Here is a 283,210-nt window from a genome sequence, read left to right on the forward strand (position 1 = left end):
TTTAAAGAAAACAGGACATTAAAAAGAGGGGGAAACTAACTGCACTGTGGCATTCAGATCAGATCCTTGACACAAAAGGACATTAGGAGAAAACTGGAGAAATCTGAATGGCATCTGGAGTTTAGCTAGTAGTGTCTGTGTTTTGGTTTTGACAGATATACAGTGATCGCGTAAGATGCTGACATGAATAAAAAAAAAACTGGGAGAAAGTGTATGGGTGCTCTCTCTGTACTGTCTTGCGACTTTTCAGTAAATCTCAAATTGTTCCAAAATAAAAAGTCTATTAATTTGTAAAAAACCAAGGAAATGCCAGGCATGGTGGCACATATCTATAATCCCAGCAGCTCAGGAGACTAAGGCAGGAAGATCGCAAGTTTGAGGCCAACTTAACAAGATCCTGTCCCCAAATCCAAAGGACTGGGGGCATAGCTCAGTGGTTGAGCACCCTAGGTTCAATCCCTAGTGGTGGTGGTGTAGGCAAAGACAAGACAAAGTTAATCCAGCAAGTAATTTAACTTGATCCTTTCATCAGCATGTTCTTTTATACTTCTTAGCCCTTGGTCTTTAGCTTTCACCTTCAGAATCAGTACAGCTGCTGGTCCAGTCTGCTGTGGGGACCAGTATCTTCTTTGCCCCGCTCCCACTGCCTTCTGTTTGGGAATGGGCTGGGATCCAAGACCCAGTCTACCAGGAAGACCTAGTTCTGTGGTTGGCAGTACTCCTACCTGCCCGCTGTGCACTGTGGGATTGGTCACTGCTAGGCTTCATTTCTTCACCTATTAGAGAGAACTTGCTTAGAGGGGAAGGGAGAGTCAAATAAATCATGCATAAAAAGAACTGGCCCAGAGCGCTGGGGGTGTTGCTCAGTGGGTACTTGCCAGTGGTACAGTAGCTCTCATCAGGCCCTGGATTCCTTTCCTAGCAAGCAAAAAAAAAAAAAAAAAAAAAAACTGGCCCAGACCAAAAGTTATATGTTTAATAAGCAGTAGTTTTCTTTTTTTAAAAAATATTTATTGTTTACTTGGACACAATACCTTTATTTTGTTTTCTTATTTTTATGCAGTGCTGAGAATTGAACCCAGGGTCTTGCACATGCTAGGCTAGTGCACTCCCGCTGAGCCACAACCCCAGCCCCTATAAGCAGTAGTTTTCATTCTTCCTTCTTTTTCTCTGGTTTTTGGTGAAAGGAATACTCATTCCTTTAAGACTTGAGATCAACCATTAAGCATTGGCTTTGAGGCCAAGAGGCTGCCATCGGGCCTAGCAACCACACTGTACTCCCTTCTCCCCCACATGATACTTCCCAGGGGCCAGGAAATGTGACTCTTTTAGTAGCTAGTTTTAAGTGCTCTAGGAGTTTTAACATTTAGATTCTTGAAATTGTACCATGACTGCTTCTTCATCCTACCTGGGAGCTGAGTCAAATTTGGGGGCTTCCTTCGGGAAGGGGAGCCCCTTGTGGCTTCTGTGCATGGAGCTCTCCTGGCTCAGAAACCCAGAAATCTTAAAGGCTGGCGATATTGGAGAGTTCCAAGGGTGTTGAAGCTGGTGGGCTTAGTTTTGCATGGCTGCTTACCTGTAGGTGGCAGTGGTGACACGGGAATGTTCAAGGCTGGATACCCAGGGCAGGGTGCTGGCAGAGAGCCCCTTTTAGAAGAACAGCAATAATAACAGAAATAACAGCCATGCCAACTGCGTGTGGAGAAGGGAACTCTGGGCTAGGGGCTCTGCTGTGTTTTTCTGGGTGTTTACTCTCTCATAACCACGGGAGAGAAGTCTCTTATTACTGCATATTACAGATGTGGGAAATGCCAGGGGAGGTCGGGTGACTACCCTGAGGTCACACAGTAATTGGCAGAACTAGGACTCACAGTAGTCCGAGTTCACAACCCCTTCCCATAATAGCCTCCACTATAGATACACAAAGATGCACATTTTGCCTGCACCAAACTGCATGGGGCCTATTGGCCAGGGACCTCTGAAAGGCTCACAGTTATCATTTTACTTCCCAAGGGCCCTGGCAGTATAAGGTTAGACCTGTTGAGGACATGAAAATGTCCTACCTCCAAGCAGCTTTAAATTCAGGTAGGGGACTGAAAATGTACTCACAGCTCCTAGCCAGTAAGAAGGGCATCTCAGAGGGCATAGACCAGGACACTCCAGAGAGGCTGTTGGATGGACAGGCTGAAGTGAAGGTCCCCAGGCCTGAGAAATACGAGGTGACTTCCTCAGGCTTGCAGCATCCTCCTGGGGCTCCTGCTTTCACCCACCTTTGCTGTGGAAGGAGGACTGAAATGGGTCATCCTTCAGTGTCGTTGGCTCTGGGTGTGTGTGAGTGGGTTACGTAGGCCCGAGAACGACCGCTTTTACCACTCTGTTCACAAAGTAATGAAAATTCTGGCCAGAGCAATTAGGGAAGGAAAAGTAATAAAGGCATCAGAATGGGCAAGGAAGAAGTAAAATTTATATCTCTGTTCACAGATGACATGACTTCCTATATAGAAAACCCTAACGATACCACATACCCCTGTTAGAGCTCTTAAATAAATTTAGCAATGTTGCAACATATAAAATCAGCATTCAAAGATCAGTTGTACTGCTATGAACAATGCAAAAAAAAAAAAAAACCAAAAACAAAACTAAGAAAACAATTCCATTTACAGTATCACCAAAAAGATTAAAATACCTAGGAATTAACCAATGTGGCAAAAAGTTTATGCACTAAAACCACAAAATATTGCTAAAAGAAGCTGTATATGGTGATATGTTCCTGTGGTCCCAGATGCTTGGGAAGCTGAGGCAGGAGGGTTGCTTGAGCCTAGGAGTACAGGGCCAGTCTTGGGCAACATGGCAAGACCCCATCTCAAAAGAATATATGTGTTTATGTGCATGCACATGCACACATGTTTATATGTATACATATATATACACACACACATATATATATATGAATGAAAAATAGATAAGTAGGACAATCACAATTAAAAATTTTGTGCATCAAAGACATCAATCTAGGCACAGTGGCACACCCCTGTAATCCCAGCAGCTCAGGAGGCTGAAACAGGAGGATCATGAGTTCAAAGACAGATTCAGCAATTTAGCAAGGTGCTAAGCAACTCAGTGAGACCCTTCGTCTAAATAAAATACAAAGGGGAGGGGAGGGGAGGGGGGATAGTAGAGGATAGGAAAGGCAGCAGAACACAACAGACACTAGTATGGCAATATGTAAATCAATGGATGTGTAACTGATGTGATTCTGCAATTTGTATATGGGGTAAAAATGGGAGTTCATAACCCACTTGAATCAAAGTGTGAAATATGATAGATCAAGAACTATGTAATGTTTTGAACAACCAACAATAAAAAATTAAAAATAAATAAATAAATAAAATACAAAAAAGGACTGGGGATGTGCCCCTGGATTCAATCCCTGGTACCAAACAACAACAAAAAAAGGCACTATCAAGAGAGATAACCCACAGAATGGGAAAACATATTTGCAAAGCATATATCTGATAAGGGATTAATATCCAGAATCTAGAATACATAAAGAACTACAACTCAATATTAAAAATAAGCAAATTTTAAAAACCACCCAGTTAAAAAACAGACTAGAGCATGGTAGCATGCCCATAATCCCAGCTTCTCAGGAAACTGGGGCAGAAGGATCCTAAGTTCAAGGCCAGCCTGGGCAACTTAGTGAGGTGCTGTCTCAAAATAAAATTTAAGGGCTGGGTATGTGGCTCAAGTGATAGCTGGGGATGTGGCTCAAGTGATAGTGCGCCTAGCATGCGTGTGGCACTGGGTTCAATCCTCAGTACCACGTTAAAAAAATAAAAATAAAAAAAGATGTGTGTCCACCTAAAAACTAAAAATAATGATAAAAAAATTTAAAGACAGCTGGGGATGTAACTCAGTGGTAGAGCACAACTGGATTCAAATTGAAAAAAAATTAAAAATAGATGAAGGACTTTTAGTAGATATTTCTCCAAAGGAGATATATGAATGGCTTATAAACACATGAAAAGATGTTCAGCATCACTAATCATTAGGGAAATGCAAGTCTAAACCACAGTGAGATGCCACTTCACATCTGGTAGGCCAGGATCACATAATTGAATTGTGGTACCAATATTTGATCTCAGGTCTGTCTCTTTGTAAAGCCTGAGCATTTGCATGATTTTGTCCTATCTTCTAGCAAAGCCTAAGTCCTGATGTGAGGTGGATTGTCTTTGATGATTTCTGAAATTGCCTGATCCTAACTCTCAATTCGTGAGAGGAATTCCATCACCACTATTTTAACAAAAGCTTAATACAGCTCACACTTCCATTGAGACGCAGATGCTAAAATAAATGACCTCTGTATAAGCTGGAAGTGTCCTTGTTCTACTGGATGAAGCTGTGGAGAAGTGACACTTGCTTTTTATATAACACACTAGAACTCACATATCCAAACAAAAGCTGCACTTACAGGCAGTGACAACACACTCCAAGAATATAGCAATCGCTCCAAACGTGTGTGCAGCAGCCTTCAGTCTGCAAAAAAGCCTCTTTGTTTTAATTATCACTCATTTTTCTACCAAAAAAGATACATCCTCATCTTTTTCACTCTTCTTATTCATCACACTCAGCACCCATAGACAGTTCTGACCACCCTGACAAAGCAAACCCACCCACAAATGGTGAGACTGCCTCCTCATGAATGTGATACTGGTATTGGGCTGCGCAAGGGCCCTGAGGAGGCTCCTGAGATTGGGAACAATTTTAGCCAAAGTCCTCAGATGGCTCCAGTTTGGCAGGTACAGGGAGATTTTTGATTCTTGTTTACAAGATGAGGAAGGGCTGAGATGGCACTTCAGCATCAGCAATGGGTAAAAGCCAGATGAGCTCCAAGGACACTCTGCCCCCATCCCACTCATCTCAAGTACGAGGAAGAGTTCAGTTCACAAGGCCAGGAAGCAGCAGGTCTGGGCCTTTCTGGGAAATCAGACTCATGCAGTGGAAGACAGCTGGGCTGGTAAGTGGCAAGACTGGGAAGGGCAGGGGTGGTGGGAGGCACCTGGGAAGAACAGTGTGAGGCACCCGTCATTTTGGGCTTGAGAAGAAAAAGTTAAGGGAGCAGAAGGATGGGCCCAGTACAGCCCCGGGATAGCAGAGTGCACTGGCAGAAGCAGGATGAGCCCCCTTGCTGTGGGAGTTCCTCCATGTGAAGTGATCCTTGTCTCCAGCCTCCTGCTGCACCCAGACTGCCTCCAAATACCTGCCCTGCATATCCCCCAGCCCCCCAGCTTAGGTACCCTCCCAGAGGAAGTGACTCACTAGTGGGGTCACACACAATAGGGGCATGTCTTTGGCCATCAACCCAGCAGCCTCCCCAGCAGGAGGCTCATCCTGAAGCCAGGGCTCTGCAGCAGGAATGCCCTTGTGACCCTTCCCAGCCAGCAAGGGGCGAGGCCAGCCCATCAGGGGGCCATCCAGTGCTAGTCGTCATCCCCTTCATAGAACTCAGGCTATGACATACCGAGATTGCTCTTTGGTAGGGCCACAAGGGACACAGTCTTGGGAGGCTTAATAGAGGAAATATTAAATCAATGAAACCTCATTTCCAAGTTCGGTTTAGCAGCAGAATCCATTAACCTTATATTCACCCTCTCCCTTCCTCTAATAATACCAGCAAGGGGTTCAAAGGCATGATAACTTATCCTCAGGGTCAGCGCGTTCTATTCAATTACTGGGATTCAGCGTTTTTCAAGCTAAAAGACATATACTCATTTTGATTATAAGGAACCAACCCAAAAAGAACATTCTTTCTTTTTTCACTTTGCTGGAAATGCCATACAAACAGAACCATGGGTATCTGGCTCTGCTGAGACGGAAGAGGGAAGTAAGGCTGACAGAGCAGCTCAAATCAATTCTTATTTTTCTCCTCATAAAAGAATTCCTGGCAAATAGGAACAAAGTTATATCTGATTGCCTCTGGAACTGAGGCCACTCATTGTGGGCGCCCTTCCTTCGTCTGGTCCCCAGGCCAGAGGAAAGCAAAGTTCAATCTCATTTCTTTTGTCACATATGTTGTCAAATCCTAAAATAAAGCATAGTAAAACAGCAAAAACAATACTCCAGGGAGCATGGGGCAAGCCATTCCTACCTCCTGTTCTGTGGGGTGGGTAAAGATTAAGACACCAGTGACCCTGGTTGCAAAATGCTGAGCTCTCTGGTGAAATGCTAATGGCCAGGGGCGATGCAGGACTGGGCTGGGCAGGGCTGGGGCAATCGGATATAGCTTCCATTAAACCTTCAGTGCCAGAGTAGCATATTATCTAGTTGCTGTTGCCATGGCATTTTCTCTGTTCAGGAAAAGCCACCTCCTGCATGGTGTAGGACCTGCCATGATGCCCTGAAACCTTGACCCTGACAGCAGTGATAGTGCTCCTGCCCAGCAGCCCCTCCCATGCACCCTCCTAAGACATCCCTGCTGGGAGGAGCCTCCCAATCCACTGGGCTTGGTTTCTTGGCTAGTGCTTTTTTTTTTTTTTAAACACTTTGATGTTAAATATAGTGACTTCAGAAACAGCCAGCACCAGAAGGCAAAAGAGGGTGGTATTAGCATTTTGCATTCAGCAGCATGCTTTTGGTTGGGGGGGGGGGGAACAGTCAAATCCTCTACCTCCCTAACAATTGATTGTGGATAGGAGCCCAGAGGTGCCAGCACCAGGGAATGGCATTCAGGGATGCTCCAGGCCAGGTGTGGAGAAAGAAAAAAAGAGGTTTCAGTGGGTAGGGAGCTCATTGGGTAGTATGCCCAATAGTATGAAATGAGCCTTCTGGATTACTATCTGCTAGTGAGGCAAATTGGCCTCTACAAACCAGGTGGAAAGAAAAATCAATCCCAACATTCTACACAGATCCATTATTGCCTCTTGCTTCAGATTTCAAATATGCTTTGTGAATGTTAATTGTGGATGTTCCCCTTCCTCTGGAGAGACAAGAGAATGAATTTCAAGTTCTCATCCCTGCCTTATAGGATGTCCTTTTCTATAACAGCTGTCACCACCCTCCCTCACCCATCTTAAGAGGAAGATAACAGGACCAGTGGAAGGTACCCAGAGTGCCATCTAACTAGCCTGCAGACTCCTCCAAGGCAGCTCTTTACATAACTTTAAGGCAAAGTAAAGCCACATGGTCCCAATACCATTTACTAGAGATTGACAAAGCTCTGCAATGTAGCACTTGGCATCCTTGGAACTGGGGAGAGGGAGATGGATAAGACCCTGCCTTCAGTGGTCAGTGTGATGAGGGAGGCAGATTGGCAGGCAGGCATGAGGCATTCCAGCTCAGGGCTATAACAGGACAACCACAGTATTCTGGGTGCTCTGGTACCTGTACCAACGAGCTGTTGAGGCAGTGAATATCACCCTGCTGTGCTGTGACAGATACAGAGCAGGCAGGATGATGAGATAAGCCAGTGAGAACCCAGCCAGAGATTGTGCTCTCCCAGAGGAAACTACCAAGGCTCTGCCTCTCACTGCCCAGCTGGAGAGAGCACAGGGAGGGCATGATGTGGAACAGTGGTCCTTAATCTTGGCAGCATGTCATAATCACTCAGGAAACTTTCTAAAAATATTGATACCTACCCCCTCCTATGCCAATTAAATCCAAACCTCTGGGTCATGTGTGTCCCGGAAGCTCCTCAGGCAGGTCTCTTGTACAGCCAGGGCTGAAAACCACTGACTTGGGGGAAGGAATGTTAACTCAGTCCTTCCTCGGACACCAGCAGATTGTGCAGTTACCAAGTGCTAGACACTGGAGCACACAGGAGGGAGGCGAGTCTGACTTAGTCCCCCTGCTAATGGAGCTCACAGCTGGTGGGGCCCTCATTCTGGTTCTGATCCTGAGCTCCTAGGCTGATCCCCATTTCTTCTCTGAGTCTTAGGTTTCCTGTCAAATGAGGCAACAGGCCTGAATTTTCTCTGATTCCCACTTCCTTGTTTCTTCCAACCCAAAAGTCTGTTAGCCTATGTATATTCTTTCTTTTTTTGGTGATTTTTTTAATTAAAAATATACATAACGTACAGCTTTTTCATTTTCACCATTTTTCAGCACACAGTGCTATGGTGCTGAGTACATTCACATCCTTGTGCAGCCATTACCACCATTCATTTTCAGAACACTCTCATCTTCCCAAAATGAAACTATCCCCCTTAAACACTGACTCCCCACTTTCCCCTTCCCTCAGCCCCTGACAAGCGTTGATCTGTTTTCTGTCTCTGTGACTGTGACCACTCCGGAGACCGCACAGGCATGGAATCAGAGAGTATTTGGCCTTTTGTGGCTGACTTATTTATTCTACTCAGCTCTCAGCATAATGTCCTCAAAGTTCTTGTTTTGTTCTGTTGGTGCTGGCATGGAACCCAGGTGTATGGCTAAATTGCTGAGGGTCTCACTCAGTTGCCCAAGCTGGCCTCGAATTTGTGATCCTCCTGCCTCAGCCTCCCAAGTCACTGAGATTACAGGTACCTACAATACCACGCCCAGCAGCTCAGCTATGTTTTAGCATGTGTTAGAAGTTCATCCTTTTTAAGGCTGAATAATAGTCTATTGTATGAATAGACTATGTTTTTAAAAATCCATTTACCTGTGAATGGACAGCTGGATGGTTTCTACTTTCTGGCCATTATGAATAACGCTGCTATGAACATGGGTATACAAGTATCCCTGCTTTCCACTCTTTTGAGTATACACTCAAAAGACCTAATGGATCTTATGGTAAGTTTGTGTCTAATGTTTCGAGGACCCCACATACTGTTTTCCATAGTGACCACCCTGTTTTACATTCTTGTCAACAGTACAGGGAGGTTCCAGTTTCTCCACATCTTCACCAACACTTATTGCTTTTTTATAGTAGCCATCTTAATGAGTGTAAGATGATTTGCATTTTGATTTGCATTTCCTGAATGTTTAGTGATGTTGCAATATCTTTTAATTATATGTGACCCATTTGTATATCTTCTTTGGAGAAATGTCTATGTATATTCTTTCTTTTTTTGGTGATTTTTTTTGCACTTGATCTTAGCCAAAAGGCTGAGAAGCGATGGTGATTTTTTTTAAATTGAAAAATATACATAACGTACAACTTTGGGGTTCTTTCCCCCATTTTATTTCAAAAAATTTTTTTTAGTTGTTGATGGAACTTTATTTCACTTATCTGTTTTTTGTTTGTTTGTTTGTTTGTTTTTAATATGTGGTGCTGAGAATCAAGCCCAGTGCCTCACACATGCTAGGCAAGCACTCTACCACTGAGCCACAACCCCAGCCCTCTTTCCCCCATTTTTTAATTGGGTGGGTTTTGGTTTTTAAGTTGTAGGATTTCTTTGTATATTCAGAATATTTGCCTTTTATGATATATATGATTTGCAAAGATTTTTCTCCCATTCCATAGGTTGCTTTTTTACTCTGTTGATAGTGTACTTTAATTCACAGAAGTTTTTGTTGATTGGTTGATTTGTTGGTTTCTGGGGATCGAACCCAGAGATGCTGAACTATATCCTGGTACTTTTTATTTTTTATTTTGAGACAGAATCTCACTAAGTTTCCAAGGCTGACCTCAGCCTTCTGACTTGCTGAGCTTACGGGTGTGCACCATCACACCTGGCGGAAGTTTTAAATTTTGATGCAGTTCAATTTTTCTTTTTTTTTTCTTTTGCCTTTAACATTATATCCCTTGAATCATTGTTAAATCTAATGTCACAATGACTTTTATAGTTTTCACTCTTATGTTTACATCTTTAATTCATTTGGAGTTAAGTATAAGATAAAGGTCCAACCTCATTCTATTGTGTGTGGAGAGCCAATTTTTTTCAGCATCATTTGTTGAAAGGATTGTCCTTTCTCCATTGAATGGTCAGAAGATTGTTTTGTGGATGAAATAAAACAATATACGTTTTATGAAATAAAACATGTAACATACTGTGTGTGTTCGCTTTCTGTCACTGTGACAAATACCTGAGGAAAACAGCTTATAAGGAAGAAAGATTTCCTTTGGCGCCTAGTTTCAGAGATTTTAGTTCATGTTGGTTGACTGTGTAGATGAGAAGCACATGGTAGAGCAAAGAAAGGAAAGGCTGGGGTCCCCGTATCTCCTTAAGGGCACACCCGCAGCGACCCAACTTTCATCTACTAGGCCTCACTTTCCAAAGGTTCCACCATCTCCCAGTAGTACCACAGATTGGCAGCCACGCTTTTAACATATGGGCTTTTGGGGGACATCTAAGATCCAAACCATGATAACAAACCTAATAAGCAGCCTACCAAATGATGCTCCCTTCTTCCACCTTCTTTTCTGAAATGTGTTTTTTTTTAATTTTATTTTTTAGTTTTAGGTGGACTCAATATCTTTATTTTCACATTTACATGGTGCTGAGGATCGAACCCAGTGCCTCACACATGCTAAGCGAGTACTCTACCACTGAGCCTTAGCCCCTAAAATGTGGTTTTTAACTACAGCAGTTGATCTTTAGTCATTGTGATAACAAGTACCTATAGAGGACTGACTGACTGTCATGTTGTATTTCACATATATTAACCCATTTAATGTTCTAACAATTCTGTGGGGGTAGGTACTGTAGTTTTGGCATGTAATTTGCCCAGGGTTACATAACTAGTAAATGATGGGGCCTATATTCAAACCCAGATGGTTTGGCTGCTGAACCTGTAGGTGCATATACTTGACATGCTTGTGTGTTGGGTGATTTGTGATGGCTCAGGCTGGAGCTTTCTGGTCTGGAATTTAGAGAATGAAGGGCCTTGTCATGACCCTGGCCCCCAGGCCCATTTATGATGCTTTGAATCATAAGTGGAAATTAAATCATGAGTGTTCTTTCATGAAAGCAGCACCCTCAGATTGGATCCATCGGCTCAGCCTATCTGCTTGGGCAGAGAATGTGTGGTTCTGGTCTCATCTCTCATTTCCTTCCTGGGTCTCCTTATTCCAGGAGAAATGTAAAATAGTGTTCTCTATGATTTCACAGAAAAGGCAACTGATGGCTCCCTGCAGAGTGAGGACTGGACATTGAACATGGAGATCTGTGACATCATCAATGAGACGGAAGAAGGGTATGTGTCCCTGCCAACCGCCCCCCCCCCAAAGCCTCCCTCCACTCTCTGGGGTCACTCAGAGCTGGTCAGGGCTCAAGGATGGTGGGTTCGACTTCCAGTTTTGTTTTAGTCTGTTCATTGATAAGCCATTGATTGTTTTTTTTTTTTTTTCCCATCTGTTTCTGTCCCTCCTCCCCCAACCTGGTAATCACCTGCTTTGAATCATAAGTGGAAATTAAACTGCTTGGTTACCCAGTCCCTAGCGGCTGTTCATCTCTATTACCAAATCTTTACCTTTCCTGCCCTCCTCTCAGCCTCTGCAATCCCTTGGCAAATGTGGGGCTATCTCTGCCCTGGTTTGTTGGTCAAGAGACCCAGGAGTCACAGAAGGCGATCCAGAGTGTGGTCAGACAAGGCAGGGAATGAGCAAGGGGCACTCATGGCACAGAGCAACTGAGTGTTTCTGGCATGGGTGACTTAACCCATGACTTGCCCCTCTTGTGCTCGTGCACTCCTGGATCTGTTTGTTCTTACTGTTCCTTGTGTTATCTCCTTCTACTTTAAAGTCCACTCTATTTGTACTTCTTCCAAACTACTCTGTGTTTATCCCAGTTCCACACTATAAGCCCTTTATTTACAGTCACTATGCCTTCTTCTATTCCCAGGTGATTCTTGAGGATTTTTCCATGCTCTTCTCCACTATAAGATGGCTAAGTCCCTTCCCAAGCAGCAGAAAAACCCCACAAGTTGGGCTGATGGTAGGGTGCCCATATGCTTCCTGACCCTTACTTGAGGACTTCTGACTGCTGGGTCCTGACTGTGCAAGAAAAAGTTGGGACCCAGGCAAACCTGTGAATCTTGGTAGTTAACTTACTATCCCTCCATATATAAAATGGCCAATTACTTAACTTCAGAAGGTTGGACCTGCTTTCATTCAGCAGATATATGTGACATGACTACCTTGTGCCAGGTCCTGTTCTAAGTAGAAGCAGCATAGCAGTAAACAAGTCAAACTCCTTCCCTGCCCTCGAGGAGCTGCTAGTCTAGAGTGGGAAGGTGGGCTGTGAAGAAGATAATTAAAACACAGATGGGGACAGGAGGGAGCAAGGATAGAGAAGGCTGGGAATTGGCAATTTTAAATAGTAATCAAGGAAATCTCACCAAGAAGGTGACCTTGAACAAAGTCTTGAAGGAGATGAGGGAGTGAGGATTATACCAAGGAAGAACTATCCAGGCAGAGGGAACAGCAAGTCCAAAAATCCTAGGCAGAGTGTATCTGGTGTGTTTGAAGAATAGTAAGTGGCTCTATAGTAAAGGCCCAAAATGATGTCAAGGATATGAAGGGCATCCAGAAGTGCAGGGCTGCGTAGGCACTAAGGTAGCTTCAGCTTTTGGTGAGAGGGAACTCACAGGGATGTTTGATCAGGAAGAGGCATGTTCGGATTTCCATATTAAAGAGATTGCCCTGTCCACTGTGTTCAGAATGGCCTGGCTGGAGGCAGGCCAAGGCCAGAAGCAGACAAACCAGGTAGGTTCTTACAGTCATCCTGGTGTGGGTGAGCTTGAGGAGGGTAGTAGTAGGGGAGAGAGTACGGAGTTATTAGATTCTGTATAGATTTAGAAGATAGGGCCAATGGAATTTGCTGGTGTGAGATGTGAGAAAGAGTCAAAAATAACTCCCAAGGTTGGAGCCTGCAGAGGCACAGGATGGAACTGCCATGTTCTGAGATGGAACAGACTTGAGGGGTCTGCTACCAGCTCAGCTCCCAGGAGAGATGCTACAGGGTGACTGCACAGGTGACTCTGGAGTTGGGGGCAGTGGCCTGCACTGGCCCTTCTCTAATACCGTAATCACTAGAAACAGCCTGGCTGCCTTCCTTCAGACTTTCAAAGCTCTTCTTTTTCTGGTGAATTGCACAAATACCTATGTAGCTTGAGGGCAGGGGCAGGAACTCTGGGTTCCTTTATTCCTTGCATCCCTTTCAGTTGCCACTTATTTATTCATCTATCCAGATCTCCAGCTGTGTTTAGCCCCTACAGGTGGAGGGTTAGTCCTCCAAGATGCCAAAGGGGATGTGCCAGCCTGTCTTCGAGGGCTTACCTAGGAGCACTGTTGGGACTGTGGCCAAGGCCTGTGCCCAATGCCATGGGTCTGAAAGAGAGGCAGGTGCAGAGGTGTCCTGGAGGAGGCTTTAGTCTGGGGCTTAAGATTGACAGGATGAAAAAAGTGTGCTCTGTAGCTCAGGGTGGCATACAAAGGGTCAGTGAGTTGAAAGATACACTTATGGTCTTGGATGCACGAGGCAAAGAAGGAACATCTGGAATCAGGCTGGAAAGGAGGTCCAGGTCAGGTGTGTCCTTTTCTCTTTTGCTCTGTTCTTCTGGGCATCTGCTTTCACCCTTTTCCCTCCCATCTAGACCCTGCCTCAGATCTTGGCAAGCCACCTGTTGCCAACAAGTCTCAGGGACTTCTCAGGCTCTTAGGGTGAAAACCCTCAGCCACGCCTCTCTGCAGCTCCACTCCAGGCCCTTCAGCCCCACTGATCTTTCAGCTCCTTGAATTCTCTGCATTCCTATCCCCAGTTTAAAATTCTCCACAATATGAACATCATACAAATATGTCCACAACTCTCCTTTCTCAGTGAATTGCACAAATAGTATGTGGCTTGAAGGCAGGAGCAGAAACCTTTCCAAAGGGGCTGAGCTGGTGCTTGCTAACTCAAGCTGAAGCTCACAGAAGGTCCGGACACCCATTCCCTCTGGTGGCCCAGGCTCCTGCTGGTGCATGTTTGAGTGAGAGAGGATTTTTCATCTTACCTCAATTATGAGATTGTTGTCTGAAGTCCCTTCCCAAGTGGGAGGAAAAAAAAAAACACGGGGCTGATGGGAGGTGCCCACCCATTCTCTCTTGGTCCTCTCTGGAGATCTTCTGACTATTGTTCCTTGTTTTCCCCAGCTGGCCATTTTCTCTAAATGGTTCCCAACACTCACAGGATCTGGGCTCAAACCTTGCTTCACTGGCACTGGCCCCCTTCCCTCCAATTTGGACAAGTCCTCTGTTAGGTGATTCCATAGTACCTGATATTATACTTATGTTCATCCCAGTTTAAACTTATGCATCAGTGTGAGATCAGTGTCTGTCTTGTGCCACAACCCCTGCTAGTCTGTAGGCTCCACGAGGGCAGGAATTCCATCTCTTTTATCACTAGGTTAGCCCTAATCCTAAAAACAGCATCACATGATCTGCTCTCAGTAAATATTTGTTGAGGAATAAAGGGAATAAATGAATAAAGTCCCTCAGGCGCTCACAGTCTTATGAGGGATGCAGGCATGTAAACATAATCATAACACAGCATGACAAGGGCAGAGAGAGAGAGAAAGAAGATCAATATGGCTGTGGAGACAGACTAATGCAGTAGCCACCAGCCAGCCTGGAGGCTGTCAACAGCAAAGCCTTCTTGGAGGAGGAGGTAACGCTCAAGTGGAGTCTTCTAGGGTACCAGGGCACCTTCTAGGAGAGGCAGGTGGAAGACGGGGTAGGCCGTGGGAGGCGGGGAGTGGAATCCCCAGGCTGCAGAGCAGTGTGTGCAGCAGACATAGGAAGCATAATGTGGTGGATGGATTAACAGTGTGAAGCCTGAAGCCATCTGCCTGGACTGGAAACCTAGGTCACTGTTCACTTGTTGTATGACCTCGGGAGACGTTACATCTCCCTGTGTCTCAGTCAGTCTTGCTGTTTATAGGCTGGGGTTACTAACAGTACCTTATCTCATAGGGTTGTTATAAGGATTAAAGGAATAAGTATACATGAAAGATCTGTCTACATGACTAGGTCCACATTCCTATGTTAGTCAGCTTTTCATTACTGTGACAAAATACCTGAGATGATTGACTTTAAAAAAAAAAAGAGAGAAATGCCTTAGTTTAGCTCATAGTTTTAAAATTTTGAGAGGTTTTAGTTCATGGTTTGTTGGCTTTTTGCTTTGGGGCCTGTGATGAGGCAGTACATATGGCAAGAATGCATGTAGCAGAGGAAGCGGCTCCCTTCATGGTGGCTGGGAGGCAAAGAGGAATAGGAAGTGCCCGAGATGCACTTCAAGGGCACCTCCAATGACCTAATTTCCCCCCACCAGACCCTACCTTCTAAAGGTTCCACCTCCTCCCAATAGCACCACAAGCTAGGGTCCAGGACTTCACCATTGGGCCTTGGAGGACATACAAGATCCAGACTACAGCATCATGCTATGTAGATGGACTTGCTCCTTATCCTTTAAGGTCCTGGCAGGTGCATATTGGTGAACTGCCCCACCGGCCTCTCTCTGGGCTCTCCTCAATTTCCAGGGCTGAGGTCACCTTTGACCTGAGGAACTCTGATGCCTGAGGCCTTGTATGACAATCCAGTGTTCATTAACCATGAGTGCCTGACTGTTTGAGACCCTGTTTACCAGGCTTTGCCCGAGACCTACCTAATTAGGACACACATGTGTATTTGGGAATTGCTCCCCAGGCAATACTGGTCTGAAACTCTGATAAGGATCTGCTGACCTGGGTCATTTTCATGACATCTCTTCCCCAGTTCACTGAGTCTTTGTCTGCACTGTAGCCTCTACGCTGGAGGGACACAGAAGGAGCAGAGCGAGTTCATGGCTGAGCGTGTGTGTGTGTGTGTGTGTGTGTGTATGGGTGTGTTTTTTCAGGGTGATCGAGGAGGGGCAATGGGAAATGAGAATGCTTCTCAGAAGAGCAGGGCTTCTCAGAAGAGCAGGTCTGGAACTGAAGCCCCAATGGTCTACAGGCCCTGGGGACCAGTGATGAGCTTGCTGTATGACTGGAAAGCATGGCTCTCAGGAGTCCAGGGTGGGAGGGGGCTGCAGAGGTGGGATCATGGGGACCTAGGGGACTACCATGACAGGCCTGGCCTTTCCAGTGAGTGCTCCTGAGGTTTGATGCCTCTTATACTTGCCTGATCTCTCCTGCCTGCTCCATCAGGGCCCTTGACTCAGCTTATCTTGCCTTCTCTGGTTTTCTTTCTTTCTTTTTATTAATATATATATTTTATTTTTTAGTTGTTCTTTATTTTATTTTTATGTGGTGCTGAGGATCAAACCCAGGGCCTCACATGTGCTAGGCGAGCACTCTACCGCTGAGCCACAACCCCAGCCCTGGTTTTCTGATTCTAGCTGTCTAATCTGCAGCAGTTCCTTGAGACTTTGCAGTTCCTCTGACCTGACTGTGATGCTCCTCTCTGAAGCTTCTCCCCTGGGGACAGAGATAAATACTTGCTCTTGTGTTCACCCAATCACTCTCAGGCAGCACTTCCCACAGCCTGGGGATGAATTTTCAGTTTAAACCTAACTGGGAGCCTGCTGTCTGTCTTGATTGCCCCACTGCCTGAGAGCTGGTTCTGCCAGCACAAGTGCTTGCTGCCCTTGGAGGGAAAGCTGTGTCCATTTTTTCTGCTCCATGTAAGTTCAGGAGGCGAGGAAAGAGACTGCACTGAGAGGGATGGCAGCTGCAGGTCTTGTGGGTCTGGGTTGACCATGGATTGGCAGAGCCCTTGAGAGAGGAAATCAGTCTGTGCACCTGGCCAATAACTGCTGACTTTCACTAGCTCAGCCCATCAGAGCATAGAACTACTGCTCAAGTCCCGTATTTGCAGAAATCAGCATCCCCATTTGGAAACTGCAGCCATACAGCAAACATACTTGGCCAGGGCCCATTCCCATCCCATCAGGTCTTTGACTCAGGAGCCAAGAATTCCCATAGGGCAGCTATGTTTCAAGTTGGGAATGGGAAATGGAGGTTCAGGGGATTTAAATTTTTTCCAGAAGCCTTGCTGTTTACTGTGTCTTTCCCTGTGAATTAGGCCAATTGGCAAAGCTTCCACCCTCCCCTCCCCTGACTTCCTTACACACACTTGAAAGGACATCTCCATTTGGTAAATAGAGTACAAATATGTTAGAACTGTAGAAGTAGGAGGACCCAGACTCTCAAACACTCATCCTAGGAGAGAAGGAGGTGCAGTGACACATCTTTTAGTGGGAGTCAGGAGCCCGCTTGTGATAGCAAAGGGCTGGCCTGCAGCTGGGTGGGGCTCCCCAGAGCACAGGGTGATGGGGCTCCAGGAGGCAGGGGCTCTGTGCCTGGGGCAGCTCTTAGAACCACAACTTTCTTGAATCCTGGATTAGAATAAATTAAATAATATCCAGGCGCAGTGGTGCATGCCTGTAACCCAGCGGTTCAGAAGGCTGTGGCAGGAGAGCTGAAAGCGAGGTGCTAAGCAACTCAGTGAAACCTTATCTCTAAATAAAATACAAAATAGGGCTGGGGATGTGGCTCAGTGGTCGAGTGCCCCTGAGTTCAATCCCTGGTACCAAAAAAAAAAAAAGAAAAGAAGAAGAAGAAAAAGAAAGAAATAATAAGTTAAATAACATGTTAAAGCCAAACTTTCCTTGTGTGCTTGGAGGACTCCTCAGGATCCCAACCCTCAGTTATAACAGTAATTTAAGAAAGAAATCAAAAAGCTATCAATTTAGGAACAAAGAATATGGCCCATTTGTAAACTGGGACTGCCTGTGATTCTGTAGAATTCCTCATGGGAATCCACATCATATCTATAACCTGAAATCCCAGAAACCCTTGGGCTTTGAGGAGACTCACTGAGTTTTCTATGGCAGAAGGAGTTCCATCATGGAGCTAGAAGGAATGGAAGCTTCAGCAAAGATCTAGACATATCTCTCTTGTGGTCTGGAAAAACTCTTTTCAGTGCCCCCATCCACCAGTGGGTTAGTTACTATTTTGAGGAAACAACATGTATTTTGTGATACAAAATTGAAAATGTCTGCAAAAAGTGACTCCAATGAAAAATCCCCCGCTACCTCCACTACCCATTTCCCCTTCTTGGGGGCAACCACTGTTACCAGGTTCTTATCATGCCCTGAAGAGACGCTCTTCTTGACCTGGACATGTACTGCATATATCTTTGCTGTACTTTTATAACAAATACCATCATACCTTATGTACTGTTCCACAAAAAACTTTGTGCACGTCTTTTTAAAAAAATTTTTTTAGATGTAGTTGGATACAATGCTTTTATTTTATTTATCTATTTTTATGTGGTGCTAAGGATCGAACCCAGCACCTCGCATGTGCTAGGCGAGCACTCTACCTCTGAGCCACAACCCCAGCCCCTGTGCACATGTCTTCAAGTTTGGTCCATAATAGTGTATAAGGAGTTTCTTTATTCTTTTTCCCAGCTGCCTAGTATTCCATTGTGTGGATGAGCCATGATGTAATTGAACTCATTTCCTATTGGTGGTCATTTGGTTTGCTTCCAGTCATGTATATTTACAAACATGGTGTGGTGAATAACCTTGTATATATGCTAGTTGATGCATGTGGAAGTGAATCTGTGGGATAGTACCCCAGAATGGGACTTGGGAGGATCTTACTATGCTTGTTCTTTTCTCCAGGCCAAAGGATGCCATCCGGGCCCTGAAGAAGCGGCTCAGTGGGAACCGGAACTACAGGGAAGTGATGCTGGCTCTGACAGTGAGTACTGCTCTCTAGCCTTGTCTGCTCCACAGGGCGGGCCTTCCCTCTGTCCACTTGGCACAGTCTCAGGCATGGGGTCTGTGCCACTGAAGTTCAGCAGAGCCTTCCGGTAGCTCCCTTGGCTTTTCCTGCCCTACTCTGACATGGGAGTGAGCTTCCGTCTGGTAAATGTAAACCATCAGAAGATAAGGCGTGGACAGGTACAAAAGTCCAGAGCAGAGAAGCCAGAGGCTGGGGTTGGTCCCCTTCCTGCCACCAGCCTGCTCTGAGACTGTAGGTGACAGTTTTCTCTTTATAAAATGTTCACATGTGCTCTGGCATTCCTATAGTCCAGCTACTCAGGAAGCTGAAGCAGGAGGATAGGATTGAAAGTTCAAGGCCAGACTGGGCAACTTAGGGAGACCGTTCTCAAAGTAAGTGTTTTAGTCCTCTTTTTCGCTGCTATGACTAAATGATCCAACCAGCACAAATTATAGAGGAGGAAGAGTTTATTTGAGGGCTCACAGTGTCAGAGGTCTTAATCCATAGAAAGCTGGTTCCATTCCTCGGGGCTCGAGATGAGGCTGAACATCATGGTGGGAGAGGGTGGCAGAGAGAAGCAGCTCACATCATGGGGACCAGGAAGCAGAGAGAGAGTTTTCCTCTTGCCAGATACAAATATATATACCCCAAAGCTATGCCCCAGTGCCCGCCTACTCCAGCCACACCCCACCACTTCAGTTACCACTTGGTTAATCCCTATCAGGGGATTAATTCACTGATTGGGTTAAGATTCTCACAACCCAATCATTTCTCCTCTGAACCTCCTTGCATTGTCTCACACGTGAGCTTTTGGGGGACACCTCACATTTAAACCATAGCAATAAGAATTTTTAAAAAGGCTTGGGATGTATGTCAGTGATATAGTACTTGGTTTCAATCCCCAGTATTGAAAAAATTTTAAAAAGGTTCACTTCCACCTATCCTGTACCTGCCCTAGACTGCTAAACTTTCAGATACTGATACAGACATTTATAGCAGTTTCCAAAATGGGTTTCATTATCTCCCTCATACAGATGAGGAGACTGAGGCTCAGAGAGATCTAGAGGTTTGGCCCAGCCTTCACAGCTAGTAAGGTATTGAGCTGTGGTTTGCCATTATAAAATGATCTTTTGTTTGGGGTAAAAACTGAAAATAGCTACAAGGGTTCTTGAAAACGTTAACCAAGTGACTCCTTTCAGGAAGAGTGGACCAGATTTTTGCCCTCCTTAAGATGTCAGAGAATTAAAAGGGAGACTTCAGCTGCTATTTCTGTCTTAAAAGCTAACAGTTTTTCAGATGTGGCAAAATCTGGGCCACAGTGAGTTCTTAGAATAGAAACTGTAACAGGTCAGCATGTCGACTTCTCTGTAGGTTTGAAATAGTGGGTTATTTAACCAAAACAGCCGTAACATATTTCCTTTTAAAGCAACTATTTGGATTCATTGCCCAAGTAGACCCCAAAACTTATTAGGAGAGTTCTCTCTGCCAGGGAATTGGGATGTGAACAGTAAAGGAGAAAATGCTAGTTGAGAAGCAGAGAGTTGAAAGCTTTTATTTTTCTCAGAATTTGAGTCACTAAACCTGGTTCACTAAACCTGGAGTGATGCCCCAAATGAGTTGTCGATAACCCACACCACCAGGGGCTGAGCTCTGACAGGTCAGGGCATTTCCCTGGTATCTGAAACTTCTTCACAGGCCTGAACATCATCTGACTTTTCCTAATGTTTGGGTTTTGCTGCTCATTGATTGATGTCTTCAGGAGATCTGTGAATGTACAGAGTCATTGTCCCTGTACCCAGGGCCTCACATGGCACATTTTGCATGGTCTCACATCTGCTCTGATGACTCCACATGCCCCATTAGTTGTTCTCAGTCTTCCTGCTTTCGTTCTTATATTTTGTATTTTTGGTACTGGGAATGGAACCCAGGGGCACTCTACCACTGAGCTGCCTAGCCCTTTTTATTTTTTATTTTGAGACAGGGTCTCACTAAGTTGCTAAGGGTCTTGCTAAGTTACTGAGATTGACCTCAAACCTGTGATCCTTCTGCCTCAGCCTCCCGAATGGCTAGGATCTCGGGTGTCCACCACCACAGCCGGCTGTCCTCTTGGTTTTTGTTTCCTACCTTTGTGTCTGTTCCTGCCAAGATTGTTAGTATTCACCCAAAATAGGAGCTAGAGACCCTGAAGGGCTGTCTGCTCAGGACTTTGTGTATACACAGGAAGCGCCTGCTTCCGATCACGTCAGGCCCCTTTGGCTTACTCCACGGGTTTGGCTGCACCTTGGAAAATTCCCTCTTGTGTCTCATGGCTTATAAACCAGAGGGACAGATCTTCCCAGGGCCTTTTTGGCAAGTGACCTGAAGTGGCTCTTGCCAGCCCAGGAGGACCTGCTGTGTCTCCTGCTTGATAGGCTTTGGGCTGCTCTGCAGCACATACACATCTGCTGGGGGTGTTCTCAAGGCCAGGCTGGGACACATTGACCTTGAGGTCTACTGTCAATAGAACTGAGTGACATGCTCCCTAAAGGCAAGAAGAGTGTCTTTCCTGTGTCCTCCTTGGAAGAGGAGCTAGATCCCCAGGCTGCCTGTGGGCACTGCAGGAGAAATGGGGGAAGCAAAATTTCTGGCTGGTTGCTGAGCTGCCAGGGGTGGAATGTCCCAGTGTGGCCTGCTAGGTGCATGACAACTCTGAGGCTCAGTTTCCTCATCTCTAAAATGGAAAAATACCCAACTGATAGGGTTATTTCAAGGGACAAATGAAGGGAGAAGAAATCTGGAATATAATTACCTGTCATCTGAGAGATTCTCAGCTGATGTGGCTCCTTGGAAGGGGGCTTGTAGTTGGGGTGGTTCAGTGCCCTGGGGAAGTGGGAAGACCAGAGTTCCTAGGAAAGTGGTTCTGAGTTTCTGTGTTGCCTCTCACATTGACCAACAATTGGGCCTAGAACCATCTCTTCCTCTTTCTAAGCCTTTTAACTTTAAAAATATGGGGTAATAAGGTCCACTTTAAAGAGAACGAATTAGTTGTGAGAATGGAATGAAATTACATGTGATATGGAGAGATCCCTCCTAGTGCCTGGCATGTGGCAAGTATTCAGTCCACATCACAGTTCTGGAACTTCTACAGTCATGGTTTGTCAAGGTAAAGTCCAGCAGTCTGAACCAGACCTTGGAATGGCTGTGTAAGTTAACCTGTCCTCAGATGAGTTTGGGCACATGAGAATAACCAAGGCAGTCAGAAATGTCCTGTCACTGATGATGTCCTTTCAAGGAGGCATTTCTTAGCCAGTTGACTGGGCACCAGAGGTAAGGGTGGCATGGAAAGGACCAGGTAATCCTATGGGTTGATTTCCAAAGAGCTGAGAGGGGCAGAGCTCTGTGTTCAAGGATGGTGAGGTCCTCCTGTGAGAACTTCTGAATTCCAAGGAGGTTCCTACTTATCCTATGGAAGAACAAGAAGCTGTTCCTTTGTTCAAGTGGGTAAGCAGTCTTCTGAATTGTAACTCATATGTAATTGTAGTCTCTGTTGGTCCCCAACCCCACATGAGACACTGCTAACCGCTTTACACATATTCTCTCTAATCTTCCCAACCATCCTGCAAGGGAGGACTCATTGTCCCCACTTGACAGGTGAAGAAGCTGAGGCCCTGAGATACTTGTTCTGGGCTGCATAGGGAGATAGTGGCAGAACTGAGTCTAGCCCACACGGGCCATCTGGTCAGAGCCTGTGTGCCAGTCTTTCTGATCAGCTGAGGCCTATAGACCCATCTGGACAAAGGAGTAGCAGGCAGTGTCTGATTTGAACATGTACCTTAAAGCCACTAGCAGCTGAGGCCCACAAACCATTTGTCAGGGTAGAAGATCCCTTGTCATTGCCAACTTTGTTTGCAGAAGCAGGGTATGTGGGGGGTGTGAGCACGTTTGGTTCCTCACACGTAAGGGCCAGTAACTCACCAGGCAATTTACGCTGTCACAGCAGCCTCCTCTTGTGACAGAGCCTGTCTCTCACTGGCTAATGCCTCACACCCAGAAGCCCAGAGGGAGGAGTTAAAATGCTAATTTTCAGGGACCGCTCAGTCATTTTGATCCCATTAAAACACCAGCATCCTTCTCATGCAAAACCGGTGCCTCAATTACCAACTAATTGCCTGATTATTGTGCAGGGACAGGAGACTTCAGTCAGCAAGGGGCTGCTGTCATCCTCGAAGGGACAGCTGAATTAGAGTGTGGGAATGTGCGTGCATGGAGGTTTGGCTCTGGAGGAGACGTGTCAGAAAGATGATCTAGGAGCAAGACAGGGGATGGGGACCCCAGCTGCCCGCCTCAGGTCCTGGAGTCTTCTCCAGCTCTCACAGTGGTGACCCTGCCTCCCTCCCCACATCAGGTGCTGGAGACGTGTGTGAAGAACTGTGGCCATCGCTTCCACATCCTAGTGGCCAACCGAGACTTCATCGACAGCGTTCTGGTCAAAATCATCTCTCCCAAGAATAACCCTCCCACCATTGTACAGGACAAAGTGCTTGCTCTGATCCAGGTAGGCTGGCTTCCCTCACCCAGTCTGTTGGGATAGAGTAAGATGGGGCCTCTACGGAGTCCTCATGCTCTCCCACCATTTAGAGGGAAAAATGGAAGCTTCTGGCCTTAAATATTTATGGTGAAATACTTATTTTATTTATACTTATCCCACTGGAGTGAAATCCAAAACAGTAGCTCTTTAAACAGTTGACAGAAGCTTCAAGAAAACTTCTGGGTGCCCGGCCCCATGCTGCCCACAAAGGTAGGCAGGTGCGGGGGCCTCAACAGTCCTCTGAGACAATGTGGAGTGGGAAGGGGCATGTTAGAGCTGTGTGCAGGGTTGGTGAGGTCATAGGGCAAGGGCCAACTCTGGGGTGGTGGACATGGTTTTAAGGGATTCCACTGAAGAGATGACATTTTTGTTGTATCCTGAAGAATGAGGAGGAACTTGGTGGAAAGGTCAGAGTGTGAGAGACATCACAGCATGTGCAGAAGCCTAGAAGCATCAGAGAGAGCAGTTGACTCATTTGGGGTGTCTTCATTGTTACTGGCTCTGCAACAAATTATCCCCAAACCTAGCAGCTTGAAAAAAAAAAGATTGTTTATGATAACATGGTTTCTGTGGGCTAAGCACTCTGAATCAGCTTGTTGGGTGAGTCTGCTTGGGGCCTCATGAGTATGCATTCATCTGAAGGCCGGACTTGGGCTGGAGGCTCCACTCCTAAGAGGTTACCTCCACATGGCTATTGGTGAGAAGCCTCCATTTTTTTGCTAACTATTGGCAGAAATCCAAGTATAGGTCTTAATGATCCAGTCTCTGAAGTCACAAACCATCTCTCCTATCTTATTCCGTAAAAAGATAATGACCAGCTCCAGTCTTTAGAGTAGGGAAATTAAATCCCACCTCTTGAAGACATAGTGTCAAAGAATTTGGGGGCATGTTGGGAAAACCATCTCATGGGGAGCAGGGTATAATGAAGACTGTCTAGGACCAGGCTTGTGGTGGGCAGGGCAGGAAGGAGATGAGGCCAGAGGATATGTAGCACCTGTGGACTGTGAATGCTGAGGGGCTTAGGCTTGGTCCTTGTAGGCAGTGGGGAGCCATTGAAGGTTTCTGAACTGGTCCGTGCACAGACCTGATTTTAGAGCACCTGGTAACAGGACACAAAAATCCATAGGAAAGCCAGGTATGGGGGCGCATGCCTATAATCCCAGCCACGTAGGAGGCTGAGGCAGGAGGATCGTAAGTTCAAACCCAGCGTCGGAAAATTTAGCAAGGCCCTAAGCAACTCAGCGAGACCCTGTCTCTAATAAAATATAAAAAAGGGCTAGGAATGTGGCTCAGTGGTTAAGCCACCAATTTTGGTACCTGGGTTCAATCCCTGGTACCAAAAAAAAAAAAAATCCAGAAGGACATTTTAAAAATACATTTTTTTTTGTAATTATAGACAAACAGCATACCTTTGTTTATTTTTATGTGGTGCTAAGGATCCAGCCTAGTGCCTCACACATGCTAGGCAAGTGCTGTGCCACTGAGCTACAGTCCCAGCTCCTCCACAAGGACATTAACATAGCTAGTCACCCTTATCAGCAGACAAAGTCAGACACAGTCTGCAGGTGTCAAGAGGAGACAGGAGACCACGCTAGGGGACGGGGAGTGGGTTTCCATAAGGGCAGAGGGAGGCAGCCAGACCCAGGTTGCTGAGCAGACAAAGCCATGTGGAATGGGCACAAGGGCTCTCCAGGGTGGTTGGTCACGAGACAGAGAGGATCAAGAGGGGCCAACTGAGGAGCTGCGGCGTCTGCCTGGAAAGTCCTGCCCAGGCTCTTGGAGAAGTCAGTTCCTATTCACCCTCAAACACCACAGAAACCTCCTGGCCACCTGATTGAAAGTACACACACAGATACTCTTTCCCTCTCACATCACCCTCTTTTATGGTCTCCAAGTGCAGCTTTGCTGGTTTTTCTGTTGTCTGTGTCACTCCATTCCTTAAGAGTCAGGCTCAGTTGAATGTAGAGCAGTTGAATATGGAGAATGGATGGTCAATAAGTATTTTTTCAATGAAGTTCTGAGGTGGGGAGGGAGTAGGGATGACAGAAGAGTCCCTTTCTATGTTTCCTCTAGGGTGGCCTCTGGCACCTCACACACACATACACACACTTAGGGTTACACTTCCCCTTCCCCTACCCTTTCCTCTTTCCCCTCCACCCCGCACAGCCTCTCCTTCTGGGGCTACACTCCTCTGTACGCTCCCAGGGATTGCTGGCGGGAGAAGGATTACTGGCTTTCTCTTACTAAAGACAGAGCACCTCAGTCTGAACCCCTTATGCAGGGCTTACAGTGGCTGCAGACACAGCTCACCCTGAGGCTTGGCTGGGCCTGCTGGGGTACAGCTTACCCTTAGAACAAGCACAGCCAAATTAAGGGGCATGATCTGCTGCTAGAAATGAAGCTTTCTTGTCTAATCATCACCTGCCTTGGTCCCAGCTCTTCCCAGTTTTTCCCTGCACTGCTTCTAACCTCAGGCAAGTATGGTAAATTCATGGGCATCTGCCTCCTTATCTGAAAAATGGGGGCCAAGTTCCTGCCTGCCTGTTCTCAGCCCTGGGCCTGTGAGGTCAGCCCATGCAGCACAGTGGCCCACACCCATGTCCCCAGGCCTCCCCCTGCTGGTTTGGCAGCAGCAGTGTGCACTGGCTCATGATGGCCTGAGCAGAATGGGGCCTCAAGGGATCTTGCTGGCTCCCATTCAGGCTGGACACACTGGATACAGTCCCCTGACCCAGCTGTGAAAGGCAGGGGGCTGGAGATGAAGATCCTTTAGGTGGGGACTGGTGATCTTCCACTCCAGGCTTTGCAGTGTTCCTCAGGAGCCTGCACCTTTGTTGTGGTCATCCAACACAGACAAGAGCGGCACTCAGAGCTACTGGACAGTGTGGCTTCTGTAACAACAGGGTGGACCAATGAATAAATTTAGGGCACTCAGACTTTTTTTGCCTCGCACATGCTAGGCAGATGCTCTACCATTGAACCACATACCCAACGCTTAAAATGGCTTTTCTAAAGTCTTCTGTGCCCTGAGGGAAATGGGTAATGGAGCTTGTCCTGTCATGTCACCTGTCCCTAGCTCACTGTCCCCCAGTTCCCTTCCTTGAGTGCTGGTCACAGATTTGGACAAAAGTGGCACTTCCAGTGGTATATATTTGCCATCTTCAGCCCCCCATGGCCAACTGTGAAGACAATCCACTGGTACCCCACCCTACACTCAAACCTGTCCCTCATCAAGGTTTCTTGTGTCTTTAGGCTGCCCTCTAGACATCCACAGCCACCCTGTCACCAACCCCCCCAGAAAAACAATCCCGCGGGCCCGTGTATTCCAGAGGGTCCTGACACTCAGAAAGCTGGAAGAAGAATGTCTTCTGTGTTCCCCGAGACCAAGCCCAGTGCATGAATTATGCATGGGCATCATGGTTCTAGGACTCTGCACCCGACTCAGGTACAAGGGCTCGGTGGATCACCCCCCCCACCCCAACATGGTGTCTGATCCTCTGGGTAGGGCTAGTCTCCCTGGTAGGCCAACTGAGAAAGACACAGGGAGCAGAAAACCCTGGTTACAACCTCCCAGTGCTCCTTGATATTACAGGCTTCTCCACTGCCACCTTTCACTTCGCCCCTAAGGTTTCCTTGGCTGGTTTTGTTGCTCATGTTCCTCTCTCTTTCCTCACATGAAGTCTCATTCACTGAGAAGACAAGAATGCTGCTCTCCCTCTACAGTCTCCCTCAGGCTTTCCCTTATTGTTTTGAGGAACAGGAATGGAATCACCCTGGTAGAACAACCTCAGCCTGGCCGTGCCTCGCCACCCCACCGTCCGCACTCCAGCAATAGAGTCTAAAAATACTCTCCACTGAGGAAAGTAGGAAGGATCCAGGTGGTGATGGAAGTGGGGGCAGGAGGGCTGGAAGGGGCTGCAGGGGCTGTGTTCTTTGAAGGTGTCAGAGGCCTGGTGGCTGCCTCAGAATCCAGTGAAAAACACAACCACTAGATTCCCTTAAGTGAAGGCCTCTGGCCACATTCTGTGTGGACAGGCAGCCCCCTAGGGACCCTGTCACAGGGATCAGGAAGTCTGAGCTGGGGACATAAGCAGGAGAAGACAGCCTCCTTTTGTCCACAGTTATCTCAGAACCCATAGTTTCAATCAGCAATTGTCTGTCAGTCTGAAAGTTGATGTCTGAAGACTGTCAAAACCCTGAGAGACACAGCAGTGAATAGGAGGGGGTTGTGTTTGTGTCTGCAGTTTGGCATACAGTCCAGAGAAATGAAGGAAATAAAAACATGAGCATATCTCTCCTTTATTCCCCTCACTAGACTTGCCTCTGGGGCCTTCAGCCTCCCAACACTGTAGCCACAGGCTACAGGAAAAGAGGGAATTATCTAAAGAGTGTGACTTCCTGTCAGATGGCCACTCAGTTCTTAACTGGCCAGTTCCTGTGATAGGGGACCCTGAGAGAATGCCAACGTTGCTGCTGCCATGACACTTGGCTTTTGGATAAGGCAGCCATCAGGGAGGCAGCCCCCGCCCTCCCCAACCCCCTGCTCCTGGGACTCAGGGCCGACCAGACCTCCCAGGATTTGCTCCCCCTCCCCAGGGAGGATTCTCCCCTGGCTCAGCCCTCCAGTGGGGGCCCATTAGCACTGTCATTTCAGTCTGCTGACAGCCTAAGTGGCCATCTTTCCTCTGTTCTCTGAAGTGGGAAAATAAGGATGCTTAGTAATTAAGAGAACAGAATTCAGTTTAACCTGACAAATGTCAGCTGGCTGCCTTCTCTGTGCAAGGGCAAGAGACTGTCACCTTCTGGAGGTGGCTGACTTGGCTGGGGCAACAGGAGCAGTTACTTAGGCATGTTCTAAGAAGATGTTGGAGACACACAGCATCTCTGGATTTCTCCCATCTCTGGATTTCCACATATGACTGTTCCTTTAAAGTCCTCCCCACCCCCATGTGTTCCTCTGTTGGTATCAGAATCTTGTGCAGTGGAGATGGCTGTCAGGAACATATGCTCTGTTAGCAGCCATCTCACCCAGACTGCACAGGGGTCCCAGACAGGGGCTAGAATTGTGGCAGGTGGGGACAGGGCGCATTAGCCAAGATTGCTTGGCTGCAAGTAACAGATGCCAACTCTGCTTGCCTAGGCAAAGAGAAGAGTTTGCCCTGACAAGGCAGGGCCTCTCAGAAGCCCAGGTTACTGAGGCCAGGAGTGTGTGGGCCTGGGAAAGGACAGAAGGGACCTGAAAGGCCTCTAAATTCTTTCCTTGTATATCTGCGCCTCCTAGCACGCCCAGTGGCTCCTTTTCCAGAACACAGACTATCTCTGTCCCCTGGTCCTGGGCTGGCATGGGACTACATCCCACATTTTCAGAGGATAGTTTTCTTACCCTGAGCCTAGGGAAGAACTACTAGCAGGAGAATCCACGGACCCATCCTGTGATATGCATTTCCTCTCCAGACCTCTGGTGGCAGGCACAGCTACTAGGTGACTGAATGTAGGGGAGGAGAGTGCCATGGAAGAGGGCACCCAGGGAAATGTTCATTGGCTAGAAAGAAAAACATGGCATGGCTCTTTAGTCTGTTTTCTTGCAATCTCAAATTCAGCTTGGGTGTGAAGCCAGGGAAATAAACGGGGTCCCTGAAATTGTTTGTAACTCTATAGAAATAGGCCTGGAGTGGCACCAGAAGGCACCACCAAGCATTTTTCCCTCTTATTCTCCCCCAGGGGGCTGTGAATATGCTCTTTAGACTCTTGAGTATAAAGTACTCCCTCAAGGGATGGCTAACAGCCCAACTATGTGTCAAATTTATGTTAACAAAGTAATCCAGCCACTTAGAAATCAAAATCCTGAACTACAAATATTTCACTATATGGATGATGTATTATTAGCACACAAAGATAAAAACACATTGCTAGAATGTTATGCCACACTTACAAACTTATTAAAAAATTATAATCTAGAGATAGCAATAGATAAAGTACAATTAAATTTTCCAATTAATTATTTAGGAGTTCTATTATCCTCAACCATGGTCCGTCCACCAAAAATTCAAATACGAGTAGATCAACTCAAATCACTTAATGACTTTCAAAAGTTATTAGGAGACATAAATTGGATAAGGCCTTATTTAGGTATACCAACAGGAGAGTTGGGACCTTTATTTGATATCCTAAAAGGTCCATCAGATCCAAATTCACCCCGAATGTTAACGCCTGAAGCAAGAAAGGCATTAAAAATCATTGAAACATATATGGAAAATATGCATTTGGATAGAATTGATATAAGTTTGCCTTTATTATTTATTGTACTACCAACAAAAAATATTCCTACAGGAGTATTTTGGCAAGAAGGTCCATTATTATGGATACATTTATCTTATTCTCCTAACACTATTCTTACTAGGTATCCTGAGGCTGTAGGACAATTAATACTCAAAGGAATAAAAGCAGCAAAGGGAGTGTTTGGAATTTCTCCCAATAAAATTATTACTCCATATACTATGAATCAAATTGATGAGTTAGCTAATGAGTTAAATACTTGGGCAATAATCATGTGTAAATCTAATGTTTCATTTGATAACCACTTACCATCTAATCCTTTATTGTCTTTTTGGTCATTGCATCCTGTAATTTTTCCAAAAATGACAAGAAAAACACCTATCATGAATGCTCCAAATATATTCACTGATGGGTCAAATAATGGTACAGCAGCAGTAGTTACCCCTGATCAAACTTTTACATTTTTAGTACCCAAACAATCAGCTCAAAAGGTAGAGCTTAATGCAGTTTTACAAGCTTTTGTGATGTTTAAAGATTCTGTATTTAATTTATTTTCTGATAGTCAGTATGTAGTTAATGCTATAGTATCTCTTGAAGATGCTGGTAGGATTTCCCCTTCTTCTACTGTTTTCTCTTTGCTTTCCACTATACAAAGTCTAATCTGGGACAGAAAAGATCCATTCTTTATAGGACATATCAGGGCACATACAGGATTGCCTGGAGCCCTTAGTTTGGGCAATGATTTAGCAGATAAAACTACACATGACATACATATTTTCTCTACACTAGAAGAAGCTATAAATTTTCATAAAAAGTTCCATGTCAATGCTAATACTTTACAAAAGCGTTTTAAAATAACTAAGGAACAAGCTAGACAAATAATAAAACAATGTCAAAATTGTGTGACCTTTTTACCACAAGTTAATCTTGGAGTCAATCCTAGAGGATTGATACCTAACCATATTTGGCAGATGGACGTCACACACTTGCCAGAATTTGGAAAATTAAAATATTTGCATGTTACAGTTGATACTTCTTCTGGATTTTTGATGGGCTCCCTTCATGCCGGAGAAAAAACTAAAGATGTTATAGCTCATTGCTTACAAAATTTTGCCACTGTGGGTGTTCCAAAACAGTTAAAAACAGATAATGCCCCTGGTTATACTTCTACCTCTTTTAAACAATTTTGCTCAACATTTGGCATTACTCATATAACAGGAATCCCATACAATCCACAGGGACAAGGCATAGTTGAAAGAGCTCATCAAACTATTAAAATGTACTTATTAAAGCAAAAAGAAGGAATTGGGAAGGGGTATATATTCCCCAAAGATAAACTTAAAATAACCCTTTTTACTCTAAACTTTTTAAATTTGGATTCATCAGGACTTAGTGCTGCGGAAAGGCATATGTGTCCAAAAAATGTACATAAGCCCAAGGTACTTTGGAAGGATATTCTAACAGGACAATGGAAAGGTCCTGACCCAGTAATTGTCTGGAGTCGGGGGTCTGTTTGTGTGTTTCCACAGGGAGAACAGCAGCCGATTTGGATTCCAGAGAGATTAACCAAGGTCCTGACCCAGTGATTGTCTGGAGTCGGGGGTCTGTTTATGTGTTTCCACAGGGAGAACAGCAGCCGATTTGGATTCCAGAAAGATTAACTAAAGCGATTTCTACAGACCAAAAAGAAGATGATTTGGCTCAAATCCATAACAACTGATATCCAAAACTCCAGTTTGGCTATTCTTACATCTGCAACAGAACCAGGATGCTTTTTTCAATATCTATTTTATTATTGCCCTTTGCCATATCATGAAGTTCTATTTTGTTTTTTGAGCTCATACAGACCTAGGTTAATGTTTTGATGATCAGTTCTATTTTTTGACTATAGAGTTTTTAAACATTGCAATGGAGATTTCACCTGTAAAAAGTTATAAGGCCTTTACTATAATGTTATGTGTTGTATGTATTATATTATGTGTGCACACTTGTGTTTTGTGTTATATGTTTGAATGTACGTATGTCCATATATCATATATGATGAGCGCTCATGATAAAATGGATCCAAATATTTTTTTTCACGTGATTTATATGGTTTAATTTAAATTGGGTAAACAACTGTTGAGGATTGTTTTAATATGTAAACAAAAAAGAAGGTTAACAGATCTGTTTGTTTACTTTCACCTTTCCTTTTCATTATATTTAATAATTCTCTTAAAGACAATGTAAATTGTTAAGAAAATTGTTTTCTTTTAGTGCCTTCTGTAATGTTACATAATTTTTTCTTTAGCCATTATTGCCAGAATTCCTATCTTCATCCCAGTGCCGGTGAAGACAATGTAAATTGTTAAGAAAATTGTTTTCTTTTAGTGCCTTCTGGAATGTTACATAATTTTTTCTTTAGCCATTATTGCCAGAATTCCTATCTTCATCCCAGTGCTGGTGAAGTCAAAGATAAAACCAATCTACAGCTTCTACAATAGCCATCACTGAACTGCTTGCAGAACTTGCCTGGACACATTGTGAGCTCACCTATATGCATTGTGAACTATCTGTTGGTGCAGCGACTTATGGTAGTGTTGGGGTATTTTTGCTGATGATGTCACCGGTGGTACAATTTTTCAAAGGAGCCCTCAATTGGCTTAATGTCATGGCATTTTGCATCCTCCTCTACTAGTGATGGTCTAAAATTTGGGGGCCAACAGAGGTGAGGCAAAGAACCTCACCCCCCCACAGGTGCAAAGGCCTATCCACAAGTATGGCTGTATGCTGGACCGGTAGTCAGTGACGGGTATGATCCAATTGCAGTGGTACCAACCTAAGACAGGAGGCTGACGCCTAGAGGTCAGTTCATCCGATGACGGGTAAGGACCATATGTTGAATTGGACTGCCTAACAGGCACGGTCCCTAAGCCACATGCTTGTTGTTTAAACAGAGAGGGGGAGATGTTGAGAGCCACAGCCTGAGGGGCCCCAGCAAACTTCCAGCTGCCAGCAAACTTCCAGCTGCCGGCTGATGATTGGCTCACAGCAGCCCCAGCAACATCTAGCTGATTGGCTCCTCGGCCCCAGCAACATCTAGCTGATTGGCTCCTCTGCGGTGATGCTCATTGGACTGTTTCCCTGCCCTTTCAGACCACAGAGCTGCTCATTGGGGGACTTTTTTGGCTCCGCCCACGTGACCCAGCCAATCGGCCTCAAGAGCAGGAGGATTGTGGGAGGTGGGGAGAAGCTTGGGGGGGAGAGAGAGGCTTGGGGAAAGCCGGTGGTGGCAGTTGAGGCTCTGAGGGTTTTTCCTGAGAGACTATTTTCTTTGTCGTGTGTGGTTCTAAAAATAAAGTTAGTTTCTTTTGACAAGTGGCTCCTGATTGTGCCCAGCCAGACTGCGGCAGTTGTTTTGTTTTTATTTTATTTGTGCTTGTGTGGTGCTGGAGTTGGAACCCAGGACCTCGTGCATGTTAGGCAAGTGCTCTACTGCTGAACTATACCCCAGCCCCTAGCCTCTGAAGTTTAGACCCTACATGAAAACACCAGAGCATTTTGAGGCTGCGTCTCAGGACTCAGCTGAGTTTTCAGTGGGATAGATGCAATGGAGCAGGCGACAGGGGGCGCTGTGGTAAGGCAGGTGGAGGCAGCGTAGCTCTTCCAGCTGGGCCTTCCTGACAGCTTCTGTAGGCACCTTCAGTTCCCTTCAGAATCCAGAAGGAAGTGTTGGCCCAGAAAGGCTGTCCTGATGCTGTGGTGGCGTTAAATCCCCAAGTATGCAAATTAAGGGCATCAAGGAAAGCCAGGCTGACAGTGCTGTGCATAGTAAGTGAGAAGCACTGGTGGTAATTAAGGAGGCTTTTTGGAAGCTGACCTTTTAACTTTGAACAGATCTGTTGGTTAAAGAGAGAGTTTCTGCTGGGTGCTGTGGCGCATGCCTGGAATCCCAGCAGCTCGGAAGGCTGAGGCAGGAGGATCAAGAGTTCAAAGCCAGACTCAACAAAAGCAAGGCACTAAGCAACTCAGTGAGACCTTGTCTCTAAATAAAATATAAAATAGGGCTGGGGATGGGGCTCAGTGGTCAAGTGCCACTGAGTTCAATCCCTGGTATCCAAAAAAAAAAAAAAAAAAAAAAAGAGAGAGAGAGAGAGATTCTGTGGCTGCCTCTGGTTTGGTTGGAATGCATTGGTGGAGGTAGGAGACAGTTAAATGTCATGATGGTGACAGACTGGGCAGTGGCATGGGCACAGGAGGTACTGCCCCCTCTGGGTTCCTATATGTAGTGAAGGGACACACTAGAGGTGACACTTATACTTCAGTTTTGTGGTTTTTTTTTTAAATGATGTGTATGTGTGTGTGTGTGTGCGTGTGTCTATTGTTGTTATCTATTTATTTGTTTATGTGGTGATGGGGATTGAACCCAGGGCCTCATGAATGCTAGGCAAGTGCTTTACCACTTAGCTATCTCCCCAGCTCTATATTTCAGTTTTTTAATACATTCTGTAACTTCCAAAGAACAGGGTGTGTGTATGAGTATTTTTAACTATTGAGTTTCACAAGTCAACAGAAGTGGTGCTCGATTTAAATTTCTGCTCTTCCCTCTCTGTTGTGTTTTCATTTAAGGGAGTGTAGTGGTCATGCTTTCCATTCGGTTTTTCTGTTTGGGCAGGTGTATGTTGAAATCATCAGAGTGCAACATCAAGAAAGAAGCACGGTCTGGGAGCAGGATTGCTGGGGGTGAACCTTGGCCATTGGCCCACAGTCCGGCTCCTAATGTGCTCTTACGCCCTTGGGTTAGAGTCAGCTCACCTGCCAACAACAGGTCTGGGCTTGGCGAGCGAGCTCAGTGTCAGTGGTTGCTGATTTATTGAGGAAACCTAGAGTGAGCCTGAATTTCCCATCGCACATCAATTTCTCCTTTCCTTTCTGCTCAATTTGCCTACAGTTCCCGCTTCCACAGGTGAGGGTGGATGTTCTACTCAGAGGCATCACCGCGAGCCTTCTGTTCTCTTTAGCTAAACAGCCCCAGCAATTGATTTCCTTGCCATTAGGAAAATGCCTGTATTTTAGGATGCACCACAGTACATGGGTGTTATTTCTCTGCCTCCTCTCCAAGGAAATACATGCTGAAGTAAGTTTTGTGGTTTTGTGCACACCCAGTAGCACTGCTGAAAGCCAGGCTCTTGCCAGCCTTGTCGTGGCAGCGATTGCAGGAAGAGAGGAGCAGAATAGGTTTTGCCAGTGCACTTGGCATTGCAGAGGGCTTGCGCTGACTTTCCAGCACTGTGACAGGCCTGGCTAAGAACCATTTCCTAACAGGCTGTGCTCTCTCCTCCTAGGCGTGGGCTGATGCCTTTCGGAGCAGTCCTGACCTCACCGGTGTTGTGCACATCTATGAGGAGCTGAAGAGGAAGGGGGTCGAATTTCCCATGGCAGACTTGGATGCGCTGTCTCCCATCCATACACCCCAGCGGGTAAGCGTCCAGCTGGCATTTTCTAGAACGATGGACTGTAGAACAGGGGAGCCAAGCCGCTGCCACCACCCTTCTGCCACTGCCTTTGAATTATTCAGCTTGTCATCATGCTTTCTTAAAGCTCCAGGGCATTTCTTTTTAATAACAAGGGGAATGCAGAAGTGAGACAGCTGGTTTACTGGTGATTAAGTGGCAGCAGTGTCCCCCCCTGGTTTTCACACTGACTGTGGAGGAATATAATAGAGGGATCAGTTCAGGCGTTTTCATGGAAATGGCTGCTTGGGCGGAGCCATCCTGTGAGGGTCATTAGCACCTGCTCTGCCAAGGCCTGTAGAAGGTGTTATGGGAATCTGTCCTCTTTCCTGTCAGCACCAAAGCACCTCAGAGCGGTACAGCAGGGTGACTTTACTCTTACTCCAGCAAAGAGCAGTGTTTACTTTTTTCAACTGTGTAAATCAAATGTTTTATTTTCCTTTTCTTTTAATATGGTGCTAGCAGTTGAACCCAGGGCGTCATGCATGCTAAGTACACTCTCTACACCGAAGTCCCAGAGTGTCCCCAGCCCAATTAGATGGATCTCAAATGTATTTTGATCTATGAGCCTTCAACATCAGTCTAGAAATCTTTGAATTCCAGCAGCTGTGGGATGCAGAGCCCAGGAATGGTCTGTGTCTGAGCATCCCACCGACACTCTCAGATGCCAGCAGTGGACGGGGCAGCTCTGCACTTCAGAATTAAGAGCATGCAGATGTACAACTGTAATGCCCCCAAAAAACATGGAAAGAAGTCACGCACATGATGCCAGTCATGGTTTCACAGGGAATCTGATCCTGTTATTGACTGGGAACCAGCTCCTAGCTCAAGGAGAGAGCCTGAAAAGCTCCAGGTCTGGAGAAGCACCAGTCATAGCACATTTGGCCTTGCTGGCCCTCATCTGCTCATGTCTTCAAGGAGGACAGTGTGCTATGTGTGTGTCTCTTGTGAACATATGCAGTAATGTTCACAAGGTTATTTGAGATGCCCTACCTCTATGGACAGAACAGTCCATCCCCACATGCTTTGAAGGAAAGCACAAGGCATTATTCTCATTATGATCCCTCCAAACCACTTACTATGCTTAGTGGAATAAACATAACCTGCTTTATTCTTCTAATAATGACACAGAACAGTGTTGTTCCTATAATTACAAAGAACATTCAGTAAATTGCATAATTGCTATTTATATTAATCTACTTGTAAAGGCCAAAACGTAATCTTATGGTTCCAAATAAAGATTCATGATTAGCAAAACTTAATAACAGCCCTCCTTCCACTTGGATCCCAAGGTGGTCTTAACAATGGAACTATGACCAGAATGCTCATGGAGCATTCTCCACAGCCTCTTGGAGTTACACTGGTTGTCTGCTAGGGACAAGGACAGGAGACCTTGTGAGGAGTGTGGAGGGAGGAGCCACCACTGGTGGCTTCACTGCCCAGATGGTAAAATCGGGTGGGCTCTGTGAACTCTGATAGAAAGCACAGCCCAGGCTGGGGGAGGTGCCTGGTCTGGCCACACAGGCAGCCCAACAAAACGGAGGACTTTTTTGTTGCCATGCCAGAGTGTCCCAGAAGTAGATCCAGCCTCGACCATGCCCAGGTCCCAGTCGCAGCAGAGGACCAATGCCAGCTCCTATTCCTCGCCTCCTCCTGCTTCCTACTCCGCTCCCCAGGCCCCGGCTCTCAGTGTGACTGGTCCCATCACGGCCAATTCAGAACAGGTACTTGTGTGCTTCTGGGCCATAAACAAGCCAGCTGATGACCCTCCTTCACCTTCCCAGCATATAGAAGCCTACCCAGGCCAGGGAGTGCCCTGGGTGTGGGGCACAAAGATGGAAGGACCCAAGACCTGGGGGAGATGACTGCAAGACGATCATAATAGAGTGTGGTCACACCATGGTGAGGAGCAGAGCCCAGTGCTCTGGTGTACCAGGGTTGAGCAGTCCCTGGAAGAGAGCCCAGGAGCTGAGGCAGTGAGGACCCTGGAACAGGCATGGGGCTTTGTCAGGTGAGGCCCTGCTCAGGCGGTAGCATCAGTGCATGCAAAACACAAAGGATTGGGAATCATTGGGAAATGGCTGATGTGGGTGTTGGACCCAGGTAGAGGAAGAAATCGTTGCATAAAGTGAGGCCAAAAGCAGAGGAATGCAGTTGAGTTGTGAATGAACTTGTCTGTCACACAAAGAGGTTTACGTCAGTCCCATAGGAAATGTCAGCCATCAGAGAAGAAGGTGCCGGTGGGGGCAGAGTCCAAAGTCAGGGAGGCCTCCAGAAGCACTCTGTTTGCTTTATCCCAAACACTGCCCCATTCCCTGGATTACGTTCTGATAAGCTGATGCAGTTTTACCCCAAACCACTATTTTTAGATGCATTGTTAAGACTGGTCTTCAGATGAATCTATAGAATTTCCATTAAAATTTAAGAATTAAGAGTTAAAATTTAAGAATTCTTAAGCTTTGAAAAAATGATCTCAAATGTTTGTACTTCAGAATCCTTATTTCCTCATTGTGACACGTAGTTATTATGAAACCTCACTGAAATAGAGGAGTCAGGGGATTGTGTGTAGGTGACACCAGTGTTGACATCAGTGGGGCTTTACTGCTTGTGGGCCTGGGTCACTGAGTGCCACTCCTCCTCTTTACACACATGAGGTCTTCCCTAAAATGGAAGCCCTGGGGCAGAAGGCTTTGGCTCTAGGCGCTGCCTCCATGGGCAGAACTGTCACTGTGTGCTTTGAGGGAAGGCAGAATGTGTTTGAAGTTGGATAGTCTCTGAGTCCCTTGGCTCACTGACCTTCAGTGCAGCAGGTGCTGGGTCGGGCTTTCCAGTGCCAGAACAGCCAAGAGGACGGTCTGGAGAGAGGGAGAGGGCCCGGGTGCATGGCACCAGTTGCCGCCAGGGGGCATGGAAGCGAGACAGAAGGCTGGTGCCCAGCCTGACCTAGAGACCCCAAGGCTTCAGTGTGGTCACCAGGTAGCATGCCTGGGCCTCCCTGCCCAGAAACCTCTTCATGGCCAAGGCATTGAAGCCATCCATCAGGCGAGCCAGGCAACAAGAGCCTCTCAGGACTTGGACCATCTCTCTCTGACGGATTGAGGTCTCCCGTCCTTGTCCCTGTGCTAAGGGTACAGAACTCAACCACCACACAGCCCTGAGAAGTTAAGGGTCTGCTGAGAGAGCCCACTTGCCCAGGAGAGGCTGAAGGAGGCTGGGAGTGGCCGTTTCCACCTCAGGGCAGGCAAGAGAGAGCAGAAAAGGGCTGACTGAGGAGAGGAGGTGTCGCTTGATCAGAGTCCCAGTGCAGATGAGCACAGGAGTGGAGCCCACATGTGGGGCAGAGAGAGTACGTGTGTGCCCATTTGCTGGATGGGCAGCGCAGCGACCCATGGGGTCTGGGGTTAGGCCTTTCCCTAGACCCAGAGAGTCGGGTCCATCTCTGGGTGGTAGAGCCCTAAGCTTGCTGAATCTTTCGGAGCTCCTTCTACTGTCCCGACAGTTCTCTGTCTAGTGTGTGTTGGTCTTCCATCAGCAATAGACAGGTCTATGGAAATTTTTCCAGGATATCTCACTGTGGACAAGGAAGGTCCTTGTGGCTTCCACAGATGCCTCGAAGGGGTTTAGAGAAACTCAGGGCTGGAGACCCAGAAGAGGCGGTTTATGTGGTCTACTGTGTCTCTGCTGGAGAGTGTGCGGGGCCTCTGCCTAGGGGTGCTAATGGGTGGGAGATTTTTCAAGGTCAGGTTACCAGGTAGGGAGCTGGGTGTGGGGGAATGCCCCCTATGATTTTTCTCTTGCTCCTCCTCTTATCATTGCCACACCAGAAAAGTGTTCTTAGCACTGGAAGGCCTCCCAGAGAATCGTAGCTTTTAGATGATGACACTCAAGGGGCAGAGCCTGTAACCGTGAGGTCCTGTGGGGAGAGTGCTGAGACCGCAAGCTTGGTTCTTCAGTTTTTTCTGCCCCAGTTCCCGTCACTGCACACTGCTCTTCAGTTAGCGTCACAGGCAGAGAGGCACCTGTGACTGACCGTTGGTGACCAGGGCCTCTGGGACAGCCTTGCTCCCGCATTCAGTTCTTCTGAGCTGCCAAGCTGCCGTCCCCTCCCAGGCAGCCAGAGGGAAAAGAGAAGGCAGATCCTAGAGCATACACTCAGAATGACGTGGGTGTCGTGGTGGATGGGACCATCCCCATCCTGTGGGGCTGGCTGGTTCGGATCTTCCAAGCGCAGATCACTGACCTCCCCTTGGCTCCTTCCTCCCTGCCACACTACAGATTGCCAGGCTGCGGAGTGAGCTGGACGTTGTCCGGGGAAACACAAAAGTCATGTCGGAGATGTTAACAGAGATGGTCCCTGGACAGGAAGATTCATCAGACCTGGAGCTGCTTCAGGTGAGGAGAACCCCGTTTTGTGGAGTTGCAGGGCTGAGCACAGGGTCACAGCCTGTGGGGGCAGCACCACTGCTGCACGCTGTGGCAGGACCCCTCTTGGGGACGTCACAACCGTGAGTTTGGACAGTTTGGTAGCATTGTTGTCAGGAAGGATTAAGTCCTTGGGGGCTCATAGCCTCGTGCTCTCCTAGGGACAGATAGAGACCACTACCACCTTATTTTTTATTTTCCTTAATTATATGTTGTCCTGATTAGAAAGTGCCAATTGTAGAGTACATGTCCATCAAACGAAAAAGAAAGTCAAGAACAAAATAATTTTCTGTAACCCACACATCCACAATAACCACTGTTGACTTTTTGTTGTATTTCCTTTCAGGGTGTTTGCTGTGTTTATTTTAAATCTAGTTGAGATGATGCTATGTGTCCCAGTCTGTGTGTGCCTTTGCTGCCTGTTGTCAGATCACGGACATTGTGTAGCGGGGCCCATTGTGTAGCCATGACAGCACGTAGGGCCCTTCCCCCACCCCCACCCTGAGTCAGGAATTCCTGAGACTGGAGTGAACTTGAAGCTCCTGTTCTCTTCCCAAATGCTGAGGCCCAGGCTCACATCATGATTTCCAAGGAGCTGCTGTACCTGGCCTCCCAACTCTGATCACCCTTCAAAAATTTTTTTTCCAATAGTGGGGATCAAATGCAGAGCCTCATGCATGCCAAGAAAGTGCTGTGCCACTGAGCCAAACCCCGAGCCTACACTACAAACCTCGGACATGGCAAGAAAGGGCCCTTGAGCAAGCTCGCCTGCCGTCCCATCCTTGGACTAGAAGCAGGAGCCCCTTTTGGATCTATTTCCCAGGCCAACCAGGCCCAAAGCCAGTGACCATACTAGCCTCAGATGACTCTGACATTTGTAGAAAATGGCAGCAACACTGCCCTCAGGAGCAATGACCTTCTAGAGAGGTGGAGAAAGGATACTGTGAACTACAAATGCCAGGTCTTTATAGCAGGTTGCAAGACATGGAAGTAGACAGGTCAGGAGCCAGCCTGACTGGGCAACCTGGTGTGAGTGGCTCTCACTGCACCTGCTGCTTCTGTTTCTGGTTGGTACTCAGTCATCAGCCTTGGCTCCTGAGTACCACACCTCCCACCCTGCTATTGGCACACACTGACTCCCTGGGCAGCTTGACTCTCGTGGCCTTACCCTTTGGGACAGCACATTCCTGGTGGCTTAACCTTGTCCCAGGCTACTTCTTGGAGTGCCCAGTCCCCATTCCAGACCATCAGCTCCTGTGAGGGTGAGGGTGGGTGGAGCCCTGCACTAGGACCAGCTCAGAGCACAGCCCCAGGGCCGCAAACAGGCAGGAGCTATAGTCCCTGCTCTGGAAGACTTCACAATAGAAGGACAGCTTTCCTCCATGTAACCTGGACACCAAGCTGCTCTTGAAGCTAAGAAGCGTACCCTTGACCTAGCCCTAGTGAGGAGCTCAAGCAGCCCCTAGTTTCCAGACCTATTCCTGACACCTGACTGTTCGGCTCAGCGGGATCAACTATCCATGTGTCACACTCCATGGGACTTGCCTCCCTTTAATGCATTGTCATTGGCCTCCATCCCCAGCCTACAGGAAGGCAGCTGCCAGGCATTACCCAGATGCACAGGAATCTGAGGGCCGTTCAGAAACCAAGAGGGCCTCTTGAGGCAGCTTTGTGCTGTGTCAGCGTCGGAATTCCTGCTGACAGGGGGGTTTGCTCTGGACAGAACTGAGCTCCTGGCAGCAGGCGGTGTGTTGAACAAAGCCAAGATGCTTCCAGACAGCCAGAGCAGACCCAGACAGCAGGAATACTCTGTGTGTGTGTGCGCGTGCACTCATGTGCACGTGCATGCATGCTAGTATGTGTGTGTGCGTGTGTCTCTGTGTGTGTGTCTGTGTGGTTTTTGTTGTTGTTGTTGTTTTTTAAACAAGCCCTTCAGCCAAGACAAACAGAACCTAATCTCCTGGCATCAGCTCACAGTTTTCAAAAATAGGTTGCTTCCCATGACGTTTTCTTTTCCTCTGTTTTGTTCCAACTCTGAGCCTCCCAGCCCTCACTGCTGTCGTATAAATCAAACAGAAAAAGGCCAATTCTGGGGGCCTGTGGGAGGCTGTCCTTTCGGCATGGGAGATGTGAGAGTGGGCAGGATCGTGTGAACATATTCAGTGCTCCTGGCTGGTGGCCACGTGCCTGACATCCTCCCTCTTCTTCCCTGGCTGTCAGAAGCCAGCAGGCAGGAGCTCCCAAGGGTCGGTGCAGCACGGAACAGTGAGCCTTCCACATGGGAAAATGCCACAGACTGCTCGGAAAGCCCTGGGATCAGAATCTGTCCCAGACCCCTCAGTCAAGCTGGAGGACATCCAAAGTGCTCAGAGCAGCCGCAGCCAGAGCTCAGAGTGCTGGCCAGGGCCGTGGAAATAAACACATTTGTCACCAGCCCTGATCTCCCCACCAACAGAAGCTGCTCCTGATTCAAGTGTAAATTGATGTCTAGAAAGTAGAGGGAGTGGGAAGAGAGGTCATCCGGAGGGTCAGCCCTGGGGTGCTCTGGTGTGGCCAATCGTAATTGTGGGCAGGTTATATCCTGATTTTTCCTGTGCCTGGCACAGTTCTCTGGCGTACCCTCCTACAGCCCAGCAAGAACAGCAGGGAAGCTGGTGAGCAATTTGCCTGAGGACTGGTGGGCAGGTGGCTGGTATCTAAAGAAAGGCTGAGTCCACTCTGGACCCCTGTTTGGTCAGGTTAGCATGAACCCGAGAAAAAGGGAAGCAGGATGCCTGGAGTGGGAACACAGCAACGCCTCTCAGGCCGGTTGTTGACCCCTCCACTCCTTGAGCTGAGAGAGACCTTCTGGGCTGTTAGTCCAACTCCACACTTGTGCTCAGGCTTCCTCTCCAGCATTTGTCCTAGTGCCTGCTGTTTGGGGTTTCCCCCCCCCCACATCCCTAATTACAGGCTGTTCCCACAGACCCTGAAAGCACTTTATTTTTAGATAGAGGTCTTGGTTAGACTTTGGAAATAGCACAAGGTGGAGAGAACATGGTTTACAGATCACTGGGTGCATATCCTCATCTTCCCACTGATGAGCCAAGTGATACCAGGCAAGTCTCCAGCCCTCTCTCCATCTGCTTCTCCCTTGGTGGCCTGAAGTGATTGCATTTACTTACCATGCAGGTGTGTGGCACTGGGCTGGGCTCAGGCAAGTCCTCCACAGGTTGTCACTTCTATGACCACTGTTAGAAAGCTCTTCTGCTTTCTCGAGCTCAAATCTGTTTTTCTGAGGCTTCGACCCTGGTCTGTCCTAGACAACAGAACAAAATGAATTCCTTTCTACATGGTGGGTCCTTGAGTATTACAAGATTGCCATGGGCCCTGCCCACTGCCCAGTCTCTTCATGGAACAGGTGTGGCTCTTGATAGCTCACCTTATTGATGAGCAGGCAACTCATCAATGTCACAAGTCAGAAATTGTCAAAAGGAGAGCTTCCATCATATAAAACCCTTCCCAATCTGTGGGGCTGTTGAGCCACATCCTCCTAATCCTGTGCATGGACCCTTGAGTGTAGGCCCAAAATGTGAAACAGCATCTGTCCCTGCTAAAGCACATGCCTTTATCTGGAGCTGAGTGCCACTTCCTAGGATCTCAAAAGATCCGATTCCATCATCTGGTGCCCTCTCCCTCTTAATTTAGGCTTTTGAGCTTTGCTTTCAATTAATAATAACTTTTAATTCATCCAATGGTGTAAAAAATGGACGTTCTTCAATGGCCATTCATCAGACAACAAAAGAAGCTGACTCCAAATTTGTTCCTTTAAGTAGCAGATGGTATATCTCTCCTTGCTTCTTGCATCTGATTTCAACAAAGAATGGCCAAAACCATTTTCTCTAGAGAAATCTGGTTTATTCTGCATGTTGCGCTTCATTATTTCCCCTTTCTTGCTAACAGACTTTTTTCTCCCTCCCAGTGCCCTTGTGGCAACAGAACAGGCTTTTAGGATCTTCTTCCATGCTTCTGGGAACTGAGAGAGGGTCCAGAGGAAACAACAAGGATGATTAAAAGACTTTTGTGAGGTGGGGCTGGGACTGTCCCTTGAAGAAAAGAAAAAGACCTGAAATTAATTAATTCAACAGAAAAGAGAAGATATTTAATAAGGTCTTCTGATAGATGGAATACTTTTGCCTAAGTGACCAGCTGTCCTCCCTCTCTGTTGAGAACCAGAAATAGGAAGCTGAAGCTGTAATCTGTGACACTGGGGGGATTCCTGTCCAGCTTTCCAGCTCCTGTGTAGTTGAAAGGGTGTCCTGGGCTTGCTATGAGCTCTTGAGTACCTTAGACCAAGAAGAAGTCACTCTGTCTGGTGCTTTAGAGGTGGAGGGAGATGGGGAAGTCTGAAACTGAGCATGCCATAGGGCTGGCTTGGATGACACTGGGGAGGCCATGTGGGTGGCCATCTGGTGTGGTGGTGACAGAAAATCTTTTTTTTTTTTAAGTACTGGGCATGAACTCAGGGGTACTATACCACTGAGCTACACCCCCACACCCCTGACCTTTTTCTGTTTTCTATTTTCATTAGGGTCTTGCTAAATTGCCGAGGTTGACCTTGAATTTGCATCCTCCTGCCTCATCTTCCCCTAGTAGCTGATATTACAGTTGTGCACCACGGTGCCCAGCTTTTCTTCCTTTCTGAAACAGTAACTTAAAATGCTTTAAAGCCAAGAATGGTAACTTTCTCTGTACCGAGACCCCTAGAGACCCTGTGGACCTATCTCTGGGTGAAAGGCTGGGAAAAGCCGTTGGGATGCCCCTCTAGGACGGAAGCCTGTGAGGCTCTGCCAGAGGCGTGAGGACCATCTCTGCTGCCACCCCGCAGGAAGTAGTGGGGACGAGGCAGCAAAAGTGAGGCTATAGTGGATGTTTCTGGCACTTAGCATCCATGAAATCTCTACAGTCTATACCTTTGGGTCTCATTCTTCCTCCAAGCTGAGGTCATAATGTTAGTGCCTCAGTAATCCTCTAGCACTTTCCAAACAGTATTTGAAAGTAATGGAACCCTTTCCTCCACAAATAAAATTCTACAGAGAATGACAATGTTTAAAATACATAAAAGCAGAGTTGCCCTGGCTGCCCTAGGGCAATGCAGTGACATTCTGTGGCACTTCCCCCTTGTTACACATGTATGCAGCCCCCTTATTTTATGCAGGGAGAGCATCAGGGCCGTGGATTGCTTATCTGCTCATGGCCACTTGCTGCCTGCTGCTTGGTCTCAGTACCCAGCTGGAACGCTATGGGAGAGAGAGAGATGAGCCCTTGTCTTCTCTCATTCAGCTCTCTTGGTGCTTGAGGGTTTGTAGTCACATTTTAGAGACATTCCCTGAAGCTTGCTGAAGAGTCTGGTTTGGCATCTCTCTGAATCCAGGGGAACACCCCAGGCCTGCTCTTGTCCTGAGACTCCCACAGTTCAGGGTAGTGGTAGGGCTGGTTATCACTTGGAGGCTGGAGGCTCTCCCAGAAGAGCTCTGATGTCGTCTGGCTTGGCAGCTGCAGTTAAGGTGTGTTTATAATGCTGTGAGAAAATGATGAGAATCAGTGGCTGGGGGTCCCGGAATTGAGGGTAGACTACAAGTGGTAGTATGTTTACTTTGCTGTATGTTTGAAGTTTTGCATGATGAGATACTGGGGTGGGGAAACACCCTAAGGTCTTGAAGGATGAGTGGAAGTGATGGAAAAGAAAGTAAGAGATATTACAAGCAGCAGGCTGACTTCTCAGCAGCCCCTGAGCTGCATGGTGAGTGCCTGAGGCCACCTGCTGTCTTGGAAAGTCTAAGGGGTTAGAGGTATGTTGGGGTTGGTTTCTGATACCCCAAGGTTCTGGAGAACCTTAAAGCTATTTCCCATAATGTTCCTCCCAACACTTCTCTGACTTGTAGGTCTTATGCCTTATAGTGACAAGTGATGGGCTTTCTTCCTTCCCCTGCCGCAACCAAGTGTAGCCAGGGCTTGTTGCTTTACCCAAGCACCAGACAAGGGCCATGTTTGCCTGCCCTGAGCTTATGTGGTAGGATCTGTCTTCACTGGAAGACTCTTAGGAATGATTGCCTAAGGCAGGAGTCTTGGGAAAGCCAACACTGGGAGTCTATTTAGAGAAAAATCTGAAAAGATTCAGATACTGGCTTTCTTTCCCCAGTGACCAAGAGAGTCTGACAGCACCATTCTGGCTGAGGGTAGAACCAAGACAAACGGCAACATTGCCATGGTCAGAGAGTCAGGGCTCAGCAAGATGACCAGATCCAGGGTTGAGGAATCTCCAAGGAAGCTTGTTATCAATGTGAAACCAAACTCATGAGCACCCAGCTGCACATATCCAGGTTCTTTCTGCCTTGAAAAATATGACTGTACTCAGGTGATTCTGGGTCCATCCACGTGGTCAGGTCTTCTTCCCCAGCTGTCCCCATTCTTAGGAAAGGAGCCCTGGGACTGAGCACCAGGAGGAGAGAAAGACAAAGCAACCCATTAAGGTCCCCCCTGTTCCTACCTGAAGGGTAGGCCCAGCGTAGGCCTTGTAGCAGTGAAATCAGAAATACTGTCTGAGGGCTGGGGTATAGCTCAGTTGGCAGAGTGCTTGCTTCACATGCACAAGGCCCTGGGTTCGATCCCCAGCACCACAAACAAAAAAAAAAAAAAGAAAGAAATGTTGTCTGATGCCATGGACTGCATGTGGACTGCATGTGGGCTGAGGGGATGTGGCCTGCCTGCCTGCCTGCCTTCCTGGGAGCTAGGAAGAATGACATGGAGCCTTGGTCTAGAGTGGGAGGCTGACGAGAACCCAGCAGTGGCAACCCTGAGGCAGGCGCTGTGTTGCCAGGTCCTGGGGAGCCTGCAGAAGGACTGCCTGGGATTCCCTACTTTGCTCATTTGACCACCTCAGTGACCCAATTCAGCAGATGCCCCTTGGACGTCTTCACTGTGCACGACTCAGTGCTCAGCTTAAGGACATCCACGGGTGAATATATGACAGCGTTCCACTCAAGAAGGTCATGATCTGGTAGGAAGGAGCCCTGGCCCAGGCAGCCAGATGGTGTGACGAAAGCAGGAGCTAAGCAGAGATTGCTTTTGCCTGCTGCAAATGGATCAGTTACTTCTGCCAGACACATTTTCAAACTGAGGTAATTCTGAGACTGAGCTGCAGGAAGGGAAACTTCATTCCTTAACTCACTGACTCATCAGCTGCCTCCAGCGTCCAGGTAGGTAAGGACGGCATCCTGGCCCTCCCTTCACCCTGTTGGGATTTGGAGCTTTGTCCGCAGGCAGCTCATGTAGTCAGGGAAGTTGAGGAGCCAGCCTGACAGGCCTGGCACTGATCTCATCTGTAGCGTCCTCAGTCTGGCATACAAGAGGGCAGGGGCCTGGAAGGTATTTGAGGGGGCTTCCCAAACAAGTTTAAGTGAGAGTGTTAGTGAGGTGGCTGTTCTGGGGCAGGGAAGGCTCACAGAAGCCAGGCCATAAAGTACAAGGCTCTGTCCTCAGGGGACATTGCTTCCAAAGGTTGAGAGGCTCCTGTGGTGACTGGTGGTGTGTGATTATCATCTTTGGCCTATGGGAGTTGGTGGAGCTTCCAAGACCTCTACACAGTGACAGTTGTGCCACCGCACAGCACCTATATGGTCATAAAATATACTTATGCCATTGCTGGTAGTATGAATAAACTGATGTCATCCTTTTTGGAGAGCCTCTGACTATTACCAGTCAGTATTCTAAAAGACCATACGTACTACTTAATTCAAAAATTCCCCTCCTGAGGAACTCTGCCTGTGGAAGTGCAGTAAGTGTGTGAACATGTATGTGTGCAAGTATTCACTGCTACATTATTTGGGTTAGCCAAACAAAGAGAGAACACACACAAGTCACATGCCCAACATGGCAGAATGATAAGCTACATTACAGTGCACACACAAAGGATTGAGTCATTCTGTACCCAATGATGAGGGAAATGGGTCTGAAATATTTTGTTGAAGGGAAAAAGCAAGCCACAAAGAATCACATTTTTGCAAGCACATATGATTGTGTGTGTGTGTGTGTGTGTGTGTGTTTTCCTTCATTGCTGGGGATAGAACCCAGGGCCTTGTTCATGTTAGGCAAGCACTGTACCACTGAGCTACAACCTCAGCCCCTAAGAATTGCATTTTTATATTTTAAAAATGATGTACTCATATTCACACAACAACTGTCTGTACATGTGGACACTTGTTCATGCACTGGAAAAGCACCCGTTTCCTGGGGTGGGAGGGGCAGACGGTGAGGAGGGAGCTTTTTCCTTTGCATTCTGCACACGTCTGGTTTTATGAACAAGCATGTACTCCTTCTGTGACTTTTAAGAATCAGTACAAATCTTTTCAAAGGCAATAGAACGTGACAAAAAGCGTTCCCAGCAGGCTCTGCAGAGGTGCCTGTGTTCCCTAGGAGCTGAACAGGACCTGCCGGGCCATGCAGCACCGCATCGTGGAGCTCATCTCCCGCGTGTCCAACGAGGAAGTCACCGAGGAATTGCTGCATGTCAATGATGACCTCAACAATGTCTTCCTCCGCTATGAGAGGTGGGAGCCAGAGTCCTTTTTGTTTCTTTTTTTCTCTTGAAAAGATTGTTGCCATAACAGAGGGATATCTTTGATAAACAAAGGGGAGAGAGACATACACAGACAGAGAGATTAGAGTTGGAAAATACTCATCAGAGATGCTAATTTGTTCCCCTGGATGACAGAGAAAATGCTTCTTGTTCTCCTGGGAACAAGCAGCAGGAAGTTGACGTGCAGAATTCACTTTGCCCTTTATAAGCCTCAGGCTGCTCTGCCTCCCCGCATGACCTGCCTCAGGGAGGACCAGGACTGGGGGGTCTGGGCCTGGAGTTTCTGCACCTGCTCCTTTGATGATCCTTTGAGTTTGAAAAGGATTAAAGGGGAAAAAAACCTCTGCTAAGAAAAAGGATTTCCTCTTTCCCATCTTGTAAAAAGAAAAAGAGCTTTCTTTTTGTAAATGTCAGCGTGTCTAGAGTGTTCCGGAGAAGCAGGCAGGGTGTAAGTGCCAGATTGCTGCTGCTGCTGCTGCTTAAGGAAACACACGCATTCTTTTCAGTTCTTTCTGCAGCCAAATCACTTTTAGGCTTCAAGTAACAAACTTGAAAATTCCTTTCCTTTTCCAAAGACTTCCTCAGGACAACGTCCAAAACATATTTGGACTGGTTTCAAGTAGGAGGTGCAGTTCTCATCTCTACATCATGATGGATGCACCGTGGGCTCTCCTGAATGAGCCAGTGGAGGACCAGAAAGGACCTCTGTCAGGCCAGCCTTCTCCCATTAAAGATCAGGCTCAAGAAGGCAGAGCAGGGCTGGGGTTGTGGCTCAGTGGTAGAGCGCCTGCCTAGCATGTGTGAGGCACTGGGTTCGATCCCCAGCACCACATAAAAATAGATAAATTATTAAAGTTATGTCCATCTAAAACTAAAAAAATATTTTAAAAATAAAAAATAAATAAATAAAAGAAGCAGGACAGTAGCATGAGTTCCCTGGAGACTTGTTCTGGCCCTTCTGTCAGCTGATCATGGCTTACTATGTGGACTGGTCAGGAGGACAAATGGATCTGGTACCCATTAGGGTCAGGGGAACAAATGTTGCATTTGCATTACCTCTAGGGGCTCAGAGATTGATGTGGTGGTTGTCACTTTCTTGGGTTTCTTCAACTTCTGATGGTGGCAGTAAGGATAGATGTTCCTGTGCCCATCTAAAAGGTGAAGACTCCTCTGCAGTAGGATTGTGTGGCCACCCAACAGACCCCTTGTCTACCAATCAAAGAATAGGAGCAGATCCAAGGCACCCTCACTTTTACCCTGAAACCCCCTTGTCTTGCCATACGGTCTCAGTTTCCCTATGCTAAATGAGCTTGATTCTTTTTTTTTAAGAAATTTGTTCTTTTTTTTGGTTTTTATTTTATTTTATTTTATTTAGTTGTAGATGGACATAATACCTTTTATTTTATTTGTTTATTTTTATGTGGTGCCAGGGATCGCACCCAGTGCCTCACACATGCTAGGCAAGCGCTCTACTACTGGCCACAACCCCAGCCCCGAGCTTGGGTTTTGACCTGTTTGAGTCATTTAAACTCTAGCTAGAATAGAATAACCGGAACTGGTGTGGGCCTTGTCATCTACACCAGTCCCAGTGTTGCAGAGGACTCGGAGGTGCTACCTCAGGCCACTGGCCCTGAGATGCCATCATGGTTAGACTGTAGGTCCCTTGAAGAGAGTGTGGGAAAGATAATACCCCATGATTAAGAGTGTTTCAGATATATTAATATCTCTGTTCTCCTTTTAGAACTCTACTGGAAAAAAAATTTTTTTTAATCTGCAGTCGATACACATGGCCCAGCCAGATCATTCCTCCTGGGAATTCCTTGTCACCAAGTACTGACCTACCAAGTTGGCAGCAAACATGAAGCAGTGCAGCTCCCTAAATCCCAGTTTCTCAAGTCCCATCTATAGAAAGTCTCTGGGCTACCTCTTGGCCTATGGTGTTAGGAGCTTTTAAATATGGTGTTGGACAGGACCTATTGTTCCCCCCACACACATACACACATCCCAGCTGCTCTTGCAGTCCCACCTGGTACGAAGATGACTTGGGTGTGGCAGAAGGGAAATGTTCTGCAGTTGTCCACAGGCAAGCCCCATCTGTGGCCATCTGCTGATGGTGCAGAAGAGACTGGCCCTGGAAGGGCCAGCCCACCCTGCCCTCCTGGCACTCTGGGTGGTTGGCCTAAACCTCCCTACAGCTTCTGGCAAGCCCTTTCACCAGGCCTTGGCTATGGCCCTGTGCCCATGCCTCACTACCTCCTTTCTCCAGAGATGAAGGTGGGGGTAACTGAGCCTCAGGAGCAGGAGTAGAGAGGGGTCTGCAGTTAGGGCCTGGCTCTGTAGATGGGCATGCGGCATGATGCCTCTAGGGAAAGTGGTTGACCCCAGGGGCCAGAATCAGGGAACCTGTGGGAGAGGCAGAGAAGTTCATCCTCCTGGGAGGTAGGAGCTCCACACAGAGGAAGGTGTATATGTGGAGTCTACTCTGCTGTCCCCAAATGGGACTGCCTGGTCCCCTCCCTGGAGCCTCATCCTCTGCTGAGTACCCAGCACTCTTCACAGGACCATGAGCATGGCAGGCCACACAAGGCCCCTCCTTCCTTACTTCTCCTTTCCCTTCCTTGTTAGGTTCCAGCGATACAGGTCGGGCCGATCAGTTCAGAATGCCAGCAATGGAGTAAGTGTGCCTTTAGACGTCCCTGTACTTGTGAGGCTGTCCCCCTCACACAGACCTGTCCCAGTTGGGCCTGGCTTCTAGGTTTTCTAACTGGGAATAAAATGTCTGCTTGATGGCAGATGGAGCAGGGCTGGAAGGCACCCTTGAGGAGAGGGTGGCAAGAAAGCCCACGTCCAGAGCTCCCAGGCAGTCACCATCCTGTGACTCAGTACTGCCTCCTTCTAGTTGGGGAGCAGGGGAGGCCAGTGTGGGGCTCACTGACAGCCTGGGCCCACTGTGATTCTGAAGGTGGGTGAGGGGAGCCCCCTTGCTCCTGTGGTAAAAACACGGGTCCTGGGTTTGTTTGTTTTTTTTTTTTTTTCTTCCCCCAGTACTGGGGATTGAGCCCAGGGGCAGTTTACCGCTAAGCTCCATCCCCAGTGTTTTGTTTTGTTTTAATTTTTTTTTTTTAATTTTTACTTTGAGACAGGGTCTCACCAAGTTGCTTAGGGCCTTGCTACGTTGCTGAGGCTGGCCTTGAACTTGTGATCCTCCTGCCTCAGCTTCCTGTGCCACTGGGTTTACAGGCCTGTACCACTGCATCCAGCTAGGTCCTGGCTTTTACCTTGGCTCTCAGCCCAGGGAATGGAGGCCTCACCGCCAACCTCAATGTCCCAACAGGTGCTGAATGAAGTGACTGAAGATAACTTGATAGACCTGGGCCCTGGCTCTCCTGCTGTGATGAGCCCAGTGGTGGGGAGCACGGCACCCCCATCTTCCCTCTCCTCCCAGCTCGCAGGCTTGGGTGAGTGTTGCACAGCCGTGTAAAGAGGCTGCCTACAGCCATTTGGCCTCCTTTACAAGCTATGTCTTTCTCTGTATTGGAAGGCCAGAAGAGAACCTTTTGAAGAATCCAGAAAGATGTATTTCTGAGTCCTAGCCAAAGTGTACCCCTTTCAATTTATAACTTTTTTTCCTAAATTTGAAGTTTAAACCTGTGTTGGAAAGCAAAGTTGAGGAACGTCTACGCTTCAGCATAACTAGGCCAAGGCTGGCAAATTGGTTTCAGTTCATTGACTGCTTGGAACACAGGTTTAATACTAGAGCCACTTCAGGGCCTAAGAGATGACTGACTGACTGAAGATGTCTGCAATGGGCTGAGAAGTAGGAGGTGGTGGTGGCACTGACACATTTGCTCTCCTTGAGTTATACATTAGATGAAAGTGTTCTGTTTTCTAAAACTTGCTAGAAACTCCCCTCTTTTCCATAGTAAATGTGTGTATATAACTCTAGATGCTTTGTTTATACTAGATGATACCAATTTATAACAAAGTTATAATATTGACATAATTAATAAGCATAACACTCAAAATTCTTCTACCTTGCTTTTCTGTTTTCTTTTATGGGGAATATTTCTCTACCTTCAATTCTTTTCAATTGAATTAAACTTATTTAATGGCCTATCACTTGCAGCAGGTCTAGCGTCTCGATATTTCTGTATCTGTAGCCATTCCAATATTTTCTATATCTGTCTCTATTGTAACAGGTATCTCTGCCTTCAGTCTGTCCAACTATAGGCACCAGATTTAATACCTAACATTCAAAATGGATTCTGCTGCCTCCCTTCTTAAAAAGTGTCCATCATTTCCCCAATCACCCTTTACTGGGCATTTGAGGCTTGTTCTGCCCGTCTCTCACCTGTCCCCCAGCCTCCTCCTCTACCCCTCTTTCCCACAAGTGCAGACACTTCACAAAGTCTCACCTTCTCCTTCTCCCCCTACTGCAGCCCTGCTCATCCTCTAAGACCCACCCTTACGTTGGTTTTGAGTGCCTCTCACTATCTCAAACCAAGCACTTGGGCTTTCTGTCCCTTTCCCATCTACTGGTTGAGCTTCTTGAGGCCAGGACCAAGTCAGGTCCTATTAGGTCCCCTTGAGATCTGGCTTTCGACCTGTGGGGACCTAAGAAATACCTGCCAAATGAGTAACTAGTCCAGATCCCTACTGAATAAATAAGGAGCACTCTGAGAAGGGCGCTAGCTGGGTCACTGCAGTCTCGCCACCAGCAGTCTCCCTGCTGTTCATGACACCTCCTTCCTCCTTGAGCAGCCTGGGTGTAAGTGCAGCCCTCGATCCTCCTGCACATGACTTACTGGCAGTGCTAAGAACAGTCCCATCCCCCCACAAACCCTTCTCCTGGCCCTCTGGCTTTGAGGCCCCCTCAGGTCCATAGTCCACATGCTGTTCTCATCTGCCTCTTGTTTGTTTTGTTGTCATAGACTTGGGGACAGAGAGCGTCAGTGGCACCCTCAGTTCACTCCAGCAGTGTAACCCTCGTGACGGCTTTGACATGTTTGCCCAGACTAGAGGGAACTCCTTGGCAGAGCAACGCAAGACGTACGTGGGGCCCCTTCCAGTGGCTCTCCAAAGATGTCAGGGGGTGAGGGGGAGCTGACCCAGGCCTGATCACAGGCCAACACAAAGAAGCCTTTTGTGTACCAGATTCGAGACTGCCAGGAACTTTAAAATATAGCCGTGGGGACTTGGCATTCACCGCAGATACTGGTGAATGCCAGCACCCCCCACTCTCTCCGGCCCTTGGGGTTGACTGTAGTGTCATTTCTCCTGTCAGTCACAGAAGTCTACTCTTCTTTCTTGCAGACACCATCTCCCCCAGCTGTCTCAAGGGAAGCCTGGACACAGGAGGGGACAGCCAGGCCGGGACCAAAACGGTTCCTAGCAGGGAGATTTAACTGCCTAAAAAAAGCCATCAGGGCAGAGTCTTCTCCGACAGCAGCTCTGGCAAGAATGAGCCATATGGAATTGGGGGAGTTGGTTCCAAAATAGACAACCCCCTGCATCTCAGGGAGGCAGGGAACATGCTTTGAGCCTTCTTTTTAGCTTAAAGGCAGACTGCTGCTTATAAAATAAGAGCTAATATTGCTTTGTCTCTACCTAGCCCCTCCTGAGGAGTTTTAGAGCACTCTGACATCCTGCCACTAAGCTTCAGAGAGGCCCCAGTGTTATTCAGGAGAAGGATGTTGAAATGCACAGTCTTCCAGGTCCCAGAGGAGTTTATGAGCTGGAGCTAAGCTTGCTCACTCCAGCTGCAGGGAGTCGGACATGAACCCTCAACCTCTGCTCAAAGCCAGGGTCACACCTGAGGAAGGTGCTGTGGGATGGAAAGTGATTGAAGATCACCGCCCTGCCTCCACAACTCCTGGGGGAACTCACTGTGCTTGTGCTACTTCATCCCCAGGGTCACCTATGAGGATCCCCAGGCTGTCGGAGGACTCGCTTCTGCACTAGACAGTCGGAAACAGAGCTCAGAAGTGGTAGGTCTTCAACTCTGTTTTTCTGTCCAGCCTTCTAGAGGGAAAGTTGACATTTTGGTAAAGCTGGATGATCAATTCAGCAGAAATTGGCTTGTGTAAATAGCAGGGACGCACTGGGGGAGAGACCCAAGGAACCTGTGTGCCACCAGGCAGTGCCTCATTAGTGTTTCCTCGCCCTGTGAAGTGACGCTCCCATTATACTCATGATACTGAAGAGGAAACAGGCCCAGGGAGGTGGGAGATGAGCCAAAGGACACCCAGAGTGCGGGCTGCACATAGCCATCCCCATCCTAGGAATGTCCGACTCCAGAGCCTGTTCCTTCTACTGAGGTGACCCAAGTGCTTGGAGTACAGGCCTCTCCCTTCGTGTTATGGTTCCTGGGGTGGGAGATGTGCTGCCAAAATAACGGCCCTTTTGTGGAAGGTAAATACTAATCTAGGCCACCCCTCTGGTGACCACTGGTAGCTACCCTGGACAAGCAGTGCTAGCATTTGAGGTTCAGGAATTAAATGGAGAACTAGAGGGTCAGGAATGTTTGGGAGGGTTTCCAGGAAAGCTCTGGGTTTGGGAGGAGCAGAGCCGGAGACAGAGGAGGCACTTTGAAGTGCAGCATAACATTTGCATGAGCCCTGTAAGATTTCAGATTACTGAAGGGGAAAGGATTTATGTCTAATGCTTCTCCAGAGATTTTTCTCTTTTGAGCCTGGCTAAGAAATGTGTGTGAATGCATGCCATTTACAGGGAGAGGAAGGAGGAGGGCTCTTGGGACATCTGCCTATAACAGCTGGAACTCCTGTCAGGGTCCCCAGCTGGGCTAAAAGGGGGCAGTGCCCACCCATCCACTGGACAGCAAGGTTTGCAAAAGGCTCTTTGCTTCTCAAGTGCCAGTTCTTAGCCTCCTGCAACCGCTGTCCAAATGGGCCCAGTCAGGCAGCATGGCAGCTGCCTGGCATCTATATTTGTCCCTTAGGGGAAGGGATTCCTCCCAGCTGGCCCAGCCAACTTTATCTGAAGACATGTGTCCCTCTGCACTGGCCACAAGGGGGCGAAGAAGAGCCAGCTGGCTGCCTCAGATTCTCAACACCCTTCCCTCTCACAGAAGCCACCCAACCCTTAAGATACCCCCAATCCATGCAGTGGTGGTGGTTCTTTCTCAGTTCCCCTCACATCCTCCTAACCTAATCCAGGCAGGGCACTAGAAAACCAGGCTGGAGGCCTTTTGTCATCCTTCCTGGGTGGGGGGCGGGGGGGTGCCTCCCTGTCTGACCATGCCTGTTTCCTCAGCTCTAGTTCCAGGGCCTGCCCAGTCCATGGCAGCAAGCGTCCTGCACACCCCTGCTTTTAGCAATTCCCTGGGCCTGAGTCTGAGTCCAGAAGATGGGGGTGACTCCCCACCCTCTTGCCCTTCACCCTCTGGGTGTGCGGGGCTTGGACCGACTCCCTGTTTTCAAAGGTCTTGATGACTCACGCCTTTTCCACGTGGTGGTAGGCAGACTGCTTTTCATGCTTACTGCTCACTGGGGCAAGGCTCAGCCTCAGTGACAGGGCAGCAGGGCACATGTTGGCACTGTGTGTTCACACACATCACCGCAGGCTACCTTGTCCCATCCTAGGCCATGTTGTCTTAGAAATAAAAACTGGGCCAAGGGAGAAATGCAGAACACAATGAAGATGGGAAGAATGTTGTGCAGCCATGCCACCATAAGTAAGACCTCATCATTCAGTGTCTCCCTTTAAATGTTTTTATCATTTAAAAAAGGCAGTAGGGCTCACAGGGATTTTCCAAGTGCCCAGGAGTAGTTGGCATGAGTATTTGTAATCCTGTTGGGATTCATGGCTACTAAACTTTTCTTTTCTCTTCCAGGCAGGTAAGAGGGACATGCCAGAGATGGGGATTGGGGGTATCAGGTCATATTTCCTTATATGACAATCAAATCTGAGCAGTGACTTTCCTGTTTCCATAATATGTACTGTGACTTCTTTATCTGACTTCTTTATCATGGGGCTTGCCATGACTTTTCTTTCTGGGACTTTTCTGTCCTCGGCCCAGCAGAGAGGGAAAGGTGGGGACTCTGACCTGGAGCCCATAGACAGCTGGCTCATGACCCAAGGAATGGTGAGGAGCCACAACTGAGCCGAGTCCGCTGTCCACCCCAGCCCTTTACCTGTGTAACAGTCAATGCCTTCCTCTTGCCACCTGCAGGCCCCTTGTGATCCAACAGGACAGGGCCATGCTCGCTCCTTCAGACGGGGGTGCCAAATTTCCCCTCCTGTCTTTGTCTAATCTCCTTAGACCACAGACCTCCAGTCCCAGAAGTACCTTCTCTGGTTCTCTGCTGAGGCCCATGTCCCTGGGCCTTCTGGGTCTGTGACAGTAGCAGGAGTGAGGGGAGGGCTTTTCCTTCCTTTGTCTCTGGAGCTCTTGGCAGTATTCATTTTTCCAAGATGAGCACAAGTCACCGTGGACTTTGCTTAGGAGGAGCTGGTTCTGAAGGAGCAGACCTGATGCATCTGGCCCTTCAGAGAAGGCCCTGCTAGAGTCTAGCGCCTGGAAATCTGGCAGGCCTAGATTCGGTGGACTTGTATGATATAGTTATTTACGTCCTCCAAGTTTCCCCAAAGAACTTGAGACCTCACACAGAAATGCACCCAGTGGAACAGAGTGAAAAGAAAATAACGTTATGGGGAGCTTAATATAAAAACAGTTAGGCTGGGTACAGTGGCACATGCCTGTAATCTCAGCAACTCAGGAGGCTGAGGCAGGAGGATAATAAGTTCAACGCCAGCCTCAGCATCTTAGTGAGGCTCATCTCTAAATAAAAAATGAAAAGTGCTGGGGATGAAGCTCAGGGGTAGAGTGCCCCTGAGTTCAATCTCCAGTACAAAAAATAAATAAACACCGTTCTCATGTAGTAGAGCTTTTCTGGGGCATGGAGAGAGGGTGACCTCATTTCAGGCCACTTGCCTCAGTGTGACCATTTCACTTCCAATATAGTGGCTAAAGCTGGGTCCATGTGGTGGGGCCAGAGGAGAGAAGGTAGAGAAGGAAAGCTGGTTGGCGTGGGGAAGGTGCATGGCCACCCTGTGCAACAGGCCAGCCTTTCACCAGGGGAGGGGCCCAGACAGGATCAGCAGGTTCCAGATTGCAGGCAGCGTGGAATATCTGCCTGAGCATAGACTTGGGCCAGGCAGGAGGCCACAAAGAGCCATGGGTGTGAGCTTGGGCTGTGATGTGTGCACAGCCACCATCCACTCCTTCCCTGAGTGAGTAGGCAATTCCTGCATCAACCTCCAAGGCCATTCCTAGAGATGGGCTGGTCTGGCCTCATTTGCTTCTTTAGGGACAGGCTGAGCTCTGGGTCACATGGGGGCCCAGGCTTCCTAGAAGACCATATCTATTCCATTGTCCAAATTGGGAAGATCGAGCTCATGTGCCCTTGTGCCTACTAATCCTGCAAAAAAGGATACTGCCCTCCCAAACTACCCTGACTATGTCCTTGGCAGCTGGCCGTGGTGCCTGCCTCTGCCCTGTCCCCATATAGAGCTCCAGTTTCTGACTTCCCAGAAGCAAACCCAACTAACAGCTAACCTGGTGTCTTACCTGCCTGCCTGCAGTTATTTTTTTCCCTTTAAAACAATGTATATTAATTGCTTTGCCTTATTCCACATAGTGTAGAAACTCTGAGTCTTTCCAAACCTTCTAAGTACAAATTCTTTACATGGAAACTTTTTGTACTATTGAGTTTGACTCGAGGCTTTTCTGACTATTCCTCCCATTCCTTTTGGTTGCAGTGTTGTGGGGAGAGTCTCACAGCTCCTCTGGAAGTAGCACACCTGAGCTGCAGACTTGCTCCTGTTGCATTGAAAGTTGGGTGGGTAGGTCTCTTTGTGGTCTTGGGACTATGAGAAGCTGCAAAGGAGAGCCTCACCAGGGCCTCTCTCTCCTGGGACTTCAGGTGTAGGGATTTCCAACAAAAAAGTTAGTTAACCATGCCAGATTCATTGCCAGTTGAAAAGAAATGAGCTCTGGCATGAGCCAGGGCTCCCTCCCCTTTCCCCTGCCCCTGGGTCCTTGCATCTTTCTGCTTTGCCTGGCTGGTGATCAGCTAGGGATGTCTCCCATTTGCAGCTTGTAGCCAGGAAGATGCCCTGGTGTGAATAAATATAAGTCAGAGCAAGTCCAGAAGCAGGTTAGTTAAAAAGAGACTGCTGTTGCAGAAGCCTACCTTGGGATTGGAGCCCTCAAGGCTCCTCCCACTCAGGACAGATGATCAGTAGCCCTGGGAGACCCCCAGATACAGCACACCAGAGGTTACAGAGTGCTGACTGTAGCTAAGCAGTTGGGAACACCTCTCCTCCTTCTCTGACTCCTAAAGAAGAGCTGCCTCTTCCTTCAGCTCCAGATGAGAGTTAGCCCACACAGGACAGCCCGTCCACTGTTCAGATTCAAACCTCCTGCCCTGGCACCCCAGATGCCTTTTCTCTTCAGACTCTGAAGACTGGCAGGACTGGCATAAGCAGTGCCTTGGCCCTGCCAGCCCAGCCTGCCAGTCCTCACAGGGGTTAGCTTAACAAAGGTCTTGGTCTCTGTGGGAGGATGTCCTGGGGTAGCTCCTTTGGTTTTTTTTTTTTTTTCTTTTTCTTTTCTGTGTAGTCTTTCCTTCCTCTCTGTCTCCCTTGTTTAGTGCACGCTCTTCTTCAGACCCCTTGGATCAGACCAAGAAGATGCTAAAACCATGGCCTTTTAAGAGCTAACAGTCTTCTTAGGGACCTCCTGGGCCAGCCCCCCATTTGACAGATGGTGAGGCCTCCCAGGGACCTGGTGACATGAGTGAAGCCACAGGGCAGAGACACAGAATCCCCTAAGACTTGGTGCAGTGCTTCTTCCCTCGTCATACCCCCGCCACACACACACACCAGCCTTATGTCGGCAGCTTCCTCTCCCTGTCAACCTCTGGAGTTCATATTTTCTTGACAGTATACTGTTTAGTCTGGGGGCGATAGCACCTACAGGACCTTGGCCCTGTTGGAGTACTGGAGCTGCTTAGTTTAGATAGCTAATGTTTTGCTTCCAAACACAAAGTCAACCCCTGCCTTACATTAAGTAATCTCACTGATAAACAACACCTGGCCCCTCGGTGCTTCATGCTCTGAGGCCCAGTGCCTTTCACTGTACAGTCATTCCTGATAATCCAACCTCCCTGGATGTCTGAATTAGAAAATAAAAGGCCAATCTGGAATGTAGGAGTTCCCGAGTCATGAGTGTTGAAAACCAAGTACCACCTGGCAGTCACCCTATTTCTCAGGTGAAGCAGCTGAGGCCATGCTTTGCCCAAGCCCTTACTTTGACCTCCCCACCCAAACTTCTGAGTCTTCTTAGGACAGAATAAGCCAGGTATGGTGGCACATGCATGTAATCCCAGCAACTCTATAGGTTGAGGTAGGAGGATCGCAAATTCAAGGCCAGCCTCAGCAACTTAGTGAGACCCTAAGCAGCTTAGGGAGACCCTGTCTCAAAAACTAAAAAGGGCTAGAGTTGTGGCTCAGTGGTTAAGTGCCCCTGGTTCCATACCTGGTACAAAAAGAAAAAAAGAAAAGGCTGAAGAAACAGGTCCAAAGAGACTCCCCCGACCAGATACCAGAAAGGTCTGCAGCCCAGCTGGGAGCCCAGCCCTACCTGCTGCCCACACTTTCCTGCTCAGGCTCCTAGGATTTGGTCTGGAGGCCACCATTCTATAGACACACATCTGACTCCCTCAGACATATCTAGAAAAGGAAACAGCAGGATCCCCATGATCCAGCTTGTGAGGAATTTTTTTTTAAGGGATGAGGAATTTCTCAGATGTCAGCATTTATTTTCTGAGTGTACTGGCTCTCAAAATTAATCCTCAAAGAAAATTGTAACATGACCCAAAGCTCAATGGATTTATTTTTACTGGTCTAGGAATAGAACCCAGGGCCTCACGTGTGCGGAGACAGGTGTTGTACCACTGAGCTACACCCCCTGCTCTCTATGTTTTACTAGTAGTAACAACAATAACAACAAAAACAACAAAAACTATAAGAAAAAATATTTTAGGCCAATGACTTTTTTTTTTTTTTTTTGGCAGTGCTAAGAATTGAACCCAGGGGTACTCTACCACTGTACTATGTCCCCAGCCCTTTTTATTTCTTATTTTGAGACAGGTTCTTGCTGAATTGCCCAGGCTGGCCTCAAACTTGAGATCCTCCTACCTCAGCCTCCTGAGTTGCTGGGATTATAGACAAGTGCCACTATACCCAGCTAGGCCCATGACTCTAAATGGCTTTTTCCAAGCTTTGGCAAAATATTGAAAAGTTTCAGTGGTAGAATGTTTGCCTAGCTTTAGGTATGAGGCCCTGGGTTCCATTCTCAGCACAAGGAAGGAAGAAAATGAAAAAAAGCTCAGTCCATGAAGCCTCAGTTTCTTCTAGGTGGATTGAGGCTAGATACATATATAAAAGTGCCCGTGTGTGCTCTGGTAGCTGTTGTAGGTTGATTTTCTCTTTGGGGAAGCTGCTGACTTTACTGGGGACTTGGCATGGCATGTGTCCTCCCCGAGCCAGATATTCTGACTTACAGGCATCCAGATCATGAAAATTTGGCATCTCCTGTTCCAGGAACATATCAAGGCAGAAGGCCTACCAGCCAGCGTCACATTGCAGGTGGCACCTGCTGGGCCCTGCTGCTCTTTGATGGGGAAGGTGGGTGCCCACCTTAGGCATTCATGCCCCCACCCCAAGTGAGTAATCACATGTTTTCTGTCCCTAGGATTCATGTCAGGGTGGTAAGAATGCTCTGGAATTTTTTCAGTTCAACAATCTGAAGTCCCCAAGTAAGTCTAAGGACCAACATGGCAACATAGAGAGAAACTCCCTACTGTGGTCAGAGGTTAGCTCTTGCCTTTCTGAAGATGCTCATGGGGTCAGCCAGGCTCACTGGGGGAGGGAGTGAAGCACTCCCATGACATTGCAGACACCTGCTCAGTATGTACCCAGCTCCCCAAAAGGCAACAGGTATCAGCCTCTGGGACTGGAATTGTCACATCAGAGCTAGTGATACAAGTTCTTTATTCTTTTCCTTTGCTATGTTAGTTTTTAGACTTGGTTAATGCTGAAGCAGTCCTCCTATTGCTTATTTTAACTTTATTCTAACTCTGGATCATGACATTGGGGTGTAGCCAGCTGTAGACATAGTGCTGATGTTTTTTTTCTAAAAAGAGTGAGCTGGCAAATGAGCCCCCTGGAGAGTACTGCCCAGGCCCAGGGAGATAAGGAGGCAGGTTACCCTGATTAAGGGTCATCACCCCACTTGTCTAGGCTGGGAGCCAATGTTTATGAACGTGGCTTCTAGGGGGTTAAAGGTTACCTTCTTCTTATCACATCATACCTGACAACAACTTTAATATTTTTAGCCACACATATTTTTCAGAATCTGCCCTTAGTGCCCTTGGCCTGGGTGGCCCAGGCCTACTGACTGCTCGGGCACCTGTGAGGTTTCTTGGGGAGCTCTGTCACCTCCCTGGCACCCTGGCTGCTCTGCTCCCCAGTCCTCAGCAAGCTTCTTTTCATTGACTACTGAAGCACAGACAGCCATTGAAAGCTATGAAGAAAGGATGAGACTAAAGGAAGCTGTTGAGTTCAGGGCTGCTATGTGATTTCTTTTCCCCATAAAGAGACACAAAGAAGACTAAAGCTCCATGGTCCCTTTTGTCATCAAAGCTCTGGCTTGGACTGTATTTCTGTTGGTTGCAAAGCATGCTTACTTCTGTCAACCAGGCCGCATCTAGGCTGACGGAGCACACGCCCCCCTGCTCTCCCTTTCCACTCAGGAATGCACCCAGATGCATTCGGCAACACATTTCACGGCGTAGATGGCACCCCAGGTGTCTCCTGGGACAGAACTGCCCTGCCCTGCGTCCTGCTCCAGTCAGGCTGCCACACACCTCCCTGTGGCATCAGGAACCCACTCCTGGCTCCACAAGTCACTCCCTGGATCAGGCTTGACGGAGAGCAGTCATTTCTCCTGCAGTTACAGCCAGTTAGTTCAGAATCAACCTGCAGCACCAGCGCGTTCCTGAGATCACAAGGTGCTCTGCATTCCAAGTCCAAGAGCCCCTACCACTGAAGGGCACACACCCGTAGTCAAAAAGTTATCCATTTCAAGAACGCGTACTGCCACCTTCCCTGCCGCTGGCCCCTGCCAGTCAGCCCTGCTTCTTATAATTTGCCACCTCATTGCTTTCCTCACCTGCCATTTCATATGTGGCTGCCCTGTGCTGCCCGTGCGTGCCATGCCAGTTGTGTTTTTTTTTTCCTCGTGTATGTTTTGGTTTTGTTTGGGGTTGCTTTGACGATTTACTTTGTTCCGGTGTTCTGTCTTCTCTCGCCTGGCTGTGTGGGGCTGCCTGCCCCGCTGCTTGCCGCCTCCATAGATCCCCGTTGCGCAGCCCTCTGTTATGGACGACATTGAGGTGTGGCTCAGGACGGACCTGGTGAGACTCGACTTTTTATTTTGTGTGTGGGGTGTGGCCAGACAGAGGCTCTTCTGAGGACAGGCCTCAGGGGCTGCGCCACCATCAGGGTGGGTGGAGGAGGGAGGTCAGGGTACACGGGGTGCTGTAGCCCCCACTCATCTCAGCTTAGCTTGCTCTCCAACATAACCTAGGCCAGGGTGGCACCTACAGCCAGCACCAGGCCTGGGCAGCCGCCGCGATAGGTAGCAGCTCAGGGCACAGTCCTGCAGTGTGAACAGGTTCCCAGCTGGCACACTACCCCGACATGAGAACAGCCGGCTCCTGGCAGGCACTTGTCTCCTCCCCAGTTTTTTTTTCAATTTCGAAAATGTGTGCATGCTGAGGGGAGTTTTTGTTTTTGTTTTTGTTTTTTTAACACTTTTTAGTCGTAGGTGGACACAATATCTTTATTTCATATATTTTTATGTGGTGCTGAGGATTGAACCCAGTGCCTCACACATGCTAGGCAAGCACTCCACCCCTGAACCCCAACCCCAGCCCTGAGGGGAGTTTTGAGGGAGTATTTTTTGTTTTGTTTTGGGGATTTTCCTTTTTATTATTATTTTTCATTATTATTTTTATTTTGGCAGTATTGGGTTGGGATTCGTGGCCTTGTACATGCTAAACATACATTGTATCTCTAAGCTATGCCCCAGCCCTCATTTCTTTTTCTTTTTTTTTTTTTTTTTTTTTTTTTGTGTGTGTGTGGTGCTGGGGATTGAACCCAGGGCCTTGGGCATGCAAGGCAAGCCATCTACCCACTGAGCTATATCCCCAGCCCTTTTTAATTTTTTTTCTTAAATTATGAAATATGCACACAGATGAATAGGGTCGTTTTAAAATGACAATCATCCCCCTTCCAGATATCTTCTAGAATTTTGGATTTAAAAGAACCCCTCCCCCAATTAGGGCTGCAGCTGTAGCTCAGGGGTAGAACACTGGCCTAGCACATGTGAGGCACTGGATTCAATCCTCAGCACCACATTAAAATAAATAAAATAAAGGTACTGTGTCCACCTACAGCTAAAAATATAAATAAATAAATAAATAAATGACAAGAACCCCTCCCCCAAAAGCCATTGTCTCCAACCTATGAAACAGAGTGAGAAGCTGAGGTTGTTGTGAATCTGAAAGTGGTAACAGATCCCTCCCTTTGTTCCCTACAAAGCTCTTTCCTCCTCAGCAGCCCTGGGAAGTGCCTTTCCCAGGGTCATGGGCTGGCAGGACTCTGGTAGACCTGGAGACCTTATCTCTTCCTCCTGGCTGTCTCCTTGTTGGGGGATCTTCTCCCCAGAGCAGCATAACCCCTTCGCTGCTTTAATCTCAGGGTCAGCCTGGTGGCCGTGGCTGATGACTCAGCCACCTCCTACAGGAGGACAGCAGGCCTCAGATTGAGGTTCTCACTGCTTCCTCCCTGGGAGGCCAGGCTTTCCAAGACACTGCCAAGGGAGGCAGCCACCCAGGCCAGGGGAGGAAGAAGAGGCCCCACAACATCTTTCTGAAGGGGATGCCTGGGAAAGAAATACCTTCCCTCACAGAAACAAAGAAGGAAGGGCTAAGGCCCTTACAAGGGGGACCCCCAGGTCCAGAGAGGGGAAGGGACCTGTCCAGCAAGGCTACAGAACAGGTCAGTGGCAGGAATGGGAAAGGACCCAGGCCTCCTAACCCAGGGTAGGGTTCTCACTCTTCATTGGCCTCCTTCCTGATGAGGCCCTAGCATGTGCAGTGTTCTCCAGACACAATCAAGTGTGATGTGCTTCCGTTTTCATGTGTGCACAGCCTCCACGGCCCCTTCAGAGCCAGCAGCTGGGATGGGACCTGGGCCGTGGGGAGAGGGTTGTGCAATCCCCAGGAGGTTTCAGGACACTTTGCAGGGGATAGCCTCCACGGCCACAGCACCTCCTGAGTGCCAGGCCGGGGGCTATCCAGGCTCTGTGCAGCTTCCAGCTGTTGGTATGGACAGGGCCTTCCTAGAACCCCTGCACTGGCAGCGGGTACCCTGTGTAGAGGGGCACATATGGGGACTCCAGTGCACCTCCTGCTCAGTCTCCTGTGGCCACCCCTGTCTCTCCCCAGAGCCTAAAGGATGTCAGTGGGTGGGGCCTGCCCTTCTTGTCCCAGGCCAGGACCCATCCTGCACCAGTTTTGGATTTTTCTTTCTGGCCCTTCTGGAAAATCAAAACCTACAATTTATTTAACTTTTTGGTTTTGCATTTTTTTTTTTAATGCTTCTTCAGAAAGAGCAGTATTTTGCTATTATAGAAATCTGGAAACAGGGAAATCAGAAAGTTTCCCTTGGGCTGCCCTGGGCAGTACTCTCCTGGGTTTGGCTACAGGTGGGCAGAGGTGGCTGGGCAGTCAAAGTGGGGACCACCAAGCCCTAATGCTGCTCTCTCTGCTCTTCCCACAGAAGGGCGATGACCTGGAAGAGGGAGTCACAAGTGAAGGTAGGCCCAGCCAGTGGCCTTGCAACCCCCTATCCTCTGTTGTTCCTGCCCCAGGCTCTGGCACAATCACCATGAGCCTCTGTTGTCAGAGTCCCTGTGCGTGCCAGGCCCTGAGCCACTGCCTGCATGGGGGCTTGGTCCAGTCCAGTCTCATGCAGATGCAGAGAGTGTCATTTTCCCCATCTTTAAGGGAAACAGAGATCAGGAAGAACATGACTTTCAGAAGGTCACAGGGCTGGTGAACAGTGGGCACAACCCTCCTGGGGCACAACCCAGTCCATGCCCCTCTTGCCCCTGCTCCTGTGGTCAGATGGCCCAGGCAGAGCACCTCAAAGACCTGCCCTCTGTGCTGGGTGACCCCCTTCCCTAGTGGCTCTTTAGCCCCTTCCTGTTTCTGGTGAGGTAGGGCAGGTGTTCTCTGCCAAGTCTAAGGAGGAGTTTACTGATTCTGCCTGCCCTGCCCCCAGTGCCGATGGAGGTGAGGATTAGGAGGGTAGGTGCTCTGCGCTGTTTTCCAGCTCACAGGCCTTCAGGGAGTCCTCTCCCCATCTTTCCCCACAGTGCAATGCATGTAGCCCTTCCCACCCCTACTTGTCTTACAGAAGGCAGAGGGGGAAACAGGTAAGGGAGTGGGGAGGATCCCTGGGGCTGGTCCCTAGAAGCACCCATGCTCTGGCTGTTCCTCCTACTGTCCCCCTTCCCTCCCAGCTGGTGGCCCCACAGTGTCGTGCAGGCTGAAGCTGGGAGGCATTGGGGTGCAGGTGGGGAGACACCTACAGGGAGAAGTGGAATGAACTCTAGGGAACAGGTGGGCTATACCCTCCACCAACCCAGGCCCTTGCCTTGGTTTGTATTACAGAATTTGATAAGTTCCTGGAAGAAAGAGCCAAAGCTGCTGAGATGGTTCCTGACCTCCCCTCACCCCCCGTGGAGGCCCCCACCCCAGCCTCAAACCCTTCTGGCCGGAAGAAGCCAGAGCGGTCAGAGGATGCCCTCTTCGCCCTGTGAGCTGTTCTGCAGTTTGCCTCCACCATGGCAGGTTACCGCTTGCTCCCCCAGTGGACCCTGGGCACTGGCCACTCCTCCCCACCCCTGACCCGCTCCTTTGCACACCCGTGTCTCCATGGAAACACCACTGTTTGTTCCCAGGCATCCCCTAGTCAGGGCCAGCTTTCACCACTCTTTCTCCAAGTGGTGGGACAGAGGCTGCAGTGAGGCCCTGCTCCCCGCCTACCAGGCTTCCCTAACTGGCTGTGTGTTCTCCCAGGAAGAGCCAGTGGCCTGGCCCCAGTGGGGGAAGCCCCCATGACACTGTTCCTGAGCAGATCCCATGGACTGTCTCCCCATCACCTGCCCATGGAGAAGAGGGTCAGGCTTCCGCCTGCCACATGTGCCCTGCCTCTGCATGGCCCGGTGGCTTCCCTCAGGCATGCTGCCCCCTCTTCCAGAAAGGGCTTTGTGCCACTGCTTCTGGAAGAGCAGGGCTCAGTTGGTTGTACTTACAGGCTCAGTCTCTGTCCTTTGACTGTATGTCACCTTGTGGCACCTTGGCACTTTAGAGCAGGTCTATGGGGCACCCACATGTGGCTTTCATGCCCTTGACCCTCTCTCCATCAATCACCTGTTGGCCCAGGCCTTGTGCCCCAGCTGGCTGAGCAGCTGAGCTTGGCTCTAACTGGCCCCAGAAGGACCTGTGGCTCAAAGTCAGGAGGGCAACATGCAACCTGTACAAATGGCCATGTGGCACGCTGATCAGGTAGCATTACCATAAACCAGACCCCCACTCCGCATATCCTGCACACTCACACCCACATACTTTGGCTCCGGGGTGTGCAGGAGGCTCTTGTAGGAGGCACTGCTCTGACTGCTTGGAAGTTACGTGGGTTTTCTACACTCCATGCTTGGGGCTCTGGCCTGGCCTGTAGTGACCTCCACACCCTCCCTCCAGAGCCATCAGCAGACAGCACTGCACAGTGCCTGGAGGTTCCACATGACCCAGTGGCCAGAATAACATGAAGGTCCCTGGCATGGGCCTCGGCCTCCTCCCCAAGCTGTCCTGACAGGCTGACTTCCTCCCACTGCACATGTCCCCCCGGCCACTAATTTGCAGTCTCTCCCAAACAGACCTTGAAAGCTGACAGCCTGGGGCTAAGCAAATGGGGGCTGGTGACACCTGCTCCTGTCCTGTGCCCTTGCTGGTGTGTCCCTTGGCCATGAACTCACAGCACTACCCAAGCCCTGGTCCCGCTGACAACCTTTCCTTCCCATCTGACAGGATGGCCCAGAGGATGCACCTATCACCGCCAGAGCACCAGCCCCAGCAGGGAAAGGAGGCCAGCTGCACAGGCACAGGGACAGTGACCAGGCTCTGGGAAGCATTTAGGGCCAGGTCTGCAGTAAGGGCCCTGCTGAGTACTAGCAGGAATAGCCCCACCCCAGAACCCCATGCTCAGCCTAGTTCTGTGGAGACACCCAGGAAGCCCCTCCTCAGAGCTCCCAGCCCTCTCCTCCTTGGAGCCCATGTCCCTCTTCTACTCTCTGCTCCCTGGCCATCGGTCAGCACACGCCCCTCGCAGCACCTCTCAAGGGCAGAGCTCCTGAGGCCTGCTTATGTATAAAACTTCAAAAGGAGGCTGGCTTGGGTCAAGCTAAAGAGAAGGTAACTGGGGTGGCCCAGAGGTCTCAGCTCTTTGGAACAGTCTGGGGGTCAGAGCCCACCTTGGCCAGCCTGCCGGAGCCACAGGTGATGGCAGCCAGGTCCAGCAGCCTCCTACCTTGAGGAGGGTGTAGAGAGAAAGAGGGAGCTCTTTTTGAAGTGAGTGAGGCTAAGATAGATGCCATCCTGGGGTCCCCAGCAAAGTCCTATGTCCAAAGCTGTCCCCCAAATCCAGCTCCAGCTGGTTGGTACAGGTTGGAGAGGTTTGGCAGCCCTGTGGCAGCAGCTGGTGAAGGACCCCTGTGGGCCAGCAGGAGTCCTCTATCCTGCAGACAAAGGTCCCCTGCCTTTGTGGCCTGGAGCTGGTGACTCAGAGATCTCCCGCTCCTGCATCCTGTCAGGAGGCAGCCTGTCCCTCCTGTAAGCAGAGGGGACACAGGCCTGAGGCCTGCCCTGGGAGCGTGTACAGGCGGGTGCCCTGAAGGACGCACTGCTCAGCTCTTGCAGGGGTGTTATCTGAGACCTCTGGCTCCCACTTACCCTGCCATCTGGGGAGCACAGTCCTGAGGCCACCTGCTTAGGGCAGGGAGCAGAGCCCTGGTGGGAACGCTGGACCCTAGCAAGCCACCAGCCTCCAGAAGTGTTAGAAATCACAGATACAGTATGTACTTAATTACACTAAATTATTGCTGGGATTCCTCATAAGCACTAATTATACCTGATTATAGGTTAAAATATTTATTTTGTCAAAATATTTTCTTGGGGATGTGTTTAACCTTTTTTTGTGCTTATTGTGTGCTGAGATGTGAAGACTAACTGTTTCCTCCTGCCTACCTTTTTGGCCAGCGGGCAACAGTAAATGGCACTATATGCAGTTTGACCCCCATGTGGCAGGCTCTGGCCTGCCTGCTGCAGAGTGGTCCCTGCCCAGGCACACAGCAGCTGGACTGTGGCCAGACTGAGAATGACCAACTTGTTTATCAATAGTCGTGGGACACGGGGTTTCAGAAGTGAAAGGGCTTGTTGTCAGCCCAGGCCAGAGGGAAAAATGATTGTCTATGTCTGTCCTCCCGTCTGTCTGTCAGCCCCTCTGTGAGTGACCGTGCCTTGGCTCACTGTCCTTCCCTCTCTCCCACCCAGTGGTCCTGGGGCCTGTGCTGTTACTGCAGCCCCTTAGGAGGTGAGAATTGGGCACCCCGTAGTGTTCTCAGCTCAGAGTGATGGCCAGGGCTCTGCAGGCCCGGCTGTAGTGCTCCTGTCCCTCCTCCCTTCCTGCCTTCCTCCATACCCCACTCCTGTCCCTCCTCCCTGTCACTGCAAATGCCCCTCCAACTGGAGCCCAGGGTGGTTCTGGATGGTTCAGGGTGGGCCATGGGCCTCCTAGGAGCCAGATCAACCCCCTGGCAGCTGGGGAAGAGCCCCAGGGAGAAGTGCTTACTCTTAGCCTCTTGCACTACCAGATGGGGCCTGCGAGACTCCATGGTCTGTTGTCAGCCTGCTGATGAGATATCTGGGCTTCTCCTCCTGCTCAGCCACACAGGGAAACAGCCACTCTCCCTCACCCAAGGAATGTTCCCACCCCAAAGATGCTCGGGCCCTGTAGTACCTGCCTTTCCCAGGCCCGTCTCCAGCCCTGCTGTCCATGGGGATCCAGGCCAGGCTCCCCTGTGGCCACCAGACTCCGGAGCAGCTGTCAACCGCTGCATCATGACTGATTTTGTCACAGTGTCCCAAATCTCCAGGTTCTCCTGGAGAATGGGGGATGGATCTTTATTTCCTGAAGTTTGCACTTAATTTGTGACTGTTCCAGAAGAGGAATGTGTTGAGTCCTTTGTCCCCTCGTTCCAGAAGTCTGGTGTTCTTGTCACTGTCCTGTGTTTCTGTGGGCAGAGCTGGTTCTGGAGGGTGGGTCAGTGATCGAATGTCTCAGAGGGACACTGGAGCATCCACCTGCCCCACTGGCTCTCCTTCCAGATACCATCTCTCTAGTTTGGGTTCTTGCATGTAAAGTAATCCACAATAAATAAATACTTGAACAAACTGTTCCTGGGTGGCCTCTGTGGCGTTTGCTCTGACTGTCTGGGGGGCCTGCCAGGTCAGACCACCTGCCTTTCATCAGAGGCTGCCACAGGGCTGTGCTGGGGGAGCAGCCAGGAATGCCCTGTCCCTCTTCCCTGCTGCCCAGCTGCTGGGCCACGAAAATCCCTAAGCACTAAGCACAGATAGCCACTGATGGTAGCAGCCACAAAGCCGTCACAGCCTGCCTGAGAACTCTAGGGCCAGGTGCTATAGGTCTTCCTGTGTCTTACCCCAGGTCCCAGAGTTGCACAGGGAGGCCAGTCACCCCTGCCCAGAGCAAGCAGGCTGGAGGCACACCCTGAGCCCACCTCAGCTGGGCTCCGCTTTTGGTCAGGTATCAGAATCTTCGGCAGAGCCTATGCCCAGCACTGAATTGAAGAGCCACTGCTCCAGGGCAGACAGATCTTTCTTCCCCTCACCTCTTTTTTTTTTTTTTAAATAACAGCTTTATTGAGATAAAACTGACATCACCAGCTAAGTGCACTGTTTACTTGGGAGATACTTGGGAGGCTGAGGCAGGAGGATCACAAGTTTGAGACTAGCCTCTGCAACTGAGCAAGACCATCTTTTGAAATATAAAAATAAATAAATAAATAAAAGGGCTGGGGGACGTAATTCAGCAGTAGAGAACCCCTGGATTCAACCCCTAGTTCCATAAAAAAATACCTAAAATTAAATTAAAAATCATCACTATTTACCCACTTAAAAGTGTACAATTGAGTAGTTTGGGGTATGGGCACAGGGCACAGGGTTGTACGGCCATCACCACAGTCATGCACTATGGCCCTGAAAGAGGCCTGAACAATGTCCCTGCCTGTGGAGAGCAGGTCAGACCTGAGACACTACCCTGGACTTGCCAGGATACCCGGTCAACTCGTGCTTTCAGCCAATGTCCCTGATAGCCTGTTCTTTGCCAGGTTGGTGCTGAAGGGGAGGGAGGAAAAGGGAGGGTGGCTCCAGTCCTGCCCTTGGGGAGCTGGGTTCCCAGAATCAAGGACAATCTGTAGCTCAGAAGCCCTAGAGTCCTCTCCCAGGGTCTGCAGGGAGGTAAGGCTGTGCCCTCTGGGAGTAGCTGAGCCCCAGAACACTCAGCTGCCAAAGAGCCGCTTCAGTCCGTAGGCCAACAGCAAGAAGGGGAGGGCACTCATGCAACTGACTCCGCTGACCAGCCTCCTGGGAGGGACTCCATGATCCCTGGTGAGCATTCACTAAAGTGAATTTCCCCAAATACAGTAGTAGCTATTCCTAAAAAAGAGGGGCAGCGGCACATGCGGCTCAGGAGGCTGAGACAAGAGGATCACGGGTTCCATGCTACCCTCAGCACCTTAGCGAGGCACTTTACAACTCATAGAGACCCTGTCTATATATAAAATATGAAAGAAGGCTGGGGATGTGGATCAGTGGTAAAACGCCCGTGGGTTCAATCTTCAATGCCAAAAAAGGGGCGGGGGGTTATGTGGAAATGTTTAGCAGCATTAGGGCTTCTTTGTCCATGATGAAGGGAGTTTGCAGGCCAAATTTCTCAGAAATTAAATATGGGATCTTTTTTGGTCGTGGCAGAAATTGGTTAATTAGAAAATTTACTGGTTTAAGTAACTGAATATCAGCTTCAGGAATAGCTGAATCCAGGTGCTTATGGATTTGATCAGGAATCTGCCTCTCTGTGTGTCTTGGCTCTGCTTTCTCTGGGTTGGCTCTTCTCTGTGGCTGACTGTAGGCTCCCTGCAGCTGGAGGCGGACATCCTACTGGCAGAAGATGCTTCTTTCCCAATAGTTCCCATAAAAGTCCAAGAACTGACCCTGAAAATCAGGTTGTTAGCAGAAAAAGGATGAAATCTGGGTAGGCGTGAACAGTACATGGTCACTGTGGTGTCAATGGAGAGGGCCAGAGGCGGGAGTGATGTTCCTGGGGACACAGACTTGGACAGAGACAAACTTCTGGACTCATCTCTCAGTGCTCCCTCCTCAGTCCTCAGTTGCTTCCAGTCATGTCATTGGAGCCCTGAGAGGACAGGAGCTGCTTTCCCACTATAGATTCCCTCTCCAGAAATCTGGAAGGGAGCAGTGCAGGTGCACTGGTATCCTGCAGTAGCTCATGGCCATCTGCCCACTCGTCTCTGCCTGAGCACCTGAGAAGGGAATCGTTGCCCATTCACCTCTTTTCCAAGAAAAGGGTCTTTGTCTGACTGGAAGGAATGGCACACGCCTGTAATCCCCAGCCACTCAGGAGGCTAAGGCAGGAGGATCTCAAATTTGAGGCCAGCTTGGGCAACTTAGCGAGACCCTGTCTCAAAAACTAAAAAAGGGCTGGGGATGCAGCTCAGTGGTAGAGTGCCTCTGGGCTCCATCCCCAGTACTCCAAGAAAAAGTCTTTAGAAGGGAGACAGAACCCAGACATGTTGGATAGGCATGACTCACCCGGAGAGTCTATCCAGGTATTTCAGAGGGAACCCTGTTGGAGCTTTCTGGGTGGCCCACAAATGCCCTGTCTAGGGCCTCTGAGGCCATGCCCTCATCATCTCAGGAAGCAAAACCTCTACTTTCTGCACCAGGGAGTCAGTCTGGGATATTTCTGGAAGTGGAGTGGACTCCATGTCTGGGGCCATCTCCTCCTCACTCTAAGGCTGCTACTCTAAAAGCAGCTTGCCTGGGGTGCTGGGTAAATCACTGTTCCTCTCTGGTCTTCACTATCCTGTCTGTAAAATGGGGTTGTGGGCCAGAAATTCAGTGCCTACTTTCATTTATAAATGAGAAAGTGGGCTGGGTGTGACACCAGGAAATGGTAGGGACCATGGGAAAAGAGCTGGTTCATGAGGCAGCTAACTGTCAAGTCCAAGGCTGACCCACAGTTCCACTAAAGAAAGAAAGGGCAGCAATCCAGCTACGAGGTGAAATTTCCTTCTTTTGACAATTCAAAGTCATAACCCACTTATGACTGTATTTGACTGATGGGGGTCAGATGATGCCTGAGGTCCTGTGCCTTCCTGCCACCAACTAGACCCACACTATTCTGTGACTCCCCTTCAATATGCACTTGGCCTTTCCCCAAACAGCCAGGTAGCCCCAAGGAATAGGGATCCCATCCCTCCTCTCAGTCTGTGAACCTCACCCTCACTGTGCAATAGGCTTTGGGGCTCAACCAGCTCTTTTGTGGCTCTATCAAGTGGCTAGAAGTGCCCACCAGGCTGGGAATGTGGCTCAAGCGGTAGCACACTCGCCTGGCATGTGTGCGGCCCGGGGTTCGATCCTCAGCACCACATACAAACAAAAATGTTGTGTCCGCCAAAAACTAAAAAATAAATATTAAAAAAAAATTTTTTAAAAAAGAAGTGCCCACCAACGGTCCAAGCCTCCATGGGTAAAGGTGGCCGTGGAGGCTGAGAGGACTAGAAATCATTTGTCCAGCTCACTGAAGAGGCCAACTGGAATGAAGCCACATCTAGGACCAGAATCATCCATGTCATGGTCATCGGGCTCTATGATATACAGATGGAGAGATGGAAGGAGGAGAACTCTGGTCTCTCTTCTCATTGCCTAGAGATGGGGACATAACCCAGGCACATCCTAGTTCAGCTCTTGCAGCAATGTCAATAATGGGGCCAGGCAGAGTGGCAGGGGCTGAAGGAGCAGTCTTACTAGCCTAGTAAACCCTCAAAGGCGCGGGCCCCTCCAAATCGAACCTGCTGTAGGCACCTGGGGCATGGCTCCGCACCACTGACCCTATGGGCTCTGCCCACGCTCAATACCTGGCAGGTGCCCCAAAGGATTGGGAACCCATAGCAGCTGCCTTCCAGTTGGTACGACCCTCGGGAACGAAGTGGGTCCCAGTTGATAAAACCAAGGTCAGGCAAGGGATCGGACTGGGTTACCTGGGAGGAACCCCACGCTCCCTGCACGCCCGCACAGTCCGGACAGCAAAAGGCCGCCGGGGCCGTCCAGGGTCAGCTCGCTCGGGAGCCCAAGATGCGCACCTGGCTTCAGTCCCAGCCAGGTGTCAAGCGGAGAACGCCCAGCCAGCCAGAGACGGCCCTTCCCCGCCCCCGGGTCCAACGCACACGGCGCATGTGACCCAGGGCCCGGCTCCCGGGAGGACGCGCTGACGCCGCGTCACCCCATTCCGGGCCGAGCGCCCCATTGGCTGCGGCGGCCAGCGGGGGCGGGGCTCGCCTGGCTCCGCGCCCCTACTCCCTGGTCTGCAGCCGCTGACCTGCCCTGGCCGCGTGTGCCTCAAGCCTGGCTTTCCGACTATCCCGGGTCCTGGCAAAATCAGGGCAACAGCTGGGAGGCCCTGGGCAAGTCGCTTCACTTCCTTGTGCCTCAGTTACCTCATCTGTAAAATGGGATGGGGACAGTCCTCTTCAGGCTGTTGGGGGGAATGAACGGGTTAATACAAGGAATGTATTTGCACGCTATAAGTATGCTCAATGGCTCAGTGATTATAGACCGTGGTCAAACCTGCCGGCTGAGAGCACTTGTTCACCAGACTGGGACCCCGCCCACTCCTGGGTACACCAGGGCAGAAAAGTTTGTGCCCTAAGCGCCAAGGCTCAGAACTCCCCAGCCAAGAATGGCCTGAGGATCCTATTTAGAAGTCTAGGGATCCTTGGGGAGAAACCACCCAGACAAGCAGGTTCCCCTGAAGAACTGGAGCCTCTAGCCTGACTCGTGTATTGCTGGTTGCCTCGGTGATCCTAGGCTATGGGGCAAAGATTTGTTTTGGTGGCAAAGACTCCCTCACCCTCTATAGGGGGCTTCAGCCAAGTTTCCATTTCAACTGGCTTTTCTAGTCTGGGGTGCAGGTTTTATGTTGACCTTGCCTTACCTTTTTCCCTCTCTTGAATTCCTGTAATTTTGAAGTCCATATTTATTGAGCTGTGCTCTTCACATATGTGCTAAACTCGTTATAAGAATAGTGAATTGAGAACATTGAAAGCAGATCTGTTGCAATGGATGCAGTCATGCAATCGATGACTCCAAAACCTTAGCTGCTTTGGCAAAGTGACAAATCTAAGCTAAAGACTCAGGAAAGTGAAGTGATCCCAGGTCATATAGCAAGCAGGTGAAAAACCAGATCAGCTGAGTGAATAAGGTGGTCTTGAACTTTACCCAGTATCCCCTACTCCCACCTCTTGGGAAGAACATTTGCATTTGCAGGGAAGTTACCACCGAAGGAGAGAGGCGGGTGGAAGGATGGACTGAGAAGCCAACTGTGTTCCCTGTGTTCCCTAGCAGAGGCTCATCTTGAGCAGGGCTACTTGTAGATGTGGTTTGGAGACCCCCAGGGCTCCTGGCCATCCTGTTCTGGGTAATTTTCCATAGCAGCCATTTCCAGGAAAGGAACAAAGAGGATTGTGCATCCAGGCTGAGCCCCAGGGACTTGGGCCTCTCTGGCCACTCTTGGCCTACACACCCCACCCCCTTCTAAAATACAGCACTAATTTTGTCCAGACAGGCTGTATCTGGGGTTGGCCCAGCAATTGTCAGGATGGCTGTCTCATTGAGGCCTGGGGCTCCAAGCCCTTATTCTCCATGACTATTCCCCAACAAGTTACTCTCTGTTGCAAACCTCTGGAGGCTCACTTTCAGATACCTGAATTTCAGTTCTGGTTTATTTCAGTCTACCTTCTAGGGACCCCTTCCTCTCCCCTGCCTGGCCTGGCTCAGTCCCTGTCATAGGGCCCAGGGTTCACTTCCAGCCTTCTCCTCCACCAGGAGAACTTGCCCAGCCTGTCATGGTCCAGGATAACTGGGCTTAGGTCTAACACAGAGTCCATCTCTTCCTCATGGTGGTAGATCCCAGAAACATGTACCAAATCTGTAGTCAGACAATCCTGCAGGGTCCAACTTTGCTGCTCCCTAAGTAGCTGTGTGACCTTGGGCTGGTCACTTTCTCTAGGTCATCTGGGTACTGGCTTCTTCCTTCAGAAGCTGCTGGCCCTCAAGCCCAACCCCCTCTCCTGCCTCCATGGCTGGATCTGGTAGGAAACCAGATTAAGACAGGATGGGAAATTGTAGCCTCTACTAGGCTCTCCCTTTGATCACTCCCTTTCTCTGGAGGCCAGTCTTCTGGTTCCTGTGCTGATCTCACAGTCCTCCTCCACATCATCCCTAACCTCCAAGCCAGCCCCTGGAGAGGCATCTTTAGATCCCTGTTAGGAGGAAAGCAGAGGCACATAGTGGTGATGTAATTGGCCTGAAGCCACAAAGCAGGTCTGGAAGAGCCATGACTCGTACCTCAGATTAGAGTCTGTCTTGTTCTCAAGAGTCAAATACAGAAAGTGAGGTTTGTAGGGTCTCCCTTGCCCTCCGCAGTCCAGAGACCTCTGGGCCCTGTCCTGGGGCTTCCACTCAGCCCTTTCATTAGGTGCTAGAGGAACTGAGGCCCAGGCTAGGGTCTGCTCTGGAAATGGGCACGTCTGCCAAAGGCTGCTGTGCGGGAGGCTGGATTTACGGGATGACTGGGAGGCACTCTGAGAACAGGTTTATAGGGCAGTCTGGGGAGCAGGGGGGGTTCACCCGGCTCTCCCCAGGGGGCGAGGCCGTTACTGTTAGGGGCGGGGCCTCTCGCTAGCCCCGCCTCAGCCTCGCCCGCCCAGCGGAGCTGCTGCCGGGGAAACCCAGTTTCCGAGGAACTTTTCAAGGCCTCCGGGCCACCACCGAGGACAGGGCGGGACGCGAGAGCTCGGCGCTCCCAGGGACCGGCCAAGCGAGGCGGCGGGCCCCGGCGGGCCGCCCGGAGGAGGCAGCTGCGCCATGGACGGGCCATCTTTCGGCGAGACGGCTCTGGAGCAGGCTCTGGCCGAGCTCTGCGAGCTGGACACGACACTGCTGACCGACATGGAAGGTTCGTTAGGACAGGGGGAAGCACGGGCGGCACTCGGGCCTTGTCTCCCCGGCCCGCGCAGGGCGCTGCGGAGCGGGCGGCGGCTCGGTGCTGTGCACGCGGGGCTCTCTAACGTCTCTGGGCTGCGCTGTGGGCCTTGGGGTCCCGCCTTTCCGGCGTCCGCCATTGGTGTCTCGCGCAGCGCTTTGGGGTGCGGGCCCTCGGGGGCCACACCTCGCTGGGTCCCTTGGCGACTCGGGTCGGGACACGTGCGTCTCTAGGTGTCCGGGGTTCTGTACCGCGTCCCCAGTCCGGCGGCGGCGGAGGCTAGAGCTTGGGACCCGGGCGTCGCCGAAGCTCCGCCCCCGCCGTGACATCAGCGGGGGTTACTCACGGTCATTCCCTCCGGCCGAGAGTTCAGCTCGGCCCTGGAGCTCCTGCGCATGCGCATGGCGCTGTCTCTTGTCCTCCCCTCCCCTGAAGTACAGGTGTAGGATCGCAGTAGCTTCCGTGCAAATTATTGAGCATCTACAGAATACCATCCCGGCCTAGGCACTGAGGGCTGACAGATCCAGGCTGTCCCTCTTATTGGGGAGTACAAGAGTTCCCAAGGAAACCCACAGACGGGTATTTAGTTGCACTTCGGTGATGCAGGGGTGTGGCTACTTTGGGTCCAGCGGTCTGGAGAGGTCTCTTCCGACTGATTTGAGCCCTGGGACCAATGGGGAAGAATGTTTTCAGGCCAAGGCCAAGGCCAAGGCCAGGTCCCTGAGGAAGGACCTAAGTTTGAGGGTTAGTGGAGGGTTTGCCTACAGGGGATGAGCTGGCCCATTGAGGACCAGAGCAGAGCAGTGGTGCCCACTTGCACCCATTTTTAAATTTTTTTCAGTGCTGGAAAGAACTCAGGTTGTCCCCCCATGCCAGGCCAGGGCTCTATCACTGAGTCACACTCCAGCCTCTTAAACTGCATAAAACACTCTGGTGGTTATACCTAACGGTGGCAGCAGGTGCCAGTTAGGAGGCTGTGGCTTCCACTTTCTAGATGGTGAAAAATGAATCCCTCTGGGAGATTATCCTTCACGGTTGCTGTGCAGGAGTTTTAGAAACACCAGCTACTTGGCACTTCATTGAAGGGGAAGTTGAGACAAAAAGCACAAGCTGCCTGAATTCTCACAACCTGGATGGACATGTCCATGGAGACTGCGGCCACCCTGGGGTTGGCAAAACCAACCCAACTAAGCCACCCCAAATCCTGCCCTACTGACTCAGCTAGCAGTTCTGTAGCTCTGGGCCCAGTGGGCACAGCCCTAGAGTGCCAGTATGTGGGCATTGGGGTCCAGACTTGAGCCTGAAGACTACTTACTTCCTTTGCTCTCTTGCAAAAACCCTCTCACCTGCTAAGCCTTCCAGAAAAATGAGGGCGGGGGGGGGTGGCTGATGCTGAGGGGTGTTCAGGCCTCTGGTCCTTCACAAAGGCCTCTACCTTTCCCACTGACTCATGGACAGAGCCATGGTTGACTGAAGTAGGAGGATTGCAAGTTCAAAACCAGCCTCAGCAACGTAGCAAGGCTCTGAGGAACTCAGCGAGACCCTGTCTCTGAATAAAATATAAAAAAGGGCGGGCTCAATAGTTAAGCGCCCTGTATTCAATCCCCAGCACCAAAAAGAATAAAAAATAGGAAAAGAAGCATCATTGGTGTGAGCAGCCATTGTGGGTGACAACCAGGGCCCTTGTTGGGATGGGGCCCAAGTCTTCCACTCTACCAGAGGAGTTCTCAGTTTGCATTCACATTTTCTGTTTTTTCACCCTACGATACAACACATTGTTTTCCATTGTAGAAAAATTTGGAAGCACAGGTGAGCAAAAATAAAATAAAATCTCTCCTAAACCCACCACCCAGAGATAAACAGCTTACTGCTTGTGTGTGTGTGAAGATGGCTGCAAACTCTTCATCCACTTTTTAAAAACTTTATCGAGGTATAATTTACATATCATAAAAAGCAAAGAAAAAATAATAATTTATGTGCCGTTTTAGATGCATCAAGTGATTTTTAGTAAATTTACTGAGTTGTATAACCATCAGTAGTTGTAGAGTATTTTTATCACACTTGTAAGATCTGTTGTGCCTGTTTGTATTTCCCCCTCATTCTTCTCCCCAGCTGCAGACAACCATGACTCTATTTTATTTATTTATTTATTTTAAGTTTTAGGTGACCACAATATCTTTATTTTACATTTATGTGGTGCTGAGGATCAAACTCAGTGCCTCATGCAAGCCAGGTGAGCACTCTACCACTGAGCCACAACCCCAGCCCATATATATATATATATATATATATATATATATACACACACACACACACACATATATTTTTTTAATAAATTACAATAGAATCCATTGGTCACAGCAGATTGGAAGCCTCTTGGCTCACATCAATGGCCAGAGAACAATCAAGTTCCCTCATTTATCTGCGTGATCCCTTGTTGATGGACATCTAGATTCTGGATTATTTTGTTCCATAAACTGTGCTGCACCCTGAGGCCAATCTTTGCCCAGATCCATAGGATGATAGGATGAGACTCTGGGAGAACTGCTGGTTATAGGCCTGAATGGCGCTTTCCAAACTTCTACCAGGCTTAGAGCTGGTGTAGAGAGAGGTGGGTTGGGGGGTGTTAAGCCCAGGTGTCCTGAGGCATGAATGAGGAGCTTTTGGAGTCCCAGGAGGAGGAGTCCCACTGCCTCCAGCAGTGGGGAGAGGGGTGGGAGTGGGGTGTGTTGACTTGTGTGCTAGAAGTTTCCTCTTGTGGCTGGGCTGGAGGATCTTATGGACTGAGCACTTAGGCTCTGTGTTGATGATCTCATTGAATCCTCTCAACCGCCCCAATTGGGTAAACTTAGGATCTTTATCTTCCAGATGAAGGTCTTGAGGAACAGATAGGGCAAAATGACTTGCCCAAGGTCACAGGGTCTTATAGGCACAGCAGAGCCAGGATTCAGCCCCAGGCTCTGGGCTCCAGAGCTCCTGAGCTTTCAACTGCTGGGCTCCTAAGACAGAGTGGCCAGTTGGGGAATGTGCTCTACATTTTTTTCTGTGGTCCTGGGAGTGGGTCATAGAGGGGCTTGGAGTGGCTTTAGAGCCAAGAGACTGAAAACTGGCACGAGGGAGCCAGCTGAGGGCCCTGAGCCTCACCCAGCCCAGCCACCTGCCTCCTCCAAACCCTCTGTCATGTGAGTGGATTTTGGGGTGGGGCTGCCACCTGGAGGCCTCGTTTCTGTGGGTGATGGTGTGCTCTGGGTCTGAGCCCAGCCACTGCACCCTGACCTCAGGTGAGCTCCACCTTCTCCCTTCCTTGCTCCCTGCTTGGGGTCCCTGGTGGCTGGGGAAAGAGAAGGAAGGAGAGCAGCCCTTACACATGTTGAGGATTATTATTAAGCCTGTGGCAGGCCTCACCTCCCTGCTGAGGATTAATTTATCAGATCTTGCACAAGTTTAAAAGTGCAGAGGAGTTGAATGGAGACAGAATTGTGATTGGGGGCCAGGAAGGGGAACTAGGCCCAGCTGAGGAGTCTGAGGAGTCATTCTGGGGGCTGTGGGCAGCCCAAAGTCTTTGATGAGACTCATTCACTCTCTTGTCTGAATACCTTCATGTCTGCCCTGTCCCTCGGACCCCAGATATCTGCCAAGCTCTGATCAAGTGTGGCCTCCTGGTAGGCCCTCCTGGGTCTCATCTCAGCTCCCCCACCCCAGTGCCACCTCACCCCAAGTGAGCAGAGCTCTCCTTGGCCTGATGTCCCTCCCTCTGTGTCCAACCCCACCTCTGGGGGGCCTTGTTTCTAGCCTGTGTTTGACTGCTTTCTGGATCCAGACCCACCCTGGTGGAGAGGGCACACTGGAGGCCCCCTGCTGCCCACACCTCTCCCTAGGGTATCTCAACTTTCTTTCTAGTCCCACCAAGCACTAGCACTCCTTAGGAAACAACTCTAGGCTGCTTACTGCCCAGCTTTGGGCATAAATGTCCCCAGTGCCCCTCCAATAATGTTCTGCTGTCTCAGCATGGCATTCAAGATGTGCAAGATTTGCCAAGCCTGCCTCCCCCCATGACTTTGCCCACCCATTCAGAACCCACCTCTCAAGCCCACCCCTTCTCCCTCACCTCCATGTGCAGAGCCCTCAGGAGGAGAGCCTGAGAGGCTCTCTCTTCCCTTGCCTGTTTCTGCCTCTTGGTATCTGATCTACCTTTAATCCCAACATGGCCATGAACTGCTTTCTCTAGGGAAAGTATCCTGTCTTTCTGAACCACAGGGGCCTCCTTTGAAAAACAGGAAATGGTGGCTATCAAGTTTGCTGTCTCTCAGTCCCTGAGAGTTCAGTCCTAATTCCTCTGCAGCTGCAGGGCTGGGGGAGTGCAGAGGACCGTGCTGGGAATGGGCCCAAGGAGGCAGGTGGCCAGGTGACTGGGAGTTACCTCTTGCCCGACAGTTACTTAGCTGAACACAAACATCTCGAGTGACCTGGTCAGACCTGGTCAGCTCCAAGCAGGGGTTGCTGCCAGGTAGAGGCCTGAGATTTGGACTTTGCCTGCTGACAGGTATAGCCTGGGTTGGAAGTGTCTCTGGCCTTGTCTCCTGCCAGCCACATGCCCTGCATATGTGCTTTTTGACCCTGGGACTGGCAGGGACTTCACAGTCCTATCATCCTATGAGCCCTGCATTCGATGTACCCCACAGAGGTAGTTGGGGGTAGTGGGGACTTCTAAAACATGTCAGGGGCTCCTGGCAAGAGGGCAGGGAGCCTTAGAGCTGGCTCCAGCTATGGAGCCCTCTGGGTTCAGGGCTTGTTAGCAGTGGGCCAGGGTCGGGGGGCCTGTCCCCAATCCCAAAATTTTGTGACTTGGAGATTTTCCCCTAGATTTTTCCTCCCAACTGACCTCCCCCACAAGCTTTCTCCCAGCAAACCTTGCACCTCCAAGTTGTTCCTACCAGGCTCGGGGTGGAGCCCAAAGCTCTTCAAGTCCATCCTGCTATGTGACCTTGAGCAAGAGCCTTGATCAAGGTTCTTATCTCTGACCTTTATGTTCAAGGGGGAGAGTACTAGAAAATTTCTTGGACTTGTGAGGATCAGATGTGCTAATTTAGGTCAAAAGCATAAGTAGCGCGTGACACATAGTAGGCCCTCAACAGTGCCAGTTACTGTTGTTATTACCACCGTATAGAACACTTACTGGGGACTTTGATATATTTAGCTCAACAAATGTTAGCAACAGTTCTCCAAGGAGCCTGTGCTAGGAGTTTCCAGAGTGTTCCAGGCTATGGTTCCAGTTCTGAGCACTGGCCGTGGGTTGGTCCTGGCTCTCTGCATGAGACAGGTCTATTAGGCGTCCCCTACTACCAAGCAGGGACAAGCACCCTGTCCTTATCCATTGAAGGTGGAAGGAGATGGTGTCCCTGTGCACTGTGCAGGTAGGGATTCACTCTCAGCCCCTCCAGTTGCCAGCCTGGTGTGACCCAGGCCCAGTGGCAGCTGACCGGGAGTGGAGGGGATGTGCCACCGATAGGAGGCCAAGCCCCTGGATTGCTTCCCCGGAGGGCCAGCTGGGGAAGCTGAGGAAGCTTACTTCCTGTTGTGGGAAGTGGAGCAGATGTTTCTCCATCTCCCACCACAGTTGTTAGTTTCCTGGTTAAGTCACATTAAGGTGGCCTTGGAAATGCAAATGAAGTGCCTTTCAGGTTTCAGTCACACCACTCTGGTACTGAGCAGAGCACCTAAAAGTACATTAAAAACAATAAAACCTAGTGCTGGTGATGCTGAGTAAATAGATGACACTGCAGACATGGTTGTAAAGGGATTTATCTTTCTTTGTTTTTTTAAATATTTATTTTTTAGTTGTAGTTGGACACAATACCTTTATTTGCTTTTATGTGGTGCTGAGGATCGAACCCAGGGCCTCCTGCTTGCTAGGCGAGCACACTACCACTGAGCCACAACGCCAGCCCAAGGAATTTATCTTTCCTGGAAAGCAAAATGACTCTAAAATGACACACGCTGTCTTTGCTTCAGGTTTAAAACAACCCAAAAGGGAGAGGAAAAATTATAAGAAAGCCACAGCATTGCTATTGAGTCTAGGAATAATAATAAGGGAAGACCCCAGGTTGGGATAAAATCAGGGGCAGTTTGTGGGGTGGTCCCTTGAGTTTCAGTTCTGGAATGACAAGAATGTGTACTGCACCCCGCCCTCGATTGAGACCAACTGTCGAACCGGTGCTGAGTGACATCTTGCTTAATCACCATATTACAGCTTATATTAAGGATCACTGGTGTAGGTCAGGGACGAGCCCCTGGGGAAAGAGGACGGGTAACTGTTTTACAGGACAATATGGCCAGGTCCAGAGGAGGGGAGATTCTGAGGTGACATCTGAGTATGTTTTGAGGGAATTGGAATTTGCCAGGTGGACAGAGAATAATGGGAAGGGCATTCCTGGCAGAGGGGACCGCCTGGGCAGTGGCATTAAGGAACAAGATGGGTTCAGAGAGCAGGCAGGGAGAACGAGGCTCTGCAGGAGCTGGGCTCAGTGGGACCTCTTGGCCGGAGCCCGACTGCAGTCCACGCAAACCCAACAGGTATTCCTACTGTGCTCAGGCCTGTGCTGGGGAAGGCTGGGGTCACAGAACTGGTTCTGATATTGGCTCTGCCTTGAGGGAGCACAACAGAAACCTGGCTCTGAATTTGGCATGGGGAGGGGTGGGGACATTGGGTCCTGGGAGTGGGGAGTGATTAGGAAGGCCTCAGGGAGGAGGCCGTGCCCAGCCGACCCATAAAGAGCTCTGTGTTTTTCCCCTGGGTTCTTGCACTATGTACACACTTCCCAAGCTGGGACCAATGACAAGGCAGCTTGGGACAGAATCAGGCTGGAGCTGAGGTTCACTCCTGGCCCTGGCAGGCTAGGGCTGCAGAGTAGGCCTTGGGCTCAGCAGATCTGGGTTGAAGTCCCAGATCCCACCTTGGCAGCAGAGGGACCCCAGGCACCGAGTCTCTGAGCCTTGGTTTCCGTATCCATCAAGAGGCCTGTGACCAGGTGCACCAGGGCTCATCCCATTCCAAGAAGAACAGGCGCACACTTGTGCCCTTGGGGCATCTGTGAGCACACAAAGGGCAGCCTGTCCCCCTGTTGCATACATGTTGCATACAGCCAGAGGGTGCCAGCACCTGCTGATCTGAATGATCAGAAGGATCAAGGAGGGGCTGGTGGGAGCCGAAGGATTCTGGGCGGTTCAGGCAGGCGAAGCTGGTGCTCCCTGGAGTGATGGGCAAGTGCCATTTCCTCCCCAGCCCTGCAACCTCCATCGCCAGGCAGAGATGGCGTGCTCCAGGGTCCCGGGAGCCACCCACCCTGTGTTCTCCCCTGAAGGCGGTGCTCCTCGGACTGACACTATTTACACCATTTACCCTTCACAGAACCTTTGATCTGCATTGCATGGGACCATTTGCAAATCTCTGAGAATCAGTGTCTACGGCCTAGGTGAAAGAGCCAGACAAACCTGGGTTGGAATCCCGACTCCATGGCTGCCTCTCTTGCCCACCACTCCCTTCCCTGCAGCCATCCCATCAAGCTCGTGCCCACCTCAGGACCTTTACACGTGCTCTTTCTTCTCTCCAGGATGTCCTTCCTCCCTTCTGGCCTGGTTTCACTCAGGTTCCACTCAGATGCTCAGGCAGGCCTGAGCTGACCACCTCATTTACATGTCTGGGGTTCAGGGACTTGTGTGGGTTGGACAGATTGTAGAGTTCTGTGATAGTCAGAGCTGGGCTCTCTGCAGGTTCATGGATTGATTCACAGCATGAATAGGCCCGAGTCGTTAAAGCCTGTTCTTCCTTGGCCTTCAGAGGGAACTTGGAGGTAGAGCCAGGAGGGGTTCAGGTTTCCTGTTGGATCTTTTGAACTGTACCTTTACAAGCCAGCTTCCTGTAGGAGCTTGGTAGAATCTGGGCAGGAGAGGAGGGGAAAAGGAAGGCTCAGGCTTGGGGAGGGGCTTCACAAGCCTGGAAGATGGAGGATTCAGAGAGCATCTGGACCCACTGAGGCCTAGAACTGGGCCATCCCCCTTTCCCTCAGTTCAGAGAGTGTATAGAGACCAAAAGTGCTTCTCAGTGTCCACGGGCAGCCCAGAGCTCAGCTCCCCAGCAGCAGATGGTCCACAGTTTGGGCACCATGGGTGTGCCTTTTGAGACTTAACTGTCCTACTCCTAGGGAACTGGGACTTAACTGTCCTGCTGACCTGGGGTGAGACAAAAGAGGTACTCCCTTTAATGGGACACCTAGGTGTCCCACTTGCCTCACCCTAGTTTAGCCCTGTTAATTCCCCAGAAAAAAAGAATCTCGGTCAAATTGTTATAGAGCCTAGACTTGAATAATGCAAGGGTCAGACACTACTTGACTTTCCAGTTCTAGAGATTCCAGTTGGTGCAGAGGAAACCTTTGTTGAGGCCTTATTGGGTGGTGGGTGCTTTGCACACTTTGCTTTCCCAGAATCCTCATCCCTGGAGATTTGAAGAGTGGAGACAGGGCCTAGAGACTCAGAGAAAGGGAGTGACTTGCCTCAGGACACACAGCAAGTAGGGGCTGAAGGAAGAGCAGGCCCTAGCATATGGCTCCAGATCCCTCAATTGGCTACATCTTTAGAGGGAAGCTATGGGGCTGGCTCTCAAGTTTCCATCCTACTCTTACCTCTAGCCATCAGCATCTACAGAAATGGGCCAGCAAATCTGGCTCCAGGGAAGAGTGAGGTGGGGTCTAACCAGGCCACAAGTTCCAGGGGATGGCTGTACCTTTACAAGCCACCAGGTGCCTAAGGGAACCCAGACTCTGTGCCCTGATCCTGTAGCTTGCTTAGCTTAAGCTGTGCCCTCGGCTTGAAGACCAGCCCTTTGTACCAGGGTCGAATTCTTCCTCTTGGGAGCCTTCCCTGAGTCCTGCGCCTCAGGGGGTCAGTGAGCAACTGTCCTCTCTCTCCTTCCTCCTCAGTCCAGATAGGATGGGGGTGTCGACAGAGCAGGGAGGTGGCAGAAATAAGAAAGAAAAAGGGTGGAGAGGATGGGACTTTCTGGTGGCTCTAGTCCTCTGTCTCGGGTGAGTTTCAGATGGGCATTTGCCTGCGGGTCCTGCCACACTCTAGGATTTGAAACTGGGGAACAAAGTCATGAAGAGACCGAGTTGGGGGAGTCCACTTTTGGGAGACTCCTGCCTGGAACCCAGCCCCCTATGTCCTGCTGGGCTGGGACTCTTCCTCGACTTGTTCACCTGAGCTCAGGGCCTTTTTCAAGAGCAATGCTTTGTTTTTGTTGGGGGGTTGGGGGTTGGCAGTGGAGCAGGTGAGCACCCACAGGCTGACCAGAGAGGGAGGTAGAGGTGCCAGAAAAGACTTTTGTTGTCCTTGGAACCTCCCACGAGGCCATGAAGGAAGAACCTGGGAAAGTGGTGGGGGCAAGGTGTATGTGAATGAAACTGGGAAGAGAGATCTGGGGCCCCAAGAGACCCCAGCACCCCAACATGAGCTGCTGAGACACTGGGCTGGCCTGGCCAGGATTCCGCCCTCCCACGTTGCAGCAGAATGGGGACTGTCCTTGCAGTTTGAGGCTGTCAGGCTGCTAGCCAAGCTCTGGGTATTTGTCTGAGTGGTGTTGAACTTTTACCTTTGACAGAAGGGGACACAGGCTTAGGTACCACCCCGCTACAAACCCTCAGAGCCTGTCACCACTGCCTTTCTCACAAAGGGTCTCAGGGACTGGGTCCTGGTCTCCTAGGCCTATATGATGGTGAGTCAGTCAGTTTTGATACCTACTGGGGTCTGAGACCCAGAAGTGGTGTGCAGACATCACTGACTGCAGAGGGACGTCTGAGCTGGGAGTCAGTAGACCCTGGATTGTCAAATTTGGGGCAGGAGGTTCTCTTGCTTATTCTAAGCTGCAGTTTTCCCTAGGCGGTCTTCTGGATTGGGATCCTTAGACCCTTCCTTGAGGTGGGGGTTAGCCCCACACAGGGGCTGCCCCTGAAGGGAGAGGTTCCTGTACCCACTGCGGGTAACATCTGGGAGTCCTTGGTCTTAATTCAGAGCCACATATTCTCTCTCTTACTTTTGTCCTTCAAACCGGGAGATAAGCTTGCCCCATTTCCCTTGTCCCATTTCCCGGGGTAGTAAACTGAGGCTTGAGCGGTCCAGGCTCGCTCAGGGTGAGCTAGCAATTTGTAACCACAGAGCTCGGGGCGTTGCATCCCTGCCCGGTCCTCCCTTGCCCGACCCCCAGCTCCGCGGCACTTCTCGGAAGTGGTAATGGGAGGAGCGGGGAGCTAGTGAGGGGGATGACCGCTAGTAACCCCGGCGGACGCTGGCGCCGAGCGGGTTAAAGGCGGACGCCCGCGAGTAACCCCGGCCCCATTCAGCGCCGTGGGGTGAAACCCGAGCCCAGCCGCCGTCGGGGTGGGGCGGGGCCCTAGTGAGGCGGCGGCACTGCTGCTGATTGGTCGCTCGCGCTCACCCCATGCCCGGCCCGCGGCCCCGAGGAGGGCGGGACTGGGGGCGGGGCCTCTTTTGGGGGCGGGGCCTGAGGGCCGGTCGGGGCGGGGCTCTCTGAAGCTCTCAGCCGGCTTTAAAACTCCGCCGAGCCTTGACAGGTGAAGTCGTCGCGGGGACGCGGTCAGAGCCAACCGCCTGGACGCCCCGAGGGGGCGGGGGGCGCGCAATAAGGAGCCATGGATTGCACATTCGAAGGTATTTGTTGGAAGACCTCCGTTTCCTTTATCACATTGCCTCTGGCCTCCGCTGCCGGTCACCGTCTCGGGTTCTCACAGAGGGGGCGTGGAGGCCCCTTCCTCAGGGAGAGGGCGCACCAGTTCCCGGCTCACCGGGGGAAGATGGTAGACCACCCTCCAACCCCGTGAGTCCCCTCTGCAGCCCGAGGAGTGGGTTTGCTCAGAGATGCAACAGCAGGACGGTTACACTAATGGGGTTTAAGTGGCTTTCCCCGTATCTCCTTCTCCGGGCAGGGTCAGGAAGAGGCAAGCGGTAGGGCCAGTTGTCTTGTCTGCCAGGCAGTCCCACTATAAAAGCAAATGCTGTCTGTCCAGACTTCTTCCTCCTCATATAGACTTGTTGGGTCGCCCTGCTTCTTGTGAGGAGTAGAAAGTGGGAGTCCTGGACTGTCTACGATTGTCAATTTCTATTTGGGGAGACTGTTTCCCCCATTTATAAAGAGGGTCTCACCTGAAGTGGGCTGAGGAGGGGGAGTCCTGCAATGAGAAGTACGGTAGGACTTTATGATCTGCATAAATCTGAAGGGCCCACAAAGTGTTTCTTTTTGAGGATCCAGGGAAGCTGAGTCTGCCATGCCCTCTTTCTCTGTTGATGGCCTTAGACAGGTTCCCTCTTGGAGTGATGTTCTTGCCTTGGCATCTGTGGGTAGACAATGTTGTCTCCACTCTGCTGAGCAAAGCTTCAGGCAGTGTTGCCAAAAAGGGTTTAATCCTTTCTGTTGTACAGATGAGGAAACTGAGACGCAGTGAGAGGAGGGGAGTAGCCCAAGCCCTAACCAAGTGGTAGGCAGGTGGTCAGCAGAGATGATAGGCAGGGATGAAGCTCAGGGTGGGGGACTTGAATACTTTAGGACCCTGGGATTGTGCTTATGGATTCCCAAGAACCCTTTGATCCAGTAGGTGGCCTCCCTGAGTGGGTTAGAGGGCCCTGGGCTGAGCCAGTAAGGCTGCTAGTTGCCAGCTCGGGAAGAGGGCCCTTGGCCAGGCTGGGACTGAGGCAGGGAGTATGTCCCAGTCTGTACGAGGAGGAAGAAGTCTGGACAGACAGCATTTGCTTTTATAGAGGGGAAACCAAAGCCCTGAATGGCCAGACCTGGGTCTCGAGGCCACTTGGCTGCAGCGGGGCCTGGGTTTGTGCCCAGAACACACAAAGACACACTGGTTGGCTATGTGGCCAGCAGCTGGCTCAGGCCCAAGTCTCTGTCTGTTCAGCGGAGGAATGGGTTAGTGTTAGCAGCTTCCTTCTTTGGTACAGCAGGGAAAGGTGCAGAGGTTTGGCATTTTGTGAACCTGGGTTTGAATCCCCTGCATGCTCTTGGAATGCTTGTGGCCCTTATTGAACTTCGGTGTCATTTTTTGCTTCCAAGATAGGTGGGCTAAACTTCTGAGTAGGGGTAGAGGCCTTGGGGTCAGGTTGGTCTGGACTTAGTTTTGTTAGACTAGTAACTCTACTGTTCAGTTTCTGCATCTTTAGAAGGAAGCACCACATTCTACGCAATACCTTCTTGCAGCTGAATGTCAGGGGGATTATGAGTGCAGTTTAGCCCCATCAATGTGGGTGGCCCCAGTGTAGACCTGGATCTTGATTCAGGCCTACCCTTCTGGCCATTTCTGGACTCTTCTCGGCATGGGTGAGGACCCTGCTCTGACCTGGGCTTCTCTTGGAGGTCTGCCCTCTTGGTTGGCCCTCTCTGGAGATCCTAGGCTGTCCCAGGAGGAGTAGGCCGTGACTGCACAGCTGGGTCTGGGCACAGGCCATCTTGCCACCTTCTCAGGGGCTCCTTTCTCAGCACCTATATATTCCCCCTGCAAATTGAGAGGATGGGTATCATCACTTACCCCTCAGTAGTCTTAGATTCTGTGTCTAGAGGACCCTGCTGGGCAGCTTTGAGGAAAGAATCCAGAAATGGCCAGTAGGTGGGAATGGGGCCCACTGCAACTATATGAAGACCCTCTCTGTCCTGTACCCACTTGCCTTCTACCTCTGAGTCCTATGACCAGGTACCTTCCAAGAACTGGATCTGCTAGGGCTCTTGAGGCATGCCCTGTTTTCACAGACTGAGAAATACAGGCCCAAGTGGTGCTGGAACAAGTCTGTCCTGGGCCTATGGACCCCTTTTGTCTTGGGTGGAGTGGGCACTTCTTCACCAAGCTAGGTCCTGGAGTGTGTGGTAATGGAGGACTGCCTGGAAGGACAGGAGAGGCTGTCTGGAAAGGCTTGTCACCTGCTAGGCAATCACTTGGTGCCACTTCAAATCCACATTGTAGATGTGCAAGAATGTAGGGATTCAGAGGTGGCTGTCCCACGGAGATAGGAATGAAAGTTTACTGTGGTCTACATCAACCTATAGGAGCTTGGGGGTGTAGCAGTTCTTAGCCTGTGCCAGGTCCAGGGTTCAGTTCCCAGCACTAAGCCAAATAAAACAAACAAGACCCCCGCTAAAATACAGGCCATCCCTGGCTCCCCAGAAAGTTTGGTTCTGGGCAAGGTTTTTTTTTTTTTTTTCCCCCAGATGGGGTCTGGCTGTGTTGCCCAGATTGGCATCAAAATTCCTGGGCTCATGGGATCCTCTTGCCTCAACGTCCCAAATAACTGGGATAACAGGCATGTGCCACCACACTTGGCTTAGGCAGGGATTTTTGTCTTGTTCACGGTGCCTGTCATGGGGTAGGCTCTTGGTACCTGCTTATTGAATGATGAATGGATGAATGAATGAATGAACAAGCGTGGGCCCACGGTGTGCGATGGACTGAGTATATTGTCAGACGATCAGGCAAACATGGGGCTGTGGTAGGGGGTCAGACCATGAAAGGCGTAATCTCAGATCTGACCCCAGCTCAATCCAGACGAGTGGTGGGGCAGGGTAGGGAGCCTCGTGGTGTCCACCCTGTCTAGTGTTATTAGGGCTGTTGGACACACATGCTGGATCAGATGTCGCTGAACACGTGTCTGAGAGATGGCTGTTTGTCCGAGAGTGCTGGCTTGTGTAGGTGGCTCCTGTTGCTGTGGATTTACCCCCACACGAACAGCTGTGGGTGATCAGGGAGCAGACAAACAGGCCCTGCTCAGGTCCAGTCTCCACTCATATGCTCTTCTCTCTTCCCCAGACATGCTCCAGCTCATCAACAACCAAGACAGCGACTTCCCTGGCCTGTTTGATCCACCCTATGCTGGGGGTGGGGCAGGGGACACAGAGCCTGCCAGCCCCAGTGCCAGTTCCCCAGGCAGCTTGTCTCCGTCTCCTGCCTCACTGAGCTCCCCTCTGGAAGCCTTCCTGGGGGACCCTAAGGCGGCATCCCCACCTTTGTCCCCTCCCCAGTCTGCACCCACCCCCTTGAACATGTACCCATCTGTGTCCCCCTTCTCCCCTGGACCTGGTATCAAAGAAGAGCCAGTGCCACTAACCATCCTGCAGCCCCCTACCCCACAACCCCTGTCGGGGACCCTCCTGCCCCAGAGTTTTGCATCCTCAGCCCCCCCACAGTTCAACTCAGCCCCTGTGTTGGGTTACTCCAACCTTCCTGGAAGCTTCTCAGCAGGTAAGGGGGGTGTATGGAGGGAGGGGACATTGGGGACAAGGCTGCCAGGAACACAGGAAGAAGTGTCAGTCATGGTCCTAGTGGAGGAATTTGCAGGTTCTAGAAGTTGAGTGTCCACTGTGCGGCCTGGGTCGCCCCATTGCTAGCGGCATTTCTCTGTCCTGGGTGCTGGGTGGAGTACTGCCTCCCACCAGAGGCCTGGCTGGCACATTTGCATCAGATCCTAGGCAGGGCCTGTCCCAATAGAAAATATGGGAATATTCCAGATAGGGACCATGACTCACTTGGGGCCATACGATGGCAGAGCTGAAGGGCAGGTTGAAAGTGGGTGAGGGCAGCCTTTGCCCGCAGCCCCAGGCTTTGTCTCTGCAGGGACCCCTCCTGGGAGCACCCAGCAGCCGCTGCCTGGCCTGCCACTGGCTTCCCCGCCAGGGGTCCCACCTGTCTCCTTGCATAGCCAGGTCCAGAGTACGGCCCCCCAGCAGCTGCTGACAGCCACAGCGGCCCCTGGAACGACCACTGTAACTTCACAGATCCAGCAGGTCCCGGTGAGGGGGTCTGGTCAAGCTGTGGGAAGGTGGTGGCCCTAGGCCCCTACACACAGCTTATGGCCCAGGCCTCTGCCACTCCAGGTCCTGCTGCAGCCCCACTTCATCAAGGCAGACTCCCTGCTCCTGACCACCATGAAGACAGATGTGGGGGCCACTGTGAAGGCTGCGGGTATCAGCTCCCTGGCCCCCAGCACAGCTGTACAGACGGCGCCCTTGCAGGTGGGCGGTCTGGACTGGGCAGAGGCTGCGGGGCGGGGGGGGGGGGGAGCCTGTGCACGTGCGTGTCCTCCTGGTAACCTGTGTCTGGCCTTGCAGACCCTGATGAGTGGTGGAACCATCCTGGCCACAGTCCCGCTGGTTGTGGACACTGACAAGCTGCCCATTAACCGGCTGGCAGCCGGCAGCAAGGCTGCGGGCTCAGCCCAGAGCCGTGGCGAGAAGCGCACAGCCCACAATGCCATCGAGAAGCGCTACCGCTCTTCCATCAATGACAAGATAGTGGAACTCAAGGACCTGGTGGTGGGCCCCGAGGCAAAGGTGCGGGCAGAGCCTGCAGAGGTTCAGGCTGGGGCAACCAGAGCCCTGTCTACTGGTTACACTTTACCGAGGGCCTCTGAGATAAAGTGCGTGGGAGGGTATGCTCGGCCTGGTTGTGTAGCAGTGAACAAGAGGGACAGAAATCCTGCCCAAAGGAACTGACATTCTAATAGGGAGACAGACATTTACCAAAATAGGTAAGTCAGTGTTCAAGGACCCCACATGGTGCCAGGAAAGAAAATAGGGCAGGAAGAATATGGTAAGAATTGCAAATCTAAATTGGGTGATCAGAGAAGGCCTTGGTAAGGTGATACATGAGCAAAGACCTGCGGTATGTGTTTTAGATATTAATCCTTATTTCTGCCTGGGAGGTAGAGGGAGGTAGGTACTATTGGGGAATATTTGCACAGGAACATTTTAGGCAGAAGGAATAAGTGCAGAGGTCCTGAGGCAACTGTGTGGCAAAGTAACTTTGTGCTCCCTTGCTAGGTTGCCCGCAACCAGACCTGACTAGCCAACTGTTTTCTCTCTCTTGCCCCCTAAAGCTGAATAAATCTGCTGTCTTGCGCAAGGCCATCGACTACATCCGCTTCTTACAACACAGCAACCAGAAACTCAAGCAGGAGAACCTAAGTCTGCGAACTGCTGCCCACAAGAGCAGTGAGTCCTGGCCTCCCCTCCCCTGCCTCTGGCCACACCCTGCCCAGGCTCTGGCCCTGCTTCCAGTAGGCCCTCCCCTCAGCCCTGGCCCCACTTTCAGTTCTGGCTGTGCAGTAACCAGCCCTGTCCCAGTTTCCCCGTTCCTTAGAACCTGGGCCATACCCCACCCCACCCTACGCCACCCTAGGTCCCTGAGCTCTGATGTGACATATTTGGTGTTCACCCCAGCTCTGTTCTTTCTGGCCAGCAGAATCACTAAAGGATCTGGTGTCCACTTGCAGCAGTAAAGGAAACACAGATGTGCCCATGGAGGGTGTGAAGACTGAACTGGTGGACACACTGACCCCACCACCTTCAGATGCCAGCTCACCCTCCCAGAGCAGCCCCTTGTCCCTTGGCAGCCGGGGTAGTGGCAGTGGTAGCAGCAGCAGTGACTCGGAGCCTGACAGCCCAGTCTTTGAGGACAGCCAGGTTGGGTCCTGCAACACTGCCCCTTGTCCTCTCCCGGGGATCTCTTCTGAGTCCTAGGGCTGGATCAGGGAGAGGCCCCTAAAGGAGCTGACCTGCCAGTTCATAGACAGAAAAACAGGCCCAGATCCCTGTGGGGCCCCGACTCCTCCTGTAGCCCTGTGTTCCCCAGGGCTGTCCAGCTGCGTCCTCACCTCCTGCCCTCCACCTCCAGGTGAAGCCAGAACAGCTGTCATCTCCCCATAGCCTGGGCATGCTGGACCGCTCCCGCCTGGCCCTGTGCACACTTGTCTTCCTTTGTCTGTCCTGTAACCCCCTGGCCTCCCTGCTGGGTGGCTGGACGCTTCCTGGCCCCTCGGATACTGTGGGTATCCACCACAGTTCTGGGCGCAGCATGCTGGGCACCGAGGGCAGAGGTAGGACAGGCCAGCCCGGGGATATTTGGGAGGGACTTTTGGGTTGTAGACCCGTGGCTGTGGACTGGGGTCTCTGGATTCCCTGGGAGCCCAGCCCTTCCTTCTGTCCACAGATGTCCCTGACTGGGCCCAGTGGCTGCTGCCCCCTGTGGTCTGGCTGGTCAATGGGCTAGTGGTGCTGGCCTTCTTGGCATTTCTCTTTGTCTGTGGGGAGCCGGTGACACGGCCCCACTCTGGCCCTGCTGTGAACTTCTGGAGACATCGCAAGCAGGCTGACCTGGACTTGGCCCGGGTAAGGGACTAGCTGGGGAGAGAGTGGGCAGGGCAGCATCAGGGCCTGCAGGCTAGGAGGTGCTGAGCAAGCCCCTGGCTCCCTGATTTCTGTGTGCACCATGAATCTGCCCCGTTCTTCACTCTTGCTCTCCTCCAGACTCTCACTGACTCCTGGGTCCTAGACAGAATGAGACCCTCGGAGGCCACATCATTTTTCACCTGGAAACTCCTTGTTCCCAGGGGGACTTCACCCAGGCTGCTCAGCAGCTGTGGCTGGCCTTGCAGGCACTGGGCAGGCCCCTGCCCACCTCCCACCTGGACCTGGCCTGCAGCCTGCTCTGGAACCTCATTCGCCACCTGCTGCAGCGACTCTGGGTGGGCCGCTGGCTGGCCGGCCATGCTGGGGGCCTGAGAAGGGACTGTACCTTGAGGGCGGACGCATGTACCAGCGCCCGAGATGCAGCCCTCGTCTACCATAAGCTGCACCAGCTGCACACCATGGGTATGACTGGGCGTGGAGCTGGGCAGAGGGGCGCCACCGTGCTGCCTCACGTGGCCTCCTGGCCTCATGCCCCACCTGCTTTCCAGGGAAGTACACGGGTGGGCACCTGGCTGCCACCAACCTGGCACTGAGTGCTCTGAACCTGGCAGAGTGTGCGGGGGATGCTGTGTCCATGGCAACGCTGGCGGAGATCTATGTGGCAGCTGCCCTGAGGGTCAAGACCAGTCTGCCCAGGGTCCTGCACTTTCTGACAGTGAGTGGGTGGTAGGCTGGTGGGGACGGGGCTGGGGGCTTGTCTTTGCAGCTCTTTCCCGTGGTTCCTGGGCATGGGGCTGCACAGAAGGTGGCAGCTGGTTACGAGGTGGGCTCTAGGCCCAGCTGGGGTCTCAACAGGGGTCTGGGTTTGAGTCCCTGCCTGGCGCCAGTGTGACAGCCCAGCTCCCCTCCCCCACAGCGCTTCTTCCTGAGTAGCGCCCGCCAGGCCTGCCTGGCACAGAGTGGCTCAGTGCCTCTTGCCATGCAGTGGCTCTGCCACCCCGTGGGCCACCGTTTCTTCGTGGATGGGGACTGGGCCGTGCGCAGTGCCCCGCGGGAAAGCCTGTACAGCTTGGCCGGGAACCCAGGTGCTCTCTCACCCCTGCCCCTGTCCCTCATCCTGTGCCTTATCCCCCATTCCTGTCCCTCATTATCCCCTGCATCTCTGGATGTCCTCCCCCCAGATTACCCCCCTATGTGGGTTGTAACTGTAGGGCTGTGGGGACTCAAGGCCTGGCTGGTCCTCTGTTCCAGTTGAGGCTCTTCAGAAGCAACATATGGGTCAGAGGGATGACAGTTGATTTGAGAGGCGACCCCGGGCCACCTCGTTGTGGAGTGAGGAAGTGAGACAGGGAAGGGGTGGCGCCTTTGAAGCCAGTGTGCAGGGGCTAGGCCGTTTTCCACCTGCCTATGGTAAGGGCCACTCCTAGGACCAAAGCTGGCACTTGCCATGGGAACGGGGTGGACCCCGCCCATTCAGGAAGAAGGCCTTGGTGGATGTAAAGTGGGGGGTGGGCTCCTCACTCACCCCCTCTTACCCACAGTGGACCCCCTGGCCCAGATGACACAGCTTTTCCGTGAACATCTCCTGGAGCGTGCACTGAACTCTGTGGCCCAGCCCAGCCCCAACCCCAGCCCCGGGTCAGCTGATGGGGACAGGTAAGTGTCCCTGTGCCTCCAGATATCACCAACATGTAGTCCGGGAATGACCATGTCTAGGGATCTGTGTGGATTACCAGAGCTGGGACTATTGTTCACTTGCTGGGTGCCCCCCGAGCCTGTGTTGGTCTCGTTTTCCCCACCAGCCAGGCAGAATGTGGCCCTTGGTAGAGCCATGGGGTCAGGCTGTCCTCAGGTAGGCATGTAGGACCAGCAGTCCCACAGGACTCCCAGGACCCCTGCCATCTGTTCTAACAGCCAGTCTTCTCCTGCCACAGGGAATTCTCAGATGCCCTCGGATACCTGCAGCTGCTGACCAGTTGTTCTGATGCTGCTGGGGCTCCTGCGTGCAGCTTCTCCATCAGCTCTAGCATGGCTGCCACCACCGGTGAGCCTGAGACCCCTGCCCCGGACTCCCTGCTCAGCCCAGACACTGTGGCTGAAGGTTCAGGGCACCCCTCCATCCTCTGCAGGCACAGACCCCGTGGCCAAGTGGTGGGGCTCACTGACGGCGGTGGTGATTCACTGGCTGCGGCGGGATGAGGAGGCAGCTGAGCGGCTCTACCCCTTGGTGGAGCATCTGCCCCGTGCCCTGCAGGAGACCGAGTATGTGCCAGGCCAGATTCTCCCTGCCCCGCACCCCCCCCCCCCGCCTCCCTTCCTGGCCCCTCAGCACTGTACTTGCACCCGCCTTTGCTCTGTGTGGTCAGGGTCACTGTGCTTTCTTTCCCCTAAGTCCAGAGTCAGGGCAGATGGGTGGGCCTTCACTGACTGGCACTCTTCTGCTCTGGCCCCCACAGGAAACCCCTGCCCAAGGCGGCACTGCACTCCTTCAAGGCTGCCCGGGCTGTGTTGGGTCGTGGAAAGGCAGAGTCTGGCCCAGCCAACCTGGCCATCTGTGAGAAGGCCAGCGGGTACCTGAGGGACAGCCTGGCCACCACACCAACTGGCAGCTCCATTGACAAGGTGAGGGGTGGGCTGGGGGCCTGCTGGTCTGGGTCACTGCCTTCTCCTCCCCAGTCATTTGGGGTTCGCCCAAGGAGCTCAGGATTGGGGGCCTTGGAGACTTTGCTTTGGGCTACAGTTTAAGTCTAGGGAAGAGTGACTCTCCCTGTCTGGGCTGAATCTCCATGCCCAGGAAGGGTGTGGGGCAGCCTGGCCGGGCTCCCTGGAGGGCTGCTCCTGGGGTGGGTGGTGACGTGGGGGCCTGGAGAGGCTGTGGCCCCACATGCATTGCGCGTGTATGGCGGGTGCAGTGCCTCAGCAGTGCAGCCCGGAGCTGGCCCCTGGTGCGCTGGCCCCAGCCTCCCTCCCGGAGCTGGAGCCCTCTCATGACCCTGCCTTCCCTACCTGCCACCCCCAGGCCATGCAGCTGCTCCTGTGTGACCTGCTCCTGGTGGTCCGCACTAGCCTGTGGAGGCAGCAGCAGCCCCCAACTTCAGCACAGGTGGCTCAGGGTGCTGGCAGCGGGCCCCAGGCCTCTGCCCTCGAGCTACGTGGCTTCCAAAGGGACCTGAGCAGCCTGAGGTGTCTGGCACAGAGCTTCCGTCCTGCCATGAGGAGGGTGAGTGCCTGTGGGCCCCCCACCTCACAGTGAGGACATGAAGCAACAGTTGCCAGGAGGGAGAGAGCAGGGACGAACTTCAACTCTCCTGCCCCTCCCAGGTGTTCTTACACGAGGCCACAGCCCGGCTGATGGCAGGGGCCAGCCCTACCCGAACACACCAACTCTTGGACCGCAGTCTGAGGAGGCGGGCAGGTCCTGGTGGCAAAGGTGAGGGTGGCTCACCTTACAGAGATGTGGGGGCCCTGGCTCAGCATGCAGCCCTCTCCACTACCCCTTTCCTCGCCCAGGTGGGAAGGGCTCAGATGGGGTGTGACGGATATTGGGGATGACTGCATGTGGGTGGGCGTGAGAGTGTGTGTGTGTGTGGGGGGGGGCTGAAATCCACTGGAGGTGACACCATTTGCGGTATACAATGCATTTGTGACTTTGAGTCTGTGTTCTACTGGGAAAGTAGTCACGGGCTCCATATCTGTTCCTCTGACCGTGGGCAGAGGAGAACCTTCGTGACTTGTGGGGCTGGTCCTCGACCGCCCCGCCCACAGGGTGGAACAGTAAGATAGCCCCGCCCCTGATGCAGCCCTGTGTGTGCAGGCGCGGCGGGGGAGCTGGACCCGCGGCCCACGCGGCGGGAGCACGCAGAAGCTCTGCTACTGGCCTCCTGCTACCTGCCGCCCGGCTTCCTCTCGGCGCCGGGGCAGCGCGTGGGCATGCTGACCGAGGCGGCTCGCACGCTTGAGAAGCTGGGCGATCACCGGCTTCTGCACGACTGCCAGCAGATGCTCATGCGCCTGGGTGGTGGGACTACAGTTACCTCCAGCTAGACCTCCTGCGTGGCGTCCTCCACGGTCTCAGTGTCCCGGTCTCCACGGCTCACCCGCGGCTGCTCCGTCCCTGAGGGGTGGGAAGCGGGAGGCGCAACCTACCACCAAAGCCCGCTCCTCAACTTGACAAGCGGCCGTCAGGATGGTGCTGACCTCTGGTGGCCGATCGGGGAATTACAGGAGCCGAACCGCCCGCGTTCCCCCCACCGCCCTTGCTCTGCAGGCACCTTAGTGGCTTTTTTCCTCGCTTTTCTAGAGGGAGGAGGGGGTACCTTTCTTTGAGCTGAGGGGGGCCCTTCCCCAAGGTGCCTCTTTCCCTTCTGGGGGAGACTTGTACATAGTGTAGATGGGTGGGCCCGGGTGGGCCAGCCTCCTTGCCTCGGAGGCTCATGAGCTACTTTTGCAAACTTTATTTTCGTAGGTTAAGTTTTGTACAGAGAATAAAAAATGACGTTATTTATAACCTTGGTTTTGTTCCTTTGGGGATGAATATGTGTGCTGGACATGCTGACCACACACCTTAGGGCCTTTTTCTTCAGCACCAATGCCAAGGTCTCCCATCCTCCACCCCTCATAGGACAGTATTTACCCCCTCCTGACCTTATGACCCCTAGCTGACCTATCCCACTGATCTTGGGCCAAATGTTCGTCTGTATTCAGTTAGGGCCTTGATGGTTTCAGTTGTCCCTGAAACTCCTGGCCCTGACTCGGTCTGGGGTGACTTGGAAAGACAGTGTCCTCCAGGGCCTGTTTGACAGGAGCTATAACTTGGGCCTCCCAGTATGTCTGGAGTGTCTCAGCTCCCTCACCTCCTCCTATCTGTCCTCGGAGAAACCCTGTATCAGTCAGAATCTGAGGTCACATAGGCAGGTGAGGCCATCTGAGGGTGTCTCCTGTTCTCCAGAAATGGGCTGAATCCCTGATCACCCCCGCACCTAAAGTCTGGTCCCGAATCCCAGCAGAATCTGGTCAGAATCCATGGGCTGCAGACTTCCAAAACAATCTTGTATCTTTATTGACTTTTTTTTTTTTTTCTGAATGCAATGACTGTTTTTTTACTCTTAAGGAAAATAAACATCTTTTAGAAACAGCTCGATACACACAATCTTCAGTGTGAAGCAATATACTAATAAGAACACTAGTCGTCTTAACATTTACAGTCTTCATATATATTATATATATGTATATGTATACATATATATACACTATATAACGAGGCCAGATATAATACACACGTTTACCATTTTACAGTCATATGTACAGGAAGTTGCTAGGGCGGCCCCTGGCTGGGGCTGCGTCAGGCCTATTGAAGCGTGGACAGAGCTGAGGTGAGGACACGGACAGACAGGCGGACGGACTGGCAGGGACTGGCCCAAGCCGGTGGTGGCTGCGTGGGGAAGGGGCATCGCGGTAGACTCCCCTACTCGGCAAGGGCCCGGCTGGGGCTCTGCTGCAGGGCGCACGACGCACGGCGGCGACACACAGGAGAAGCGAGCATGTTCCCAACATATATACATTCTATGTAACATATATATAGAGGGGTACACAGGTTTTGTACACGAATCTAGCGCTGTCCCTACTCCCGTACTGAGTGGGCGCTGTGGTCCCTGAAGACCGTGGTGGCGCACAGGGACAATCGCGCATCCGCCGGAGGTACGCTCATGCTCGGATCGGATCTCCTTTCTTGCTGCGTTCCTAGGCTGGGCTCCAAGGGTGGGGTGGAGGATTGGAAAGGGGACGAACAGAAGATGCCCCAGTCCCGCCCACACCCGGGGAGCCCACATCCCCTGAGCATAGGCCCCCGATTACCCCGGCTTGGCCGGAACCGCAGGGAAGCTTTGGCAAAGGGTGGGTGGGAAGGGGCGCTGGGACGCATTCCGACTGGTTGGTTTCGAAGCCCCTTGCCCCCTCCCCCGCTGGCCGGGCCCCCTCCAGAAAGGCTCCGGTTTCCCCTGCCTCGTCCATGGAGCTAGGAGCCGCCCTCGGCCCCTTGCAGGGTCGTCTGGATCTCCTCTCCCGACCCCAGGGCGCCCAGCTGCAGGCCACGACCGACCGACTGCGGTGACGGCAGCACCCACGAGGAATGTGTGCCACGTCGTCTTGGAACTTCCGGGAGGGGGAAGTGTCCCCAGCCCAAAGCCGTCTCCCACCCCCGCCAGAGGCTGGGTGGGCCGAGAAGTCTGGCCGCTCCGCGGGCTCCCTCTCCAAGCCTGGCCCCAGGGGTGTGGGCAAAAAAAAAAAAAAAAAAAACGCCCTGTGCCGTCCGGTTCCGGGAGCAGGCGGCTCCGGAACAGGTTTTCTTCCCAACCCGGGGCCGCACGTCGGCGCCCTGGGCGGCCGGATCCAAGATCCGGGACGCGGATCAAGGATCGGCTCTGGACGCGCGCTGGGAGCAGCTCCAAGGCCCCAGGGCTGCGCAGGCTGCTTCTCTCCTTCGGAGGCGGGCGTCGGGCGGCTCCGGCGGCTTTTCCAGCCGTTGCGGTGGATTACAACGGCAGCCTCTGCAAAAGAAGAGCAGACGCCCGCCGTCCATTACTGTGGGCCGGGGAGAGGAGGAAGGGGCCGATTCCTTCCAAGCCGCAGGCCCCGCCCTCGGTGGGACCCCGCCCGCTCACCGGGTGGGCGCCCCTAGGGTCTCTTTCGGTGTCAGGGAGCGGGAGTCCCCCCTCTGGCTTTTCCTTTCTTCTGACCACCTTCACCTGAGTGCCCTCCGTCCAGTCCTGTGCCCTCTCTTTGCCCCCTATCTTGAGAGGGCTTTATGGCAGCTCCCCTAGGGATGTCCCTTACGGGCTCGCTTGGTGGACAAAGCAGTAGCCTATGCAGATCTGCCTCAAGGCCCGCAGGGGCCCTGGCGACAGGTGAGGGGAAGCTGAACTGGGTCCTGGCTGGACTTGGTGGGGGCTGGGTCTCCTGAGGGTCTGCAGGTCAGGGCAGGGGCTGGTAAAGGCCATCATTGATGGAGTGGGGCTCCTTGTGATCACCTACCTTATGTTTGGGACATTTCAAAGAAAAGTTCTCTTCGATGAATACACAACCTGTAACCAAAGAGAAGTTTTGGTGGTTAGACAGGGTGGGGTCTGCCAGGCCCCAGCTTGCAGGAGCTCTTTTCAAAGAGTGACCTAAGTCCTGCTTAAATCCTCCATAATCACAGTTCCACCACAGAACAGGCTGGGGGGGGGGGCCCTCTGCTCCTTCCTGCTTTGTTCTTTGTCCTCACCTCACCTGCTCCACCTGGAACTGTTTCCCCCCCATCCTGTTTCCGCATGGCTGGCTCCTTGACTAAAGCAGAACCTGCCCTCCGCAATCCCCTGAGATGTGTGCCCAGCCCCTAGAAGAGCCTAGGAAAGACTCAATCACTGATGGCTTCGGTGGTCACCTACAGCATGTCCGTCGTGGGGATGGTGAAGAGAGCATATATCAATACCCGCCCCCCCCCCCCACACACACACACATGGCACACAGTAGGTGCTCAAAATGCAGGGGCTTGTTCCCGTGGGAACAATGGAAGATGAGAATGAGGTGCACATAGGATCCTGGTGAACACTCCAACCACAGACGAGCCAGAGGACAGCAGAGTTTGGCCAGCCCAGCTCTGCCAGGCTGTGCCTGTATCTCCACGAGTCCTCCGCTCCCTGCCTGCTGCCATCTATGGACACCCCGGCTTTTCCCTGAGCACCCCCACCTATCACCCCCCGGGGTCCTGAGCTCATCTCTCCTCTCTCAGCCTCACTGGCCAGAGGGGCACCCTGCCCCAGCACAATCTTCCAGTTCACACTGGAGGGTGGCATCATCACAGGGTGGGGACCGGGAGGCAGGGCAGGAAGGGGACAGATCTGCAGCTCCAAAGCAGAACTGTAGGCCTTTTGAAGGCGTCTCCCCTTCCTTTCCCTGCCCAACCCCTGCCAGAAGCTATGAGGGCCCCCCACCCCCCACCTTTGAACTCCCTGTGAGATTCCATGATCTAGAGCCACAGCTGGGGCAACTCAGCAACTTTCCTTTTCTGGTTCTGGGACAAAGTGAGACATTCCATAGAGCCTGGGCTAGAAGTCCAGGCTCGCCTGCTGACCACATGGCAGCCCTCTGGATCAGCTCTGGGTACGTGGGCCAAGTGCCTGGGTCACCAGAAGCCAGGGGTAGGAGGCCACTTCTAAATCAGGGCTTTCAGCAACCCCAGCATCTCCCATGCCAGGTGTGGGAGGGGAGTGGTTGGGAAGGGCCAGGTATCGACATCGTGTCCCTCGTCTGGTGTCTTGGATCTGGATGACCAGGTGGCCCTGGGGCTGACTGAGATTTGGTGGGTTTGGACAGGACACCATGGTGCAGTGGCCTCTGCCTGCTCTTGGGAGTCAATACGGGTCTCCAGAGAGAGGATCCTTAATACGGACGGGAAGGGGGCAGGGTTAGTGGGCCAGGGCAGGAAGGCTGGGTGGCAGCTGGCACCCCGCAGTCTGAGAGCCTGACTGGAGAGCCCCTGCTGACCCCCCAGGTAGATTGCTCTTCTCAACCTGCTGCTGCCTGGTCACCACCAACAGCCCTCCCTGCTTCTTGGAGTTCAGTCCTTCCAAACCTTTTCTGGCTGCTGAGCCCGTTTCCCAGAGGTCCCCTCCTCCTCCTCTGCCAGGTCTTCATAGGTGGCATCTCCCCACACACTATGCCCTCCAGGGCTCTAATGAACCCCTACCTGCTCAGGTGGAGTCTCCATCCTGAGCCCAGCTGGGGGCTTTGCAAAAGTGACCTGTCCAAAGCAGAACTGCTCTTTATGGCTGCCAACACGACCTTGATCCCCCACTCTGTACCCAGGTCCTTTGCAGCCCGTGCCATGGAGAAGTGGCATGCCTGTCCCCACCCTCAGAATCTGGGTTGCACCTAGATTGCTTTGGCCAACAGAATACACTGAAGCCCAGAGCCCAGGCTGGGAGAGGCCGTGTGACCTCCAATCTTTCAGGCCCCTGCTGTCTTGGAGGACAAGACCACGTGCATCATGTGGAGCCTAAAAGGGCTGGGCCAGCAGCTGGGGCCTCCCTGGAGCATCCTTCCCCAGCAGAGCCTGCCAGGGTGAGTACCTACGTAGCAGTAATTAATACCTTCTCTCATATGCTCATCCTGCTCAGACTGGTTTCTCCCTCCCCATGGGGAAGCTGGACATCAGGCCGACACCTCCCTCTCCCTCATCTCTCCCAAAGTCCTGTGGCTTCTGTGCCAACATAGCCTCTGAGCTAGATAGCTCTACTGTACCAGGCCACTCTCTCCTGCTTGGACTGTTGCAGTAGTTCATCAGCCAGCCCTGATCATCCTTTTCCCCCCAGACACTTCCCTGTCTCATTCTCTGTAGAGATTCCTGTCATTTGGGGACTCGGTTTCTAAGATTTCCTTTGAAACATATGTTCTCTGACTCAAAGCCTGGTATAGGGAGTCCTACGGCTAACCAGCTACAGCCCACCTTTCCTGATGTTTTGAGGCCTGGCTCAAATATCACTTCCTCCTAGAAGTCTTCCTGGATTCCCTCCCAGCTCAGACAGGAAGAGCCTCTCCCACGTCCACTCTCTCTTCCTCATCTGGTCTCCATAACTGCCGGTAAAAACTATGGCTCTCCTCTCTGTCCTACTTCAAGGTGAGCCCCCTGGGGAGGCTGGACAGTTCTGGGGTAGGAGAAAGAGCACAGGATGTGGAGTGGGAAAGCCGGGCCATCACACGGGGCGTCTGACAGTGTCATGGTGTGGTGCCAGGAGTTAGACAGCTCATCTGGAGACGGTGCAGGGACCTGACGGGCAGAGGGTGCTCAACAGGTCACTACAGGGGTACCGGGCTCAGGGAGCCTACCCATGTGCCATGTGGCTGGGTAGCGTGGATGGAGTCCACGTTCAAATCTGGCTCTGAGTGAGAGGGTAGAGCCACCGAGAGCCCGCACCTGTGGCTCAGCTCTAGCAAGTCCCCTCCTGCTGGGCACCAGCCGCTCAGCCCCCTGCTGAAAAATTGTCACCAAAGTCCTGTGGGTGCTCCCTGGGGTGGGTTGGCTATAGGGCTGACACTGGTCAGGGACCCAGCAGGCAGGTGGGATACAGGCTGCGGTCACCTCTGCATGCGGTCAGGAGGAGGGGCACTGTGAGGATCTGCTGGGTGACATGAGCCCCTCCGGTGCCTGGGCTCTGCCCACGTCCAGACAGGGTCAGAGTCATTTCTCCCACTTCCAGGCCGGAGCTGGGAGGGATGCAAAGCGAGGGGACAGGGGTCACGGGCCCACCCTAGGACTGAGGTCACATTTCCTGGACGGTGTTCAGTATTTCACTCTCCTTCAGACAGCTCTGGGACAAAGAGACTATTAAAATCTTCCTTTTACAGATGGGGCAACCGAATGCAGAGACATCTGTGAGCTGCCCAAGGCCACACCTTCAGAAATGCCATCTGGAATCCCAGAGACTTGGGAGGCTGAGGCAGGAGGATCACGGGCTACAGGCCAGCCTCAGCAACGTAGCTAGACCCATCTCAAAACAAACACACAAAAGCCCCAAACCAAACCAATTAATGCCTCCAGAGTTTGAATCCAGGCCAAAGTTGGTCTTAAGTACCCTTACAATATTGCTGTCCCCCGTGACGGGCATTACACAGTGAACAGCTGCTTTCTTCGGATGAAATAAGGGATCTTTCTGAGCCTCAGTTTCCCCATGTGGTGGACGAGGTCTGGAGTTCCCGGGTCTCTCTGGTCTATGCAATCTATCCCTGTGCGCCTGGCAACTGTAGGTGCTCAATAAATGCCCATGGAACAAGTGGATAAAAGTAGGGAATTGGGGTAGAGGCCACTGAGGAGGCTAGGCCTGCCTCAAAACCCCAATGTCTTCTTCAAACCTTCCATGGGGCTTCCCCATGGCCAACTAGAGGTCGCCTGGCCTCAGTGTGTTGGAACCCCCCGTCCTCAGCTCATCTTTCTTGTTGCAGGATGATCTTTCCGCGGCCCCAACGCATCTTTCTTTCTGAGATCCCCACGGTCCCTTGCAATGGTGGCTCCTCAAATAGCCCTCCTGACTCTAATCCATGCTTGTCTTTCCTCGTTGCTCCGGGCAGGCCACCATTGGTGCGTTGCCCAGTTGTGGTCTTTATCTCCTAGTCTAGGAAGGACTCTGTCTAGGAAGGATGAGGAGGTAAAGAATTGCTGGGGCAGGAGAAGAGGGGACCCAAGGGGTGCAAAGAGCCCGGGTTGGAGGCCCTGTTCCCACGGTTGGCTCTTACCCGCATCGCTGGCACACGGGTAATGGTAGGAGTGGACACATCCTTTGTAGGAGCACCCGATGGTGGCCCCGGCTTCTTGGCAGCTGGAACATGTCTAGAGAGAGAGAGAGAGAGAAGCCGTGAGTCCCGTGCTCCCCGGGCTGACCCCACGCAGCCCACCCGCTTCCTCCAAAACCACCCTGGACCTCAGCATGAAGGAGGAGGCTTAGGTGGGGTGCAGATGCCCACACAGGCTGGTTCTCAGGCACCCTGGGCTGGCTTGCTGGGTGGGGACTTTCTTAGGCCTGTGAACTAGTCACCACTATGGCTGTGGGCACCAGCCAGCATTTGCCAAGTGCTTCCTGCAAGACCGGGCAGAGTGGGTCTTTGGCTGCTGGCTCCTAACAGCCCTTGAGGTGGGTGGCACTTATTAACTATACAGGTGGTGACACCAAAGTGTCCCTTGCACAGGCAAAAGCAAAAGCAATGAGCATTGCTGTCCACGCTCTCTGGTGGCAGCAGGAGTACCAGTGGCAGGACCAGGCGGTCACCCTCCCTAGGATGGACGAGGCAGCAGAAATGGAGACAGCATGCCACCTTGAGATGCTGACTTCACGTACGCCTGGTGCCACCCAGCATGCGCCTGGTCCCTTACAGTTCTCAGAAGTGTCTTCTGCTGAGCTTGGGGGGTTGCCCTGCTTGGTGCAGCTGTCCTGTGGCCAGGAGAGGATGGTAACCCCCAAGAAAGACCCCGGAGGAATCAAGCCAAACCCCGAGGCCTGGGGAGGAAAGTGGCGGGTCCAAAGTCACCCACATTCCTGAATCAGCCATCGTCGTCCACGGGGTGGGGGGGGATTGAGGCGCAGAAGGAAAGCCGAGAGCACTGTGGGCCCCTCCCAGAGGCCCGGCCTGCTTCCCAGCAGGCCTGGCTGGAAGCCCGGTCCAGCTTCTCCAGGTTCCCTGGGTAACCCGCCTGGCAGCACACGCTTCCGACTGAGCCCTGAGCCCCGCAGCCCGGTTGGGACACAGGCTCAGTCACCACCCCAAGACCAGCCCAACCTCTTTCCTGTCTCATCCGGGATGGCTTCCTGTGGAACTGGGGCCCAGCACGAGTGGGGACCCCAGGCCAGATGGAGACGGTCATCCTCAGTGGTCCCTGGGCCACCGTGGGGTTCCTCGGGCTGATGGCTTCTCTCCACTGTGGTCCCCAGCAACCCTTGAGGCGGCCATTGGACCGGCCACTTTAGACACGAAGAAACAAGTCCAGGATCCTGCTGAGGCCTCAGGTGCTTCTGACCCCAGCCACCCCCACAGGGGTGGCCCACGCCAGGCAACGTGGGCTCAGCCCTGGGACCCGCCTCTCTGCTCTGGCATGGCAGGGCCAGCCTCATCTGGGTAGGGGATGGGGTCCATGATGGTGGGGGAGGAGTCAACCCGCAGCCCCACAGCTCTGTTCTCCAGGGAGCACAGGGGGCGTCCATGGACGGGCAGGTGTAACAGGTGGGCGGGGACTCGGCAGTGCTCTGGGATCCGAAGACCCTCACTATCCAGCTAAGGGGGGGGGTCCAGCACTCTGGGGCTCCGAGGGCAGGTGGCTTCCTGCCGTTAGGAACTGGCCCTTGGCAAAGCTGTAATTTGCATCGGGACCAGTTTGATGCCCATGGAACGTGATGGGAAGGAACAGTGGGCTGTGGTGACCCTGCTCATTTTTCTGGGGAGGGTGGTTGCCTGGGGACCATGCCTCATGGACATGGGCTGTGATGAGCCCTCTGAGGCTCTGCTGGCTGGACAGCATGTCCAGGGACCTCTGCAGCAGGGAGACACCTTGAGTGACCAGCAAACACCTATGGTGTGTGTGATTCTCATTCTGGCCTCCGGGGCCGCGGCTGCCAGGCTGGCCCTGGAACATGGGGTGGGGGGGGACATGAGGATGGATTGGGTGGACTAGACCAGTCCAGCTGTGTGACAGTGGGGGACCTGACCCATGTCTGACACATGCGTCCCCCTCAGTGCAACAGGACCTTCTTTGTGTGCAGGTCAGTGAGCTGAGACACCAAAGGCACCAAAGGGAAGGGCCTGGGACAGGCGAGGGGCTTCACCCACTCTCTCAGGGACCCCTCCTCACCCAGGCCAGCCAGGGACATAGAGATAACCAGATCCCAGGCCTGGACCTCAGAAAGGCTTTGGACGTGAGCCTGGGGGCTGCACGGGAACACCAGCACTCCGGAGGCCAGTGTGGACGGGGTGGTTAGCAGGGCAGGGTGGCCGTCAGCTGGGGGGTGGCCATCCCAGGGCAGGGCTGTTGTTTTTTATTGATGGGTCAGAAATGACTTTATTTTTAGGTGGCTGCAGAGAAGCCAGGGATGAAAATGTCACTGAGAAGGGAAGAGAGAGGACCCAGGGCCCATGGCCTCGCCTGAGTGTGCAGGTGGGGGCCCTGGACAGCTGCATCCTGTCCGGGCCAGGCCTTCCTCAGTGGGGTGGACAGGACATCGGGGCACAGAGGTCGCCATCATCCCCATGGGCCGTGGGGGAGCCGGGAGCCTGGGAAACAGGTATGAGCAGCATTTGCAGTGGCCAGACAGCGCCCCGGCAGATGGGGTGGGGCGAAGGCCACCAGGGTGGTCAGCTCTGCTGGGTCACCAAATCATTCAGATACAGGAAGCCCATGACTCACAGGCCTCTGGCACCACCTGCAGCAGGATGGCAGGTGTGGAGGAGGCGGGGCTAGGAGGGGTGTGTCCACGGGGACAGTCCGGGGCCTAAGGCAGAGCACTGGGAGTGTCATTCCCCAGGAGCCTGGCGGGGCAACCTGGGGCCTCAAGTGTGTGAGGGACAGGGGCCCAGTCTCCATGGAAGGCAGCCTCACCAGGGGGGGACCAGAGAGCACGCTCTTGGGCACTCACTGCAAAGAGCCCTGTGCCCCTGGCAGACGGGAGCCGAGGAGCAGCAGCTGGTGGCCTGCGGTACTGGAAGGTAGGGTCATCCTATCAGTGACAGACACAGAGCCCTCGGGGTAGGTCGGGTGCCACCCTAGTGGTGACAGGTGTTGACTCAGAACACCCCACGGCCACTCCCTCGGGCAGGCACAGGGCGCCCACCCCGAGGATGAGGGTGCCCGGGCAGAGGTCGCGTCCATGGGGAGAGCAGGCAGCTCCTCAGTCTTGGTTCACAGAGCTCAGTGACCACAGTCCCCTGGGCCACCTCCCAGAGGGGAAGAGCCCTGTGCGGGGTGCCAGGCTGAGCCCGGGGGCAGCTCCTCCTGCAAGCCCAGCTAGGTGACCTGGAGGAGCGACTTGTGCGGGCGGGGGGGGGGGACCCTGGCGTTTAATTCTGGGGCCTCCCGCCCTCGTGGGCACCTCGGTCAGCAGGGTGGGGACTGGAAGAGGCCCGAGGAGAGGGCGCACTGCGGGGGTGCTGGCTGGGCAGACTGCAGGTAGGGCTGCGCGGGAGGCTTCCTGGGCAGTGGGTGAGTGCGTCCAGGTGTGCCCTGCGCCAGGGGTCTCGGGGTCTGTGGATAGTGCTGTGGCCGTGGGCCTTTTGACCCAAATGGCAGCCCTAGAGAGACAGGGGGCTCCCCAGCGGCTGCCTGCCCGCCTGCCTGTCCTTCCGAAACCCAAGCTGCCCACCCTGGCTGGGCTGGCCTCTTACCATGTCCACGGCCACCTTCATGGCCTCCTGCAGCCCAAAGAGCTTCCCGGCCACCAGGTAGACCCCGCCGGTCCACACGGCGCAGGCCTCGTGCACCCAGTGCTCCTGGGTGTCCCCGCCGGGCTCTGCAGGACCCTCTTTGCTGCACTCATGCTTGCGGCTCTTGTCGGCTGTGGCCACCTCCTCGCCCCCGTCCCCCCGACCATCACAGCAGTAGCAACTCTGCAGCCGCCGGGACAGGCCCCGGGCGCTGGTGCGCAGTGAGCCCTGCTTGGCCGGGTCCGCTGGGCCGTCAGGCCTGGAGGGCTTCCCGGCGGTGGTGGCGGCGGCAGCGGCGGCGGGAGCAGGGGCTGCACACTCGACTTTGAGTGTTCTCTCAAGGGGCAGCGAGGCCTCCTCACAGGTGCCTTCCGGCCGCACCTTCTCCTTGAGTTTTGGCTTCTTTTTGGGGAGGCAGTGTTCGGGGTAGTAGGGCCCACAGAGGTCCCCGAGGTCCTTGAAGTTGGCCGGGTTTTGGCAGAGGCAGCAGACAAGGCAAGAGGTACTCAGAGCCTTGGAAACCACAGGCCCCAGGTGCATTGTGGAGGAGAGGGGCAGCGAGGGCCGTGGCTGCAGGATGGAGCCCCCCGGGAGTGTGGTCAGGGAGGTCCCGGCCACATCCAAGGAGAAGGAGGAGGAAGATGAAGAGGAGGAGGTGGAGGAGGAAGGCTTCCTGTGGGGCTTGGGCTCATCCCCAGGGGAGTTGACAACAGTGCATACGGTGGTGAAGGCGTCTCGCTTCTCCACCCGCACGAAGGGTGAGAAGGCTGGGGTCCTGCTGTCGGCCCTCAGCCTCTTGCAAGAGGAAATGTACTTGAGGCGGATTTCAGGCTCGGCGGGATCCAGGGGCAGCACCTGCTGCTGCCTTCTCCGCTTGGCACGCCCCTTACAGGGTGAAGCGTTGGTGTTCTTGGCCCGGCCCCGGGTGAGGCGCTTCCGCTTGGAATAGCTGCTGTAGTTGGCGTGGCCCGGCTGCTTCTGTGCCCTTGTCTGGGGCTGGCAGGGCCGGCCCTCAGGGGGCTGGGAGGCCAGACCCAGCTCCTCGGTCTTTGGCTTCTTGCCTCCTCCACCAGAGTTGTCCTCGCTGCCCACCTGCGTGCTGCTGGCCCTGTCTCGGGGATTGAGGAGCACAGCCTGGCCAAGATAGGGCCGCTTCTCCAGGGGACCTTTGGAGAGCCCGAGGCCTCCGGCCCTGCCTTTCCGGCTCCTCTTCTTGGGTGCCAGCGTGGTCCCCCCAGGCTGCAGGGCCTCCGGGGACAGGAAGGCCTCAGTTTTGAAACAGTCGGTGGAGGACAGTTTCTTACTGTTCATGAGTTTACCTTTTAAGGACCTGTTGGTCGGATTTCTACACAACGGCTCCCCTCCCGAAGCCCCTGGGAACTTCTGTCCCGTGCCCACGCTGACCAGACCTTCTTCTGCCCCGGCCGGGCTGCCCCCAGCGCTCTTGAGCCCCCCGCGGTCCTTCTCGGGGAGGGCCGGGCTCAGGGGAGTCCCAGGGGGCGCCCCGGGCGCTTTGCATGCAAACTTCTTGAGGCTGGGGGAGGTGATCTTCTGCACAATGGCCTCCAGCTTCAGGCCCCGGCCTTTCCTGGGGGGCAGCACCTTGGTCTTCACGGTCCCCTGGAAGGCAGCCCGTGAGGCGAGCTTCATGCAGGCCTCGGGGGCCTCGGGGGGCGGGGGCTTTGTGGTGGGCTCCCCGCTGCCCTTGGGTTTGGCCTTCTTGGGAGAAGACATTCTCTTAAAGAGCGAGGGGGAGCCCTCAGCCCTGTCCTCCTTCCCGTCCCCCCCGCTGGCACTGATGCTGCTGCTGCTGCTGCTGCTGCGTAGGACCAAGTTCCTCTTCTTGGTGGGGACAGGCGCCAGGAAGGATGATTTCCGTTTGAGCGCGTGAAGGGGCCGGTCAGAAAGCTTGCCCCCTGTGCCAGGCTTGGGGACCCGTGCTCGCTGGCTCACTCTGCCCTCCTTCTGGGGACTGCCGGCGGCGGCGGCGGTGGCAGCAACCTTGAATGGGGCAGGCAGGTGGTTGTTGGCAAGGACCTTCTTGGTGGCCCGGCAGTTGGGGAGCCGGGTCTCTGAGGGTCGCCGCCGCTTGGCGTGGAAGACCTCTTGGGGTTTGGTGCGCGATCGGAGGATCATGGAGCGCTGGTCCTTGCCGGGCAGGCCGGGCGAGTCTGGCTCCTTGGTTTTGGAGCCCATGGGGCTGCTGTCTGAGGCCACGGGCAGGGCGGCCGGATTGCTGGGGCTGGACGCGGCCTTGGGCGAGGGCTTCCCCACCCGCTTGCCCGACTTGAAGGCGGCTCGCTGCTTGCCCCCCAGCTTGTCGGGGGGCGCGGGGGTGGTGGTCAGACCCGGGGGCCCGGGTGTGCGGGGCTCACTCAGGGCCGTGAGGGAGCGGGTGCACATTCTGGGGAGCCCTTCGGAGGGCCCCCTGCCTGGGGCCCCGGCCCCTTCCATCTGTCCCTGGGGGGGCCCGGTGCAGGACTCGGGGAGCAAGAGGTCTTTGGGTAACGCTGGTGCTCTGCACGGGGAGTCCTCAGCCTCGGGCAGCCCCCGGTGGACTCGCCGGCTCCGGAGGCTTTTGCCCCGTGGCACAGGCTCTTTCTTAGCAATGGGTGCCTCGGGCACGGCGGGCTTGTTGGGCTTCTGGGCCAGGGAGGCGTCCGAGGTGGTGGAATCCACCGGAGCCCGTTCCCCGTCGGGCCCTTCTTCGCCGGGCTTCATGTGGGACAGGGAGGACTCGAACCAGCTCTGGACCTTGGACTCGGCACCCACGGTGGGGCCCAGCAGGATGACAGACTCCCCGGATAGGTGGCAAGGGGAACCCCAGCCGGCCTTGGAGTCCAGCACCTCCTCCGCCTCCTCCTTGGTGCAGAGGAGGGGGGCCTTGGGTGACAGCGGGTCCTGCATGCCGGGCCTCTGCTCCGGGCTGCCCAGCAGCTCGCACAGGGAGGAGTACTCCTCGGCCTCCAGGTCCTCCTTCCTGCCGGTGGGTGGCAGCAGGGGCAGGTCCCCAAAGTCGGAGGCCGAGCAGCAGTGCCGGCTGTCCTCCAGCCACCGGTCGGCCTTGCCCACGTCGGGGCACTGCAGCAGGCCGCTGGCCTCCTCCTTCACCCCACCCGCCTCCTCCTGTTTGAAGTCCCCGGGCAGCGCAGCCGCCTTCTCCCCAGGGGGCCCCTCCTCCTGGAAGCCCAGGCAGGCCGAGGCCTCGTGGCCGTCCCCTTTGCCCACGCCGCCGTCCGAGGCCTTCCCGCCCTGCTCCAAGCCCTTGGTGAGCTCGCCAGGGTGCAGTCCCCAGCGGGGACAGGCATCCCCCAGGTTCTCCTCTGGCCAGGCAAAGGGGTTGGCGCCATCTGCCGAGCTGGACGTGGTCGTGGTGTCCGGGAAGCAGTCGAAAGCCGCTGCGGTGGGGTCCGGGGCGGCGGCCCCAAGGGTGGGTTTGGCGCCAAAGGAGAGGGGACCAGAGGTCTTCTTGGGGTCAGGGGCGGCGAAGGCCACCGAAGGGTCTTCAAACAGCCCCGGGCTGAAGTCCTTGGCATTGCTACTCTTGTCCAGCTGCAAGGAATCAGGCAGGGCCTCGGGCTCCCCGGGCCGTGGCCAAGCATTCTTGGCCACAGGGTCGAGGCAGGTGCTGTGGTTCTCCAGAGAGAAGGGTGGCTTGCTGGCGTCCTTGGCCAGCCCCGGGGTCTCCGGCCAGGCCTTCTCGGCTTTCTCACCGATGGCTTCTTGCAGCCCCAGGATCTCAGAGGCCAGGTCCTCCTGAGCCAGGGCACTGAGCAGCAGCCGCGGGCAGTCCCGCTCGCCGGCCACGAACTTGGAGAAGCTGTCCAGCGGCAGACTGCTATGCAGGCTCTGGAAGGAGTCGTCAGATTTGGTGGACATGTCGTCAGGGGAGGTCACAGAACAGGTGGACACGGATTCGGGCTTGGCCTTGGAGTTGCTGTTGACCCTCGCGGGGCTGCCGCGGGCCTGGCTGCAGTAGAGGAAGCCGCGCTCCAGCGGGTCCTCGGAGCCGCTCAGGTAGTCGGTCTCCTGTGGCTCTGCGTGGGTGGACTGCGGCGTGCTGCTCAGGGGCTCCGACAGGGGCGTCCCCGCTGGCTCCGCAGAGTACCCGCTGCCCTCGGGGCTGCAGTGCTGGCTCTTGTGCTGCTCCGGGGTCCTGGACACCAGGTTCTTGACCCCTTTCTTCTGCGGCACGGCGGCCTTGGACAGCAGAAGCTGCTGGACGGTGTTGGATATGTTCTCCACCTGGGAGGTCAGGGCCGTGAGGCTCTGCAGGCTGAGGTCTGACAGCAGGTTCTCCGGGATTTTGTCCTTCTGCAGGGGCTTGCAGTTGCTGGCCTGGGTGTCCACGGAGCTGGCGGCGTCTGTCGGGGAGGGATTGAGCAGGGGCATGAAGTGGCTGTGGTCGGTGATGCCCGCGGGGAAGGCCCCGGCGCTGAGTGGTTGCTGGTTGTAGGGGAAGTTCTCTAGGTTTGGCATGAGCGGGGACGGGGTGGAGCTGTAGGAAGGGGAGCGGCCCACCGAGCGGGCCGGGGAGTGGCTGGAGCTGGGGCTGAAGGTCTGGTAGTACTGCTCAGGGGTCCTGACGGCCGTGTCCGGCTGGCAGTAGCCCTGGCCTTGCTGTCCGTAGTGTTGGTATTTGGCGAGGTTTTGGTAATGGAGGGTCTCCTGGGCGTGGTGCCGGCTCTGAAGCGCTTGCTGCTGTGGCTGGTCGTAGCCGAGGCGGCCCGACGGGTAGGCGTGAAGGTTCTGGACCCGCTGTCCCGGGGCCAGGCTGGCGTTGGCGGTCAGTGGCCTGTCGTGGGGCTGGGCAGACGGTGCTGCTGTGCAACTCTTATAGGAGTGGGCCCCCTGTCCGCTGCCCTGGACGGACGAGGAGTAGGTGGACGAGGTGGGGAAGGACTGGGAGTGCTGGGGGAAGTGACCCCCCTGGGGAAAGGGCAGGGCCGAGGCGAGGTCATTCTGCAGTTTCTGCCTTTGGAGTTTGGGGTACGCCAGGGGCTGCTGGGGCTGGGGCAGCTGTGGCGGCGGGGGCTGTTGGACAGGCAGGGAGTGAGTCCGGAAGGGAAGCTGGGCACCCTGCTCTGGGTACTGCCTGCCGGGGGGCACGGCCGTCTTTTTGAGTAAGTTCTCATCGTACTTGCCCACCCCTCCTGGCAGGGGCTGTGGCTGGGGGGGTGGCGGCTGGGGGGCCCCCCAAGCCTGCAGGCCCTCCTCCCCAGAGTAGCGTCCCGGGTAGGGGTTGCTGTCCTGGAGGCCACCATAGCCGGGGAAAGACGGCCTCCCCTGCAGCGCCTGCTGGGAGGGCAGGGCCTTGCTACCTCGGTGGTACTTCTCGGCGGCCACCGCGGCCGCCGTGCTGGAGGGGGTGCTGGCGCCACCCTCGTAGCCCGGGTAAGGCTGCGGGTTATAATAGTCCTTGGCGAGCAGCCGCTGCCTGTCACAACTCAGCCCGGCCTGACTCGGCTGCCTGTAATTCTCCAGGCGAGTCGCTTCCTGCGAGGTCTGTGGGTAGCTCTGCTGTTTGCCATGGAAACCACACCTTTCTCGAAAAGACTGCATGACGCGGGCTGGCGATCTGTGGAAGAGAAAAGGGAGACAGGGAGGGGAGGGGTGGGGGGCAAGAGGGAGAGCGATTCAGATGGGCCACCACGTCCTTGTCCCTTGTCCCCCTCAGCCACCTCCCCCCCCCCACCCTTGCCCTGCAGCCCTGCCTGGCCGGGAAGTCTGCCCACCAGCTGTGCACATATTGACAACTTCTGCATCCAGGAGGTGCGCTCCATAATCCCCACTTCCACAGGGCCAGCAGCCTTCCTCGTCACAGACGGGCCACCACGGGCGCAGGGCGCGGGAGGTGCAAAACGGGGCTGCCTGAGCCAAGTCACCCGGGCAGGGGAGCGGCTACTCCACCCTCCCCGGGGCTGGCTCCTCCCCTCCGCCCCCCCCCCCCCACCACCACTCCCAGCTCTTCCAAGACAGCTCAAAATCATTTAGCAGAGCAATTCCGGCTCCTCACGTCCCCTGGGGCCCTCTGGATCCTGTAATCTTAGTCCCTAGGTGGCTGTACTCAAGCGTGACCCAGCAGCCATGCTGGGGACCCATGAGGATCTGTCCTACCCCGCCAGGGAGAGGCCGCTTGCCAAAGGTGCACACGCGCGGGCACACACACACACACACACTCTCACACACACACCTCCCCTATCACTGCCATGCCATCTGGAATCTGTCTGTTCCCTCTAGCAGACATCAACTGCGGGGTTGGGGGGGGGGCTGCCGAGCCACTGTAGATGTAAAACGTCCCCTCCTCTGACTCCTAGGAACGTAGGACAGCCGCACCTGCCTCCTGTTTTGGATATTATAGGTGCATAAACAGATTACGTGATCCAGGGTAAGGGAGAGCATGCTGATGAGGGACAGGGAAGCTGAGCTGAGCCCCTTGGCACGGGGGTGATGGGACCTGGTCCTTCAATGGCAGGGCCCCCTCTCGGCTTCCCCAGGTCAGGTGGCACGGGGGAGCAGCCCATCTGGTTATGATTTTAGGGGCTGGGGCCCAGGCAGGGGTCTAACCTACCCTAGAGCAGGATCCTGGGTTAGAAAATGATCCTCAAAGAACCTTTGAGGGCAGAGCAACAGGATTCACAATATGGGCTAGACGTGGGCGTCTAGGGCTAAAGGTTCCCCGCAGTTGACCGGCAGGTCTGGTGGCCCCAGAAGGCCCTCAAAGCTGGGGGGGTGGGGGGAATGGAAAGGAGAAACGCTAGCCACAAGCCCTGATCCCAAGGGTTGGGATTTACCCGGCACAATGATGGATGCAGGCCCAGAGTGGCCTCTGCCTGGCCTGGTGGCCCAGGCCCCCAGGAAGGGGACAGGGACTTTCCAGTTTTCCTTCCCACTAAACACTAAAAAAGAGGGGATGGCCTGCCTTGGGCTCCAAAGATTCCAGATCTGTTTTGAGGGATCAGAAAGGAATAAGGAAAGAGGTGGCCGGGCAAGAGGGACACGGAATAAACAGATGTGAGAAGGGGGGAGCTACAGGGTGAGAGGAAAGAGGTAGAGAGATGCGCGGGGCGGGGGGGGGGCACTTTTCCAAAAGGGTGGTCCAGCCCCAACTCTTCTTGTATGGGATCTGGGGACTGACCCAAGAAAGGGGACAGAGGAGGACCTCCATCCAGCTGAGAAGGCCACCAGACAGCCCCCCAGGAGCCCACTGGCACAATCTCAGGTCCATCTATCCCAGGGGCTTGGCCCAAAGCACCTCCTATATGTGGCTGCACTCAAGTGTGACCCAGCCATGCTGGGGGACCCATGAGGATCTGTCCTACCCCGCCAGAGTCAGACGGCCGGTCTCAGCTGCACACAGGGGGGGCCAGCATTCCCAAGAGAGCCCCTCCCTACCAAAGCCCCCTTGCCCTCTACTCCCCCACTCCCTGGAGTCACCACAGGTATGGAGCAAGGAGCTGTGTGCCCGCCCTGCTGACCCACTTCAGGCCCAGCCGAGGCGGCTTGGATAAAACACTCCAGGACGTGCCAACCCAGAGGAACTGGAGGAGGCTCTTGGCTTGGTGGCTCCCAGCCAGGTGGGCAGTCCTGTGCCTCCTACCCGGATCTCTGCAGAGAAGGGCGTAGCCACACTGCCACAGGGCTGCCCAGGGTGGAAGGGGGGGGTCAGCGGGCACCTTCCCGCACTGTCCATGCCCTAGGCCTGCAGGTGGCCGGCTCTGCTCAGGGTCTGGCTGCGGGGGTTCCTTCTGAGGAAGGCCAGCCCCGAGGCCAAGGGCATGCCGGCTCCCTGCCCGCCACGGGCACATGTTTATGAGCCCAGAATGCACAAACCCAGGACCGATTTGAAGGCTGCACCTCCCTCGTATATCTGCACAAATTACATTTCGGCTTTTATTAGTCCCAGATCACTCTCATTTCCTGCTGAGTTGTCCTGTGGATATCATTAACATTTCTACGGCTTTATTTTTTATTTTTTTTTTCTCCCTTTCACATTCTCCAAAACGCCTTACCAGAAACATTATTTAAAAAGGGGTGGGGGTGGGGGTGGGGGTGAGGGGTGGGCGTGGGGTGGGACGTGCCATTAGCTGTGTCCCCTCCCCAGCCTTCTCTGTCCACAGCTACCCCTCCCCGTTTAATCAGTCCAGCTGCTGCATCTTTTAATTTAGCCAAGCTGGATTACAGGCGGGTTTCCCAATGCACCCGAGCAGCTGGATTGTGGCGAAACATCTATCTCTAAGAAGAGACAGTTCAATTAAAATAGGAGAGGCCCAGTGCCTGATGGAAGATGCAACCCAAATGCTCGCCCAACACCTCCCTCCAGCCCCGGATCGGAGGAAGGGAGGTAGGAACAAAGGCCTCCTGGCCTCCCGACCGCCTCTCAGAGCCCTGAGAGGTCCTGACGACCTCCGTCAGGAGAAAATGGGGGCACTGCCTCTTTAAGAGCTGCCTTGGGCCTGCTCTGGGCTCTGTTGTTATTAATTATTGGGATTATGATTACTTTTCAAGAGCACTAGGAAAGGACACCAGGGGGACAGACCGTGGCTTGGGCAAGAGGGAGAAAGGGTCACACACACACACATACACAAGTCCTGGTCCAAAGCACCCCTGCCCTGTGGTCCCCTCCCCGCCCTGGCCTCTTCGCCACCTCTCTACGGTTCTTTTTTATTTTTTAATTTAATTTTTTTATTTTCATTTGTTACATAGGACAGCAGAGTGCATGACAGTTCGTATCACACACACACACACACACACACCCAGAGAGCACAACTTTTCACATCTCTGGTGGTAGACACAGTACAGTCACAGCATTCCCGTCTTCTCCAGTTCTTGCTGAGCTTGGAAGTCAGGCGGAGAGCAAGTCCCGAATACCTCTCACCACGAGACTCCTGAGCTCCTCATCCTTACAACCGCCTCGGAAGCGGGGCCTGCTGGGCTTGATGGGGCGGAAGCACAAGACCCCACAGCCCAGAACTGCGCCCAGGGCTCCAGCCCTCGAATGCAGTGTCCCAGGACTTCCCTCCTGCCCAGCAGCAGATCTCACCCCTTGAGAAAGCCATCTAGGCAACCATGAAATAGTGTCTGGAGGATGAGACTCACCTCAGACTTCCTCTGGGGTGAGACTAGCAGTCCTCAAAGGCCCTCCTGGCAACAGGGGAAGCCAGGGACATGGCCCTCCCCTCAGAGACCCTGGGACCTCAGCGGGGACCTCTGATAGCTGCAGAGTGACTCCTCTGCACAGGTTCCCCTCCCCCACGCTTTGGTTGTTCTCTCTTTTACAGAAAAACACGAGCTTCAGAGGGGCAAGTGACCTGCTTAGGACCTGACCCCAGTGATGCAGCAGTAGTGACCAGGCCCCTCGCCTGGACCCCACACCAAGAATTCCCATTTTGGAGCTGGGTGAAGTGGAGGGAAGGGCACACCTCAGCCTACCTGGCCCTCATCTTCCAGCAGCCAGAGGGAGGTCCACTAATGGGCAGTCATGGCCACTGACCACCTGCTGCACCATAGCAACCACTGTCCTCTGGGCAGCTGTACTAAGGGAGTCACTGGGTCCATAGCCTCTGAAGACTCCGGGGTTGGATCCCTGTCCAGGAAATGGGCACAGTGTGGGTCAGAGCTGTGGCACAGGAGGAGCCCGGTCAGGAGGGGACAGAAGAAAGTTTTCCCTGAGAGAAAGGAGGCCCTCTCCTCCCAGCAGCGGCTCTGAGATGCTGGCTCCACCCCCCCCCCCAGCTTACCCACGGTCCACCCCCCCCCAGCTTACCCATGGTCATTTTATGACCTGGTTTTCTGACTTGCAGCTGCAGGGAAAAAAACATTTAAAACCCAACCCACTCAAGGGCCTGAGAACCCAAGGAGAAAGGGGAATCTCTGGGGCTTCAGGAGGCCAGGGAGGGACTGAGGGGGTGTCCAGGGAGGGGTGGGGCAGGTGGAACCCCCTGGGGTCTCCCCATCTGTTGTGGGTGATGAGTAATATAAGACGGGACACCCGGATGGACATGATAAATCATTAGCCAGATTGGCTGCTGTCCTGGGGTAGGGGTCTATGCCGAGTCCCAAGGGCCTGGCTTCACTCAAGAGCTGACAGTGGGTGCCCCAGAGGTGTCTCGGACAGGTGAGGGCGGCTGGGCAAGGGGGACCGTCCTGGAACATAAGCCACCCGAGGACAAGACATCCCCCTCCCTAAAGCATGACCCCTCCAGGTGGGCAACACTTGGGCATGACATAACCCCTTCCTTCATTTAAGGTCCCCTGGCTCATGGGAAAACCCCACAGGGCCCTAGCATGCCTCTGTCTGCAGAGCCTGGGGGTCCTGAGCAGCAAGAGGCAAATGACACAGGGACAAGAAGAAGACAGCCCTCTCCAGAGCTCACGGTGGCAGCTGGGCTCCTGAGCTGAGCTGAGGGACCCCTGGCAAATGTGAGGGCTCAGAACTCTCCGGAGGAATTTTTCCAAGGGGAAGACTTCTGGCCTCTCCAGGTGTGTCTGGGACGCCCCCTGCCCCCATCTCCACAGCTCACCAACACTGTCCCTCTAAGGACCCAGCTCAGCAGCGGCTGAGATCTACCAAGACATCTGCCTGGGCTCTCCACCAGGAGTCTAACCCAGGAGGTTGTGGAGGCCAGGCAGGCCCCTCCTGCCGGCCAGCCCCGCCTTCCAGTGCAGTGCTGAGGGCCCCTGACATCTGAAGCGGCACCCCCCACCCCGTGCGCCATGATGCCTGTGCCCAGGTTGCGGCCAGTGACAGACGAGAGTCCCGGGCCATGGGGCACCCCCCGCCCCCCAGTTCAGGAGGTGAGGGGCAGCAGGAAGGGATCTGCCCCAGCTGCTGGCACTCAAGGGCCCTCCCGGGAGAGGCTGTCAGGAGGAGCGCTCACCTATCATGGGCTCTGTACTTATCAGTCTCTTGTGGACAATAATTTTTTTTTTTAGATCACTTTATTCACCACGGAACAAAAAGCATCACGTCTCTGTCAAAATAAAGAAAAGGGGGAGCATGGAGAGGGAGCCGACTGCTTGGATGCAAATGCCCCACCCACTCCAGACCTCTGTCCTTCCCACCCCCAGCCAGGCTGGTGCCACCAACTAAACCAAGGTCCCAGAACCGGCAAGCTCAAAGGGCAGGCCCAGAGTGGGGGCTCAGGGGACCCAGAGGGTGCTCCCAGTCTGCGCCATTCTTCTCTGTACCTGGAGCCGAGCCAGTGGGTTCCTGTGAATGCTGATTGACTTTTCGGACTTTGGCAAGCCGTTTCCCTTCCTGGGCCTCAGGGCCTTTGCACGGGCTATTCTCTCTGCTGGGAATCCCTTTCCCAGACAACTACGCAGCTCCCTAACCCTGCTCTAAGTCTGCGCATCTGTCACTGTCTCCAGTGGCCTTCCTTGAAATGATACCCCTTCCCCATATTTTTCTCCAAAGTATTTACTACTACCTTCTTTAAAATAAACTTTAACTTGCTTTATTACTGGTCTCTCCTGTTTAGTAGGAGAGTTGGATTTTTCACCTATTTTGTTCAGTTATATCCCCATTGCTCAGAACAATATTTATTGAATGATTCATGCTCCAAATGTCACATTAACCCTGTAAAAAAATATCCAGAGCAAGCAACAGGGTGGAGGGATAAAACAACTCTGGAGATGGGGGTGCACTTAAGTGATGTGGGCTCAGGGAGCTGGAGATCATAGTCCCAAATCAGGGGTGTGTGTGTGTGTGTGTGTGGTGGGGAAGGAGCCCCCCATCAGCCGAGCCGATTGCTTCCCTTGTGGAATGGAACCCAGGTGCCAGAAGGCCTGTTTTTTTCCTTTAAGCCAGAAATCAGGAATTTATAAAAAGGGATGTCTTTCATTTTAAAAAATGTAAAAAAGTTTATTTATTTGTATTTCTTTTGTGGTACTGGGGACTGAGCCCAGGGGACACTCTACCACAACCCTACATCCCCAGCCCTTTTATTTTTCGTTTTGAAACAGGGCCTCCCTAAGTTGTCCAGGTTCAGACTGGAACTTGCGATCCTTCTGCCTCAGCCTCCCCCATTGCTGGGGTTACAGGTTTGTGCCAAGGCCATCACATCTGCCTTTTTTTTTAAAATATTCCAGAGTTCAAGGGAACTTGGCTGCCGGCTATACCTGCTCCCAGGTGTCAATGCAGAGGGAGGGCTGCAGGCCTGAGCACTAGTAAAGGCAGAGGCCTTGTTGCGCTGGGGATGTGAGCACCGAGTGGGTGCTCAATGGAAAGGGATGAGAGCAGGCTCTGCACCCAGAATGTCACCTGGCCCTGGGGGGTCCAGGAGGACCCAGTTAAGCACTGGACTGGAGCAAGGCGAGTGCCCTGTACATGAGGAGGGCAGAGCTGGGCAGTCTTGGAGAGGAGGTGCAGAGGCCCACAGAGATGGTGAAGACCTTTATAGCATTCTACGCCAGACACGGGCGAGGCCCCGCCCCCCACTCTCCTGGGTCCTCCCCCCCCCCAGCTCCTCGGTGACACTCATCACAGCGGTAATTACATAATTAATGCTACAATGAGCTGTTTCCCACGCACCTCCCTCACTGGAATGTCGACTGATGAGGGTAGGGGCTTTCTGTTCCGTCCTAAGTTCTAAGCCCAGAAACTGGTCCCCAGAGTTACTGCCTATCAAATATTGTTAGGATGCATGGGGACCTGTCCGCCTCTGTGCTACCTCACCACAGCCACAGGAGGAGGTCCGGAGAGAGGTCTGATGAGGGGACTGGAGGCCAGGACGCATCCAACAGCCAGCCAGCCAGGAAGGAAAGGGGAAGTGCCCGCGCCTTCTCTCCCCCACAGCCCTCTATCGTCTGGACTCATTGGCTTGTGGAGTCTGGTCGGGGACCCAGCTGGGCGCTGAGGACACACAGGAAGATGCAGCATGCCCATGCTCTCCTGAGGTGGACACACGGTCCACAGCTTCCAGATGGAGTGACACCCAGGGGACTGTGGAGAGGCCAGAGGACTTACCTACTCAAAAGAGGGGTGAAGCCACAGCCCGAAATGGCTGGGAGGTGGCAAAGAGCAAGTGGGTCACCGCAGTTACCTCCCACCTCTGCCAAATTCTCTACCCCCCACCCCCAAGCTCAGGTGGTCCTGCCACTGCGGCCACTTGTCACTGTCCTCTATCTTTAGGGCACCAATCCCTGACAATCTTGCCCAGCCAGTCACCTGCTGCCGGGGCGCAGTTCCCTGGCTGTCCCTCTCCTGTAAGCGTTTGGGGCACCCTGGCCTGTCGCCCAGGTCACAGAGAGGTGCCGGGCTTGTTTCAGATGCACTGCGGTCCTTATTCCTCTCAGTCACCAAGACCAGCAGAGAAGAGCAGGGAGCCCTTAGAAGCCACTTTCTGCAGAGCACCATCTTCAAGTCTTCCCCTCATTTTTTCACAGAGGGATTAATGGATGCCCAGAGAGGGTCAGCATCTTGTCCAGGAGGCCCAGCCGGGCTGAATTCCTCTGTAGCTGGCCTGTCAGTCAAACCCAAAAGAGAGAACAGGGCCTTCCTCCTCAACTCCCCGCCCGTTTCCCACAGCAGTCACGGAATGTGCTGTCTTCCCCCCAGCTTGGGTGGAACTACCCCTCCATTCCCTGCCTCCGACACCCCCTCGCTGCAGCATCCTGACAGCCAGGGAGGCGCAGCAGCAGCAGCAGCAGCGTGCCAGCCCTCCCAGCCCCGGTTCCACCTGGGGGAGCCGGGGAATTGGTGCCCCCTCCCTCCTCCCAACCCCCAGGAGAGGAAGCCGCCTGTCAGGCCGCCACGGCGTGTCAAATCCTCTTGCTGCCTAATTGTGAGACGGCGGCGTTTAAAGAAACGCTGTTCTGGCCGCCTGCCACACCGCGAACTGCTTGGTATAATTTTATTATTAAGGAGAGAGAAAAAAGAGGGAGGGGATTGGAAAGGGGTGGGGGAGAGAAGGAGAGAGAGAGAGAGAGGGAGGGAGAAAAGAGAGGAGAGAGAGAGAGAGGAAATAGCTCAGTCCCAGTCAGCTGGTGGAGTGTTCTGCTCAATGTGAAAGTGGGGACAGCTTTCCAGTTGGCAAGCTGACTTCGTTAATTGCGCATTCAGTCTCTACTTAGGGTAATTGCAACGAAGCGGGGCCCGGCTCTGACAATTAGGGTCTGCGACTAAGCCATTAACCCTTTCCTCCACCGCCCCCTCGATCGATGCCATGACACCCTTGCAAGGAAAAGGGAGGGCTACCGGGCGCCCCACCACCACCACCACAGGGCCCATTCCCGGACTGGGGTCCAGCAGCACCCCACCGGAGACGCGGACTGCGGCCGGGGCGTGCGCCCAGCGCTGGCAGGGTTAATGCGGAGCCTGCTAAGGCCAAGCGAGGGGCTGGGAGCGGCGCGGGGTGTGTGTGGGGGCCGTTTGCAACCCCACCGCCCCTCTGCAACAGATGTTTCAGCTGTGTAAGACAAAGGCAGAGCGCCTGCCGCTGCCGGGAGAAAATCCGCAGGACTCCCTCCGGGGCAGGTAAAATTTCACCTTCTATTTGTGTTCCCCACCACCACCCTCACACCCCCGCCCGCCCGCCCGCCCTCGCCTTGTTTCCCCCGGCCTCTGCGCCAATCCGGAAAGCGCCACCAAAGACACCGCGCCGCCTCCTCCGCAGCCCAACCCGCTGACCCCAGCAAGGTCACGGCGACCTCGGGCTCCGCCAGCAGCGCGCCAGCCCGCCCGTCCTCCGCCAGCGAAGGGCGCCCCCCCCCCCACTACCACCACCACCACCACGCGCCCAGTCCCCTCCTGGGGCGCCCCCCGTCCCTGATCCAAGGTAACTGCAAACATCGGGAGAGGAAGGGGGCGCTGTACTCGCCACGAGGTGCAAGAGACCCCGGACGCTCGCCGCCTGCCTCCCGCCTGCGCGGAGACCCCGGGGGGCTGTGCCCCCCCCCCAGACCCCATCATTCATCTCCCTGATTCCCGCTGTAGCCTCCCTCGGAAGTCAGCCGAGTGAAGCAGCTGTTCCTTGCACACTCCACTTGACCAAAGATGATGATAAATGAGGCCGGGGCTGCGTCGGGGACGCGGCGGCGGCGGCGGCGGCGGCGGCGAGGGGCGCGCAGGGCGGGGCGTGCAGCCCACAGCCCCCTCCCCACGCCTCGGGAAGGGCGAGGACGCGAAGGACAGAGGCCGAGGGGCAAAAATCAAAGGCCCGAGCTTCCGTCCCCGCACCTCGCTCGGACCCGGCACCCGGCGGAGAGGTGCGCCCCGACTGCCGGGGCCCCAAGGTGGAGACCTTTCCCTCCAGACAGGCACCGCAGCCCGGTCCCCGCCCCTGCCCTTCCCCCTCGCTCCCCACCCCTTCCCCTAATGCCTGGGCCCCCTCTGCGCCTAGCCTCCAGCCCCCACCCGCCTTGCCTCAAACCTATTAACGCTCGTAAATAATGAATAATGGAGCGCTTCCCTCCAGCCACGCAAGGCTGCGGGCGGGGGCCGCTGCCAGATGCGCCCGGTCCTGGGGAGGGGGCGCCCACCGGCCGGGTGCTGAGGGGGGCCGGGGCGCGCGGCCCCACACACGTGCAGCCGCGGCGCGCAGGCGGGCACCCCGCCCGGCAGCGGAGGAGGGGGAATCCCGCTCTGCCCTCCCCAACGCCACCTCCCCTGGAGTCCTCTGGCACCGAACGAGGCGAGAGAGCGCGCGCGAGCTTCCCAGCCGGAGAGGGTTATTTTTAACCTGCCCCCCTTTCTATATCTGCCTCTCGGGTTTGCGCGCCCGCCCGCCCGCTCCACCAGCCGAGGACGCGGGCTCCTCACCTCGCTCGGCGGCTCCGGACTCTGAGCGCCTCCCCCGGCCCGCGGCCCCCGCCCGTGCGCGGGCATCGCGCGGCTAAATCTCAGCCTGGAAAGGACCGATTAGGAGCCGCGTGCCTTTCAGCGAAATATTGGAACCGGGTGGGATGGGGGCGGGGAGCCCGGCGCTCTCGTCCCCTCGCTTCCCTCTCTCCCTCCCACCCTGCGCGCAGAGTGGCTGCGAGAGGCGGCTCCTGCTCTCCCTCCCGCTAACAGGGGGCGGCCGGCCCGGGGCGCCGGGGGGGCCCCCCTTCGGTCTCAGCCTTCTCTCCCCAACGCCCACCCTTCTTGGGTCCTGTAGAAGCTGGAGCTCCCAAAGCGCGGACTCTCGGGCAGCGGCGGCGCCAAGTGGGGCGCAGCCGTCCCCCCATCTCTAACCCCCCCTCCCTGAGCCACTCCAAACACACACAGACGCATCATTTAAACAGCAGCGGGCTTGCCATACCAACAACTTCCAGGCAGAGCCCACCAGGGCGATATGTCCGTGCCAGGGGGGCCGGGAAGGTGCCAGGGGGCTGGGAAGGTGCCGAGGCGCACAGAAGGGCCTCATCCAAGGTAGTTTACTTCCTTCTGTCACTCTGCTCAGTCTCGCCCTCCGTGAGACCCCACCACCACCACCACCCCTGGCAAGCAGGCCCTGCACCCCAGGCCCCCCAGCTCAGACCCCACCCCCTTCCTCGGGGGAATCAGGCCGCAGGAAGTTCATGTCCTCTCCCATTACCCTGCTCTCCAGAAGGCCACCCACCCAAACCCCAGCCCTTCCCTCCAAAGGAGGTGGGCAGCAGAGGAGTGGCTGAGTCCAGAAAACCCCCCCTGGGGCTTTGACTGGATCCCTCAGTCGCTTTTGACATTTTCCAGACTGCTCCGTGCCCAATCCGGAAGACCCACGGGCTCGGGGCCCCGGGAGCTCCTCCCTCCCTGAAGGAGGTGGGGTAACCACGCTGCAGCAGAGGAGGGAAAGTGGAGGAAGTGGTGGGCCGAGAAGAAAGGAGGGCATTCCAGCTGCCAGGAGCTGCTGGCTTAGTGGCAGGAAAGAACACAGCCTCTTTGGGAACTTGAGATGGATCTCTCTCTGAGGCTTAGCTGGGCTGGGGCCTTGAGGGCTGGGGTTTGGGGTTGGGGATGGGGGGGGCCTCCAACCCAAGGGAGCTTCTGGGAGGAGGGGAGGGCTCAGGCAGAGAGGTCAGAAGCCTGGTGGTGGGCTGGGAGCATCTGGGGTGGAGGGGTGAGGATGCATGTGGAATACAGATGCAGGACAGCAGCTGTCCTGGGCTGGACTGGTGACACCCTTGGACTAGTGGCTTCAGCTCCAAGGGCCCAGCCTGAGTGGAGTGACGCAAGTCCCAGAGGGAAGAAAGAGGGGGACAGGGCTCCTAAGCACTGGCAGGGCCTGCCAATGGCTGACTGGGGGTTCTCAAGGGGCTCCTCACCCCAGCCAGCCAGACACTGGGCTCAGGGCCTCCCTGAGATCTGGAAAGTTCTTGGTTTCCCTCATTGCTGGATTCCTGTGTAACAGCAGCCCAAAGGCTTGATGCTGTCTGGCCCCTCCTATGTCCAAGTTGCCTTGGGAGACTTTACTTTCAGGCCACAAACTGCCCTTCAAGGAGGTGATGTCACACCTCTCTTTTCACAGATGTGGAAACTGGGCTCTAGAAGAAAAGGGGTCATTCCAAGCTGCAGCCTCTGGGGACCTAACCTGGGGGCCCCAGTCTGAGGGCCTTCAATGCATATAAATGCTGAGGACACAAGTTATGGACGGAGACATGTTTCCACCTTTGGAAGTTTCAGAAAACTGATTTTCTGGAGAGGAAAAAAAAGGGCAGAATTAGTGTGTTAGTGGGGATTGGAAAAAGAAGTCCCATGACCAATCACCATGGACGCCCCCCCCCCACACTTTGCCAAACTCCCTATGAGGTGTTCCCAAGAGGGGTTTTGGCTCTGGGGGGCTGCAGGTTCTCGACAGGAGGCTGCAGTCCACGTGGGTCTCATTTATTCATCTCTAGCCCAAATATAAATCTCACAGAGCCACATACCACTACTTTTCAAGCACGCCCAGCTAATGTGATGAATAAATTACAAATTCATTTAAGGACTGGTGGCTTTGGGCAGTTATATCCTTCTCTCTGCTCAACAACAGACTAATAGCTCCAATTTTTATATTAAAGGGTTCTCCATCTTTAGATGACGGCTGGGCCCCACAGTGTCCCCTTGGTGGCCCTCATCACCAAAAAGGGCAATCTCCCATTTCTGGCATGCTTTGGCTGCAGCTCCAAATATACCCCCCCGCACCCCGACCCCGTGGATCCTGGCCAGCCCTCGCCAGGCACGTAGCCTGGTGCCCCAGAAGCCCCAGTTTTTGGGGACAGTGAGCCACCAGCCGCCACTGCTCCTTGGGCAATTGATTTAACTGCCTGAGAAGCTTTCCTCGGGACGGAAAATATTTGTCTTTGGTTTTCAGCTGCTGTCTGAGTGGACACCTGGCTGATTTCCCTGTCTCCAAACAGCCATGAAACGTGGAGGTGTTTAAGAGTAAAAATGAGGCGAGGGTAACCGTCGGATCCGGCGTCTGGCTGTCCTGAACCACGCTCTCATTTCCCTCTCGGGGTGAATGCAATACTTTCTACTCCTATTCTGTGTACCGGTTCCCTCGTTCCCTGGCCTTACCTCCAACTGCACCAGACCCTTCTAGAACTCCTTCTCCCTGGCTTCCAGGCAGTCAGCATCTGGGGTGGGGGTGGGGGGAGGTCCTCTTCCAGTTGTACATAGCTGACTTGGCCTGACCCCCAGAACTGCCTTGTTCTAGAAACTCGTAGGAGAATCCTTGGCTGGTTCAGCAGCATGGAGAATACCAAGCCTCTTCTCCAGGGAATGGGGTGCTCTAGAGAGAGGTCTCATTTACAAGGGCCAGGCCAGCTCATTCTGAGAGCTCACAGGTGGGGGGATGGAGGGTTAACTTTGAGGGTGAGGGATGTCATCATGTCCCCATGTCCACACTGACTAGGCCCTGATGCTGGACAACTCTAGCTTCAAATCCTAGTCCTGCACATCTCTCTGCTGGGTGACCTTGGGCAATTGACTTAACTGCTCTGTGCTTCCTTCGTTGCAAAGTCCTCCCAGCATCAAACTTGCATGTGAGGTCTGTCCAACAGAGTAGCGGCCTGTTCCCCCAGGGTAGACAGGTGTCTTCCCTGTGTCCCTCAAACACTAACGTACATCTGAGGTGTGGTGAGGGAGGGCTTGAGGTTCTCACAAGTTCCAGGCCCGTGCAGCTGGCATGTGGGAGATGCACCTGGCAAAGTGAAAGCTCAGTCCTAGGGGACCCTGGGTTCTGCTGCGTCCTGGCAGCTGGGCTCGTGGAGGGGATATGGGGGTCTGTTCTGTCAGAAAACGGTCCTCAGGAACCTCAGGACCAGGCTTTATCTCAGAGCCGGGTTTCCGCAGTGGCCTGGGCAAACTTGGGTGCCCTTAGACTTGGTATCTGATTCCCTTGGTACAGAGGGAAGCTGGGGGTAAGCTGGTCTCACCCTTTGCCCTCGATGGTTTTCTGCACCCCTCTTCCCTTGATCCTTTCCTGAGATCTGAGATCTGAGCATCAGCTCTAGAGGCTGGGTCCCCACCCCATCCCTGGCTGGAGTCCTGAAGGTAACAGACTCACCCAGACTAAAAAAATAAATGATAGCCAGTTCTCCTGTGGTGCCTTCCTGGGCTGAGGAGCATCCTAAGCATTTAGCTCTGCTATTCTTCTCTTCCTTGCAAGAAGCCAGTGGGGTGAGGGGAGGGCCTCTTCCTGATGTACAGAGCTAACTTGGCCTGACCCCAGAACTGGCCTTGTTCTGGAAACCGGTAGGAGAATCCTTGGCTGGTTCCGCAGCATGGAGAATGAGTTGGGTAGCATTATTTTCCTGGAGTCTGACACAGGTGGAAGCTGAACTTGGGGCTCTTTTGCAACCTGGCCTGTTTGGCCAACCCCTAGGTCGAGTCACCCCAGAGAGGCCTAGTAGCCCTTGGATATTTCATAAGGGAAATAAATGACCCATTTGGTTTCCTTGACATTCAGCAGGTGCAGACAGAGTGCACTGTATTAGCCTAGTTGGGGAGGGCATGGGGAAAGGATGCCCTGGTGTAGTGGAGGAGGGGAGAGGTTAACTTAGCCACTTTGGAGAGCTTTCCGGCAATATGGCCCAAATAAAAACTCCGCATGCCATCTGACCCAGGCCCAAATGCGTCTGCACAAGGCCGATGGCCGCAGCGTCATCTGCAGCAGCAAGAGACTGGAGATCCCCTAAATGTCCATCTGGGGGTTGGGGGGGGAGATGGGGGAAATACATCTGGGAAATTCCATATGGGGGGGTTTAAAGAGAGGGAGGAAGGGTTTGGGGTGTAGTTCAGTGGTGAAGCGTTTTGCCTAGCAAGTTCAAGTCCCCAGTCCCAAAACTGGGGAGAAAAAGTGTGCATAGCGTGTATAAAAAAAGGCAGTGTAGACCCAGGAGCTGCGGTGCATGCCCGTAATCCCAGCACTTGGGAGGCCGAGGCAGGAGGATTGCAAGTTCAAAGCCAGCCTCAGCAACTTAGCGAGGCCCTTAGCAACCTAGCAAGACCCTGTCTCTAAATAAAATACAACAAAGGGCTGGGGATGTGGCCAAGTGGTTGAGCGCCCCTGGGTTCAATCCTCGGTACCAAAAGAAAAAGAAAAAAAGACGATATATTTGGTTATTAAGTTTCCTTTGACCCTGAACGTGTAATACCTGCTAAGAGATTTAAAAACTGATCCAAGAACAAATATCCACCCTTTGGCTGGGTCTGGTGGTGCACACCTGTAATCCCAGCTACTTGGGAGTCTGGGGCAGGAGGATGGCAAGTTTGAGGTCAGCCTCTGCAATTTAGATACTGTCTCAAAAAAAAAAAAAGAATTAAAAATATTGGGTATGTAGCTCAGTGGTACAGCGCACCACTGGGTTCAATCTTAAGTATTAAAAAAAATTAAAATTCATCCTTTGGGCTACATGAAGTTGAAGAATAAGCCTCCTGTCAGTCAGGTCTAGCCTGTGTGTTGCCCTATGGGCTGGTGGCAGGCTAGTGGGCCAGCCTCGGATACTCCTCAGCAGAATGGGATGAGGCCCAGTGGCCAACACAAGCCAGCTCCTGTGTGTCCCACAGTGGGCATAATAAGGATTATCCTCCCAATTTGTAACGAGGACAGCACAGCCTTAGCTAACAGCAGCAAGAAACTAACCTGGGTGGGTGTGGCTAGCATCAGGGCAAAGGACAAAGCCCAGAGCCAACGCTCAAAGGAACTTAGTTTTACATATTACCTTACTCTCTTTTCCTTTTGGTGGTACTGGAGATTGAACCCAGAGATGCTCCATCATTGAGCTATATCCCCAGCCCCTTTTATTTATTTATTTATTTTTAAAATTTTGAGACAGGTTCTCCCTCAGTGGCTGAGGCTGGCCTCCAACTCGTGATCCTCCTGCCTCAGCCTCCCAAGTTGCTGGAATTGCAGGTGTGCACCACCCGCCTGGCTCTTCCTCTCTATTTCCACCAGCAATACCTTTCCTTCCATCATCTGAACAAAGCGACACGTGTTATAGAGTGTAAAAGCAGAAGTCATTCTAGGTTTTTGTGAGCCCCAAGACAAGGAGGTTCCCGACCAGGTCCAAATTGTCACTTGGACACAGTGCGGACACACTGCAGAGCCCTGGGACCTTGGGCAGGTGTCCTGTCCCCTCAGAGGTGCCGTGGGGATGAGCCGAGATAATATATGCAAAGTTGTTAGAGCAATCTTGGGCAGAGTGGGTGGTGCCAAGGAGTTAGCCATCCTTTTAAAAAGGTAAATATTGCTACATAGTTTTTTTTCTTTTTCTTTCTTTTTTTTTTAATAATGTGGGGAAAGGTCAGGAAAATCCCTGCTTGGTCCTTACTAGCTGTGGAGGTGGGGCCAGGAAAGCAGGAGCCCCTTGGAAGTGACAGAAACCTGGCTCCGGCCCCAGGGGCCCAAGGAGCAGCTGGTCACTGCCCAGGTGGGCGGACATACCGTCCTGGCACGGAGGTCTGGCGGGCAATGGCCCGAGCAGGGTCCAGCCGTCTGTGTTCCCTGGCTGGCACTTTGGATGGAACCGACTTGGCTGACTGGCTGGAAGCCCCTGCGGCCCCAGGGACCGTGGAAGCAGCATTCAGAAAGCTCTCTCTGTTCCGCCCTGGCTTTTTCCAGAGCGGAGTCTCCTGAGTCTTTGGAAAGAACATCAAGTACCCAAGGCCCTGATGCTGGCTTGCTGTGTGACCTCAGGTGAGTCACTCCACGTCTCTGGGCCTCTGTTTCCTTAACCCACCAAAGAGCCTATGACAGGGCTAAGCAATGAAAACACAGACACAGAAAGGCCCTGTCCTCACCGGGTTCACAGCCAGTTCCCACCCGGGCCTTCAGGTGCTAGGCCCTACCCTAAGAAGCAGTCTGTACATTATAAACCACCTGACAGATGAAGCAGCACAGGCACTGAGACTAGTTAAGATCCTTGTCGAAAAAATACACAGCTTCTGAGTGGCAGAAGCACCCTGTCAGGTAAATACAGAGAGGCGTCATATAATTATTATAATTGGTGGCTGTCCGTTCGGGCCTCAGGTTTGCAGGATTCAAATTCACTTTCCAAAAGTAGCTTTGGCCATGGGAGAAAGGCCCAGTGTAGCCCTAGTGAGGGTCTGTCCCCGGTGGCAGGAGCTGGGGGCAGAAGCACCTCTCTTTAGGTGGTAGGATTTTTTTTTTTTTGGTACCAGGGATCGAACTCAGGGGCACTCAACCCCCAAGACCCATCCTCAGCCCTATTTTGTATTTTATTTAGAGACAGGGTCTCCCTGAGTTGCTCAGCACCTCGCCATTGCTGAGGCTGGCTGTGTACCACCTGGCTCAGGTGGGGGGACTTTAAGCCCTCTCTGGGGCATCCTCTGTATCCTCAGGGGAAGTGGCTTCTCCCCGTCCCCGTGGTACAGACAGCGCACCCCAGGCCCGGGCGGCAAAGGGAATTTCCTGGTGAGAAGCCGTATTTGGACTTGAACGTGGCCCATCTCTGCTACTCAGAACGGATCTTGGGTGCAAAGAGCTAAACTCGCTGCATCCCTGGGCTGTTGAACTCGGGGCCAGCTGCCTGGTGGGCCTCTCTGCCTCCACTCCTGCGCCCCTGGAGCCTCTGCACCAGCCAAAGTAGCTGAAGGACCAGTGTCCAGGCAGGGCACTGAGGCCCACTGAGCGTAGAAATGCCTGAGGCTCAGAACCCCACGGCTCCGCACCTCCAGGGTCCCCGCAGCCCACGCCCCATCCATCCACCCACCTGCACATCCACCGCCACGCCCACCCAAGTCTAGCTTAGCAGTCTGGGTGGAGCCCAGCAAGCTCAACACCCTTAGGAGACGGGTTGCATGTCTGAGGCCCAGAGAGGGCAAGGGGGCCACACAGCATGGGTACTGAGAGGACACCCCGTCCGTCTCCAGCCTATTGCAGGGGGTGGTGGGGACCCAGAGAATGTGACATCCGAGGCCTGCGCGGCTGTGGCCTCCCTCTGGCTGGGACCTCCTTGGCATCGCTCTCAGGGTGTCAGTGGGAACACCCGCTCCCGGCGCGGTGATGAAAGGCGGGCACTGGGGACTTGGAAGGGAGTGAGGTTCCCATGGGAAAGGGATGGCTCTGTGTGCCAGCCCCCTACAGGCTGGCTTTGATGGCCGATCAACCCCAGCCGGCTCCTTGGGCACCTGCCCCTCACGAGGAAACAAAGGCGGCGGCGGGTGGTGGCCGTGGACGTGTGCAAACATGCTCAGGGAAACCCGGGGCAGCCCAGCCGAGTTTCCTCCTTCCCCGACCTCCGCTCTGTCTTTATCCCGTGCCCTGCTTTTAGACACCTGCCCTCGTCACGGACCCGATGGGCCCCAGGTCCACAAAAAAAACCCTCTGGGGCTCCTGGAGATCTTGTCTCCCAAACTTTGCTGAGAGGTCACCCGCTCATTGTCTCTCATCGGCCTCAAAAGAACAGCAAATCAAGCTTTTGGTCCACGTGCACGAGCCAGGGAGCCGTGGGCCACCTGTCTGTGGAACCCGAGTGGATGGATGGATGGATGGGTGGATGGGTGGGTGGATGAATGGAATTCCAGCCCTCTGCAGGGACATTGCTGTTTTTGTTACCTAGGCAAGACACGATTTCCCTGAGGTTTGTAAGAACATGGCATGTGGTTCCTCGGACCCCATGGGTCCCTGTTGCCGTCCCCTTCATGCTATCAGGCTGGGAGACTTAGGGGGCACAGCCCTGTCCAGGCCAAACAGCATGGGGGCACCAGAGCCCAGGACCCTGTCTTTCATGCCACACCATCCAGGCCTGCCACAGCTCCCCCAGGTGCCCCCTAGGACGTTCCCACAAGCTCTGAGTGTCCCTGATCCCCAGGGTCCTTGGGAGCCTCCTTGGTGGGGGGGCCGAAGGACAGGAGAGGTGCAGCCAGCCCCGGCTCCCAGCCTGCCTGGCAGCTCAGCCGCTCCTGGGAGCGGAGCGCGGGGTGTTTGTCATCTGCCAGGACAGTGGGATGGTTTAAGGTGAAATTTAAGCCCATTAGTGCTTGGCTAATGACATCAGCGGCCACTGCGAAATGGAGATGGCAGGGTGTGTGACCGCCCATGAATCGTCTGGGCTGGCGCCGCCTCCCTCCCCGGGACTCACCTCCCGCCCCTCTCTGCCAGTCCCCCACCACCCCACCGGCCCCTCTTGCTACTGGTGGGGCCTGGCCTCTGCCCCAGCCAGGCCTCGAGGCCTGGCCTCCGGGGTCAGTGTGTGGCCGGTGGGGGAGGGGTGCGCGGGGGCTCGGCCAGCCAGGGCGTGAGAAAGGAATTGGCCAGGGAGCCCAAGCGTGGAGGCAGCAGCTTTCTTAATCTCCCTTCTTTTATAACTTCTGTCTTTTTTATGCACACGCAAGGATCCCAGCTCAGCGCCGGCAGCTCTTCCCCGGCTGAGCCGTCTGCCTGCAGCTAATGCCTGACAGCTCTGTTTATGTCCGCCCATAATTCTCCAGCTTTATGTTTTTTTTTTCGGGGCCATTAAGCTCCCAGCCACAGGCTCCTTCCCCTGCCCCCGCCTGCCTTTGTCCTTGAGGCCCAGCTGCCCCACCGCCCTTTAGGAGATAGTGCTTGTCCCCTCTGGGCAGGTGGACGAGGACCTTGTCCTGAGACCTCGCTCAGGATGTCCCCTGTGGGTAGGGACTTCTGGTCCCAGGCCCACCTGACGCCAACTCCCTCAGTCTGCCGTGACCCTTCCCCGTAGCTCCAGACCTACGGCCCCTGTATCTCCGGCCTCCCCAGGTCTCCGCGGCTCCCCAGCCCTTCCTCTCCTGGGTCCCCCAACCCACCTTCCCAACAGCAGGTCCAAACGGTCATTCTGCCCTTTCCCTTGAATCTGCATGGATCCCTCTTGGGGTTCCGAAAGCCCCGTCTCGTGGAGCCCTCGTCCTCCCCCCCTGGATGAGCCTGGTTTCCTGCCAGGCTGCCCCACCGGTAACATGGGGCGATCATCTTGGGGACACAGGCTGGGGACAGGGGTGAGTGGAGTGTCCACAGTTGGTCCCCTAAAAGCTGACATGGAATGTTGATAGATCAGCCTTGATCTATCCCCCTCTCCTTTGGGGTGGGACAGCCCTATCTGTCCACTTCTCCTCTGGGGCCCAGCACTTCCTGGCTTGGGGGGGGTGACCCAGAGGAGGAGGACTGGCCCCCTGCTGATGCCTAACCTGGGGGTCCACGCGGAGGTGGCTCTGCCTTCTCCCTGCCCCTGCCCAGCACATGTGGCCTAAGTGCCACCATCTTCTGTGGATGCCACTCTGGCTCCTCAAGTCCCCTTTACTGTGGTCTCATCTCTTCCAACTTGGCACCATCCCCTGGGCCCTCTGGACACTCCGTGGCCTGGTCCTCGATTCTCTCCTGTTTATGGATGGATGTGGGATGTCCAAGCTGGCCTCCCCTGCCCGCCGGGGCCCCAGAGCAGAGGAGAGGCCTCCCACTGGAGCTTCTAGAGCCGGCTCGGGCCACCCACCCCAGGGGGAATGTCCTCTCCCTTGCACTCGGAGGCCCGAGCTCTCTGGCTCAGCTTCAGTCGGTTCCAACCTGAGTCGTCTTGTGTCTTCCCAGCGTGTCTGGCCGCAGCGCAGCGGGGCGCGCTCTGCCCTGCCCACTCCGCCTGGCACTCCAAGCGGAGGACTTCCTGAACGCGACAGTCTCGCCGTTGCCTGGCAGCCCCTGGGACCGGCAGGGCCCTGTCTGCTTCTAGCACACGGGGTTCCCACAGGGTCATGTTCTGAACGGGGACTCACCCAGTTCTGCCTGCACCCCCACAAATAGCCCTGGAGCGTCTCTGCGTGTGCCAGGCCAGGCTGTCCTGGGGACCTGGGTGAGCAGTCCCATCGTTAAGAGCAGGGAGAGCCCGTAACCGTGGTGCCTGCCTGTAACTGCAGCAGCTAGGGAGGCTGAGGCAGGAGGATCCTAAGTTGAAGGCTAGCCTCAGTTTGACCATATCTCACAATTAAAAAAATCAAAAGGCCTGGAGGTTTAGCTCAGGGGTAGGGGACCTACCTGCCTAGCCTGTGTGATGCCCTGGCTTTAATCCTCAGTACTGGGGGTGAAAAAAAGAAGGGGTGGGGAAGCTTCATCATTTGCTGAACCAAACTTTCACTGCAAAATGTTTCTCTTTACTCAAGAAGTCTTAAAAACCCTGAGGCAGGGACAGTAGTGTTTGCAACAAGCACAGGGTTTCTCTGAATGTGGGCCCTGGGCAGCTACCCCAGTTATAGCCCATAAAGACCACCATGGCTAGAGGAGGTCACAGGAGCACCTGCTGGTCCTTGGCAGTGTTCCCCAGGTCCTGGACATTCAACAGGTGATGCTCACATCATACCTACGACTAATAGACAATACCAGGTACCCAGGTATCAGTAATCCCAATAGTAACAATGGTCCTCCTTGCTGAATATCGATTATGTGCCAAGCACTATGCATCCGTCAAGTCAATCGATGACACAACCAACCAACCACAAACATGTTCCGAGCACCCACACGGAGCCACACCAACAGTGGGAGGGTTGGTCCCCTGTGTACCCTGCTGCAAAAATCACAGATTTTCCTGAGAGCAAAAGATTGGAACAGTGAGACCCCTGGTGGGAACCTGAGAAACCACCCTCCATCTCTTGCAGAGATTGAGGCTCAGAAAGGGCTACTGACCCTTGTAAAATCACACAGCACAGCCGGCCCTCCAAATCCCAGCCCCCCAGCAGCCTTTCCATTTCTGGGCAAATGCTCATGATCATAACAACAACAAAAAAGTCCAGATGCAAAAGCAGACGTTCAACTCCATCACAATTTTGTTAAACGGGGTAGAAACGTTCAAAAAAATCAGTGTCTTGTCTTCTCGTTAGTGTGTGTGTGTCTCGGGTGGGTGTGTGCTGGGGATTGGACCCCCCTGGGTGGATGGAGCACAGGCTGGGCAAGCTCTCTACCACTGACCTCCACCCCAGCCATCCAGTCAGGTTTTTAAAAAGGTCAGCAGCTCTGAGTTTCCTAGAATGAATGTGGACAACGAGTTGGTAGAAACCAAATTCTGGTTAATAGAGAGTTGCCATAGATACCATGTGGGGATCAGACATTCGCCAAGACCCAGAACACCATGCTTGAAGCCTGCTCTGGTCCACGACTCCCTTCCCTTCTTTTATTTGCAGATCCAGAAGGTTCCTTAGGGCCTGGGGGACCTGGGGTTCCCTCCCTGAAGGGAAGTCAGCTCTCTGGACTGTGTGGGCCCTGCAGAAGGTCTCCACACAGGGCTTCGCGGGTAGGGCCAGGGGTCTCAGGGCTCTCCCTTCTTAGTCCCTCGGGCAGGGAGGTGGCATGTTAGGAAGCCATGTCCCAGTGTGTACTACTGACCTCTTGCCCAGCCCGGTACCCTGGCCCTCTGTAGTCTCCACCTCCCTCTGTCCTTCCCTGGACACCCCAGTCCCAAAGGGTTCATCCGACTTCCTGGTCCCTGGGCCCAGCACGGGGTACGGTGGTGTCCAGGGGATCCATCAACAGTCCCCTCGGCCCACTCTGGAGGTGGGCTGGGCCGAGGTCCCCCCCAGCACAGCCGCCCCCCCATGCTGACGCCTGGCATTCCGCAGACAGCTCCAAGCCACCTCCTACCCAGAGAGCCCCCTGGGTCTCTGGCCTGAGAAGAGATGACAGCTCCTTAATAGAAGCAGGCCCCGGACGCCGTGTCTGAGTGACACCACACCCGGCTGAGAGGCGGCGGCTCGCATCAAAGCCTCATTTTTCTCCTTCCTCTTAGGCACTGAAACCATTTACATAAAGAGCCCTGCATGTGTCTGCGACCAAGATGCATTTCTTCCAGCATCTCCCCCCCACCCCGGCTTCCCCAGACGCCGCCTGTCAGAGCCTGGCCCAGTTCTCCAGCAATGGGGGGAGTGGGGGTTACTCAGGGACCACCCATGCCTGGGTCACCCCAGACACAAGGCTGGAGGAGGCCAGCCAAAATAACAACTGGGCCTCAATTTATTTGTTTTCTCTTTTTGTGGTGCTGGGGATAGAACCCAGGGCCCTGACGCGTGCCAAGCCAGCGCTCTTACCACTGAGCCCCATCAGCAGCCCTCCATCATTTAAGATAGAACTCCTCAAGGGCACGGGGGACAGTGGCATGCATCCTACCAGCCGAGCCTGAGGGTCTCGGCCAAGCCCCGGATCTGGTCTCAGTTGCAAGCTGCAGCTTGGTGGCCCCAGCGTCAAGTTCACGTGGAAGGTCCGGTTGAGCAGAGGCTGCAGGACTGTCTCCAAAGCACGCTTGGAAGCTGCCAGGTCTTTCCCAGTGACGAAGCCCAAGTTGACAGCCACCGTGGACTCTTTGGCTCATTCCAGGTGGCTGCCAATCAGTCCTGTTCTCCAACAGCGGCAGCCCGAAGTCACACTGCTCTCTGGGCCTTACTTTGGGCAAAGGGATATCTTCGGTTGGCTCCTCTTTTAAGAAATACCAAGAGTAGAACAGGGAGAACCTCACCATCCCTGGCAGCCAAGGGCACCGAGACCCTTTGTCCTGTGTGCCTGGAAGCCGGGAGCTCAGCAGGGACCAGCCCCCAGTCCAAGGGCCCAAGACTCCCTGGCCCAAGGTCCCCCTCGGGACTTATGGAAAGGCCTCCGTCTTCCCGGATTCAGACTCGGGAGGGTATTCCTCACACCGGCTCTTGGATGCGAACTGTATGCCTTCGCATTTTATAGTCACTCTTGCCTGTGTGCTAGAATGTGCTAGAATGTCACCGTGTGAGTCACCCAGGAAGGCCTACGTGCTTCCATTTGGGGCTGCACACTCCACAGTGATCCCCCCGAGTCCAGTGGTGTGTCCAAGTCCTTCAGTGTGTCTAAGTCAGTCTCCGTAAACAACAACAAAAAAATGCCACCAGGGTGATTCCACTTCCAAGCACGCACCGGATGGGAATGCCACACACAGGCACCAAAGAACGTGTTCTAGAACTTTCCGTGGCAGGTTGATTCATAAGATCCTCAGACTGTAACCTCCCATCCCAATAAATGTCCCTCAGAAGGAGAATGGATAAACACACCTGGTGGCAGCGAAGTTCTGCCTTATCCGTGGTTTCTCCTCTCCCCACGATTTTAGTTCCCTATGGCTGACCCCAGTCCAAAAGTATCAAAGGGAAAATTCCAGAAGTAAATTTGATTTAGGAATTTAAAAATAATTTTTATTAGAGCAACATGGTTGCAGTTTTAGGCTTAGGTATTGCACGTTTCTTCCTGGGCTTAATTTATGAATTAAACTCGTATCGTAGGTAATGGGTGTGTAAGAAAAATATAGCGAATGTAGGGTGTGTGGCTCTATTTGTTCAGCCATATCCTGGGGGTCTTCAGTGTGTCCCCTTCCTATGAGGGGAATGTTTAGCACACACACATATATATATATATATAAAACTGTGTTAGCTTTCTGTTCCTAAACAAATATCCGAAATATAATCAACTTATAAAGGACAATGCAGCCACCCAATTCTCTTGGCTTCTCTCTCTTTTTCCTTTTAATATATTTTTTAAAGCAGGTCTTTTAAAAAATATATATATTTATTTTTAGTTGTAGTAGGACACGGTACCTTTATTTCACTTATTTCTATGTGGTGCTGAGGATCGAACCCAGGGTCCCGCCCGTGCCAGGGGAGCGCGCTACCACTGAGCCATAACCCCAGCCCCGGCCATTCACTTATGATTCATGCTCTTCTCTGTATGCAAGTCCATGAAAAGTCAAAAAGCAAAATGGGCAGAGGCTGCAGCTCAGCAGTAGAGTTTAGCATGCACCAAGCCCCAGGTTCAATCCCCTAAAAAATGACAAACACAGAATTCTCCTCTACTTAATCCCTTCCAAGGCTCCTTGCTTTGCTCAGAGTAAAGTATAGAACCCCCACTTGGTCCATATGGTCAATATCAAGTTTTTCCTCTTCTATTTAGCCAATAGCAGCATGCCTGTTTCCACTCCCCAAAGAATATAGAATATGGCCCTCTTTGATGGATATAATTCGAGGAGGTGACATGTTCTGCTTCAGGGAGGAAGTTCTATGCACCTGTATGTCTGTCTGTTGCTCTTTGTGACAGGCAGGCACTTGAGATGGCTGTTGTTCCATATGCTTGTGCTCCTGAGCAACTTCAGTGAATAATCTTCCATGTCCCCAAACAGACACATAGCATAAGTAAGGGATAAACCCTGAGCAAAGACGCTGGTGTTTGGGGGATATTTGTTATGCAGCACACCTCAGCCCATCCTGACTCGTACAACTGGCCTTTAAGGCTTTTCGGTGCCTGGTCCCTGACAACATTCTTGCTTTGCAAAAAAAAAAAAAAAAAAAAAAAAAAAGACACATTCTGGCAGTAGGTTTGGTGGCTTCTATATTCTGGGCTTGCTGAGATCTCATACCTGTTCCTGAGCTGCACCTGAGTGTGTGTGTGTGGTGTCTTGGGCCTCTATACCTGAACCCAGCATATGACCCCTTCTCCCTGCCTGTCCAGTCTTCTCCTGCTGCTCTCAGTGGCTTCTAGAGGGCAGGGCGTGCGTACAGCAGTCCATCATCAGATTTCATAGAACAAGCAAGAAAGGGAGTGAGACGCACAATGCTCTTGACCTCCAGCTCCTTGGGAAGTGACGTCCAGGGCAGCCCCTACCCTTGATCACAAAGCTTTGCGCAGCCTGGGAGGCCATGGGTGCCTGGTCTATCCCCCAGGATCCCTCCCAACAGTCTCTGCAGCCCCTGGGGGGACTCTGCTGCTCTCCCGGGCTCCGCACGGCCAGCACGCTCAGCAAGCACAACCCAACTTGGACCTGTTGTTCCTTCTCGTTTTTCTTGTTTGGTTTTCGGTACTAGGGATGGAGCCCAGTATGTCTTAACCACTGAGCTACAACCCCAGTCCTTTTCTTTTTTTCTTAATTTTGAGGCAAGGGTCTTGCTAAATTGCTGAGGTCTCCACACGTCGCCCGGGCTGGCCTTGAATTTGTGATCCTCCTGCCTCAGCCTCCTGAGTCGCGGGGATGACAGGTGTGCACCACGGTCCGCGACTCTCGCTCCCAGCCTTTCTAAGGGTGGTCCTTCCCACTGTCTTGCTGGCTCAGGGGAATGCAGGGGAGGACCTGGGATGCTCCCTGGGAACCTGGGCCCTTTATTAACCTGTTTCAGATCATGTGAGTTGTGATCCCAGGGAAGGTCCTTTTTATCCAAGAAGGCCTCCCCATGGGTTCCACGAGTCTGGGGCTCAGCCCTGGCCTTGGAGCCTCAGCTACAAACGCTGGCCCTGGGGACCTCCAGGAGCAGGAGGGTTTCCCACAGCCCTCTGCCAGTCCTGGGCCAACCCTGTGGGTAGGAGCCTCGTGGCACGTCAAGGGATGAGCTGGCACAGGTCCCCCCCAGTGCCTCGTGTCCTGGGCACTCTTGGTTCTCCATCTGCCCTTCCCCACCACCGAGCAGGACTGGGTGGGAGCAAGGTCACAGCTGGGCGGGCTCTGAGCAAGCCACCTGCTCAGGTCACATGGGGAAAAGCCATGCTGGGAGCTCTCCTGCTACGGGGGGGGGGGTAGAAAACATCCCCTGGGGTCCAAGTGAACCCCTTAGCTCAGCCCATGCTGTGCTAGGGGAAGGAGACCCCTCCCCAGGTTCATCTCCCACCCTTTCCTGCGTGGACTCCAGCCACCACGCTGGCTCCTCAGATACCCTGGGCCTTTGCACACGCCCTTCTCTCTGTCTGGGCCACCCTTCCCTGGCATCCTCTAGTCACGAAAAAGCCACCTCCTCCAGGAAGCCCTCCAGACTGCATTGCCTAAGGAGCCCCACCAACGCAGCTCTTCCCACTCTCCCAAATCGCCCAACTTGGTGCATTTATTTAACTACTTGCTTTTGGTCTTCCTGTCCCACTGGATGTCAACTCCGAGGGGGTGGGGGATGACCACCCCATCTTGGAGCAGGGGCAGGGGCAGGCCAAGTTCAGGCTCAGGAATTCCCAGTGAGGCCTGCAGGTCCCTGAGCTCTGGGAGTCCTTCTGTCCCCTTCCACCTGCGGGTCCCCCTCCTCCATCATTGGCCTCTTTCTCGCTCACCTCTAACCCTGGGGCGGCCATCACCCAGGAGACAATGCCCCCCGGGCCTGGTGTTCGTAACCATCCTCCCAGTCCCCACGTCCCACGCCCAGCCAACACCAGTGCCCTGCTCCTCCTGCTGGGTACACCCTGGGCGGGAGCCTGGCACGCGGGGACTCAGCTCCTCTCCGTCTCCCCGTGACTCTACAACAGACGCCCGTCCTGGGTTCCTTCCGCCACCTCCATCCCCTGCCCCGTCCACTGTGACCCTGGTTACTCCAGAGCCGTCTGCGTCCCCGTGAGCTCACCTGCCCTGGGCACTGGGAAAAAGGTCACAGCGGCCGGGCGCAGAGGCTCACCTCCATAATCCCGGTGACTTGGGAGGCTGAGGTAGGAGGACTGTATTTGAGTGTAGGCTGGGCAACTTAGCAAGACCCTGCCCCAAAAAATTAAAAAAAAAATAAAATAAAAATATAAAGGGCTGGGGATATAGTTCAGGAGTGGGATACCTCTGGGTTCCATCCTGTAGGAAAAAAAATAGACAAGCCACTACCATTTGCTGGCTTGGAGTGTGCCAGGCGCCGTGTGGAGGTATTCACACGTGGGTTACCTCATTCAACCTTCAAGTTGACCCTGCGCCATCATCATTACCCGTCGGTGTAGAGATCAGCACATGGAGCCCAGAGAGGACAAGGAATTTGCTGGAGGTCACACAGCCAGAGAATGGAGGAGCCGGAACTTGAACTCAAGTCCAGTCATCTGACTTGCAAACACAGGGCTTTCAACTGCAAGGACTGTCTACTGCCCAGCACACACCATTCTAGAAGGTCCTGGGATCTCTGGTGCCGTGGGCTGCCTGCTGAGCTGACTGCCCCAACTGCCGTCACCTACCGCTACTCCCTGTTGCTGGTATACTCCCTGCCATAAATCAATCCTCAAAAAAAAAAAAAAAAAAAAAAGAATTTTTTTTCCCTTGCTGGGGATCAAACCCAAGGACATGCCAGCAGAGTGCTCTGCCATGGAGCTATGTCACCACTACCCTCAAATTCTTTGGCCAAGAGGTAGGGGCTTCTCCCTGGAGACTTTCTCAGCGTGAGACAGAGCCACAGGGGCTGGGCATTTAGTTTTCCTTCTCCCAAGCCAGGCAGCACTGTACCCTCTAACCTGGGTGTCGGGGGGAGCTCAGATACCTTGCACCCAGGTGCTCAACCCTGTCTGGGTTCCAGTGGCTGAGTCGACAGGTAGGAATTTATTTCACTTATGCAACATCCCACGACCTGCCTCCTCCAGGAAGCCCTCCCTGACCATCAGGAGCCTTTAATAAGCAGAGAGCTCCCCCCTTGAAGCACCCCCGAGGGTTCATCAACCTCTTCTCGCTCCCCTTCAGAGACAAAGCCTTTGCTTCTTTCCCCCTGTGCTGCTCTGGGCTGCCCCTGGGTGCCGGATCCGGGCCTTGTGTGGAGCGCGGCACAGACGGAGAGGAGAGGCCTCTGCCCTCCACAGCAGGCCCCTACATTCCAGATCAGCTGGGAGCCCTCTGGGCAGCTTGGCCCTGGCAGACCTCACCTCAGAATGTGTGAGCATGTGGGAACTCTTCCCAGTGAATTAAGAAAAGCGGGTCACCAAAGGGTATATGAGAAAGAATATGATGTCACTTCTGCTTTAAAAAAAATATGTACCCCTGCCTGCTTCTGCAGCACTGGGGCCCCGAACCTGGCCAGCACATGGGGGGGGGGGGCGGGATCCCAGGGGGCCTGACTTCCTTGAGACCTCTGTCTCTGTGCCGGATTGTCTGCAGTCAACGTACATGACTTGGTCACTGGGGAGAGGTCGGCCAGCGGAGGCCTCCATGGCTGGCAGAAGTCCATGAGGGGTTTGAATCCTGCTTTTTGGAGCTTTAGAGAGCGAACATGAGAAGACTGCTGGACTCCCTCATTCAGACCCTTGCCAGCCCCGGGATCTGCTAAATGTGGGGCTATGCATACAGCAGGAACATAATAACAGCACCTAGGCCGGTATTCTCCATGTTGACGCTCCTCTCCACACCCAAACCTGACTTTGTTCCTTTCCAGTATAAAACCTTTCATGACTCCCTAGTGGTCCCCAAATAATGCCCCCCACTTGCTTGGCACTAAAGGGCCAGCAGGCAACCTGACTTCTGCTCCCTCCTCCAGCCTCCAAAACAGGTCAGCCTGCAACCCACCAGCAGCCCAGGGCCGCTTCATACCCCTGGGCCTTTGCACATTCTAGTTCCTTTGTCCAGAACAGACAGACTCCCCTAATGTATCCCTCAAAACTCGGCCCAGGCATCAGCCCCCCCCGCCGGGTGGTGGGCCCTCTATTTCCTCATAGATTCCTGACACCCACATGGATTGTCAGGCTCACTGAAATTAGGGGTTGATTCGTCTGTCTGTCTCCCACCAAACCGGACGCGACAGGGACTGGGCCTCTCTCTTGTCTTTGTTTGAAATCCCTGGTGCCCAGATCCCGCCTGCAGACAAACAGGCACTCAGGAACGTCTAGCTGACAGGTGGGTGAGTCCATAAACAACATCTGCACAGCCCTTTACAGTGCAAGAAGCCTTTTCCCGTCCTCCATCTCACGGGCCTCATTTTACCGTCAGCGTTGGTTGGGGACCCCATTCTGCCCACAGTGGCTGCATGGGGGAGCGGCGGCCTGGAGGCTTCAGCACCCTTCCTCCCTGACCAGGAGCCGGGGTCTGCCAGGAGTCTCCAGCAGGGCTTGGCAAAAGCAACTGGGACCCCTTTGGCAATAGGAAGCCAGCCACCTCCCCTGCTAAGGAGTTCTTCCCCGTAGAGAGAGAGAGAGGCTGGCAGGTGCCCAGGTGGTGGCCCGGCGGGTACGGCTTGGTGTCAGGCCTGCCATCCCGCCCGGATCTGCCGGGGATGCGGCTGGCTGGAGAGGCAGCTTCCCCAGCAAGTCCTGGTAACAGTTGCTATGTAAAACGCTCCGAGGGGGAATTTACTGTCAGTGTTAATAATAGATGAAGGTTTCAGAATTTTTGATGCCTTACGTTCTAAGCCGTTTGATTTATAATGTCTCTGGAAAGGGAGAGATGAGGGTGGGGGCAACGGAGAGGCCTGGAGGCAGGAGCTGGGAGCTCACCCCCTGCACCTTGGGCAGACGGGGGAAACCAAGGCCTGGCACAGCCCAGCCATGGGGCTGCAGGGGGGAGCTCCGGATGCCAGGATCCGCTGAGGCTTCAGATGCCCCTTGCAGCCCCTTGCTCCAAGGAAGGGGAAACCAAGTCCCGGCCCCTCCCGCCCCAGCGCCTGGGGTTGTTTTGATGGATTACTGCTTCTCCTTTTAGCGGGAGCAGGTGTATCTCAAGTAGTCTCCGGAAGCGGCGTTGATGGGAGCCTGCGGCAGGGGCTGTGTGGGGCTGATTACAGGCACGACGGAGGCAGAGTGCAAGCCCCAACTTCCCTTCTGCTTGGCTGCAAGTGGCTGGCTGTTGCTGGGGCGAGGGGGATGGGGATCCTCCGTGCAGAGTGGGGGGGCCGCGATGGGCTGGAGGCAGGACTGTTGGCCTGGGGTCCCCCCACCCCCAGAAGGCCACAAAGCACAGGGACATAAAGGAAGAGTGTGGGCGAGATGGGGAATGGCCTGGCAGCAGCAGGGCATGGGGGCCAGGCAGCCCAGGTCCCAGGGTGGCCAGCCTGTCCCCAACCCCTGCATGGATGGAGATCCCTTGCTGGAGGTTCATCACGTCGTGCAGATCTGCAGGAAAGGGGCCTCCCTCTTGGCTCTTGCGCCCTGACCTACTCCAAGCCTCTGCCTGGGGGGCTCCCCCAACCTGGGGCTCTCCTGCCCCTCACGTGAGCTTTGGCCTCCAGCCAGGCTCCGAAAACCCTTCCCACCTCGGCAGCCCTGGGAGGTCTTTGGACCAGAGAACAGGCGTGGGACAGGGACCCCGACACCCAGCCTTGGCCCCTCGGCTCCACATTCTGCACACCACAAATGGGGAGCCCTTGCTTTACGCTCAGTCTAGGAGCTCTCCCTGACCCCCTCTCCAAGCCTAGAGGACCCCCTACCTCTCCCTGGACCTCCCTTCGCTCCTCTGCCAATCCGAGGTGGCAGGCCTGGCCCGAGGGGCTGAGGTGAAGTGCACACAGGGCCCAGTGCTCAGCACAGCCAGGTGCATGCACGCAAGCCCATGACGGACACCCTGTGGGCATTCAAGAGTGGACCCATAAGCTGACGGCCTGTGGGCACGTTGCTACTCATGGCAAGTTATGAGCAGAGTGCCGTGCCTAGGGGGAGCCCTTCACCCCACTGCACAGGCGAGAAGACTGAGACCAGCACCTCCTGCTGGGCCAACTCTATCCCGCCCCACCGTAGACCCCGCCCCATCGTAGACCCCGCCCCACCTTAGTACTGGCCACTGGTTAGCTTTTGTTGGGGACCTCCCACGCAAGCATAGGCATCACACATGGAAGGGCATTTGTCCATTTGCTCATGCCATGCCCTGAGCATCCAGGCCAGTTCGGCACACAGGACACTAGGAGGCATCCTGGAGGCTGAAGGGACCCAAGCTCGTGAGAGTGCGCTCTGTGTGTCCCTCCCAAGAGGGCTGAGGTGGGGCAGCGGGGGCGGCAGAGGGACAGGCGCTGTAGCGGCTCGCCCCCTCCCCTCCTGTCTCCCTGATCAGGTCACCGTTGATTCCCATGAACCGGTCACTCGTTCATTCATGCTGTGGCCAGGCATCCTGGACACCCCCTGCCAGGCCCAGTGAGGGGCGCGTAAGTTTCCAACTTCCAGGCTCCAGACCTCTGGCCCTGAGGAGCCGGGGCAAACAGATGACTTTAAGTGACCTCAAGCCACCAGGGAGGCTGTCTGGCTCCCCCTGGCCCTCTGCAGTGCCTGGAACTCAGGACAGGACTGGGTGTGCATCGAGGGCTGCGCTGGTCCCAGGTCAGCGGTGAACAACGTTTTGCTCAACTGATGACCAGGGAGAGCGACCCAGCCCTGCAGGACGCGAGGCGGGGGCCATGCAGCACGTGTGTCCCGAGGGGGTGCTGGCTGCCAGGAGAGAAGCTGTCCTTGATCAGCGAGCCCCTGTCCTTGATCAGGGAAGGGGCTGGGGGCTCCCCCTTTTCTGGCTCAGGGAAGCACCTTTCCATGGGGACCCTGGCAGATGGTCACCAAGAAATGGCCTCAGGGGTCTTGGGTGATTTCAGGGCCCTCAAAGCTCAAGGGGTCCCTAAGGAGGCAGTGTCCAGCCTACAGGTGGGAAGGTCACAGCTCCCCTGAGGGGCTGGGTGTCCGGTGGAAGGACACCTCGGTGTGGAGGTCTCTGTCCAGCTCTGCCACCCGTGTCCTGCTCGGGTGCCTCTCTCCAGGCCCTGCTGCCCTTCAGTCAGGCCGAGCTGGGACAGGTCAAGGAGGGTGGCCACTGCAGTCTTGGCAAACAGGAAATGCCATCTCGCCCCAGCGAGATGCCAGTGCCCGAGGCTCTCCTGGAGTCCATCTGAGCCCCTCTTCTCTGCCCCAGCCCTGTCCTGACCCCAAGGCAAAGCTGTTAGAGCCTGGAGCCCCCTCAGCCGGCCACATCCATTCAGCCAAGCTGTGTTCTACACTGTGTGCTGGACCCTGTCTGAGGACCCAGTCCAGGGCTGGGGTGCGGCCAGACTCCTGGGGTGCAGTGCAAACGAGGTGGCAGCCCTGTGACAGGAGACCCAGGATATGAGGCCAGAAGACCTCTAATCAGCCCCAAGTTCAAGAAGGCTTCCAAGAGGAGGTGGCCAACACTGGCCAACCGCGTGAGGTGAGTGTTATGGGGACTGCTTCCTCTCTGCCTCCTCAGCCTCCTCTTTGTCCTACGCCCAAACCTCTGTCCATCAGTTCTCCCTGGACAGGGGGTCCTTCTTCACTCCACATCTCCCACCCGCTCAGAGCCTCAGCTTTCTTTCAGGACAGTCCCCCAACCATCAAAGTCCTGGGCCCTGGGAGCCCTGGCAGCCAAACATCAGTGAGCAGGGGCGGCCAGGTCAGTCTTTATAGCTTTAATAACAGACTTTACAGAAGGCCAGCTCCGCTCTGGCATGCGCATAATTTCTGGAACATCATCAGTGCCACTAACCGGAGTTGTCATGAGGCAGGTGGGGAGGTGCCACATGATGCCTTTGTACAAAACAGAAAAAGACACCCCAGGTACCAAGCTGCATGGATAGCGTGGTCAGTGGCTGGATTTCTGCCGGAAACACTTGTGCAGTGTACAACCTGTACAGCCAGACTCTTTAGCCCTAGATTCAGGTCAGCATGGATAGGTCAGCCTTGCTTTTCAGACCACCCAGCCCAGGTGTGAGAATTTCCTGAGATCAAAAGCAAAATCCAGGTGTGTGGGCACAAGTATGTGTTTCCGAAAAGGATTGGGACCTTTTTCCAACTTCCAAAGTGTCCAGTCGCTCCAGTATGGACTTGATTTTGGACCTAGAGTCTGGGATGAAGAGTAGTAGAGGGGACTTGCTGGAGCATGGAGAAGGCGTGAGGGACACAAAAACCTGTCATTTCATTCTTCAGATGGTAGACTTAAGAATCAGAGTATCAACCCAGGCGTGGTAGCCCATGCCTGTAATTCCAACAATTGAAGAGGCCGAGGCAGGAGGATCGCGAGTTCAAAGCCAGCCTCAGCAACTCAGCAAGACCCTGTCTAATAAAATATAAAAAGGGGCTGAGGATGTGGCTCAGTGGTTAAGCACCCCTGGGTCCAATCCCCAGTACCAAAAAGGAAAAAAAAAAAAAAGAGTATCAAAACCACACAGGGGCTAGGGCTGAGACTCATTGGTAGAGCACCCGCCTCGCACGTGTGGGGCACTGGGTTCGATCCTCAGCACCACATAGATATAAATAAAAATATTGTGTCCACCTACCACTAAAAAAAAATATTTTAAAAAAAGCCACACAGGCAGGTTGAAAAAAGGCAGATTTGTGAGAATCACCTTTAAGATTGATCATTTGGGGGATGGTTGAGCTCAGGAATCTGTCCCAGCACAAACTCCAAGGTTGTTCATAATGCTTGCTAAGATCACAAGGCTCTGATCTCATTGGTTAAACACACCAGCTTCGCTCTACATTCATACACTAGCTTTACTGTATGTTGCACTTTTACTGTTCTTTTGGGGGTGTGTATATACCCCAGAGCCCATTAAAACCCCCAAAGGGGTGTCCATGTGTAGCTATACAACCCACTTTGTGACTTGTGTTCCCTGGAGAGTCGTGGGCATACCACCATCACTGACTGTGAATTTCCTTGTTGCTCTCCCTCCTCCCCGACACCATCCAGCCAGAACGAGGCAGAAGAGATGTTCCATAAAGACACTGGACCTTCAGGTCTGGCCCCAACTGGTGCTGAATGGTCCTCACTGCAGGTCTCTCCAGCCTGTTTCTGTGACCATGCTTTCCTCTTGGGGCAGGGCCAGCCCACTAGGCTCCTCCTCTGGCCAGTACAGTGGACTATTCACCAAGGACACACACCAAACCAGGCTCATCTGGCCTGGGGTGCAGGCCAGACACTCAGCCCATTCCCCGGCCATGAAGACAAGCCTGGCTGTGTGTGGATGTGAAAGCACATCTGTCTCCCTTCCTTCCAAGTCCCAGTGCCCAGCTTGGGGTCCACCAAAGAAGCTGTGGGGTAGCCAGATGAATGAATGGATGCATTCAACAATATGAATTAAGCACCTACTGTGTGCAGGTCCACAGACAAGTGGTGCCCTGGTAATGCTCAGTCTGGTTGGGGAGGAGGATGCCCAGAAAAGACACAGATAAACCAGAGACAAGTGCTAAGGAGAGGAGGGTAGGTGGTCTACACGGAGGGCTTCGGAAAAAGGACTTTTTTAAAACAAAGTGTTCAGGTACATGCCAGGCGCAGTGGCACACGACTGTAATCCCGGCGGCTTGGGAGACTGAAGCAGGAGGATGGAGAGTTCAAAGCCAGCCTCAGCAAAAGGGAGGCACTAAGCAACTCAGTGAGATCCTGCCTCTAAATAAAATACAACATAGGGCTGGGGATGTGGCTCAGTGTTCGAGTGCCCCCTAGTTCAATCCCTGGTACCCCCTCCAAAGTGTCCAGGAACAGAAAAGGGCATACAAAGGCCCTGTGGTAGGAAGGGGAGGGAGAAGCTAGCCTGGATCCTGGGGACAGACTGGCAGGGGCCAACCAATAAGGGCCAGAATGAAGACTAGGGGCTCAGACTCTGAGGGGCAAAAGAGAAACAATGAAGAGAGGAATCCCCAGGGCGTGAAGCATCCTTTTTGTTGGGGGATGACCATCAAGAAGCATTTGCCCTGATCAATCAGGCTCCTGGGGAGGTTGTTCTGGAAGCCCCGCCCCTTTCCAGCCGCGCCCTCATCAATCACCAGCTGCGCACCAGTAGGCGATAAGCCCCACCCTGGTGACCCGCCCACATGAGTTAACCACGCCCACTCCACAGCTCACCTCGCCCCGCCCCTCCGCAGAGTGACTACCAATCAGAAGCGGCGGCCCGGGCTGGGGGCGGGGGGTTGGGGGCACTGAGCCACATCCCCAGCCTGGGTAAGCACAAAAGGCAGGAAATACAACAAGTCACGGGCACGTAACCATGGCTACCTGCGCCCTTGCACCGCCCAGCTCTCAGCCAAGGACCCCACCGCTGGGGAGGCGGGGATCCGAGGCTATCCTTACTCCACCACGTGGCTGCAAGGTCCTCGGCCTCCTCTCCCTCCTCTGTGAAATGGGGTCACACTTTGCCGGGGGCTGAATTCACTCAATTACTTTAACGTTAATTGAGCACCTACTGTGTTCAGGGACTAGAGCTCTGTCATTTAATAAGACCAAAAAAAAAAAAAAAAAAAAAAATCCTGCTCTCCTTGTGGCTTACATGGAGGAAGATGGGGAAATATGCGAGGAAAGGGGACAGACGATAAGCAAAAATATAAGTCAGTAAATGGCACAGGGCGTTGGGAACAGAGAATTAGCTATGTGGCTATCTGTGGGAGGAGCTTGGTCCTCAAGGGAAGAGAGGTCTGAAGTGACACGCCAAAAAGAAATGGGTCTCTCTGGGGCTTGTCCCAGCAGGTACTCAGCTCCAGTCCCTATTTGACACTTCTCCACCTTTTGGTCTAGCCTTTCCAAACTTCTCTTCCCTCCTCTTTTTCCCATGGCTCCTCCCTACTCTACCAGTTTGAGCTGAGATGAACCAAGTAAGCTGAGACGTTCCTGAGTGGGTCAGAAGGACCTCAGACCTGGGTCACCTGCCAAGGCAATGACCTGGCTCTGGGGGCTGAGGCAGAGACCAGAGCTGAGAAGCTGGCTCTCAGCCTCAGCACAGCCCTCCCCTCTGGCAGGCACGCCCTGGATCTGACAGACTCCCATCTGAACCTGCAAAGGCCAGTCAGATACACATCCCTGGGAAGCCTGAGCTACCTGGCTGGGTGGGAGCGCCACTCCCGGAGCTCCCCGGCATGCTGACCCCATCAGAGCCCTGAACACACACCCATTCCAGCTTTCTTGCAGAGGGCAGCTGTTAAGTAGCAGAAAGGCCAACAGGAGAGCAATCGTCAATCACTAGGGGCCAGAAGGACAAAACTGGCAGTTGACAGCTACTGTTTTTGTCTCTATATGCATGCTCCTCTTCTTCCTGTGTCATGGATGAAAAGAGAACAGAGGCCCTCCAAAAATGGGCAGCTGAAATGATGGAGAGTGCTGAGCCCTGGGCCAGGCCCTCAGAGAGATGGACTCTACTACCCCCGGCTCCTAGCAAGCAAAACCCAGATACGAGCCAGGGCCAAGGAAGTCTGTGACTTCAGCTCAGCCCACATATAGGTCATTTTTTTCTGGACACTCACCTGCCTCTTCAAATGACCATAATGTTTTGTGCAGAGAGTCAGGGCTGAGGGTCTCAGCCTTTGGTTGAAGCATGTCCAGACACCAGTGGTGCATTTCCAGAATCTACTGTGTCCTTCACTGGCCGCCGGCTTCCTCATTTGTTAAGGGCTGTTGTGAGCAAACTGCTTAGAACAGGCATGGCGGTAGGACCTGGCTCTGGTGATCAGAAAGACTGACAGTTGCTGGGCACGGTGGCCCATGCCTGTGATCTCAGTGACTCAGGACTCTGAGGCAGGAAGATCATAAGTTCAAGGCCTGCCTGGGCAACTTAGCAAGACCCTGTCTCAAAAAAATAAAAAAAGACTGAGGTTGTAACTCTTTGGCAAAGTGCCCCTGAATTCAATCCTCAGTACCAAACAGGAAAAAAAAAAGAAATTAAGACCACGCCTTAGAGCACGGCTGGACTACATTTCCCAACCTCCTTTGCAGTTGGACATAATCACATGACTGAACTCCAAAAGGTAGAATGTGAATGGGAGCAGGACCCTGCACAATGGGACCAAGGAACAAACTTTCCACCAACCAGAAGCACTTGGCCACCTGACATGGGAAAAATAGACATCTAGAAATATCGGGGTCTGTTTGTTACTGAAGCTAGGCACTACCCTCAGTAGTACCAACGTTCCCTCCCCCCTTCTTTTATTCATTCCTTCAACAAGTATGTGGGGAAGCCTTGTAGAAGCTGCATGCCCTTCAAAGGCGGCCAGGGATACAGAGAGGGGCAATAAAAGGTGGTGGTGAGGCTGGGGGTGTGTAGCTCAGTGGTAGAGCACTTGACTAGCATATGCAAGGCCCTGGGTTCAGTGCCTAGCATAACCGAAAAAAAGAAAGGGAAAGGCCATTGGCCATCTTTAGTAAATATGGGCATGGGACAGAAAGGCGCCCCAGGAAGAGATCTAAGGACAAGAGAGAAATGAAAGGAAGAGAGAGAGAGATGTCTAGGCAGAGACCAGCAGATGTGAAAGTAGGAGGGAACATCGTCCACTTCCTGGAACAAAAGGGGGTTAGGATGAGGCCAGAGTGGCCTATATCCATCCTGGCCCCTTTCCGGGCCTCAGTTTCCTTATCTTTAAAATGGGAACGATGCCAATAACACCCTCTTCCAGGGCATCTCTGGATCTCAGAGAAGACACTACACGCTGCAAGCACAGTGCTCCTGAATAGATGCTCATTCACTCCTGTGGTGACCAAGAGTGGGTAGAGTTCCATGCCTATCTCTGCCTGATGCCTGGGCATTGCAGGGAGGATGTCAGCTCAGGAGGTGAGGAGGGCTGTCTCTGGGACTCAGGAGGCAGGAGCGGGGAGGGAGAGCTGCTGCTATTAGGGCTGCTGCCACGCAGGGTAAATATCAAGGATCATCTCCAGCCGGAAGAGCTATTAGGCAGCAGCCCTCGGAAGCACTGGCTCTCAGGGGAGGCGGGCAGGACTGTCCCTGGAGGCAGCTTGGGAGAGCTGGTGCTAAGAGCGGGAACTCTGTGCTGACGGGCAGATGCTGGCCTCCATTCAGCCTCTTTCTGGACAGGGACAGTAGAGATAGGCCCTGGCAGGGAGGGAGGGAGGGAGGGAGGGAGGGAGGGGAGGTCCAGGAAGCCCCTGTGGGCTGATGTGTTGTGCATCTTCCTGAGTCTTGATGCTAGCCTTGCTGCCATCTCCAGAGCAGGGACAGATGTATCCGATATGGGAGGTATGCTTGTTGCCAGGTGCTTAAAAGGGCTCAGGCAGGCAGAGGGGTATCCCTCCAGGAGCTGGATTCCCCCCAGTGAACTGCAGTAGGAACACGTCACCCCCTCTTCCTACACACCTGCAGCGGCTCCCTTGCTCCCAGACAGCCATTCTAGGCTCTCCATGACCCAAGCCCGCCGCTGCTCACTACAGTGCAATAGGCCACACTGCCGCTGCCCCCTGCAGCCGTGCTTGGCAATCGCCGCTTCTTCTACCAGGTACGCCAGCCTCACCTCCCACCCCCTACATATTTTCTATCATCTTTAAAGAACCACCTGGATCATGACTGAGTCACGGAGGTGGCCAAGCCACCTCCCCTCTCAGATCCTCAGCTTAACTCACTGGTAATGCACTGAAGCTACCTCCTCCTTCACATGGTTCTTAGTGTAAGGAAACATGACAATGGATGTCAAAAGTCCCCGCAGAGCATGGTCCACAGGGTAGATATTTACAAAGCAGGCCTGCACTGGGGGTGTAGTGCCTGCCTAGCATGCCCGAGGCCCTGGGTTCCATCCCCAGTGAGAAATTAAAAAAAAATAAGAAACACCCAAAGATTTCTACCCAGTGTCTTGGAGTAGCACCTCCTCCAGGAAGCCTTCCCTAGCCAGCCATGCCCTGTTGCTTGGGGCTAAGTGTCCTCCCATGGGTGCCTCAGCCTAGCTAGCATGGCAAGACAAAGGGTGACAATGACTTATTGGGGCATTTGCCCCACTCCTGTCCACACAAGCCCATGAAGATTTTTGATGGCAGGGACATTCTGCTGGTGCTTGGTCACATGGATAGTGTTAGATGAGGGAATGAAGAGGAATGTATGGCACAGGCCAGCCTCAGCTTTCTCATCTGTCCCAAGGGCCAAAAGCACAAGCCTGCTTTGTCCCTTGGAGGCAAGAGGTTGAGCATCTTGCAACGTCCCAGCTGAGGACCAGCTTGCCAAGATGGTCCGGCTAACTACCCTCCAGCTCTGCTCAGGGTGGTTCTGATCTTGGCTCAGGCCCCAGACTCCTCCCCAGGCTGCCACTCATGGGTGGGGACGGCTGGCCCCCCCTCCACATCCTTCAACCTCTGAAGTCACTGGTCAGCCAGCAGGCTAAGTGCCAAGTGGCTGCTAGAGGAAGGGATTATAAAACTTCCCAGGCAGCCCTGGGGGGTTAGGGAAGTGATGTGTGTGTGGGTCCAGGAGCTGTCTCCGTCTCTTCTAGAAATCTCAGGGGTACTATGCATTTATCCTAAACGAGGTGGCATTGACACAAATCCACCAGTGCCCCTACTCTGGGCTGGAAGGCTGTCAGCTTGGAGGCCCTGCTGGCTCTCCAACCCCCCCCCCCACCAACCCAAAGCTCAGATAGGCAGTTATGGATGTCTTTGATTAATAAGAAATGGGTGCAATGAATTAATCATTACGTAATAAATGCAGTTTGTTTGGCAGCCATATCTTTCAAAAACATGACTGAAGTGTGTGCACATTTTTGAGAAAGGGAAAGAGAAATAACGGAAGGGTTCCTCCATAATTACACACAGCACTTTGGGACAGGCTATGACTTTTTCCCTAGGAGCCCCCCATACTTGAAGGGAGGCAGTGACAGTCAGGGACATCTTAAAAGGAGGGGGGATAGCAGGATCCCCCAGCAGGAGTCTAGGGAGGAACCCGGAGGAGTGGTGGCTGGTCTTAACCACCTTTTGGGACAGGCTCTGGGCTCAGCACCCAGTCTCCACCTCCTGCCCAGCACCGGGGCCTCGGATTCTCTGCCCGCCTCTCTAAAAAAGAACTGAACAGATGTTTTCTCGAATCAGGAGAATAACGCTGGCTCCCAGATGGGCTGCGTGCGGAAGCCCGTCTTCTCCCTCCCTCCCTCCCTTTGTGACAAGGTCTTTCTTTCCGGGGAGCAGCTGAACACCAGAGGTGGTGGGTGGGGGCAGAGTGGCGCCCCCGGAGGGGCTCTGCCAGGCGCGGGGATCGGGGATCGCTGCATCCCTGGAGGAGGACTCTGCTGCACAAAGGCCCGTGGTGGCTCTAGGGCTGACAGGTGCTGCTAGGAGGGGGCCACGGTGGGTGGCGGCCCCGGAGGGCAGAGTCTCCCCCGGCTGGAAGCGGTCTCGAGCCCTGAGTGACGCCTCCCCGCGGTCGGTCGGTCACCCCTGGGCTCTCCGGGTCAAGTCAACATGACGCACGGGTCCCTGTCCCCAGGGGTCGCCGGGCTCCGCCCCCCGCCCGCGCCAATCGCGGCTCCCCTCCCAGGCCCGAGCCCGCCCCCTTCCTGCGGCCACGTCTTCTGTCGCCGGGCCGCGATCCGGTGCCAGCTCCCGCCCGCCCTGGACGCCGCCTAGGTGCCCTCGCTCGCCCTGCTGCAGAGACGAGCCACTTCCCAGCTCCGCCACCTGCAGAACAAAACTGGACCCAGCGCCCCGTGGAGGGGGGGGGGGGGTGGTGCTTCCTACAGTGGCTGATCCTGGGGAGTCCCAAACACTTCCATTCCTCTGGATGCTTCCCATTGGCTCATTAAAGCCATTTCTGGTCCCTTCCCTACGCCTACTCTGCCCCTTTGTGTGTACCTCCTCCACCTCCTCCACCTTAGGCCGGCTCCCCATCCAAGGGTAATTGATCAGTGTAGGGGGTGTCTCCCCAAAGCGACTGTAAGCGACCTTTGCAGGCAGAATTCAGGTTAATGCATTTCTCAAGGTTCAGCACACAGTAGGTGCTCGATAAGAGATTTAAATATCAGTAAATACACATACACAAAAATCGAAAGACTCACCTTAAACTCTAGTAAAGAAATGACCTCCAGGGAAGCCTAGAGAGGGACTTTAAATTATGTATGTCCTCTCTATATAGTTTTTTTCCCTTTTTTATATATAACTACCTTTTATTTTGTAAATTTTAAAAAAATTAATGAAAACCACACCCAGATTGCCCCTGAAAATGGCCCCCAGGAACTAGTTCTGAGCAAGGCCATATCTGCTCTGATTGCTAACTCTCACAGCTACCCTGAAGGTGCTCCCATGGTTGGGTCCACTTTATAGAACAACAAATAGAGGCTGAGCACTCAAGAGCTATCTAGGGCAGATGGGACAGCAATAGCACCCTAGGGAAACCGGAATCCCATGCTATTTGATGGCCACTGAATCTTCTCCAACCATGCTGGATGTAAGGCAAAGTAGGGTGATCTTGGAAATGCCACAGGAACCCCAAAGTCAAGTGTGTTCCAAACCTGTGCCTTCTCCAGTGTCCCCAGATGCCACTAATCATCCCTCAGGCCTGCATACAGTCTCTTAAGCATTTACAATATGCCCAGAACTGTGCAGAAGCCACAGTTGGGGGGAGGAGCTATCCAAACTGGAATGTTATCTCCAAGGAGACAGCACCCTTGCTGGTCTCCCCTTCCCCATCTCTCCCTGCCCTGAGCCTGTCTACTCTCCCTCCACCCAGCCTAAAATGTCCCCGGCTCTATTCTGCCCTGTGCTGGTTCCCACTTGGGCTGGTACCAGTGGTACCTGATTGCTTTGTTACGATTCAGATTCCTGGGCCACCCCCCACCCTAACTTGAGATTCAGCAGGCCCCAAGAAAGGAGCTGTGTACAGGACACATTTCTGCATGCAGCTTCCCATACCAGACCAGACAAGCCTGGAGCATGGGGGAGGAGGGGGGGCTGCCTCCCACTGAGGTCAAAAGGCAGCCCCAGAGAAAACACTTGTGTGTGAGACCTGCCATACTATATGCTCTGGCATTTATGGTGGCATAAACCACTCTGATGGAGCCTGTGTGCTAACAGTGATCTCCTGGGAGGGAGGGGGACAGTTGGGCTCCTAGATACTGGATCTCAGTTCACCCTTCCAGAACACTGTGGTCCTGTACCCTTGGGGGCCTGACACGCTGAAGAGTACAAGGTATGTTCAGGACTTGGACCTGAGCGTGGAAGTGGGCAGATTCCTCTCAAATCACAAAGGCTACGTTTTTTAAGTGCTCACTTGAAGTAATCTGCCTACATGATTTTGTTTAAAACTGGGAACTAAAGGCAGGGCCCCTCTGCAGCTCCCAGGTCTGGCTACATCTGGGACACTCCCACAGACGACTGGGGGATGACTGAGACTATCACCAATGTGTGTGAAAGGGGCGGGAGGAATCAAACCCCAAACCAGGTGAGAAATGCAGAGGATTCCTGATACCTGGAAGAAGATCTAAAAGACAGGCCCTCAACCTTGACTCTGAGGGACTTCAGGCGTGGAGCTGCATGAACTTCTGACCTCACATGCTTCTGTTTTCCCTTTCCTTTTTTAAACAAAGAATGCATGATTTAAAAAAATAAAAAATAAAAAAAAAATAAAAAGAGTCTGATATGATTTGGGGCAGTTTCCAGTGAATTCAATTCCAGGGCGGGGGGGGGGGGGGCCCGGGCACAGGGTTGGTAAGTCCTTCCAGATTGGTGTTTTCAGAGTCTGGAGATCATCCATTTATTCATTCAACCAAGATCCCACCCTCTGAGCAACCTTCCAGCTACCCCAGGCCTCGGCAATAAGAATCCATTCATTCATTCCACAAATATTTATTAAGTGTCTGTTGTCAGCCTGGGGGGGGGGGGGCTCTGTGAGTCCAGTCTCTGTGGTACACCTAGAAGCATGGCTTGCTGTTGTGCTGGAGGGTGGATGGGCCAGAGTGAGGAGCCCAGGGCAAAGCCACGTGGCACTGCCTGGTATCTTCTGAATGCCTCCGTGTCCCTGCCCCTTGGCCTCCTCCCCTAAACAGATCACCTGTGGCTACAGGAGCCTACCTTCTTCCCACCCCAGAGCCAGTAGGCACCCAAGACAGGAATTATGGTTTGCACAAGACACAAGTGACATGAGGCTGGTGACTGCCTTTGCTGCAAATGTAATTCCTTTTTATTAGAAAATTTAAGGGTACGACCAGCTTTGCCAACAGCCAAAAGAGCTGAAATGTGCTTTCCTAAGATATGCGGTGTCTGATAAAACGGATTTACGCATCTGCCTCATTTTCCACCTGCCTCTCCCCTGGGCCAGCGTCGCCTCCATTCATTCCCCGCCCTTCCACTGGCACTGAAGCAATGGCCATGAGCTTGGCCTTGGTCACCAGGCCCAGCACCCCGGATGTGGGAGCGGTGCTTTTGTCTCCTTCACGCAGAGCACCCGGTTTTTAAGCCCTTTTAAAATGACCTCGGGGATCCTCTGGCTTCGCTGGAGATGCAAACACTGCCTGTGGCCTCCGCTAAGCTGAGGGTGTCAGGAGGGGAAGGGCAAGAACAATAAAAGACTGAGCTCCCGGAGATACAAGCTCATCCGTGTGGAGACCCGGGAGCAGGCGGTTCCAGACGGAGCCGGTGGAGGGAGGAGGCCAGGGCACAGAGCTGAGGACGAGGACGTGTCCCTCACCGCTTACACAAAAAGCAACTATTCAAAACCACCCAGGGAGTTCTCTCTTATTGAAAAGTCCTTGATTCTTCCCTTTCTGCTGCAGAACTCCTGAACAAGGGCCCCGTCTTATTAATGGGGTGATGGAGGGGCCCGGGAGGGAGGGTCCTCTTGCTCAGGAAGGTGGCTGAGCCCGCCCCGCGAGTCATTAGGAGCTGGTAACTAAGGTAACTCCAGAATCCGATTTTCTCCCCACTAATCTCTTTTTTTTCCTCTTTCCTTTTCTCGTTCTTTTTTCTTTTCTTCACCCCCCCTCCCTCTGCTGGTCAGATGCTACGTGCGTGGTTTAAAGGGGACCTGGGAGGGTGGGGGGTGATATGGGTGTATGCATGTGAACGTGTGTGTGCGTGTGCGTGTGCGTGCATGTGTTGTGCTGCATACTAAAATGGTGTCCCTATCCTGATGCTCGGATGGGGTGGGAGGCAGGTATCAGCTCAGGTACCTCGGGCCCCTGTCCTCCCTCTGCGTGGCCCCACCCACCCCTCCTGGCCTCCCCCTTCCCTGTTCAAGGGCAAATCCATTCCCTTCACTCCCTCCTTAAAGTAACAAAAGGCAAGATTGGGTTTCTTTCACCTGCTCTCATTGAAAGCTCTGCTTTGGCATGTCTAGCAGAGGCTGCTTTGTTCTGGAGGAAACCAAGACAGGATCTGGGGGTGGGAGAGGCTGCTACACGGGTGGGCAACAGGGTGGGGGTCAGAGATAAACACACACACACACACACACACACACAAAATCATCGCATTGTCCCACTAGGCATCTGATCCTGGAGCTGAGTTCTGGGGAGGTATGGCCAACAGGGCTTTGCGCTGAGACCAGGTTCAAATCCCAACCAGGGCCTCGGACCACCACCACTATGTGGCCTGGGGCAGATTCTTCCAGTCTCTCAGCCCAGTTTTCCTGCCTCACACACAGGGTGACCAGATGGGAAGGGCCTGTACCTGTAGAAAGCTCTGGCTCAACTGTTAATTCTTTCACCCGCCTGGTCATCTACAGGGCTTGGAGGGGACAAACCAGATTTCTATCAGAGTGGGAGCTATAGGAGGGGTGGGGACCCCAGCTGCGTCAGGGTGGTATTTCAAAGAGGTACACCTGGGACCTGAGGACCCCAGTGGCCACGCTGAGGGTTCTTTGGATGACAGGAAGAACTGGCAACCGACCCCTAGCTGGCTGGGGTCCTCCTAGAAGGGGACCTGGATCTTGGGAACAGCGTGGGGCAGGGAGGAGCCCTAAAGGCTTGTATTTTGGTCAACTCAATGCCACACAGATCCTTCTCCCTCCCTGGAATGTGGGGGTCCCCAGGGCCTCCCAAGGCTCTCGATGGTCACCAAGCCCAGCACCTGAGGCACGGGGACTGGCCCGTATCGGTGAGCAGCCCCCACCACCTGGGATGCTAATGTCTGATCCCTGGTTGTCCCCTTCAGCAGGAGTTCAGTCTGGCCTGTGATTCTCCTGGTGGTGGGGGGGGTGCAAAGGCAGCAGCATCTGGAGACTTCCAACCCTCCTCCCCAGTGGGGAGAGGGAGTGGCCTGCACCGGTGAGTCATGTCAGCTCAGATGGTGGCTGTGTGTGTGTGTGGGGGGGGGGGCAGGCAGCTGCTGCCCTGTCTGTGCCCAAGGTGATAAGGTCAGCCCCAGCAGCCGACTGGCTGGCTGAGCTGGCGCCTGAGACCCACCCCAGGCGGCCTCAGGTCATCCCCAACAGATCTAGATCCCCAGCCTGGCCACTACACAGGGAAGCCTACAGTTTCAAAATCCCCAAGAAAGTGGAGGCAGGGTAATGCAGAGGTCAGGGGAAGGGACAGGTGTTGGGTGTGCGGTGGGGATGGGAGATCTAGAGGTTGGACAGAACAGAGCATCTTCAGTCTGGCAAGCAGCAGGCCTTCCTGGTCCTAGAACTCCCTGCATCATCACCCACCTGTCCCTACATCCCCCCTCGGTCCCCTCCTCCTCCCAGTCAGGGTCAGGGCTGGGAAGCCAGTGGACTGCAAAGAGGATAGGACATTTTCAATTGCACCGAATCCTGGGGGCCTGATGTGTCCTGTCCTGTCCAGCCACCTCTGTCCCCCCACTCCCACTTGGAGGGCAACTAGAGCCACACATCCCCAACCACCACCAGCCGTGAATGTGTAGCCAGGAGTCTGCGGAGCTGCCGCCACAGGGCCTTGTTGAGCATGCATCCTTCAGAGAGCATTCAGAGGATCGGTGGCCTCCGGGGTGTGTGTGTGTGTGTGTGTGTGTGTGTGTGTGTGTGTGTGTGTGTGTGTGTGTGTGAGCCCATGTGTGTGGGGAGGTGGCTGCCTCCTGCTTCTCCCCACTCCCAGTTTTTACTCCCTTTGCCTCACCCAGGGGGGAAGAAAGAGTCTGAGCAGGGTGCTCCTGTCAACAGACATTTCCTGGATGCCAGGAAAATGCCATTTCAGAAATCACCCTGATGACCGCTCCTGCCCTTCCCCAAGTGCCTCCTGTGTACAGGGTGCTGGGCTGTCCAGGGCATGTGGGTTCACAACAACAGCTGAGCACTTTTCCGTTGGGTTCCAACAATTCCCACCAAGCAGACCTATTTCCCACATGGGGATGACTGAGACCCAGAGGCCCACAAGCAGCTTCTCAGGACTCCCGCAGGCCCTGGGGACCCAGGCTCGAGCACGGAGTTCCCTGGCCCGGGGCTGGGTCTGTCTGTGTCTGGACAAATGTGACCCGAGGCTGGCAGCCTCGGCACCACGGAGTCACCCTTCAGAGGAGAGGCAGGCTTAAGTCCATGGCTTCTCCCTGCTCCCCACTGGTCCTCAGGAGTCCTCTGCACCCCCCTTCTCCTGCAGACAGGCCAGGCAGGGCTCAGTGGGGCGGCAGAGACCACCCAGGTGGTGAGTGAGGAGGAGAGGGACAGAGTACGTGTGTGTGTGTGTGGTGACCCAGTGTGGTGAGTGTGTGTGTGTGTTGGGGGGGTGACCCAGCACCCAGCCCGGATGCTCCGCCCAGCCCAACCGCAGCCAGCCGGGAAAACAGGCTCCTCGCTGCCCCCCCCCCCAGCCTGGCCCAGCCCACCCAGCCAGCCGCCTCACCCAGCGCTGAACCAGGAACTGGGCCTGCAGCCATCGGCCATCATCACACTCTGCCTGAGTCACAGCCCCTCACCCCACCCCAGCCACCCTCCAGGTCCCCACCAGATGGAGAGGAGGTAGCGGTTCTCCCGGGACCCCACTTCCTCCTGCTACCCCAGCTCAGCACCCCCCCCCACCCCAGCTGCCCCCATTTCCACACCTGCCTCAGGTCCTTCCTCCCCACCTTCCTCCAAACTGTCAGGGATGGGAGGCCAACTCTTCTGAGCCCCCCTGAGAGCCCCCTGCCCCCATCGCCCTGAGCCACAGGCCTGGATACTGTACCCCATCACCAATGTCTAGGACACAGGAAGCCACCTGTCCCCCGGGGAATAGTGGCCAAGACACTGCCTCCCTCCTTCTGGGAGCAGGGGAGGGGACATTTCCCGCCGTCTCTACCTCCTCACATTTCCAAGGCTGGATCATTGAGGTTGAAATTTCAATTAACAAAGAAAAATAGTTACTCTGGGGCTCCAGAGTAGCTCAAGTGGAGACAGGTCTCAGTATCGCAGGAGTAGGTGGCTGGACACCCCCATAGTTAGGTTGGGTCCAAGCAGGGATGTGGACCTTTGCCCATGGTCAGTCCAATCCTTAGCCCTCACTCCAATCCTTCAGCCTGAGGGGTTATTACTCCAAAGTAGGGGATGTTGGGGGTCAGAGGGTCTGAAAAGGGAGCCTCGGCTAGCTCTGAAAAAACTGAACTTAATAAAAATCGAACCATTCTGTAGTCCCTGATGAGGATGGAGGCCCAGCAGGGTGGGGTAGGGACACTGAGAGGAGGATGGGTGGGGCTTGGGGATTCCTGTATAAGCCTGGGGGGACAGGATAACGGCAGCAGCTGACCTCTGCAAGGTCCCCAGAAGGCCTGCTCTGCCACTCACAGGAGTGAGCCAGGTAGCAGCCTACCTTTTGGGGTCAGAGCCATCTCCTGCAAAATAAAAGTCACAGAAGGGGACTCTTTGGGCCACATGAGACCCTCTCCTATCTGCTCCTCAAGAGACCTTCAAATAGCCAACCCTCACATTTCCAGAAAAGTCCATTCTCAATCCAAAAACATCCCTTCTCTCTGAGAATGACTTACTTCCTCTCCAAGAATGCTTCCTTCTAAGCAAGAAATCCTTCAACTCCAGAAGATTCCATCTCCAGAAACGTCTCCTATTATTTTCGAATATGATCCATCTCCAGAAATGCCGGCACTCTCCAGAAAGACTCCATCCTAACTCCAAGAATGTGTTCCACTTCCAGAAATGCCATAATCCCATCTCCAGAGATGTTGCATTTCAGCTCCAAAAATACCTCCTCTCCAGAAGTGCCCTATTTTATTTCCAGAAATACTCCAGCATCATCTTCAAAAATCACTCCACTTCCAGAGGCACTACAGTTTATCTCTAGAAAGATTTCCTTCTCAGAAATGTTACATTTCTGGCCATGCTCAGAATCTAGAAAGGCCTCCTCTTTACTTGAAAAAGAAAAAATAATAATAATCCTCTTTATCTCTAGACGTATTCTCATTTTATCTTCAAACATGCCCGTTTCATTGTTGGAAATGCCCCTCCTCCAGAAATGCTGACCATCTCATCTCTAGAAATGTCTCCAGAGTGCTACTGTTTCATTTCTAGAAACATCCCGTTTCTGGAAATATTCCAGATTGCTTGGAAATGCCCATGGCCAAGGTCTCCCTATCTGGCCCAGAGGCAGCAGAAACTCAAGAGACCCTCTTCCTTCAGGATCTCCCAGGAGAGGCTGTGCCGTGACCAGACCTCCTCCCTTGTTCCTTTGGTCCCTTGGGACCTCCTGACCCTTTGCTGGGTCTGTCCTTGTCTGAGGAACAAGGATGAAGTCAAGAGCTATGCTGCAGGTGCTGATGTCTCTGGTACGAGGGAGCATGAATGGGGAGGGCTGCTGGTGTCTGGGAACCTTCCGAATCTGTCCTGGGGGCAGGATGAGTGAGAGGGGTTGGGGTGGGGGGGAGAAATGAACCAAGATGGAGTTGGTGGAGATTTTGGCACAGCCTCCTCCCCATCAACACCAGCACTTGCCCAAGTGTACATAGTTACATTTCATGGTGACACTTACACAGGGCACAGAAATACCTGGTCCCACCTTTCAGAGCCACACACAACACAGACAGCATGGAAACACGGTACCCAACACCTGTGGCCACCCCCCCACGCCCACACAACACAGATTCACATACAAATCCACTCTCTTACTTCCCACACCTGCACCCAACCTCACCCCCATTTCCCAGGTCTCTCATGGGTCAAATTCTGGGGATACCAAGGAGCAGAGGCCCTCTGTCAGTCACACTCCCCAGCTAGTCTGGGTTGACAAGATGGGGCAGCCTTGGTACCAACTGGGGAAACTCATGGCCCAAGAAGTTAGAAAAGACTACAAAAGAGAAGAAGATGCACATTTGGTATCTGCTTGCATACCTACTAAGACGGGGTGCTCAACATGTTCTGGGGAGCCCAGGACCCAGAATCAGGCTCTGACATCTTTGCTTACACAGCCAAGCACCGCTCTCCAGACACATCCAGCCCTTCTCCTGCTGTAACTTCAGATTGAGACTCCTTGCTCCATGGCAGGTGGAGGAGACAAGGGGGCGGGCAGCTGTGCTGGAGGAGGAGACCAGGAGGTAGGTGAGTGCAGAATGGACCAGTACCAGCACACAAACTTATGTGTACGCACTCAGATGTGCCCCATGAATGTGCAAGGAGCTCACACGCAGACGCGCACACAGACATGCAGTTAAGCCTACACGGGTACACATGGGAGGAAGGTAATGAGACCCTGTCCTGCTCCAGATCTGTCCTACACCAGTGTCCCTGACGCCTCGGCAGGGGGAAATTCTCAGAGCCCTTAGGTGAGTGGGTGGGAGGAAAAGGGGCTCTGGCTCCACGATCTCCACTCCCAGAGGCATTGCTTAGCTCTGGTCTGCTCCCACAGGAGGATAATTACCATTTATTAAGACTCCCAATTTAGAACCAGCCTCAATTAACTGGAACCTCCCAAGCCCCCTTTTTTGATCCTTTGGGATCCAAGGGCAGACGTGAATAGAACTCGACTCTGCCCTTCAATGTGCCCTTAGCGTGGGCTCTTTGACGGACACCCCCAAGGAGCCAGCTCTTGCCTAGAAAAGGGGCGTTGACATCTGTCCCCCAAACATCCTTGGTCCATCACCCATCTTGGTCCAGGAGGGCCTCCCTCCTCTGGAACTGAGATCCTCACCCCAAAATGGGAGCAGAATAAAGAAAACCAGAATTGAACTTGAATCTGAATGAACACGGGGGGGGGGGGGGGGGGGGGCAGGTCGCTGGGCCGGGCCGTGGCGGTGGCTGAGCACCCCCAGTCTCTTGGCTCCTGGGAGAGTCTCCTGCATTGGTATTCTCTGTCCCTCCCAGCCCAAATGACACCAGCTCTCCTGGGACCCTTTTATCGCACGTGTTCGTTTCAGCAAAAGGTTATGTACGAGAACACCGAAATCCCTCCCGCATATTAACTAAAAAGAGCATTCTTAAAAATGCACAAGGAAAAAAAAAAAAAAGACCACCTCCGAGCCCATTTCTACAGGGGCTTAGCTCAGGTGGAGCGCTGGACTTGGGAGGGAGGGGTAGGAGTCCTTGTCAGAGTCTTGTCCTCACCGGCACCCAGCGCAGGTCACTTCACCTCTCTGAGCTCCAGTTTTCTGGTTTGCTACCAATGGGAACAAAAGCCCCCACAGGATGCCCTGTCAGGGATGCCGTGAGGGTCACATGATTGATTGCAATGAATGCATCATGTTCTAGAACAAGCAGAATCCCTTCAGAGTTGGTATTCAGGCTTTGCCAACCAAGTATTTGACAGGCAAAGGGAACATGGTATTGTCCCCGAGTATTCTGAGCCCTTTCCCACCTCCCACCTCCCGGTCAGTTGCCCCACCTGGGGTACCCACTCCTTTTATGGGGGGGGGGAGAATTCTTGGAAAACACCTTCAAAACCCGGTTTTCAATCAGGTCCTCGGCTGTGACTTTTAATCAACTTCAAAAACGTAATCTGCCTGCTGTTCAGGGAAACCTAGAGTAGTGGGGTCAGATCCGCGGTCAAAGCTGGGGACGGGGTGCTACCCTGCCACAGGTGGCAGCCCCTGTGCTCTGTCTAGGGTGCCCTTAGACTGGCAATGCCCTCTTGCTGGGTTTTTAAAAGAAAAGCAAAAAAAAGTAGATTTTTATGTGAAATTTGATGTTCTTTTTACTTGTGCTGGCCAAACAGCGCCCATCAGGGGACATCATCTCTTCAGCCTCAATTACTCTCTGTGGAAGACAGGTGGTCTACTTAGAGAAGGGGCTGGCCCTGTGTGGGAGGGAACGGCCTCTGGGTCAGGGCCACAGGGAGGACATGAAATACACTCAGGTGACAAACTGACCGGCCACTGGGCGGCAGGGGCCTCTTTGGGCCCTGCTCTGGGGATGATAACAGAGTCCAGTATGGGACAAGAGGAATGCAGGAGTCCCTGGCTTGAGAATGGACTCGGTGGGAATCTGTGGGATCAGTGAGGGAGGAAGAGCCTCACAAAGGTTAGTTCCATTTATGGTGGGGGGGGGGAGTCTGTTCTCCTAAGTCAATCACACTGTACAGCAGCTCAGCCCAAGGTCCTCGATGGCTGCTTCTTGGCCCATGGGATCTCAAACAAGAGTTTCTTGACCTCTTAAAAATCTGTTTCTTCACCTGAAAAGTGGGGATGGCAGGAACCCTTCTGCACAAGGAGGGTTTGAAGACTGGAAATTAAGGTTCTGGGGCTTGGCACCCCAGAGGACTCATGCGGAGGAAGCTTCGACCTCTCCTGGGCCCTTGCCCGGGCCCTGGGTGCTATTCCTCCCTCTATGCCAGGCTTTCTTTTAGGGAATTGCAATCTGCTGGGTTTTAATTACTGGTCCCAGAGGACCACCACCACCTCCTTCCCCAGCCGAGACTTAACAATCCCTCCCAGGGCTCCTGTTGCTACAGGGCTGGGCTGAGCTGCTCTGGGCTCAGGCAGGGGGTGTTGGAAGCAGGACCAGGCCCTGCCTCCTTCTGACTGGGCCCCCAGGAGGAAGTTCCTGTCCCATCCACACCCCACCTGTTAGACTCAAGAGTGCTCGGGGGAAAGGGGGGGCCTGGAGAAGAGCATGGGTAGCCTGAGATCACGCAGCCCCACCCAGGGCCCCTCCCATCCTCCTGGCTCCTGTCTTCAGTGGCCCCATGTGGCATAGCCACGTTCCCTGCCTGGAGGACCCTTCATGGCAGTGGAGGCCCCAGAGTCATTTCCAGCCTCCCTGCTCCCCTGGACCTGTAGAGTTGCTTACAGAACACACTCTCCATGCTGTTCATGCCCCAGGCCTTCGGGGTTGCTGGGAGCAGCAGCCAGCCTTCCTCCTGCACAAAACACTGCTGGACACAGATCCTTTCCTCCAGGATGCCCGCTGGACTCTCCCTGGGCAGGGCCTCTTGGTTAGACCCATGGAGGCTATCTGCAACTGCTGAAGGACTGAGGAAATAAAATGTGGCCTGTGACTCGAGGCATGGATCAGACAGATGCCCAGGAGTTCTGGCTCAGCACCCGCCACCCTGAGTCAGGAGCAGGGTCAGGCTGACCAGCCTCAACCTGGCCCAAACCCCCTCTGCCCCCACACATCCTCACTGCTGGGTGTGAATGTGCATGAGGCTGGTTGGCTTTGCACCTGACACTCAGTGGCTCTCTGGGCCTGCCTCCCCAGACACCATCTCCTATGGCCTCTCCTGGCCATGCAGGGGTGGGGGTGGGGGACTCAGGCCTGGCCACGCACGGTGGGGATGGCGCTCAGGCCTGACGCCCTGTCATATAAACCAACCCAGAATCAGGCCCCTGTGGCCAGCAGGTCCACAGCAGGACAGCACCAGCAAAGTGTCTCTCTCTGCCTCTGTCCCTCAAATCTCTTTGGCCATCAAAGCCTCGCCCTTGGCCCCTTCTTGATCCTGGGGAGGGCACTTCATCTGATCCCCCAGCCCCGCCAGGGCCTCACAGGCCTAAGCTGGGCAAGAGAGCTTTGCCACCCCTGCCCCACCTGCAGTGCAGGACTCTCGTGGAAAGCCCTGGGTAACAGCAATTAAGTCAGAGGCTGCACAACGGTGGCATGGGGTCCCAATGTGGCCTGTAGCTGTGTTGCTGAATGAGGTGACAGCATATAGAAACCAGGACATGTCATGGGAACATCTGACACCTGGTTCCTGAAAAAGTGGGTGACAGGCACCCTGGCTGCATTCCAGTGTGTCACCCTGGCTGAGCTGCCACAACCCAGGAGGTCCAAAGCAGGCTCCCGGCCCTCATCCACATCACATGCCCGGCTGTGCAGAGCATGGGAGGGGGGGTGTTGGTGGCCCCTGCATTATACAAACATGAGTCTTTCTGTGATCCCTCCTCCAAGGTAACATGTTTGCATTTTAAGCAGGGCCTTCAACGCTCTGACCCATGGCAGTGACAAATGGAGGCACTTCAGGCCCCAGGGAAGGCAGGTGAGGGAGAGTTAGAGGGATGGCAGATACCAAGGTCACAAAAAAACTCCTGAGAGGTGGGACCTAATGGATGACTGGGCCTCTGTGGGCTTCAGTGCCAAAGGGCTTTTAGTGACAAGAGTAGAAATCTGCCTACCCTCTCTCCCAGTTCTGCCCTCGGGGAAGAGGTGGACACTGATATTTCCCATTCTACCTGCCCCTCATGACACTACTTCCTGCTTTCAAACCTACTCCTTGGTCAACCTCCCTCTGAGAATGTGGGACCAGGTCCAGAAAACCTCACGAGGACTCCGTCCAGCAGGATCATTCTCCTCTTTTTCCCCAAACACTCTACCTTGGATGACATAACCCTGAGTGGGTCTGGTGAAGATACTAGCCCCACACGGGTTCATAGTGAGATGAGTCACCGGAACCCCTGATAGTCTCCTAGAAAGCACTGGATTGCTACATCTCCCTCCCCAGAAGCCAGCAAACTCAAAACCCCTGCGGCAGCCACACACACACATATCCTCAACGGGGCAAACAGACGCCCGAGCGAGCCCCTCTGGGCTACTTGAACCAACTTGACTCGGTTTTCCTTACTCTCTGACAGTCCCGTCAGGAAAAAGTTATGATCCTCAGTGCACAAAAGACAAGCTGAGGCTCAGAGAAGCAGAAAAAGCCCTTGCTTACGGCCAGAGATCTTGCTTCTGGGTAAGGCTGGGCACACAGAGGCAGCTCACCCGTTCACCTGAGTATCTGTCACTCCATGGATCTATCACCATTGTCCTTATAGGGTTGACGAGAGGTTAAGACAAGGTGGCAAGGCATAGTGTGACCAAGTCTGGACTTTTTCCAGACAGGACTTGGCAGACGTGCCCAGGAGTGTGGGTACAGGATACCCAGCAGGCCTCAGGGGCACCTGTGGCTGATCTGCAGAATCATCAACCAATATGGGGGGTGGGGTATGGGGAGGGAGGCTGGTGAAGATGACATGAGTCAGATCAGAGCCGTTCCAGGCCAGCGAGTCACCCGGTTCCCCACACACACACAAAAAAGGACATTGCAGCTGCCCAGTGTGGCTTAGATCTCAGAAAGGAACAATCTCAGAGGCCCTGGAAAATGAAAAGGCCTTGTGAGCCCTAACTTCCCAGGGGTCCTGCTGAGCTGGGGGATCCTGGTGGGAGTCTAGGGAAGGTTGGGGGCTAAGAATGGGCTGTAGGCTTTAAGGTCAGACAACTGGGTCCAGTCTGGCTGCAATACCTGAAGCATGTCCGTACTCCGGGACACTGGAACCGCACACACACACAGACAGGAAGGAAGGGTTCAAACAACAAGGCCTAGTGCTGGGCACCTAAGTGCAGACCCATGTGGCCGAGATGGCTGCCACCAGCCTCTAAGACCTCAGACTCCACCTGGAGAAGAGTCCTGAAAATTCAAAAGAGGAGCTCAAATCTGATTTGGGCAGATGGCCCTAAACACCCCGCTGCATCGTGCCCTCCGAGCCTCTGCCCCCCCTGTGAGCTGGGGGCTCACTCTGGCTGTGCCGTGTGGTGGCCCGGGCCCACCCTGCATCCTCTGGTGTCAGTCTCATTCTCTCCCCGACTGGGGGATGTGAGCAGGAATGGCTCAATCAGGATATAATCGTTTTTAATTAACGTGCGGATCATTTCACAGGCTGATCTCCTTGGAGACCACAAGGAAGATGGTCTTTTAAGATTTTCTTTTCCCTCCCCCAGCCCAACCTTCCCAGCCAAAGGCTGTCCCCTGTTTTAAGCCACCCAGCCGCAACCTTGAGAAGAGCACAAGAGCCTGGTGCCTAGATCTCTGTTGGGGCCATTAGGAGGGAAGAGTGTGCTCACACAGACACACACACACACATACACACACAAGCTTGGGGCACACCCCCCTGAAATGCACAAGCGGGATCCGAGATGCACCAGACACGTGCACGCACCCCCACGCAGAGGACAACGGGGAACACAACAGACTCGCCTAGACAAACACACAGGCAATGTAAGCACAGCACATGCCTGAGCTGGGAGACACAGACAGACCCCTTAAGAAATATACAAAAAAAAAAAAAAAAAAATTCAGAGGCACAAAGACATGCACATATGCACACACAGACATCCCCCCAAGACAGAGACACCCAGACACCACACACACACACACACACACACACACATACAGATGAGCACCTGCTTGCAGAGAGACACATCACAGAAATGTCCAAATACTGACACACGCATAGCAGGGTTTCTCCTAACCTTGACGGTTGGCAAGCCATCAGGGAAAGGAGCAAAAAAGACTCTGTCCTCAGATGGGGACTCAGAGCCACAATGACCCTTGCACCCCACAAATATCCCTAAGCTCCTGAATTGGAGTGCCCTGCCTCCTGTCCCACAGGGGACTCAGAGAACAGAGAAGCCACCACCCCTGGTCTTGTATGACACCCACTTAAGTCTGGTTCCTTCTGACCCTCAGATGCTGCTCATGTGTCTCCCAAACAGCTGCAGAGCCCAATCCACAGTGTCCAGTCCTGGCCAGCTCTGACGCGCCCCCCACCCCTGCTGGAAGTAATGTCACCCAGAGGAGGGGGGGATGGGGAGGGCATCTTTCTCTCTTCTTTACTTTGGCATAACTCTTCTCTTTTCCTACTTTCTCCTTCCCCCACTTTCTCCCTTCCAACATCTGAATCTCTGTCTACCTTTCTCCAAGTCCTCCTCTCCTTCCTTCCTTCTTCCCCAGGGGGCCTCAGGGGCCAATCACAGGCCTGAAGAAGAGTTCAAGATGCTCCCGGTCCTTCCCCACTCCCCCACACCACACACACAGGGTCTGTGCCAACACCTGCCCCCTGGCTCCTGAACAAGTAAACTGAGGCACAAGAGGCACCACCAGGGTCCCTTGGAAACTGCAGCCCCACCCCCATCTCACTGCATCTACTCTGGGTCCTCAGCTCTTCCCTCTGGAAACGGGGATGGCAAGGGCTGGGGATAGAGGTCAGGTAGAGCCCTTGCCTAACATGCATGCTGACCAGGCTTGATCCCCAGCTCCACTAAGAAGGGGGGGATGGAATGGCAAAGAAAAGGGAGCTTGAAAAGCGACAGGAAGCCCATGGGTGGCCCCAGGTCCAAGAACACAGACGTGTATATGACACAGAATGCCTTGGCACTGCTAAGAATCGGCTGGTGCTTTTGCTCCCTTGAGGTCTCAGTTGCCCTCTCTGTGAAATGGGCATGGTCCTACTAGAGGACCACCAGGGACCATTTGCAGAGGCAAAAAAAAAAAAAAAAATGGCAGATTAAGTAGCTGGTTCTTGGCTACTGCTGCACAGCCCAGTGACTGCTGTGTGACCTTGGGGACTCACTTCCCCTCTCTGAGTTCTGGTTTCCTCCTCGGTCAAAGGAGGGAAGTCGGACAGGTGATTTCATCGCCAATGCTCCTTTTTGGGCTCGGGTGGAAGTTTCTAGATTGTGGGGAAGGAAGAACGGTGTCCCACTTATCCTGGGGAAAAAAGAGAGGCGCTCTCCTTCCTGGCACTGCAGGCCCGTCAGAGCTGTGGGCACCAGCAGCCCAGCATTTTGAGGAAATCGTCTTAAGCATAAGGAAAGGCTCCCTCACAAAACACATCCACGACATCATTCGTCAGGAGCATCCAGAATGTTGAACAAAAGGGGAATATTAAGTAAATTATGGTACATCCACTCGACTGGAAAAGCCTGAAGACATTAGCCGTGGTGTTTATGAAGAGTTGGTTACAAAACAGGAAAAGGCTGGTGCTGTCAACAGCAAAAAAAAAAAAAAAAAAAAAAAAAAGCAGGATATACATGTGAATATAGGGAATGACGACACAGCCCTTAAAAAACCGACCAACCACCACGTCCAACTGGCCTGGGAAGACTCACATCAAAACGTTAGCGTCGCTGGGGCCCGCTAGGGCTGTCAATAACCCTTTTTGTTTGTTTCTCTCCATTTTTCAGGTTCTCTGGGAACCCCATTTTAAAACATACAAATCCAAAAAGACTTCTTTTTTCTAAACAATGACTAGATGCCTCCGATTGAGAAAACTTTCCTTTTTCATTCATCAATTCATTCATTCGTTACCAATCCATTCACTCCTGCCAAACACAGGACACCGTGAGTGTCCGCAGTGTGCATGGCCCTGGGGGGGCTCTGAGCGAAATGCTGTCACCTACAGGAAATGGAGATTACCATCCAGGAGAAGGGACGGTGGCATCAATAAACCCAGGCTAAAGGGCTTGTGCCCCAGGGCCAAGCAATGGGCAGCTATCAATCCTGCCTCCAGCCACCCTCCCCCAACTATCCCTCCACTGCTAGGGTCTCAGTCCAACCAAGGGGTCAGAAAGTTACCCTTAAGGGCCAGGCCTTCCAACGGTGGTGAGGGTAGGGGTAGGGAACTGAGCAAATATTAGCAAAGGAACCCATTGGCCCAGAAGCCTTCAGAGCCTAGTCAAAAGGTTGAAGGGGCTTCCCTCTTCCTCCACCTCACATTCCCCGTAACCCTTTCAGCTCCCAGTGGACTTGGCTGGTGACCCCCTTTTCCCTCTGGACCACAAGTCCACAGCCTGGCTGTGAGAGGCTCTCTGAGCTCTGATTTCCGCCTCCCCCAAAGTCCCCCAACAAGGAACCACCCAGCCAGGTCCTGTTTGGCTGCTGTGAAGGGGGGAATACAGGGTTTGGAATCTGCTCACTCCTGTCAGCCTGTGTCACACTGTTAGCATGTCAGAGGGTCCAACAATGTGTCCCTGCTGTGTGGGGGGCTGACAGATTTCTGGGGGAGGATTAACTCTTTCTATTCCTGGACTGAAGGAGAGAACAGGCTGAACACAGTCCAGCCCCCTGCCCTTCAGGATGACTCCCCACTCCCCCAGGAATCTTCTTTTTAGGTAGGAAGAAGACGGTTTTCACCAGCCTGGACTGAGAGCTTGAGGTCTCCGGACTTGGCTCCCCACCCCAGGAAAAAGAAAGGGGAGGAGTCCACCCATACCCCCTGGGCTGCCTGCCTGGGAATCCAATTAAGGTTGATTTTCATGAACCCCTCCCCCATGTCCAGCTAGCCCCACACCTCTACACCTCCCTCTCTCGTTCACCCCTAAAGAAGCAAAAGGATCTAGGAGATTTGAGTGCCAAGAAGGCTCTGATCCGGCAGACCCCCCCCCTTAAATCCGTGCCCCCCCCTTCACGACTGCGGTCCCCAGAAATTCTCTGACCTCACCCTCCCTTCCCATGACCCCAGTGGGAAAAAAAAAAAAAGTTGTTCCCACCACTGCCCTCCCCCTTCATCTGCCCACCCCCGAGGGAGGGGCACAGGCCTCCGGATCTCCGGGTCATCAGAACAGCCGTGTCTGCTGTGGATCGCAGGAGACAAACACTTCGTCACACAAGCACATCACCCTCGGGATCACCTCTCTAAACCCGCATTGTACAGGAGGGGAGGAGGCTGAGGTTAGAGGGGGCCCTCGACGTGCCCAGGGGCAACTGCCAATCGCCATGCCCTAGCGGGTCGAGAATCCACGACCCCCGGCAGCTCACCCCAGCCCCTCGCCTCCCCCGCGTGCCCCCAGCCCTGGCGCCATCCCACGTCAACGTCTCCAACCCAAACAAGACCCTTCCCAGAGTGTTCCCCCTCCCCCTGCCCGGGGTCCAGGGTCAACGGCCCCAGGAGGGACTGAGCCACGACCCCCTCCCCCCCCCCACGGCAGAGGCGCGAGATTTCATTGTCAGCCGGGCCACTCCGCCGAGAGCGAGACCGGGACGCAGGGCAGGGGGGCTCCGGGAAAGCTCTGTGCGGGCAATGGGGAGGGGTCTCCGAGGGAAGTGTTTGAAGCTGCTCTGTCCAGATCCGGAAGCCGCTGGGGGAGGGAGGAAGGTGGGGGTGGGGAAAGCGCGACCTTAAACACTTGAGGGCGGCAAGGAGGGGCCCCGGCGGCCGGAGGTAGCGCCGGGAGACGTCGGGGGCGCCGAGTCCCCCGGGAGGCCGCGCTCGCGGGAAGTTTCCCACCGGTTGCCCGGAGCAGGACCGGGTGCGCGGACCGCCCTCCCTGGCCCGAGCAGCTCCGGGGCGCAGATGGCGAACTTGAACAGAACTCCTTCCTTCTCCAGCATTCCTCACCTCCCATTCCGCGGCCACCAGCCCCGCCATCTCGGCCCCAAGCCTTCCGCCTGGGCCACTGTCGCCAAGACCGCTCACCAATGCATTGTGGAGGAAAAGGGAGGAGGGAATCCCCAGCACAACCAAACTGCGGCCAAAAAAATTTTTTTAAAAGGAAAAAAAGAAATTCCTTCTCCTGAGACCGATTCCCTTCACCAGCGTGGAAAACCCCAAATCAGGCAAATCCGCAACTCCAGCCAAGATCGCGGCGCGGCGGGAGGGGTGGCCGCGGCGGGTGGCGACCCTAGTCGGCAACCCAGGACTCGGGGCAGGTCTGAGCACGGCGGCGGGCCGAGGATTCGAGGAGCCCTCGCGCCCAGAACGGCCTACCGAGGACACAAAGCTCCGCCACCAACAATACCTGCGGGCTCCTCCTGGGTCTCCGGGGCGCCGGCGCTGCGCGTCTCGACGTCTCCCTTTCCACCGCCGTCTCTGTTCTCCTCTCGCGCGCGCTCTCCCCCTCTCCTCTTCCAGAACGCGGCGGCCAGATGAGGTCCTTGGGAGGAAAAAAATGTGAGCGCTCGCACGATTCCTTTCTCTCCGCCCGCCGCTCGCAGCGGCCGGGGGCTCGCTCCTCTCCCTCGCGCTCCCGCGCGCGCCGCGCCTCCCGCGCCCCGCGTTTCCTTCTCAGCAGCCCCTGCGAGCGCCCTCAGTAGCCATTATTCACGGGCCGCCGGGGGACAGGAGGTAATTAGAGACGGCCCCGTGGCCGCATCCACTCGGCGAGCGCGATGCGGTCGCGGGGCGCGCGCGGGGAGGGGCGCGCGACGAGGGGGCTTGGCTGCGCGCAGCCCGCGCCCCAGACGCGGGGGAGGGGAGGGGAGGGGGAGGGGCGGGGAACGAGAAGGCGGGGAGGAGTGGTGAGCTTGTAGAGGCAGCCGGAGGAGGGGGCGCCGGGGAGACGCTCCCGCGGCTCTCACCGCTGGGGCTCGGGGTCACCGGCTGCGAGGCTCCGAGGCGCTCAGGGACTGGGGGTGTGAGTGAGAGTGTGTGTGTGTGTGTGTGTGTACGCGCGCGCGCGCGCGCGTCAAAGAGCGAAGGGGAGGGACAGAACGCTTTAATATTTTTCAGTGACTTAGGAGCCCGCGGGTAAGCTTTTGGTTGTGCGTTGAGGTCCTTGTGTGGATCAGTGTGGCTGTAGATTTCTGGTTTACTCTGCGTGTGAATGTCACGGGCTTGCGGAGGGCGGGTTGGGGGCAGCTGGATACTAGCTTGTGAATGTGCTTCTGGGTCTCGGCGGGACTGAGTGATGCGGTGTCTGCGTGGAGTGGTGTGTTTGTGTGCAATTGTTTGTAGGGGGTAGTGTGGCTGCGTGGGTGGGACTGCGCCTGTGTGGGGTTGTGCATGTGTGTACGGGATTGTGCCTGCGTGGGGCCGGGGGAGCCTTGTGCCCGTGCGGGCTTGTTTGCGAGTGGGCTGACGGTTGTGTGGGGCTGTGGGCTGCGCATGGAGGGGCAGTGCGCCTGTGCGGTCTGTGGGCTGGCCAGAGGCAATGGTCTGTAGCCGCCGGCGGCCGTGGGGCTGTGTTCTCTGTGCGGGTTTGAGGCCTGGAGGGCGGGGGCTAGCCCTCGTGGCGTCGGGGATCGCACCGCCGCAGAAGAACCGCTTAAGGCGCGAACACGCTGCGCTGGGGTCAGGGCGCAGCGCGACGTGTAGTAACGGAGGAAGGGGAAGGCGGAGGGAAAGGGGGGGGGCTTCTTTCCGCGGCTCCCCTCGCCGCACCAGAGACGCAGCTCGGCGGAGATCCTGCCACTTCCCGGTTCCAAGGTCCTAGAGGCACAGGATTTGAGAGCCCCTGCCTGGCTGGGGAAGACGCCTACGGCCATGGGGACAGCAGGGAACGACTCCCGGAGAGCCCAGAAGCACGCGAGTAAGGCCACCCAGAGAGGCGGGTCGCAACCGGGAAAGAGCCAAGGACTAGGTCGAGACAAAGAAGACTGGGGGCCTTGGGGCTGTACTGCGGCCGAGGGGAGGCCTGCCCGCGCGCTAAGGGCCAGAGCGTGGTGTGGGGCGGCGGCGGTGGCGCGACCCCAGTTCGCCCGAGTACGGGGAGTCACTCCAGCGCCCCAGGGGCACATAATTACGTGCCCCGGGCGGGGCCGCGGCAAGCCGGATTCTGAGCGAGCTGGCGGTCACCTAGCCCCAGGGCTGTGATTGAGTGTTTCTCTAGCCCGCCCCTTTTTAGGCTGCTTGCGGCCCAAACAACCATTCATTCATCCATCCCTCCATTCATTCATTCATCCATCCATCCATCCATCCACTCATTCATCCATCCGTCCAACCACTCTTCTTTCCATCCATCCGATTATCCATGCCAAGGATCACACTGACAGGGCTCCCCCCCTACACACTTTTTCCCGTTGGTCAGACAGTCACATTCTCTTAGGTCCCTACTTCCACTTCTTCCTGCTTGGCAGGAGAGGAGCACACCCCAGGGCCTCTATCACTTCACACTTAGGGCTTGCACCCAAAATTGTGTGCCAGGTGGGTGTGGGTATCTTCCTCCTTGCCCTCCCTGAAGCCTGATGCTCAGTCCCCTCTGGCCTCCAGGTGGGTGTGGATACATATTGGTGCCTCCAGGTCACCGGTTGAGGACTGTAAGGGCCTGATGACACAGAGGCATCATCAGAACCCCAGTGAACTGAAAGTTACTCGGAAACCTGTCAAATAGGAACAGATTCCTGGGCTGTATCCCAGATAGAGTCCTCAGAATGCCCAGAGCCTCTGCCTGGGAATCAGCATTTTGCAGCCAGTTGTGGGGCACCACTGGCATGATGCATCTTACACCCTCCCCAGACCTTAGTGCTGCCCCCCAAGCAGCTGCCTAAGGAGCAAGCCTTTCTATCAGAAGTGAATCCCCAAAACCCAGGGCAGCCCCAGCTGCTCTCTGGACTCCCCATCTTTAAAACAGGGCTTCTTAATGTCCACCTTTAATTATTGGGACTGGGAACAAGGGCGACTGGGTCCTGAGGCTGCTGGGGGAGCCAAGAGAAGGCCCACTGTGGGCACCATTGAGCTTGGTGGCAGAAAACCCAAATCCCTGCTGGGGACCACCAACCCAGTCGTAGATGGACCCCTTAACCCCTGGCACATCCTGGATTAGCTGTCTGCCCTGGAGGGCATGGACAAACTTGCCTCCCTCCTGTCCGAGGGATCAGAGGGAGAAAGTCCTCCTGGTAGCTTATGGGACCCCCCCATCCAATCAGACCCCCAAGACCTCCCTGATCTCGTGGCCCACCCTTTCACCCTCACTCATTGTGGAACCCCTCGCTATTCCTTGAATTCAACAGGTACCTTCTCACCTCAGAACCTTTGCACATGTTGGTCCCCCATTGCCTGGAATCCTCTTCCCTGCTTTCTAAGGCACGGCAGAATTGACCTATTTGTGTATTTCATGGGTATTTTTTTGTTTGCTTCTTGGTGTCTCCACGGTGGGAATGGTGCGGGTTCCCATTTCTGTATCTTGCTGAAGCAAGCCCCGGTCCTGACTGGGACTGGGCTCCTCCTCTTTGAATTGACAGCCCCCTTAGAGAAAACTGGAGCCAGGACAAGGAGAACCTCACAGCCGGGACAGGTCACATGACTCACCTGAGTCCCTCCGAGTACCTTTCATGGATTCTGGGGCTGTGTCCTGGGGGTCTATGGGGATGAAATGGTAGTGGGGTGCCTTGTCACAGAGGAGAGCAGCGCCCTGCATCTAACTGTTCTGCAGGTCTCTCTTTTGCTCCCTAGAGCTTCTTGAGGTAGTCCTGTGGCAGAGAAGTCCAGAACCCAGAGGGCTGTCAAAGGTGGACGGATGGATACCCCTACCTGGCCAAGACCCTTCCATAAGTGTCACTGCAGAGGGGTCACAGGGCAGCATGGAAAAGCTGGGATCGGTCCATCCCTGAGAGGTGAAACCCAGGCTCATGCCAAGGACACAAGTAAAGACAATCCGATCCCACCTGACTGCAAGATTCAAGAGAGGCCTTGATCACCTCTGCCCAACATGGCACCTGGGAAGCTCAATATGTATTGATTAGATGAACAGACAGAGTGGCAACATCAAGATTCACACTCAGGTCTGCATGGCCCCCACACTTCTTCCTGTTCTATCAGACCCCATTAGCAGGATTCCACAGGGTCATGGTACAGCATCAGCACACAGCACAAATGAAATCAATAAGGAGGAAAAGACCAGCAGAGGAGACAGCATGGCGGGCAAGTGGGTGGGTTTTCTGCTCTCCCAGGATCTAACTCCAACTTCTACCATGTGGACCCTGCCCCAGGGGAGAGGGGATCCCTGCTGCTTGGCTCAGGAGAGATCTGTGGGGCATTTGGGGGCTGCTCGTAGGTCTCAAAAGGCCTTGCCGCTTCCTGGTGAGGCGGGGCTGTGCTCTGAAGGGTCCTGGTCTGGGCAGGTCTCCTTTTGTTTGCCCTTGAGCTCTGAATAGCTGCTTTCATGCAAAGTGCATTATCCACCAAGAGGGAAACTGTAGAGGAAGGGTAGGGGAGGTTGGGGGCACCAGAAGGAATGCAAACTGAGGATAAGGTTCACTGACAGGCCACCAGGGACATGGTTAGCCAGGGGGTCACCAGGTGGGCAAGGAGTGGGGAAGAGGACTATGGACTCCATCCCATACCAGATGCAAACTCAAATTCAAACTCAGTCCTGGGCTGGTAGCCTCAGTCTGCAAGTCTACAGGCCTGGAGGAATGTTTGGGGGGTCATAAGTGGGTCAGGTTTTTCCTTTATCATTTTTTTTGGGGGGGAGGGAGGTTTTATCAGGTATGTAACCAATTTATTGAATAGGGGTGGCAATTTCAAATTTCTATGTATCTTCCTCCTCCCCACCAGTCACCTGCTGCATTTCAGAGACTGGGTGACAGACAGGTACAGATGATTGACTTGCCCAACTCACCCACTTGGAGTGTGGCAGAATGATTCATCCATTGGGTTGGCAAATATTTACTGAGCACCTACTACATGCTAGGCAGCGTCCTTAATGTTGAGGATTCAGATCAAGGAAGGGGGCAATGCTTCCATTTTAGTCTTGGGACAGACAAGAAACAGATTGGATAAGGAAATGATGTCTAGTCCTGTGGTTCAGTCTAGCAATGCATCCTTAGGCCGTTTTGTCATTGTGTGAACATCATTGAGTGTCCTCACACAAAGTGAGACAGCTACCAATGACACTAGGAGATGTGATCTTATGGAACCCCTGTGGCATATGTGGTCTGTCACTGGCTAAAACATTATGCGGTGCATGACTATAGTATGTTACATGTAGGTGAGGCATGTTGTGGAAAAACAAATAAATAAAGCTAGGGAAGAAGGCTGGGAGCCTGGCAGGGCCGTGTCGACACTGGGTGGTCAGGGAACTCATATCTGACAACCAACTTGAAAGATTAAGGTAGGAAGAGTGTAAATACCTGGGGGAGGGGGGAGCTCTGTATGTGGAAGCAACCGTAAGGGCAAAGGCCCTGAGGCAGAGCTGGAGTGAGCAATGTGGCGAGTCAGAAGAAACTGGGGACAGAAAGGGGGCAAAAGGCCACACCCATGGGGCCCTGTATACCACTATAAAGACTAAATCTTTTACAGTAAATGAGACACGGAGTCTTTGTAGTGTTTTGAGCAGAGAAGTGACATGATTTCCCTTAGGTCCTCATAGCGCCCCCTGGCTACCATGAAGAGAATGGACACTTGAGCCAGAGCAGAAGCCAGAAGCCAGGAGGCCGGTGAGTGGCCCTCGACTGTGGTGGTGGTGGTGGGGGGGGGGTATTTAAAAGCCTTCATGCTAATCGGTTAACTTTCAACCGCCCAAGAGGCCCCATTTTTAGAGAATGCACCGGGAACTGGGCCCTGACGGGGTACACCGCGGGTGACCCTCCCCAGTCATCTTCCCACCGTGCAAACCTCAGTCCGCCCATTTCATGAGCATATTGACTTGGGCTCGTGGCTGCCAGACCTCCCTCTCCCACGGATCCAGTTCTGTCTCCCAGACCAATCAAGATCATCTATTGCGCAAATTTCTCCTTTGGCTCGTCCACTGCGTGCCAGGTGGTGTTGCTTGGACCACTGGGAGACTGCCTTCACGGGGCTGGCGGGGCAGGGGTGCATTTGACAATCACAGCCCCGTGCCTTTCTGTCCCCGTCAGAACACTCTGACGCCCCACGCTCCCTCGGGGAGCTGGGCTACCATGTGAAACTGAGCAGACGCCAAAAAAACATGTTTTTCTTTGAAGGCAAAGAACTTCATATTTCAGCTGGTGGAAGGCGGGGCGGTGGTGGGGAGCCATCAGGAGTATAAATATCCAAGTTCTCTAAGTTTTGGGCACATTTTCAAATAGCCTGTGTGCCCCTCCCCCGAGTCCCTCTTCCTCCCCAAACCCTAGGGGCTGGCAGTAGAAGTTGGAGGATAAGCCAGAATGCCCCGGGAGTAGGTTCATGGCGGAAAGGCCGCTCTGCTGTCCACCTCTCGCGCTGGGACACATCTCCATCTCTTCCCCGGACTGGGGTCCATCTGACAATGCTGGTGGCTGGGCCAGGACCAGTGCTCTTTCTGCTGCCTTTGATCTGAATGGTCTTTGATCTCCTCTGTCTGCGGTTTCTCTGCCACCTGTCTGTCCATCCTTCCTTACGAGCCAGTGGGAGGCCATCAGAGGAGGCCCATGAACCTCCAGGCTCACGCAGGACCGAGTGTGAGTCGAGGCCCTCCCCCTCCAGCCACCCGGGTGGGACCCTGCTCACGGGTCATGGGGTCTCCCTGCAGGTCTGTGGCCTCATCTCCACAGCCTCTATGGTGTCCTTCTCCAGGGTGACCAAGGCGGTCAGCCCTTCCTCTTGGGGTCTTGGGGGGGCCTCCCCTGGCACAGCATTCACCTCCCCTTCTCAGCCTCAGCATCTGAGTGAATTAGAAGTGGCAGGGTCCCGGTGCCATAGCAGGAGGCTGGCCAGGGGGTGAGGGGACAGAGAAGGCAAGATGGATGGGAGGTCGGGGGGTCAGTCTTACAAGGAGAGGAGTCTTACAGGATCTGCATTCTCTCTAGTCCTGAGTCCCGAGCACATCTTGTCCCTGGTTCTGATGACAGAACAGCTGGCCTGACCAGGGTTCTCTGTCACAGCCACAGAACAGCGAAGCCACACGCCTGCTTTGCCCCCTGCCCCGGTGCCCAGGGCCCAGATCCACCCCTGGGCCAAGTGGCTGAGGCCTAAAGGACTCTTTGCACCAACACAGACTGAACTCCAATCCCAGCCAGAGACTGACCCCCCCCACCCCGACCTCAGCCACAGACTGACCCTTCGCCACAGCAGCAGCAGCTACATTCCGATCCCTGACCCCAGTCCCAGCCCCAGGCTGACCCCTACTCTCTGCCATATGTGGACTTCTGACCCCCGGCCACAATGCCTCGTCACAGACTGACACCTGGCTGCTGACCCGGCCACAGCCTGATCACAGATGCTGGTGGAGGCCCACTGTGGTGATGATCTGGAGGACACATTCCACCAGGCCACCAGGGACTGTTTCAGGATGGCCAGGAGAGGCCCAGCTCAGCGCCACCCCATCCCAGTGACGCACTGTTAACCCTGCACCTGCCTGGTGCTGAGGCCACAGGGCTGGGGTGACCTTCACGGAGCCTGAAGCTTCTGACTCTTTCCTAAAGAAGAAGTCCAGCAGCACCAGGTGGGGGCAGCTGGCCAGGGGCCAGAGTGGCCCCTCAGCCAGGGTATGCAACCAGACACACACACACACACGCAGATACTCCAGTACAAGACACCTGGCTCAGACCTCAGTGTACACACACACACAGCACAACACACACATACACACATGCACAACACACACACACAAATAGTAAGCACAAAATCACACACGCGGGGCTGGGGTTGTGGCCCAGCGGTATAGAGTGCTCGCCTAGCATGTGCGAGGCCCTGGGTTCGATCCTCAGCACCACATAAAAATAAATAAATAAAATAAAGGTATTGGGTCCAACTACAATTAAAAAATAAATATTTTTTTAAAAATCAGACACGCACTCCCCCACCCAACCAGACACACACTCATGTGCAAAGGCCCCACCTCTGCCACTGGACAGGGCTCCCAGGACACCTGCTCCTCCTCACCTGGATAATCCTTCAGCCCCAGGTGCCCAAGAATAGAAATGATGGCACACCCCCACTCCGTCTCCTCCTGAAAGGAGCGCAGGAAAGCACCCAGGACTGAGTCCTGGTTGTGCCTCTGTGGGGCCTGAAGGCAGCCCCAGCCCTCTGTGGGGCTTCCTCTGCCTCAGAGAGAACCAGAGAGCCGGTGGGGTGTGCTCACTGCTGGAGGGCTACTGAGACCTGGGGGCCCACGTCACCTGCACACTGGGGCTGCCAGCCCGTGTATAAATATGCATCCTCCTGGGGACACACACACTCCACAGTCACACAGACACACAGAGATGTGCACATAGATATGTGACATACACACCTAGGGACATGCACAGACACACACATGCACACCTAGGTGTCAGTCACCTGCCTTCGCACATCTTTTGTTGCCTGACTCCAACGATGGGAGTCCCTAGGCTGTGGGGATCTCTGCATGGCTCAACCACTCCTCCAGTGACCCTCTGGCCCCTTTCCAAGTTCTCCATGGGACTTTGCCCAGCCTGGACATAATGGTGCCAGGGATGACGACCATGGGGCTCCTCCTGGTCCCAAGGTGAGGACCCCTGGCTTTATCTGAGTGGCAGCTACAGCTCCTTCTCTCCCTGGCGGGTGATGACATGCCTTTAAGTCTCTGGCAATGACTTAAGTCAGCTCCCTCCTTGCTAAGGGAGACCCAGGCCCCTGCCTCAGTCTGCCATCTGCAAAATGGGACGAGACTGGGCTGACCTGTTGTGTTCACTTTGACGCAGGAGGGCACAGAACAGTTAGGTAACCGGAGGACACAGACCTGAACACCTGGATGTTTAGGGGCAGCTCAGCCCCTCGGAGCCTCCACCTGCCTCGGACAGGGCTTCATCTACTCAGCTCTGGACGTGGGTCGGGGGGGGGGGGCGGTTAGGAAGGCAAGGACGTCCCAGCAGGAGCCGTGCTCAGAGCTCCATCAGCTTTCTGGGGACAGGGTGAGCCTAGGGACCATGTGAATGTCAAAGCCTGAATCTGCAGAGATGGGCTCTGGAAAGATGGAAGAGAAATTGCTGATCGAAGGCCTGGGGTTGTGGCTCAGTGGTAGGGCGCTCGCCTAGCATGCATGAGGCCCTGGGTTCGATCCTCAGCACCACAAACCAAAAAAAAAAAAAAAAAAAAAAATTGCTGATCGAAAAGGAACCTTGATTCGCCTGGGTGAGGCTGGGACTTGATCCCAAACACCAAAGATAAATAAATAAATAAATAAATAAATAGATTGGGTTAAGGAGTGTAGCTCAGTGCCCGAGCACTTGCCCAGCATGCACAAGGGCCCTGAGTTCCATCCCCAGCACAGCCCTGGATACCTAGAGAGTGTCCTGAGTGGAAAAGTGACCGCTTCCATCCTCCCCACCCCCTAACAGGACAGGTGCGGCTCCTGCTTGTCCCCCAGGGCCAGTCCCGGCACTGCCCCATCATGGCTGTTACCTGGGCACCTCTGCACCCCCTCTGGGCCCCCATTTCTGGAGCTGAGAAGAGGGATATTGCTTTGGGCCTGGCTCTCCTCGCAGCTGGCGATAGGAGAGGGGTGGAAAGCAGTTTTCCACACTGAAGCCCCAAAGGTGGAGGGCGAGGTTGCTGTCACCCCCCAACGTGGCCAAGAGCTGGAGAATCCTATCATCCCAGCACACCTGAGAGCAGGTCTGAGGCTCCTTCACCCTGTGAACTCACAGAGCCAAGGGCCAGGCCCAACCAACCACGAGTATTCGCTTCTGGTCCTGTTTCTGTCCACCTCTGAGGTGGAAAGGCTGATGGTGGAGTGTTTTTTAGACAATCCACAAAGCTCCTGCTATGGTTTGTAACCACCAACTCATACAGGACTCTAATCCCAGAGTCTTTATATTAGTAGCATTAAGAGGGTGGAAATTGCTGGGTGCCGTGGCACCCGCCTGTAAGCCCAGTGACTTGGGAGGCTGAGAAAGGAAGATCGCAAGTTCAAGGCCAACCTGGGCCACTGGGGGAGACCCTGTCTCAAAATAGAAAATGAAAAGGGATGGGGAGGTAGTTCAGTGGTATAGCACCCCTGGCTTCCAACCCCAGAGCCTCAATAACAAAACAAAGAGGGCAGAAACTTAATCCCACTATGGCGTTTAGAGGTGGGGTCTTGGGGAAGTGACTAGATTAGGTCATTGGAGTAGAGCCCCCCCCCCCCCGTAGCTTTATGAGGTGACGGAGAGGGACCACAGAGACACAGATACATATTCTCCCCAAGATATGATGCGGTCCCCAGGGGCTCTGCCAGAGCCTATGCCCTGCTATTTGAACCTTGGACCTCCAGAACCGTGAGCCAAAATAAACCTCTTCTCTTTATAAAGTAGTCTGCCCCTAGTGTTTCATTATAGTAACAGAAAACTGACTCACACAGCTCCCAAGACATGTGCCAAGAGACTCACGCCCAGATACTTCACGTCGCGTTTTGGAACCCCAGTTTTCCCCACCTTTAAAATGGGGGAGAATAGCAGGGCCTAAATCATGTTGAGGAGGTACTCAGAAGTCATCCTGGGGTTTGTCATGTTGTGAGCCCTTGAGAAACGTCAGTCCTGATGATTGTCACTTCCTCCTGGTCCGTGGAGAGGTAAGGCTTCAATCTCTGGGATTGAAGGATCACCTTCCAATTTCACAGTGATGATCTGAACATGGAACTGAGAAATCCTACTCACTTCTGCTGTCGGGTCAAGCTGAAGGCCACCCCCACTTTGACCCTCATGCCAAGTGACCACCACCATGTGCCCTGGGCTACGAGTGCTCCATCTCTTCATGACCTCCCGGAGGCCATGTGAGGGGCTCCTAGCTGCAGACCCAGAAACTGGGGTTCAGAGAGGGAGCTGAAGAAGGGTAGAAGCAACCGGAAGACAAGATTTCACCTCCATATAAGGAAGAGCTTGCTAACAGGCAGAGTTGCCCAGAAATGGAAGGGGTGAGCTGTGATGGGCGGTGGTGAGCGGCCTGGGACTGCAGGCATGCAAGGAGAAGGGGGCGGGCCGTGCGGGTGGGCGGCCGGGACACTGCCCAGGAGAGGACTGCTGGCATCTCTGGTCCTGTGACTTGACCCAAGGCCACGTGAGCAGGAATGGAATTCCAGAAGGTCAGCGCTGGGGGCCAGGGCGACTGCACTCCTGCTCCAAATCCCCACGTGAAAAGTGGGGGACTGGAGAGAGGCCAAGTCCCCTCCCCGGGTCACAAGAATTCCTTGTTTTGAGGCAAACACCTACCTTTAGAAAGGTGTAAAAAGACACAAAAATAGAAAGAAGACGGCGGTCCAGAATCATCCTCCACGCAAGACTCTCAATATTTCCTTGCTATCTTTTTGTGCGTGCCTCAAATTTGGCTAGAAATCCTAATGTGCTTCAAAATGATTTTTATTGAGATATGATTCACATAATATAAAAGTCTCCCTCTCAGCTGGGCACGGTGGTGCATGCCTGGAATCCTAGGGACGTGGGAGGCTGAGGCAGGTGAATCACAAGTTCGAGGGCAGCCTGGGCAGCTTAGCAAGTCACGGTCTCAAAGTAAAAAAAAAAAAAAAAAAAATGAAAAGAGCTGGGGGTGGGGCTCAGTGGTTTAGCAAGTATGAGTCCCCAGCGCTGCGTTAACAAACACCCCCTAAAGCGGACAATCCTGTGGTTTTTGGCACATCCACAGAGCCGTACAGCCAATACCATCATCTGATATTAGAACTTTTGACTCCCTCCCTAAGAGAAACCCCGCCCCATCAGCAGCTACCTTTTTCTTCCTGCTCCGGTCCCTGGCACCTACTCAGCGACTTCAGGATTTGCATGTTCTGGTCATTTCATAGGAACAAGGTCAGAGGCCCTTCTGCACCTGGCACTGGTGTAGTTTTAATATGCAACTTTCGAAACCTATTTTCACCTAGAATGACAAAGTCACCTTTTCCATATTGCCACCAAGATCGTTACGATAAATAGGCTGGACTCTTGCGTACGATGGAGAGATTTTTAATAGTTTCCGCAACTCTCTGGGTGACCACCAACAGCTCGCTGAGGCCCCACTGTTGCTGGGCCAGACCAGTTTGGTGGCCTCCTCCTTGGCCTCCCTGTCCCCGTTCTTGCCTGCGTTGGTCCTGAGGGCAGCCAGACGAGAGCCAAATGGAAGTCAGATCCCGTTCCTCCCTTATCCAGAACTCTTAATGGCTCTCATCTCCCAGAGGACTTTAAACCAAACTCCCCGCCACAAGTGGCAGTCCCCCGTGCAATCTGACCTCTACCCGCTAGGCACTGCCAGCGGCTGGGAAGGTCAGGATAAAGGGTTTCCATCCCTCACCTTCCTCAACTCACAAATGACACAAGTCCAAACTCAATGACTTCACCTTCTCCCACTCTCTCCTGGGCGCTGCTCTAACACGCCAAGTATAGCCCCACCCCAGGGCCTTTGCACTAGTCCTTGCTTCTGCCTGGAACACATCTCTCCTAGATATCTGCCCAGCACCCCAGCCACTCTCTATTCGGGTAGGTCGGCTGTCTTTTTCTTCCTAACACTCACTACCTGATATATCTGTTTGTTCACTGCCTTCTCTCCCTCTAAAATGGCAGCTCTGTGGCAGGTTGTCTTGTTCGCTGATAGATCCCCAGCACCTAGCCTGGGGTTGCAGCTGTGACTAGTTGGGCTGTTTCCAATAAAATCAGGAATGTAAAGAAGCAAATGGAAAACCCAGGCACCCCACACGGCAGACGTTACGCACTGACGGTGGACATGTGGTGTCATCGTGAAGTGAGCCAGCATCCTTACATCAGGAGAGGTCACATAAAAAAAAAAAATCCAAATTCCGGCTGCTCCAGAAAACCCGGCTCTGGTCATGTGGGGCCACACACCCTCGGGACCACCACCATCAGCAGGCATGGAGAGCCTGGGCCCGGGGCTCCCACCCATCATCCGTCCTGGGGTTGAAGGCCTTGTGTCCCCTGAGAGACACCCGAGTCGTGGTGTCCGTAGGACAGCTTTCTCTGGGGAGACCTCAGGTCTCCCCAACAGCTGCCGCCTGATATGCCAGAGCCGTATCAGCGCCCTGAAGGGCCCCAGCCACCAATGAGGGTTCTCCGTGTCTTTGTTCCACTCGGGGACCTTCCTGAGCACACCGAGCTCTCTCCATCCCTAAGTGCCCAGCCTCCACTTCATCTTGTGTCTTCCAAGGGCCCCACTTTCCCCTGAGGAGCCTTCGAGGTACCCCGGCATTGTACGTGTGCCTGGTGTGCCCTGCTTCCATCTGGACCCTGAGCTGGGGGGACTCTCCCTGCCCCCAGGCCCTGGCAGAGTGCAGTCTGGCACCTGGTGGGCCTGCAGGGACATTGCTACCCAGGAGCACCATGTGGGGGCAGCGGGAGGAGCTGAGGGTCTGATCTGGGTCACAACAGGTGCCCCCATGCCCTTGTCAGTCACCTCTCATGCACCAGGGGTCACAGGGGCACAAAGATGTAAAACCCAGTGGCGGGGCCGGGGGCGGGGGGGGGTTGCAATGGGAGACGGGTCCAGCCGGGCCACGGCAGCTGGGCCTGTGTGTGCTCAGGACCAGGACAGAGGGCTCCACGCTGGGACGCGTCCCACGTTCTCCCAAGGCCTCAGTCTCCCCACCCGCACTGAGTGCCCCCCTGATCAGCGGCGGCCTCTGAGGCCCCGCTGCCCAGCCCCGCCTCCCCATCCTGGAGAGGTTTTCCGGGTACTGCGGGCCCTGCCTTCCCATCCATCAGGATTTTGCTGCATTCCTGTGAGTCATTCTCCAAACAAACCGTGCGAGGGAGAGAAAGGAGCAGGAGAGGGGGAGGGGAGGCTGGGAAACAAACCCAACCCTACTTCCTCCCTCCCGCCTGCCCCCAGCGCCCCCTTCCATGCACTCATGGGGCTCCCAGGGAGAGCTCTGGAGTATGAGGCAGGTCAGCTCATGCTGTGGACTTGCTGTGTGACCTCGGGCAAGACCCTTGCTCTCTCTGGGTCTCTGGAGAAAACCACCCTGAAAGGTCCGCACCTACAGGATGGCCTGGGATTCTGAGAAGGCTCTCAGAAGCAGACGAGGCAAGGTGTTGTCCTGATGTTTCTGAAGTGCTCCCTTCCGGGCCTCAGTCTCCCCACCTTGGTAGGCACACCTGGAGACGCAGCTGGACACGGAGAGCCCAGATGTCCAAGTCACCTGTGCCAATCGCAAGGCTGGGGCCAGCCGGCAGGGCCTCCCACAAAAAGCCCTAGTCTCAGTGGCTGCTGTGTGGCCATTCCCTAGTGGCAGATGAAATGCCACCTTTGGCAATCTCTGACTCATAGGCCCAGGGGCCAGAGGATGAGGAGGGGCTCTGGGTAGACCCCAGGTCAGGGGTTGGGAGGGACCTCTCTTCACAGCAGCAGCCCTCAGCCACAGCTGTGTGTCCATGTTGTGTGTGTGTGGGGGGGCAGTCATGCATGCTGGAGAGCCGGACGGGTACCCCAGGAGGCTCTGGTCATGTGGCTTGGAGCCTGAATCATGGATCCGGAGGACGGGAAGTGTGTGTGTGTGTCTGTGGGACACTGTGTGTCAGCACGGGGTGAGGGGGGTGGGAGCCAGCTCTTCCTCCCCAGATGCTCCTTCCTGTGGCAAAGACTCTCTCTGAACTGTTTCTCTGAGAAGCAGGTTCCTGAGTCACCTTGGCTGCTGCCACCACCTCTAATGGCAGGAGGGGGTGGTGGGGGGCTAACCAACCGCCCATGGGGCCTCCCCGGCGTGCATGTGCGTCTCTGCCGCCGGAGCCCTGATGTGACGTGGTCGTGCGGTGAGGCCCGGGGCAGTGGGAAGTGTGTGTGAGCCTGGGTGAGAGGGATCTGGGAGGGTAGGAGAGGGGTGTGTGGGTGTCCATGAATTGACCACAAGTGGCAGGGGCGCGTGGGCGTGTCCACGTGGACCTGAATGAGTGTGTGGGTGTCGTCTCTGCTGCCAAGTGAGCTGGCACCCAGTGTGGTGTGTGCGTGCATGTGCGGTGGGCAAGAGAATTTCCTCCCCAAGAGCCAGGCTTGGCCACGTCCTTTTCCGAGCGCTCGAGTTCTCTCCCGGCTCCTCCGAGAGCGGGTTCAAGAGCCTGGGAGCTGCACCCAGTGGCCTGCACAGCACTTAGCCATGGGCCCCCTCATGGTTCAGAGCCAAGCTCGGGCCCTTGGCCCAGACAGATACCCTAACACACGGCACTTTGGACTTTGTTGGGGTTCACGAACCTGAGCAGGGGGGCCCCACTTCCACAAGGCCCAGCAGTTCCACGGACCTAGAAGCAGGCGCTTAGGGCCAGAGCCAGTCCTGAGGCCTAGGAGTGGAGGGGTGTGGAGGGCAGGCCTGGTGGTAGGGGCCTCTGGAGACAGGTGATAAGAAGGGAGTGGGGTCCTGGGCACCTGGGGCTGGGGGCACTTCGGAGTGTGAGAAAGCAGAGAGAGAATGAGAGGAGCCAGCTCTCTGAGTGTCCCTGCGATGGTGGACAACACAGTCACATGCTCAGAACCTGCTCTGGTACTGACCGGCCCTGGGTTTCCTGAGCTTCCCCAGCTGCCCCGGGAGGAGGAAGGACGCTACCCATCTTCAGAGGCTCTCAGCCAGGCCTGCAGCACTCAGGCCCTCCATCGGTGGTCCTGCTGCTGCCAGGGACTCGGGAGGAGTCCCAGGAGGACACTCCTCTCCTTCCCTTCTACTCTCTGGATCTGTCTTCCCACCTGTTCAAATGGGTTGGGGTGGGGGGGGGGCCCTGAGAGACCCGGCGGCCACCCCCGACTCATTTCTTGGGAGATAAAAGCTGGCCTGTGTGTGGCTGCGGTCTCTCGAGGACTCCACACCCACCCTGCACCTGAGGATAGGGCAGGCCCTCAAAGGACTCTGAGATAAATGTTCCCTTTGTGCTTGGATCAGAGGGTGGCAGGGGCCCTGATCACAGGGTTCAGCTCCGCGCCTCGGCAGTTGTAAAGTCGGAACATGCTGGGTGTTTCCAGAGAGCTTGAGCATTTGAGCACAGAGGAAGGGTGGACGGTCTCTGGTCTCTCCTGACTCCCAGGCCATTGCTCTGCGACGCTCGGCCGGTTAGCAGGGGAGTGTGGGCAGGAGGTGGCCAGCACGTAAGGACAGGTCCACAGAGAATCCCCAAGTCTCAGACACGGCACGGGAGCTGTCTGGGAATCCCAGGAGATATACCAGAGGGGGGACTCCCCTCGCCCTCCCATCAGGACTCAGCCTGGGATGCTAAGCTTTCGGGCTTCGAGAAGGGGGCTCGCCTGAGAGGGCGGCCCAGAGGGGAGGGCAGGAGATTGCCAAGGCCAGCTCCCATTCACTCAGTGGATGCCAATTAGCATTAGTGTCAGCAGAGAAAACAGGGGTGCGCCAAGTGACCAGCTTCCCACCATTCAAGGGCCCTCTCTCAGAAGGGCCACCCCCCGTTTTATCTTGAAATCCACATACACTTGGAGGGACCCAAAGAGGAAAAGGAGAAAGTGCGGGGTCACAGCGAAGTGAAGTGGCGGGGGGGGGGGGGATGGCAGATGGGACCTGAGAGACCCGGGGGACCCACTCCCTCATTTCTTGTAGGTGGACAGTGGGGGAGCCCAGCTATGTGGCTGCAGATTTGTAGGCCTGCCCAAGGACTCCAAGAGCTTTCTGTCCTTGAAGCCACATCAAGTCCCCAGGGGGGCTGTGATCTCCTAAGTCAGCTCAGAGATGACGGCCTCGGCTCAGCCTCTAGTAGCCCCATCTCACTGGGATTGAAAACCGCAAAAACCTTCTGGAAAATCTTTCCCCTCTAGCCACACTGCCCCCCTCGGTGTTCTGACCACCCCGGGAAGCACATTCCTGCCCCAGAGCCTTTGCACGGCTGTTCCCTCCACCAGCACCGCCCTTCAGCCATGCACGGGGCCCACTCAACTGCCTCAAGGGTTGGTTCTTCTTTGCTTTCTCAGTGCGGCCTCTTCCACCCCATGCCCCAATCTCAAACTTGCAAATGTCTGCCCCACTCTGAGAGAGGCTCGGCAATGTACTTGCTCAGTGCGCTCGCTCAACAGCTGCACAGGAGCAGGAGCTCCACCAGGCCAGAGAACACTGTCTGCTTATCCGTGGGCATCCACAGCCTGCCCCGCTCCCAGTAGGGCTCCGAGTGTTGTCACCCCCTCCGAGTGTTGCCACCCCCTCCAAGTCTAGGCCCCGTCCCCTGGTCAATGGCTTGCCTATGGATAAGGGCGGCGGTTCACAGTGTCCTTCACTGTTCAATCCGGGACATCTTCCTGGCTCCCTGGCACCCAGACTCTGCACTCATCCCTCAAACCTTCCCCTTCACTGCACAGAACACCCCATCCAGCCCCCTGCTCCCCTGAGCCCTCTCTTCTAGGCCCCCAGCCACCCCTCGCCCACCTTGGCCCCGTCTCCTACCTGGTCTTCCTCCCACCAACTGCTGGCCTCACATTCTGCCCGCCCGCACACACCATCCTCGTCATTCAACCCAGAGCCCGGGTGCCCCATGTCCCACGGGCCAAAGGCCAAAGTTCCCCTCCAGGCTGGCCATTACTGAGCCCCATCCCTGTTGGCTGGACCCAACTGCCCAGGGCCTCTTGACACCTCAGGGCCTTTTCTCAAACAGACCCTGGCAGCCAAAGGCCTCATCTTCCCTCCGCCCACTCTGAGAGCCTGATCTCCACCCTTGGCGTCCCCCAGGGAGGCAGCCCCATCCCTGGGCCACATGCTACTGTGCTACCGCTCTGCAGCATGACCTCCAGTTCCCCTGCTGGCCTGGAGCCTCCCTCGGGGCCTATGAAACAGAGACTCAACAGACTTTTTTTTTTTTAAAGAAATAATGACAGAAACAAATCAGTGAGCAGGTAAATCAATGAGTGAATGAGTTGAATAATTCTAGAAATAAGTCTACAGTCAAGTCCTGGGTTCGGGCAGGTCTCTGCGGCTCTCTAGTCTTCTATGTGGACCCCCCCCCCCGGGTGGGGGACAGGCTTGAGTGATGGGAGGGTGTACCAAGCAGGATGGGCTATGCTCCGTTACGGTAACGAGACCCCCAAATCTCAAGAGCTCAAAACAACACGACACATACATCAAGGCGGCAAGAGGCTCCTCCTCGCTGAGCAGTTGCTATCCCAACTTTGGGCTGCTAGAAGAAAAGACAGCATTGGCAACCCCACCCTGCCTATGAGAGGCTTTGGCTCAGAAGAACCACATATTACTTCTGCCCAGATGGCCTCAGCCAGGACTATTCTCATGACCCCACCCAAGCAGAAGATGCCACCATGGGCTTGGGAGGTGGAGGACCCGAGGTCTTGGGCCAACACTTCAAGTAACACCAAAGACAGTATGAGAGTGGAGGTCTCCTGAGTCTTGGAGGCTGGGCTGAAGATTTTAGACTGGGAGATGCATTTAATATTCACGGTAAACGCAGCTCCATGGCAGAGCACTTGCCCGGCACTGGTGAGGTCCTGGGTCCCATCTCTAGCATAAACAAATGAAAAAAACAGGGCTGGGGAGACAGCTCAGTGTAAAAATTACCCCTGCGTTCAATACCCAGCATCAGAAAAACAAAAACCAAACAAACAAAAACTCTTGGGTAATATTCTGTAGCCAGACTAGAAATGTCCCCATTTTGCAGTTGAGACAGCTGAAACCCAGCGGGGACGGATTCACCAAGGTCACCCAGCTTGTGAGAGGTTGGTCAAGGTCAGAACCAGGTCTGTGTGATTCCAGACTCTTAACACAGCCCACGGCCAGCACCAGCCAGCCCTTGGCTTCCTCTGTAGAAGCTGGCTGATGGTCAAGCACTGGCTAGACAGGTGTCCCCCGCAGGAGGTCATACAAAGCCTCCTGACTCTCCATGGTCCACTCCCAGGTATCCTATGCTAAAACTCCTGGAAATGATAAGACCAGTTCCAGATTTTGTTGAGAGAGAGAGAGAAACTGAGACCCAGAGGAAGAAGAGATGGGCCCCAGGTCACGTCATGGAGATAAGATCACAAGTCTCTTTCTTTCTTTTTTTTATATTTTATTAGTTGTTGAAGGACATTTATTTATTTACTTATTTATCTGTGGTGCTGAGAATCGAACGCAGCACCCCCCCCCCACACACACACACACACACCTGCTAGGGAAGTGCTCCACCACTGAGCCACAACCCCAGCCCCCAGGCTCTTTCTACCTTCAAGTCTCCAACTGCCCTGACAACAGTAGGTGCCCTGGGAAGCCTTGGTCTGAGCCAGAGCCCCTCCGAAGTTGGGTTGGCCAGGCATACACAACTCTACCAAGCAGCAGCCAGGGCAAGGTTGCAATGGGCCACCAAGGCAGCGTGCCAGGCCCTGGCCCATCGAGCTGATCATGCTCTTAAGAGCTGGGCAAGTTGGCTGGTTAGCAGGTGGTAGCTCATTGCTTCTAGGGACAGACCCACCAGGGAGGTGAAAGAAGTGTGGAATAGGGTAAGCGTCTCCACCAAGAATCCACACCCAGGATTTCCAAAAACAAAGGCCTTGGGGGCCCTCTGAGAAGCCGTGTGTGCAAGGGGAGGGCTGCAGAGAGTAGCATGGAACAAAGAAGAGAGGTCAGTGGAGTTTGAAAACAGACCCAGTTCTGTGACATTGACCTCTCTGAGCCTCCGTTTTCTCATCTGAAAATAGGAACCTGATCAAGATTATATATGATGTGCCCAGCACGGTGTTGCATGCCTATAATCGGAGAGACTCGGGAGGCTGGGACAGAAGGATCTCAAGTTTTGAGGGCAGCCTCAATAATTTAGGGAGACCCTGTCTCAAAAGAAAAAGGAAAAAAAATAAAAGCTCAGTGGTACACTGAGTTACTGGGTTCTATTGCCAGTATGAAAAAATAAATAAAAAGGTTACCAATGATGTACCCAGTAAGTACCTAGTGTCCTCAGCTCAACAAATAGTATGTGCTCAATAAATGTTGCAGTCGTATGATCCAGTAAGGATCATATTTGTTTGTCCACTCGGTCCCCCTACCTGAGCCCAAGAACCATGACCCTTCCTGAGCTACAGTGGGGCCCCTTGCTCCAACCACTACAAAAGGGATCTCATAGGGTCCCTCTCATGTACCTACGAGCTTCATCAGAAAGCAGGTCCCATCCCACAGTCAAATGCTGAGCCTGCATCCAGTCCCCAAGCAAGTGTGAACAGTCACTGTGGCCTGCTTCCCTCCAAGGACAGCTGTTGTGGATGTGGCAGGCTGAGACAGGAAGTGGATTGTCCCCAGCCTCCTGTCACCCCATCTCTGCCTGGAAGCCTTCAGTTCCTCGGTTCCCACGTTATCCCCCTGCCCACCTGGGGGTAGGGGTGGGAGGTGGGGGAGGAAGAGTGAGTGACAGCCATCTCCTTGCCTCTGAGTCCTCTGTATTCTTTACTGTTCCAGGCATCGAGTCCACAAGCATTTACTGAGCACCTACCACATGCAAAGTTCTGTACTTAACCACCATGAGAGAGAGACGAAAGTTGAAAGGACACGGCCACTCCTCCAGAGAGACCACAATCTAGCAGACGCTTTCTACCCGTTATTGATGCCATACGGCTCAGCGGTTACAAACAGGCTTTGAAGTCACACGGGCCCGGGGTTTGAAGCCCAACTCTGCCACCTGCCAGCTGGGTGCCTCGGCACACTGCTTCTCCCCCACTAGGCTCGTGTCTCCAACTGCAGAAGGATATGTTAACAGGATCTACCTCGTGGGTGGTGACAAGCTCCTGGGCACCAAGAGCTTCACACAGAGCCGGGCAAGGAGGAGGTGCACAGTTCATGTGAGCCACGCTGGTCACCTTGACGGGGGGGAGGGCAGGGCTCGAGGTGTGCCAATAAGAGACCTTCCTTCAGGTTTCCGCCACCTCATTAATCACAGCGGACTGTCTGCCCGGCTGTGATGCCACCTGACGCCCCTGGCAACCAGCCCATTCACCTCCATTTTGTCCGCAAGGACAGCTGGGGACGAGGACGGGGGTAGGGGTTCTAAGCTGGGGGTAGGCATGCCAACTTCTTTCCCAAGGCCAGGCATGTTGGGACCTCAGCCAGCCGTAAGATATCCACCTAGTAGGGCACACTGCCAAGAAGCTTATATAGGGACACCACTCCCCACCACACACACACACACACACACACACACACACACACACACACACAGAGTAGGTCCACAATAAGCATCCGTGGCCTGGAGTAGTGGTGGGGAGCCAGGGGGAGGCTAGGCTGTGTCCTGAGATAAGGTAGGTGACATAAGCTTAACTGCCATCTGAGGAGCCTGCGTTTGGCCTTCTTGGTAATAAGGAGCCACTAAAGGGGCTGGGGATATAGCTCGGAGGGTAGAGTGCTTGCCTTGCATGCACAAGGCCCTGGGTTCAATCCCCAGCACCACCAAGGAAAAAAAAAAAAAGCCCAGCAGTCGCTGAAGGTTGCTGGATAGCAGAGTAAACTCTGCCTACCTTTCCAGGCTCATGCCCTGCCTCCTTCAAGTGAGCTAAAGCATGCTATGATTGCTCCTTACCTCCCCATCCCAGTAGCAGCCAGTATTTTGCCCCAATCAGGACTCTGCTACATCCATTTCCCTACCTGGAATGCTTATCCCTCCTTGCAGGTAGACCTTAGAAGCCTCTCTGGATCTTCCCAGTCTGAGCTCAAACACGGTTCTCTGCTTCATCTAAGTGGGTTATTTGTGCATTAGAGCAAATGGGTTCCTTTCTAGGGTTGCCTCTTCCAGACTGGGATCCTGGAAGCACAGACCCCAACCGTGACTCCTCTCTGTGCCCCCAGCATCACCCGACAGAAGGCCGGGCCCCATAGGGACCTCCTAATGGGTGCTGCAATGTGCTTTAGGGTTTTGACTCTGAGATGGCACAGAGGAGATCAGGAGGTGAGGAAGGATGGGACTGGAAGGGCAGAAAGGGTGGGCCAGGTGCAAGGGAAAGAGGGGTGAGGAGGAGAGGACAAGGGGGACACTTTCCAGAAACCACATGAGCAGCTCACCTATTCCTGGTTCCCTTTTCCCTTCCCTCTGTAGAGAGAGGAGAGAATGAGGGAGAGGACGGGATGCAGCCCACCCCTGGGCTGAGGGTCCCTCCAGGGTGCACTTGGGGTAGGGCGGGGAAGTGCACTCCACTAGATCACAAGGGCTCCCACAGGCCCCAGGGTCCCCAGTCTGGGAAGAGGGCTCAGGACTGTACTGCAGTCCCCAACCCCATTGCCATCCCACAGGGAGCAGGCAGGAGACTGAGGAGACAGGACAGTCAGACCAGACTGCCCCAGTGACCTGATAATCCACCGGAAGGATGCATTCAGACAACCCTCACCTTAGGCTATCTGTCTCCGCCCAAGGAACCAGACCAATCCCAGGGGTCAGAGGCTCATCTTGTCGGAGGGGCAGGGGTTGTTTGGGGGGACTGAGGGAGGAGAAGGGCCTTTATTACAGAGGGCAGGAACAGCTTCATGGGGGTAGTAACGCAAAGATGGGGGGGGGTGAGATAACTTCTCTACAAGGTCACAGTACCCGCTCTCAAGGGCTCCAGGCACACGATATGCAAACCACAACTGTGTGCAGGTCAGAGTGGCACGGAGTCAGAGGGCAGTCGTGGGTCCCCAGGGGCCAAGCCAAAGATGGCTCGGGGGCAGGAGGCCCGGGGGCAGCTCTTGCCTCCAGCTGCTGGGAGGCAGCGCTGAGGTCGGGATTCGGTGGAGGCCGTGGCCTCGCGATCCGGTGGCGAGGTGGGACGCCGGATGGCGACAGCCCCAGCCTCCCCGGCCCCGCAAGGCGCTCGGGATGAGAGGGGCTGGGTTGCGGAGGCCCTGCTCGCAGCGCCCTCCCCGGCGGGCGTCGTTTTCCAGGTAATTAAGGCCGCTCGGGCCGGCGCGCAGCTGCTTCCGCGGCCGGCCGCGCCTCTGGCCCGGGCAGGTGCAATTAAACCCGCGCGTTCGCGGCCATTAAGCATTAATGCAGCTCATTAGCATAAGAACCAGAAGCCGCTTTGATGGCGGCGGGCCCCGCGGGGCAGCGTGCGAGCCCCAGGGCTGAGGGCGGCGCCCAGCTCCCCACCTGCGGGGCAGGCAGCCTGGGCTCGCAGCGCTTAGCCACCCCAAGCCAGGTCTGGGACCAGCCGCTCTGTTGGGAATCCCCAAGGCCAGGCTGGGGGACCAGAGGAGGGAGTGTGAACTTGACCCAGGGCGGCCCAGTCCGGGTCCCAGGAGCACGAGTCTGCAGGTGAGGGAGGAAGCCCAACCCAGAAGCCAGGGGCCGCTTTCAGAGAAACAGCTGGAAACCGAGGTGCCCCGCAGCTCACCCAGCACCCCCCAGCCTGCAGTTGGTTCACAACACTGAAAATAGTAGTAGCTTAAGCTATGCCAGTTCTAAAAGCACTTAGCCATATTCTCTTTATTCCTCCAACTACTCTAGAAGCTGGTGTGTAGTTTAACTCTTTCCATCCCACCTGACAGAGGAATAAACTCAGGTTGGGGAAGGAACACTTAAGATCTCATGACTGGTGAAAAGCCAGTGAGGATTTGAACTTGAGGCTGGGCTCAGAACCAGGAAGCCATCCTACCACGTGTGGCCTGCCAAGAGAGGTAACAGGGACAGGTGGAGGCTGTGGCCAAGTTGTGAGCTGGGCTTCCTACCCAGCAGACAGTAGCCAGTTCCACCAATCATGGCCTGGGGGAGGCAGGATGTAAGAATCCATACTGGGGTTGGGGTTGTGGCTCAGCAGTAAAGCAATCGCCTAGCATGTTGGAGGCCCTGGGGTCCATCCTCAGCATCACATAAAAATAAATAAATTTTAAAAAGGCATTGTGTCCAACTACAACTAAAAAATAAATATTAAAAAAAAGAAGCCAGATTGTAAATTGGATATTGGGAATTGCCTGAGATGACTTGCCAGCAAATCAATGGATCTGCTCCCCCCTCCAACAATAGGTGGACCTTCAAAATCAGCCCGTTGGCTGGAAGTGGCAGGAGGACCACCCTTTTGCCACGCTGGTCCAGCAAATAGCAGCATTCTTGATAATTAACAGGTGTTCAGAAAACACCAGTCAAGCAAACGAATGAACAAATGCATGAATAAATGCCTCTCTCACCAACGGGGGGGGGGGGGGGGGGGGCAGGTCGTCTGATTTCATCTTCCAGGCTTTCTGCGGCCCAGGGGGGTGGCTCCAGGAGAGCACAAGGGCTAAGAAGAAATGGCAGGTGGGGCCTGAGGCAGCAGTGCTGAGCTGTGCTGTGGCTCCGGGCGTCCCCCGGGGCAGTGCCTGGAGCATTCCAAAGTCAAGGTTGTTGCCGACAGACGTCTTGAAGGCCCCAGTGGGGGAGGGCCAAGAGCCCTGGAAAAGGAAGACTGCCTGGTTCTACTTGGCAGCGTTGGAGCAAGAAGGAAATGCCTTCCAGCTGAAAAGCCCAGAGAAGGTGGGCAGTTGCCCAGAACCACACAGCAGGAGTCAGGTCTCCTGCTCAGTCCTGGATGGTTCAACTTTTATCCTGTAACTGGATCAGCCTCCGGCCTAGGTCCAGGACTCCCTGTGCATCCTTCATGTCCTGTCTTAGCCTGTGATCAATAAGCATTCCCATACACAAATGCATGATGTGAATAACTGGACTCTTTGATTAATGTCTTCCCTCCAGTGCCCACACCTCCCCAAGGGCAGGGATTTTATCCATCCAGAACATGGTGCAGTTCACTGCCTGGCGCACAGTAGGCCTGCGAAGGTAGATGTGGGCCAGATGGGAGCACTGTTACTAGTCACCGTGCCAAGGAAAAATCTGGGCCTGGTGTGGGCTTTCCTGCCTCCTCGAGCCCCCCACCCCCCTTCTCCTTCTCACAGCTGGCTAAGGGGCCTCGACAGGCTTCAGTGCCTCCACAGCTGAACTGGCCTGGAGAATACAGGCAGGGGACGGCTTACCCCAGCTTCCCACCCTAAGGGCCAGCTGGTTGGCAAAACTATCTGTCCCAGGGGTCCCGGGCAGCCTCATTAGGGGAGTAGTGACAGACACATTAGCTGTTAAGAGATGGGGAGGGGGAAAGGGCTGTTAAAGCGCTGCCTGCCACTTCCCAGGTCACTGGGCCTCCTCTGGGTCAGGGGCTGGGCTTGGGGCGGGGGGGGGGGGGGGGGGGGGACAGAGACAATGCCCCAGTGCAGGACTGACACTGGAGTCCTAGAGCGGGGGTGTTCCCATCTGTCCTTGATGTTCTTGAGTTCTGCTTGGACTCGACTCAGTGACAAACCCCAGCCTTCTCAGTGCTTTGGCCATTCTGGTCCTGATGCCCTAAGTTGGCTATGAGCTGCCCTGAGGCTCATGTGTGGCAGAGGCCAAAGGGATTTGGGAATCCACCTGCTGTGTTACCAGAGCGGAAACAGAGGACCTGGAGTAGGAGCCATGCTCTGCATTAGGGTCCTGGCTTGGCCACTAACAAGCAGTTTTTAATCCTCTGGACCTCGATTTCTTCATCTGTGAAGTGTGGGCTTGAACTACCTTGACCCCAGAGCCCTCTGGTCTCTGCATCCCAGCCCTCCTGGAAAGTCAGGGATTGTCAGTGTCCCTTCAAGCCCCCAAAGCAGTCCTTCCTGTTATTCAGCCACACTGGGGTCACAGGGACAAGATTTGCTAGGCACCTCACTCGTCGTCGTCGTGCTCAGGGCGCAGTGGGAAAGCAGATGTCCTCAAAGAGCAACTCAGTCAGTGGCCACTGTCTGCCACTGATTTAGGAAAAAAAAAAAAAAAGCAGGTGCAGGGCTGGGGGTGTAGCTCAGGGGTAGAGCACTTGCCTAGCACCTGCCTAGCATGCACAGGCCCTGGGTTTAGTCCCCAGCACTCAAAAAGCAGGTGGAGAAATCCCATACCACCTTCCTCCATGAGCACAAAGGAACAGGGCCTCACGCCACAGGGCACACACGCACACAAACACACACAGATCCTCAGCCACATACACAAACCACTCACACATACACACAACTCGACACCGGTCCCAATCACAGACACATAAACCACCCAACAGCACTCCCCCTTACTCACATGAACACAAACTTACATATTACACACACACGAGAATACGCAACAACCCAACATGGGAAAACTCAGATACATGTGAACATATCAACCATACAAGAACCATCAATCCTGGCTGGGGTTGTAGCTCAGCGGTAGAGCGCTTGCCTTGCACATTGAGGCCCTGGATTCGATCCTCAGAACCATATAAAAATAAATAAATTATATATACACACACACACACACACACACACATATATATATATATCACCATCAATCCTTCCATGAATATGCACCTTCCCCCAAGCTGGCAAATACACACCACACACTCACAGGCCCCAAAGCCCACCAACTCAGCCATGCCCACCTTGTCATTTGGTTACATTCCACACACAGGCAGTGCCTAGACCAGATAAACAAACCACAGTCAGAGTATCAATCTCAGCCCCAACCTGGCTGCCTCCTAAAGACAGGTAAAGTGAACCAAGTTTAAAATATCTGATAAATGAATATTAAGAGAATATAATCCATAGGGATGTTGGCTGCAGGCTGACAGGTCTCCTTCACTTTTTCATTTCTGAGAGCACATAGTGGTGGTGGCAGGTGGTGACCTGGCACAGCATGGCACATCTGATGCCATACCCAATGCTTCTGTGCCAGGTAACAGGGCACGCTATGATTTTCCCATCCACTAAATCCAGCTGCCGCTCGAAACACAGGGCCCTGCACTCTCTTGTCTCTGCGACCTTTTTTCCTGAGCCTTGGATGCCTTTTAAATGCCAATCCGTCTCCAACAACTGTGATTTTTCAAGTCCTATTTCAGATAGGGTTTGGGTAGGTTAGAATTTAACTGTCTGGGAAAGGGGAAGAAGCGGGAGGTTAGCAGCAGGGATGGGTGGAGATGAGGGCAGCCTGTAACTAGGCCTGGGGGGCAGCTGGGCAGAGGGAAGCTGTGCCTGGTGCCAGGCCTGCATGCCTCAGAGAGGGTGAGAAGCCAAGGCAGCAGAAACCCACTCCTAGGAAGTCCAAGCAGAGAGTGAGTCACAGGACCAACCAGAGGCCTCTGGGTCTGAGTGTGGCTGGGCCAAAGAGGGCCCTGGATGAGGTCTGAGACCTCCCTGAAATTCCTGGGCCAGATTCAAACCCTTTTCCTGAGCCCAGATCTCCAGTGGAGGTCACAAGTCATGGAGGTCAGAAGTCTTGCAGGTCCCTGTGCTAATCAGGTGGCCTCCTGGGTCCCCAGCAAGCAGGACCTTTGACCCAAGAGGCTTATTAGAGGTTAGTGGCAATGGGGAAGGTGTCCTTAGGGTTGGAGTATCTTTGGGTAGGGAGAGGATAAACCAAGTCAAAAAGGGACCACCCAGTCCACAAATCACCCCTGGAAATCTCTTTTCTAAAGCTCCCCCAAGAACATGGTTCCAATTCTCTCACGTCTCCCATAGACTGACAGGACAAAGGGGTGTCATATGGTATTAAGGGAGAAAAGCAGGCCATAAATTGGTACACAAAGGAGAAGCAGCATTCTTAAATGAACAAAAACCGTGAAACAATGGAGACAACTGTGGTTACCTTTAGAGACAGAGTATGGGTGAATTTTTTCCTTCTAACTTGTCATATTTTCCAAAAGCTCTATAATAAGCCTGTCCTCCTTTTATAGTGAGAAAAAAGCTATTAAAATCACCAAGTGCCTTACAAAACCAAATATATAGCACGACTCCATATTTTATGTTTATTATACCTATTAAAATTGTTTATCATTATAGACAGAAAATATGTCTCCATCGGTTACAACCCGGTGGAGGATTACAGGGAATTTTTACTTATTTGTGCTGTTTTTAATTTTTTTTAAGAGACACAGTCTCTCTATGTTGTTCCAGTTGGCCTGGAACTCCTGGGCTCAAGCCATCCTCCTGCCTCAGCCTCCAAAGTAGCTGCGACTACAGGTGGGGGCCCCAGGCCCCAATCTTGTTCTATTTTTGTACTTCTCTAAAATCAACATATTAATTATCTGATGAACTCATTAAAAACAAAATGCTTAAGACTGGGAAGGATCATAAAGAACTCTTTGATATCAAGTCTAAGTCGCTCCAGGTGCAACTGAAGCCCACTCTCATCCTCCTGGTCCATTGGCCCCTGAGGCCAGAGAAAAATCAAAAGTGGACAGCTGCTCAAGTCACACGGCCTTCCTGCCAAGACCCAAAGTTCGGCCTTAAATTTAGCTGCCTGCTCAGAACAGGTAGGAGGGGACTGAGGTCAGCTGAGTGGGTGCCTCTTAAGAGACCAGGGGAAAGAAAGCATTCCTGCAGTGAGCAGTTGGGGACTCAAGACCCAAGAAAGCCTGGGGGGGCGGGGGGGGGGCGGGGAGAGGGCAGTGTTGGCAGGAGGGCAGGGCTGGGTTGGCAGCAAAGTTCCGGAAGAGGCTGCCCCCAGGGTAGGCGGGGTGCCGGGGCTCAGAAGGTAGGAATGTGCCTCCTGGCCAGACAACCCGACAACTGCCAAGTAGGGGAGGCCAGTGCTCCTGGGCTGGCCAGAGGCCAGCTGGGGTTGCTGGTCCAGTCTGGACAAGGGGGGGGGGGGCGCCCTCCTGGGTCCCTCCTCTCTTTGGGCCTAGGGCAGGGAGGGGGCCCTAAATGGCCCGCGGGCGGTTCCAGGGGAAAGGCAGAGCTGGAGGTCCAGGGCCTGCAGCTGAGAGGCTGCGTGGCCCCCACTTTCCACGGGGGTGGGCGTGGGGTGTTCTTCCTCTCCAGTCTCCTGACCTCCGGAAACCGCTCTCCGAGGAGGCCAACCTGCACATGATCCTGCTTCTCCTCCCCAAACACCCGGGGAGGAGGCGTGGAGGCCCGGAGAGGCGCGTGCCCGACACGGCGGCCCCACAAACGCCGCCTCAGCTCAGGGCCTAGTGCCGCCGCCTCCGGCTCCGCGTTCCCGGAAAGAGGCCCGGCTCCGGCAGGGGGCGGGGCCGCGGCGGCCCCACCCCCGGGCCGCGGAGCATGCCGGGCCCGGCGCTGCCATGGCGACGCGAGCGGCCCGCCCGCCCCGCCCCCCGCGCAGCCGCGGAGCCCCGGGGCTCCCGGGCCCCTCCGGGCTTCGCGGCTCCGGCCGGGGTTCGTCGGAAGCCGCTGTCGCCGCCGCCTCCGAGGAGGCCCCGGCGCGATCAAGATGGTGGGCGTCGCGGGCGGGGCGGACAGGAAGCTCGGGCGTGTGCCCTCCCGCCGCCGCCTCTCGAGGTCGGGGAGAGGAGAGGAAATGGCCCCGGCGGCTATCGCGGGGCTGCCTGCGTGTCTGGCCTGACAGCTTCTATCGGAGCCTTCCCCCCCCCCCCGCCCGGCTCGGGCCCGCCCAGTGCCCAACGAGATGCGCTGGGGGCTGCCCTCACGGGGATCCAAACTGTGACACCCCTCCCTCAAAGACACCCTCACTCCCTCGTCTTTGGGTTCTGCCTGCTCCGGGGTGGCACAATGGTTTCCCAGGGCTGGGGGCCGCCCTCTGCCCACAAACCCCCGCATCTGAAATGGCACAGCGAACCTGCTTCCCCCCCAGCAGGGCTGCCTCCCGTGTCAAAGCCCCCGAAGTGCCCCCAGCTCTGCGTTGAAGTCCTGCCCTTCCAGGAGATCCCGCAAGGCTGGAGTCCCCGCAGGGAGACCATGATTCCCTTTTAATCGTGTGTCTTCCCAGCAACAACAGGGAGCGAGGTTGGGATGGGAGCCGCTGACACTGACTGGGCCTGCCAGAGTCCTGCTGTGGGCAAACAAGCCCAGATCTGTTCAGGAGTGAAGTAGCAGAGCTGAGGCCTCGCCAAGCTGTGACTCCAGACGCCTGTCCACACGTAGTGGCACTCCCTGCTCCCTGCCTGCCCAGCCTGGGCTGGTCCAGACGCCTATCTCAGGCCCAGAGCAATGGCCTGGCCTATCCCCTCCTCCCCCCTCCCGCCTACCACAGGCCTGGCTTCCCTTCTGAGCCGCCAATCTGCAGCCACACAAAGCCCTGTTTGTTTGCTTTCTCTGCTGCTCCCCCTGGATCTGATGTCTTTCTCCACTACCTGCCGGCTGGGCTTCCTTTCCAAGCCGCCTTCCCAGCCAGCTGAAGGGAAGGAGGGGCGGCCATTGCAGCAAACCCTGCCTCATGGCCACCCCATCTTTCCTGGAATCCACCTCCCCAGTGCAAAGGGCTCCTAGCCTGGGTGGCCTGATCAACAACAACAATGGCTCTAGAGCCCCTTCACTGTGTCTCAGAATGTAGGGTGCCAGCTGGGTGGAGCAGGAGAGATGCCTGGGGCAGGGGGAGGGAAACAGAGAGGCCCAGCCAGCCACCCCTCTCCTTTTGTGAGCAAGGCTTGTTTTGTTTGTCAATCAGGAAGACTGCCCTTGCCTTCCCAGCAACCCACAGGCTACCAGGAGATAAGGAGATGAATGGGACCAGGAGGGCCTCATTGGAGGAGGCAGAGGAATGATGCATGGGTTTCATGGCTCTCATTCACCCCTCACCCTTTTGGGGGACTCCCAGATGTCCCGGGCAGTGAGTGAGGGCTCATAAGCTGCACTGGGAGCCTCACATGGTGAGTACACTCTCTGTGGCCACTCTGGGCAGATACCTGGATCCATCCCCCTGCATCCAGAGTGTGGCAGATGTGGGAACCCACTGGGGTAATTTGGAAAGCCATACATAGTCAGGCTGAGCTGAAACAGGCCTTTCACAGACCAAGAAAAATAAACACCCACATTCCACACCACCTTCTCTACCTGCAGGCTGCCCTCTCTCCCCGTTCAAATAAAGAAACCCAACACTGATACAGCACAGAGATAGGCAATCTGGCCTGACTCCCTCCACTCGGGCGCTTTTATTACACCCTGCCAGGCTGGGTGGCCCAGGGCAGGTCCTCACTTCCTGGGGGGCCTCCCTCTTCCCCTTCCATGCCAAGTTTAACCCTTGCAATCACTCCAGAATGAAGGCAGGATTGTACCCAGGGAAGAGGAAACACACAGGAGGCTCCAAGTGGGAAAGCCACAGGAACAAAAAGTGCCAGTCATAATTCAAGCTTATGGCTTTCTGACTCCAAGCCTTAAAAACTTTCCACCTGCTAAGTCCTATTTCTTGGCCAGTGATTATCTCCCTAATGGATGAATGACTACTATGAGGAAGGGAGTGAATAGCAGACAGGGACAGCTTTGGAGCCCCATAGATTTGATCTCCAATCCTAGTTTTTCACTTAGTTGCTATGTGACCTCGGGCGGGTCACTTAACCTCTCTGAGCTTTAGTTTCCTTGATAATCCATATACAGCCTCTAATAAGGTTTAGAGAGGACCACCCAATGCCTGGCACAGCACAGCAGGCACTCAATAAATGATGGCTTTTCTCCATGCTGTCTTCTGGTATTGAAAGAGACAACCATTCATCTGTTAGAGGAACCAAGCCTCTCCCACTTTTGCTTCGACCAGCTGACCTTGCTGCCACACATCCCCCTGCTACCGTCTCTACCCCTCTGCAAAGCTGAGGCAGAGGCCGTGGGCTGCCAAGCTGAGCTCCCCAGGCTCCTGTACTGCCTGGGAGACCAAGGCCTTTCAGTTAAATTTGCCAGGGCAGGGGCCCCAGGGGACAGTGTCACCCCCAGGGAACAAAGCCAGCTCCATCCACATCCTGCTGGACTCAAGAAGAGAGAGTGACTCAATTAAGTCTGATTTGGCAAAACCTCTGTTTTTAGTGCTATTTCGGGCCACGGTGGGGATTTTCTGTTCTTGTCTCAAAGGTATCATAAACCAAATTCCTTCCTACCTCCTCCATCCCTGTGTTTGAAATGAAAATATTGTTCTTCCTTTTCTCTCTCTTTCTCTCGCTTCTCTCCCACCTATCAGAGAGAGGCAAATCAAAGGGCAGAAGCCAGGTCCCTGGCCCAAAGCAGCACTAGGCCTAGGGTCCTCCTACCCACCCACCAAGCTTCTGCTTGGTCCCCCAGAGCACAGCATGCTGGGAATTGTAGTTCTCTCAAACCAGAGGTGGGGAATGTTCCTCTCTCCTCTAACTTCTCACTTCTGGAGTGGCTTCCTGGGTCCCTGAGGCCTGTACCCCTCTTCCTGCACTCTCCCTTCTTAGCCCACAACACAATTATAATTAATCATGCAACTGTTGATTACTATGCAATATTTCTGTAATGTCTGATTGCCTACCAGACTGGACACTTCTAAAGGGCTCAGGGTCTGCTTGGCCATTATTGCTTCTCCAGGTAGGGATTCTTTTTTTTTTTTTTTTAAATACATATTTTTATTTGTAGATGGACACAATACCTTTTTATTTTATTTATTATTATGTGGTGCTGAGGATCGAACCCAGGGCCTCACATGTGCTTACCACTGGGCCACAACCCAGCTCCCCAAGTAGGGCTTTTTGAACCCTTTGCTCCATGGACATCTTGGGTCAGATGATTTGCTGTAGGGCCTGTCCTGTGCACTGTAGGATGTTGAGCAGCATCCCTGGCTTCTGTCACCCACTAGATGCCAGGAGCACCTCCCCAGTCAGGACAACCAAAAATGTTTCCAGACATGGCTCAGATGTCCCCTGGGAGACAAACTCACCTCCTATTGAGAACCACTGTTCCACAGCTGAGCAAAGTGCTCCCTGGAATGAGTGAAGGCAAGACTCTGCCCCTGTCTATCAGAACAGGTGATTTTCATTTTAACTCCTATCAGAATCATGTCCGAATTTCACTTTTCCAATTAGACCAGAAGCTCCCAGAAGATAGGCCCATGCTATCTCTTCTGTGTACTGGCACTGACCACTCATAACTGTATGCTAAAGGAATAACCAAGTGTCAGAGAGCATCAGACTGAAAGTCAGTACAGTTTCCCCACTTCCCTACCCGAAGCCTGGATTGCCAGGTGACTCTGCAAAGCTTCTCTGGGCCTCCATGTCTCTCTAGTTATTCTTTGTCTTATTGAACTAGAGGGGGGTTCAGAATTTCACATCTCCAAGGAGTTCCTTAAAAAAAAATCTTTCAGGTGGCTTTTCCTTTACATTTTAGAGAATTCTTATTATTACTATTAGGTGACAGTGATTAAGCACCCCACTATGTATCCACAGTAAGCACTATGCCTAACTGTTTTTAGAGGCCCTATCTCATTTGATCCTCTTAAAAATAAAACTGTGTAATAGATACTCTTTTTTATCATTTGAAAAATGAGGACATGGGCTCAGAGAGTTTGAGGGACCTGCCTAAGGACACACAAAGACCATCTGGTGTCCTCTAGCAACTGAGGATGTCTCAATCAGAAGATACTTCCAGCTTAGACACTGGATACTGAAATTCCTTAAAGTCTGCAGCCACCTGTTGCCAGGCAGGGTTAGACCTTTCTGGGTGCACGCAGTCTCACATGGCCTTCCAGTCATCAGGCTTCACAGGTGAAAGGACAGGAGCTCCAGGTCACCCCAGAGGGGCTGACCAAGGCTGGAGGGATGAGCGAGGAGTCTAGGAACTGGGAATCAGGCTGCTTTAGCAGGGACCTTACAGAGGGGCTGACACTCCTGGTGCCACCCCTGGCAGGGAAGGCTTGGCCAGAACCAACCTCCCGGGGCACGGTTCTGTGAGATCAGAGTAGCAATAAAACAATGAAGAGGAGTCATTCCTAGCACCTTTTTTTTTTTATGGTACTAGGGATGGAATCCAGAGGTGCTCTACCACTGAGCCACATCCCCAGACCTTTTTATTTATTTATTTATTTTATTTTGAGACAGGATCTCACTAGGTTGCCAAGGACTGCCTCAAACTCGCAATCCTCCTGCCTCAGCCTCTGGAGTCAATGGGATCACAGACACGTGCCACAGAACCTGGTTCTAACCCTTTCTAGGTACCAGACACTGTTGTACTTTATTTGTAGGAACTAAGATCTGTTAATTCTCCCAACAATCCCTATCAGGAAGGTATGGACACTTCCTCTCATTTTATAAATGAGGAAACTGAGTAAAGGAAATAACTCACTTGCTCAAGCTAATCAGTAACCGGATCTGCACCCAGACAGTCAGAGCTGCATTATCATCCCTGGCTGAATCCCCACCCTGGTGTACACTGAACACTCAGCATGTGATTTATGAATCAAGAATGAATAAGTGGCTACCCTGCCACTGAAGTCCCGAGTTGCTCGATGCTTTCTTGGGGTCCACTCCTACCATTCGGACAAAGTCCCTTTGGAAACAAACTCTAACCAGAAAAACCAATGATTCTCACCTGCCCGGTGTGCAGAAAGATCTACTTAGCTCATCGGCCTCCACCTCTAGCAGGGAAACAAGCACCAAAGCCCTCGTTCTGGCCAGTGTTACCGCAGGTAAGATTTAGAGATGAGAATAATCAGTGCAATTCCTTCCTCCTGCAAAGTTCTTTTGCAATAAAAATAGCAGCTCAGGGCTGGGGTTGCAGCTCAGTGGTGGAGCGCTTGCCTAGCATGCGTGGGCCCCTGGGTTCCATCCCCAGCACTGCAAATAAAATAAAATAAAAATAACAGCCCAACAATAACAGCCTAGCTGAGGGCTATGCATCAGCAACTAGGAGAGGCCTATTATTATGACCATTTTAAAGGGAGGGAAATGGAGCCCCCCACAGACCTGTGGTACTGGCATTTGAACCCAGGCCAGCTTGACCCAAAGCCTAGGGCCTCCTCATTTTCCAAGTCACAAAATATACCAACACCATCACCACTTTTAATGTTTGCAACATGCATGTTCCCATTTTTGATAGAAGAGGAGACTGGTATTCAGAGAGGGAAAATTAGCTTGTCCAAAGCAGCAGCTGGAACTCCAACTATTTCCTGATTCCAAATCTAGGGCTTGTTGCCCTATCCCAACTCTATCCCACCCTGCAGATGGACACAGTCTCCAGGAAAGGAACCCCAGGAGAAGGGCTGAGCCCCTCTGCACGTCCTCCCTTGAGCCCCCAGCCGGGGCCTGGAGGTGCACTGCAAATGTTTACTACCCCTGTTCCATCAGGGCCATCCCAGAAGTGGGTGTTTGGGCCAGTAGACCATTAGTCTGAGAGCAGCCCACACTACCTGGGTATAGAGGACAGTGGGGAGATGCCCTGACCAGCCCTGACTGCCCACCCCACAGCTCCTAACCAAATGGCTTCCACCAGCCTCATCCTAGGCCCCAGTGCCTCGATTCCCTTCTCACAGGACTCTCCCCTGCCTCTCCAAGGCATCCTCGATGACCCACACCTCCAAGTCAGACCACTCTGTAGAGAAGCTGGATGTGCGTTGCCCACCCAGCGTTTAGCCACAGAGGGCCTTAAAATTTGGACCACAAGCTTGCTCAGACATGGGCCCAGTGTGAGCACAGGAATGGCTGCTGAACGAACAAACGGATGAGTGAACAAAAACATCCAGTGTCACCTGAACCCTAAATCCTGGTGCACCTGGCTGTTTTCACCCTGGATTTCTGTGTGTGTGTGTGTGTGTGTGTGTGTAGCAGATTGCATCCAAGGGTGCTTTACCACTGGGCTACATCCCCAGTCCTCACTTCTTATTTTTTATTTTGAGACAGGGTCTTGCTAGGTTTGCCCAGGATGGCCTTGAACTTGCCTCTCAGACTCCAGAGCTGCTGGGATTACAGGCATGCACCACGGTGCTTGGATCTCCTGATTTTAGACAGATTAATCTGCAACAAGAACATCTCCCCCTCTTTTGGTGTCTCCCCCACCATTTCCAGCTCTCTCTCCTCTTTGCACAACCCCCCCCACCACCAAGCTGCCCTCCTTTCCCCCCTCCTGTCTCTCTGCCCCCAGGTTTTTCTCTTCTGCCCTGTCTCTCTCCCTCACCCATCTCTCTCACCACCACCACCACATACACACTTTTCAAACGGGTTCAGGAACCAGTAGAGCCAAATCTGCCCTTTGCCAGCCAGGCCCCAACCTGCACCTCTAGCCCTGCCTCCCCTGGTGTCACATTCCAACCTTGGATCCGCAGTGACCCACCAGGAACAGGGCACAGCTCAGCCTCAATCCCCGGAGAAACAGGATGAGCCAGTTTCTCCCAGCCCCCTTGGGGAGCGGCCTGGGGGGAGCTGGCCCAGCTCTCTTCACCCCGCCCCTCCCCTCCCCTCCCCTCGACAGCGTGACAGCACAGAATTCACATAGATCTTCAGGCCCCTGCTCAGGATCAAAGGGCCACCTGGAAGATTCTCACCCTCTCCAGCTCACCTGGCCCTTCTGCCAGGAAGCCTTTCTGAGTATCTAGGCCTCGCTCTTGGCGCTGGGCCGGGGAGGAAGGAGACTTGCTTTCAGGCCTAGATGCTCCCGCCTCGTGGGGAGGACATACTGACAGAATTGCCAATAATTCCGTGATAAACGCTGTGCCACTGGGATAGACAAAGGGGGGGATGACTCATCCCACCTTGGAGGTCAGAGGAGGAGGAAACAGGACATCTGTTTGGGTCTTGGGAGGCAGGGAGGAGGACGAAGGGCATCCAGGTGGAAGGAAGGGTCAGCACTCTGCACAGAGGCAGGCATGCACATGACTGCCCCTTGAAGGGAGGGTGGGTAGGGATGAGGACAGAGCCCTCCCTCCAGAGGCAGCAAGGGCCCCTGGAAGTATCTGCTACGGTTCAGAAAGATCACTCCAACAGCACCTGGGAAGGAGCAGGACGGAGGCAGAGAGGCCAGAGAGGAGGCCCTGGCAACAGGCCAGCCTCTCCAGTCGCCCTTCTTTTGGAGCCAAGTCCTCCCCTCTTGGCCACAGCACACAGGCCACGTAGGACCTCCCAGCCTTCCCAGACATGTTCAGTGCATTCCCACTGCCAGGAATGTCCCTCTCTTCTTCCCTCTCCATGCCTGGGTCAATGACTATAGCTCTGCCTTCCAAGAAACCCCACCTGCACAAAGCCCCTCAACTCTAGCTAAAGATTCAGCTGTTTTCTCGGTCTCAATCATCAGCCACTAGGCTGTGACCTTCTCAGGGGCAGGTGCAGGGATGCTTCATCCTGAACCCTGACATTTAACACAGGGCTTCAAAAACAGTGAGTCCCTGCTCCATCCGCTGGGGCTTGGCATCCAGGTGCCTGGTCCCATTGAGACCCTGCTCTGTGTACCTGATTTCCCCTTGCAGTCACCTCCTCCTCCCTGGGGAGCCACAAAAAGACAGCCATGCCACAGCTCAAGCAGCTGGTACAAGGCAAGAGGTACAAACCTGGGCCACCACAGACACAGAACAGTAATGAAGACAATGATAATGTAGGTAGTAGCAACCAGCATTTATTGGGAGAGGCTTCAGTCTAAACTTTAGAGATTAATCCGTTCAGTCTTCGCTTTGGTCCTGTGAGATCAGCACTGTGATTTTTTTGCCACCGTACAGATGGGGACACAGAGGCCCAGAGAAAGTAAATAACTTCTGTATGTGGTTGAGCCAGGAGGTGACCCAGAGCTTCACTCTGAAGCACCTCACCCCACAACTCCTCCCAGGCAATCAGAAAGGAAAAAGGAAGTTGCAGAATACGAGCTCGTGGTATGTTCTCATTTGGAGAAAAATAAAACTATATATTTGTACGTAGGAAACACTAGTACATTAGGTGAGTTACAAAAAGTATGGAAGGATACATTCAAACTCTTAACTGGAGTTAACCTGTGCCAAGAGGTCTTTTGCTCTATATACTTCTGGATTATTTGTATTTTTCACAATAAGGATTTATTGTGAAAAATGTTATTGGAGCAATGGAAAAAGAGAAAACAATTGTTAGGGTCTCCATTGCTGTTTGTTGAATGAATATGTGGCAGATCCACATTCTAGGCCTGTTTTTTATTTTTTATTTTTTTTTTACTGATGGATGACCCATTCGTGGATTGTGAAATCGCTGACTTAGTGGGTTGCAACCAGTAATTTTTTTTAATCAAAAGACAAGAGCAGAAGGTATCAGAGACAGGCACACATAGCAGAGGGGTTATTCACTAAACTTTTGTTTCCGTTATATGTTGTGGGTGTGACTGGCCCTACGACCTCAGATGTATTTCACACAATAGGTCACGGCAGGATCTTAAATACATTGGTCTAGGCTTGAAGATCTACAAAGGAGGAAGACAGGGCGCCCAGCATGCAAAAGCCTCATGGTCCAAGGGGAGTAAAGATGGTCGTGGAGCAGCTGAGTTCCCTCTCAGCAGAAGCCTGAGGGATGTGTGGCTGCTGGGGAAGGTCACATTTTGCCCAGTCCACAGTTGGCTTCTGGAACCTGGATGGCGCCCTGATACACTCCTCCTCTCCAAGCCTCTGACTGAGAGCTTTTGCCAGATTCTGATTGAGGCTGCCTTGAGACTAGACAGGCCTCATATACCCTCTGGGCTGTCAAGAGGGGAAGGGTGGGAAACTAGAAGATTCCTCTCCAGCCTCCAGATCTTGAGGGCCACATCCCAGGGAAGCCTATGGAAACGCAGCTGTGTTTGTGTCGGGAGGGGCCTCCACTGGGTCTGTCCCCACCCGGGGTGGGCCTGACCCGGGGCAGAAACGAGGTCTGTATGAGAATGGGTGGGGGAGCAGGCAGAAAGAGAAGCAGAACCCCCAGCCCAGGGTTTCCAACGCGCTGGCATCTCTACATCAGAGCTACCCAGCCCACCCCCACCTCCCCTCCCAGGACAACAGACAACTAAAAAAAGATGAAATAAAAAAGAAGTAATTCCCCTGCTCTGACGTCAGTGCGAGGACTTAACAGCCCGGCAGCGGCATGAAACTGGATTGCAACCAGATGTAATGCCCTTGAATTCTCAATACAACACTGCGTTGGACAAGAAATAAAGGGGGGTGAGGGGGATGCGCTTTGGGTGGGAGGGAACCGCGCAGGTCCCGCGTGGGTCCTTGCATCAAGGCCCGCTGAAGCCACCGAGAAGGCGCTGCGGGAGGGAGTGCGGCGTGCTGGGAAGCGCCGGCCCCGGGTCCGCCATTCAGGCGCGCAGCCTCCCCTCCCCCAGGCCCCCAATAGCGCATTGTTACACTCGGTTTTATCCATTCAGAGCCGGAGCCCCACCGCTCCTCTCAGCAATCCGGGGCTCCCGGAAGGAGGGCACCTCGCCGGCCCGCACTCCGCCCCCCCCCCGTGTCTTTTCGAGAAGGACCATGAGCCCCAAGAAGGGAAAAGGCTCGCTGGGAAAACGGGCGCCCCAGGAAGCAGGGGCCGCAGCGACCTCGGGCCCGGCTGCTGTTTCGCTTCCCCTCGGCCCGTCCTCGCACGCCCCAGTGGGACCAAAGCTCCAAATGTCACCCCCGCGTCCGGCCATCCCCTCGCCCGCCCCGGCCGCAGCTGGCCCCCAAGTCCTCGGCCCCGGTCTCCCGACTCCAAAGGGGCGGGGGGCTCAGACTTGAAAGGGGCTGTGGGGCTGCGGGCCCGACCCGCCGCGACGCAGTCTAGGGGACACTGTGCTCGCGTGTCCGGTGCTCCCGCTCGTGACGTCACCCCCGAAGGGGCCCCGAGCTCGAGGCCTGGCCGCGACCGAGCTCCCCAGGTCGTGGGGGCCGCTTCCTGCCCAGGCGTGGGGCCTGCTTACAGGCCCGGGCGGGGACGTCGCGGACAGCCGTGCGCGCCCCATCTCGCCACGCACGGCCATCACAGCCCCGGCTCCCACCCGCGTGGAACTCACCGACAAGTCAGCTCCCCGCCCCCCACCGGACGCACTCACAAAGCTCCCCTCCGCCCCTGGCGCTGTGTGACTGACCCCCACATCCCCACCCCACGCTGGGCAAACACCCGGTGCCTGGGTGCACGCAGAGCCCCCGGCCCCATTCGACCCTCACTCCCCGCGTCCCCTCGCCACCACTCGACCTCAGCCAGCCGCACAAATCCTTCTGAAGACCCTGCGCCGCGGCGCAGGGCGCCCCCACCCTGCAGCTCCCCAGACGGCCATCCGGTGACCTCGCGCACCCCCCCACGCCACACAAAGCAATGACCCCGCGGACCCCCGCATCGCCAACCCGCGCGCTTAATCGGTCCCCGAACCCGCCCAGACTCCTCACCCGGCTCGGGAATCCCAACGCCTCGCGCTGCCCTCGCCCCAGGGCAGCGTCCCCCCTCCCGCGTCCGGGCGCAAGCTGCTCACCTCGGCGCCCGCGCTCACTTCGGGGCCCTGCGTCTGGCGCTGCGACTTCGCGGCCCGGAGACCCGGGTGGCCATGGGGGGGTCAGGGCGCGTTGGCCCGGCCGGCCCGCGGCCAGGCAGGACGGAGGGTGGGCCGCGGCGCCCCCTCCTCGCGCCGGCTCTCGGGCCGCGGGCAGGGCGGCCTGCTCGGCTCGCCTCTAGCGCTCCAAGTCGCCTCTCGGAGCCCAGCCGCGGGCGGGGGCGGCGCCCGGGGGCGCAGGGAGCCGGCGGCGCGGGGAGCGGGCCCTGGCCGCGCACCCGGCCGGGCCTGCCTGGTGTCCGCGGGTGCCGCGGGGAAATGCGATCCCCTCCGCACAGGAAGAGCGGGCGGGCGAGCGGGCGGGCGGACGGCGCGCGGGGGGAGCAGGAGAGCGAGAGCGCGAGGAAAAAAGTTCCCGGGCGGCCTGGCTGCGCTCGCTCGCGGACCCGGGCGCCAGGTGGGTCGTGTGCGCCCCAACAGCACCCCCTGGCGGTCCGCGTGACCCACTGCGCGCCCCACCGCCCCACCGCACCCCCGCCACCCCACCCCTGATCTAGGGGGAGGGGGATTTGCAATGTGGTCCCAACGACCCTCAGGCTCGAAATCAGACCTGGGGATGCCACGGGAAAGGGGTCAGGGTAGAGCCGAGGATTTGGACTCACATCCTTCCATTCTCAGGCCACCCCACCACCAACCCTCACCTGTGACCATTTCTTTATAGTTGAGAAACACTCCTCAAAACTCCATAGATCAGACATAATTTTCTTTATTTGCTGGGCACCTGGGATCTTCTGGGTACTGAGGAATCAGTAGAAACAGTGTGCTCCCTACTACCATGGAGCTGGAATCCCAATGAGGAGAGACAAGCAGCAACCAATGTTTAGACACATAAAGAAGATAATTTTAAACCCGGTATGGTGACGCTACCTGTAATCCCAGCGACTCAGGAGGCTGAGGCAGGAGGATAGCAAGTTTGAGGCCAGCCGGGGCCATTTCAAAAGGGGAGGTCGGCTGGGGAGGTATCTCAGTGGTAAAGTGCCCCTGGGTTCAATTCCCGTACCAAAGAAAGAAATATAATTGTTAGAGAGCAGTAAGTGCTAGGAAGAAAATGAGCAGGTGAAGTGATGGATAAGGGCTACTACTTAGCTGGGAGAGGCCCCGTCTGAGCCAAGAACTGAACAGCAGCAAGCAGCTGCCATGGGTAGAGGCTGGGGGAAGAGCGTTCTTTGCAGAAGGAACAGCAAGAAGATCTGAGGCAGGACTAGGTTTGGTGAGTAGGGGACAAGAAGTGGAATTCAGACCTTAATGGAGGGCCAGGGCCTGCAGGGCTGTACAGGACCTGGTGTGAAATTGTTTGCAAGTGGCAAAGAAGCCATTGGCAGGTTTTAAGCGGAAGAATGTTGAATGAATCCAGGAATGAACGGATTAACTTATAGATCCCCTGAGCCATTGTGGCTCCAATGCTTTTATTCATGTCACCTCCGTGGAGCCCACCTCCACCTAGGAAGAAAGCCTCCCGCCACACCCAGCCCCTTGGGCAGACTTGATCAACGGTCCCAGAGAAAACCTGTTCCATTTGTCCTTTGCTAGAGGTGGAGGCATCAGAGCTCCCCGCCCGCGCCGGGGTGACCTGGGACAAGTCTCAGACCTCAGTTATCTCATCCTGTGAATGAGGAAATGGTGTGGATGGGTGAAGTCACCTGTCTAGGTTTTCCAGCCATAGGAACCAAGTAACAGCTCTCCACCAGGCTCAGCCACCCAGGTCCCAGGGAGATCACAATGTGGATTGTGTTGTTTTCTGCACACATTCTGGGGGAGACAGATCTGGCTTCTAAATCTAGCTGAGTTGTGCCCAGCTGGGTACCAGTGGGAACTCACATTGTTGCCCAGATTGGTCTCAAACTCCTGGGCTCCAGCACTCCTTCTGCCTCACCTTCTGAGTACCTGGGACTACAAGGTTTTCTTTCTCTCTCTAGCTCTTTCTTTCTTTCATTGGGGATCAAATCCAGGGCCTTGCACATGCTAGGCAAGCGCTCTACCATGTATGTTTTTCATTTCTCAGCATCAAATGCATGAAATTGAGGATGCCAGCTCCCCTCCTCAGGGCTCAGTTAAAAAAAAAGAGGATCATAGAGCCCAACATGGTGGTGCCTTGCCTGTATTCCCAGCAACACTGGAGGCTGAGACAAGGGGATTGAAAGTTCCAGGCCAGCCTGGAACTTTAATTTTACCTGTCTCAAGGTAAAATAAAATTAAAAAAAAAGCAAGGATGTGGCTCAGTGGTAGAGCATACCTGATACAAAGAAAAATAAAAATAAAAAGCCACACACTGCCTGGCTTCTTTGAGGGCCATAGCTCAGGCCCTGTTTGAGGACGCTTTCCTAGATGTTAACAAAGGACTTGGAGGAGGTGGTATTTGAGCCAAGCCTTCAAGGTTGGCAGAGAAGGGAGCACCGGGTTCAGAAGAGTGTCCCCAAAGGACAAAATCTCATGCACAAAGGAGAAAGGGACATGGAGGCCAATGAAAAAAAAGGAGGTTATGTGTGGTCCAATTATTAGCAACCGCCACGTTTAAGCACCTACTGAGTAGTACCAGGTGCTTTCCATGTAGATAGGTTTTCTAGGGATGTTGCACAAATCACAAATTTAGTGGAGTCAAATATCATAAATCTGTTCTTGGCAATTCTGAGGACCAAATTCCACAACCAGCTTCATTGGGTGTAGTCTGGGTGCTGGGGGGGGCTGGCTTGTTCTAGAGGCTGTGGCGACAGTCTTTTCCTTCCCTTCTCTAAGATCGCCCAGGCTGGTCTAGAACTTTTGATCTCCTTGCCTCAGCCTCCAGTGTGGCTGAGAAATGAAGGCTTGCCTTTGCTTCTGGAGGCTGCCTGTATTTCTTGATGACCTCTTGATGACCCCTTGGTGACCTCTAGAAGCAAGAAAAGGCAAGAAAACAAATGTGTCCCTTGTCACAGCTAAAAATAAGAGAACATTGACAGATTCCAGGGGTTAGGAGCCAGATATCTTCGGTTGAGATTTTTGTTGTTCACTTATTTGTTTGTTTCACTTAATTTAGATGTAGTATTAGGGATTGAACCCAGTGATGCCCTTCCTGAACTACATTCTTTAAAAAAACAGTTATTTTTTTTTGTGGAAGTTTCAGAGGATGGCCCTCAACTTGCAATCCTCCTGCCTCAGCTTCCCAAGGTACTGGAACTGGGTATCTTTACGAGCTTACCACATCATGCATTCTCTGAATCCTCCCTCCTCACAACTCATTTCACAGTTAAGAAAATAGAGGCCTAAGTTGGGCATGCATGGTAGCACACACCTATAGTCCTGGCGATTTGGGAAACTGAGGCAGTAGGATCAGAGCAAGACCCTCATCTCAAAAAAAAAAAAAAAAAAACCCAGTCCAGTGGCACACACCTGTAATCCCAGCGACTCGGGGGGGCTGAGACAGGAGGATCACAAGTTCAAAGCCGGCCCCAGCCATTTAGCAAGGCTCCTAGCAATTTAATGAGATCCTGTTTCAAAATAAAAGATAAGAAAAAAAAAAAAGTCCTGGGGTTGTGGCTCAGTGGTTAAGCACCCCTGGGTTCAATCCCTGATATCAAAACAAACAAAAAAAGAGGCTGAGAGAGCTGAAGGACTGATCCAAAGCCCCCCATTTCATGCATATGTTTGTGGAGTTCCCACTTCAGGTCAGACTCTGAGGTCGATTCTGACTTGCAGTGTGAAAGTTACCTGTGCAAAGCGCCATAGTGCACAGGCACTCGGGGGAGGAGGTGATCTGGGGGCTGAGCTCTTAAGAATGACTTTCCCCCCTGCTTGCTTTGGCTGGGGTGGGGAGAGGGGCTTCTGAACGTAGGCAGAGCAGGGTGGCCGTGGACCTAACTGTCTGAGACTGCTCTGAATGATGTTCAGGCTGAGGATGGGGCAGGCTTCTTGGAAGAGAACCAGGAACTTATCAGGGATCACTGTCAGCAGAGCTGGCCCCAGGAGACTTCTGCTGCTGAGAACCTGCTTGTCATCCTTAGTTGGATGCAGGTAGGAGGGCGAGTGGGGGTGGGCACACTGTGCACCATAAAGACAGTAAAGACAGCCTCTCTGCAGAGGTCCCAAGGTCGAATCCAGGCTGTGTTTTGTTTTATGGTGCTGAGGACGGGACCCAGGGCTTCCAGAGCAGGCTAGCCAAGCACTCTACCTCTGAGCGACACCCCCAGTCCCCTGGGTTTATTTTGATTGGAAAGCAGAACAAAAAGTGAAAATCTTGGCCAGGTGCAGGATGGGGTCAGGGTGGGGTGCCTATAATCCCAGCAACTCAGGAGGCCAGAGGCCAGAGGATCTCAGGTTTGAGGCCAGCAGGAGAAATGTACTGAGACCCTGTCCCAAAATAAAAAAAGAAAAAGAACTAGGAATATAGCTCAGTGGTATAACTTGGTTTGCCACCTGAGTTCAAGCCCCCGTAACCAGAAAAAAAAGAAAAAGTGCAAAAAATGTTGGAGTTGAGATACCTTCAAGGAATTTAAATTCTTGGGGACCCTACCTCTCCCTATTGTTCTAGACCCACATTTAAGTCACCTGGCCATTCCCCCTTCCCCCAAGGCATTTGAGTTTGAGACGCCTCCCCCAGGGATCCTAAGACCAGCTTTGCACCTGTGTGGCCTTGAACTTCCCCTCAGTTTTCATGCGGGTCAAATGGAGGTAGGGTCAAATGGAGGTAATGTTTCCTGCCTGGAGGGGAGAGAGAGACAGCTGTCACGCAGGAAGGGAAGGGGATCTATCTAAAGATAGGGACTAGATTTATCACCGACTGTTCAGTAGAATGCAAAGGGCAAATATTGCAGCCAATTCTTCTCCAAGCTGGCTTCCTCCAGGAGGCAGACATTCCTGCTACAGTAGCCCCCCTTGCTCAGACAAGGTCACAGATGCAGGGAGGTGTAGTAACTTGCCCAAGATCTTACCCTTGAGCCTGGCAAAGTGGTGCATGCCTGATCCCAGCGATTGGGGAGACTGAGGCAGGAGGATCCCCAAGGTCAGTCTGGGCAACTTAGGAAGATCCTGGCTCAAAATTTTTTAAAAAAAGAGCTAGGTATGTAGCTCAGTGATAGAGCACGTGCCTATCATATGCAAGGTTCTGAGTTCAAACTCCAGCATCAAAGGAAAAAAGAAAAAAATATATATCACACACTTGTACCTGGAACAGGGATTCTCTCAGACTGATCTTGGGCAAGTGACTACACCTATGCTGCTGTCCCCTTCCCCTGGGACACAAGCTCCCGGATGGAGGTTCTGGGCTGCTCTTGACAGCCCTGGCAGAGCGTGGGATGTTCAGGAAGACTCCCACTAACCAGCGTGTAGCCAGAATCTATTTGGCTGTGTGTATTTCCGTTTTATTGCCTCCACTTTACAGAGGAGAAAATAGGGGCTCAGAGCGGGGAAGAACCCCCCTCTCAGAATTGGTGGCCTCTGTGCGCCAAGCTGCCAGACTCTGCTTCGTCAGTTTCAGAGGGAGGAGATGAAAATCAGAGGGAAATTCTTTTCCTGGCTCTGCCACTTGCCCACAGCATGTCCTGGGCACCTCCCCTCCTGTCCCCCTCCCTGAGCCTCTGGTTTCTCACTTGGGGAGTGTAACAGTGCCCACTCTCGGGTTATTTCAAAACACTTCAACGCTGTAATGCTGTTGTGTGTTTGCATTCCTGGGGATGGGACCCAGGGGCACTTGTCCCACTGAGCTACCTCCTCACCCTTTTTCTTTTGTATTTTGAAGACAGGGTGGTTGAACCAGCTGGCCTCCAACTTGTGATCCTCCTGCCTCAGCTTCCAAATTCCCTGGGATTACAGGTGTGTGTCACAGAACCCTGCAACAGTTCTGTAAGACCAACCATAACTGCTCTTCCCCCCACAAACTGGACTCTACTACTCTCAGATGAAGGCCAAGCTGTTTCTTCCCAAGGATTGTGACTGCTCAGGGCCCTGTAGCAGCTCATTTCAGGGGTGGGGACAGTGATAAGGGAGCCAAGCAAGAAGAGCCCCTTGGGCCTCAGACTCACGAGGCCTCTGACTTTCCTTCAGCAGAGAGGAGAGGGTGAGGAGGTGACAGTCCTGCTTTGCTCCAGGTGAGTTGGAGCAACATAGAGGGAGTTGGGGATCCTGTCCAGTTCCTGGAATGCCCATAAGGGGTCCCAGACCAGGGGCCCTAGGATCCTCCAAGGCCCATGCATCCACCCACCCACGCATCCATTTACTCATTTGTTGTTTGTTTATTTATTTATTTGTTCTTGGAATGAACCCAATTATGAACCCGGACTCTGCTTAGTCAGTTTCAGAGGGAAACGTTTCCTAGCTCTATCTCACATGGCCTAGGCAAGTGCTTTATCAGTGAGTTACACACAGAGCCTTACATGCAATTTTTGAGCCACCCTGTTGTAGGTCCCATCTTTAGCAATAAGGTGATACAGACCCCGTGACACAGCACCACAGCCTGGCAAGTGAGACAGACATCAAACCCTCTCTAGAGAAAGAGGTCACTTTGAGCCAGGTGTGGTGGCATGTGCTGGTAGTTCCAGCCACACGGGAGAGTAAGACAGGAGGGGCACCGGAACCCCAGTAGTTTGAGGCCGGCCTGAGCAACATAGCCAGACTCCATCTCAAAACAAACAAATGAAGCAAAAATCAAAGACCGCTCTGACCACGAATACCCTTGCCCTGACAACCAATATTTCTTAGTCATTGGGGTGGGGTTAATTTAACTTTTTTTTTTTTTTGAAAAATGAAATTAAAGGGGCTGGGGTTGTAGCTCAGCGGTAGAGCGCTCGCCTAGCACGTGCGAGACCCTGGATTCGATCCTCTGCACCACATAAAAATAAATAAAATAAAGGTCCAACTACAACTAAAAAATGAAATTAAAGCTCTGAAATACATAAATTTTTCTTTCAAGCAACTAAATTTAGGCTTGTGTGTTAATTCTTAAGATTCATGGGTTGATACTTAGAATGCAAAAGTTGTTTTTCCCCACAAAATTGCCTAATGATCCTTACTCAGCCCTCCCCAGGTCCTAACTTAACTCAAAGACTTCATTCTATCTTCCTGGGTTCTTTGGGCCTCTATGAGCTCTCTGACACTCAAATCATTTTCTTTTGGTTCTTTCTTTTTTTTTTTTTTTGGTGTGTGTGTGTGTGTGTGTGTGTTACTGCAGATGGAACCCAGGGTGCTCTACTACTGAACTATATACCCCCAGCCCTTTTTAAATTTTTATCTTGAGACAGGGTCTTGCTGAGTTGCTCAAGCTGGCCTCGAACTTGTGATCTTCCTGCCTCAGCCTCCCCACTGGATGGGATTCCAGGTGTGTGCCACTAGGCCAGGCTCAAACTTCATGGATTCCTGCAAATTTTGGCAAGACTTGAAGATTTCCTTTGTCAGTCATTTGCATGAACAAGGCTGACAGACAGAAAGGAAACTGATGGCAGAGATACTGGTGCTGAGCCGGGAAAGATGGCTGAGGGGGGACTAAGTTGGTGAATGGCCATAACAGTAGAACACATGCTCTTAGTTTTAACCATGTTCGCGTCCATCTCAGATAATAAATGCCCAGCAATGGGGACCCTGATGACCAGGATTAACTGTATCACTTCAGGAGATCTTAACATTTGGAATTACCTTAGGGAAGATAACATTCCATCCTGTCGAAGCCAATGTTCCCGTGGATCTCTGTATTAACTGTGTCCTACCTAATACGGCCATTTTCCTGTGGGGACACTTCTCTCCCACTTTCAGCCCATGGGGTTCAGGCTGGGTTGAAGGACCTCAGGGACACACATATGACTAGTTTGGCCAGTCAGACTGCTCCCATTTTTCAGCCACGGTGATTGGTTCAGGGACAGCCAACATGACCCAAGCCTTTTGGAAGTTTTGCTGGAACCACTGAACTTTGCTGGAACCTCTAGGAGTTCGTAAGATGGTCAGCTGTGGATCTGAGAATAAAGCCACATGGAGAGAAGCAGGTGGAGAGATACACTGAGGGTACCTGGATTCAGCTATGCCTGAAGCTCAAAACCCCCTGGACTTTTCAGCTATACAAGTTCATGCACTCACCTTTTGGTGTAAACCAGATTGCTTTGGTTTTTCGGTAGCTTGCCCCCAAAGAGAACTGAGACCATTTTACCTGGGGAAGAAAAATCTGGCCGATGCTGGACCCAGGGCCATGCACAGACTGACAACTGACTTTCCATTTTGCACTTTCTGGTATGTCTTGGCAGATCATTTTTGCCTGACAATGAGTAGAGTGCTCAGTGGTAGAGTGCTTGCCTTGCAGGTCCAGAGCCCCGGGTTTGATCCATAGCACCATCCTCAATACAAAGCAAACCCCATAACTAATTCATTAATTTAAAAAAAAAATCGAAATGAAGGGAAGAGGATTGTGACCCCTGATTCTAAAGATCTGAAGGACGCAGCTGGGCTCCCTCAAGAGAGAGAGAGCAAAGTAAGCTCCCCATCTCTGGGGCTCCTCCTTCTTCTCCTTCTCCTCCTCCCCCTCCTCCCCTGCCTCCTCCCTTTCCCCTCCTGGTCCTGGGGATGGAACCCCAGATTTTTTTTTTGTTATTACCAATAGCAAAAATAAAAGTATTCCCGCCCTCAGGAAATTTGCTACCGGAAGCAAGACAAACTCAGAATAATGACTCTCAGAGGAATGAACGTTAAGGTGCTTCTGGGTGCATTGCCAAGGAAGCCAGACCTGATCACCTGAGGAGGTCTGGGGGCATTCAGGAGGAGCCCACCTGAGCAAGGGTGCAGAGGGAGCAGGCCAACTGAACAGTGAGGGAAGGGCACATTGGGCAGAGGGAACAGCATGTGGGGATGCCCAGAGGAGTGGGAGAAGAGGCGTAAGGAGAGCTCTGTAAGTCATTCTGCAGGGATGGAGCGAGGAAGGGCGTGCGTGAGCCAGGCGTGATTTGGGGGGCATCAAGGAATGGGGTGGGGGGACAAATCCAGGAGTGATGTTCTGGAAGGAAACACTTGCTGAGGGAGCTGGGTTTGAGGTCCAAAGGGAAAAATCAAAAAGATCTCATGGGCTGGGGCTGGGGCTGGGGCTCAGCGGTAGCACACTTGCCTGGCATGTGTGAGGCACTGAGACACTTCCTGAGACAATAACGACAATGACAACCACTGCTAAGCACTGAGATTGAGCACTTACTGGATGCCGAGGAATGTAGAAAGTGCTTGAGCCACCTTCTCTGGTCTTCATCATGACCATCCAGAAGTGGGGGCGGGCAGAGCCAGTCGGTGCCAGGGCTGGGCACCCGGAGCTGGGAGAGGCTCGGGGACTCTGGGAGGGGGGTGAAATTGCCTTTAGAGAAGCAAGATGAAAAGCTGTTTGGGGATTGCTTTTGTAAGACTTTTCTAGTATTAACCAAAGAAGGAAAGAAAATACATGCTTTATTAGTAGCTAAGCGCTTTTATTTTCAACACTGGTGATAACAACAACAACAACAATAAAAATCTGTAGGGCCCCAAAGCATGGCCATTCCACCCTCTGTTTAGAAAAGACCTCTGCAGACCTCTGTGTCCCTTGGGACCCTGCTCCTGGAGCAAGGCTCCAGCAGGGGACGGCCTGTGGCCAGGAGCTTGGCTGCAAGGGGAGGTCTCATTCCTGAGCTGACGGTGGCGGATGCAGGTCTGATCACAGAATCCTCTTTCATATCCTCTTTTTTTCTTTTCTTTTCTTTCTTCTTCAATTTTTTTTTCTTTTTTCTCTGATACTGAACCCAGGGCCGTGCCCAGGCTGACGACTGGCCTTCCATTTTGTACTCTCTGGTATGTCTTGGCAAATCATTTTTGCAGAACAGTTTTCCAATGAGTTCCACCTATTTCCCTTCCTTTCTGTTCGGGGTTATTTTTATTTTTATCTATTTATTTTGCAGTGCTGAGATGGAACCCAGGGCCTTGCACAGGCTGGGCCAGTGTCCCACAGCTGAGCCACCCTCCAACTCTATGCACTTTACTTTACTTTCCCAGAGTTTTGCTGTCACCAAGGCTTCTTAAGACCCCAGCGAGGAGGGGTCCTGTATCAGTGTCATCTTCCTGACAGGAGCCGAGGCCGGGCAGGATGGACGTTTCCTGTGGCTCTAGTTACCCCAGACTTTGTAGCTGAAAACGGCACACGTTCACTCTTAGAGTTCAGGAGGTCCAGGGTCCGAGTCCAGCATGGGCAGTGCTGTTGTCGCTGGAGGCCCTGGGGGAGAATCCCTGACGCTGCTTTTCACAGACTCTGTGGCCCTTGTGGTCCTGGGCTCCAGAGCCCCCACTCACTTCCTGGCCACCTCTTTTATTCCCATCGCACATGTGTGTCCTCTTACAAGGACCCTTAGGATTGCGCTTAGGACCCTGTTTTCTGTGACTAAAATACGTGACGAGAACAACTTCGAGGAGGAAACATTTATTTGGGGTCTCCCAGACATAAGGTACAGGGTAGCCCAAGCCCCGGGTGGGAAAGCAAGGGTACTGTGGGACAGAGGTCCAACAGCAGGTTGTGGAGGGAGAGAGGGGACAGGGGACTTGGACCCCCACAGGACATTGCTGTCCATGGCCAGCACACAGGAGGCCAATGCTCATGGCCATGGAGGGTAGGTGGGTCACCTGTTCCTCCCTCTCCCTCCTCACCCCTGCACTCCCTCAAAGAATAAAGCAAAAAAAGGAGACTGGTGGGTCACTAGGGATCTGATGATGGTCCTTCCTGTGACTACAGTGTTTCGAAGGTTCCAGGCAATGGGTCCAACTATTTGTGTCTGTTTCTCATTTAATCTTTAGGTTCCACAATCCTTCATATGCCCATTCTATAAATATAACAAATACAATAGACTATAAATGCTATTATATTATAAATATAATATATGAATACAAATATGCTATACAAATGTAATATACTATAAATATGATAAATAAGCCAAATAAATATATACCTAATAAACCACAGAGTGAGGTTTATTTTATTTTTTAATATTTATTCTTAGGTTTTAAATGGACACAATATCCTTATTTTACATCGATATGGTGCTGAGGATCGAACCCAGAGCCTCATGCATGCTTAGGTGAGCACGCTACCAGTGAGCCACAACCCCAGCCCATTATTTTTTTAATTAAGGATCTATCCTCCCTTTTTTAAAAAATATTTTATTTTTTAGTTTTAGGTGGACGCAATATCTTTATTTTTTTATGGGGTGCTGAGGATCGAACCCAGAGCCTCACGCATGCCAGGCGAGCACACTACCCCTTGAGCCACATCCCCAGCCCCAAGACTGAGGTTTATTAACAGTGACCGGTATTTCTTGAGCAAGGGCCCTAAGCCAAGCTCTGTGCCTGTGCTCTGTGCTTGACAGGTAGGGGCGGTACTGTCACCAGTCTCTAAGGAGGAGCAGTCTTGTGATAGCACAGTGAGTAACTCCTGAACATTGAGGTACAACTGGGCAGGAAGCTGGCGTTGGGCACTGGAGCTGCAGGTGACTGGGAGCCGAGGGCTGGTAAGGTCACTGCGAGCTGCTGGGGTCTGAGTGGCCCCTGGCCATTCCCTCTTAGTCTAGAACCAGCCACCAGCCACCAGCAGGTAGGTGTACAGACCATGTCCCTCCGCTGGGCAGCATGGGTGGGCTGTGAAGTAGGGGTGCAGAGAGGGTGGGGGAATTGGGGCAGCATGGGGGTGGGGGTACAGGGTGGGGAGGGGAGGGAGTAAAGGAGGAGGGGAGGGAATGGGGGACAGGAGAAGGAGGAGGGTGGGGAGGGAGGGAGGGAGGGAGGCAGTGAGGACTGAGAGGGTCACCATAGTAACAGGAGCCGGCTCTGTTCTGAGGCCTGAGTCTGAGCTGCCACCGGGGAAGGAGATAAAAGGTTTTCTATCGATCCCTGTCGGGAGAGTCATCGGTGATAAGCCGGCTGGAGGGGCGGGCTGGAGGGGGTGGTGCGTGGCAGCTGTTCATTGCATGTGATCTGGGGGGAGCCGGAGGCCCCCTCGTGGGCTGGGTCAGACTATTTGGAAGTGACCACAGCCAGGGTGGGGCTGGACAGGGCACCTTGTCCACCTGCTTCTGCTTTAATGGGGTACCTGGCTCAGTCTCCTGCCTCAGTCTCCCTTTCTGCTCCATAGGGTGGTTGTCCCCGGGGTCGTGATGGGTCAGGGGAGGGGAGACAGGAGGGAGAGAGGAACTGGGATCCAGCTGGACGGGTGTCCCGTGCTGCCCTTTTGGAGGCCGTGGATGCTCTCAGTTTTCTGCACGTGGAGGTTGGGCTACAAGCTCGTCCCGTCTCTGGAGAAGTGGCGAGGTTCACCCTCTGGGCCCATCTGGGGCATCGGCAGCTACAGCTGGGGCTCAGTTTGCAGCTTCCAAAGGTGACATAGATTCCAGCTGCCCAGGCACCTGCTGCCCACAAGGCCAGGCCAAGGGCACCTTCAGTCCTCTTGTGTGTGTGCAAATGTGGCTGTGCACACGTCCCCCTGGGCCTCGAAGTCCTGTGTGGCCAGGCAGGCAACGGCCACCTACTGCCCCACACATCCCTGTCTGTGCCCCTTTGTGTGTGACTGTGTCTTGGAGCACCCTCCACTCCGCAGGCTCCTTAGGGATTGACATCAGGCACTGGGCTGGGTGGGGTGGGACAGTGACGGAGACAGATGGGCTTCTGTGTCCTCATGAAACCAATATTCTAGTGGCTCTGTGGATGATGACAAATGTCTTGGGGGAGGATGGAAGACAGCGGGAGAGTGAGGAAACAGCTTGCTAGTTCCATGAGGGAAGATGATCTTTGGACAGAGACCTGAGGGAGGTGAGGGCTGGACCCGTGGAGAGCCGAGGAAGACCATGCCTGGTAACAGGAACAGCAAGTGCAAAGGCCCTGAGGTAGAAGTGTCCAAGGAGCAGCCAGAAGGCTTGTGCAAGTGGAGAGGGGAAGAAACAAGGACAGAGAGTATCAGGGAGGGTTTGGGTGGCCATCGTGAGACCCTGGCTTTGACTGAATGAGAGAAATATGCAAGGAGGGATAAGACTTCCCTTGAGCACTCCTGGTACCCACCGGCTGGTGAAGAAAACAGTCCTGGGACCAGGACAGGGGCCTGAAGGCGGGTGTGGCAGTGCTGCTGCCCTGGCCCAGCCAGGCCTCATAAGGACCTCTCCATGCTCAGTGGCTGGGGTGTATGAGAAGATTCCAATTCCCAACATGTTTGGAAGGTAGAATTGATGGGGCTTCCTGACGTGGGCTGAGAAGGAACGGAGCCCTCGATGTGCCAGAATTCTACCCTAAGCAGCCAGCAGTGTGCGTGTGTGACGGTGCGGGTGGCATCTCCTTGTTGTTGGGAACCGGGCGTGCAGGGAGGTGTGCATGACTCTGCCTGCACACGGGGGTGCAGGCATGAGCCTCACTGAGTGCCTTTGCTCTGAAAGGTCTCAGGGTGTTGGTGGAGTCTATTCTGGGACCCCTCAAGAAGGAGAGAAATCAGCCCTCCCCCCCAAGTCACCTCCTTCCAGAATCCAGAAGGAACCCCATTCAATTCTCAGAATCTAATTCCTTTTCCGTACCCCGCCCCCACTCCTATCCATCCTCTAAGACTAACTCACATACCAATGCACCAAGAATGGACGCTGGTTGGGTCCGCTAGAGCGATCCATCCCACTTCTGCCACATTCTGCTGTGTGACTTTGGGTAAGTCATTTCACCTCTCTGAGCAGACGTGGCCTCCCTCTGTAACGTGCAGCTGATAGCACTAGCTCTGTGAAGCTGGTGATGTGATGGGTGGTCATGCAGAGGTAAGCTGCACAGAAGACTTTGCCTTGACCTCTATGAGCCTTGATTCCGAAAGGCATCTAGAAGGTCTAGTGGGAGGGCTAGAAGGAGGGGGCCCCACTCAGTCCTGGCTCCTGGTACTGCGCTCCTTCTTTCCTTCTCTCTAGAATTCTCCCTAGTTTCCTGTCTCCAGTCTGCTCCTCTGAGAGACCCACCACTTTGAGAAGCTCTCATCAGCTCGTGAGCCCCAGTTTGACAAGGCCCATGATGTCAGGCTGATGGGGGCCTCTGGACCTGTCACTCTACCTGCCCCACTGGGTCAACTGGTCAGTCAGAGTCAGAGAGCTGACCTCACAAGGTCCAGGGCTGCAGCTCCCATCTCCTATGTGGCTCATTGGGGTAGGCTGAAAAAAAATGACCCAGAGATATCTACGGGCTTATCTCCTAACCCCCGGAGTCTGTTAGTGTCCCTTCGTACAGCAAAAAGGGGCTTCTGCAGACGGGATTCACTTTAGAATCTTGAGATGGGGTGATTTCTCTGGGTTGTCTGAGGGCTCCCTAAATACCATCGTGTGTCCTTCTAAGAGACAGGCAGGGGCTGGGGCTGACCTTCAGAGCCCCAGGGGCTGGGGTTCAGTGGTAGAGCAGGTACTGAGCATGCTTGGGTTCCTGGATTCCATCCCCAGCACCCCAAAAAGAAACGACATGAAGGAGGAGACCCTGTGGCCACCAAAAGCAGAGGTTGGACTGATGTGGCCCCGGCCAGGGAATACCAAGCAGCCGTGAGAACCTGGAAGGGTCCCAGCATGGATCCCCTCTAGCAGAAGCGCAGCCCTGCTGACGCCTGGATTTCAGCTTGGTGATACTGACCTTGGACTTCTGGTCTCCCGCACCGTGGGAGGATAAATTCCTGCTGTTTTGAGTCAATGGATGTGGGCCTATTTGTTACAGCAGCCATGGGAAACTTATACTAGGTACACCTGTTACCGAACCCAGCCTTTAGAGGCTCAGCCCATGGGGAAAAAACAGTGTCGAGGGTCGAATGTTGGGGAGAATGAAAGGCTTTGTTCCGTGTTCAAAGAAAGCAAGGAGGGAGCTCCGCTCACAGATCAGCTTGTCCACGCCAGGAGGTGGAGGGGTACGTGAATCATACAGGGGAGCCACAGTCAAGATCTTCTGGGAACATGGGTGCCACCTTTTCTCCCTCCTTTTGAGTCGGGTGTTTCTGGCCATGCTGGCCGGCAGGTGTCTTTGGCCTTGAATGGGGGAGAGGGAGACACTTGGCCAGCTGCTGGGAGCCATTAGCCAAGTAGGTATGACAATTTCCTTGCCAGCGTACCCCATGTTGCAGTGACATTGAATGTACGTGACCTTGCTCAAGGACCAAGGCAGATTAGGGTGTTCCCGGTTTTAAGATAATCGTGTTTAGGGCGTTCCCAGTTTAGGTTCCAGGTTTAAGGTTTAAGATTATTCCTGCTGGGAATAGGGCGTATCCTGCTGCCTGAGTTCCCCTTGAGTTCTCACGGGATTCAGACAGTATATTTTGGAGATAGAAGCCCAGTGGACGTGGATTTGGGCAGAGAACGTGGATTTCCCGAGAACGTGATTGTAGACGGCTGGTGTGAGTTCGGGAATAAAGAGTTGCTGTTTGAATCTACAAGCTGTGTGGTGGCTCGTGATTGTGTGCCCAGCCAGACTGCGGCAGCCAGCCAAGGTCAGGTTAGCCCTATATCATGGTTCTCGGAATGATCAACATGTCTGCATGCAGGGCTGAGGAGAACCTGACCCAAAGGTCACATGGGAGCACAGGAGACAGACAGAATACGGACACAGAGATGCCACGCCTCTCCCTCCCACTCCTGCTACCCCTGGATGTCTTCGGACCCAAGGGAAGAATCAGCGTTTTCAGCAAAAGTGACCTTCAGGTCCCCGAAGGGTAACCCAGGCAACCATTACCATCATAACCCACATGCCAGACGTGTGATCTATAGCAAAGCCACCGGGGGACTAATAATGTAGTGCCCAGCTCCAGGACCTGCAAAATTAGTGATTTTAGAGTCAATTAAAAGCAAGCAAAGCTAAAGCGTCTATTTAGGTTTTTCCTTGGTCACATACCTATATTTTAGGATTTTTTTGGCTACTGCCCCAGGCCCTCCCAGAGCTGGATGGGAGTGGGTAGATGGGGTGGGTGGCAGCCATGTATCTCTGCAGGCCATCGGGGACCCAGGGGATGGTGGGTGACAGGACAGATAGAGGAGAAGGAAATGATGGGGGTCTTGGGGTTCAGACCACATGGCGGGTCCAAGCTGCTAGACTTGGGAGCTCAGGAGGAGGGAATCCATAGGGAACGTGGTGGCCCCTGTGTCCACACACACTGGCATGGTGTGTGGGGGGGTAGGTTTGGGCATGTGTGCATGGGTTATGGGATACAAAGGTAGAAACCAGGGGCATGCACACGCAGTATGGACCTACCAGAAAACGTGAGTTTGTCAGAAACAGCTGGCTCTTAATTTCCTTTGAATCAACTTACACCCTATTCTAAGCAAGCTCCCATTCTTCCTGGTAGGAAATTATATCTCAGCCATTATTCAAGTCCTGTTTCCTCCCTAAAGTGATGCAAAGGTCCTGGAGCAACTCTGAGCCCAGCCTCCACCTCTGTGCCAGGGCTGTGGATCAGGACAGGTGATTGTCTCTTCCTGGCTGGGGAGGAGACCAGCAGGATCCCCTTAGAAAGGAAATGCAAGAAGCCGGGTTTTTTGCTTGGAACCAAAGTATGAAACAGGAGTTGGTAAAGGAAGACAAAAACAGAAATTAATATACAGTACTTATCTGGAATCCTACACCTCTACCACTCGCTATGGTTATCAGGGGCTATGTGGGGCTGTTTATAGTCCAATTAATTAGAGTGCAACAAAAATTAAAAATTGAGTGATGCTAGCCACATCTCTAGAGTTCAGGAGCCACATGCGGCTATCCTGTGGGACGTTATAAAAAGTTCTATGGGCTGTGCTGCTGAGAGTCTCCTACCACTGACATGAGCACTGCCCTTGGAGATGGGGGAAGCTGCCCACTTTACAGATGAGCCATGCAATGGGCCAAACACAGAGAATGGCTTGTCCAAGGTCATGCACAGCAGCAGAGACTTTAGAGTTCCATGCACACAGCTCCTGGGGCTGCCTGGGAGGGAGGGCACTTGTCTTGCTGTCTGCTAAGCAAATGCACTTCTGCATCCTTGGGGAAAACTGAATGGAACCGTCCTGTCCTGGATGGGAAGTGCCCATGAACTCAGCCCATCAAGGGGCCGTGGGCCTCCAACCCTGTCTCGGGTGCCACCCTATTCAGGAGATGGAGGTTGTGAGAGCTGCAGGGTTTGCCGCTGGAATTCCATAAGCCGCTGATGCCTGAGAGCCTCTCCCAGACTTTCAGGTGGGGATTCACTTAGATTCAGACCCCCGACATTATTTCAAGTGGGCTTTTGGGAGATGCTATGCTGGAATCATGCAAGCCTGGAGCTGTACCCAGAGCCAGGACGAGCTGATTCGAAAATAAAGAGAACCCCGAGGAAAAGGAAGCCCAGACAAAGTTCCTGAGACTATCTGAGAGCTGTTGTGAAGCCAGTTACATTCCAATTTGGTTTACACATATATAGAGACATGTATGTTTGTCTATATATAGCCCCCACCTATATACAACTCTCCCCTGCCCCCATCCTGCTATTGGGGATTGAACTGAGGGACACGAACCAAAGAGCCACATCCCCAGCCCTTTTTAATATTTTATTTAGATACAGGGTTTCATTATGAGCCATTCTGAGGCTGGCTTTGAACTTGCGATCCTCCTGCCTCAGCCTCCCGAGCCACTAGGATTTTTAAAAATTTTTTAAAAAAATTTCATTTGCAGACAGGGGCTGGGATTGTGGCTCAGCAGTAGAGCGCTCGCCTAGCACGGATGGGACCCAGGTTCGATCCTCAGCACCACATAAAAATAAAGGCATTGTGTTGTGTCCATCTACACCAAGAAATAAATATTAAAAAACAATTTCATTTGCAGACATAGTTTGGTTAAGCTATTTGCTAAGGCTAATTTTGAGCTTACAATCCTCCTGCCTCAGCATCCTGAGTAGCTGGAATTACAGGCATGAACCACTGCAATATCTATATCTGTCTATATCTCTGTCTATCTATCTATCTATGTCACCTGCAAGTCAGAGACTAGTACAGGTCTATCTCTCCATTCCTCCCCCAACCCCCAGGTATATATATGGTCCTTCTCCATAATGCTGACAGCCTTCATCTGAATGCCACTCTGATGGGGATCTCACTATCTACCACGGGAGTGTCACAAGAGCAAAGCCAGCCGGGGTACAAGAACCGATCTTTGGTTGCTCCTGCTTAAAGGAAGCGTGCACAGCTATGAGACCAGAGGAAAGTTCGGCTGCCCCTGAATGAGCCCTCCCAGCTCAGATGTGGGGCAAAGTGGTGGAAAGAGTCCCTCAGGGTCCAGCAGACCCAGACCCAGGTTCAAACTTCAGCCCCACCGACAACTCACTGTGGGACCCTGAGCAAGGCTTGGGGGCTTCTCTTCACTGAGCCTCAGTGTCACCATCTGTAAAATGGGTTCTCCAGCAATACTTGTCTGGCAACGGTGTCGTGAGGATCGACACCTGGAAACAGGTTCTGGGCACAGAGCAAAAGCAGGGCCTGCATCCCTTGTGTGAAAAATGACACACACAGCTGAGAGGACCAACTCTGTGCCCATGGAGGCTGGCACTGGAGGTCTGTGCGGAGACCCGGGGCTGCCACTGCTCAGCCCAGTGTCCGCTGCAGTTGGGATGCACAGCCTAGCTCCAACCCTCCCTCTGGCCGGCTGTGTTCACAGCCGGAGATGCAGGAGCTGTCTGTTGTCATGGCAACACAGGCCTATGGGAGTCTTGGGCCCATCAGTCCCCAAGGCCTGCCACTGTGTGTGGGGGGGTGTTGGTGCATGGGGTACGTGTGTGGCCCGAGTGTCTGTGGGTGGGTATGGGGGTGTGAATGGAATTCTGAGTGTGCTAGACTCTGTGTGTGTGTGTGTGTGTGCACGTGCATGTGAATGTGAATTTCCAGTTGTGCCAGGCTGTGTGTTATGTGCTGAGTGTGTGCACGGAATCCCTGTCTGTGCAAGGCTGGCTGAGCCTACCTTGGGCACCTCTCTGTGCATGTGGCCGTTGGGTGTGGCCTGTGTGTTCGTGGAGGTGGAGGTGGTGGTGTGATTCTGGGTGCTGATCCCAGGCAGAGTGGGCAGGAGGGACTCCGAGGGAGGGGTACAGGCTGCAGAGTGGGTTGCTCGACCACATGGCCCTGGGTGGGTCTCTGCACCGCCGTGTGCCTCTGTGAACACAGAGGGTTGTGAAGGACAACCACACTTGGTATTTCCCTTAGCCCTCCCCAGCAGTTATTCATTCAACACATATTTGTGGAGGGCCAACTATGTCTCGGGATCTGGGGAGGCAGCTGGGAACAGAGTTGCCTCCCTTGAGGATCTTGGGTCTGGTGAGAAATAATGTGTAAGTAAATAAATAAAACCCAAGAGATGTTGGGCGGATGCATGAGAAAGAACAACAAAATCAGGGTGTAAGGCTAGGGGATGGGTAGCTCAGTGGTGGGATGCTTATCTAACATGTGCAAAGCCTTGGGTTCCACCCTTAGCTCCACTGAGCCATTGTGTGTGGGGAGGAGGCATACAGCAATGAGGTGAATTCTGAGGGGTTGTCAGGGAGGTAACTTTGAATAGAGGCCTGAAGGAAGGAGGGACAGTTGTAGGAAGAACATAATAAGCGAGAACAGCATGTGCAAAGGCCCTGAGGTGGGCCAAGTTCTTGAATCTGGCACCACAAAGAGACTGTGCTGGAGCATGTGATGGGCGTGGCCCCCACAGGTTATAGATGAGGTGCAGGGAGCCATGCATAAGTTCCCCAGCACCTGGATGATGGAATTGGGCCTCCCAACCAAGTTTCTGGTTGAAACTTGAGTATCATCACTGAGTATCATTGAACTGAATCCTGGGCTCTGAGCTAGGCTCTGGGACATGGGATGCATGGGTGACCTGGCAAGGAGATGGGTGAGTGATGGGCAGCTGCAAGACCACACATGAGATGTGTCCACTGGAGAAGGGAACAAGGATCCAGGGGAGCTTTCCACATACTGGGAGCCACATCCAGAAAGAGGGGACTTTGGGGTGGGGACCGGCACAAGGGAAGAACTTTCATGGTGGCAGGACTGAGAAGGTGGAAGGAGAGATACCAGAGCCGTCTTCAGGGTCCTGGGCAGAAGTCAAGGCTATCAAACGCCAGGACAGCTCTTCACATTGGGAAGATAGAATAAGATCGGGGACCCTGGAGGATCGCGAGTTCAAAGCCAGCCTCAGCAAAAGCAAGGCGCTAAGCAACTCAGGGAGACCCTGTCTCTAAAAATAAAATACAAAATAGGGCTGGGGATGTGGCTCAGTGGTGGAGTGCCCCTGAGTTCAATCCCCGGTACCAAAAAAATAAAAAATAAAAAAAAATTATTGAGGACCCGTGAGGAAGATGTTTAGGGGATCCAAGAAGCAGGGGTGACAAAGGTGTTGGCGGCAGGCTTAGCTGTATCCCTCTGCACAGAGCAAGCTTCATTGGTTCATCCAGCCTGAACACTCTGTTCAGCAAAAGAGAACCTAGAATTCTTGCCACTCAACAACAAGAAGACAAACAATCTCATCTAAAATGAGCAGAAGATTTGAACAGTTGCTTCTCCCAAGAAGATAGATACAGGTGGTCAAGGAGCACACAAAAAGATGTTCCCCATCTTCAGGGAAATGCAGATGACAATCACAATGAGTTGCCACTTCACATTCCCCCCCCCCGGGGGGATGGCTAAAATGTAAGCAGGCAGATAATACCAGGCACTGGTGTAGACAGAGGGCAACGGGGACTCTCAGACATTGATTGAGAGAATGTAAAATGGTACAGTCACTCTGGAGAGCAGTCTGGTGCTTTTTTTTTTTTTTAACAGTTAAATATACACCATTCCACTCCTAGGTATTTACCCAAGAGGAATGAAAACATATGTCCACACTTATGCTCAAAGCAGTTTCATTTAAAATAGCCCCACACAGAAAACAACCTAAATGTTCATCAACTGACAAATGAACAAGAAACACGGTACATCCATACAAAGAAATATTATTTGACGATAAAAAAGAGTTAACTGTGGTATTTGCAAGATACCAGGGAATCTCAACTGCAGAGTGCGAAAAAATTGGGCTTCAAAGGCTGCCCACTGTGTGATTCGCTTTATGTCATCATTACAGGGACAGCAGGGTACAGTGATGCATACACCTGTAATTCCAGGGATTTGGGAGGCTGAAGCAGGAGGATTGCACGTTCAAAGCCAGCCTCAGCAACTTAGCGAGACCCTGTCTCCAAAAAAAAAAAAAAAATGGGCTGAGGATGTAACTCAGTGGTAGAGTAAACTGGGTTTAAACCCCAATACCAAAAAAAGAAAAAAAAATAGAGAGAGACATATTGCAGGGTGAGGTGGCACACACCTGTAGCCCCAACTAGTCATGAGCCTGGGGCAGGAGGATCAGCTAAGCCCTAGAGTTTGGCACCATCCTAGCAACATTGTGAAACCCCCCAAATTCATGTCCACCCAGCCCCTCAGAGTGTCACTATTTAGTCTGCTTTATGTGGTTGTAACAGAACAGCACAGACTGGGCTATTTATTTATTTGGTGTGTGTGGTACTGGGGATAGAACACAGAGGTGCTCGACTCCTGAGATAGGGTCTTGCTAAGTTTCCCAGGCTGCCCGTGAACTTGTGATCCTCCTGTCTCAGCATGCCACCACACCTGCCACCGGGGTCCTTCCTGGGGGGAGGATCGGGGAACACAGCAGGTTAGAGACTCTAGTGAGCAGGGATTTCCGGATGACCTGTGGCATTTAGGAGAAACTGAGGAATTCTTCTGGAATGCTGACTTTCAAGACCTGAAAATTCTTACAAGGGTATGTAAATTTTCCTTCCCTATTCCCAATTGAGGGTTAAGTTATTGACCATTTAATTGGGGGATCAGCAATGTGTGGCCCACCAACCAACTCGGTCTGTTTTTGTGGGTAAAGTTTTATTGGCACAGGGCCATACCCATTCGATGATGCATAGTATCTCTGGGGGATTTGTTCCAGGATCCCCCAGGGATACTAAAATCTGAGGATGCTCAGATTTTATATATAAATGTTGTAGTAATTGCATATAACCTACACACATCTTTCTGAATATTTAAAACCATCTATAGATTGTTTTTTTTTTTTTTTTGATGGCACTGGAGATCAAACTCAGTTTCTCACATATGCTAGGCAAATGCTCTATCCCTGAGCTACGCCCCCAGCCCTGCAGATTACTTTTAATACCTAATATTACGCCTACATACCACTTTATTCATGGGGATTCAGCGTAGTACTTGCTTTGCAGAGAATTCAAGTTTTGTGTCTCGGATCTCACTATAATTTTTTTTTAAACTTTATTTTGTTCATTTTTTTAAAATGTGGTGCTGAGGATAGAAACCAGTGCCTCTCACAGGCGAGGCAAGCACTCTGCCACTGAGCCACCACCCCAGTCCATCACTAGAATTAAAAAATATATATATATTCTTCATCCCCTTTTGATGGAATCTGTGGACGGGGGACCCACAGATACCCACATAGAGGGATGATTGTACTGTCTTTGGCTGCCTTCCCGCTACCAGGGCAGGCCAAGCAGTTATGGGCAGAGATCATGAGGCCCATAGAGCCTGGAATATTGACTCTCTGGCTCCTTCCAGAAGTTGGCCAAGCCTGGGCATAGTGCATCTTCCAAATGAGGCACTTCTACAGTGAAAGGGGGCTGTTAATAACGAGGCCGGGACTTGGGCTCAGGAACCTGGGGCCGGCCCAGGAAGGACGAGGTGTGTGGTTGCTGTGGGTTTGCGTCGTGACTCAAGATTCAAGATCTTGAATTCTGGCTTTCAAGGCTCTGGCTTCAGACACGGTGGGAAGGCAGGGAGTGGACCCACGAGTTAAAGGGAACACCCGGCTATCCAGCCCTGCCAGACCTGGGCCTGTGGTTGAAGGGTGCAGGTGTGGTTGCATCTGGAGCTGTTGAAGTCTGAGAAAGCAAGCCTGGGGCCACAGGGGCTCCCGAGGCTGCAGTGTTTCAACGATGTCTCTCGTGGCCTCCATGTATAGTTTTTCAAGGTCCATCGGTCACCACTGTCCCTCACCCAGCTGCCACCACCTCTCATACCCTGCTATTCATTTTCTCCCCAATCCATGCAGCAGCTAAAGTTATGGCTTAAAAGTGTGAGTAGGCGCTTGGCACAGCTCACACCCAGAATCCCAGAGACTCAGGAGGCTAAAGCAGAAGGATTCCGAGTTCAAGGTCATCTTCCCCAACTTAGCAAGACCCTGTCTCAAAATAAAAATATATTTTTAAAAAAAAGGGCTGGGGATGTGGTTCCGTGGTAGAGAACCCCTGGGTTCAAACTAAACTCATTGTCCTGTCCTATTTTCAAATAAATTCATTCATTCATCGATTGATTTTTTTTTTTTTTCCCTGTGGTGCTGGGGATGGAACACAGGACCTTGCACAGGCTAGGCAAATGCTACCCCACTGAGCCACGCCCCCCAGCCCTAATTTCATTTTTGATTCAAAAATGATTCATGCCCATAATTTAAGGGGTCCAATAGTTCTAAAGTTTTATTAGGAAAAAAAAAAAAAGAGAGTCTCTCTTCCCCTCCTCCAGTTATCTCCCTCCCCAGAGGAAACCGCGTTAGAATTCTTCAGCGGGTTACAGTGTTATCTCCTCATCTCTGCATACAGGCAGGTGCTGCCCCATGACGTTTTGGCCAGTGAGGGACCGCAGATGGATGGCGGTCCCTTAAGACTGGAATGGAGCTCAAAACTTCTGATGGCTTGGTCTTTCTGTGTTTAGATATATTTAGGTACCCGATGATTGACATTGTGTTTCAATTGCCTCCAGTGTTCAGTGCAGGAACACGCTATACGGGTTTGTCACCTGGGAGCATGTGCCAGCCCGCGTGGCCTAGGTGCATAGCAAGCTGTATCATCTAGGTGCGTGTACATTTGCAGCAACAAACTTGACTAACGATGCCCTACTCAGAGTGTGTCCCTGTCGCTCAGTGACATGTGACTGTCACTAGCTCATCTAGCTGCTCCTTGGTGTTTTCGTTTTCAGCATTACCGACTTTCTACTACAGAAGGCAGAGAGGTGGCTCTCTCCCTTCTCTCCCTACCCACTGCACCGGCCTTCCCAAGCCCCTCTCCCTCCATTAGGATGACGTCATGGCCCGGATGAGTAAAAATGTCAGCCATGGTCACACATAGGCTGGGCTCCCTGCAACCAAGTACTCCTTGTTCCACTTCTAGGCGTGTGGTTGAGCTGACTGCTTCCAGCTGTGACACCTCTGGGACCCCGGATGGCATTGGGGCGATGCTCTTCCAGGGGAGCCGGCAGACAGTGTCCAGCACGGTCAAGTTCTGGGGCTGTTGGACGGATGTGGCATTCCTTAAATGTGTGGTCGCTGTCCTGCCGTTCCCCACTGGGTTAGCCAGGACTCCTCAAATTGGTTTTATAATCCAATGCTGCTCTGGTTTGGAGCTTCACAAGAAGTTCATGTGCTGGAGGCTTCGTTCCAGTGTGGCTGTGTGTTGAGGGGGTGGGACAAGTGACACGGAGCCTAATGGAAGGTGAGCCTGGGTCACACGGGCTCAACCTCATGAGTGGATGAGTGCTGTCTGCTGTCTCACAGGAGTGGGTCAGGTCCTGCAGAAGTGGGTTAGTTCTCATAAGAGTGGTCATTATAAAAAGAACAAACCTGGAGTTTGGGATTTAGCTCCATGGTAGACACCTCTACCACCACCCAAAGGTAAAAAAGCAAACCTGGTCCTTCCCTGGTCTCTTGCTTCCTGTTTTAATCTGTGATCTTCATCTGACCACTTCTACACACATGCTCATCACTGTGATGAGGTCCTCACCAGAGGCAAACAGATGCTGGCACCATGCTCTAGAATCTCCAGAACTGTCCGCCAAACGTTTCTCTTTATTTTATAAGTTATCCAGCCTCAGGTATTTTGTTACAGCAAAAACAAAACAGACTATCACAGACACCATCCCTTCTCAGCCTGCTTTTCCTCCTTTTATCTTTCAAAGCATGACTCACCAATAAACTTCTTGTAGTCCTAAATCTATTCCATCAACTGTGTCCCGGATGACCCGAGCCAGCACCACTAATATCCAGTGTGCATTTTAGGATGCCCAAGGAACTGACTCTCAAAACTGAACCATGCCACATAGAGAGATGAAACCGTCCTTTCTGTACCCCTTTGTTGTTATGGCTTAGATAGGTGGTGTCCCCCTCATGTGTGAGACAGTGCAAGAATTTTCAGAGGTGAAGTGATTGGGTTGGGAGAGCATTGACCTAATCATTGTATTAATGCACTATATGGGTTACCTGGGTGGTGACTGTTGGCAGGTAGGTGTGGCTGGAGTAGGTAGGTCACTGGGAATGTGACTTTGGGGAATATATTTTCTCCCTGGTGAGTGGAGCGCTCTCTCTCTCTCTCTCTCTCTCTTTTCTTCTTGCCATGTCGTGAACTGCTTTCCTCCGCCTCTCTTGGCTCCAGAGCTATGGAGTCAGCCATCTATGGACTGAGACCTCTGAAACCATGAGCCAAATAAACTTTTCCTCCTCTACATTGTTCTTAGGTCTTTTGATCACAGTGATTAAAAAAAAAATGACTAAAAAACACCTGTGTTCTCTCTTGAGCTGTAATTGGTTGTGTTTGGGATATGCACATCCCAGACCCAAACCCGAGCCTTCTGCTGACTGTTTAAACTTACTTATCATGTAAATCATAGTGCTATCAATTTCAACTTCTTCGAATCTCTTGGGACTTGAGCTATGCTCCCCTCTGGTCTGCCTGCCCTTTCTGCCCAAGGCATAGTTTAGTTCATTTCACGTGCTCCCTACCAGTACCTTTGGATCACTGAGTCTCTCTCTAGAAGTGGATTTCCTGTTTTCGGTGCTCTGTGTTTCCTTCCTTATTGGTTTTGGTTTTAATATATATATTTTTTAGTTGTCGATGGACCTTTATTTAATTTATTTATATATATGCGGTGCTGAGAATCGAACCCAGTGCCTTGCACATGCTAGGCAAGCCCCTCTTTTTTTAAAATTTATATATGACAGCAGAATGCATTACAATTCTTATTAGATATACAGAGCACAATTTTTCATATCTCTGGTTGTACACATAGTATATTCACACCAATTCGTTATCTTCATACATGTACTTTGGATAATGATGTCCATCACATTCCACCATCGTTAATAACACCCTATCCCCTTCCTTTCCCTCCCACCCCTCTGCCCTATCTAGAATTCATCTATTCCTCCCATGCTCCCTCTCCCTACCCCACTATGAATCAGCCTCTTTATATTAGAGAAAATATTCCACATTTGTTTTTTGGGATTAGCTAACTTAGCATTATCTTCTCTAACACCATCCATTTACCTGCAAATGACATGATTTTATTCTTTTATTGATGAGTAAAATTCCATTATGTATATATGCCACATTTTTTATCCATTCATCCACTGAAGGGCATCTAGGGTGGTTCCACAGTGTAGCTATTGTGAGTTGTGCTGCTATAAACATTGATGTGCCCAGCCCTCTGTTTATTGGTTTTATTTCCCCCCATTTTGTTTTAGGACATATTCCAACCTTTTTAAAAAAAAAAGGATTGGAGGAAAGTAAATTTATTGGGCCTTTTCAGATCTGAAATTGCCTTCAATCCACTCTCCTACTGATTTATAGTTCATCTGGGTATAAAATTGAAGGCTGGAAGTTTGATTCATGGGTTCTGTTCCATCCTCTTCTAGTTTCCAGTGTTGCTGGTGATAAGTCTGCAGTTTATCTAATTCCTGCTCCTTGGTAGCCTCTTCACATTTTTCCCTCCTTTGGGACCTTGAGGGTCTTCTCTTTGTCCCTAATCCTCATGATGATGAGGTCCCTTGTGAGCCCTTTCAGTCTGCATAGTCTTTTAAATAAGTTCTTGGATGTTTTCTTGGATTTTAGAATTAATAACTTTGTTCCCTGCATTTTCTCTGTTCTCATTGTCTGGAACTCCTATAACTCAGATATTGGCTCTCCTGTATGGATCTGCCTCATTTTCTTACCTTTTCTATCTTCCATCTTTTTTTTTATTAACTTTTTTTATTATTAATGTAACAGATAATTTCTTCCACAATGGCAACTGTGGTAAAAAATGCCAACATCAGCCAACCTGCCAACATATCCTATGGTCTTTTAATTAATATAATGCATAGACATTTATAAACTACACAACCATACCAATTTATAAGCAACTAATAATTTTGAAATGTTAGAATATAATAAAGTTACACTGCAAATAGTTTATTTTCCTCACATTATTTTTTCATATTCACATGACCCACATTTTTTTATCAGACTCCATTAAATTCTAGATTTAAATAGAACTAAGCATAAAACAAAATAGCTCTTATCAGTGTCTAAGCCACTTAAAGCTATTCTCTAAAAAATAAGTTATTCAACCCAAGGCAAACATGGAGAAAGTTGGAGCTGAAGCTTTGGTTCCCCATAGTTTGATCTGTTAAACCCATGGGAACTTTCAAGATTCAGTTTTTTGGTAGCTTCATGCCATAAAGATAGCTGTCACTAGTGGAATGTCCATTAGCCAAAGAAAGACCCCCAGACACATTCGACAGGGTGTTCAACCTGCAGAAAATGGGGAGTTTGGAGTGGTATGCAATCAGATTAACACGTTTTTAATCCTTAGTCAAACATAAATATTATACCTAAATAACAATCTCAAAGGAGCTTGAAACTTAAATCATGAACTAACTAACCCTGAAGAACGTAAAGGTTCTACTCGGAATGGAAATGATAACCACTTGGCCAGTTTTCTGCAGTGAATCACAGACTGACATCATGCAGTCAGTTCAGAGACTACAGTGCTCTTCCCTGTATCTTCCATCTTATTATCTTATTACTTTTAGAGATTTATTCAATTCGATCTTCTAATCTCTATATTGAGGTATAAATTTCTGTGTTTTTATGTAAATATAGATAACATATACACAAAATATAATGCCTTTTTCAAATATATGTATTTTTAGTTGTAGAATGGACACAAAAACTTTATTTTATTTATTTATCTTTTTATGTGGTGCCAAGGATCGAACCCAGGTCCTCACACATGCTGGACAAGTGCTCTACCACTGAGCCACAGCCCCAACTCCCTCTAATGTCTTAATCAAACACATATTATAAATGTTTTTGTATACATCACAAGTTCTATCAACTTCAATTCTTTCAACATTCATCTTCAATATATTCACAAATAAAATATAGTTTACATATTATTAATTCACATATTAAATATGTATATTTAAATATTATGAACGTGTGAATTAATAATATGTAAAAATTTAATATTAATATAACATAGATAGGCTCATAGATCATCTTCATTGGCTCTTTTTCTGTTCTCTGAATATTCCTTTTTTATTGGGTTCTGATCTTGTTTTATGATTGCTATTCTCTTATCTCTCTGAGGATATTAAGGAGGTTGTTAACTTTGGAAGTTTTCTTCTTCCTAGGGATTCTTGTTTCTTCCAAGTTTCATGCTCCATTTTTTCATTGATTATATACTAGGTACTTTGTATTTTACATATTATATTGGACACTTGAAATCATTCTATAAGACATATCTCCATTGTACAGAGGAAAGATACTCAAAGTTCACCAAGGTGCTTTTTCCTATGTTGATTTTGGTCTGTATCTCCTCAGAAGTTTTTCCCAGGTTTTTGGTGATGCCTAGAATGTTTAAGAGCATTGCTCCTATGTCAGTCTGCTAGGTCCACTGTAACAAAGTCCCACAGACGGGGTGGCTTAGAGAGCGTATTTTATTTCCTCACAGTCTAGAGAGCCTCGAGGCTAGAAATCTATGATCAGGTGTGGAACGACTTCTTCTCCTTGTACCTTCATATGGTGGTCTTCCCTCTGTATGTGTCTGTTCACATTTCTTTTTATAAAAGCACCAGTTGTATTGAATCAACTCACATGACTTCATTTAATCACTTCTTTAAAGGCCAATGCCAAGCACATTCTAAGGTTAGGACTCCAACATATGAATTTTTTAAATGCTTTTATTAGTACCTTATAGTTGTACGTGGTAGTGAGGTTAATTTTGACATATTCATAAATATATCATAACTTACTCCATATCCCACTTGCTCTCCTCTCTCCCCCTGATCCCTTCCTTTATTCTATCGGGTTTCCTTTGAGGGGTGGGTTACCAGGGATTGAACTCAGGGGCACTCAACCACTGAGCCCCACCCCCAGCCCTATTTGGCATTTTATTTAGAGACAGGGCCCCACTGAGTTGCTTTGCGCCTCGATTTTGCTGAGGCTGGCTTTGAACTCGAGATCCTCCTGCCTCAGCCTCCCAAGCTGCGGGGATCATAGGCATGGGTCCCTGCGCCTGATTGATTATTTTTTAATTAGTGCATTATAATTACACATAAAAGTGGAGTTAATTGTCTTATACTTATACATGCCCATAGCATAATGTGGTCAATTTCCTTCTGCAGTTCCACCCTTCCCCACCTCGTCCCTCCCCCAATTCCCTTCCTCTACTGTTTCACGAGAGCCCCTTTGTTTTGGTCAGTTTTTTCGCGACTGTGACCAAAAGACCTGACAAGAACAATTAGAGGAAGAGTTTATTTGGAGGTCAAGGTTTTTCAGAGGTCCAGTCCAAGGTTGGCAGACTCCCTTGCTCTGGGCCCAAGTGAGGCAGAACATCGTGGCTAAGGTGCATGACAGGGGAAGGGCAGCTCAGGACACAGCCATAAGGGAGAAGACAGAGCTCTACTCATCAGGGACAAAATATATACCCCAAAGTCATGCCCCCAGTGACCACCTCCTGCAGCCACATCCCTACAGTGACTGCACAGTTAATCCATATCAGAGGATTAATCCACCAATCAGGTTACAACTCTCATAATCCAATCATTTCACCTCTGAACTTTCATGTTTTTTCTCGCACATGAGCTTTAAGGGTGGGGGGCACTTCATATCTAAGCCATAATTCCCTTTTTATTCTTTATTTTTCTAGCTTCCACATGTGAGAGGAAACATTTGGCCCTTGACTCTCTTGAGACTGGCTTATTTCACTTAGCATGATAATCTCCATTTCCATCCATTTACCAGCAAATGACAAAATTTCATTCTTCTTTTTGGCTGAGTAGAACTTCATTTGTGTGTGTGTGTGTGTGTGTATTATCATGTTTATCTATTCATCTGTTGATATGCTGGCTCCATAACTTGGTGATTGTGTACTCTACTGCTATAATCATTGGAATTCAGGTATTAATACAGAATGACGATTTCATGCCTGTAATCCCAGAAGCTCGGGGGGCTGAGGCAGGAGGATATCCAGTTCAAAGCCAGCCTCAGCAAAAACGAAATGCTAAACAACTCAGTGAGACCCTGTCCCTAAATAAACTACAAAATAGGGCTGGGGATGTGGCTCAGTGGTTGAGTGCCTCTGAGTTCAATGGGATAAATACTGAGGAGTGGAATAGTAGGGTTATAAGGTGTGTCAATTCCAATTTTTTTTTTGGGGGGGGGGTACTGGGGATTGAACCCAGGGTCACTTAATCACTGGACCACATCCCCAGCCTTTTTTTTTTTTTTAAGAGACAGGGTCTTGCTGAGTTGCTTAGGGCCTCGCTAAGTTGCTGAGGCTGTCTTTGTGCCTTTGAACTTGTGATCCTCCTGCTTCGGCCTACTAGCCCCTGGGATTACAGGCGTGTGCCACCACCACGCCTGGCTGAATTCCAAATTTTCTGAGGAATCTCCATACTACTTTCCAAAGTGATTGTCCTAATTTGCACTCCCACCAACTATGTATAAGTGTTCCTTTCTCCCCACATCCTTGCTAGAATTTATTATTATTATGGATGCTTGCCATTCTAACCAGGATGAGATGAGATCTGAGTGTTGTTTTTTTTTTTTTTTTAAATTTTAATATTTATTTTTTAGTTATCGGCGGATACAACATCTTCGTTTTGTATGTGGTGCTGAGGATCGAACCCGGGCCGCACGCATGCCAGGCGAGCGCGCTACCGCTTGAGCCACATCCCCAGCCCAACTGAGTGTTGTTTTTAATCTGCATTTCCCTTTGGGCTAAGGATGCTGAACATTTTTTCATATATTTCTTGGCCATTTGCATTTATTCTTTGGAGAGATGTCTCCTTAGTTCTTTTGTTCATTTATTGGTTGGGCAATTTGTTAATTCTTGTTTTGGGGTTAAATTTCAGAGTTCTTTATAGAATCTAGTTAGTAACCCTCTGTCAGAAGAGTAACTGGCAGCTGAGGTTGTGGCTCAGCGGTAGAGTGCTTGCCTAGAGCATGCAAGGCACTGAGTTCTATCCTCAGCACCTCATAAAAATAAATAAAATAAAGGTATTGTGTCCAAATACAACTAAAATTAAAAAAAACAAAAAACGAAGAGTAAGTGGCAAAGATTTATTTTCTCCTGTTCTGTTTTGTTTTGTTTTTTTAAACTGGGAATGGAACTCAGGGGCACTTGACCACTGAGACCCATCCCCCGCCCTATTTTGTATTCTATTTAGAGACAGGGTCTCGCTGAGTTGCTTAGCACCTCGCTTTTGCTGAGGCTGGTTTTAAACTCACAATCCTCCTGCCTCAGCCTCCCGAGCCGCTGGGACTACAGGTGTGCGCCGCCTCACCCGGCCTCTACTGTTCTGAAGGCTCTCTTTTCATGTTCCTTTCCTTTGCCATACAGAAGCGTCTTAATTCGATGCCATCCCACTTATTGTTCTTGGTCTCCTACTTCTCTGCCCTGTCCTGCTGTCCTAGAGTTCTCATCTTCAGATCGTCCCTCTGGGCATCTCCTGGTCTCTTTGGTCTCCCCCTCCAGTTCTGCTACGGCTGTGGGTTCCACTGGCCACCTGCCACAGCGTGACACTGGACAGGCAGGAAGAATGCCCTTTGAAAAAAACAGATTCCCAGGCTCCACCGGAATCTATCAAAACCAGCACCTCTAGGGGTGGGTGGTCCTGGGACTTTTACTTCCCCCCCCCAGTACTGGAGATTGGATCCAGGGGCACATTATACCACTGAACTACATCCTTTATCCTTTTCATTTTTTGACAAGGTCTAAGTTGCTGAGGCTAGCCTCAAACTCGCAATTCTCCTGCCTCGGCTTCCCAAGTTGCTGGGATTACAGGTGTGCACCATCCTGCCTGGTGCTCTTACTTTTGCATAAGGTGCCTTAATGAATTTCATGCTCACTCATTAGCAGCTGACATTTACTGAGCAATCACCAGTCACCCATCTAAGCACTCCGCAAATATTAACTCATTGACTCTCCCCAGCTACTCCATGAGATAGGACCTGATTACCTCCACTTAACCAACAAGTGAAGGACGCTCAGAGAGATTATGTAACTCCTCTAAAGTCACACAGTTTGTAAGTGGCCGTGCTCACAATTGAGCCCAAGCCTATGGTTCCAGGGACCACGAGACAAACCACCTTTGGAAGTCATCCCCTGGGTTTCAGAGCCTTGGTCCCCAGAGTTCTCATCCATCTGATGACTTGACTTTCTTTTTTTTAAAGAGAGAGAGAATTTTAATATTTATTTTTTAGTTTTCGGTGGACACAACATCTTTGTTTGTATGTGGTGCTGAGGATCGAACCCGGGCCGCACTCATGCCAGGAGAGCGCGCTACCGCTTGAGCCACATCCCTAGCCCTGGTGACTTGACTTTCTAAAATTGCTCTCCCAGGTCCCTGTCACCACTCCTTAGGCTGAACCTTGTGCCCAATGCCTAAGGGTGGTACCTAACTGGGTATTTCTGGGACATCCCTAACCCAACACATTCTGGACCTATTTCCATCTTCCTCCAGGGTGTTTCCCACCCTAGTGGCCTATGGGTCTGAGTCACTCAACCCCAACCCTCTGACAGCCTCACTCCTTTCTCTTCGACCTCCCACGTTTACCCTCTGCTCTCCTCAGCAGCCTCTCCAGCCCCAGCCTGCCCCGCCCCGCCCCGCCCATCAACTATGGCCCCGCCCATCAACCATGGTCCCGCCCATCGACCACGCCCCCGCCCACCAGCCACGCCTGGCCCATCAACCATGGCCCCGCCTATCAACCATGGCCCCGCCCCTCCAGCGCGCCAGCTCCGCCCCTACCCTGCCCCTCACCGCCCAGCTCCTCTCATTAGTGCTCCTCTGTAGCCTGCGGCCCCTGCGCCCTGGCAGCCGCTGGACCTTCCCCAGTCTCCAAATCCAGCCACTCCATTTCCCTGCTTCAGACCCACCGTCGCTGCCCATTGGCATCAGATTAAATTCTAAATCCTTTTCCTGGCTCTCAGCCACCCATCCGCTGCTGGACAGTTTGCAATTCCTGGAAGACGTCCTGCGGCTTCAGGCGTCTGCGTCTTCTCCTCCCTTTCCTTGCCAGTTCGCCTTCCCCAAGGAGATCAAATGCACCCAACATGGCCATTTTTAAGGGCACAAGTCAGTGGTTTTTTTGGGTAGTCGCAGAGTTCTTCATCCACCTCTGTCTAGTTCCAGAGCCTTTTCGTCACCCCGAAAAGGAAACCTGAGCCTTCCCCTTCCCCTTCCAGACAGCCCCTGGCAAACCGCTGATCTTTTTCCATCTCTTCAGATTTGCCTCTTCTGGACATTTCATATGAATGGAATCCTGCAAAGCACTGGCCTTTCGTGTCCTGATTCTTTTGCTTAGGAAAATGTTTGCAAGGTTCCTGTTGTGGTAGCTTGGATGAGACCTCATTCCTTTCTATAGCTGAATAATTTTCCATTGTATGAATGCACTACATTTGGGGTATCACTCATCTCCCGATGGACGTTTGGGCAATTAGAAGCTGTTATGGATAATGTTTTTTATTTTGAGACAGGGTCTCCTGAGTCTCCCAGGTTGGCCTCAAACCTCTGCTGATGTCTAGATAGACACACCTGTCACCCGTGGGACACTGAGCTCATGGAGGGCAGGCAGCCCCTGAAGCTGAACTTGAGTTTGGTAGAACTGAGTTCAGTAAATTGTTCAGGCTGGCCTCAAACTTGCAATCCTCCTTCCCTAGCCTCCTGAGTTGTTGGAATTACTGGGGTGCACCATCTCATCCAGCCTTCATTGTCATCTCATGAAATGCCATGTTAAACTCAGGAGTGCTCTACCTCTACCTGTCTGTGTCCGTCATCTGCTGTCCTGGTCAGACACTCATTTGGGGCTTGATGTCTAGACACATGTGGGTTGTTATTGGTGGGGTCCTCTGTCTGGGAAACCCAGTCTTGCTCCAGGGTGTTCCAAAGACCCCTTTCCTACCCTGTTCCATCTCCATTTACCCCTGATGGCCTGAACATTATGGCATTCCTGTCCCCAGGGCGACTAGAGTGATACTGGGTCTTCTGTCCTTGCTCTTAGGGGCTATTATTCAGGCCACTGGTTTCAAGGGGGGCTTGGGATGAGGGTTTGACCTCCTAGTCTTGAGTTTAGAGGCCTGGGATGATGACCTGCTTCCAGGGGATGATGGACAAGCCACTCCCACCACTGGGCTTGGCCTTTACACCTGTCAAGGGGACCCAAAGCCTAGGCTATATAGCAGGTGCCTTGGGTTCCTGTATTAGTCTGCAGGGGCTGCTGTCACAAAGCACTACAGACTAGGTGACTTAAACAACAGAGAGTTACTGTCTCACAGTTACGGTGGCTGGAAGTCTGAGGTTAAGATGCCAGTAGGGTTGGTTCCTCAGCCTGTATAGGAGGGGTCTGTCCCATGCTTCTTCTTGGCTTGTTGGTGGCCACCTTGTCCATGAGTGTCTTCACCTTGTCTTCCCTCTATTGGTGTATCTGGTCCAGATTTTCCCCTTGTACAAGGTCACCAGCCATATTGGATTAGGGCCCAACCTCATTTTAATCTCATTATCTCTGTAGAGACCCTATCTCCAAATAAGGTCACATTCTGAGTTCTTGGGGGGGGGGGCTGGGACTTCAACCTAGGAATTTTTTTAACTATTTATTTTTTAGTTGTAGTTGGACACAATACCTTTATTTAATTTTATGTGGTGCTGAGGATCAGACCCAGGGTGTGCACATGCCAGGCGAGCGCTCTACCACTGAGCCCCAGCCCATTCAACACAGGAATTTGAAAGGGGACACAGTTCAACCCAGAGCTACCTCCCAAATTATAGTCGCACATCACTTAACCCATTTGTCTCGTTGCCCAGGATGTGAAACACTTATAGAAACTGAAACTGAGCAACACATATAGTACTTATGGTAACTCTGAAATTATTACCATATTCACAGAATCGAAAACTTGGAACTTAATGGGTTAATGATAGTGACACATTCTTTTATTATTATTATTATTTTTTAGTTGTAAATGGACACAATACCTTTATTTATTTATATGTGGTGCTAAGGATGGAACCCAGGGCCTTACACATGCTAGGCAAGTGCTCTACCCCAGCCCCGCGATAGTGACACATTCTGAGAAAAGTGTCCTTAGTTGGTTTTCGCCATTGTGTGAACATCATTGTGTTCACACACACCTAGATGGTATAGGGTCATCACAAGATGTGGCCTCTTGATGTGAGCAAGAGATATGGTTGGGTGAGGGGTGCAGCTCAACTGAACCCCTGGGTTCCATCCCCAACATCAATCAATCAATCAATGAGTCATGGTAACATGATAAACTCTTAGTGTGATAATGCTGCTCCCAGTATAACAGGGCATTTATTATTATTATTATTATTATTATTATTATTATTATTAGTGCTGCAGATTGAATCCAGGAGTGCTCTATCTCTAAGCTATATCACTAGCCCTTTTTAAAAACATTTTATCTTGAGACAGGGTCTCACTAAATTGTTCAGGCTGGCCTCAAACTTGCAATCCTCCTTCCCTAGCCTCTTGAGTTGCTGGAATTACTGGGGTGTGCCATCTCATCCAGCCTTCAGTGTCATCTCGTGAACTGCCATGTTATATGGGGACGGATGGTTGATCTGCTATCCTCAGATCCTTGTCTTGGGGTTTGCTGCTGGATAGCCCAGCAGAGACACTGGCCTGCCTCACTCCGGCCTTGATGAAGGTCCATCTGACCATCTGCTTTGGCTGGCTGCTGTGCCAGGGGCTCTGGACTCAGCACCCAACACAGCCAGACAAAAAAAATCCCTGATGTGTAGAGTTCAGTCAGGATGGGAGGTGGGGCAGGGCAGACTGCAAATGCACACTGTGATTTCAGACAGCAGGAGGTCTCTGAGGAGTAGGTTGTGAATGAGCCCTGTAAGTGTCGGATGAATGGTTGCTTGCCCTGCGTCCACCAGCTAATGCTTTAACCCCAGATGGTCAGGGAAGGCCCCGCTGAGAAGGTGACATTTGAGCTGGAACCCGAATGGCAAGAAAATTCAGCTGTGGCAGGTGGGAGAGCTTGCCAGGCAGAAGAAACAGAAAAATAGAGGTATCCCTGCCCTTTATGGACAGAATGCCTTTATTTTATTTGCTGATTTTTATGCAGCGCTAAGGATCGAACCCAGTGCCTCACACACGGTAGGCGAGCGCTCTGCCGCTGAGCCACAACCCCAGCCCAGTCCTCTGATTTTCATCTGTGATAATATATTAGACCTTCTCTCCTAACCCTCTTATGGATTCAAAGGAAATAATTCTGCCCTTGGCCTGGAATCCCATGAGCACCTTGGGGATCATTTCCCGGCAGCTCATGATGATGATGATGATGATGATGATGATGCCTGTAGTGACCCTGTCTTCCACCAGGTGGCACTGTTTGCCTGGCGTTGGGGCAGAATCGAGATCAAGCACTTTTGAAAGCCTGGTGAAGTAGGGAGGTATACCAAGGTCTAAGGGCCCAGATGTGGCCAGATGAAGCATCCCATGTGTATGGAAGATCCTTGCAGACCACCATGCATCTGCTCAGACCTGCCCGGGCATTGCATGGCCTCATGAGAAGGATCGGAGCACATCAGTCTCCACTGCCACCTTTGCAGTTGTGCTGTTGACCAAGCTACCTCTCTGAGTCTCAATTTCCTCCTTGGAAATCAGAGGCTGGCACCATATTAAAATTTTGCCAAGAGGATTCAAAGGCGGTCCACCGTGCTTGGCATGGAGCAGGTAGTCAATAAAACACAGCGGTGCTCCTTAATGGCGTATGACCGCCTCAGGAGGAGCCAGGGCTCTCAGAGTCTAAGTGGCTCCCCAGAGCCTCTGGGGCCCCTTCTCTGAGTTAACACTGGATGGACTAAGTCCCCTTAGCTGTCTTCAATTGCTTTTTGCAGGATGCAGTGGCTCTCAGGCCAATGAGTCTTCTGCAACTCTTGGGTTTCTCTTTTCTGCTAATGGCTTTCATTCTAGCAGATTCTTCCTGACCCTGACTCCATAGGAAATTGTTTTTTTGGGGGGTAAAAAAAATGGTATGCCTTTCGTCTTTGTGGTTTGGCTTTCTTATTAGGTTTGCTGATAAATATCAATCGAGACCCTTACATCCCTCGAATGTGTTATTAGAGAACATGAAGCTGTCTGTACTTACATCCCCAGTGGTAAGTGCTGTTAGGAATTTGGCTTGGATTCCCTCAGGATTTTTTCTAAGCATATACCTAAGCCAATTTTTCCTTATTTGTTAATTTGGTGGTGCTGGGGATGGAACCCAGGGCCTTGCACATATTAGATAAATGTTCTGCCACTGAGCTACCACACCTCCGCCCCCAGCCCAAAGGAACAAACTGATTTGCATGTGTTTTATTTATTTATTTAGAGATGGGGTCTTGCTTTGTTGGTCTCCTGAGCTCAAGCCGTCCTCCTGCCTAAACCTCCTGGGTAGGAAGGACCACAGACACTCACCACCATGCCCAGCTAAACCATGTTTATATAATAGTTATGGTTATTTTTGAACAATGGAAACATAGTGGTTTGTTCATTCCTTCATTCATTCATGCATGCATTCTGTATGTGATGTGACCCAACACCAAAAATCCTGCCCACACAGAGCATACACTCTAGTTGGGAATGACGTAGAGCAGGAGTTGGGGCGTGTCTGTTTCCTACTCTAATGAATTACTGCAAACAAGGACTGGGGTGCAGCTCAGGGGTGGAGCGCTTGCCTAACATGCTCAAAGACCTGGGTTCCATCCCTAGCACCCCAAAACAAAAAAAAATCACCCTAAACAACAGAAATGGATCCTCTCAGAGTTCTGGGGTCCAGAAAAATGGGGTCAGTGGTTCTGGGAAGAAATCCAGGTGTCTGCAGGGCTGAGCTCCCTCCTGAGGTTCTGTGGGAGAACCTGCCCCATGCCCTTTCCCATTCCTGATGGCTATAGGCTTCCAGGGCTCTGCTCATCACCCCAGATTTCAAAGTCAGCGTCTTAATCTCTCTCTGCTCTGTCTTCATTTCATTTCTCCTCTGTGCATATGTCGAATCTCCGTCCACTGTCGTCGTCCTCCTCCTCCTCCTCCTCCTCCTCCTCCTCCTCCTCCTCTTCCTCCTCCTCCTTCTCCTCTTCTTTCTCCAGTACTGGGGATGGAACCCAGGGGTGCTCTACCACGGAGCTGCATCCCCAGTTCTTTTTATTTTTGAGGCAGGGTCTCCCTAAGCTGCCCAGGCTGGCCTCAAATCTGTGCTCCTCCTGCCTCAGCCTCCTGAGCTGGTACTATAGGTGTGCACCACCTGGATCCTCTGCCTTCCTGTTATAGGGATAGGTGTGATTTGCAGATGCAGCCCATCACGATAAACTGGGCTCATCTCTGCATCTCAGAATCCTTAATCACACCAGCAAAGTCCACTCCCCCCTTGCCACATAAGGGAAACTTCTCAGTTTCCAGGATCAGTATGTGGACAACGTTGATATGGAGGACTCTCTGTGATTTGGAAGCCTGATTCCCAGGCAGAACGCTCCATGGAACCCGTTGCTCCATTAGGCTGTCTGTTCTTTTGGAAGCCGGTGGGGACAGGTGTGGGACCATGCTGGAGATGATCATTCCACTGGCCTGGGTGCAGGCCAGCCTCTGACAGGTGCCTCCTGGCCCATTGCCCCTGAGCCTGGTGCAGAATGCAACAGATGTGCACCTGGGCTGCGTTTTCCACACTGGCTGCCAGTCTCTGCCCACGGCAGCTGCTCCTCACAAAGGTTTTCTGGGTACCCCTCACAGTCACCGTGGGTGGACAGTCATCAATGTTTACTGAGCACTTTCCAGGTGCAGTGCATTTGCTCATTGAATACTCCAATAGTTTTAGGAGGCTCAATTTTTAAATGCAGTAATGGACAGAGAGAGGATCTGAAGCTCAGTCAGCAAGCCAGCCATCAAGGAGCAGAGTCGGGAATAGCCCTCGGGGTTCGGCCTGAGTCCAGAGTTTGCCTGCAGCATGAGGATCGAGGTACTGCAGCTCAGAGGTCTGCAGGTCAGAGGTCTGAGAGGTCTGCTTTTCTGCAGGCTCTCTCAGGCTAGGAGAGGGGCAGGCTCCAGTGCCCAGGGGTTTACGCCTTACTAGAGCTGACCTCAGCTGATGCTCCGGGGCAGAGAGTGAACACAGCCCCCTAGTCCTTCTTGGGTGACTGACCTGCAAGGCCCCTGTGGGGCATGAGCTCCAGCTGTCCCTAATGGCACTTGGCCTTCAGAACCTCACTGCCTCATTTTCTTACCAGTGCTTGGGGACAGGGGTGTCAGGTCACCCCCATACAGCCCCTGGAGTCCTTGTCCCAGGGTCTGCTCCTGAGACTCCACTGTGTGCCACGCTGCACTGGACACTTGCTTGTGTTGTTTATTTAATCCTTCAAGGGTCCTCGGATGCAGATATTCCTGAGCTCAATTGCTGGATTCTCTTCACAGGGCAGGACTGCAAACTTAAAGGTACAGCTAGTGCCATCCCCTGACTTTGCTGACAGTCCTTGGACTGGGGGTTCCCAGAAAGTGCCCAAAATATGTAGGCTCCGAGGCCACATCCAGACAAGTGCTCTCTCTATGCAGGGCTGGGGAGTACAGTGACTTCCCAGTCCCCAAAGGTCAGGATTAAGCTGTCAGGGTTGAGCTACTTCGAGACACCAAGGGAGCGGCTGAGCCTGGTCTTCCAGGAGGGCTCCTGACAGGCACCAAGAGCCAAGGGCAGCACACTCGAGTCCCAAGAGGTTGCTTCCTGAGCCTCCCCCAACACCTGTGACTCCCTCAGCCACCGAGGGCACGCTGAGATCCACTGTGCCACCTGCTCCCAGATGATGCTCTAAGTCAGCCCGTTGCAGGGAGAGCCCGGCCTCTTGGCTCAGCCGGTGCGAGGTTGGAAAATTGCTGTCTTGGGCCACCCCACAACCACACCCTGGTGCAGAGCTATGAGGGGCAGTCCCCAAGAGACCCTTCTGGAGTGTCTCCTCCATCCCATCCTACTCTGCCTTGTGCACCCTGGAGGAACCTGTCCATCAGAGCTCTCCTGTGGAATGATAGCAGAGCCACACAGGGAGAGGAAACAGTAACAGACGTGGAGATGTGGGATGTGTGGGTTGTGATTTTCAGTGTTGCAAGAAAAGACGTTTGTGTGGTTTGGAATTTCTTTTTTGTACATATTAGAAACAATGTATACTTAGCCAGTGCAGGTTGCACATGCAACCCAGCCACTCAGGAGGCGGATGCAAGAGGATTGCAAGTTCCAGGCCAGCCTCAGCAATTTAGCAATGCCCTGTCTTTTTTTAAAATATTTTTTTAGATGTGTAGACCTTTATTTTATTCATTTACTTATACGTGGTGCTGAGAATTGAACCCAGTGCCTCACATATGCTAGGCGAGAGCTCTACCACTGAGCCAGCCTCAGCCCCAGCAATGCCCTGTCTTTTTTTTTTTAAGAGAGAGAGAGAGAGAGAGAGAGAGAGAGAGAGAGAGAGAATTTTAATATTTATTTTTTTAGTTTTCGGCGGACACAACATCTTTGTTTGTATGTGGTGCTGAGGATTGAACCCGGGCCGCACACATGCCAGGCGAGCGCGCTACCGCTTGAGCCACATCCCCAGCCCGCAATGCCCTGTCTTAACATAAAAAAATTAAAAAGGGACTGGGGATGTGACTCAAGTGGTTAAGTTTGTGCTCCTGGGTTCAATCCCAGAACTCCCCTCCAAATGTGCACTTAGCATCAAGCATGATTGAGTGGATAACATACCTTGGGAGGAGGATAAAAATTAAGAAGCTAACAAGAAAGAGAGAGAGAGAGAGAGAATATTACTCGAAGGGTACCACAGGATCTTTTTGTATATTCTGTATTGGAAAAAAAATTAAGAAGCTGAGCAATGGGAACTCAGTGAAACCGGTGCATCTGCTGCTGTGGTTTGAACATTTGCATTTCCTAGGTTACCACTGAATTCCCACAGCAACAGCTTCGGGAGGCGGAGCCTGATGGGAGGAGTTTAGGTCACCAAGAAATGAATGTTGCTCTGGAGGGAACACAGTCACTCTCTTCCGTCCTTCCTCCATGTGAGGACACATGCTAGTCCCCTCCTGGGCACAGGGCTCAGGTTCCATTTTGGAAGCAGAGACCAGGCCCTCACCAGATACCAAAGCTGTCGTCACCTTGATCTTGGACTTCCCTGCCTCTAGAACTAGAGAAATAAATTTCCGTTCTTTATAACCCCCGACCCTGCGGTCTCAGGTGTTCTGGTATAAAAGTACCTGGTTGCATTCAGAGAAGCTGAAGATGGATTTTTCTGCTTCTAGGTGTCGATCCCAGAGCAGGGCTTCTGGAACCTTAATGTACATATTGCTCTTTTGGGGGAAAACTTGTTAAAAAGCATAGTCACCCTGAGGAGGTCTGGTGAGCCCTGAGAACCTGCTTTTTGGCTGATGTTGTGGGCCGTCAGACCCCCATTGTTAGGTTGGGTGACAGCCCAACTTAACACGACGACCCATATAGCCCAGAAAGGCCCGGGACCTGCCTGGGTTGATGAGTTGGGGGCCGAACCAGAATTTTGGCCAGGTCTCCCATTTCCAGACTGGAATCCTCCATCTTTAGGGTCTAGAGAGTCAAAGGGCCCCAGATGGAGGAAAATCAAAGAAGATGAGAAGCCTATGGCCCTTCTAGCCAGGCTCCTGGTAACTTTGGAACTTGGAACATTCTAGCTCCCTGTAGGAGAGCCTGTGGTTTCTGGGCTGAGGCTGACCACGAGATTTCTCAGAGCCCAATGTGTGGGGGACACCTCCCTGAGGGGCTGTGGGTCATATCCTGGTCTGCTGTGTGACTTTGTGCAAACCATGAACCTCGGCTCCCTCAACCCTGAGCCTCAGTTTCCTCATCTGTGAAACAGGGACAATGTTGGTCCCTAGCCTCCAAGGGCTGGTATGAGGATTAAATGGAGCACCTGTCCTTACATGTCACATAAAGGATTTCTCATAAGGAGCCACAAAGGACTGTCTTCTTCCAAGAACCTGGGCACCTGGTTGCTGTTGGGAGGGGTGACAGGCAACTGTGCCTTGTGCCCAGGACAGAAGTGGCCCTGTGGTGTAGACAGAGTTGAGGTCCAAGTAAAAGTATGCATGAGGTTTCTGGGCCACTGTTGGTCTCCCCTCTGCGTCCTCCTGCTTGCATGGACTCAGGGTGTCCAGTCACTGAGCCAAGCCTGGACATGAGGGACCCTCTATGTGAAACTAACAGGACAACCACTCAGGAGGAGATGGGGCCCAGCAACCAGCCCCTGGTGGCCAGGCTGACCCCTAGTGTTATCACCGAGGTATCCACTTGAGGTCCAGGTCTTGGTGTCCTGAACAAAGAATGAGAAAGACAGGCAGAGTACAGACTTGGCTGAAGGTGACGGTAGAAGTCGTGCTCTGTCGTAAGGTAGAGCAGAGTGGGCCAGGAAAGGGAGGGAGGCCCAGGGCCCAGATGTCCGGAAATTCTTGTCTCATATGTTGGATTGTGAGGACCTGATTGAAGACCTTGCACCAATTGTCCCCATTGGTTACCTTATGGCCCCTGATTAGAATAGGGTCCAATTTCCCCCCCCCCATTGGTTACTTTAGAATACTAATCAGAATGCGCCCTCTTTACTGGTTATTTTAGACGACCGTACTTGTGAAGGGGGTTATCATGGGGGTTAAGTCCTCCGTGGCGGGAGTTGTCATGGTAACAGAATTTTTTTTGTCAACAGGGACAGGATGACTCATCTCCATCTTGTCTCTGCCTCTGTATCTTCATGTCCCTGAACTCCTACCTAACCCTGACAGTCCTCGCCCAGGTCCCCCAGCCCTCCCAGCCACCCTTCCCTACAGTGGGACCTCTATTTGTTTAATGGCCAAGTGTGCAGTGGGCACTAGGGGACATGGGGTGGACCATCTCAGTTTCTTGGGGGTCCCACCCTGAAAGCCCCCTCTAGCCCTGGTCCTCAGCAGGGTCTTAGTTCCCGCCTCCCGTCCCATGCCACCACCACCCCCCCTCGCTGCCTGGCCTTCTCTTCCCTGGCTTCATTGCAAAGTGGGTCTGGTTCGGCAGGGCTCAGCTGCCCTGTGGGCCTCCTGGTCACCCTGCCTCCCAGCGGCCACCTGGTCCCTTTCTGTCACATTGCCTCCCTAAAATGGAAGGGCTTATTGCTCTCCAGATGGACTTGACAGCAGCTCGCCTTGTCTGTGAGTGGAGATGGAAGGAGGAGAGGACCGAGCAAGAGAGAGGGAGAGAGGATGAGATGGCAGGATGGCGGGGACACGGAGTGGGAGAGCGAGGCAGCCCAACACGCAGATGTCCAACAAACCCAGGAAGTGGGTGTGCCTCCTGCAGGGACTTCTGGCTAACACTCCACATCTCCCGGCAGGTTGCGAAGGAAGGGAAAGAGCAGCTATTTCATCACTGGGCCCATCTGTGGGGCCGGGCTGAGCCTGGGCGTTGGGCCAGTGTGGCCAGAGGGGATCGTGGGGTTTGGCCAAGGGGCTTCCTGTCTGGAGCCTGCATCTGGGGCAGCGTGTAGGGGAAAGATCATAGGCCGGGGCAGGAGGAGTGACTCCAGGTCCACCCGATTGGTCAGTGTGGGCCTCTCTGGTCCTTCTCAGGCTTCTGTTTCTACATCAGTGAAATAGCCAGTGCTCGAGGCTCCTTCTTTGGCATAAAAACGAGGTCTGACATCCCAGAGGCATTTGGAACCTAGGCCCCATGACTAATCAGGTAGGGGAGAGAGAGCCTCATCTGCCTTCCCAGCAAAGGTCCCCGTCCTCTCACCTTGGGGGACTTTGTCCTGGCTGGAGCCCCTCATGCCTGATCTGATTTCCCCCTTTGAAATCTCCGGGCTGCCTGTGCCCGTCCAGTCTTGGCACATCATTATCCTGGGTCTGTTGGAGGCCGCCTCTCATTTGATTTTACTTTTGCTGTTTTCCTCCTGTGCTTTCAACCCCCCCCACCCACCCCCCACACTCCTGACCCCTCTCCTGCCAAGGCTTCCATTTAAAGGGTCCAATATCGGGTCCTCCTCAGCTGTGCGTCTATATTTGTAGAAGGACACCGTGTGGCTTGAAGCCAGTGTGAGGCTGTGCCTCATGCTGTGGCTTATTTCTGTAACTGAACATTGGGATCTGTCCTCAGGGCTGCAGGAACTCCACAGGGCCCCCCCCCCCACTCCATTCACCTAGAGATGGGTGTCCAGCTGGGGCCCGCAGACCTAGGGGAAGGAGGGCTCGTTAATGGGCACCCAGAGTTTGCTCCATGGGACAGACCTCTCTCCTCTGCAGGAATCAAAAGAGAAGTGCCCCGTGAACAAAAGGAACTGTCAAATGCCCCAAATATCAAGCAAGGGGGCGGGGTGCACAGGTATCAGAGAGAACGCTGGATTTCACTGCATAGATAGGAAGGATCTGGGCCTCCTGAGGATGCCACATGGCTGTGATTTGGATCAGTGTCCCCAGTATCAAAGCCTTGGTCTCCAACGGTGGCACTATTGGGAGGTGGTGCAATCTTTAAGAGCTGATACTTAATGGGAGCTCTTGAGGTCCCTGGGGATGCACCTTAGAAGGAGATTGTGGGACCCTACTTGCCCCCGCCCTGCCCCCCACTTCCTGGCTCATGGCGAGACCTCTCACCCTGACATGGGTTCCTAGTTATCCACAGTCTTCCTCAGAGGCCAAAGCACTGGGCTGCCTGATCTTGGATTTGAACCTCAGTGAGCTAAATAAACCTTTTCTCTTTATAAACGAATTGCCTCAGGTGTTTTGTGGTAGTAATGTGACGCTGAATGATGTATCATGTAAAGAATCAAAAGCAATGACACGCTGGCAGGAAATATTTTCAATGATTAAAACCAACAAGGACAAACTATTGCTGAAAGTAATTAAAGAAGACACAAATAAATGGAAAGACATCTGGCATTCTTGGATTAGGAGACGACTCAATGGACAATACTACCCAAAGGAAACTGAAATCAACCAGTTTCATGTAAACGCTATCAAAATCCCAAAAGCCATCTTTTTTTTTTGGGGGGGGGAGGGAATGAAAAAGTGGATTCTTCGTATCATATGGAATTGCTGTGGACCTCAAATAGCCAAAATGATATTGAAAAGGAACAAATTGGAAGACTTACATTTTCTGATTTCAAAACTTGCTACAAAGCTATAGAAATCAAAACAGTGTGGAACTGGTATGTGGGGAGACAGATACAGCAGTGAAACAGAACTCAGGGTCCATAAATAAACCCATGAATCTGTGGGCCATGGATTTTTTTTAAAGGGCCAAGACTATTCAGTGACAGAAAGAAAAAAGTCTCTTCCACAATTAAATGATGTTGGGACAACTTTATTTCCATATGCAAAAGAATCAACTTCCAAGTCAGGGATGGTGGTGCACGCCTGAATCCCAGCAGCTTGGGAGGCTGAGGCCAGAGGATCGCAAGTTCAAAGCCAGCCTCAGCAACAGTGAGGTGCTAATAAGCAACTCAGTGAGACCCTGTCTCTAAATAGGGCAGGACAGGTGGCTCAGTGGTCAAGTGCCCCTGAGTTTAATCCCCAGAAACCCCCCCACCCAAAAGAAGAATCAATACCCACCTACACCCACATTGTATAAAAAATGTTATCTCAAAATGCATCAAAGATCTAAACTTAAGAGCTAAAATTATAAAACCCAGAAGGAAAAAAAAGCCATAGGTACAAGTATTCCTGACCTGGGATTTGGTCATAGATTTTTAGATATGATACCAAAAATTTGAGCAACAAAAGAAAAAAAAATAGATAAATTGGATTTCATCAAAATGAAAAAGTTTTGTGTATCAAATGATACTATCAACAAATCAGCCCATCGAAGGGAAGAAAATGTTCGCAAATCAGACATCTGGTATCTGGGATCCTGAATATATAAAGAGCTTTTACAACTCGTCACCCAAAAGATACACAACTCAATTCAGGCCTCACTTGGTCCTCAAGGTGGTGCTATTGGGAGGTGGTGGAACCCTAGAGAAGTAGATCATAGGAGGCCTGCCCTCCAGTGAGATTTGAGACTCCACCCCTTCCTCTTTCTCTTACTCCCCAGCTATGAAGTGAGTTGTTCTGCTCTACCATGCCGTGTCACCACGATGTGCTACCTTGTCACAGGCCTAAAACGATGGAGCCAGTTGATCACCAAACTGGAACCTCCAAAAGTATAAGCCAAAATAACCTTTTCTCTTTACAAGTTGATTTTTCTCAAGTATTTTGTGATAGTAAAATGATGCTGACTAACTCACATGCTCCAAAGGATTGAAAATAAATAAACAAATACTCATACCCAAATGCTTCTGGCCTCACTATTGATGATAGTCACAAGATGGAAAAAGCCCAAATGTCCATCCACAGAATAATGAATTAAAAAAAAAAAATTGGTGTATATGCATACAATGGAATATTATTCAGCCATATAAAGGAATGAAATAGCGATACATGGTACAACATGAATAAACCTCAGAAACATGATGCTAAGTTTAAAAAAACAGCCAGAGGTAAGAGATCACACAGAGTGGTTCCACTTATAGTAAATGTTTAGAATAGGCTAATCTACAGAGACAGAGATCTGGCTGTTGTTGCTAGGAGATGGGGGAGGAAGGAAGAGAAGGCATTGCTTAAGGCATTGTCTGGTTATGGAGTGTTTTGGAAGTAGGTGGAGATGGTGGTTGTACAGCATCGTGAATATGCTAAATGCCACGGCATCAGACACTTATAAATGGCCAATATTTAATGTAAATTTCACAATAAACCAACAAATCCACGAACCAACCAATCAACCAGGAATTTGTATCTAGCACAAAGAACTCCTGCAGATCAATAAGATAAAAAAAAAAATAAAATAAAATAACAGCCCACAGAAAAATGGGAAAAAGCGTGAGTGAGCAATTTATAGAAGGGATCAAACAGGCTGATGGATGTATAAGGAAATACTGGAGCTCATTCAGAATCGGAGATGTATCAGCATGGGATGCACAGCGGCCATTGTCAGTGGGCAATGTGGGCACAGGATTCTCCCTCATGCTTATGCCTTGCCTCTCCGTTACCCCACTCGGGTGCCTACCTCCCGGCAAAGGAGACAGGGAGCAGCAATATGACAAGATGGGACAGTTATTGCTGGGTGTGGTGGCGCACACCTGTAATTCCAGCTACTTGGGAGGCTGAGGCAGGAGGATTGCAAGTTCAAGGCCAGCCCCAGCAACTTAGTGAGGCCCTAAGCAAGTTAGAGAGACTGTCTCAAAATAGAAAAGAAAGAAAGAAAGAAAAGAGTTGGGATGTGGCTCCGTGGTGAAACTCCCTGTTCAATACACAGGACACCTCTGAAAAATGTGGACAATTATTACTTTGGAGTGGTGGAATTATACCTGTTAATCAGTCTTTCTATTTTTCAATTATTTTTTTTTCTTTTGCAGTACTGGAGATTAAACCCCGAGTGTTAATCAGTTTTACCTCAGTGCTTTACCGCTGAGCTACATTTCCAATCCTTTAAAAAAAAAAAAAAAAAAAGAAAGATTTTGAGACAGGGTCTCTCTAAGTTGCTGAGGCTGGCCTCCAGTTTGTGATTATCCTGCCTTAGTCGCCCGAGTTGCGGGATTACAGGTGTGCCCTGGCTAGATTTTTTTTTTTTTTCTTAAGAAGGAAGAACAAAAGCATCCGTGAAATTTTCTGGCTTAGGATGGGTATTTAGAGAGAAAGATTGTGAAAGCTGGTAGGATTGTGTGTGTGTGTGTGTGTGTAGGGGGGAGCAGCCTGAGCTTCTGGATTCCTCTAGCGGGAGTCCAGAGCTGAGTCAGAGACTGGCTGCATCCACTGCCTTGTCACAGGCCTAAAACGAGTGACTCTACGTTGTCTGGAATCAGAAGGGTCCTTCCTGCTGGGGGTGGTGGCACACACCTATAACGCCAGTGGCTCAGGAGGCTGAGGCAGGAGGATCGCAGGTTCAAGGCCAGCCTTAGCAACTCAGTGACTTAGTGAGGCACTAAGAAACTTAGTGAGACCCTGTCTCAAAATAAAGAATAAAGAAGGCTTGGGGAGTGGCTCAGTGGGTGGGGAGGCTGAGGCCCAGCTGGGGGTTGGTCTGAGGCCATACAGCATTTTAAAGCTCTGGTTTGGATTCTCCACCTGGATAGAGGCCATCCTAAACTCCCCAGTTTTAAAACGGGTATGCTCCAGGTAGGGGGAATTTGGGGATAAGGTCATTTCTTTAAGAGTGAAGCCAATATTTCTCATGCCTGGCCTTTTCTCTTTACAAGTTAATTTTTCTCAAGTATTTTGTGATAGTAAAATACTCGGAGCCAGGCTCAGCTGATGGACAGCCTCAGAGGTTCTGTCTTTCACATTCACTTTCAGCTCTGCCCTGTGCTGCTCTGGACACCGATTCAAAGAAGCTGGACTGGGGACAGAGCTCCCCGATAGAGCGCCTGTCTAGCATGTGTGGGGTCGCAGCCGCGAGCCTGGCTTAGCAGAACAGGCAGGCTAACTCCGTGTGACAGAGAAGCTGGGGTCTCCCTGCCTATTCTCCAGCTTTGTGGGTGCTAGGTGGTCCCCCTACATTCTCGGCCTTCCCCTCCTCCAAGAAAGGGGAGCAGAAACTCAAACATGGTCGTGTCCTCTGGGTGGTACGGGCCACGGGCCTCTGGAAGCTTGGCTCCCTGGTGCCAATCCAGGTCCATCCAAACTTCAGATCGGCAAAGAAGGTCTCAGAAGGTGGCTCTGGGGGAGAGAGTCTCTTAGCAGAGGCCACCTGGGACAATGTCCCCTATTTAACAGACGGGGAAACCAAGGCCCAGACACGTACACAGGCCCTGATGTCCAGAGTCAGGATCTTGTTGGGCTTTCCAGGGACCCTCCCGAAGTCCAAAGACTCAGTGAACATCTCAGCCAGAGGGCTCATCAGACCCCCACCCCCACCAACACGCCCCCTCTGGGAGCCTGCCTCCACCCACTCCCAGGATGGAAGGTGCCACCAAAGTTCTCCAGGTGGGAAATGCAGGAGAGCGCAAGATCACCCGCAGGGCCCATCTGCCTGACCCATGGCGATGACCCCCAGGAAGTGCTCCTGACCGCCCCTGGCCATGCCAAGTCCTCAGACCCCCATTCTCACCTGGGCCCAAAGAGCCCAATGGGGCACGCGGAGTATGGGGGAGGGGTACGGGAGGGGCGCCCCTGTCACAGCGGCCTGCCTGCCAGGTGGGCTTCTCTGGGGATGGACATACGGCTGTTGAGTGCCCTGCCCTTTCTTTTCTTTCCCTTCACCCCCTCTCTCCTGCGCTCGCTCTCTCTGTCTCTGTCTCTCTCTCTCTGGTTCCTCTGGGGACTGACCAGGCCTCACACACTGTAGGCCAGCACGCTGTCCATCAGCTGAGTACATCTCCAGCCCCTTTCCATTTCTTTTTTTTTTTTGCATTTTAGAGATTTTTCTTAAAACAAAAAGAGAATGGGAGCCGTGTATGGTGGCACACGTCTGTGATCAGCCCCTGGAGGTTGAGGCCTGAGATGGCAAGTCCAAGACCAACCTGGACAGCCTGGGGAGACCCTGACCCACAAAGAAAGAAAAGGCCGGGGACGGAGCTGAGTGACAGGACGTCTGGGTGCCACCCCTGGACCACACAGTGCACCCAGGACGGCCCAGGAGGGAGCAGGGAGACCCCAAGGCCTGGGACAGACGTTTAGACCAGGACTGTAAGACCTGGTTAGGAGAGAGCCTCTGTGTGTGTGTGTGTGTGTGTGTTGTGTGTGGTGTGCATGTGTGTGGTGTGCATGTGTGTTGTGTGTTGTGTTGTGTGTGGTGTGTTGTGTGTGTTGTGTTGTTGTGTGTGTTGTGCTGTGTTGTGCCGTAAGTGTTGTATGTTGTGTGTGTGCTGTGTGTTATGTTGTATTGTCATGTGTTGTGTGTTGTGTCGTTGTGTGTGTTGTGTATGTTGGGCTGTGTGTGTTGTGTGTTGTGCTGTTTGTTTTTTGCATTTTTCCTGTTTGTGTGTTTTGCTGTGTATGTTGTGCTGTGTGTTGTGTATGTTGTGTGTGCTGTGTGTTGTGTGCTGTGTGTTATGTGTTGTGTATGTTGTGTTATGTGTGTGTGCTGTGCGTTGTGTTATGTGTGTGCTGTGTGTTGTGTTATGTGTGTGCTGTGTGTTTTATGTGTGTGCTGTGTTGTGTTGTTGTGTGTGTTGTGCTGTGTGTGTGTTGTATGTGTATGCTGTGTGTGTGCTGTGTTGTGTTGTTATGTGTGTGTTGTGAGTGTTATGTGTGTATGTTGTATGTTGTGTTATATGTGTTGTGTCTTGTGCTGTGTGTGTTGTGTGTCTGTGTGGTGTGTGTATACAGGGATCAAGACACTGAGCTATCAGAACTCTGGGATAGGGTCAGGGGCCTTCCCTCCCCGCTTGGTCCCTTTCTGCAGCCTGAGAAATTCCTAGTCCCCGCCTGGCAGAGGAGGAAGCCAAGGCTCAGAGAGGTGAAGTGACCGACAGGTTCCCACAGTCGGCCAGTGGCACAGCTGAGACTTGAACCCAGGCCTCAGGCTCTGGAGACCTGCAGAGCATGGCGGAGGGAGGAAAGGCTGTGTTTGTGCCGCTCCAGACGGAGCTGTGCCCCCTGCAGCCGCCTGGGTGCCGTGTATGGCTCACACGGCCCAACAAGGCTGCCTCGGCAGGTTCTGTCCACTGGCCTCATATTCCAACAAGATAGGTGGCCTGCCTGGCCAGAGCCGGTCCTGTGTGCACGCCTGGGAGCAGCAAAGGGAGGTGGTGGCCTTGGACCTGGGGGGATCCCCCACTGCCCCAAAGAATAGGGCAACCCAACCGCTCCCAGGTAGCTGTTGTGTGGTGAGGCAGCTGGTGTCCCTCGGAGCTGACATTTCCCTGGCCAACCTGTTTTTCCTAGGAAGCAAACAGGACATATGGTGACTGGCAACTGAGTTTAAATGCCAGAGCTCACTTGACCTTTGGAGGCTGAGAAAACCATCACGTTTTTCACAACATTCTGTTCTCTTCTCAAGAGAGCTCCTTTACGGACATAATTCCACACTGGCCTCGACTGCCACTGCCCAGGTGACACTGCCTAACTCCAAGAGGGTGCCAGTTGGGTCCAAGTCTGTGTTAACCCCTCTTGGGTTGTGCAGTGTCCCACCTGTGGAACTATGCATGATAGCTATGAGTCCCAGAAATTAAGCAGGTAGGTGAGTGGGTCCCCTGAAGTTTTGAGTGGGCAGGGGGCTCACCTTGTTGCTGATATCCATCCCAGCAAGCAGAGAAACCGACCAGCCCGGGTGGACAGCATCCCTCATCAGATGGTGGACACAGCCTCCTTATGGCCTCCATGCCTCCACCACAGTGTGGTGTGGACTCTTCTTCCTGGGGCAGCCACAGAGGCCTTTAAGAAAGTGAATCAAAAAAAAAGTCAGATGGGAAAGGCTGCACATTGCATGATTTTATTTATATGGAAATGTGCAGAAGAGCAAGTCCACCCAACGCAGAGCCCACTGGTGCGGCCAGCCAGGAGGAAGACGGGAAACTGGGGTGGTGGGTTGATGAGTCCAGGGGTGACTTTTTGGGGGTGATGGAGATATTCTGGAGCTAGATCACGGTGACATTCGCACAGCATTGTGCATGTGTCAGATGCCACTGAACTGTGTATTTTTAAAACACGCTGCGTATTTTACCACAGTAAAAACAAAATCAGGGCACATCTGATGGCCCCCAAGCCCCCAGCATGGCCCAGGTGCTGCAGCACCACCAGCCCTTGCAGGGCTGTGTCCCCGTCTCTCCCCATGGCCCCTGTCCTTTGCCGGCCCCCGGGTCCCTCCCTCCTTCTCTTCCTTTGCAGGGACTATGCCCGTGCTCCACACCAGCCCAGCCCATCAGCACACTGACCCTGTCTGAAATCATTCTACTTGTCCAGTGACTGGGTTGCCAAAACCTGTCTCCATCTAGGAGGCAGGTGGGGGTCAAGGCTCTGCCCACGTCACGGCTGCTGCTCCTGAGCGCTGGGCCACACACCGGCTTTATGGACCGACCAAATGGCACAGGTGGGGTGGGCAGGCTGCCCCCCGCACACGGCAGCTTTCTGCTCCTCCTCTCCCCTCTTGATCTCCTTCTCTTAGCGCCTCACCCTCTCCTTCCTGTTCTCCCTCACCCTCTCCTTCCTCCACCTCCTTGCCCACCCCACCTGTGCCATTTGGTCCTCCTCCTTCTCTTCCTCCTCCTCCTCCCCCCTTCCTCCTCCTCCCCCTCCTCCCCATCCTCCTCCTCCTCCTCCCCTTCCTCCTCCTCCTTCTCTTCTCCTTAAATTGCCACCCTGCCCTTACCTGCATTCCTATCTTATTTTTCTCCACCAGAGGTCCCTGAAATTAATTTTAATTTTATTTTATTTTGGGGGTCACCAGGGATTTAACCTGGGGTCGATTTACCACGGAGCCACATCCTCTGCCCTTTTTATTTTCTATTTTGAGACAGGGTCTCACTAAGTTGCTTAGGACATCTGTAAGGTGCTGAGGCTGGCCTCAAACCTGTGATTCTCCTATCTCAGCCTCCCGAGTCACTGTGCACCACCACGGCCAGCTGTCCCCAATGTTTTAACCATTAGTCCCTTGAGCCTATATTGGCTCCACAAGGACATGGATTTCGGTGTCTCCAGGCACCTGGAGCTGCACCTGACAAATCTGTACACCAGCTGGGGAGCTGCGGCTCCAATGTCTGGACTTCCTAGTTCACAACCTTCTTGTCTGAATCTTGGGGGTTGTTGTTCATACACCATCAGAACAAAGCTGCCCCACTGCTCCCCCACCCCACATAGCACAGCCCCAACCCTGACTTCTCCAGGGCTTCTCCATCCTTGGCCCCTTGCTGGGGTCCCTGTCCTGGACTCCTGTCCCCAGACTCAAATGCGTAGCTGATCTTGACCTCTCCCAGCTGAACACGAGGCTTTGCAACCTCAGCCCTCTCCACAGTGGGATGGATAATTCTTTGTTGTGCCAGGGCCTGTCCTGTGGCTTCTACCCATCAGGAGCAGGCCGCATGACTAGTGCGCAGAACCATCTCCAGATGTCCTCTGGCAAGGGGCAGAACACCCCTGGCTGAGAACCACCAAGCAGAAGTTCTGCCTTTATAGTCTGGTCCTATCTCCTGATCCGCCTCGCCCCAGGTGGGTGAGGATTCAGGTTCCAAAGACTCCAGGATCCCCATTCCTCTCTGCCTCTGCGCACGCTGTTCCCCCTTCCTGAAATGCCCTTCCACAACTCCAGACTGGGTTAGGAGTCCTCTGTGGACTCCTGGTTGTCTCCTTTCTGAACCCAGAGCTCACTGGGGCTCATTAATGGTCTGGCTTCTATTATGGACAGGGAAGACTTGGTGCCTGGTGCTCAGGAGACCCCAGTGCGAATTTTCTGAATGAGTCAATGAATGAATGAAGCCTGTTGATGGGATAGACTTCAATATTTGAGGTTTTTTTTTTTCCAATGTTGGGGATCAAACCCAGGACCTTGTACCTCATGCTAGGCAAGTGCTCTACCACTGATCTATATCCCCAGCCCACAATGATAGATTTGATTTGATTGCTGGGGATTGAACCCAGTACCTTATACATGCTAGCAAATGCTCTACCACTGAGCTGTAGCCCCAACCCTTTTGTTTTTATTTTAAGACAGGGTCTTGCTAAAGTTGCTCAGGTTGGCCTTGAACTCACCATCCTCCTGCCTCAGCCTCCTGAGAAGCTGGGATTAAAGGCATGCACCACTGCATCTGGCCACATCAATTTAGTTCTTGAATTGTTGAGTCTGTCTGTCTTACATGCCTGGAATAAATACCAATTGGCTTTGGTGTATGATTCTTTTTATACATTGTGGGATTTGATTTTTTGTTAATCCATATTTCTTTCCTTGTAAGATCTTTTGTCTGGTTTTGGTACAGGGTAATAAGACTTCATAGGATGAGTTAGGATGTTTTCTTTGTACTTTTATCTTCTAAAAATGAGCCACACCCTTAGGCCTTTTTATTTTTTATTTTGAGACAGGGTCTTGCTAAGTTGCTTAGGGCCTTGCTAAATTGCTGAGGCTGGCTTTGAACTCATGATGCTCCTGCCTCAGCCTTCTCAGTGGCTGGGATTACAGGTGGGTGCCACCGCTCCCAATTAAGGTGCTCTATCCTGGTGTATGTTTCATGTGAGGTTGAAAAGAATTTGCATGCTTCTGTCATTGGGTGAAGTGGTCTACCGATGTCAATCAAAGCTGGTTGATGGATACTGCCCTTGAGTCAACTATAATAATGGATTCGTGTATTTCTCCTTGCTCTGTTGTTAGGCATATGCACATTAAGGATTGTGGAGAACTCATCCCTTCATCAATATGTAATGCCCTCCTTGATCCCTGATAATTTTCCTTGCTTTGAGGTCTACTCTGCATTAAATTAGAGTAAAGCTAGTTTTGCTTTTTTTCTGATTACTGTTACCATGGCAGGGTAATAAGATTTCATAGGATGAGTTAGGATGTTTTCCTCCATCCATTTACTTTTTAGTGTTTTTCTTCAGTGCTGAAGATAGAACCCAGGGCATCACGTGTGCAAGGCAAGTGCTCTACCACTGAACTGCACTCCCAGCCTTGGGTCTTGTGTTTTTGATCTACTCTGACAACTGTCTTCGAATTGGTGCATTTAGACCATTGACATTCAAAGTGATTAGAGATATATAGTTGAATTGCTGTCTACCGTATTTGTATTCCTTTTCATCTGTTGTTCTGATTCTTTTTTCTTTTTCTTTGGGTACTGTGGATTGAGCGGCTGGGATTATAGGCATGTACCACTGCACCCAGCTTTCTTTTGTGATTTTTAAAAATCAATATATTTTTTTTCTGTTTATTTGGTTTTTTTAACTTTATTTATTTACATTTTTATGTGGTGCTGAGGTTTGAACCCAGTGCCTCACACATGCCAGGCAAGCGCTCTACCCTTGAGCCACATCCAGTTTTGTGATTTTTATTGTGATTCCATTTTCTTTTCTAGCATATCAATTACACGTTTTTCTTTTTTAATTTTTTTTTTAGTTGAACATGGACACAGTACCTTTGTTTTACTTATTCATTTATTTTATGTGGTGCTGAGGATCGAACCCAGTGCCTCACATGGGCAAGGCAAGTACTCTACCACTGAGCCACAACCCCAGCCCCTCAGTTACACTTCTTATAATGAACTTTTGAAGGAATCCTCATTCATTGCTAGACAGAATGCAAAATGGGCGCTGGGGTTGTGGCACAGTGGTAAAGTGCTTGCCTAGCACATGTGAGGCACTGGGTTCGATCCCTGGCACCACATAAAAATAAAATAAAGGGGGCTGGGATTGTGGCTCAGCGGTAGAGCGCTGGCCTAGCACGTGCGAGGCCCTGGGTTTGATCCTCAGCAACACATAAGAATAAAGGCATTGTTTTGTGTGCATCTACACCTAAAAAATAAATATTAAAAAAATTAAAATAAAATAAAAGTACTGTGTCCATTTACAACTAAAAAAAATTATTTTAAAAAGAATGTAGGGCTGGGGATGTGGCTCAAGTCGCTCGCCTGGCATGCGTGCGGCCCGGGTTCAATCCTCAGCACCACATACAAACAAAGATGTTGTGTCCGCCGAAAACTAAAAAATAAACATTAAAATTCTCTCTCTCTCTCTCAAAAAAAAAAAATCAAAATGGCACATCTTTAGAAGACATTTTTGCAGTTTCTTATAAAACTAAACATACTCTTAACATATGCTCCAGCAATCATACCCCTCGGTATTTACCCAGATGAGCTGAAAACTTACGTCTACCCAAAAACCTGCACACAGATGTTTTTAGCAGTGTTATACATATTGCCAGAAAGTTGGAAGCAACCATGGCATCCTATAGTAGGTAAATGGATGAATAAACTGTGGTTCTTCCAGACAGTGGAAAAATGTTCACTGCTAAAAAGAAGTGAGCTGTCAAGCTGTGAAAAGATGTGGAAGAAACTTAAATGTATATTATTAAGTCCAAGAAGACAAACTGAAAAGACTACGCACTGTATGATTCCCACTACGTGACATTCTGGAAAAGATGAAACTCTGGAGATGGTAAAAGGTCCAGTGGTTGCCAGTGTTAGAGGGGGAAGAGGGAGGGAGGGTTGGGGAGGACTACAAAGGATTTTTAAGCCAGGGAAGTTGCATGATACTATCTACCATGGTGTATACAATCACTCTGATTTGGTCCACACCCATAGAATGTCAACCAACAAGGGTGGTTTCTAAAGTAAACTAAGAATTCTGGGTGATAATGATGTCTCAATGAAGATTCATTAATTATTACAAATGTAACCTCTGTGGTGGGGTCTGGGAATAATGAAGGAGGCTATGCTTGTGTTGGAAAGGAAATCTCTGTATCTTCTGCTCCGTTTTGCTATGAACCTAAAACTGCTGTTAAAAAACAAAACAAAACAAAACAAAAAAAACAAAAAACTCTTTTTAAAAAGCATTTTTACTTTTTTAAGACCATCAAACTAGTAGGTGTAGTGTCACATGACTGTAATCCCAGAAATTTGGGAGGCAGGAGGATCACAAGTTTGAGGCCAGCCTGGGCAATGTAGCAAGACCCTGTCTCAAAAAAATATATAATAAAAAAATAAAAAGGACTGGAAATGTAGTTCCGTTGTAAAGTATCCCTGGGGTCAAATCTCGTGTGCAACACACACACACACACACGCACGCACATACACTTGGATTGGGCTCCAAATGAGATCCACCATGGTGATATCCACATTTGTCATTTGTAAGCAAAAATACCCAACACGGTTTCAGCACCATAATGAAAAATATAAATAACTGGGGCGGAAGCAGACCTCCAACAGATCAGCAAGCTTTCCTTTATTCTGCAGCAGAGTCAATCAATCAGGCACTGGAAGGGCTCATTTTCTGGGTATGGAAATGGCCCATCGGTTACAGAAGGAATCTGAGTTTTATAGGTTACAATGAGGGTGAATTAATCTTTGGAAACTGTGGACGTATTGATTTGGACCATCAGGAAAAAGAAATTGTAAAAAGCCTAAACTGTCACTGGGAAAAGCTCAGAACTCGATGTTCATTGTTTATCTTCTTTCTCGGGGATCCACTGTCTCCCAGAGCGTCACTACTTGCTCTGACTTGGGGTCTGGCTTGGAGGGGTCGTGGGGATGAGGAGGGCTCAGTGGGAGTGGACAGGAGTTGGAGTAAAGGCCCAGAGACGGGTGGGAACTCTCAAGCCAGGGCTCAGGACGGAAGAGTCATCTCCACTGGGATGAAGAAAGTGAGGCTCACACGGATCAAGTGACTTGCTCCATTACATAGCTCATAGGTGGTAGAGGAATGACTTAAACTCCGTGGTGGGTGATTCCAAAGGTGACACTCCTGTTAGCAACTCTAAGTGGCAGTTGGTAAGAGAGAGCTCTCTGACTGATTTCTTCAACAAATTGGGGACTTATTTTCACACAAAAGATGCCTCTGACTGGTGGGAAGGTCCAGGGCTGGACTGTCAGCTCCACGAAATCATCAGAGACCCAGGCTCCACTATCCTCTGTTTATCCCTTTATTTTTAAAGTTACCTCATGGTCCAAGTTGACAGCTGGGGCTCCGGTCATCACATCCGTTTTATAGGTAAGAATAAGAAAGGAGAAAGAACAAAAAGGCCCGATTCCTATTTTAATTGGCTCTTTAAACAGGGTCTTCATTAGTCCCACTGAAGACCTCCAAGTTATGGCTATTGGTCACCAGGCTGTAAGGGAGCCTGGGAAATGGGTTCCTTTTTAGTCAGGCATGTCGCTGAGCAAAGTGAGACCAGAGTTCTGTGAACAAAGAAGAATAGGAGCCTATGGCAGGAGCTTCATCCCCCTCTCATCCCCCAAAGTTATTTCCCATGCCTTCCAGATTTCTCTAGAATGCTCCAGATCCCTTGAAGAACAGCCCTCTGGAGAGCTTTGCTGAGGACACAGGCTCAGAGAGCCACATAGTGGGGTGTGTGCTGCAAAATGAGGTGCTAGGGACTGGGGTTGTGGCTCAATGGTAGAGTGCTTGCCTGGCATGTGTGGGCACTGGGTTCGATCCTCAGCACCACATAAAAATAAATAAAATAAAGATCCATCAACAACTTAAAAAAGGAGATGGCTTTGCCTGGGGTCTCCTAGGGGACCCACTGCACTGTATGCATGTGGACGCTGCTCTCCTATTATCTGGTGACCTGTGCCCATTGGGGGGTCAGCCTGACAGATTTTAGAGTATGGGTCCCAAAGCCAGAGAGACCTGGCTTTGAGCCCCTGGTTCCACCTTTAACGGGTGGCTTAACCTTGAGGAAACGCACCGTCATGTGTGAATTTTTTTCATCCCCCATCTATAAAGTGGGTGCCGTAATATTTGCATGCACGCATCTTGGGCTCATTTGGTGCCGGACCTTCTTCTGGGTACTTCACACATATGAATCCTTGCGTTTTCCCAATGAGTCTAGGAAGGCAATACCACTCTCTCTCCCATTTTACAGATGGGAGAACTGAGGAAAGTACAAGCTAGAGAATGACCAGGCTGGCAGATCATCCTGATCTGGACACAGAACTCATGTTCTGGACACTTCTCTAGGTGTCATCCCTGTGTGGGACGGAATAGGGCAAGAGCCCATTTACCTCCAGGGCCTGACTTTAGGGTCCCGTGAGACAATGTCTATGATGTTAGTGAGCTTTTATCACTGTGACCAAAGTACCAGATATGATCAATCTAGAGAAATGGATTAATCCATTTCCTGGATTAATCCACTTCCTGGACTAATCCATTTTCCTGGATTAATCCACTGATGAAGTCAGAGCTCTAATCATTGCCTAAAAGCCCCAACTCTGCACTTTGCTGTATTGGTAATCAATGCTTTCAAAACATGAGCTTTTGAGGGAGATGCCAGATCTAAACCATAGACGATCAGAAGCACATCTTCCTTCCTCATTTCTTTTCTTTTATTGGTATGGGGTATTGAATCCAGGGGCCCTTACCTCTAAGCTACATCCCCAGCCCTTTAAAAAAAATTAGTTTTAGGTTGATACAATACGTTTATTTTTATTTATTTGTTTTTATGTGCTGCTGAGGCTCCAACCCAGTGCCTCACCCTCACTAGGCGAGAACTCTACCCCAGCCCTTTTAAAAAAAATATTTTTATTTTGTGACAGGGTCTTGCCAAGTTGCTTAGGACTTCACTAAATTGCTAAGGCTGGCTTTTAACTTGTGATCCTCCTGCCTTAGCCTCCCGAGCCACTGGATTACAGGTGTGTGCCACTGCTTCGCACATGCTAGGCAAGTGCTCTACCACTGAGCCACAACCCCAGCCCCAAGGTCCTGCTTCTTAGAGGCCCTACTGCCTCTCAATCCTATTACCCTGGGGTCCAAGCTTCCAGTGATGAACGTATGGGGGACCAACTATATCCAGACCATAGTAGGGATTCTGGAAGTCAAGGCCCACACGGTTGGCGGCTTTTGCCAATATCTATTTCCTTTGTGCTCTGTGAAGTCTTCGTTTGTTGGTGAGTCAGTGTTCTAAATCAGTCGTGCATTTGGTAATCAGATTTTCCAGCCCCTCCTGCTGGTCATCTGGGCCCGTTCTGGCCAAGCAATGATCTTATGTGGATTTCTAGGAAAGATTTTGCTGTCCTGATGAAAAGAGACAATTACAGCCAGCAGGGCCCTTGACACTCCCCTCACCTTTGGTATGGGGAGGCTGTCAGAGCCTTGCTGGGGGCGGGGGGCGGTCATTTTTCCTGCCCAGGAGGGTATAAGCCACCGGAGAAAATCAGTCAGAAATAATTAGTGAAGAACAAAAGACTCAGAGTCAGAAAGAGAGTTTTGAGTAGAGCACCTGATAGGTCTAGCCCACACAGAAGCTAGAGCTGGGCAATTGAACAAAGACTCCTGGGGGCTGGGGCTCAGTGGTAGTGCGCTTGCCTTGCAGGTGTGAGGCCCTGGGTTCGATCCTCAGTACCACATAAAAATAAATAAAGATATTGTGTCCATCTACAACTAAATATATATACTAAGAGGAAATTTCCACTGGAAGTTCCCAGATACCAGATTTTCTTATTCACTGGCTGCGATGCCAATATAGTCCACACATAGCCCACAGGTGGCTCTCGACACTTTGGCTTTTCTTGAACCCAAGTGTGATGACTGGAACTATGGCAACCATTTTGTGCCTACAAAGCCAAAGCTTTGGTGGAGTACCCCAAAAAATCCCATAACATTTTTTGTTTTTGGCAGTGATAGGGATTGACCCCAGAGCCCTGAGCATGGTAAGCTAGCACTCTACCACTGAGCTACACCCCACCCCTAGAAGTCCCTTAGCTTTATTTTTATACTGGGATTGAACCCAGGGGTGTTTTACCACTGAGCTATACTGCCCCCCACCAACTTTTCAAATTTGAGATAAGTCTAAGTTGCTTAGAGCCTGGCTAAATTGCCGAGGCTGACCTGGAACATGTGATGTTCCTGCCTCAGTCTCACGAGTTGCTGAGATCATAGGCAATGAACCACAATACATACCTGGCAAAATCCCTTAACTTCTAAATACCAGGGTAAACCCTCTGGTTTTGTCAAACCAAGGTTGGCAAAAACTACTAAAGATCTTAAATGGGGAAAGGGGTGGAATTCTTCAGATCAACCCAGGATCTTAGGGTGTAGTCAGCTCTGAAAAACTGAAGGGGAACTTAGTCTTCATCTTTGATGTTCCTCCTGACCCAGACAACAATTTGTTAAATAAAATCGTTGCTGTAACCAGTAACTCTAAAGTCTCAGGGCTCAACTTGATAAAGACCTATGGGTGGTTCCCATCAGAGCCACTGGGGGTGGGCAGGTTCAACGAGGAAATGGGGTTTGGTTGGCACAGTCATTCAAGGACCTAGACTCCTTCCCTCTAGACTCTGCTTGCTCCTGATCTCCAGGGTCATCTTCTCATTCAGCTGGGAGACAGGGAATGAGAGAGCAAGGGTGGTCCCTGGAGGGTCTTCGTGGGCCAAGCCAGAAGTGGTGACATCATTTCATCACTTCTCACATTCTATTGGCTGGACCTCATCACATGACCATGTCTAACTGCAAGGGACGCTGGGAAATGGAGTCTCCTGTGTGGCCAAGAAGAAGAGCAAACATTTGATACTGTGGGCAACCACTTGGCCCCTCAGAGGGCAGCGTGGGAGGGTACGGCCATCTCCCAACTTAGCTTCATGTGGAGAGCAGGCTGTTTCCTCTCCGTTACTCCATGATGTATAGAAGAGCAGTTTTCAGGCTATACCTAAAGCAATAGCTTGCCGTGAGCTACTCCACTTTGAGTTTAAGTGTTGAGGTGGAATGATTCTACACATTGTTCATACAAGGAATTTGTCACAGGGTGGTGGGGAGGAGTGTTCAGTGAGTGTGTCATGTCCTGTCCCCTCCCGGGGAGAGAACATGTCCTGGTGCATATAAGAATGGAAGGTAATTGGATTCAACTGGAGTGGGGGTGGTTACTAAGGGTCTGCCTTACCTTGAGTCCCCTCCAAATTGGGTTCAGTCCCTTCTCTGTTCACATTGTCCCCCTAAAGGCCCTGACTAGACTGCTAGCCACTCTGTAAGAACTTGATTCTCTTCAAAGTCCTGTTTTTTGTTCATAATAACCTAGTCCCTCCCACTTAGTAGTGAGATAGGAATTTGGAGGTGCAGAAAGCAAAATTAAAAAGTCCAAGTCCCCAAAGAGGAGGGCCCAGGAGCTGTGGGAATGCAGGGAATGCCTGTGAACGTTGGAAGTGAAAACATGAACACCCCAGCAACCCAGCCATGTTCTCAGCCTACATCCTGGGTGCTCCACGTTCGCCCTTACTTGAGAAAAAGCAACACCAAGTTCAAAACACAAGGGCTAGAAAAACTGGTACAAAATTGTGCAACTCCACCCTGACTTCAGTCCTCCTGTCCAGCCCCTAGCTATAGTCCCCAGACCAAGGGGTAGCTAGCTGACGCTCCCTTTCCACCAGCAGATCCTGCTCTTGTCACAGAGTAGCTGTAAGGGGTGTATGTTGTCAAGGTCACCTCCCCTTCATCCCTTCTGTTAAGGAGATGGCAAGCAGAGCCTATGTGGGGTGATACCCTGGCCTAGATAAGCTGCAGCAATAATTGAAGAGGAACTGGAAGGTCAGAGTAGCCCCCATTCTCCCTTGAATGTATTCTTGCTTTCCTAAATAAATCTGTCTGTACCTCTGACTGGCATAGGATGAATTTTTTTTTCCCCATCATATGTGCCAAGGACGCCCATTTGTCCTGAGTTGAAATTCTCCCCCTCTCTGGGAACTCCTCTGGTGACAGCAGGTACTCAGAAAATAGACTGAACAAATGGATGGAAACATGAAAGAGCGGATTCAATGAGGGGGTTCTCACATGCCATCCTGAAAAGATGGGATTTTGGTCTGAGCGATAGGGAGGTACTGCCGGGCATGGTGGCGCACGCCTGTAATACCAGCTGCTCAGTTTTCTGAGGCAGGAGGATCTGCTCAAGGCCAGCCTCGGCAACTTAGCGAGAAACTAAGCAACTTAATGAAACCCTGTCTTGAAATAAAAAAAAAATAAAAAGAGCTGGGGATGTAGTTCAGTGGTAGAGCATCCCTTGATTGCATCCTCAGTACCCACCCACCCCCAAATATATATAGGGAGCTACTGCACGGTTTAGAGCAGGGGACTCACCTGCTGCTAGCTGAAGGATGGCTTAGGAAAGGTAGCTGCTGAGAAGGTGAGATCTGATGGACCAGGAGCTGTTTCAGAGGAATGATTATGGGATGGCTAATAAGACATGGCAGGGAGGGAGAGGAGAGGGAGGCAGTGGTACCCTTGCTGATGTCTGGTTTGAGTGACTGGGACCCAGGTGGGAGTCGGCTTGGGGGTCATGGACTAGGGAGTGGAGGGAAAGGCGTAGGGGGAGACCTCTTTGGGGAGGAACCTCGCAGGTAGATGGAGCGTAGAGAAGGAAGGAGAAATCTATCAGGAAATGGAAAATAGGGCATCATGCCCGGGGAGTAGCGGGAAGAAAAACGGCTTCCTTCTGTTTTTTTTTTTTTTTCTTTTTCACAAATCTGCACAGATGCAGGGCATCAGCAGCAGCCTTGTGTTTGCAGGGCAAAGCAGCTTCTCATCAGGAAAATGCTTTCCAAGCCCTTGACTGGGTGAAGGGCAGGCCTTGGGGTTGCCTGGAAGCAACTTCACAGATGTCCCAATTTCCCCCAGGGACAGAAGACAACCTTGAGAAGCTGTGTGAGGCATCTGACATCTGAGGTGTGGTTCCCCTTCACCTTAGAACCCAGCAACCAAAAGGCAAATAACTCGGTTTTAAATGGACAAGACGTTTCTCCAAAGATGTACAGAGGGCCAACGGCGCAGGAAGACGTTCCAGTGACATCATCAGCCACCGGGGAAGTGCAAATGGAAACTATAATGAGGCACCACTTCACATCTAGGAGGATGCCTAGAATCAAAAAGGCTGGGGGGGTGTGGGGGGGCTGGAGTTGTGGCTCCATGGTAGAATGCTCGCCTAGCATGCATGAGGCACTGGGTTCGATCCTCAGCACCACATAAATGTAAAATAAAGATATTTGTCCACCTAAAACTTAAAAATAAATATATATAAAAAAAGGCTCAGGGTGTGGCTCAGTGGTAGAGCTCTTGCTTGGTGTGAGTGAGGCACTGAGTTCAATGCAAAAAAAAAATCAAAATGGGAAGAAGATAACACATATTGGAGAGGAGGGTGTGGGGAAGGTGAATGTCTTGTGCATGGCTCCTGGAATCCCTTTGCATTGGGATTCTTGTAAAATGGTGCAACCACTGAATTTACACTTTAAAATGCCTAATTCTAAATTTAAGGATGAATTTTATGTTATGTAACTTTTATCTCAATTTTTTTTTTTAACGGAGCTGGGGATGGACCCCTGGGCCCATGCATGCTAGGTAAGTGCCCTATCACTGAGCGACACACCCAGCCCTGCACATTTTTAAGTGTTCTCTGTGTTTAACACTCATATATTTTTTTGCAAATCTAAAAGTGCTCTAAAAATTAGGTCCAATAATTAAAAGAACAAAACCCAACATGAAGGGGCCCTGAGGAGTCTGTGGCCCTGGGCCCTGCGCTGCCCCCTACAGGCTGCCGGGCATATGGACACCCTGTAAGTGTCCCGTGCCAGTCACCACCAGCCTGCATCTAACCAAGGAGGGTTAGGACATGACCTAGCAATCTCACCTCTAGAATTCCCAAGAGAAATGTGAAAAGCTGTTACATGACAAACTCAGAGCATATTTATACTAATAACAATGTTTGGCTGATGATGTAAAAGTACTCATACAAGACATAAAAAAAAAAGTGTAGACTTCCATATCTCAAAAGGACACTAAGATGAAATAGGTTTCTCTAAATAAAAATGTCAAAACCGGAATCAATAAATACATATTCTGACAATGAAAAGATGTTTTATTATTATTATTTTAATAACATATTAGTGAATACACCAGATTGTATTTTCTCAAATGGCAAGAGACACAGGATGACATTTCTCTTTGATTCTCCCAAGAATCTCAATATCGTCTATCCTTTGGAGGACTTGGTTTCTTACACCATCTGGGACACTGTCCATGAAGATACCAACAATGCTTCGTAGTAAAGAACATTTTGCTAAGTTTTTCTACCATGGGTCTTTGCTCGAGGTGTCCACCTTTTTCTTCTAATTCTGGTTTTCAGCACTTTATCATGTTTCTTCATTATTGTGCACAGGATTAGGTTGGGGGATAGGTCAAAGTCAGGCACAGTGGCACATGCCTGTACTCTCAGTAACCCACGAAACTGAGGCAGGAGAATCACAAGTTCAAGGCCATCACGGACAACTTAGTGAGATCTCATGTGTGTTCATATGGGAAGTCCACAGAAGGGTGGTAGCATACTATCATCTACCATCAGATGTCAAAGCAAGCTCTACTTTGCAATTATAGTCATCTGCAAGAGAAGAATATGTACATTTGTGACAAACACCAGATACAAGCTCTGTCATGAGACCACCACGTTGCCTCTGCCTTCCTCATTTTGAGAGTGCTGAGCTAGCCCAAGGTCAGCAGAGTCCACCCGCCTACACCCAGGCAGGGATGGTTGTCTTCAATACTTATAACAACCCCATGAGGAAATGGGGCTTGGGGGGTGGGGACAGTTGCCCTGGATCATCAGCGAGTCGATGGCAGAGCTGGGATGAATCGAAGGTTTGCTGACCCCAGTGGGCCTTCTGTGGGGTCAGCTCCTAGACATCTCTGGACAGCAATGTTGAGTCTGGCCACTGCTGCAGACACACAGACATATACAGAGACATGGACACACTCCCCCCCCCCACGACTCACACATACACGCCCCACTGGCACTGAAATACACAGGCTCACACACACCAGGTACACACACACCCTCACAGTGAAACAGCCACACCCATTCACACACACACACAGACAAGTGTGGACATGCACACACACTCTGACACACACAGTGAAACAGACACACGCTGAAATAGACACACAGATTCATACACTGAAATAGACACTGAGAAACATGGAAACACACACTCCATTAGTGTGTGCGCACACACATGCACACACACAAAGACTCAACAATGCGCACCAAAACACACACATGGAAACACAGATGCAAACACTAACCCTCACGCTCATGGCGAGGCACTGGGGCGCTGTTGCTGAAATGCTGGTCACGTAAAAACCCTGGGCCGAGGGAGGGTGGAACCTGTCTAGAGGGTAGGGCTGGCTATGAATTTCCTGTGGTCTGTGGATCACTTTGATCTGGCCAGGCCTCTCCCATGAGGTCCTTGGCCATCTGGTACCCCCAAGCCCACTCCAGATGCTTGCTAAGGGAGTGGGGTGGGGCCTGGGCCAGGGTAAGTCAGCGGATGGGAAGCAACCCTGGGGTCAGGGTAAGGTGCTTTGGAAGCCACCTTCTAAGGGCTGACTCTCCTCCAATTCATGGGTCGGTTGGTTTGGTTTTCTTTTTTTTTTTTTTTAATATTTATTTTTTAGTTTTCGGTGGACACAACATCTTTTGTTGGTATGTGGTGCTGAGGATCGAACCCGGGCCGCACGCATGCCAGGCGAGCGCGCTACCGCTTGAGCCACATCCCCAGCCCGGTTGGTTTGTTTTTTCGTGCTGGGGATGGAATCCAGGGTCTTGTGCATGCTAGGAAAGGGCTAGCTGAGCCACACCCCAGCCCTGCTCCCATTCATTAACCTCAGACTATCTGAATGCTTGAGTGGAGTTGTGGGCTTCCTGCTGGAGGGTCACAGTTAGTGATAATGGTGGTGGTGGTGGTAGTAATAAATACCCAACATTTACCAAATAGTTTCTATTCTAGGCATCATCACCTTCAACCCCCACGATAAGCTTCTAAAATCAGGACTATCACTGAGTCATTATATACATGGGTCAACAAAGGCCTGCTGAAGCAAAACAACTTGATCCAGCTCCAGTTCTCCCAGCTCCTAAGTGGTCACACTGGTCCTAAGACCCAGGAGCGTCTTATCTGTCAGCTGTTGCCGCCACAATGCTGCATAATGACCGTTGCCCCTGGCTCAGTGGCTGACAGCAACATGCATTTATGCTCATGGGTCTGCAGGTTGAGTGCGGATTGATGAATCCTGTCTGGGCCAGGCTGGTGGTTCCGCTTCATCTTTAGGCCAGTCTCCTGCACTTGTTCTAGCTCTGGACCAAGGTTGCAGGGACTGTGGGTCACCCCGGATATAGGGCAGGTCACTGGAGCCCCGAAGCTGCACCAAGCTGCACAGCACATCTAAGCCCTCAGTTTATGTTCTGGTTGGTTCTCATTCCAGTAGACAAAGCAAGTCATATAGTTGGGCCCATCCACTGCCCACAGTGGAATGGGGAGGGTGGAGGGGTGAACATGTGCTGAACAAGAGTTCAAATCCCTCACTCAGCCTGAACTCGGAAACCTGGTCCCAACCAATGGGTGGCCTTGTCTCCATGAGTGCACGGAAGTAGACAGGGTGGGACAGGGTTAGATAGGGTGGCTATTGCTTAACCCGTTGGGCCTCACTTTTCTGTTCTATAAAACGGATCAATGGATTGGGGGGGAGGTGTAAATGGGATAATGCATGCCAAGTGCTTAGCATATAGGAAGTTCTCTGTATAGAAGAGCTAATTATCAGCCGTCATCTAGCTATTCACAACTGGGGGTGTATTTCATGGGTGAGGCTTGAGATGCTGAATATCTCGCACATTAGAAGAGTACTCACAGGGCACAGAACTGCCCTACTTGATGCCAATGGCCCCACTTGGACAGATTCTCACCTGTTACACATGAACAGGCAGCGCCCAGGGTGGAGGGGTGGAGACCAGACCCCAAGATGACTGGGAGCAAGAGGACCCCTTTGGGCTGCCTGCTTGGGTCCTCCAGGAACTCAGAGTGTTGATGTGGGGGGACTTTGGCTCCTGCAGAAGCACTTTCTCCTGCTCCCATCTCAGCATGCGTGGCTTCTCTCCTGCCTGGCATCCTGAGGGAGGCAGCAATGTCAGCATCAAGAAGGTCACATCGACGAAGCAGCAGGGTTTGCTGGCATGGGGCTGGGAAGACAGCTTCCCCTTGCTGTCAGCCTCCAAGATCCCTGAGACCCAGCTGTGTCTGAGCTGCCTTCCGGGCGGGCGGAGAGGGGCTTTGGGCACCCAGGAGTCTTAGCAATCAATAAGGACAACAACAGCTGCAGTCATTCAGAGGGAAGTAAATAGCCAACCCCACCCGGCTCTGCAGAGGAGGCTGCTTACCGGGGATCACTGCTCACTGTGACAAGACCTCCCAAGTGCCCGGGACACAGCAGCACTTAGGCGACATTCCTGTTCAGAAACGCAGAGCACGCAGCTGATCATGAGGAACCCGCTCAAGGGGCAGTCTGTAAAGTACCTGGCTTGTGCTCTCCCAGATGGTCCATGCCCTTTCTGGAAGGGCAAAGAAAGACCAAGGGATGATCCAGGTGAAAGGCCAGCCAGCCGCAGGTGATCCTGGACTGGAGCCTGCATCTGAAAAGAAATGCTCCTTATCAGGTCCATGGACAAAAAAGTGAAAGTGGCCAGCTTGCCAACGGACACCATGGTGTGTCCCTGATAACAACTGTCTGATACTGATCTCTGTACTGGGGTTCCACAGAAGAAGGTCTTTGTTTTGAAGAGAATTGGGGATGAAGAATCTGCAATTTATCCTCAAGTATTTTAATTAAAAAAAAAAAAAAAAAAACAACTAAATAGAAACACATAAAGCAAATGTCAGTGAACGTGAAGAAGACGGAGACCGGGCAGAGGTACCCACGAGAGTTTATTTGTCAGAGCTGACAAATAAAGGCCATCTCTCTATAGACAGAGGCAAAACAGACATGGGGTTGGACAGACATGGGGGTGGCTCAGGGATTAGAGCCCAGGTGTGTGTGGGGGGGTCCTCCAGTGGGTGATTAAGTGTGGGGTTGGTAAGCTCTTGGGCAGACGGGATGGAATGCAGGTGGTGAAGGGTTGGGTTGGTAGGAGGGAGTGGTGAGCCTTTCCCAGAAAGACCCTTGGGCGGGAAATAAGATGGCCACCCAGATGCTAAGCCAGGATCTTACAGTGGGTGTTTATTATGTCACTCTTGCAATTTTTTTTTTTTTTTGTGGCTTAAAAAATTT

General features: G+C 52.6%; 3 protein-coding genes across 17 annotated transcripts; 2 read left to right on the forward strand and 1 right to left on the reverse strand.

The window, feature by feature from the left end:
* The first annotated feature begins 11,027 nt into the window (after window positions 1-11,027).
* On the forward strand, window positions 11,028-69,713 carry Tom1l2 (target of myb1 like 2 membrane trafficking protein). 9 transcript variants are annotated; one of them, XR_006854506.2, is made up of 15 exons: window positions 11,028-11,112; window positions 18,567-18,645; window positions 23,054-23,203; window positions 34,837-34,971; window positions 36,570-36,728; window positions 39,280-39,396; window positions 47,881-48,014; window positions 50,669-50,717; window positions 51,378-51,501; window positions 52,975-53,092; window positions 53,955-54,030; window positions 60,822-60,885; window positions 62,485-62,544; window positions 64,976-65,012; window positions 65,872-65,975. XR_006854506.2 is itself a non-coding variant. In XM_046456707.1 (15 exons), the coding sequence occupies exons 1-15, from the start codon at window positions 11,075-11,077 to the stop codon at window positions 66,018-66,020; spliced, it is 1,488 nt and encodes a 495-aa protein (XP_046312663.1). In that variant the 5' UTR covers window positions 11,028-11,074; the 3' UTR covers window positions 66,021-69,713. The 9 variants fall into 9 exon arrangements, 7 of the variants coding, with proteins under 7 accessions (XP_046312663.1, XP_046312662.1, XP_058439194.1 ...); XR_006854507.2 differs by having other exon boundaries at window positions 60,822-60,837; XM_046456707.1 differs by lacking the exon at window positions 60,822-60,885 and adding an exon at window positions 56,085-56,147 and having other exon boundaries at window positions 65,872-69,713.
* A 6,654-nt stretch (window positions 69,714-76,367) lies between these two features.
* On the forward strand, window positions 76,368-98,370 carry Srebf1 (sterol regulatory element binding transcription factor 1). Of its 5 annotated transcripts, none has more exons than XM_046456737.2 (19): window positions 76,368-76,591; window positions 90,487-90,918; window positions 91,291-91,460; window positions 91,551-91,688; window positions 91,785-92,006; window positions 92,552-92,666; window positions 92,914-93,137; window positions 93,349-93,550; window positions 93,664-93,842; window positions 94,064-94,325; window positions 94,412-94,578; window positions 94,780-94,948; window positions 95,405-95,519; window positions 95,798-95,907; window positions 95,993-96,125; window positions 96,320-96,485; window positions 96,883-97,083; window positions 97,185-97,293; window positions 97,678-98,370. In XM_046456737.2, exons 1-19 carry the CDS (start codon window positions 76,501-76,503, stop codon window positions 97,905-97,907), a joined length of 3,435 nt encoding a protein of 1,144 aa, XP_046312693.1. In that variant the 5' UTR covers window positions 76,368-76,500; the 3' UTR covers window positions 97,908-98,370. The 5 variants fall into 5 exon arrangements, with proteins under 5 accessions (XP_046312693.1, XP_046312691.1, XP_046312694.1 ...); XM_046456735.2 differs by having other exon boundaries at window positions 76,369-76,591; window positions 91,291-91,466; XM_046456738.2 differs by having other exon boundaries at window positions 76,369-76,591; window positions 92,917-93,137.
* Window positions 98,371-99,054: 684 nt separating this feature from the next.
* On the reverse strand, window positions 99,055-214,366 carry Rai1 (retinoic acid induced 1). 3 transcript variants are annotated; one of them, XM_046456733.2, is made up of 7 exons: window positions 214,144-214,366; window positions 174,361-174,495; window positions 163,771-163,953; window positions 108,762-114,378; window positions 105,132-105,225; window positions 100,893-100,942; window positions 99,055-100,408 (listed from the first exon to the last, which is right to left on the reverse strand). In XM_046456733.2, exons 4-7 carry the CDS (start codon window positions 114,360-114,362, stop codon window positions 100,394-100,396), a joined length of 5,760 nt encoding a protein of 1,919 aa, XP_046312689.1. In that variant the 5' UTR covers window positions 114,363-114,378; window positions 163,771-163,953; window positions 174,361-174,495; window positions 214,144-214,366; the 3' UTR covers window positions 99,055-100,393. The 3 variants fall into 3 exon arrangements, with proteins under 3 accessions (XP_046312689.1, XP_046312686.1, XP_046312690.1); XM_046456730.2 differs by lacking the exon at window positions 163,771-163,953 and having other exon boundaries at window positions 214,144-214,365; XM_046456734.2 differs by lacking the exons at window positions 174,361-174,495; window positions 214,144-214,366 and adding an exon at window positions 166,660-172,807.
* Window positions 214,367-283,210: the final 68,844 nt, after the last annotated feature.

Source organism: Marmota monax, unplaced genomic scaffold (genome assembly GCF_021218885.2).
Source record: "Marmota monax isolate L192 unplaced genomic scaffold, Marmota_monax_Labrador192_F-V1.1 WCK01_AAM20220418_F8-fsc00291, whole genome shotgun sequence".
In the NCBI taxonomy this organism is placed as follows: Eukaryota; Metazoa; Chordata; class Mammalia; order Rodentia; family Sciuridae; genus Marmota; species Marmota monax.

Excerpts from the sequence above, each read along its gene's own strand:
- Tom1l2 (XM_058583211.1), top strand. The coding sequence starts at position 11,075 with ATGGAGATCTGTGACATCATCAATGAGACGGAAGAAGG. Across the intron at positions 53,093-53,954 it reads TTGGCAGAGCAACGCAAGAC|GGTCACCTATGAGGATCCCC; the intron begins GTACGTGGGGCC and ends CTTCATCCCCAG. Across the intron at positions 62,545-64,975 it reads TGTGGCTCAGGACGGACCTG|AAGGGCGATGACCTGGAAGA; the intron begins GTGAGACTCGAC and ends CTCTTCCCACAG.
- Srebf1 (XM_046456735.2), top strand. The coding sequence starts at position 76,501 with ATGGACGGGCCATCTTTCGGCGAGACGGCTCTGGAGCAGGCTCTGGCC. Across the intron at positions 91,689-91,784 it reads TACAGACGGCGCCCTTGCAG|ACCCTGATGAGTGGTGGAAC; the intron begins GTGGGCGGTCTG and ends CTGGCCTTGCAG. Across the intron at positions 96,486-96,882 it reads CTGGCAGCTCCATTGACAAG|GCCATGCAGCTGCTCCTGTG; the intron begins GTGAGGGGTGGG and ends TGCCACCCCCAG.
- Rai1 (XM_046456733.2), bottom strand. The coding sequence starts at position 114,362 with ATGCAGTCTTTTCGAGAAAGGTGTGGTTTCCATGGCAAACAGCAGAGC. Across the intron at positions 105,226-108,761 it reads TGAAGGTGGCCGTGGACATG|ACATGTTCCAGCTGCCAAGA; the intron begins GTAAGAGGCCAG and ends CTCTCTCTCTAG. Across the intron at positions 100,943-105,131 it reads CCCGTGTGCCAGCGATGCGG|GTTGTGTATTCATCGAAGAG; the intron begins GTAAGAGCCAAC and ends CTTTGGTTACAG.